At 42.7% G+C, this 282,490-nt stretch overlaps 13 protein-coding genes and 1 pseudogene across 20 annotated transcripts; 4 read left to right on the top strand and 10 right to left on the bottom strand.

Annotated features, from left to right (window-relative positions):
- Positions 1 to 30,309: 30,309 nt before the first annotated feature.
- LOC135444995 (acrosin-like) lies at positions 30,310 to 33,278 on the bottom strand. Its single transcript, XM_064707033.1, has 5 exons — positions 33,152 to 33,278; positions 32,179 to 32,418; positions 31,612 to 31,877; positions 31,205 to 31,350; positions 30,310 to 30,729 (listed from the first exon to the last, which is right to left on the bottom strand). Exons 1-5 carry the CDS (start codon positions 33,235 to 33,237, stop codon positions 30,310 to 30,312), a joined length of 1,158 nt encoding a protein of 385 aa, XP_064563103.1. The 5' UTR covers positions 33,238 to 33,278.
- Positions 33,279 to 46,423: 13,145 nt separating this feature from the next.
- Positions 46,424 to 48,766, bottom strand: LOC135444997 (acrosin-like). The gene is made up of 5 exons (XM_064707035.1): positions 48,651 to 48,766; positions 48,161 to 48,382; positions 47,593 to 47,858; positions 47,249 to 47,394; positions 46,424 to 46,769 (listed from the first exon to the last, which is right to left on the bottom strand). Exons 1-5 carry the CDS (start codon positions 48,731 to 48,733, stop codon positions 46,584 to 46,586), a joined length of 903 nt encoding a protein of 300 aa, XP_064563105.1. The 5' UTR covers positions 48,734 to 48,766; the 3' UTR covers positions 46,424 to 46,583.
- An 11,770-nt stretch (positions 48,767 to 60,536) lies between these two features.
- Positions 60,537 to 62,953, bottom strand: LOC135444996 (acrosin-like). Its single transcript, XM_064707034.1, has 5 exons — positions 62,814 to 62,953; positions 62,313 to 62,534; positions 61,745 to 62,010; positions 61,400 to 61,545; positions 60,537 to 60,920 (listed from the first exon to the last, which is right to left on the bottom strand). The coding sequence occupies exons 1-5, from the start codon at positions 62,894 to 62,896 to the stop codon at positions 60,735 to 60,737; spliced, it is 903 nt and encodes a 300-aa protein (XP_064563104.1). The 5' UTR covers positions 62,897 to 62,953; the 3' UTR covers positions 60,537 to 60,734.
- A 15,799-nt stretch (positions 62,954 to 78,752) lies between these two features.
- LOC135445153 (acrosin-like) lies at positions 78,753 to 80,932 on the bottom strand. The gene is made up of 5 exons (XM_064707189.1): positions 80,865 to 80,932; positions 80,364 to 80,585; positions 79,791 to 80,062; positions 79,378 to 79,523; positions 78,753 to 78,926 (listed from the first exon to the last, which is right to left on the bottom strand). The coding sequence occupies exons 1-5, from the start codon at positions 80,930 to 80,932 to the stop codon at positions 78,753 to 78,755; spliced, it is 882 nt and encodes a 293-aa protein (XP_064563259.1).
- A 3,084-nt stretch (positions 80,933 to 84,016) lies between these two features.
- Positions 84,017 to 86,479, bottom strand: LOC135444994 (acrosin-like). The gene is made up of 5 exons (XM_064707032.1): positions 86,340 to 86,479; positions 85,839 to 86,060; positions 85,259 to 85,524; positions 84,845 to 84,990; positions 84,017 to 84,390 (listed from the first exon to the last, which is right to left on the bottom strand). Exons 1-5 carry the CDS (start codon positions 86,408 to 86,410, stop codon positions 84,217 to 84,219), a joined length of 879 nt encoding a protein of 292 aa, XP_064563102.1. The 5' UTR covers positions 86,411 to 86,479; the 3' UTR covers positions 84,017 to 84,216.
- LOC135445152 (acrosin-like) lies at positions 86,429 to 93,308 on the bottom strand (annotated as a pseudogene).
- A 2,786-nt stretch (positions 93,309 to 96,094) lies between these two features.
- On the top strand, positions 96,095 to 139,235 carry RAB3GAP2 (RAB3 GTPase activating non-catalytic protein subunit 2). Of its 2 annotated transcripts, none has more exons than XM_064709156.1 (35): positions 96,095 to 96,259; positions 105,007 to 105,071; positions 108,276 to 108,399; positions 109,943 to 110,024; positions 111,947 to 111,994; positions 112,098 to 112,173; positions 112,312 to 112,413; positions 113,496 to 113,595; positions 115,223 to 115,315; positions 116,124 to 116,272; positions 117,206 to 117,285; positions 117,374 to 117,463; positions 118,517 to 118,656; positions 119,275 to 119,491; positions 119,796 to 119,939; positions 120,197 to 120,279; positions 120,590 to 120,654; positions 120,986 to 121,076; positions 122,847 to 122,974; positions 123,678 to 123,891; positions 126,150 to 126,247; positions 126,804 to 126,909; positions 127,832 to 127,992; positions 129,730 to 129,946; positions 130,305 to 130,478; positions 130,592 to 130,698; positions 131,659 to 131,725; positions 132,358 to 132,428; positions 133,730 to 133,765; positions 134,315 to 134,389; positions 134,602 to 134,820; positions 135,906 to 135,995; positions 136,080 to 136,298; positions 136,934 to 137,092; positions 137,378 to 139,235. In XM_064709156.1, exons 1-35 carry the CDS (start codon positions 96,151 to 96,153, stop codon positions 137,522 to 137,524), a joined length of 4,146 nt encoding a protein of 1,381 aa, XP_064565226.1. In that variant the 5' UTR covers positions 96,095 to 96,150; the 3' UTR covers positions 137,525 to 139,235. The 2 variants fall into 2 exon arrangements, with proteins under 2 accessions (XP_064565226.1, XP_064565225.1); XM_064709155.1 differs by having other exon boundaries at positions 115,217 to 115,315.
- A 196-nt stretch (positions 139,236 to 139,431) lies between these two features.
- IARS2 (isoleucyl-tRNA synthetase 2, mitochondrial) lies at positions 139,432 to 165,911 on the bottom strand. Its single transcript, XM_064709153.1, has 23 exons — positions 165,708 to 165,911; positions 165,136 to 165,258; positions 164,118 to 164,274; positions 162,997 to 163,145; positions 162,856 to 162,905; positions 162,650 to 162,759; positions 162,474 to 162,564; positions 161,965 to 162,080; positions 160,715 to 160,884; positions 159,837 to 159,927; positions 159,494 to 159,645; positions 158,390 to 158,550; positions 150,975 to 151,077; positions 150,264 to 150,357; positions 145,021 to 145,129; positions 144,146 to 144,248; positions 143,078 to 143,203; positions 142,571 to 142,702; positions 141,894 to 142,000; positions 140,942 to 141,087; positions 140,597 to 140,787; positions 139,925 to 140,069; positions 139,432 to 139,806 (listed from the first exon to the last, which is right to left on the bottom strand). The coding sequence occupies exons 1-23, from the start codon at positions 165,909 to 165,911 to the stop codon at positions 139,652 to 139,654; spliced, it is 2,985 nt and encodes a 994-aa protein (XP_064565223.1). The 3' UTR covers positions 139,432 to 139,651.
- A 240-nt stretch (positions 165,912 to 166,151) lies between these two features.
- Positions 166,152 to 177,572, top strand: BPNT1 (3'(2'), 5'-bisphosphate nucleotidase 1). Its single transcript, XM_064709154.1, has 9 exons — positions 166,152 to 166,276; positions 169,410 to 169,534; positions 171,582 to 171,686; positions 171,942 to 172,049; positions 172,563 to 172,611; positions 173,588 to 173,679; positions 174,643 to 174,840; positions 175,705 to 175,810; positions 176,998 to 177,572. The coding sequence occupies exons 2-9, from the start codon at positions 169,418 to 169,420 to the stop codon at positions 177,144 to 177,146; spliced, it is 924 nt and encodes a 307-aa protein (XP_064565224.1). The 5' UTR covers positions 166,152 to 166,276; positions 169,410 to 169,417; the 3' UTR covers positions 177,147 to 177,572.
- A 3,203-nt stretch (positions 177,573 to 180,775) lies between these two features.
- On the top strand, positions 180,776 to 218,273 carry EPRS1 (glutamyl-prolyl-tRNA synthetase 1). Of its 6 annotated transcripts, XM_064709146.1 has the most exons (35): positions 180,776 to 180,931; positions 183,188 to 183,272; positions 187,664 to 187,763; positions 189,563 to 189,719; positions 190,446 to 190,585; positions 191,225 to 191,325; positions 192,587 to 192,713; positions 192,911 to 193,103; positions 193,482 to 193,653; positions 194,172 to 194,405; positions 195,436 to 195,520; positions 195,859 to 195,918; positions 196,213 to 196,233; positions 198,323 to 198,433; positions 199,942 to 200,078; positions 200,782 to 200,989; positions 201,410 to 201,522; positions 202,092 to 202,209; positions 202,318 to 202,692; positions 203,553 to 203,783; positions 204,455 to 204,703; positions 205,282 to 205,512; positions 205,863 to 206,128; positions 207,135 to 207,186; positions 208,035 to 208,244; positions 208,376 to 208,448; positions 209,226 to 209,305; positions 209,630 to 209,731; positions 210,302 to 210,457; positions 210,667 to 210,864; positions 211,225 to 211,398; positions 213,661 to 213,821; positions 215,218 to 215,296; positions 217,548 to 217,612; positions 217,898 to 218,273. In XM_064709146.1, the coding sequence occupies exons 1-35, from the start codon at positions 180,886 to 180,888 to the stop codon at positions 218,046 to 218,048; spliced, it is 5,061 nt and encodes a 1,686-aa protein (XP_064565216.1). In that variant the 5' UTR covers positions 180,776 to 180,885; the 3' UTR covers positions 218,049 to 218,273. The 6 variants fall into 6 exon arrangements, with proteins under 6 accessions (XP_064565216.1, XP_064565217.1, XP_064565219.1 ...); XM_064709147.1 differs by lacking the exon at positions 196,213 to 196,233; XM_064709149.1 differs by lacking the exon at positions 203,553 to 203,783.
- A 17,565-nt stretch (positions 218,274 to 235,838) lies between these two features.
- SLC30A10 (solute carrier family 30 member 10) lies at positions 235,839 to 246,138 on the top strand. Of its 2 annotated transcripts, XM_064709144.1 has the most exons (4): positions 235,839 to 236,387; positions 236,843 to 236,926; positions 240,358 to 240,594; positions 241,329 to 246,138. In XM_064709144.1, the coding sequence occupies exons 1-4, from the start codon at positions 235,871 to 235,873 to the stop codon at positions 241,793 to 241,795; spliced, it is 1,305 nt and encodes a 434-aa protein (XP_064565214.1). In that variant the 5' UTR covers positions 235,839 to 235,870; the 3' UTR covers positions 241,796 to 246,138. The 2 variants fall into 2 exon arrangements, with proteins under 2 accessions (XP_064565214.1, XP_064565215.1); XM_064709145.1 differs by lacking the exon at positions 240,358 to 240,594.
- A 20,074-nt stretch (positions 246,139 to 266,212) lies between these two features.
- LOC135444993 (acrosin-like) lies at positions 266,213 to 269,107 on the bottom strand. Its single transcript, XM_064707031.1, has 6 exons — positions 269,037 to 269,107; positions 268,516 to 268,758; positions 267,909 to 268,174; positions 267,494 to 267,639; positions 266,774 to 267,022; positions 266,213 to 266,476 (listed from the first exon to the last, which is right to left on the bottom strand). The coding sequence occupies exons 1-6, from the start codon at positions 269,105 to 269,107 to the stop codon at positions 266,213 to 266,215; spliced, it is 1,239 nt and encodes a 412-aa protein (XP_064563101.1).
- Positions 269,108 to 273,276: 4,169 nt separating this feature from the next.
- LOC135445151 (acrosin-like) lies at positions 273,277 to 275,461 on the bottom strand. Its single transcript, XM_064707188.1, has 5 exons — positions 275,352 to 275,461; positions 274,851 to 275,072; positions 274,283 to 274,548; positions 273,938 to 274,083; positions 273,277 to 273,462 (listed from the first exon to the last, which is right to left on the bottom strand). Exons 1-5 carry the CDS (start codon positions 275,417 to 275,419, stop codon positions 273,277 to 273,279), a joined length of 888 nt encoding a protein of 295 aa, XP_064563258.1. The 5' UTR covers positions 275,420 to 275,461.
- Positions 275,462 to 279,478: 4,017 nt separating this feature from the next.
- On the bottom strand, positions 279,479 to 281,987 carry LOC135444992 (acrosin-like). The gene is made up of 5 exons (XM_064707030.1): positions 281,844 to 281,987; positions 281,329 to 281,571; positions 280,749 to 281,014; positions 280,335 to 280,483; positions 279,479 to 279,859 (listed from the first exon to the last, which is right to left on the bottom strand). The coding sequence occupies exons 1-5, from the start codon at positions 281,912 to 281,914 to the stop codon at positions 279,674 to 279,676; spliced, it is 915 nt and encodes a 304-aa protein (XP_064563100.1). The 5' UTR covers positions 281,915 to 281,987; the 3' UTR covers positions 279,479 to 279,673.
- Positions 281,988 to 282,490: the final 503 nt, after the last annotated feature.

Genomic DNA, 282,490 nt, shown 5'->3' with positions numbered 1-282,490 from the left:
AATTATTCAATTTAAGGAAAAAAAAAATAAAAAAAGCTCAGGACTCCAATTTACACAGTTCTTAGGAGTTCTGACACAGTTAGCACAAACCATATGCCTGAGTCAGGTCTAAGTCCAGCATGGGAAATACAGCTGTGTGGTATTGCCAGGAGAGCCCTGTGTCATTAAGGAGTCTGCTCCTTCAAAGGGAAGGTTAAATCAAGCTACCTAATCTCTGGATGAATAATCTCATTATTTTCCTGAGAAAACATCTCACCTAGCAAATACAGTGGAGTCTTGCCCAGACATGTTTTCTATAGGTGGGAATTGGTAATATGTGGATGAGGGCGTGGAATGGCCCTGCTTTGCTCGGTGAAGTCTCTCCCCATTAATCATTGCATGTCTCTAACCCGACAAAAAGTGTTGATGGAACAGGTTTAGACACACTTTTGAGTTAGAACAAAACCCATGTCACACCAGCTCAGCTAACATTGGGTATTGTGTTTGTAGTTGCCTGGTGTGATGCAATGGAAAATTGCAAATAAAATTCTGATGCGTTGTCAGCTCCCGTGAGCTTTATCTGTAGGCAAGAGGGTGTCACAGAAACAGAGCAGCTCCCCAGGTCTTGCCACAGACACCTCCCTGGGACAGGGGGAGGAGAGTGAGACAGAGATTGCTGTTGTGATAGGTGGTTTTTCTCACAAAAGCGAGTTTGGTTTTGAGAGATTTGCATCTTTATTTTGTTTATCTAGGGTTGAATTTCCTTATCACCTTCTGTAAGACTGTGTAATCCAGGGCTGAATACACCTGCCAGTTTATAGAGCTAGACAATACACTGCGATGCCTTTCACTGGCACTTCACATAGTGAAAGATTCCTGCCACCTCTTTTGAGAAGTTCTAACAGCTTCAGTAATTGTTTCATGTTTATTAATTGTTTAATGTTTGTTAATTGTGTCACCCTCATTCTTTCAGTAATTGTTTTCATGCTGAGAATAAAAATCTGGCAGCTTTGAAATCTGGGAGGAAACAAGTGATCAGCACAGAAAATACCTCATTTTTCTTCTGTGAATTTCTCTTCACGTGTTGCTATAATAGAAATTATTGAAAATTTTCCATTTGCCGACTCCTGGAGGAATTGCTGAAAGGAAAGGTATTGGCAGCACATCACATTGTAGCTGATGGCAAATATTCCTAAGAGAGGGAGCTGTGAAAACCAATGTGGCACTGGCAGTGCTCGGAAACTGCTGGAGCAGATGGGGCAGCAGGTCTAGGAAGCAGGAGCAAGTCCAAGCTTCTCTGGCCATCACCTGGTGGCATTCTCTATCTGAAAGACACACAGAATCTTCCAAGATATTTCCTCCCCCATCCTCTCCCACATTATTCCTTACCACATCCCTTGGGTGACCTGGAATAGGGTTTTCCTGGGCATACCCTACAAGCTGAAGTCTCTCCTGCTTGATAATGTGTTCTTATTCCTTTTTAGAGATTCTAGCCTATTCTATGAGTCAAAAAAAAAAAAACAAAAAAACAACTCAATACCCCAATCATCCCCAGCCCAGCCCCAAGCTTCTCACCTATTTTACTCTGGGTTGACTGGTTGTTGCCTGAGGGAAAAGCATTGCAATCTGGCACTCACCAGTTATCCTGGCTGTCAGCCCAAGCAGCAGGTCACCCACAGCAGCCTCGGTAGAGAGCTGGGATCGCCTTGGGACCGGTGCCAGCTTTCCCAGCTAGGGCCAGGGAGGTGGAAATAACCAAGCTTGTTGAAGTAGCTAAAGGTGCCTTCCACTGGGCTGAACAAGTGTCTGTGCTCGATCAAGAGTACGCACTGGGATGTTTGCACCTGCCATCTCAAGCTGCCTTCACACACAGCTCATGAGGTGCTGCTCTGCTCTCTGACAGGAGGAAGGCAGCTCTTGGAAATACCTTTGCAATGGAAATTGTCAGGGGAGCAGTTTCAAAAACCAAACCTTTGACAAATCCTTACAACGCTATTATTACCACACACCATCACCAGGCAATTATTGTACTGGAGTCCTTACAAAGTGGAAATACAAAATGGGGAGAAACACATTCAAAGAAAAGCAAATCAATGGGACACAGGGCTCATCTCGACCTTTGGTGGTGGAAACCGAGGAGAGCCCCTGCTCAGCTTTGAGTGGTACAAAAGCCATTGCTCACTTTTCCTTCACAGCTTGCCTCCTGGGCTTCTCCAGCTTGTCAAGTTCAGCGCAGGTGCATTCTCAGTAGCTGTGCCTGGAGCATGTTCAGTTAAACATTCAAACTGAAAAATATTTTTCCAAAAACTTCTTGCCATATTCACACAATTCCAGGGCCATTTTTCTCTATTACAAGGGAACAAAGCCAGGTAGAAACCCCTGTTGTGTATAAGCTTTAATATAGTTTATAAAATGTGGGGTTTGAATCTAAGGAAGCAAGTGACATCCTCTGCTTCTCTTGTGTTTTTGTAGGGTCTGCATGAGTCAAATTTGAATGTATGGCCAAAAGAAAATGCAGATTCATGAGCCAAAGTTAATGTCTTTTACTTACTGGCACAAAACACCTTCTCCCTGCAGATAGTCTACGCTGCTTCAATCATTTGGCCCTTTCCTTTTTAGCAGCTTCCAAAAGTGATAAAATGTATATTGCTAGAATATACACTTTGGATGTACATTTTCAAGGCTTTAAGACCATGAAGTCATGCCTGTGTGTGTCATTCTTTCCATTAGTGATGAGCCTGAGGTGCTGAGTTTATTCCTGAATCCAGATGGGTATTTGGGGCCAGTTTTTTCATCTGGATATATGATCAGAGGCCTTTCCTGAGTGAACACATTTCTATATATCTATTGTTTGAGTATTCAAAGAAAAATACAGCCAGCTTTGTGTTACTACTGAATGTGACAATCAGTATTTCTTCTCATGCTGAGGATAAAATAAGGTAGTAAGAACTGTAGTGACTGAACAATAAGTGGAATCCTTGCAATCTTCTGAAAATTTTTGTCTGTTATATGTCTGTCTTGATTCAGAATCTTTTGTTTATTTTTAGTTGGGAAAGAAAGTGTTGTCTAGACTCATCCCTATTGATGATTAACTGTTCAAGGGGAAACACACAGCAGGCACGGATATAAAGATTCGGATGGGAAAATTGCTATATGTTTGAACACTGTATCCTGCTGGATAATTCTTTCCTTTGGGGACATGCCTAAGTACAGACTGCTATATTGTGCTACAAAGTCAAGCTGAAGTTGATATTTAGGAGTGTTGGGACTGCCCAGGCTCTGTGAGAGTCTGGGCAGTCTCTTGGGGTTTGTCCTTGAGGCAAAAGTTGCTGTTCCTGAAGGCAAGAAAATGAATGCACTAAGTATTTTCTCTGTTTGCTGTATACAGGCCAGCTAAGCTCCCTTTGCCCTGAACTCCAAGGTGTGTTCCTTGTGCAGAGTGCTAGTTTTGATAGCCATCAATTTCAGTGTCATGGTAAAGAACAAATTGGGTACCCAGAGTGGGCACAGTGGATTTTACGTGCACCCCTGGCAGGCAGCACGCAGGCCCTCCAGGGAACATGGCAACAACGTCTGTAAAATGGGCACAATAATCCTTCATTGTCTCCAGTGTGGGAAGCTTAATTAGGAATTTCAAATCATCTTGAGCTCCTCAGAGGGATGGTGCATATGCTGATACAGTGAGTAATTTGGCACAAATGCTTTATCACACCTACAACTCTATTACCATGTGGATATGCCAGGGCAAATAGAGCAGCGAATGTCCCAAATTCTGCGGAGACAAACAGCTCTGGAATTGCCTGAAGACCTCTAGCAGAAAACAGGTATACACCTTCTGTGCAGAGGCTTTATTATAACACATACTGATATATCAGCAACCCACAAATTTTCATCCCTATAGAAAAGGACATTCACAACCACATTCCTTTTGGCAGCACAGAGATACACCTACAGTTCAAAACCTCCTGGGACCCCCTGGGGACAAAGTCACAGCCACAGCTTACTGGCAATGCACGAAAGTTCTGTCTATAATAGTGTGCAGACTTTCTGGCAACACAGCTGCATCCCTAGAGCCTGGTTTCCTACGAGCAGTGATATTCCAATCAGACCACATCCCTTAAGGCAGAGAGATGATACAGAAACACCTCACATTGCAAAGGGATATGCCTTTGAAAAACACTTTAAAACCAAAAAAAACCACCCCACACTAGATAACAGGGGCTTTATTGTTACTTAAGTGCCTACAATGTCAGAGCTATCTGTGCGTGAAGTGGATGCTCAATGTTAATAAAATACATTCCAACTGAACAGTTTGTGTGTTCTGCTGAGCTGTACAAACCACGAGAGCTCTCTGCTCTCGTGGTTTGTGTTCCCACCATGAACCCCTAATAATGAAAGCACTGACCCAGCAATCAGCATTTTGAGTGCAAGCCCTGAGATTGCTCAGCTGGGTGTAGTTTCTCTCTAGAAGAGAGCATGTAATGCAATTAATCCAGCTGGTGGTACGGTGTGTTGGGGGCTGGCCACTCTTCTGTAGGAACAGAACAGCTGATATTCTAGTATTTCCTTATTTCTGAGCACTTGACTGTCAAAGCTTATGATGTTCTTTGACACAGGGAAGACAAAAAGTAAGGGGGAGTTATTTAATATAATACAGCAGATCCAGATTTGTTGTTATTTAGGATTATAGCTAGAATGAAATACTGTGGGATTTACTTTAATCTCCCCAAGGGACTAGGTCTGTTTGGAAATGTCAGTGTGTAGGCCATGGCTGATCTACTGGGAATCACTTAGACCCAGAGTATTTTTTTTTATGTGGTGGTTGTGCTCATATTATGCTCAGGAACTATTCAAACTGGGGTCTCAGTTTCCAGGTGTGTTGCTGGCTGTAGCTGAGTGAGGTGTTGGAAACATAAAAGAGTTTTCTGTTACCTTGTGGCTTCTGCTTTCAGCTGGGAGGGCAGACAGGAGAGCTGGAGGCAAGTGGCTGCCAGGCTGCTTTTTATCATCTTGCTCAGTCCAGGGCAGCCGTGCCACTCCCCCAGCACCACGTCCTTCAAGGACTGGACAGAGCAGGACATCTCTGCCACTTCCACACTGTCAGAGGAGGTGGAGAGTGGAGCCAGAACTCTGCGCAAAGGAGAAAATTATCAGAAGTCATTTTTAACAGCCTGATAAGTAATAAATCAAAGTCACTTGTATTTTGTCTATCATGCAGCAATGAAAGGTGCCCATTTCTCTGTCGGATGTGATACAGGAGGGCCCTGGAGAAACCCAGGTTAGTGTTTGTAGTCGCCTGCTCGGAATTGCCTCCAGCAGCTCCCCGCGCTGACTCTGCGTTCGCTCCGGCTCATTGCTATAGCCCAGTGGCGGAGCGGCTGCACTGCACGGGCTGGTGTGAATTCCCTTCGGCTGGAATGTGCCTGCGGGTGTGGGAGTGTCTGTAAGGATGGTAGGCACTTGCACTGGATGCTCATTCACCTTCCCCTGTGGATTGAAAGGCAGGAAAAAGCCCAATCCATAGGCATTGAATAGACATAGTGGCAGTAAGATTGTCCTGTGGAGCCTCCAGCACTGGACACTGCGAATTATGAAGACCTGTGTGGGTCAGACTCAAAGGTGTTGCTTCCCTCAAGAGCCTGAGTCGACGTGTATGGTTGGAAACATGAGATAAGCCCCTTCTGAGAATATCTGACAGGTCTGGGGAATGGGATTTGGCAGAGCTGCTTGCAGTACTGTGGCTTGCAAGAGAGGTGCTACACAAAGATGGAAATAGGGAGGGATGAAAGGGGATGAGTGTGCTGATTCATTTGCATCCTACCACCTTCTCTTGGGCCTTCAGTCAGCTCTTTGCTGCACCATGGTTTGGTGGCAGGAATGACAGCATTCTGTAGAGAAGCTGGTAAACTGCACTGTTCTGCTAAACGATAAGGCACTCTCAACAGTGTTTATAAAAAGAAAATATAGTCTATATGTTTATGGAAAACTTGTAAAAGAAGTTGCCAGCACAACTTGTACTTAATGGCAGTGAGAACCAAAATGGACAATAAAAATAATAATTAAAAAAAACACATAAAGGCTTATATCTTGGACAGGAAATTGAAAATGAAATATTTCCAGTTTGATGGGTTATGCCTAAGTACAGTAGGTCTTGCTAAGTTATGTCAGGCTCCATTCCTACTTCAAAGTTTACTTTGATCTTCCTTTATTTACATTAGCCTTTGCCACAGAATTCACAAAGAGTTTTCAATGACTGCTCCAAGTCATATATTACACTCTGCTAAGACAAGTTTTAAGACAGTGTTGTGATGGTGCACATTATCTGGTGTTACAACAATACCCAGCAGCATGAAGTATTACCCTTATTCCTTTAGAGCACACACTCCAGAATTTATACAACTTCAGTGGTGGTTGCACATAGTTAGGAATTGGGTCTAATAAGCCATCCCCAAAGTTCTGTGAATGTTCCCTTAGAAACCCAAATCTCATTCTCAGCATGCTTTTTCACAGAGTGTGCTCCCTGAGAATGGTACATTGTGGTACGTAATGGTCCATGAGCAAACTCACAGGGACACAAACAATTGCACGAGGACAAGCAGCCAAAGAAGCATCAAGCCAGGCAATGAGTTGTAAGTACAGGGGTTTTACCTGTTTTGCTTAAGTATAAACAATTTGCATGTTTGAATGCAACAGAAAATCCAGCCGAAAGCATAAAGTCTGTTCTGCATCTTGTAGCCCTCCCTTGCCTGGTGCCACAGACCTGGGCAGGCAGGATGGTGGCTGGCTTGGTCATTGCCATGGAAATCACAAGGAGACACGGCTTCCCCATATTTCTAAACATCCCAAGGATGAGACAGGAAGGGTCTCAGCATTAGTTCCTGACTGTCTTGTCTATTTAGGAAGTATCATAACAATAGCTTTGTAACAAGTGTCATGATAAATTCCTTAGCATGCTAAATCCTAGATTTTCTCCCTCCCATTGGCTTTGGTTAGGTAATTGGAAGGATGACGTAGTGGAGAGACTGGTGAGATGATCAAAGCATCACACCGAGAGTTTAATTTTCACTGAGTCCACCTTAGGCTCCTTTAGAGCCAGGGGGTCCTGAACCAAGCAGATATTCCAGCAGTGACAGACAGTGTGAGAACACTGTGAATGGCTTTGAATGCAGATCTCATGCTGTAATTTACACTAGTCAGAAGGCTACAATAACTATATCACTCACAGAGGGTGGGGAGTATGAATATTCCACCACATTTTCCAGAAGCCAGACAGTTGGTACAGAGGACATTATGCAAACACCAAGCTTCTCACTCCCATTAAGAATCTGCTCCAAGTAATCCAAGTAATGTTCCAAACTTGAATGTACTTAAGAAAACATCTAATTCTTAAGATTAGAAATTTAACATCTACCATGTTTCCATTGTCTTTTAGAATAACAATAAGAAACCAAGTAAGGCATTCTGCCATCCCCACCGAGGGGTAAAGGGAGGAACACCAGCCTCACACCCTGCAACACAGGCACTGCAGAATGCCTGGGAAAAGAAACTATGTATTTATAATGCCATTTTAGGAACATTTGTATTCTTGCCAGTATTTCTGGTTGCAGTAAGTCTAACTGATACTGCATTTATGTAATAGATCATTTAAAACAAAAAAAAATGTTGCATTAATTAGTGAAAAATTACCAAATAGTCATAAATCAGTAATAAGTAGCTATGGCAAAATATTTCCATGGTTGTATTTGAAAATAGATCTGGAATTACTAGTTTGGGAGCTTCTGAGTTTTCTGTTGACTGGGTTGTTTAAAATGGAATATCAATCACTAAGTAATTGTCATTTGATACTATGCAATGTATGCAAGTTGTGAAAGGAATGGACAGACAATCAGAAACCAGGAATTTAGGTGTGACAGTGGACCCAGTTCAATTTTTTTATGATTTTCTTGAATTTTCTATGTCCCCATTTTTCTGTCTTTCAGTTTGAGAAAATAATGTGTTCTTATCTTAATAAAACATTCTGAGGTTCTCATATACAGTTTTATTCATAAATGCAAACCATTGTAACTTCGCATATAGAAAATACAGTCAATATTTGCATTGGATGCTGACCACTGGGTTTTAATCTTCCCTCTGTAACATCAATAGCACTGTCCTGGAGCACTGCTGACTATAAACAGAAGGTCACACCCTTTCTGCTTTCCTCATACACCTTAGTGGATGACATGGAGTTTGGGAAAAAGGCCCTATGACAGTGAAGAGGTGTAAAACTGAAGCAGGGGAAGAGACGAGTGCCATATTCCAAAGTGGAGGTGAAAGTGGAACTGGACCACTTATTCTATTTTCCTCTGAAACCACTCATCTCCACCATCAAAGAAAAAAAATTAGAAGGAGGGATGCTGGTTACTAAAAATCTGTGTCTGCTGTGTTGTCCTGGGTCAATTGGTTATACATTCAGGAGAGCAGCTGGAAATAAGACCTGTAGGAGGTATTGTCTGTGGGAAAGGAGACTGCAAATTTTGTGGAGCAGAGAAGCATGACAGATTAATGATAGGCTGTGCTCCTCAAGCTCAGATAGGAACATAAATACTCTGGACTTCAAGACTCCAAATTTGGAAGATTTCCATTATAAAATACAGAGTGGTTTTTCAGAATCCAAATCCAAACTTCATCAAGTTCATAAGAGTATGAATGAAAAGGTTTTTATACTTCAGGGTGTAATCTGCAGTCATGTTAAATGTTTGTAGGCCCATTAATCTCACCAATAATCTGACCTAAAAGTTTTAGCATTCTCTCTTTTTTCCTAAACATTTGTTTAGGAAATTTTAGCAGCATTGTCAGTCATAGACAGTAAATGTCAGAAATGGTTCATTAAACCTCCCAATACTACAAATTTCATTTTGGAAATTCATTAATGGAAAAAAATAATGGCCATATTGCTCCATTCATGAATGCATTACAACCCGTAACAGGCAGGTAATCTTTTTTCTAAGATGCCTTTTTCTTGAGTTTTTATAAAATTGTATGAAATTATATAGCTCCTGCTTGTATTTTTTTTTTTCTCTTTCAAAACATAAAAGCATCATAATTGCCATGAAAATTGCATTGTGCTGTCAGGTCTCCATCCTGGGCTGCTGTGACCAACAGGGGGTCTTGGAAAACACCATTAGTCTGGAAGGTTCTTCCATAGAAGGATAAAAGCTTTGCTGACTTGCCATGAAAGCATCTCGGGATGCACAACTGCAAAGCAACACGACTGATGTTTTCAGAAAAGTGTAAAACAGGAAACCCTGTTATCCACCACGTGTGGGATGCCAGCCTGTTTGTGTATCCCCATGCAGCCAGCCAGTGCTGATTTTCAAAGTAAACTTCCAGCTGGGGAAAGGTTTAGTCAGGGAACATACAAAGGCAGTAAATGAAAAGCTTCAAGGACCTGTGTCAACAAAATGTCCAGCACCATCTTGTGGCATCAGCATTAATTCAAACAATTGGTCCTTTCTACTGTGGAGACTTCTTAACCCTTGTGCTTTTCTCACCCGAAGAGACTGATCATTATAAAACAAGAGTACAGACACAGCTTCACTGATAAAAATATCTTAAGACATGGACTTGTTGAAGTGGTTCTAGAGGAAACTACAAAAAGGCACAGCGGGCTGGAGAACCTCTCCTGTGAAGACAGGCCAGGAGAGTTGGGGTTGTTCAGCCTGGAGAAGAGAAGGCCCTGGGGACACCTTGGAGCACCTTCCAGTACCTAAGGGAGGCTTCCAGAAAGTTGGGGACAAACTTTTAGTGGGGCCTGTTGTCATAGCCCAGGAGGTAAGAGTTTTAAATTGGGGGCGGGGGGAGATCAAGATTCTCTATGAGGAGGAATTTTTATTTTTTTGTAAGGAGAGTGCTAAAACATTGGAACAAGTTGCCCAGAGAGGTGGTAGATGCCCTGGACACATTCAGGGTTGGGCTGGACAGGCCTCTGGGCAGCCCATGTGGGCAACCTATTCTATTTGAGCTTGTGCCTGCTCATTTCAGGATGACTTTTAAAGGTCCCATCCAATCCAAACTATTCCGTGATTCTGTGACTTGAAATAGGCTGGGGAATAATTCTGTTTCTGATGGCCTGGCCAACATTCCTTTCTTTGTAAGCAGAGATGAACTTGGTGCCAGCTATTGCTGAAATAGAGCTGCTGCCACATTTGCTTACATAGCTGGTGCATGATCAGGATCTAAGTCATTGTTTGTAGAGCGCTATACAAGATGTTCTGCATAATTGTGTGTAGAAACCCGCATCATGCTCTCAGATAAGTTTATAAAACACGTCACAGCTTCATCCCTGAGTTAAATTGGGCCAAAAAAAAATGGAAAGAGCCATTTCCAGGAAGTCTTCAATTTTCTGGATTGGTGCTTCTTTGTCTTTGCTCAAAAAACAAAACAACCCAGCTGACTTGCCTGGTGTTCTCCACATCTGTGTGTGAATTAAATTCCACTGTGAGGTGCTTGGTTCACAGATAAAATTTTATCCAACTGAGAGGGAACTCTGAAAGCTCATGTTAGAATTTCTTTCAAGCTGAAGTTTCTCTGTCTCTTCTAGTGCTTCTTAGCCTGGAATTTACAAGCCTGTACTTAGGAATAAGGTTTTAGTTCACTCATTCTTTGGCCTCTGCTGAGAATGATAAAACATTCCAACATTAAACAGCACCTGGCAGGGGAGCTGTTTGTTTATATTTCATATGGTTGCAGTATCATTACCAGCTTAATTTCAGAAGTCATTGAATTCTTTGGTCTCTACTCAAAAGCAAGGTACATGGGTGTAGCTCCACAGACATAAAACCTCCTGAGGATCTGGCCAGAATTTTTTAGTAGTGGTCATAACTCTGCTGCAAATGTGCTAATGCATAAGGCCCATATAAGCCTTTTCTATAAGTACCCACATACATTTTAAAGCTTAATCTTTGAATTTTAAAGATCATGCAAATCATTTTTATAAAACCTTAAGTGGAAAAAAAACCCCCCAAAACCTAAGAACCAACAAAAAAACCCCAAACAAATGAAAAAACCCAAACCAACAAGAAAACAACCAATTAAAAAAATCCCCAAAGCCCATAAATCACTAAGGCAAAAGGATATAGTACATTCATCAGTTCTGTAATTACTAGTTAATCAGAATGTCATGCTCATGCCTTGAATTAAAATGGTGGAAATCAGTTTATTTTATAACAGCTCCCTGCTCACATTAACCCCTGACCTCAGGGAGTGTCCCTGCAGTTGGTCACAACCCTGCAGTCAATTGCTGCACTCCTTGGTGTGCTCTTCCTCCAAACGCCAGGAATGCAGTTTCCAAGGGAATTAAAACAGCTTATTGTCAGCTCCTGCTGGCAGTGCCCTTCTCCCCTCTCTGACCACATTCAGAGGGGCAGAGGATGCTGTCCCCAGAGCCTGGGGACAAGGAGATCAGGGAGCCTGCTTAGGAACTCACTGTGACTTCTGTTCCCATCATGGCACTGGCAGATACTGGTTAGATACCTAAAAAGCCATCTGAAGGTTCGATCATTTAAGATTTAAATCTAGGCTAAAGTTTTATTGTAACAACCTTTCAAGCAGGTTCTCAAGGTTCACCCTTGGCAATGTTGACACTTGTCTTAAAAAAAAAAAATTAAAAATTGAGATAAACTCAACTATTGACCAAAGATAAATGTACTCAGCCTTTTTCATTTTTTTTAAAAAACAAAGTTAATAGCTATTGAATCTCAGATATAGTTGATATTTAATTTAGCTCTCATTTTACTAGCTATTTAAGTGAAACAAAGCTGTACTTTATTCAAGCCTGTAGCTACAGTAATTCCTTCCTTGCCTTTCACAATAAATCAGGCAAAACAGAGCTCTGAAATAAGACACGTGTGATGCATGATTTGTAGTCAGTGACTACTGAAAGGTATTTTAAGTCACAGAGAAAGTTGATAAATTACTTTACCATAAAAATGGAAATTTAGTTGGGAATATATTTTAACCACATGGATGCCAGGAAGGCTTCTCCATGCTTCTGTAAAAAATTGCTTAACAAACAGATGTCTGATCTCCAGCTGAAGGGATTACAGAATAAATAGCAGATTTGTCCTTCTAACTGTGGCTTAGTGAATCATAGGTAATATGTCAAAATTGATGCACATCAATAAATTGACTTAATGTGTAAGTTGATGGGTGGGTTGTTTAGTTTTGGTATTTGTCAAATGGAATTTCAATCTGTCAGTAATAAAGTACCACAAACTACAGCAATGGAATACATTGATGTGCATGGAAAAATTATCAAAATTCAGCATGGACAAAAACAGTGAACTGCTTTGGGCTAAGAGAGCAGACTGTGGCTTTATTAATTTATACAAGATAACTAAATGAATTCATACTCAGAAAAGAAGCTAAAACTATAAATTAAAATGTAACAGTGATAGATAACCTAAGTGAAGAAGAAAGTAATATTTTATTTGCAAAAATGTTAGAGAAAGGTACATTATTCAGTAGTTAATCATTGACAGAAATACCTCGGAATGCTTGAATATGTTTTTAAATGCTTGAATGCCTCTGAATGCCTGAATATGTTTTTCAAGAGAAAATTTTTCTCACTGTTGCCTGTCAGGAAATCTGATGAATGAAGACTCGATTTTTTAATGCAGGATTGCTGAAAATAATTTTTTATAGTGCTACAGAGCAGCTACATTTACCTTTATAAATTACAATAAAATCGTTGGCTTTGACAACAAATTTCTGTAATGCTGTTTCATATCCATCATCTGCCTGAGCCTTCAATTGTGCACTGAGGGAAGAGGATGTTTTCTCTGAGAATAGAAATGCACCTTTTCTGTGGGGCAGAGATGCCTCTTGGCTCTTCTTGGGATCAATGCTTGTCCCAGGATACTTTGCAAAGAGGGAATTATGTATAATTTGAAAAAGGCCCACACAACCTTACAACCACACTTAATAGAAAATGGATAGGTTTGCTTCCTGTGACATTGAAAGGATTAACAGCTGAGATTGAATCCTGTCCCCTGCTATTAATTCTCTGGGCAAGTAAAACATCCATGTGAGCACTGGCAGCTCACTCCAGAAATTATTCTGTTGCAGCCCTCTGCGCCTTAAATAATTTTCAGCATCAGTAACCACAGTGTGTGGCATGCCCACACTTGAGCAGGACACCCCCTGTGGGATAGGGCAGCTCCTGCCTTCACTGAGTATGGAATTGGCATGGCTCACAGGGCTGGCCATGGCAGGCTGCAGCCAGTTTCATTTCCTTAACTTGGGGGAAAAAACTGTTTTAAAGTGCTTTTCTTTTGGTTTTCACACCCTGATCTAGCAGGTGGCTGCTCAAGGTGATGTAATGAAGGTGGGAGTTACTTTCTCCTCTCCAGCAAGGGGACTTGAGCTCTCCCTGCCCTGTTCCCCAAGAGCAGGAGAGGACCCTCAGCATCTCCTGGCAGTCTGAGCAGTGTGGCACCCTTGTATTTGGGTGCTACAGAACCATTTCTTGATAGTATCTCATGGAAATCTTAGTGGTATCATAAATGTTCCCATGTAGGAACTTGCTGATGATGGAGTATTCCTGTGGTAATCTTCAAGGGGATATTTGCTGATGAGGTAATTCTGTTGTCCCATTTTTCCTGTAGGAGTTTGTTGGTGGTGGAGGGCTTCTGTAGGAGTATTCCTGCAGGAATTTGTTGATGCTAGCGCACCACTGTAGAAGGACTTCTGGATTTATTTTGATGTGCAGCATTGGAGAGCAAAACAGTGGTTTGGCATGAGTTTGTGGAAACAAGAATCCTGTGGGTAAAGTGCAGACGGCAGACCTGAGGTTTTCTGTGCAGGACGGGAGAGCTAATGAAGGTGCTTCTCCAAAAGAGGAGAGAGGTGAAGCAAAGCTGTCTGCTTCAGCCCCTTCTGCCAGGGCTGAGAAAGGCTGCATGGAGCTGAAGAGTTTCCCCAGTTTGAGGAAAAATCTGTTTCCAAGATATAGCTTCTATTAAACAGGCAATGAACTTCTCTCTGTATGCAGTAGATTTGGATAGAAGTGGCACTGTGTAACTTTATTTCAAGAAAGAATTTCAAAACCTATTGAAGTTCATTTCAAGAGAGGTCACTCTAAATTACAAAAAAAAGATCACTTCTTATAGTCCTGTTATGATATAATTAAATAAAGTTCAGGAAGACCCTAGACTTAATTAAAGAAGAGGAAAGGCAACACAACTTTCATCTTTGTACTGAAAATTAAATAAAACCTACTTTTCATGGAGGAGGTTTTTTTATAGTAATGCCTTGCCTACTAATTTATTTTGAATAATAGAGACTCAAAGTTCAAAGAAAATCTCACCTAAACCCAAGAGAAATCAAACAAAGCTGGTGTTAAACCTAAATTACACCCACCTGAGAGAAAGGTGGAGGCTTGAAGCCGGGAGTGGAGAATGTTAGAGTCAAAAGGGAATTCTCTTTGGAAGAGGGAAGCTGTGATTTTGGGAGGGATTGCAATGTGGTTTAGGTAATAAACAAGCAACACTCAAGGCTTGCCTCCTCTTTAGGAGTGAAGGCAGTGCAATTGTAGAGGTGGTAAGAAGGCAGGAGGATAAGGGCTGTCTCTTCTTCAGGAGAGGTGAGGTTTGTGGTTCAGAACAAGGGCAGGTGAACTGAAAATAATGTTTAGAGAAAGGTAGAGATATGTTTGTCAGTCAAACGTGCTGAGCCAGCTGCCCACTCCCTTTGCACAGTGACCTGATCTGGAACCAGGATAGTGTAAAACAGTATATCTGTGCTGAGGAGCTTGTCTCGTGAAGAGAAATGCATATACAGGCTAGCAAAATGAAAAAGTTCTCATGCATTCAGAAGTTTCTTGAGCAGGGACTTTCTCCCATGTGGCAGAAACAGTAAAACATCCCCAAAGCTAGGGGGGTTGCACTGTTGTATTCCAGGTTCCCTTGTGGTTGAAGTGCCTGTTGGCAACAGCTGAATTATTAAGAGGCATGGGAGGCATTGAGAGCTCTAGAAAACTCATATGTTTGCAGTCTTTGCAGGTAGCTGGGACATGAGCTACATGAGTATGTGGAGAACATGCAGGATTAGACATTTAGAGCAATTAAAAATCCCAAATGATAAGAAAATTGCAGTTAGTTCAAAAGACATGTTCTGGATTCCAAAGGAAGACGCTGTTCTCAATGGAATACTGGTGCAAGTTTACTTCCCTGCTTGGCCAGGACCTCTCTGGTTTCCTTAAGTTAGTCTATTTGCACTGGGTTTCCTTTCCTCCCTTTTGTTCATCCACTAAAAGAAACAGAGAAAGGAAATCTCCTCTGTAGGAGCTGGCAGTGGGTGGTGTTGGGGCTCCTCCTGTCTCCCTGGGAAGGGGAATCAGTGCAGCTGTGTGATCTTAGTATGCTTGCATTGAAGCTTTTAATCTTCCATTTGTAAAAATAAAATCCCAGCCTGTCACCTCTAAGGATCATAAGTAAAACTGTCCTTGATTTCTGGAGGGATTATGGGGTAATACCTGGAACAGCCTTGTACAGAGGCAAAAGAGCATTGTCGTCTCTGTTCCTTTTCTGACTCCCTGGGTTGAAGGAATGTGCTTCATCTACTGGTTTACATTTGTGTGCTGTAGGCTTTTATTCTGCTGGTGGTCTGTAAAACTCAGTGTCTCTCATTTTAATCTGGTGTAATGATTTGACATTTGAGTTACATTCCTCCCATCTGCAGCCATAGAAGGCTCTTCCTGGTAGGCCAGAGTTGGCAGCAAAATGCAAACAGGTTCATTCCCTTGGCTCCGAAATGTAGTCAAGTAGGACAAAAGTAGTTACAAAATAAAACTGTGAAGTTTTAGTTTTAGTCTCCTATAACTAATTATTTCCAGCTACAGCCGGCTCCAAGGGTGACACTGGGGGAAGTTAAAGTCAATTAGTGGGTATTTTGGCTGTCTGCTCAAATTATATTTCCCCATTCAGTTAGGTCGGGGCAACCAAACAATAAAAATGCCTTCTAAAAGTCACTGCTCCTTTATCCTCATGGCATTCATTTTTCTGAAATTACTTGAGCACATTTGGTGGTGAGAGGTGTAGGTGGACACCTTTGGAGGGAGCAACCTCAGGCCAGGACCCGCTCTTTCTCCTGAACCAGAGAGGTCGTGCATACCCCAAGAGCAGTTACATCTTCCAGGCTTTCATTCTCTACTACCTGTGATGCACAACCAAGCCTAAAACACCTGACAGAAAGTTTTGCCTGGGGAATAATCATCCCTGTGTCTGCTGCAGCCCCCCCCATGCTTGCAACAGCAGGTGTGTGGCAATTCAGATTGCATGGAGTAAGGCTTCCTCTGGAGGAGGATCAGACACAAAGCAATGGATGTTTCTTTCTTTTCTGTTTATTTAATATAATTCTTATATTCCTATCATTCTGAAAATGAAGCACCCATGCTGTTGTTTTGTATGATTCTGCTTCCTGGTCTGCTGTATTCTACAAATATCCACAGGCACCTGCACATGTCTCCAAACCTTTCTGTTTGTGTGTCCACTGGCTAAAAAACATTAAAACAAATTGTTGCTATCTACTCTACTCACATTTAAGCTTTATTTTTACAGGAGATAAGTACCAGCAGTGGTGTTCACATCTGGATGCAGCGCTATACACTATGAAAATCTAAGGGTATTTGTATCTGTATGGCAAGTTGAAGCTCTTATTTGAGAAAGCATCACTGTTAATTCCCCACCTGCAAGCTGGTCTCAGTGAATCATTCTGCAGAATGATTCCAGGACAGTCTCAGACTCTACAGAGAAACTGGTACAAAGAAACCTTTCCCTTTCCCTTTCCCTTTCCCTTTCCCTTTCCCTTTCCCTTTCCCTTTCCCTTTCCCTTTCCCTTTCCCTTTCCCTTTCCCTTTCCCTTTCCCTTTCCCTTTCCCTTTCCCTTTCTTTTCTGTTCTTTCAGTTTAAACAAAGCCAAAACAAACCAACCAAAATTCAAAAAAACAAACCAGTCAGCACATTGACATTTTCTCTTCTGCTTTCAGATGAAACAAGTTGCTTCTGCTATTAGTACAGAGCTGTTTCTGCAGTCGTGAACTAATTTCTTTAATAACACTATATGCATACCAAAAATACAGCTCAGTTGTTGCTGTCACTGACCTTGGTGTAATACCTGTGCATCAGGAAAAAAAGAAGTGGATTAGGAAAGGACTTGAAAAATAGGAGACCGGGGAAAAGGAATGAGTTCTTAAATTACCAGGCCAGGAAGAAATGCTTAAGAGAAAAATGAGATATTCAGTGAAGTAATAAATAATTCCTTTAACTGATTAGAATAAAACTTGTACAGGGGCCTGGTTCTTCAGGATACTGGCATATTTAACCATATGATATTCAGTTTAAATGGGCTATCTTATTAACCATCTGCAGAAATGTCAGAAAAGGAATGAGGGCAGGGCCAGATTACCATTCACTGAGCCTGAGCATAATCTTTACAGAAGACCAGACAATTTCACCATCCTGGCCAATGTTCGCCCCATATTTCTTTCCCCATTAGAAAACTTCTCCCAGGCCATTCTCTTTACAGATCATACTTTCCTTTGGCAGCCCCTTTGCAGACCTACTCCAACTGCAGCTCTAGGCTTACACTCAACCCAAACCTGAATCCTACCACTAAAAATAACCATAATCTGAGGATTATCCTTCCACACATGGCAATGGTAATGCCAACTAGTCACTACCCAGGAAAAAGGCTTTTACAACCCAGGTCTCTCCATGGCCCATGCTTCTCTTTAGGTGCTCTTTTCTAGCCCCACTGCAGCTGCAGCTGTCTGGGCTCTCTCTTTCTCTCAACCCCAAACATAACCTTTGCTTAGGCTGAGCCTGTAAGAAAGGCCCCCAGTTACTGTCCAGATGAAAACTTTCTCAAGGCACAATCCTCTCTGCAGACTACACTTCAGTTACACCCCTTGTGACAGGATTTTATTAAATATTGGCTTTGTGAGTGGATGTTGCACCTGCAAACCTCTGACTTTCTTAAATTTCTGTATTTGTAAGGAAATATTTATATTCAGTATGTTTAATCAGGCTGGTTTGTTTGGGCAGGATTTCCAAGAGAAGCAGTTACCTCCAAATGAGGTAACAGTAGAAGGTTTCTTTTTTGGGCAGATCCCTTATTATTGGTATAGCAGAAAGCTTTTGAATAATACCTCCAAAGCAATAGCAATCGACGATGTACAAAATCACAGGAAGAAACAATATCTGTATTCAAAATAGACTCACCAGGAAAGAAGAGAAAGAAATTACTCTTGAACACACACATTTCTATTGAATATTTAGTGATGATGCTGAATTTCTAGCCAGTGTTTGCATTAATAAAATAACACAAATACCCTCAAAATCTGATGAGGTAAGATTCTGAACTTACAGGGCTAGATATGGAATAATAAAGAAGTTCATTACGTTATGTAAGTTCTTTTACACTGGCCTGGCCATACAGATCAGCAGAAACTCTCTCCTCAACACTTTTGTGTGAAAGCCCCTGAGTAGGAATAACCTGTGGGGCACAGCAGGGTCAGCTGAACTGCTGGAACTACTCCCTACGGCCTTGGGTTGCAAGTGCCCACATGAGGTCATCAAATATCCACCTGTACTAAAATGGATTACTCCTTTGCCATAGTTTCTTTGCTTAACTAATGCTGCTGGGCACAGATTTTCAAAGGTTTGCATCTGCTTTCTCCAAATTAAAAACATGGCCTGCATAAAGCAAAGTTTTCTATCAGTTCATTGTTGAATTTTCTTTCTCTTCCACAAAAATAAGGAAAAGTATTCCAACAGTCCAATATATTCCTTTTATATACAATTTTCATCAGCAAGATGCCCCATATCCCACAAGAGGTGCTAATGTATTTATTTAAATAAATCCAGCAATGAGTAACAGGCATCTAGGTAAAGTCCTTCTGATTGGAAATGTTCTCCTTTAGCTGCAAATTGGAATTTCTAAAGAAATTGCACTGACACAAGACATTTTATTTCATCAGTCAATTTAGATTTATTTATGCATGTCTTTCAAAATTTAATGAGACCTAAAGTTTTAAATCTCTGCACCGCTAAAAGGGCTTTTATCTTCATTGTCTAGAAGAAAAAAAAAGTTAATTTATTAAAATAGCAAGTTAGAGCTTGACTTTTCTGCAATTTTATGTGGAGTGTTTACCACTAAGAAGTTATTGTGCAATAAGACATCCCTTGAGTTTTTAATACAACTCAGACTTATTTAAACTCTCACTCTCTCTCTCTTAAGCTGTTTAGTGATACTTTCTAGAGGACAAGAAGCCAGAAAGGAATAAACATTGGTTTTTATATGCATGATTCTGGCTGAGATACCAGAAACTCCTTCCATTTTCTAAGAGACAGGGGAGATGCTGCTGGCCTTGCCATCAAAGTACTGCTGTGACCAGAGGAGAATCTACAGGGGTTGTGACTTCCCCACCAGCTTTGGGAAGCACCTTCAAAGTAGCCCACACACTCTGTTATCTTAATACAGGCTTGGTCCTGCCTCTCCTCAAATCAGTGGGCATTTCTGAGGTCTATTGAAAAGGAATCAGGACCTGTGAGGTTTTGGGTCAATGCAGGTTCAACTAGGTGGTGTTCTTTTTAAAACAATGTAGAATTCAAGCACTTTAAAAGTTAAACAGCTGGATTCAGAAAAGTCAAAATTAAAGCTCTGTGCACAGCTTCCATTCTCCTTTACATGTGTGCATTGCAATATGGCCCATACAATAATGTTCTGCTTTCTCCAGAGATGTACAGGACAGATGGAGAATATGACAGGAATGTGTTTGGGATGATTGGGTTTCTGTAGAGTCTGTCTTACCTCACACATAAAAGTTGGTTGGCAGAGGATCAGTCATGAGATATGGGAAGAAATGTGCTTGCAGGTCTTGGCTATGATCTTAATTGTGGCATTTCCAGGTATCTCATGTTTGGTTATTTAGGTAAAATAATAACAAGTAAATCCAGATTGATCTTGGTGCTGTTCCCTGCATCATTTTTTAAAGCACATTTGCCCCTATGACACTGCTGTGGAACGAGAGCTGTGACTCGGATTCATTTATCAGATTTCTTGGACTGCTGAGTTCAAGCAGTCAGTAAACAACAATTAAGCTGTTCCCTTTTTTCTGTATGCCACTTTTAGATGGAGAGCTTACACTTCCCCAGAGAGTTTTTGTTTTGAAGACTTGGGTCTGAACTTTCTGCTGCTTATACTAAAAATCCAGAGGAACCAATTAAATGCCATTTTTTCTAGAGTGATATTTATAGGTATCAGAGATAGGCATACAGAGAGTTTTCCTTTGGAAATCACTGTAGTCAAATGGACAAAAATTAAATTGAAGATAAATTTCCTGTACTGTAGAACTCAATCTGCAGGATTTAGCTGCCATAAGATCCTAGGTCAGGACATAGGGGTTTGATTAACATTTTAATTAACTCTTAAATTAGCACCATTGAAAGAGTTGAAATTTAAAAGGCTTCCAGAAACCTAAGCCATTTTTTGATTGTTTCCTTGCTTTCCCCCCACAACTAAGGTAACAGATGTATGATGAGAGCTGAAGCAGCAGAAGGTCATGGAGGTATCCTGCTAAAGAGAGTAAAAGCATGGTATTAATAGAATAGCTGCAAGCTTTAAAAGCACATATTCAGTAAGCTTAAGTAGCTTTATCATGATTTTATCATGGAATTCAGTGATGCCCAGTGACAGGATAAGGCCATAACCTAAAGCACCAGAAGTTCCACCTCGGCATGAGGAATAACTTTACACTGATAGTAGCAGAGCGCTGGAGCAGGCTGCCTGAGGAGATCCTGGAGTCTCCCTCTCTGAGGACATTCAGACCCCAACTAGACTCATTCCTCTGTCCTCTGCTCCAGCTGAGTTGCCCCTCTGCCTCAGCAGGGGGGTTGGACTGGATGATCTCCAGAAGTCCCTTCCAACCCTAAGGATTCCGTGAATACAGTATGTTTCTAAAAATTAAAATAGGTCTACAGTCCAGCACTACAGTTTTCTAAAAATCTCACTTCCAAATGTTAGAAACATCAGGTGATTTGATGTGGCAGCAGCTCTCTGGCCACAGAGAGCAATGCACAACTTCCCCAGGCAGTGTCCAGGGAAAGGCTGTGAGAAGATCAGAGAAAAGAATGAGAAACAATTCTTATCTTCAATTGCTGCACCTGTTGTTGTTTTGTTTACCAGAGGGTGGTTTCTTAATTGGCCAGTGGTGATGGTGTTTAGATGGAAGGAGCAATTGAATCCACCGGTATCATGATTGTCTGTGAGGGCAATGGTTCCTTAATGAGTATAGTAGAATAAAGTGATTGATCAGCCTTCTGAGAAGCATGGAGTCAGTGCTGATTATTACCCAGCTGGGGGCCTGTGGCGACAATTTGAAGGCATGCTTGGTAGGGCTGTTGCTGACATTAGCAGAGTGATAAATTTTTGACTAATTGCCATCCCAAGGATGATTGTAAAACTGTTCAAATTCTGACAAAAGCCTGAGCTGAGAAAGATAAGACATGGAAAATATTAACCTGAAAAACAAAAACCTCGAATGTTCTGAGGTAGCCAGAACCAGAGATTGAAAGGAGTCTTGGCAACATCTCTTGGCCATTGCAGGTGCCACAGAGCCCCGGCAGAACTAGGTCATGGTCTCCACAGACCTAACTTAGGATATCTGCTGCCCTCTAACAGCAAAATACGGGAATCACAAATTGGTTTTGGCAGTGAACTGGAAAACACAGGGCCAGCTCCTGCTCTGAACTGCATCCCCTCTTGTCTCCTGAACTTGCACAAATGTGCAGTGCTTCTGTTTTGCTACAGCTTTAGCAACAGCCTGTACATGGCTTTTGCCTGTCACACTCACTCCTCTGATTTTAATCAGCCCTCAGGAACATAGAAGGACGATAAGTAGATGCACAGCTTAGAGTCTTCTCCCCAGCACCACATTTTAAACCAAAACCAGCTGTTCCAGGGAACAAAGGATCTTCTAAGTTGGTTTTTTTGTATCCTCTCCCTCAGTAGCTGTGGCTTCTGCACACAAAGTCTGACTGCTACTAAGTGAATTGAAGTTGTATTTGTTAAAAAAATACCCTGTAAACTAAAATTCAAAGGCATGTTTATCTTCCTGAACCATCTTCCTGAACTGTGAAAAACAGTGTAGAGGCTAAGGTAGTACGGCTAATGTCTGTGCCACAGAACTCAGGATGTCTTCTCCCTAGAACCATGTGGATAATGTAGAAAAAGAATTTATACCATTTCTGAGACGAGCATGTGAAGAGGGAGCTGTGTTAGGTGCCGCTTTATGATTCTCATCTTTTTTCTCAAGCACTCAATTTGCTTCCACTTTATGATTCTAATACTCTGACTCTTGAAAGGGTGAGATCATAAATAAAAACAAAGGAAACAAAGTTTTCTTCCTGAAACCTATACAAGTACTGTAGCTTAAAAAGGGAGTTAGATTTTTTTATGGTTTGAAATTAGTATAATAGGTGTATTCATAAGGATCCCCTTGAAATGTTTGTTTAAAATGCCAATTTAGAAAGCCATTTATGTAAGTACTCTAATTGCACTCTTGTTCTGCATGGTAAACACACGCTGTTCTGTGCAGGCAGTTTGAAAGACTGAAGAGAAACTCTTTCCCTGCCAACCTAATTTCTTTTGAGAATTTATTTTTCATGCTGTGTAGTTTTTCAGATCTGACGGAGAAGTCTAGCTAAAATAATGAAGCTGAGCAAGACTGTCATCCAGTATTTCAATTCCAGTTTTAGAAACTAAGCAGCTAATGCTAATGGGATTAAGCGTTAGCCCACTGGCACACTTGGTGATTGTGACACTGGCCAATCTAACAAGCCCATGGCACTATGAAGGTAAATAAATTACATAGGGCTTAAAGCTAGCAGCTGCTCTGTCCTCCTCCTTTATCTAGACATTGTTTATTCATGCCATTTTCATAGCTATAGCTGAGATCTGGATCCCTAACCATGTCACCCAGCTCAGCAGTACACAGCTGCTTGCTTTGTGTGTGCAGTGCATCATCTCAGAGGCATTTATGGATGTTCCCTTTCCTTATGTCTTCTAACAATGAGAGCTTGACTGGTCTCTCTGCTTCTCTGGAGTTATACATAGAAATAAGAAAAGTTAGTAAAATCCTGCAGAAAAGAACAGATGAGTAATATCTTAACTGACATTAATTCTCCATTATTCTAAGTAGAGATTTAAAAGACAAATTATTATTTGCTTAGCATTTGAGGGGGAAAAACCCACATTCACAGATCTTTAGGTACACCTTAATAAACGGCATTCTGATTTTGCAATGATTCATTACCTCAGTTAGGTGGGAAGGTGATAAAAAAGCACTTAAGCAGAAATTTTATGCCTGAAGGCTTAATCCAATTTGCAAGTCCAGTCTCACTGACCACATCCACAGTAATTAAATTAATAGGTAGTGCCAACTGCATTTCTGCTCTGGCCATGAGCAATCACTGCCATGATTAAAGAGCCAAGAGGACTAGGAAAACCTTTTCCTTTCTAAAATATCCATCATTTCATGAAAGGAAATGAAATTTTGAGATTTCATCTAATTCCCAATCCTTCCCTTACATTTCAATTTTTGATATTTCATTTCTTTCAATGAAATCCTTTTATGATTTTCTATGAACTCCAGATTTGTAACTTTCTCTGCAGGTGTGGATAAGCCTCTTGCTACCTGAATAACTGTTAGGAATAAAACCTCTTCTGAGGGTGAGAAATTCAGTTGTTTCCCTCTATGGGGTTTTCCCTCCACATGAAGAAAAGGAAATAATTTAGAGATTGATGCAGAAACATGAAAGACAAATTACAGACAACCTTGTGTGTCTATCTCTAGGATTTGCTTCTCTTAGTTTTACTTGTGATCTCCTCTTTTTTTTCCTCTCCTGAATGTGTGAAATAATAAATTGAATGTGCCAAGGAAAGAATAGTAGCTCACAAGGTGCAGTTTTGTAAAAAGGTTTCAGGTACTACCACTTTCCTCAGCTGGAAAGGGCAGCGGGGCTTGCAAACAACAAATTTTGTGGTTCTCAAAAAATCACTGAGGTGTCCTGCTGAGGTGCAGTGCTGAGGTCTTCTGTTCTTAAACTGTGGACAAAAACCAAATTTAATTCCTGGCTGTGCAGCTTTCTCTGGCACAGATGAAATGGGGATTTCTCCCTGCATGTACAAAAAACCTGTCTAATGACTGCTGAACATTTATTTCAGACAAAAATGTGAAGAGGCACTTATAAAAGTTTTTGTACAGTGTCTGCTTCTTACTGTGTCACAGCCTACTTACCTTTGTGTGGAGTGGATCTGCAATCACAAGTATTTTCACGTACTGTTCAGTTCATGTGAAAGTTACTGCAGAAAATAACTATATTCAGCTCTTACAGATCTTTAACCAGAGTTACCATTTTGGCTGATAGTTGATGGAGAATTCCATTTTCATCATGACCACAGAAAATCAGCTATGGCAAGCTGTCTTGCACACCCCTGTGGTTTGGCAGCTCTGGTCTCCCTTGCTGCTTTGCACTCTGGTGTAGATTTCCCTACAAGCCCTTGTGGGTGGCAATTCTCTCTCTAACCAGCTGTTACATTAGATGTTTTTTGTTACATTGGTCATAAAACTTTTGCACAAAGCAAATATTGTACACACAAACTTTAAGGAAGCATTTCCCCAATTTCTTATGAATGCCTGGGTAGAGATTTGGTAGCGACTGGTCCTCTTTTTTTCTGGTGACCATCACAGACAGGTCATATGACCTATATGACCATATTAACTATCATAGCATGATTTTTGTTAATTAACCACTCTTTACTATGCAGTATACTTTACTTTCCTCTTTAAAAAGAAACCAAGATAAAAAAACCCACCTAATCAAAACTGAGCAAAACTGCCATGTCAAGTAACTAGTCACAGATCAGAAACATATTGAAGAAATGGTAGAAGAAAAATCCTAGGTCAGAAATTATTCATACAGACAATTCAACGAGTGCTCAGAAATGAGGTCAGGTTTGCAAATAATTTGTGAACTGAACAACTAAGTAAAAATTTAAGTGGATAAGATTTTTGCAAAGAATGCTCTGACTGCTGGAAGGTATCCCATTAGTTCCACTACGCATGCTGAATTTCTCAGCCCTAATCCCCCAGATGGCAGTCTGAACTCATTCTGTGAGATGGCAGATTTGCTCTGTTGACATTCAGGTTTTCTCTCATTAAGGATCATGAAGATCAGGCATCCTTTCTTTTCTGTAACTCTCCCTGATTTTTCTCTCAGATCAGTGACATCAAGGTCTTAATGAAATGAATAAAGAATCTGAAAAGATGAACTTTGCTTTGATTGGTAGCATGGTAGCAAAGCAGGAATGATTCTGCATCCATGGATATGTCAGCTGCATTCCTAACCAAAACCAAAACAGAGGTCCCTACATTTTAAGCACTTCTCTAGAGAGGTCTAGCTTACATACTGAAAATCCATATTTATTGAAACAACCACTTTTTTTAAAAAAACGTACTTCAGAGATATGACTTATGTAAGTAATCCATCCAGTCAGACTCTATCACTGAATAAGTCGATGAGATTTAGATATTTTGCATTAACACTCTAGGTAGTATCTGAGAGATGTCTGAAGATATATTTGTGAATTAAGATTTCTAGAAATCTATTGTAGACCTCTAAAAGCAGGGAAGAAACAGAACAAATGACTGGCTGATACCCACTACAAGCAAAGCGGCACTGATGCAAAGCAATTACCCGTACTTATTTCTCTCAGCTTTTCTTTCAGTGCTCTGAACACCAGGAGACAGTGATAAGTTGGTTCAGATTCATTCACATTTTAATTGCAACAGACTGCTTCAGCCTGTGAAATAGGTTTCTGAAATATACATGAAACCTGAACATTATTGAGAATAAATACTATTGCAATGAATTAAGGACAAAACATTATTATGCTCAGAAAAGCTTGCATAGTTTTTGCTTGGTCTTCATATTTCTAGAATAATAATGTAAGATATCAAGCCAAATAGCCAATGCACTTTTTCGTAGAATGCTATGATTCAGATTCTCAGGCCCAGGAATTCAGGCAATACAAAAGCATGGGATTTGGCCATGCTTAATTAGCACAGAACATCTCTTTGGAAGAAGCATTCTCTATGAGCTATGCATGAATGCTGAGTGACATCCTTAGGTTACAAAAAATATACAGTGAGTCCTCAGTCACTACACAGCCACCCGAGGCAGCTGCAACCTTGACATCTCTCAAACCAGCATGACTTAAGAAGTCAATGGAGATAAAAATTTCCCAGGACAAAAAGCTGAACTAACAATTTCCAGCCCATTTCCTTCCATGTTCTTTATCTCCCACTAAAGGTGGCTGTGAGGCTGTGTTTAAGTCAGGACTGGTGAGAGGCTGAGGTGAAAGCTTTGGTGGTAGCACTTTTTGTTCACTTTGTTTCTGGTATTTTCCTTGAAGACCCCTGGATTGGAGCTTTGCAGTGTTAGGTGATATATAAGCATAGAGACAGCACTTGTCCTGAAGAACATCTCATTCTTTATGTACTTCTTCCATTTAGTCCACACACATCATTTCCTCTTTCCTTTCAAAATTCCCTCTTCTGTTTGGACACCCTCTATTCTCTAGTGCAAATTACAGCTGCCTTTTATTTTACTTTTTTCCTTTCTCCTGCCTGTTCTTCAGCTGTACCTTGTCTTCATCAAAACTAATCTAGTTAATTCTTCATTTTCAAACCAGGCTGTGGTTTGCATGGTCTACAACTGCTTAGCAACATCTCCCCCTTGTGTGCAGGGATAAGGACAGACAGGGATGCCAGCCTGGAAGTCTAATCCACCAAGGTGAGTGAAAACAGGAACAAGACAGGTTGTTTCCCTCTAGGCTTCATTGCTGCACATCCTACTGCTACACACTGGCAGAAATGTCAGAGCAGCAGGATTTGCTTTCATTACTAGAAATGGCTTTTCAAATAAAAAATCCTGTTTCAGCACACAATAGGAATCAAGTATGCACAAGTCTGGTATGTTCTGGGTGCATGTATGGGTGATCTAAAATCATTCCTTTATTAAGCATTAGGCATGGTTTACAACTACTCAAATCCCAACACTCACAACTTCACATAAGCCTGAAATGTATCAAGGAGGAATGTGTGTAACTTTATTACACAGAATTTAGGGGACTAAGTGTTGCAATCTCAAACCAGGAGGTCTGGTATTTCATGACAGATATGAGCAATTTATGGTATGGATCTCTCCCCAGACAGACTTCCAAAAATGCAGAGAAAACTGTAAGAAGTAAAAAGGCTGTGGGCTTTTACCATCCTCTATAAATATGTGTACATGGGAATGTACCTTGTCTCTCGTAAAACTCTGTTTACATCACATCCTTGAGTGAAAATCAAGAAAAGCAAATGATAGGGCTCTGAGAGAATAGCATTAATAACAAATATTCAATGATTTTAAAAGATCCAGATGATCTTAAAAATCTTATTACTTCAAAAACCTGTAAGATGACTTTAGGATTCAGGTTACCTGGAGATTGGGTTAAAATATTCTTGTAACTGAAGGCCAGGATAGTAAACACTCCAGATGGCTTTGTGAAAATCTCAAGAATAGTCAGATTGCGACACTAGCCTTCATGCCTTCCACATTACCTCAAGCTGCAAAGAATGAATTTGGAACAAGGTGCAGCCAGAATTTTGTTAAGCCTTGCAGGCTGTTTGTTGTAGATTAATTTCAGCTGGAGAAGCCTGCAGTGGTCCTAAGTATGTAGAGAGGAGAAAAGGTTACTTAAATCCAGACTTAATCCAGCTCAGAATGATCAGATGAGATATGTCGTCTGGCCCATCCCATCTTCACCTCTCTCTTGCCTTTGCTGTGAGTCAGAATACTCTGTCTAGATACAAAATAGAAGTAATTTCTCCAGTATGCTGTTTTTTCTCCAAAATAAAGGTTTAGAATTCTTTTTCTATATGCAAGAAGTGCAACATATAGGAAAAGATAACTATCAGGTGCATATTTTCATCCTCTGTTCTCCAAATACAACCTTTACTGAACCTCATAAACTGTCTGTGCCAGTAGTAAGGAATCCTCATGCTCCTAGTCCTGCCCCCATTCTGCCTGGTGCTCATGCAGGAGCTCGCAACAAAGAATTCGATGCCTTGCCAGCTAAATCTGTCACAGATACCCTGAGAGAGAATACTTTGTGACAGCTATTTTTATATTTTAGATATATATTTATACTTTGTATACAGTATTTGCTCTCTCCCCATGAGTACTAGCCACATTACTCAGAAGGCAGTCATGCATGTGTTTTATAAGGTGATTGTATCAATTTGACATTATGGTGTAGATGCGTCTGTTGTAACTGTTACTAAATTGCTGGTTTAATTTCTACCTATTATCCAATACCAAATGTGGATTTCTGCATATGACAGTTTATTCACACTCATTCATTAATGAATGACAGCTGGAGTTCACAAGTGCTGCTGAAGAAGGCAGAGTTTTGCTCAATGTCACTCCACAGATCTTAGAATCATGGTTTGCATTGGAAGGGATCTTAAGGATCATCCAGTTCCTATAGGCAGGAATATCTTGCACTAGACCCAGTTACTCAGAGCCTGGCTCAAAACCTGTAATTGTAATCTTTGAGGGATGGGGAATCCACAGCTGCTCTAGGCAACCCATGCCAGCGCCTCAGTACCCTTACAATCAAGATTTCCTTCGTATTATCCCAGCTGAAACTGCCCTCTGTCACTGTAAAGCCATTGCCCCTTGTTCTATCAGAACCTGCCCTTGTAAGAAGGCTCTCTGCTGCTTTCTTTAGGCCCCTCTTCTTGCAGGATGAGGCTGTGCAGCCCCTGGGGAATTTCACTGGTACCCTGCTCTCTGCAGTCTTTTTCCCCACAAGATTCTTCACAAAACAGAATCACTCTGGAACAGGGCTCCTTCAGGAAGCATGTGTGCTTGGATCAGGAGCCAATCCAGTCACAGCCACAGTGGGTGAGCAGTGAAGTGCCCTAGCTGCATCATTCTTGCTGCAGAAGTGCAGTGAAATGCAGGTGCAGCACAGTTTGTGCTGATGCCATCAGCCACAGAAATGTCCTCTGGCAGGCTCCATACCCTTGCTGCTGGGGAGTTCTGTTGCTGTTTTGGGCTCGATATAATGAGGGCACTTGTGGCACCCTCATGCCAGGGTGGCCAGTGACATACAGCAATTGAATGCTGTACACAGAGGAGGATGCTCCTGCTCTAAGCCACAGGCCATGGTCCATGCCATTGTGCTGTGGGAAATTAAGGGCAAAAGAGTTTCTCTCCCTTCCTGTGGTGACCCTCAAGCAAACCAGCACACCAAGCTGCAGTTTGTGTCTCTGCAGCTGGCTCTTTGATTGCTCCTTCTCTCCATTGCCACGCTTATTCAGCCCTCTCATCTTCCACAAATCCTCCCTTTCCCTGCCCTCGTCTCCTCCCACATATGGAGCCAGGTCCATATGTCCATCATTTCCCCCTGGCTCACAGGCTGGCCGTGCCTGTGAACAGCCTTGGTGTTGCAGATGCTGTTGGCCCACTCACCTTGGCCTTCCACGGCATTCCTGGTGCACTTTCCTAGGGTTCCTGCCAGCTTCCTCTCCCCAGAATGACCCCAGCTCTTCCTCTGAGTATCTGTGAAGTGTGACCACCTGGCACCTCAATCCCCCTTTGCTGCCTGTGAAATCTGGCTCTGCCTAAGGGCACTGGCACTTCAGTCAGGAGCCAGGAGTTTCCCTTGTCATGCTTGGGAGTTTCCCAGATGTGTTCCCTTAGCCCAGGCTCTCACCAGGCCCTAAATTAGCAGCCCATGTGCATTGCAGCACCACTCCCAATGTATCTGCTATTTTCCTATCCTCTTCCAAGGCTTGAGGTAGCAGGTTCCTCCAGGCCATGGTGGCTCAGAGCACTGTCCTCTCTGACCAGGCACTTTGGAGCTCTTTGGAGATACTCTGTCCCTTTGTGCCTAGCAGGTCTGCCCTCTGGCTCGTTCTGCAGGTGCCAAGCATGGAAGTCCTTGCTTTGCCTAGGACTCAGAATTCAGGCAAAGAGATGGTTCCCTGTGACCATAGGCAACTTTACTTCATTCAGGTAAGTCAATTGCGGTGTCTGCGTGAACAGAGGAGATGAGTGTGGTCAGAACAGAGCAGGATTTTGACCCTGAGGCTGCCTTTGGTTCAGCAGGCATTGCCCCAGCAGGAAATGGTTGTGGTGCACTGCACCCTGCCCTGGACCACGGCTGTCCTGCTGCTCAAGATGTGTTTTGATCAAAGGTCTGCTGGAGGAGTTCCTTCACTCGAGTAAAGAACTCCATCAGAATCTTAATGGGAAATGAGCAGGAGTTAACTTTGCCCAGGGTTGGTAATAGAATTGATTTTAGAGAGGGAGTTGGTCTTGGCCATGGCTTCAGAGAGGTTTGTGGGGTGGGTAAATAATGACTCCAGGGGTGTGAAGTAATCAGAAAATGACTACATGCCCGAGATGTTGGAGAGGAACTTCCATCTGGGCTCAGGTTCATGTGGAATTGGATCCAGTCATGGAAGTACTGAGTGGAGATGTAGATTCCAGGACGCCTTGCTCTGGCACAGCCATATCCCCAGCTGGTGATTCCAATGACCCACCAGTGGGCAGCGTTGTTGTCCTGGCACATGAGAGGACCACCGCTGTCACCCTGCAGCAGAGCACAGAGGATTAAGGTGGTGTTGGTGGCACCTGCCAGCACTGGGGCTGTCTCCTTCTCTCTCACAGTCCCTGCCAGAGCTCTATTCTGGGCAGAGAAAAGCTCTGCTCAGAGGCTGGAGCCTCCAGAAGCTTGGCTGTGAATGGCATGGGTTCGTGTAAGGTAGGGCTCTCTCTATCCTATCTGCACAGGACTCCTGGATGTGCAGAGGATGGAACTTTGGCACCTGGACATCTTCACTGCCAAGAGCACTAGCTGGGCTTTCTGGGCTTTCTGTCACAAGGGGAGGCCTGGGCAGGCAGGTGTGGATGGGCAGTGTGTGGGGAGCCCCCACAGCAGTCAGGGGGAGCTGGGGCTGGGAGGGTGACTGAGTGGCCGAGCAAAGCAGGCCCTGGCCTGTGTTGGGGTGGTGCTTCCCTGGCTGCTGGTGCTGCTCGGGGCTGAGTGGCTCGTGGCACGTTCCTACCTGGCAGGTGTCGATGGCGCCCTGTGTGTAACCAGCACACACATTGTGGGTGTGGACCTTCCCTGTGTACCAGCCACTGCTGTTGCAGACCTGGAGATCGATGAGCTGGACCTTGGCCTCCTGGAGGCGATCACTTGATCTTTGAGCTATGAGCAGAGAAAGGAATAAGTCCCCAGCAGCTCCTTCCCGGTTCTCCTCCTATGGCTTTCTTGTGGGGGATCCATGGCTTGGCTGTGTCTCTGCAGAGGCACTGGAGCTGCTGCCAGCCTTTGGGGAGCTGGCCAGGCCCATGTCTGCAGAGGTGTATGTCCTGCACCCTAACTCCAACTTTGGCCTCTGCTGTGGGGAAACTCAAACCATCTCCCCAATGTGTTGAGTTGGCCCAAGAATCGCTCTTGGGGACTCACCTCTTGGAGCAGTTTCACCCCAGCCAGCCACCCAGCAGTTTTGCAGCTCTGACACTCTCAGTCTGGTGTCGGGAACACAGACCAGCTGGATGTAGGGGCTGCACTTGACAGGATGATCCAATTCCATCAGGGCAATGTCGTAGCTCATATCATCATGGTTGTAGTACTGGTGTAGCAGCACCTGCTTGACATGGCGCACTTCTGCCCCATGGCCTGGCTTAGTTAACTGGGTGGCCCCAACCACCACATACACCTTGCTGATTTCCCTAGAAGGCATGGAGAGAGAGCTGAAAGAGAGCAGAGCTATGTGCCAAAGCAGCCCAGCACTCTGCTGGCATGGCAGAGAGGGAGGAGCGCTTTGTCAGGTGTGAGTGCCCTCGCACACCTTAGGCTGGGAGAATGTCAAGCCGGAGGCTGCTAGGAAGCCTTGGCACGAGCCCAGGCTTCTCCTGAGCACAGTGGCAGCCTGGCTGCCTGAGAGGAAAGGGGATGGGAGTAGCAGGTGGTGCTGCTGGCAGGGCACTTGCTGGTGCTGTGGAGATGTCCCCATTCCCTGCTCCTCCTTACGTGACCTTATCGAAGCAGTGGGCTGCTGTGAGGACCCACTGTGTGCTGATGAGAGACCCTCCACACAGATGTTTCAGGCGCGGTATCCAGGGGTGCTGGATGCTGACCATCCACGGCCAGGCCCCTGGCTTGGCATCTGTGCCACCCACGACACGTGTCATGCTGGGGTCATAAGCCACGTTGTCATAGGAATTAGTGGGGGGATAGGCAGATGGCACAGCTCGGAGCCCGCAAGTTCCTCTGCAAGCAGAAAGAAATTTCCATGCTGCTTCATGGCCTGCTGTGGCTCAGGCTGAAGCTCAGCCCTCTGCCCTCCCCACAAGGCCTTGCACTCACAGCAGGCCAGGGAAGCCCATGGGGTGTGTGTCTGTCCGTGCCAGCACCTGGCTGCTGGCAAGGAACTGAGGCTTCCCATGGTGGGATCTTGTTCTAATGACATTTTTACCTCACATGCTTTTACAGAATATTTGACCTCAGACCGTGGCAGACAGTATGGTGAGAAGGGACACCTGACCAGGCCACAGTGGGAACCACGGGGTCATGGGAGTTAGTAGTATGCTTATAGAACCTTCCTATACTTGATCAAGTTTCCAGTTTTCCTTCACCTTTGGTCCAGACCTTTTTCTTATCAGGTCATATCCTGAGTTCTCCTTTCTGATTAGACATTGTGCCCCTATACCTGGCTGCATTTTCCCCACCAAAGGGGTCTTTGAAACTTAGCCTCTGTATCTGTGTGACATTTGTTATTTTTGCTATTAAAGTTTTTTATTTTCTGGGTAGTTCCATTGTTCCCATCCCTTCTTATTCAGCCAGCTCCTCCCATCCAATTCGTGCGGGGGAATCACAATGAGCTTCTACGCTAATACCCCATGGCTGGTGGGAAGCTGCGGCCTGGCCACGGAGGACAAGTCGGTCCCTCCAGGAAGGCTGCAAGTGTTACCATGGCTCCCTCCCGGGGCCTAGGCCCACTTACCTGCAGGTGTACTGGATGCTCTGTGCCAGCCCGGTCACGGTCAGCAGGACGAGGAGGCTGAGCCAATTCATGTCTGCCAGAGGCATGACTCAGCTGCAAGCAATGAGGGCTCTATGAAGCAGTGCAGCCACACTGCCCGCAGCAACTGCACTGCCCGTGGTGCCCTTGGCACAGGGGCTGATGTCATGGAAGGGTGGGTTCCATGTTCTGGGCACTGTGGCCTATGGTGTGGGTCCCACTGGGGGCAGAGCTGCATCAAATAAGTGAGCCATGGAATGGTTTGTGCTGGAAGGGACCTTGAAGTTCACATAGCTCCAACCTGCTACCATGGGCAGGGAGGGATAGCTTGCACTAGACCCATAGTGTGCACAGCCTGGCTCAGAAGCTGTCCTTGAACACTTTGAGGGATGGGGCATTGAAGTACTAAGTCCTGATCAACAGGCCCTCACTAAGGCCAGAACAACAGGCCTTGACCAAGAGTTGGCCTCTGGATGAGTCTTCCAACCAGATGATGTTGATGTTCACTCACCGGCAAAACATGGATTTACCTTTCCATACTTAGAGACTGGACAAGGCCCTGTCTTCTTTGGGGGTGTAGGATCACAAGCAACCCCCTGGATTCCACCTGAAGCCCTCCAAGGCCTTGGGGGATTCCCAGTAGGAGACTGAAAAAACATGTTACTGCACTAGAAGTCTTGGTATCTTGTTTATTCAATGGTATAAAAACAGGGACCTCTCACAGGCAGTCAGTAACCTCGCTGACTGTAGGGGAAGGTACCTGCAGGATTTCCCAGTTGCTGTCAGTGGTTCCCAGTCCTTCACTATGACAGTGGCTTCCACCCAGTTGATGGGCAGGCCTGGATGATGGTCAAGGGTTAGGGTAACTTGTGATGTGTCTTTCTTCATCACTGTAGGCAGTTGTTTATAGTAATGATTAGCTGCATTACATAGTTTATCCTTTCACAATTCTTTGCTAATTATTTGATGTCCTGCTTACTTTTGCAATCCTTTGCAGGTTTGAATTTTATAAATTACATTTATTCCTGAAGTTGGTGTCTGTGTCTTCTGTGCTGACCTTGCCTATATGAAAAACAGGTACCCACAGCTGCTCTGGGTAACCCATGCCAGTATATCAGCAAGAATTCCTCAAATTCTTCACAGTCAAGAATTCCTTCATATGATCTCAGCTGAAGCTACCCTCTGTCACTGTAAAGCCATTGTCCCTTGTCCTTTTAGGACCTGCCCTTGTAAGAAGGCTCTCTGCTGCTTTCTTAGGCCCCTCTTCCTGCAGGATGAGGCTGTGCAGTCCCTGGGGCAGGCAGCAGCTGAGGAATCCATTTGGGGCAGGGAGCTGGGTGTGCAGCTGCAGTGCCAGCTGCAGATTGAGCTCTGGCTGGCAGGAGCCTGGGAACAGAGGCTGTGTGCATCCTTCGCATAACAGAGGGCACAGGGAGCAGGGCAGGGGAATGAACACTTTTTGGAGTTTGGGATTTCTTTTCCTCTCCTTTTCATTTCTCTCAGGGAATTTTCTCCCATTTGTTGCCTAAGAGATGGGAACAACAGATACTTAAGAGAGATAAAAGATATAGCCAAGGAGGAGTGGGAAGGGTGCAGTTTGCTACTGTCGCTGAGCAGTGAAGTTCTCTTGGAAGTGTAGAGATACTGTGAGATTTTGCCTGGGGTTGAGAGGCTAGGCTCAGCTCCTCACTCTCTCTCACTCTCAGGGTCGGAGGGGAACAGTTTGGTTTGCTGCTGCTGCTGTGGGTGAATTTGCTGCCACAGCAGAATTCTGTCCTGTACTGCTTTTCTCCTTTCAGTGGGTAAGCTTCTGCTTGCAAGAGCAGCTGTTGAACTGGGACCTTTCCAATGCCCAACCTCATTGAGAAGGCAATCCTGACTCCTTCCCCCTTCCCAGAGGGCATCTCCCAGCAGCTTGTGGCTGCTGCTTGTGGTAGCCTGGCAGCCAGTGCCCAGCTGTGCTATTTGAAGCCAATGATTTAGGCTTTTTTACTACACATTAACCTGACACTCCATGCCTGCCAAAACACTGAGCGGTTTCTAGCACGGCTCTGGAATCTTTGCTACACTTTGTAACTCCGGGATGGGGCTGCCTCTGCTGTTCCAGTCTGTTTCTCCAAAGTTCCTGCTGCAGTCCATTCAGCTTTCCGAGTGGCACTGAGACCAGCTGCTTCCTGTGAGTTTCGAAAGGAAGCCACTTCTCCATCTCTTCCGCCATTACCGTGTGGAGCGAGGCGGCGGAGCTCGCGCCACAGCGCCCCCTGCAGCCGTGGGGGAATCAGCGCACCCGCCCTGCCTGGCCGGGAGCCACCAGCGCCCCTGCTGGCCGTGACTGGAACTGCACTGAAGGGGAAGTTCCCGCGGCCGCGAGAAGGCCGGGACTGGGTTTCTGTTTCTGTCCTGCTTGTTGTTGCTGCTGTTGTTGTTCTTTGTTTGCCTTGTTATACATACTAGTAAAGAACTATTATTCCTGTTCTCACATCTTTGCCTGAAAACCCAGTAATTTCAAAGTTATAATAATTTGTAGGGAAGGGGGCCACATTTTCCATTCCAAAGGAGGTTCTCGCCTTCCTTGGCCAACACCTGTCCTTTAAACCAGGACAACACTGAGAGCTGCAGTAGGAGCCAGTGGCTCTTTGTGGAATGAGGCATCTGCAACTCTACTGACAGAACCTCAGGGTAGAATGGGTACAGAAACCTGCTCTTTCTGGGTGAGAGTGGCATTGGTGGTTAATCAAACAGGGCACCTGGCAGCTCACTGAAGCAACCCGTGTCTCTGGAATGGTCACACAGGGGAGTTTCTTCAGCACTATAGTAGCCCAGATAGGAATGTAGAGGAGTACCTCTGGAGCCTCCCTCCTCCATATATCCAGCTAGTGGGATTTTCTGGGCAGGAAGAAGACAGAGGAGGAGTGTTATAACACCATGTGACAGTCTGTGTAAATTATAAGGGTGCATTTGAGCCTCTCTATTGTTGTGACTTTTGATGCAGATTTGGTGAAATCATGGGTAGTGGGTGGAGAAAACCCGCACAGCATGATCAGCCTAAGGTGGCCACAGTTGTGGAGGCCCCCATAAGTTCTGAGGTGGAGAGGCTCGAGTCTCTGCTTGAAGCTTTTGGAGACAGGGACAGGGAGAGCCTTGTGTCCTTTGTGCCACACAATGGGTGCTAGAGCACACACAGAAGGGGATGGAAGTTCCTTCTTGGTGTTATAGAAAGATAATTAGATAATTGGTTCTTGCAGTTAAGGAATAAATCTTGTGTGAATATTAAGAAAAGCTTTCTTGATGTATATAGATGTCCTCTGTTCTCCCCATAATTCCCTTTTCCACCCCCCACCCCCCCCGCTCTGTATTGTTACCATCAGACAGCCGGGATCGTCTTAGACAAGTAGAAAGAAGGTGTGCACATGTGTCCCTTACCTGGGGCAGCTGGGAATGGAAAAGCTTCTTGCTAAGGGGATGTGGCATGATAACACCTGACCTCCAACCAAGTTACAAGAAAGCAGTCTCTACCAATAAACGGCAAAGAAGAGCTGACTGACAGACTTTGGGAGGTGCCAGGGTTGGCTGAGGCAACCTCTCAAGAGTATAAAAGACTAAGCATCCGTCTTGAAGAGGAACTATGTGGGAGGCAGCCATGAAGGCAGTTCCCAGCACTGCAACATTTTCCTTATTTAGTCCTTTTTTGTTGTATTTGTCTTAAGGTTTAATAAACCTCTTAAAATTTTTAAAGTGAGCCGTTGTCTCTCACATACAAAAAGGGGTTTCACATGCCTTGAAGTGTTTGATGTGATGGGAAATTTCCCTGGTTTCTGTGAGAAGATGTCCGTGGCTGAGGTTGCACAGAACTGGGGGAAATTGTTTGGGCAGCCGAATTTTGCCAAGACAGTGCAAGAAGGTTGTTCCAGGATGGTTGGGCGACTCTAAGCTGATCTGCTTACTGGACAGGGTAATGGCCATCCTCAGCTCTGAGTGACACTCTTGCACTCAGTGTCTTTCATGAGCAGACATCTTCTGACATCAGGAAATATTTGAAGAAGTTTATGCCAGGGTGGCAGGCACCAGTACAGATGTGGGGTGGTTGTTCTGAAACAGAGTGAAAGTTTAACAGGATAAAAATCTATTTCAGATTTAGGTGAAATGTGCTGTTTTGAATTATTTAGTCTGTAGCTTGCTTGCATAGATGAAAGATGTTGTTTAGTCTGTTAACCCTGTGCTGTGCTTAAGCCTGCCTGTTCCTGTAAAAAGCCTGTGCTCACAAAGCTGTCTCAGCCAAGGAAAAAGAATGTGAATTTCCGAGCTGGAAAGAAAGATAAGGGGGTGCCCCTTGAACTTTGAAACAAAGATGAGAGCCAAAGCTGAAGATGGAGCAGAAGAACAGGATGACCCGGTGTTCTTTCTGTACAAGGACTGACGAAAAATACTAGCTGCAAGTGTAACACGAAACCAGTAAAATGAATATGCATAAAACTCTTGTGAAACTCTATGCATATGTACAAATAAGGGGGGTAAAAAAAAGGTTTGGAATTCTCAGGGGTGTGCATATCCTTCAGGGGGAACGATCCCCACATGCGTCCAGCGCTGCAATAAACACACCTGCTTTACAACTTTTACAAGTTGTGCAGTTAGATTTTTTTTCCGCAAATCATTTTGGCGAGCTAGCCAGAAGACTGTCTCGGTCCTCACAGGGGTGGAGGGGGGATGAACCTTCTAGGTGCGCGCCGGGATTTTCCCCGGAGGAGCTCTGCTCTGTCCCGGCTTGCCTCCTGTGGGGACAGTGAATGACCTGCTGGTGTGTGGATAAATGGTATGTGTATCAAAGGGCCGCAGGGGAGAGAGAGATAGGGCTGCTGGTGGGTTGCTCAGAGACGTCTGAGTGCACAGCCTTGTCCCTGTGCTTGCAGGCAGCCATCGGCTGAGAGCACAGTTTGTGGCAGAGGTCCCCTAATTGGTAGAGTGACTGGGGGGATTGGGGATGGGTTCATTTTCAATAAAGCCACCTCTAGCGACTCTGGGGGTGAGTTGAGTGAACCCAAACTTTGTGTGCTTGTGGTGTCCAGACATTTTGGTTAATGTTAATGTCTTTGTAATTGTGTGAGTGCTTGGTGTATGGCAAAGTGAGTGAGTGTACCATGGCATGTGGGGGGAAGTTCTACCTGTGTCTGAAGCAGCCGGGTGAAGCCCAGGGCACCGGCTGGGGCAGGCTGTGAGGGCAGGGAGCACCCTGCGGAGAAGTGGAACAAGTGGAGAAATGTGGGTGAGGACATGTATTGTGTTTAAAGGTGGTGATTTGTGTAGACTGCGCACATTTTAACTGTGGCTAGACGAACTCAGGGGGTTCCTCTGCCCCAGTGGCTTGGACTTGATCCCTGGGAGTTTGCGAATCCAGTAAATCACTGGATCCAGTTAATAATTTTACTGTGTGCTGTTATTTTGATTGTGTCCAGACTGTATGAAGACCAGCGGAAGCTGATATGGGCAGATGCTGAAGAGTTGTATGCTGTGTTGTGTTGAGAAAAGTGGGCACTTTGAGAGATACCCCCTTTCCCAGTGAGTTTGTGTGGTTCTTTCCCCTGCATTGTGGTAAATTGATTCTTGGGATTGTATGGTTGTGTTTCTGGAGATTTTAGGATTTTGTTTGCAACAAATGTAGCATTTTACGCCAAAAAACTACAGTATTGCGATTTATGTTTAACTGTGGTAAAACGAATTAAAGAAATTCCAGGATTTCCCCTCCCACAGAAGCTTAAGCTCTGACTCTTGTGAATTTGAGATATTTTGAGGTACGGGGGTGGGGGGCGGGGGGAGGGCCTGTGTTTGTGGTCATGTCAGAGTTTTTGCGGTAACAGGCACAGCCTTTTGCAAGGCAGCAAAGTGAGTGTCAGTGGAAACAATAGTTTAATTGAAGATTGCATTGCGTGGGAAGAGAACAGGAAAAGACTGAGATTTTGTAAAGCAGAGTTTAGGTGGAGGAGACCAAGAGAGGCACTTTGTCATTTGTGTTATTCTAAGGAAACAAAGGCTACTCAGAGATCTATGAGAATTTTAGTAGCAACCGGCCACAAGAAGCAAAGAAGTAATAGGGTGTTTGAATTATTAGAAAAGAAAGTTTCAAGTAATTTAAGAAACCCACCAAAAATAATTCAAGCTGAGTGTACTCAGCCTATTTTCATACCCCAAGACTTTGGATTATGGCAAAAAGTTTAGATGGAGTAGAAAGATGGGGGCTAAGAAAATGGAATTTTTAGTAGACATGGGGGCAACATACTCAGTGTTAAATAAAGCCTTGATGCCTATAACAGATGATTGTGTTATGATAAGGGGGCAACTGGCCAATCTGAAAAAGCATACTTTGCAAACCATCAAAATATTCATACGTTTTGGATATGCCCAACTCTCCAAAGGCCCTTTTAGGCAGGGATTTGTTGGAGCAGCTGGAAGCAAAGATCACATTTAAAGATGGGGAGATTATTTTGGAGGCATAGAATCAACAATATGTAGACATACTAAGCTTAATTTTAACAATTAGTGAAACTGAAATTGAAAATAAGGATGAAATTGACAAGAAAATAATGCATCTGGAGCTTCCTGGGGTATGGGCCTCTAACATACCCAGGAGGGCAGAGAATGCACCTCCTTGTGCAAGTTAAGGAAGACAACCAGTTAGGGTCAGGCAGTAAAAGCCTGATCTGCACCCAGTGGTGGCAAACCTATACACCTTGCTAACATGTTTGACACCTGAACTAACCTGGTTTACCATTTTAGATCCGAAATATGCCTTCTTTGCCTCCCTATCCATGAAGCCAGCCAGAAAATTTTTGCATTTGAATGGAAAAGCCCTAAAAGCAGGTGCAAAACCCAGTTCACATGGATAGTGTTGCCTCAAGGCCCTCAAGGCTTCAAAAATTCCCCCACTCTGTTTGGGGAACAACTAGCAAAAGATCTAGAGTCCTGGGAAGCTCCAAAGGAAGAAGGAAGGCTATTGCAGTATGTGGATGATCTTCTAGTGGCCACTCAGATGAGGGAAGCATGTGTGGCCTGGACAGTAAGGCTTTTGAATTTCCTAGGACTCCAAGGATACAGAGGATCAAAGAAAAAGGCCCAGGTAGTGAAACAGAAAGTTATCTACCTGGGGTACTGTCATGGTTTGACCCGGAAGGAGTGGGAATTCTGGGAAGCTGTGGTCAAACCAATGAAGGTTTTGGGTTTCATACTGACACCTGGTGTAGCCAGTGGGGTTTGGACACACCTCCGAGAATACACAGGGGTTAAAAGCAGGGCACTGCCCTGGCATTTCCTCTTTTTGGACATCGCGGCCGAGGAGTTCAGACCTCTCTCCCTCGCCCGGCCCGCTGCTGCTGGGCGGGGGAGGGGCCAGCCATGCGGTGAGGCCTGGGGCCGGGACAGAGATGGGCTTGAGGGGGCTTCGGGGGGGGCTTCGAGGATGGAAGGGTGGCGGAGCCCCAAGAGACATCGAGCCCTCGGGCAGCCAGCCCCCCCCCCCCCCCCCCCGGAGAGAGAGAGCCGGCGGCACCGAATGTGATGGCAGCCAGCCAGGAGGAGAAGGGGGGAGGGAGAGAGAGAGAGCCCGGCCGGCCGCAGCAGCAGCATGTGTGGGAGTATCATCTCCTCCCAGGACAGACAGAGACTGAAAACTTTTAACCCTTTCCTGCATGATTGGGGCCTTGCGAAAATGCTAATCCTCCTCGAAGCTGAATAAGAAGGGAGATGAGAGATGATATGAGATAAGGACCTTGGCCCGGAGTTTGTGGAGATGATTGGATGGGGAGAGATGATTTGGAGTGGCCTTTGGGCTGGACGTTTTCTTGTAGCCATGGACTCAGTTGTTCCTGTGACACAGACTGCATTTAGGGGAGGCAGTGCCTCAAAACCAGGAGGGTTCATTTGTGAGGACCCCCCGGCCCCAGGGGGTTGGAAATATATGGGGGGGACAGTTGTCCCAAAAGCAGAGACTGTGCCTTTTTGGAGTGAGACAAGGCATCCTTGAAAGACCACCCTAAAAGCAGCTCTGATCCATGTCTCGGTGGTGAGAGCACTGAGCATGGAAGGAACATGTCACAAGCGGCAAATGGACTTTCCGGGCGGTGCCAAAGTGACAAAGAAGCATCCGGGATTTCACTGTTTCCAGGAAAAGCCTATGGAACAAGAAGGACTCCTTTCCCTCTTCATGAACTGATGTTTGAGTATACTAAAGTGTCGTGCCGGACTGGGCAGTTGGTATTTTTGAGAGAATGTATTGGATTGGGAAAGTCAGGGAGTGGGGAGGAGGAAAAGTGGTTTTTGTAAGGTTTTCAATTTTTTTTTTTTCTTTTCCTTATAGTCTTTCCTATTTTTTCCTGTAGTTTAAGTAATAAAGTGGTCTTTATGTTTAAGTTAGAGCCTGTTTTGCTTATTCCTGGTCACATCTCACAGCAGACACCAGGGTGAGGAATTTTCATGGGGCACTGGCTCTGTGCCAGGCTCAAACCATGACAGGTACGAGGTGAGTGCTGGGCAACGGACTCTAGGGCAGGCTTGCAAGGAAGCCATAGGCCAAACCCCAAAACACCAGACAATAAGGGAACTCTGAACCTTCTTAGGCATGGCAGGGTGGTGCCGGCTCTGGGTTTATAATTATGGACTGCTCATCAGACCTCTCCATGCTCTTATTGCCAATGGAAACAGAGATCTCCAGTGAACAAAGGAAGCGACATGAGCCTTTTACCAGCTAAAGAGTGCCCCCATGTCAGCTCCAGCTTTGGGACTTCCAGATGTAAGTAAACCGTTCTTTCTTTTTCACCATGAAAAACAGGGACTTGCTCTGGCAATATTGGCTCCGCACTTGGGTCCACATGGAAGGGCAGTTGCTTACTTTTCCAAGCAACTAGATGCAACAGCCAAAGGATGGCCAAGTTTCCTCAGAGCTGTAGCAGCAGTTGTGCTGAATATTCAAGAGGCATGCAAGTTTACCCTGGGACAGAAAATGACTGTGCTAGTGTCCCACACAGTGTCCGCAGTACTGGAAGTAAAGGCGGCCACTGGCTTTCACCACAGAGATTCCTGAAACAGCAGGCCATCATGGTAGAGCAAGATGATGTGGAGATAGTGGTGACTAATATTGTCAACCCAGTTTCTTTTCTCAGTGAAAATCAAGGAGAAGCAGTACACCACGATTGCCTGGAGACTACTGAAGCTACCTACTCCAGCCGCCCAGACTTAAAGGACACTCCTTGGGACAGTGCAGAGACCTGGTTCACTGACGGGAGTAGCTACGTTGCCAGTGGAAAGCGGCATGCTGGATATGCAGTCACTACCTGCAGAGAGGTAATAGAATCCAGACCCTTACCAACAGGTACCTCTGCGCAAAAGGCCAAGATAATTGCACTGACCTGAGCCTTGGAAATGGCAAAAAGAAAGAGAATAAACATCTATACAGACTTGAGGTATGCATTTGGAGTTGTGCAGACTCATGGAGCCATCTGGAGAGAGAGGGGACTGCTGACCTCACCAGGAAAGAACATCAAACATGTGCAAGAGATAATCCAGCTGCTGGAACCAGTTCAGCTGCCTGAAAGGTAGCAATTGTGCATATTAAGGCACACCAGATAATGAGCTTAGAATTGGAGGTAGGAAATGAGCTGGCGGATAGAGAGTCAAAGAAAGCAGCGAGAGGTAATTATTGAAGGAGGTCTAATTCCAGATGGACAAATTTCCCTTGAAGGTGGGCCAGAATATAAAAAGAAAGGCAGAAAACTAATCAAAGATCAAAAAGGGACATGCAACCAAGAGGGGTGGGTTACCACTGAAGGGAAGCTGGTAATCCCTTCCTGTTTGTTGTGGTCACTAGTAAGGGAGGAGCACCAGAAAACACACTGGGGAGTAGAAGCCCTTAATGCCTATTTGATTGAAAGAATTGTTGCCTGGAATTTATGTGCCACTATTGCTCAAGTGACCCAACAGTGAGATCTTTGCCTCCAGACTAACAACAAGAACACCCCAAGGCCAAAACTTGCCCAGATTGGGAGGGGCCATGGACCTGGACAGCAGTGGTATATGGACTTTTCAGAACTCCCAAGGAAAGAGGGGTATTGGTATTTATTAGTATTGACAGATACATTTTCATGGTGGCCAGAAGCATTCCCCACCAGAACTATCAAGGCTCAAGAGGTGACCAGGGTATTATTACAAGAAATAATACCACACTTCAGAGTTCCAGCCACAATATCCTCAGATAGAGGATCACATTTCATTTCCCGGATAGTACAACAGATCAGTAGCCACCTGGGCACAGATTGGGAACTTCATACTCCATACCATCCCTAATCGAGCAGCCACGTGGAGAAAATGAATCATTTTAATCTACCCTGGCCCCAAGCTCTTCCACTGGCACTGATATGAATTTGAACTAAAACTAGAGCCAAAGAAAGACTGAGTGTCCCTTTGATATTCTTTATGGAATTCCATATGGAATACAAAAGGGGATGTCCACCCACACTGGGGAGGTAACATTAGCCAACTATATGGTGCCTTAAGTAAACAGCTCAGAGAAATTGAAAAACGTGTGGCTGGAACTTGGAGCAGGCAGCTAGATGGACCAGTACATAAAATGCAGCCTGGGGATTATGTATATGTTAAGTCTCTTACAGAGAAGACTTTGGTACCACAGTGGGAAGGACCATTCCAGGTGCTTCCCACCACCTTCACTGCAGTCAAGATCAAGGAGCAGAACGCCTAGATCCACCACTCTCAAGTGAAGAACACCCCAGAAGCTCCGTGGAAAGTTACATCAAGAGACAATGAACTAAGATTATAACTTACTTGGGCAAAATGAGTATATTGCGGCCGGGGTTAATGTAATTTCATTTACAGAATTGTTTTGTGTATAATTGTAATTGGAGTTTGGGATTAGAGAGTACTTCTATCCAAAGCGATGCTGAATGGCCTTGGTCCCAGGCTTTTAATCAGTCTACTGGATCCATGGCAGAACCTTCTGAGATAAGATTTAAACCTATCCACTGTAGTAATCCTTGGGAATCAGATATATGAGGAGCAGGAGTGGCAGGAATAGGAACTGTGGACACTTCAAGGGATCAGAGGAGAAGAAATCAGGGCAGGAAGCCGGGTGGTCCGTGGGACCACTCATGAGAGACCAAATCAAATTAGTGTTTCAGCCTCTCCTGTGTACAGGCACCAGGAGGTTTGGGATAGCCCAAGTAAATCAGACTGTTTGTGTAATTTCACATTAATACAGCCTGTAGAAGTGATTTGTCCTTGGGCTCATGATGCTCTCGGGCTCTCATTTAAATTTAAAATAGATGCTATACCTTTTGCAACGGCAAGACCTCATACAACCTAAAGTATATGAAATCGGCCCATACGTTGTGAGGAATATGGGTCAACGGCAGCTGTTATTTAATCCAGAGTGGTCTCTCAAATGTGTTGAATTGCCAATGCAAATTAACATCTCAGAAAACCAACTAGCCTGCTCCTCTTTCCTAAGGACATCCTTTGAGGGCCGGACAACGTAGTTCCAGAGACAAGTACACCTCCGGAGCAGAGTAAGAAGGGATCTAACTGGGATAATAGGGACAGGATTGGGAGTTTTAAATGGAATTGATTCAGAAATACTGATGAATAAACTGGCCACTGCAGCAGGTGTTCTAGCAAAATTGAAGCAGCTTTTACAGTCATCTCTATTGGTGTTAGGAACTAGCCAGTGGCAGATTTCAAAAGTACTGCCAAAGTGGGAAAAGGCTGGGGACCAAGACCACAAGTTAATAGTAGAAGCCCCTAGTATAGTTCAACATAATGTGTCTTTAGCTTTCAGTTGTATACAAGCACAGTTATGGATGTAGGCAACAGCATCTCTGATTGTACAGGAAAGGGGTGAAGGTGATTTTCCAGCTGAAATTAGATTGTCTGGGATAATGTGATTGATTTTGAAAATAAGTCCTGGTGGACTACGATAAATTTTACCTATGATCCTGCTTCTAAAGTGGCCACTGCCTTTATGCTTACTATACGTAAGGCCACTGTTTATGTTATCCACCTCGTCATTGCACTAGGATTAAATTATTAAAAAGTGGTACTCCACCCCTCAGAACATGGGGTGTGGGCACGAAAGGTGAATGAAAAGTGGCAAACAGTAAACTTAGAATCTTGTGCTGCTAGGGAACAACTAGGATTCATTTGTGAAAGCAATACTATTATTGCTCAAGATGTGAATGTTGACAATGAACAAAGTATTTGCCATTTCGAGATTCATCCAGTTATCTTGACTTTACCTGAAAAAGACAGGTAAAAAAATGCCTTCAACAAGCCTACCCCATGGCATTCGATGATCCCTTACCATTCCCCCCCGTCCCCACCAAACAGTATCAAAGTGTGATTGAAAAGGGCAAAAATTTTACCACAAATTTGAACAGTTTGCAGATGATTTGTTAATTAACAAGTTGAGATAAGATCTTTCCCTTCCTGTGGTAACCCTCAGACAAACCAGCACACCAAGCTGCAGTTTGTGTCTCTGCAGCTGGCTCTTTGATTGCTCCGTCCCTCCATTGCCACGCTTATTCAGCCCTCTCATCTTCCACAAATCCTCCCTTTCCCTGCCCTCGTCTCCTCCCACATATGGAGCCAAGCCCAGGCATCATTTCCCCCTGGCTCACAGGCTGGCCGTGCCTGTGAACAGCCTTGGTGTTGCAGATGCTGTTGGCCCACTCACCTTGGCCTTCCACGGCATTCCTGGTGCACTTTCCTAGGGCTCCTGCCAGCTTCCTCTCCCCAGAATGACCCCAGCTCTTCCTTTGAGTATCTGTGAAGTGGCACCTCAATCCCCCTTTGCTGCCTGTGAAATCTGGCTCTGCCTAAGGGCACTGGCACTTCAGTCAGGAGCCAGGAGTTTCCCTTGTCATGCTTGGGAGTTTCCCAGATGTGTTCCCTTAGCCCAGGCTCTCACCAGGCCCTAAATTAGCAGCCCATGTGCATTGGAGCACATGCACCCCCAGTGTATCTGCTTTTTTCCTATCCTCTTCCAAGGCTTGAGGTAGCAGGTTCCTCCAGGCCATGGTGGCTCAGAGCACTGTCCTCTCTGACCAGGCACTTTGGAGCTCTTTGGAGCCACTGTGTCCCTTTGTGCCCCCAGGCTTGTTGTGCAGGTGCTGAGCATGGCACTTCTTGTCTTACCCAGGAGTTGGAATTGCACTGAAAAGATGGCTCCCTGTGACCAAAGGTAATTTTATTTCAACAACTAAATGAACTCCAGTGTGTGTGTGTGTGCACAAAGGCGAGAAGTGTGGTCAGGACAGTGCAGGGTTTGGACCCTGAGGCTGCCTTTGGATCATCAGGCATTGCCCCAGAAGGAAATGGTTGTGGTGCACTGCAGCCTGCCCTGGTTCCTGCCTGCTTCTGCTGTTCAAGGAGCACTTTTAACTGCGTTTAGACGCATATTGTAATCAATCCAGTTATAGAAGTGCTGAACGGAGGTGTAGACTCCAGGCTGCTTTGGTCTGGCACAGCCTTTTCCCCAGCTGGTGATTCCAATGACCCACCAGTAGGCAGCGTTGTTGTCCTGGCACATGAGGGGACCACCGCTGTCACCCTGCAGCAGAGCACAGAGGATTAAGGTGGTGTTGGTGGCACCTGCCAGCACTGTCAGGTGCTGTCCCCTTCTCTCTCACAGCCCCTGCCAGAGCTCTATTCTGGGCAGAGAAAAGCTCTGCTCAGAGGCTGGAGCCTCCAGAAGCTTGGCTGTGAATGGCATGGGTTCGTGTAAGGTAGGGCTCTCTCTATCCTATCTGCACAGGACTCCTGGATGTGCAGAGCATGGAACTTTGGCACCTGGACCTCTTCACTGCCAAGAGCACTAGCTGGGCTTTCTGGGCTTTCTGTCACAAGGGGAGGCCTGGGCAGGCAGGTGTGGACGGGCAGTGTGTGGGGAGCCCCCACAGCAGTCAGGGGGAGCTGGGGCTGGGAGGGTGACTGAGTGGCCGGGCAAAGCAGGCCCTGGCCTGTGTTGGGGTGGTGCTTCCCTGGCTGCTGGTGCTGCTGGGGGCTGAATGGCTCATGGCGTGCTCCTACCTTGCAGGAATCAATGGTGCCCTCTGGGTAACCAGCACACAAGTTGTAGGAATAGACTGCTCCTGAGTACCAGTCACTGCTGTTGCAGACCTGGAGATCGATGAGCTGGACCTTGGCCTGCTGAAGGTGAGCAGGTTGATCTACACCTGTGAGCAGAGAAAGGAATAAGCCCCCAGCAGCTCCATGCTGGTTCTGCTTCTCTGTCAGACGAATCCCTTCCCTAGGGGCACCCCTTCTCTGCAGGGATTTATGTTCTGCAGCCTGGCTTTGGCCTCTGCTGTGGGGAAGCCCAAAACCTATCTCCAGTGTGCTGAATGGGCACAGAAGTCACTCTTGGAACTCACTTCTTGCAGTAGTGGCCCCCCAGCCAGCAACCCAGCAGTTTCTCAGCTCTGAGACTCTTAGGGTGGGTTCAGCCAGACAGGCCAGCTGGACGTAGGCACTGCACAGGACAGGACGCTCCAATTGAATCAGCGCAATGTCGTAGCTCATGTCTTTACGCCTGTAGTCGCGGTGCATCACCACCTTCTTGACATTGCGCACTTGTGCCCCAGGGCCAAGCTGATACAAGTTGGTGGCCCCAATCACCACATACAGCAGGCTGAAGTTACTGGAATGGAGATGGAGAGAGAGATGAGAGGGAGTCACAGCAGCCCAGCAGTTGCTAGACCTCGGCTTGGAAAGGCACAGAGGGAGGAGTGCTCTGGCAGGTGAGAGTGCTCTCGCACATCTTAGGCTGGGGGAATGTCGAGCTGGAGGCTGCTAGGAAGAATTGGCACGAGCCCAGGCTTCTCCTGAGCACTGTGGCAGCCTGGCTGCCTGAGAGGAAAGGGGATGAGAGTGGCAGGTGGCACTGCTGGCAGGGCACCTGCTGGTGTTGTGGAGATGTCCCCATTCCCTGCCCCTTCTTACTCAAACTTGTCGAAGCAGTGGGCTGCTGTGAGGACCCAATCTCCAGTGATGAGGGAACCTCCACACCAATGTTTTGTGCCTGGTACCCATGGGTGCTGGATGCTGATGAGCCAGGGCCATTCTGCTACTGCGGAACCAGCACCACCCACGATGCGTGTCATGCCGTAGTCATAAACCACATTGCCGTAGGAATAAGCCACAGGTCGGTACCCACAGCTCCCTCTGCAAGCAGAAAGTCATTTCCATGGTGCTTCATGGCCTGCTGTGGCTCAGGCTGAAGCTCAGCCCTCTGCCCTCCCCACAAGCCTTGCACGCACAGCAGGCCATGGGGTGTGTGTCTGTCCGTGCCAGCACCTGGCCGCTGGCAAGGAACTGAGGCTTCCCATGGTGGGTGGGAAGCTGCGGCCTGGCCATGGGGGACGGGTGGGTCCCCTCCAGGGAAGGCCGCAAGTGTTGCCATGGCTCCTTCCCTGGGCCTGGGCCCGCTTACCCGCAGGTGTACTGGCTCTGTGCCAGGCCGGCCATGGTCAGCAGGACGAAGAGGCCGAGCCAATTCATGTCTGCCAGAGGCATGAGTCAGCTGCAAGCACTGAGAGCTCCGTGCAGCAGCACAGTCACAGCCGCACTGCCCGCAGCAGCTGTGCTGCCCGTGGTGCCCTTGGTCCTGGCGCTGATGTCACAGACGGGTGGGTTCCATGTTCTGAGCACTGAGGGGTTCTGTGGCACAGGGCCCACTGGGGGAGGGGCAACATGGAATCAGTGAGCCAAGGAATGGTTTGTGCAGGAAGGGACCTTGAAGATCACATAGCTCCAACCTGCTACCATGGGCAGGGAGGGATAGCTTGCACTAGACCCATAGTGTGCACAGCCTGGCTCAGAAGCTGTCCTTGAACACTTTGAGGGATGGGGCATTGAAGTACTAAGTCCTGATCAACAGGCCCTCACTAAGGCCAGAACAACAGGCCTTGACCAAGAGTTGGCCTCTGGATGAGTCTTCCAACCAGATGATGTTGATGTTCACTCACCGGCAAAACATGGATTTACCTTTCCATACTTAGAGACTGGACAAGGCCCTGTCTTCTTTGGGGGTGTAGGATCACAAGCAACCCCCTGGATTCCACCTGAAGCCCTCCAAGGCCTTGGGGGATTCCCAGTAGGAGACTGAAAAAACATGTTACTGCACTAGAAGTCTTGGTATCTTGTTTATTCAATGGTATAAAAACAGGGACCTCTCACAGGCAGTCAGTAACCTCGCTGACTGTAGGGGAAGGTACCTGCAGGATTTCCCAGTTGCTGTCAGTGGTTCCCAGTCCTTCACTATGACAGTGGCTTCCACCCAGTTGATGGGCAGGCCTGGATGATGGTCAAGGGTTAGGGTAACTTGTGATGTGTCTTTCTTCATCACTGTAGGCAGTTGTTTATAGTAATGATTAGCTGCATTACATAGTTTATCCTTTCACAATTCTTTGCTAATTATTTGATGTCCTGCTTACTTTTGCAATCCTTTGCAGGTTTGAATTTTATAAATTACATTTATTCCTGAAGTTGGTGTCTGTGTCTTCTGTGCTGACCTTGCCTATATGAAAAAGAGGTATCCACAGCTGCTCTGGGTAACCCATGCCAGTATATCAGCAAGAATTCCTCAAATTCTTCACAGTCAAGAATTCCTTCATATGATCTCAGCTGAAGCTACCCTCTGTCACTGTAAAGCCATTGTCCCTTGTCCTTTTAGGACCTGCCCTTGTAAGAAGGCTCTCTGCTGCTTTCTTAGGCCCCTCTTCCTGCAGGATGAGGCTGTGCAGTCCCTGGGGCAGGCAGCAGCTGAGGAATCCATTTGGGGCAGGGAGCTGGGTGTGCAGCTGCAGTGCCAGCTGCAGATTGAGCTCTGGCTGGCAGGAGCCTGGGAACAGAGGCTGTGTGCATCCTTCGCATAACAGAGGGCACAGGGAGCAGGGCAGGGGAATGAACACTTTTTGGAGTTTGGGATTTCTTTTCCTCTCCTTTTCATTTCTCTCAGGGAATTTTCTCCCATTTGTTGCCTAAGAGATGGGAACAACAGATACTTAAGAGAGATAAAAGATATAGCCAAGGAGGAGTGGGAAGGGTGCAGTTTGCTACTGTCGCTGAGCAGTGAAGTTCTCTTGGAAGTGTAGAGATACTGTGAGATTTTGCCTGGGGTTGAGAGGCTAGGCTCAGCTCCTCACTCTCTCTCACTCTCAGGGTCGGAGGGGAACAGTTTGGTTTGCTGCTGCTGCTGTGGGGTGAATTTGCTGCCACAGCAGAATTCTGTCCTGTACTGCTTTTCTCCTTTCAGTGGGTAAGCTTCTGCTTGCAAGAGCAGCTGTTGAACTGGGACCTTTCCAATGCCCAACCTCATTGAGAAGGCAATCCTGACTCCTTCCCCCTTCCCAGAGGGCATCTCCCAGCAGCTTGTGGCTGCTGCTTGTGGTAGCCTGGCAGCCAGTGCCCAGCTGTGCTATTTGAAGCCAATGATTTAGGCTTTTTTACTACACATTAACCTGACACTCCATGCCTGCCAAAACACTGAGCGGTTTCTAGCACGGCTCTGGAATCTTTGCTACACTTTGTAACTCCGGGATGGGGCTGCCTCTGCTGTTCCAGTCTGTTTCTCCAAAGTTCCTGCTGCAGTCCATTCAGCTTTCCGAGTGGCACTGAGACCAGCTGCTTCCTGTGAGTTTCGAAAGGAAGCCACTTCTCCATCTCTTCCGCCATTACCGTGTGGAGCGAGGCGGCGGAGCTCGCGCCACAGCGCCCCCTGCAGCCGTGGGGGAATCAGCGCACCCGCCCTGCCTGGCCGGGAGCCACCAGCGCCCCTGCTGGCCGTGACTGGAACTGCACTGAAGGGGAAGTTCCTGCGGCCGCGAGAAGGCCGGGACTGGGTTTCTGTTTCTGTCCTGCTTGTTGTTGCTGCTGTTGTTGTTCTTTGTTTGCCTTGTTATACATACTAGTAAAGAACTATTATTCCTGTTCTCACATCTTTGCCTGAAAACCCAGTAATTTCAAAGTTATAATAATTTGTAGGGAAGGGGGCCACATTTTCCATTCCAAAGGAGGTTCTCGCCTTCCTTGGCCAACACCTGTCCTTTAAACCAGGACAACACTGAGAGCTGCAGTAGGAGCCAGTGGCTCTTTGTGGAATGAGGCATCTGCAACTCTACTGACAGAACCTCAGGGTAGAATGGGTACAGAAACCTGCTCTTTCTGGGTGAGAGTGGCATTGGTGGTTAATCAAACAGGGCACCTGGCAGCTCACTGAAGCAACCCGTGTCTCTGGAATGGTCACACAGGGGAGTTTCTTCAGCACTATAGTAGCCCAGATAGGAATGTAGAGGAGTACCTCTGGAGCCTCCCTCCTCCATATATCCAGCTAGTGGGATTTTCTGGGCAGGAAGAAGACAGAGGAGGAGTGTTATAACACCATGTGACAGTCTGTGTAAATTATAAGGGTGCATTTGAGCCTCTCTATTGTTGTGACTTTTGATGCAGATTTGGTGAAATCATGGGTAGTGGGTGGAGAAAACCCGCACAGCATGATCAGCCTAAGGTGGCCACAGTTGTGGAGGCCCCCATAAGTTCTGAGGTGGAGAGGCTCGAGTCTCTGCTTGAAGCTTTTGGAGACAGGGACAGGGAGAGCCTTGTGTCCTTTGTGCCACACAATGGGTGCTAGAGCACACACAGAAGGGGATGGAAGTTCCTTCTTGGTGTTATAGAAAGATAATTAGATAATTGGTTCTTGCAGTTAAGGAATAAATCTTGTGTGAATATTAAGAAAAGCTTTCTTGATGTATATAGATGTCCTCTGTTCTCCCCATAATTCCCTTTTCCACCCCCACCCCCCCCGCTCTGTATTGTTACCATCAGACAGCCGGGATCGTCTTAGACAAGTAGAAAGAAGGTGTGCACATGTGTCCCTTACCTGGGGCAGCTGGGAATGGAAAAGCTTCTTGCTAAGGGGATGTGGCATGATAACACCTGACCTCCAACCAAGTTACAAGAAAGCAGTCTCTACCAATAAACGGCAAAGAAGAGCTGACTGACAGACTTTGGGAGGTGCCAGGGTTGGCTGAGGCAACCTCTCAAGAGTATAAAAGACTAAGCATCCGTCTTGAAGAGGAACTATGTGGGAGGCAGCCATGAAGGCAGTTCCCAGCACTGCAACATTTTCCTTATTTAGTCCTTTTTTGTTGTATTTGTCTTAAGGTTTAATAAACCTCTTAAAATTTTTAAAGTGAGCCGTTGTCTCTCACATACAAAAAGGGGTTTCACATGCCTTGAAGTGTTTGATGTGATGGGAAATTTCCCTGGTTTCTGTGAGAAGATGTCCGTGGCTGAGGTTGCACAGAACTGGGAGAAATTGTTTGGGCAGCCGAATTTTGCCAAGACAGTGCAAGAAGGTTGTTCCAGGATGGTTGGGCGACTCTAAGCTGATCTGCTTACTGGACAGGGTAATGGCCATCCTCAGCTCTGAGTGACACTCTTGCACTCAGTGTCTTTCATGAGCAGACATCTTCTGACATCAGGAAATATCTGAAGAAGTTTATGCCAGGGTGGCAGGCACCAGTACAGATGTGGGGTGGTTGTTCTGAAACAGAGTGAAAGTTTAACAGGATAAAAATCTATTTCAGATTTAGGTGAAATGTGCTGTTTTGAATTATTTAGTCTGTAGCTTGCTTGCATAGATGAAAGATGTTGTTTAGTCTGTTAACCCTGTGCTGTGCTTAAGCCTGCCTGTTCCTGTAAAAAGCCTGTGCTCACAAAGCTGTCTCAGCCAAGGAAAAAGAATGTGAATTTCCGAGCTGGAAAGCAAGATAAGGGGGTGCCCCTTGAACTTTGAAACAAAGATGAGAGCCAAAGCTGAAGATGGAGCAGAAGAACAGGATGACCCGGTGTTCTTTCTGTACAAGGACTGACGAAAAATACTAGCTGCAAGTGTAACACGAAACCAGTAAAATGAATATGCATAAAACTCTTGTGAAACTCTATGCATATGTACAAATAAGGGGGGTAAAAAAAAGGTTTGGAATTCTCAGGGGTGTGCATATCCTTCAGGGGGAACGATCCCCACATGCGTCCAGCGCTGCAATAAACACACCTGCTTTACAACTTTTACAAGTTGTGCAGTTAGATTTTTTTCCGCAAATCATTTTGGCGAGCTAGCCAGAAGACTGTCTCGGTCCTCACAGGGGTGGAGGGGGGATGAACCTCCTAGGTGCGCGCCGGGATTTTCCCCGGAGGAGCTCTGCTCTGTCCCGGCTTGCCTCCTGTGGGGACAGTGAATGACCTGCTGGTGTGTGGATAAATGGTATGTGTATCAAAGGGCCGCAGGGGAGAGAGAGATAGGGCTGCTGGTGGGTTGCTCAGAGACGTCTGAGTGCACAGCCTTGTCCCTGTGCTTGCAGGCAGCCATCGGCTGAGAGCACAGTTTGTGGCAGAGGTCCCCTAATTGGTAGAGTGACTGGGGGGATTGGGGATGGGTTCATTTTCAATAAAGCCACCTCTAGCGACTCTGGGGGTGAGTTGAGTGAACCCAAACTTTGTGTGCTTGTGGTGTCCAGACATTTTGGTTAATGTTAATGTCTTTGTAATTGTGTGAGTGCTTGGTGTATGGCAAAGTGAGTGAGTGTACCATGGCATGTGGGGGGAAGTTCTACCTGTGTCTGAAGCAGCCGGGTGAAGCCCAGGGCACCGGCTGGGGCAGGCTGTGAGGGCAGGGAGCACCCTGCGGAGAAGTGGAACAAGTGGAGAAATGTGGGTGAGGACATGTATTGTGTTTAAAGGTGGTGATTTGTGTAGACTGCGCACATTTTAACTGTGGCTAGACGAACTCAGGGGGTTCCTCTGCCCCAGTGGCTTGGACTTGATCCCTGGGAGTTTGCGAATCCAGTAAATCACTGGATCCAGTTAATAATTTTACTGTGTGCTGTTATTTTGATTGTGTCCAGACTGTATGAAGACCAGCGGAAGCTGATATGGGCAGATGCTGAAGAGTTGTATGCTGTGTTGTGTTGAGAAAAGTGGGCACTTTGAGAGATACCCCCTTTCCCAGTGAGTTTGTGTGGTTCTTTCCCTGCATTGTGGTAAATTGATTCTTGGGATTGTATGGTTGTGTTTCTGGAGATTTTAGGATTTTGTTTGCAACAAATGTAGCATTTTACGCCAAAAAACTACAGTATTGCGATTTATGTTTAACTGTGGTAAAACGAATTAAAGAAATTCCAGGATTTCCCCTCCCACAGAAGCTTAAGCTCTGACTCTTGTGAATTTGAGATATTTTGAGGTACGGGGGTGGGGGGCGGGGGGAGGGCCTGTGTTTGTGGTCATGTCAGAGTTTTTGCGGTAACAGGCACAGCCTTTTGCAAGGCAGCAAAGTGAGTGTCAGTGGAAACAATAGTTTAATTGAAGATTGCATTGCGTGGGAAGAGAACAGGAAAAGACTGAGATTTTGTAAAGCAGAGTTTAGGTGGAGGAGACCAAGAGAGGCACTTTGTCATTTGTGTTATTCTAAGGAAACAAAGGCTACTCAGAGATCTATGAGAATTTTAGTAGCAACCGGCCACAAGAAGCAAAGAAGTAATAGGGTGTTTGAATTATTAGAAAAGAAAGTTTCAAGTAATTTAAGAAACCCACCAAAAATAATTCAAGCTGAGTGTACTCAGCCTATTTTCATACCCCAAGACTTTGGATTATGGCAAAAAGTTTAGATGGAGTAGAAAGATGGGGGCTAAGAAAATGGAATTTTTAGTAGACATGGGGGCAACATACTCAGTGTTAAATAAAGCCTTGATGCCTATAACAGATGATTGTGTTATGATAAGGGGGCAACTGGCCAATCTGAAAAAGCATACTTTGCAAACCATCAAAATATTCATACGTTTTGGATATGCCCAACTCTCCAAAGGCCCTTTTAGGCAGGGATTTGTTGGAGCAGCTGGAAGCAAAGATCACATTTAAAGATGGGGAGATTATTTTGGAGGCAAAGGATCAACAATATGTAGACATACTAAGCTTAATTTTAACAATTAGTGAAACTGAAATTGAAAATAAGGATGAAATTGACAAGAAAATAATGCATCTGGAGCTTCCTGGGGTATGGGCCTCTAACATACCCAGGAGGGCAGAGAATGCACCTCCTTGTGCAAGTTAAGGAAGACAACCAGTTAGGGTCAGGCAGTAAAAGCCTGATCTGCACCCAGTGGTGGCAAACCTATACACCTTGCTAACATGTTTGACACCTGAACTAACCTGGTTTACCATTTTAGATCCGAAATATGCCTTCTTTTGCCTCCCTATCCATGAAGCCAGCCAGAAAATTTTTGCATTTGAATGGAAAAGCCCTAAAAGCAGGTGCAAAACCCAGTTCACATGGATAGTGTTGCCTCAAGGCCCTCAAGGCTTCAAAAATTCCCCCACTCTGTTTGGGGAACAACTAGCAAAAGATCTAGAGTCCTGGGAAGCTCCAAAGGAAGAAGGAAGGCTATTGCAGTATGTGGATGATCTTCTAGTGGCCACTCAGATGAGGGAAGCATGTGTGGCCTGGACAGTAAGGCTTTTGAATTTCCTAGGACTCCAAGGATACAGAGGATCAAAGAAAAAGGCCCAGGTAGTGAAACAGAAAGTTATCTACCTGGGGTACGAGGTGAGTGCTGGGCAACGGACTCTAGGGCAGGCTTGCAAGGAAGCCATAGGCCAAACCCCAAAACACCAGACAATAAGGGAACTCTGAACCTTCTTAGGCATGGCAGGGTGGTGCCGGCTCTGGGTTTATAATTATGGACTGCTCATCAGACCTCTCCATGCTCTTATTGCCAATGGAAACAGAGATCTCCAGTGGACAAAGGAAGCCACATGAGCCTTTTACCAGCTAAAGAGTGCCCCCATGTCAGCTCCAGCTTTGGGACTTCCAGATGTAAGTAAACCGTTCTTTCTTTTTCACCATGAAAAACAGGGACTTGCTCTGGCAATATTGGCTCCGCACTTGGGTCCACATGGAAGGGCAGTTGCTTACTTTTCCAAGCAACTAGATGCAACAGCCAAAGGATGGCCAAGTTTCCTCAGAGCTGTAGCAGCAGTTGTGCTGAATATTCAAGAGGCATGCAAGTTTACCCTGGGACAGAAAATGACTGTGCTAGTGTCCCACACAGTGTCCGCAGTACTGGAAGTAAAGGCGGCCACTGGCTTTCACCACAGAGATTCCTGAAACAGCAGGCCATCATGGTAGAGCAAGATGATGTGGAGATAGTGGTGACTAATATTGTCAACCCAGCTTCTTTTCTCAGTGGAAATCAAGGAGAAGCAGTACACCACGATTGCCTGGAGACTACTGAAGCTACCTACTCCAGCCGCCCAGACTTAAAGGACACTCCTTGGGACAGTGCAGAGACCTGGTTCACTGACGGGAGTAGCTACGTTGCCAGTGGAAAGCGGCATGCTGGATATGCAGTCACTACCTGCAGAGAGGTAATAGAATCCAGACCCTTACCAACAGGTACCTCTGCGCAAAAGGCCAAGATAATTGCACTGACCTGAGCCTTGGAAATGGCAAAAAGAAAGAGAATAAACATCTATACAGACTTGAGGTATGCATTTGGAGTTGTGCAGACTCATGGAGCCATCTGGAGAGAGAGGGGACTGCTGACCTCACCAGGAAAGAACATCAAACATGTGCAAGAGATAATCCAGCTGCTGGAACCAGTTCAGCTGCCTGAAAGGTAGCAATTGTGCATATTAAGGCACACCAGATAATGAGCTTAGAATTGGAGGTAGGAAATGAGCTGGCGGATAGAGAGTCAAAGAAAGCAGCGAGAGGTAATTATTGAAGGAGGTCTAATTCCAGATGGACAAATTTCCCTTGAAGGTGGGCCAGAATATAAAAAGAAAGGCAGAAAACTAATCAAAGATCAAAAAGGGACATGCAACCAAGAGGGGTGGGTTACCACTGAAGGGAAGCTGGTAATCCCTTCCTGTTTGTTGTGGTCACTAGTAAGGGAGGAGCACCAGAAAACACACTGGGAGTAGAAGCCCTTAATGCCTATTTGATTGAAAGAATTGTTGCCTGGAATTTATGTGCCACTATTGCTCAAGTGACCCAACAGTGAGATCTTTGCCTCCAGACTAACAACAAGAACACCCCAAGGCCAAAACTTGCCCAGATTGGGAGGGGCCATGGACCTGGACAGCAGTGGTATATGGACTTTTCAGAACTCCCAAGGAAAGAGGGGTATTGGTATTTATTAGTATTGACAGATACATTTTCATGGTGGCCAGAAGCATTCCCCACCAGAACTATCAAGGCTCAAGAGGTGACCAGGGTATTATTACAAGAAATAATACCACACTTCAGAGTTCCAGCCACAATATCCTCAGATAGAGGATCACATTTCATTTCCCGGATAGTACAACAGATCAGTAGCCACCTGGGCACAGATTGGGAACTTCATACTCCATACCATCCCTAATCGAGCAGCCACGTGGAGAAAATGAATCATTTTAATCTACCCTGGCCCCAAGCTCTTCCACTGGCACTGATATGAATTTGAACTAAAACTAGAGCCAAAGAAAGACTGAGTGTCCCTTTGATATTCTTTATGGAATTCCATATGGAATACAAAAGGGGATGTCCACCCACACTGGGGAGGTAACATTAGCCAACTATATGGTGCCTTAAGTAAACAGCTCAGAGAAATTGAAAAACGTGTGGCTGGAACTTGGAGCAGGCAGCTAGATGGACCAGTACATAAAATGCAGCCTGGGATTATGTATATGTTAAGTCTCTTACAGAGAAGACTTTGGTACCACAGTGGGAAGGACCATTCCAGGTGCTTCCCACCACCTTCACTGCAGTCAAGATCAAGGAGCAGAACGCCTAGATCCACCACTCTCAAGTGAAGAACACCCCAGAAGCTCCGTGGAAAGTTACATCAAGAGACAATGAACTAAGATTATAACTTACTTGGGCAAAATGAGTATATTGCGGCCGGGGTTAATGTAATTTCATTTACAGAATTGTTTTGTGTATAATTGTAATTGGAGTTTGGGATTAGAGAGTACTTCTATCCAAAGCGATGCTGAATGGCCTTGGTCCCAGGCTTTTAATCAGTCTACTGGATCCATGGCAGAACCTTCTGAGATAAAAGATTTAAACCTATCCACTGTAGTAATCCTTGGGAATCAGATATATGAGGAGCAGGAGTGGCAGGAATGGGAACTGTGGACACTTCAAGGGATCAGAGGAGAAGAAATCAGGGCAGGATGCCGGGTGGTCCGTGGGACCACTCATGAGAGACCAAATCAAATTAGTGTTTCAGCCTCTCCTGTGTACAGGCACCAGGAGGTTTGGGATAGCCCAAGTAAGTCAGACTGTTTGTGTAATTTCACATTAATACAGCCTGTAGAAGTGATTTGTCCTTGGGCTCATGATGCTCTCGGGCTCTCATTTAAATTTAAAATAGATGCTATACCTTTTGCAACGGCAAGACCTCATACAATCTAAAGTATATGAAATAGGCCCATATGTTGTGAGGAATATGGGTCAACGGCAGCTGTTATTTAATCCAGAGTGGTCTCTCAAATGTGTTGAATTGCCAATGCAAATTAACATCTCAGAAAACCAACTAGCCTGCTCCTCTTTCCTAAGGACATCCTTTGAGGGCCAGACAACGTAGTTCCAGAGACAAGTACACCTCCGGAGCAGAGTAAGAAGGGATCTAACTGGGATAATAGGGACAGGATTGGGAGTTTTAAATGGAATTGATTCAGAAATACTGATGAATAAACTGGCCACTGCAGCAGGTGTTCTAGCAAAATTGAAGCAGCTTTTACAGTCATCTCTATTGGTGTTAGGAACTAGCCAGTGGCAGATTTCAAAAGTACTGCCAAAGTGGGAAAAGGCTGGGGACCAAGACCACAAGTTAATAGTAGAAGCCCCTAGTATAGTTCAACATAATGTGTCTTTAGCTTTCAGTTGTATACAAGCACAGTTATGGATGTAGGCAACAGCATCTCTGATTGTACAGGAAAGGGGTGAAGGTGATTTTCCAGCTGAAATTAGATTGTCTGGGATAATGTGATTGATTTTGAAAATAAGTCCTGGTGGACTACGATAAATTTTACCTATGATCCTGCTTCTAAAGTGGCCACTGCCTTTATGCTTACTATACGTAAGGCCACTGTTTATGTTATCCACCCCGTCATTGCACTAGGATTATATTATTAAAAGTGGTACTCCACCCCTCAGAACATAGGGTGTGGGCACGAAAGGTGAATGAAAAGTGGCAAACAGTAAACTTAGAATCTTGTGCTGCTAGGGAACAACTAGGATTCATTTGTGAAAGCAATACTATTATTGCTCAAGATGTGAATGTTGACAATGAACAAAGTATTTGCCATTTCGAGATTCATCCAGTTATCTTGACTTTACCTGAAAAAGACAGGTAAAAAAATGCCTTCAACAAGCCTACCCCATGGCATTCGATGATCTCTTACCATTCCCCCCCGTCCCCACCAAACAGTATCAAAGTGTGATTGAAAAGGGCAAAAATTTTACCACAAATTTGAACAGTTTGCAGATGATTTGTTAATTAACAAGTTGAGATAAGATCTTTCCCTTCCTGTGGTAACCCTCAGACAAACCAGCACACCAAGCTGCAGTTTGTGTCTCTGCAGCTGGCTCTTTGATTGCTCCGTCCCTCCATTGCCACGCTTATTCAGCCCTCTCATCTTCCACAAATCCTCCCTTTCCCTGCCCTCGTCTCCTCCCACATACGGAGCCAGGCCCAGGCATCATTTCCCCCTGGCTCACAGGCTGGCCATGCCTGTGAACAGCCTTGGTGTTGCAGATGCTGTTGGCCCACTCACCTTGGCCTTCCACGGCATTCCTGGTGCACTTTCCTAGGGCTCCTGCCAGCTTCCTCTCCCCAGAATGACCCCAGCTCTTCCTCTGAGTATCTGTGAAGTGTGACCACCTGGCACCTCAATCCCCCTTTGCTGCCTGTGAAATCTGGCTCTGGCTAAGGGCACTGGCACTTCAGCCAGGAGCCAGGAGTTTCCCTTGTCATGCTTGGGAGTTTCCCAGATGTGTTCCCTTAGCCCAGGCTCTCACCAGGCCCTAAATTAGCAGCCCTTGTGCATTGGAGCACATGCACCCCCAAGGTATCTGCTTTTTTCCTATCCTCTTCCAAGGCTTGAGGTAGCAGGTTCCTCCAGTCCATGGTGGCTCAGAGCACTGTCCTCTCTGACCAGGCACTTTGGAGCTCTTTGGAGCCACTGTGTCCCTTTGTGCCCCCAGGCTTGTTGTGCAGGTGCTGAGCATGGCACTTCTTGTCTTACCCAGGAGTTGGAATTGCACTGAAAAGATGGCTCCCTGTGACCAAAGGTAATTTTATTTCAACAACTAAATGAACTCCAGTGTGTGTGTGTGTGCACAAAGGCGAGAAGTGTGGTCAGGACAGTGCAGGGTTTGGACCCTGAGGCTGCCTTTGGATCATCAGGCATTGCCCCAGAAGGAAATGGTTGTGGTGCACTGCAGCCTGCCCTGGTTCCTGCCTGCTTGTGCTGTTCAAGGAGCACTTTTAACTGCGTTTAGACGCATATTGTAATCAATCCAGTTATAGAAGTGCTGAACGGAGGTGTAGACTCCAGGCTGCTTTGGTCTGGCACAGCCTTTTCCCCAGCTGGTGATTCCAATGACCCACCAGTAGGCAGCGTTGTTGTCCTGGCACATGAGGGGACCACCGCTGTCACCCTGCAGCAGAGCACAGAGGATTAAGGTGGTGTTGGTGGCACCTGCCAGCACTGTCAGGTGCTGTCCCCTTCTCTCTCACAGCCCCTGCCAGAGCTCTATTCTGGGCAGAGAAAAGCTCTGCTCAGAGGCTGGAGCCTCCAGAAGCTTGGCTGTGAATGGCATGGGTTCGTGTAAGGTAGGGCTCTCTCTATCCTATCTGCACAGGACTCCTGGATGTGCAGAGGATGGAACTTTGGCACCTGGACCTCTTCACTGCCAAGAGCACTAGCTGGGCTTTCTGGGCTTTCTGTCACAAGGGGAGGCCTGGGCAGGCAGGTGTGGACGGGCAGTGTGTGGGGAGCCCCCACAGCAGTCAGGGGGAGCTGGGGCTGGGAGGGTGACTGAGTGGCCGGGCAAAGCAGGCCCTGGCCTGTGTTGGGGTGGTGCTTCCCTGGCTGCTGGTGCTGCTGGGGGCTGAGTGGCTCATGGCGTGCTCCTACCTTGCAGGAATCAATGGTGCCCTCTGGGTAACCAGCACACAAGTTGTAGGAATAGACTGCTCCTGAGTACCAGTCACTGCTGTTGCAGACCTGGAGATCGATGAGCTGGACCTTGGCCTGCTGAAGGTGAGCAGGTTGATCTACACCTGTGAGCAGAGAAAGGAATAAGCCCCCAGCAGCTCCATGCTGGTTCTGCTTCTCTGTCAGACGAATCCCTTCCCCTAGGGGCACCCCTTCTCTGCAGGGATTTATGTTCTGCAGCCTGGCTTTGGCCTCTGCTGTGGGGAAGCCCAAAACCTATCTCCAGTGTGCTGAATGGGCACAGAAGTCACTCTTGGAACTCACTTCTTGCAGTAGTGGCCCCCCAGCCAGCAACCCAGCAGTTTCTCAGCTCTGAGACTCTTAGGGTGGGTTCAGCCAGACAGGCCAGCTGGACGTAGGCACTGCACAGGACAGGACGCTCCAATTGAATCAGTGCAATGTCGTAGCTCATGTCTTTACGCCTGTAGTCGCGGTGCATCACCACCTTCTTGACATTGCGCACTTGTGCCCCAGGGCCAAGCTGATACAAGTTGGTGGCCCCAATCACCACATACAGCAGGCTGAAGTTACTGGAATGGAGATGGAGAGAGAGATGAGAGGGAGTCACAGCAGCCCAGCAGTTGCTAGACCTCGGCTTGGAAAGGCACAGAGGGAGGAGTGCTCTGGCAGGTGAGAGTGCTCTCGCACATCTTAGGCTGGGGGAATGTCAAGCTGGAGGCTGCTAGGAAGCCTTGGCACGAGCCCAGGCTTCTCCTGAGCACTGTGGCAGCCTGGCTGCCTGAGAGGAAAGGGGATGAGAGTGGCAGGTGGCGCTGCTGGCAGGGCACCTGCTGGTGTTGTGGAGATGTCCCCATTCCCTGCCCCTTCTTACTCAAACTTGTCGAAGCAGTGGGCTGCTGTGAGGACCCAATCTCCAGTGATGAGGGAACCTCCACACCAATGTTTTGTGCCTGGTACCCATGGGTGCTGGATGCTGATGAGCCAGGGCCATTCTGCTACTGCGGAACCAGCACCACCCACGATGCGTGTCATGCCGTAGTCATAAACCACATTGCCGTAGGAATAAGCCACAGGTCGGTACCCACAGCTCCCTCTGCAAGCAGAAAGTCATTTCCATGGTGCTTCATGGCCTGCTGTGGCTCAGGCTGAAGCTCAGCCCTCTGCCCTCCCCACAAGGCCTTGCATGCACAGCAGGCCAGGGAAGCCCATGGGGTGTGTGTCTGTCCGTGCCAGCACCTGGCCGCTGGCAAGGAACCGAGGCTTCCCATGGTGGGTGGGAAGCTGCGGCCTGGCCATGGGGGACGGGTGGGTCCCCTCCAGGGAAGGCCGCAAGTGTTGCCATGGCTCCTTCCCTTGGCCTGGGCCCGCTTACCCGCAGGTGTACTGGCTCTGTGCCAGGCCGGCCATGGTCAGCAGGACGAAGAGGCCGAGCCAATTCATGTCTGCCAGAGGCATGAGTCAGCTGCAAGCACTGAGAGCTCCGTGCAGCAGCACAGTCACAGCCGCACTGCCCGCAGCAGCTGTGCTGCCCGTGGTGCCCTTGGTCCTGGCGCTGATGTCACAGACGGGTGGGTTCCATGTTCTGAGCACTGAGGGGTTCTGTGGCACAGGGCCCACTGGGGGAGGGGCAACATGGAATCAGTGAGCCATGGATTGGTTTGGGCTGTAAGGGATTTTAGAAGTCATCTGCCTCTGATCCCTTGCCTTGGGCATGGAGAAATGGCTTGCATTGAAGAAAGCTGCGCAGAGCCTGGCTCAGAAGCTGTCCTTGAACACTTTGAGGGATGGGATATTGAAGTACTAAGTCCTGATCAACAGGCCCTGACTGAGGCAGGAGCAACACCCCTTGAGCAAAAGTTGATCTCTAGATTGACCTTCTAGCCAGATGTTATCTATATCTGCTCACTGGCAAAACATGGATTTTCCTTTCCGTATTTAGAAGCTGGACAAGGCAACATCTGGCCTCCTTTTGGGGTGTAGGATCACAGACAATTCCTTTGGTTCCTCCTGAAGCCCTCCAAGGCCTTGGGAGCATCCCAATAGGAGAACAAAACCAGATGTTCCTGCTGTAGAAGTTATGGTAGCTTGTTTATTCAACAGTATGAAAAGAGGGCCCTCTCCCAGTGCAGTCAGACCTCATTGCCTGTTGGGGAAGGCACCTGCAGAATTTCCTACTTGCAAGGAGTGGTTCCCCTGTATTTTGACAGTGGCTTCCCCCAGCTGAATGGGTAGACCTGGATGATGGTAAAGTATTAGGGAAATTTGTGATGTGTCTTTCTTCATCACTGTAGGCAGTCTTTTATAGTAATGATTAGATGCATTGCTTAGCTTACCCTTTTGTAATTCTTTGCAGTTTTGGGTTACAGTAAATTACACTTGTTCCTGAAGTTGGTGTCTGTGTCTTCTCTACTGACCCTGACTATGGGAAAAGGAGGACTTCACACTGCTCTGGGCAACCTATGCCTGTGTCTCAGTGTCTTTGAGTGTTTTATTATGATAGTATATTCAGATATCCTCTATTCTCTTTCCAGAAATTGTTACTGTATCTTTAAGACCCTGCAATCCTGGGACCTTGAGTGTGTGAGGCAGAGGGAACAAAGTGTTTTTGTTCTGCATGGGTGTTTTTTAAAAGATCCCTACTCAGGTTTTGCAGGGCTCTGTGCAGTGTGATTTTATCGTGGCTGGCTTGGTTTTTGCCTAGGCAAAAGCTTTTCCTTTCCTTGTATAATATGTGGTGTGAGAGAATTTGTGCTTATATGAGATACATATGAAATAAAGTTGTAAGTAAAATTGTGCATGTAACAAAAATCCAAAAAAGATTTGCTAAGACCACGGATAGTCAGGAGACAGAGTGCCACATAGAAATTGTGAAACTCCAGATGGTAGCAAGGAAAGAAAGCCCAATTAGCAAGCGAAAGGGCATTGCTGGTGTGGAGATGGGCCCTTCCATGAACACTTGATAAGTATCTTCAATCAAGATAACCAGAATTGTCAAGAACACACATCTGAATACCGGCGTTCTCATAACTCAATATCAACACTCATTGTCTCCCAGAAACAGCATTTTCCAGCCCTGTACAGAGAAAGAAGACTTCATGCATATGCGGAGTAACGAAAAGAATAGGGGCACTTCTGCCTCGGGCAGAAAAAACTATATAAAACCAGCCCTGACAGAGACGGCATTTGTGAACAGAGGGAGATCGGATGAGTTAGAGGTCGGATCGAGGTTCACGGAGCATCGATCCCGGGCTCAACGCTGTGTCTTTGGCTGTGGCTATCAAGGACTGTATTTTTGGTCACAAAAATAAAATCTTTGTTATTATTATTAATTTGGCTTTTTCATTTATTACATATAACACTTGTCTCGGAGAATCAGCAGTAGCGATTTTTGGGCTGCCTTGAGGCAAATTGAGCAGCTGCTTGTCTGAGACCGGGGATATCACACTGGCAGGAGTGGAGCTCCCCTGCTCCAACCCAAACCACTGTGAACTGTGCCAACCTGTGGAAAGAACACACCAAATGACTCCAGCCCAGATATTTCACCTGCCATGACTGTTCTGCTGTTCTTTGCTGTGGGGAGGAGGTAAGCGTCAGATGAGCCATGAGGTCTTCATCTGCTGCTGGGCCTTCGTCTGCTCCATGAGGCTCCTGCCTTGCAAAGGGGGAGAAGTTGATGCCATCTCTTATCATGTATAAGGAATGGGTATTCACCAGCATTTTGGGTCTCTTTTGGTTCTGGTGGAGTGATGAGGTCTAGCACTTTGATATGTACAATATATTTACTTTTTATTTGTTCCTGCCTGTTGGCATTTGGTTTGTAAACAAAAATGTTGGGGTTTTCTTGGTTTTTTTTCACTTTCCTTTATTAGTATTCATTCCTTACTGGTGGAAAGGGATTCTTGCAATCTAAAATCTAAAGGAGATAACCCATATGGTTCTCTTCTAAATAGTCTCAAAATTAGACAAAATTTATTTCCCAACTTAAGAGTGCAAGAGAAAGTAAAAAATTAAAAAAATAACTCTTATCTGAAAGACTTTACTGTGCTGCCTGTTCAATAGTGACTTCATGGCACCTAGGAGTGTGTGCTTATCCATATATATTGGCAATCCTGGCCCTGGTATATATCTTCATATCAGGGACACTAATCAGAATTGCTGTGTTGATATGCTCTGTGCTAATAATTTATGGAAAGACATCAGAGGTAATGAGAGTTATTTGGGAAGTGTATTCTCTTGTGTTTTCCTGTGCTGGCCTTGGCAGTCTTTTTTTGGGGATTTATTAGCAATTACAATTACAATTAACAACTTCCTCTGTTGGAGGAAAAGTAGGTGTCCAGGTTTAGAGCAAATTTGGGGGAGAATTCCCCACAGGAGCTCCGGTCGGAAAACAGATCCAAATCGGCCCCTCCCCACAACTGGTTCGGGAGGAAAAAATAATACCTCCTTGGAGAAAGGTGGAAAAAAACTGTTTAGTAAACAATAAAATCGAAACAATATCAAACAATAAAATCCCTTGCTAGTCCAAAAGAGATGACAAACTGAGAAAGTCCCTCCCCGGGTTGCAGTTCAGCTCACTCAGTCTCTGGTCAGCCCCTCCGGTGCTGGAAATGTCACAGGCCAGGCCTGGCCTGGTGGGCCACAGGTGCAGCTGCCGGTGCTCCCCTGGGTGTTCAGTCCAGAGCAGTCCAGACCTTTCAAGAGGTCCAAAGAAAAAGAAAAAAAACCCCAAAAGTCCAGGGAACTTCTTTGCCTCAGCTAGCTAACACTAACTAAAAAGCAAAAGAAGAGCTCTGTCCCGCTGTCTATGCATCCCCAGACAACACTGTTCAGGAGGAGGAATGTGGAGGAGTGGAGTACAGTGTCTAAAAACAAACTGCGCGCTTCTTCTCTCCCCCCCCCTTCACTCTCTGGAACACTCTTAAAGGTGCAAAACTTATTATTCAACATAAACAGAATGAGATGAATGGGGACAAAAGCATCATATAGTCAACCCAGGACATTCCACCTCTCATCCCCATATCATCTGCTTACTACTAAACTAATATAAATTCTAACTCTACAAGTATATACATGAGACATCCATTATACAGCTGTACACAAACAATGGTAGTAACATTCAGCAAACAGTGATATTTACACATAGGTCACCTAACAATCAGATCTCCCTGAGGTACACATCGTGTTCTTCCATTTTTTTGCATTATCCACCATGTGCAAACTGGTCCCTGAGCAAAAACAACCCCACGAATGGGTTTGTCTGTATTCGAGGCAGGATTAATCCAAACTGTCTTCCCTAACAAATCTCTGACATGTACCACTGGGACTTTGTCTCCATCTACTCTATGCAAAGGCTTAGATTGGGCAGGCCCCACTCAGTTAGCAGAGCTCGGGTATTAACTAACCAGGTGGCTTTTGCCAGATGCTGCTCCCAGTTCTTGAAAGATCCCCCACCTAATGCTTTCAATGTGGTTTTTAACAGTCCGTTGTACCTCTCCACTTTGCCTGCAGCTGGTGCATAGCAGGAGATATGGTACACTCACTGAATGTCATGTTCCCTAGCCCAGGTGTTGATAAGGCTGTTCTTGAAATGAGTCCCATTGTCTGACTCGATCCTCTCAGGGGTGCCCTGTCTCCACAGGAATTGCTTTTCAAGGCCCAGGATGGTGTTCTGGGCAGTATCATGAGACACAGGGTACATTTCCAACCATCCAGTGGTGGCTTCCACCATGGTCAGCACGTAGTGCTTGCTCTGGCGTATCTGGGGCAGTGTGATGTAGTCAATCTGCCAGGCCTCCCCATACTTGTACTTGGACCACTGCCCACCATATCATAGGGGCTTCACTTGCTTGGCCTGCTTGATGGCAGGACACGTCTCACAGTCATGGATGACCTGAGAAATACTGTCCATGGTTAAATCCGCTCCTTGGTCTCGTGCCCACTTATAGGTGGCATCCCTTCCCTGATGGCCTGAGGCATCATGGGCCCATCGAGCTAGGAATAACTCTCCTTTATGTTGCCAATCTAAGTCTATCTTTGAAACCTCTATCTTTGCAGCCTGGCCTACTTGCTCATTGTTTTGGTGCTCCTCATTAGCTCTACTCTTGGGTACATGGGCATCTACATGGCGGACCTTCACAGGCAGCTTCCCTACCCTGGTAGCAATGTCTTTCCACTCACCAGCAGCCCAAATTGGTTTTCCTCTATGCTGCCAGTTAGCCTCTTTCCACCTCTCCAGCCATCCCCACAGAGCATTGGCTACCATCCATTAATCAGTATAAAGGTAGAGCTTTGGCCATTTCTCTCTCTCAGCAATGTTCACGGCCAGTTAAACAGCTTTGAGGTCAGCAAGTTGTCTTGATCCACCTTCTCCTTCAGTGGCCTCTGCGACCTGTCAGAGGGGCTCCATGCGGCTACTTTCCACTTCTGGTTCATTCCCACAATGCGGCAAGAACCATCAGTAAAAAGAGTGTACCGTGTATCTTCTGCTAGCAGTTGGTTGTATGGTGGAGCTTCTTCAGCCCACGTCACTTCTTGTTCCCCTTCATCAGCGAGACCAAAGTTTTCACCTTCCAGACAGTTTGTAATTATTTCCAGAATCCCAGGGTGATTCAGTTTTCCAATATGGGCATGCTGTGTGATAACAGCAATCCATTTGCTCCATGTAGCATTGGTGGCATGGTGCATAGAGGGAACGTTTGTTTTGAACATCCACCTCAATACTGGTAGTCGGGGTGCCAGGAGGAGTTGTGCTTCAGTGCCTATTACATCTGAGGCAGCCTGGACTCCTTCACAGGCAGCCAAGGTTTCTTTCTCTGTTGGAGTATAGTTGGCTTCAGACCCTCCGTAGCTTTGACTCCAAAATCCTAATGGTCGGCCTCGAGTCTCCCCAGGCATCTTCTGCCAAAGGCTCCAGGACAAGCCATGGTTCCCGGCTGCAGAGTAGAGCATGTTCTTCACCTCTGGTCCTGTCCTGACTGGGCCAAGGGCTACTGCATGAGAAATCTCCTGCTTGATCTGTGCAAAGGCTTGTTGCTGCTCAGGGCCCTGGTGGAAAATGTTCTTCTTATGGGTGACAAGGTAGAAAGGGCTCACGATCTGACTGTATTCGGGAATGTGCATCCTCCAAAAACCTATGGCGCCTAGGAAAGCTTGTGTTTCTTTCTTGCTGGATGGTGGAGACATTGCTGTGATCTTGTTGATGACATCGGTGGGAATCTGACACCGTCCGTCTTACCACTTCACTCCCAGAAACTGGATCTCTTGAGCAGGTCCCTTGACTTTGCTCTTCTTGATGGCAAAGTCAGCTTTTAGGAGAATCTGGATGATTTTCTCCCCTTTCTCAAACACTTCCGCAGCTGTGTTCCCCCACACAATGATGTCATCAATATATTGCAGGTATTCTGGAGCCTCACCCTTTTCCAGTACAGTCTGGATCAATCCATGGCAGATGGTGGGGCTGTGCTTCCACTCCTGGGGCAATCGGTTCCAGGTGTACTGCACTCCCTTCCATGTGAAGGCAAACTGAGGCCTGCATTCTGCTGCCAGAGGAATGGAGAAAAATGCACTGGCAATGTCTATAGTGGCGTACCACCTTGCTGCCTTGGACTCAAGCTCATACTGGAGCTCCAGCATGTCCAGCACAGCAGCGCTCAGTGGTGGAGTCACTTCATTCAATGGACAATAATCCACTGTCAATCTCCATTCTCCTTCAGATTTTCAGACAGGCCAAATGGGGCTGCTGAAGGGTGAGTGGGTCTTGCTGACCACCCCTTGGCTCCCCAGCTCACGGATCATTTTGTGGATGGGGATCACAGCATCTCGATTCGTTCAGTGCACTGTCATTTGGTGCACTGTCGGCGGTGCACTGTTCAGGTGGCAATTGGTACTCGTTGCTCTTCCACCTTCAGGAGACCTACTGCAGATGGGCTTTCTGACAGTCCAGGCAAGCTGTTCAACTGCTTGACGCCCTGTCTCTACAGCAGCTATTCCAAATGCCCATCTGAGTCCCTTTGGGTCTTTGAAATACCCACTTTGGAGGAAGTCTATGCCTAAAATGCACGGGGCCTCTGGGCCAGTCACAATAGGGTATTTCTTCCACTCATTTCCAGTCAGGCTCACATCAGCTTCCACCAAAGTGAAATCCTGTGATCCCCCTGTCACACCAGCAATAGAAACAGACTCTGTCCCCACATGTCTCAATGGGATTAATGTGCATTGCACACCAGTGTCAACAAAAGCTTTGTATTCTTGTGGTTCAGATGTGCCAGGCCAATGAATCCACACAGTCCAAAAAATACGGTTTTCCCCAGCCTCTACCTGGCTAGAGGCAGGGCCCCTCTAAGCCTGGTTATCCTTCTTTCCCTGGGCATATGCCTTGGAGGGTCCTTCAAGGGGATCAAAAATATTGTCATTATCATCATATGTGACAGTTCGGTTACTGGCAACTGGAGCTGCTTCCCTTTTGGGACTTCCTATCTGAGTCTTCAGTTCATGCACCCGTTGTGTCAGAGCAGTGATAGGTTTTCTATGCCATCTCCCTATGTTTTCCCCACAATCACACAGGTAGAACCACAGCTCAGCTTGTGGGATGTACCTTCTCTCACCATCTGGGGAATGTCTGCGTTGGGTACCAGAACCTCTGATCTGTACTGCCAAGATTTGGAGAAAGCCCTCTTTAATCTCCTCCCTCAGTTTCTTGTGACCCTCCTCCATCTTGTCTTCTAATTTTTGCAGACGTGTTTCCACTGCTGTGATTCTGGCATGTGTTGGGCCATGCACAGTGTCTGCATATGCTTGGAGCTTCTTTGCCATATCCAGCACAGTCTCCTCACCATCATCCCGCTTCATTATTGCTAAAGCAGAAGCGTATTCTCATGGCCCAAGTTGTACATGTTTTCTCCACATCACAGATGTGCATGGTACCAAGTCTGGATTTACAGTGTTTCCATCATCTGAGAAGACAATCTCGGCCACTGCCATTTCCCTCTAGCGTTGAATCCCTTGTTCTATGGTTTTCCACTGGGTTCGCTTCACATAGAGATCGTCTGCGCACATAGGTATCTTTGTGCTACACTTCTTAGGACCTGTTCCCAGAGGCTGTGAGGGCTAGCCCCCCTCATCATTCCTTGGTTGATGACAGGATCATGTGGCAGGGATCCTAAATGCCTCGCTTCAGTGCCATCCAGAATTGTAGCCTCGCCTGCAGCATCCCAGAGACGGACCAGCCAACTAATCATGGATTCATCAGGTCGTCGGGTGTAATCCTTCCTTAGGCCATGAAGGTCCTTCAGGGAATAAGACTCAATATTGGCTCCTGATGCTGTGTCAGTTGCGTTAACTTTGGCTTTTGTATCAGTTGGTGTTGAGGGTCCTTCCCCTGGATCATCATTGTCAGTCACTGGCCAATTGGTTTTGCTTGTGTGCTTTTTTCCTGCAGCAACTGCCAGTGCTTATGCTCACTATCTGGTTTAGCTGCTGGCTTCGAGCCTGGGGTGACTGTGGTAGCTGCTGCTTTATCTCCCTGCCCCCCTGCCTTTGTCTGCTGCCCTACAGTATCTAACACAGTGCAATAAGCATAGGCCAGGGCCAAGCTTATTGCAATTAGCCTTTTCTCCTTAGAATCGTCATGGCACTTCTCTTTTAGGTATTTCCCCACCTCAGCTGGGTTCTGAATTTGTTCCCATGGAAAATCCCAGTCTACAGGATCAGAAAATTCCTTCAGGGTTTGGCCTATATTTTCCCATTCTCCACAATACTAAGGATTTTTCACGCCTGCATCTGCTTCTGGGTCAGGGGTCTCACCAACTCCTCTGGATATCTCAGCCTAAATGAGCCTACTTGGTCTTATCCTATGCAAGCTGTTACAGCTCCAGAGCTCAGTCCCCAAGGGGACTGGGTGCCAGAAGCCAGCTCGCTCTCAGACCAAGGCCGCGGGACAGCCCTAGCAAGCAGGGAATATTCAGCTCTTAGTGATTAGGCAGCTCTTGTGATTTCAAGCTCTTTGCTTGCTAGGTAGCTTTTCCCTTGGCTTAAGGCTCCAGCAGATGGTAGAGAGAGGAGAAGCAGAAGATGCTGGCTGTTCCATGTGTATGGCTTTATTGGAGGGTCCGTGAAGGGTCTTAGCTCTTCTTCTTCCGAGTTAGTAGGGGTACAGTATGCTACTTTTATACCCTTGGCCCGGATCCAATTGGTCAATGGCAAAGATGTTAGAGTGACCATAAGTGACCAATAGTAGGGTTAACACAATATTGCCTTACATGGTATAGGGATAGGGTACAAGGCGGATGTCCCTGGAGACAGGAAACTTCTTTGCTGCTGTGTCAGCGTTCTATTCTCCAAGGGGTCCTGGCTAAACCCGAGGGATTTACTACATCAGCCCTCATTCTAGAGAAGCTGCAGACCATATAGAGGAAGTTTACCAGATTAAATACCAGAAAGATGGTCTCTTTAACATTCAGGGGAAATGGAACATTCTCAAAAAGTGACATAACAGATCCAAGGGAAAAGAAGGAAAGGAAAGGCTGGAAAGCCTTATTCTCGGCTCCTTCTCTAACAGACAGGGTGTAATTACTAATAAATTCCCAAAACGTACTACTGGAATTGGGATGCAGGGTAGGACGAAGAAACCATAAACCATTAATATCGTAAACAGACGTCAGTATCTTTATAAACACTTTATAAATCATTATCACCAAGGCCAGCACAACAGCTATTCCAATCTGTACCCCTCTACAGTAAAAATTACGTGTTATGGACAATAATCCTAGTGACCAGAGAGGTATTGAAACCTCAAAAAGGTCTATAGCCCAGAGCCACATGAGGGCCTCCACCCCCAGAGACATTATGGATTCAAGCAGCATGGCTACTGACTGCTTTAACAACAACAAACACACAATTAATAGAGCTTTCTTCCACCTTTGCCAGCCCCACGTTGGGAGCCAATAGATGTATTTGTCCAGGTTTAGAGCAAATTTGGGGGAGAATTCCCCACAGGAGCTCCGGTCGGAAAACAGATCCAAATCGGCCCCTCCCCACAACTGGTTCGGGAGGAAAAATTAATACCTCCTTGGAGAAAGGTGGAAAAAAACTGTTTAGTAAACAATAAAACCGAAACAATATCAAACAATAAAATCCCTTGCTAGTCCAAAAGAGATGACAAACTGAGAAAGTCCCTCCCCGGGTTGCAGTTCAGCTCACTCAGTCTCTGGTCAGCCCCTCCGGTGCTGGAATTGTCACAGGCCAGGCCTGGCCTGGTGGGCCACAGGGGCAGCTGCCGGTGTTCCCCTGGGTGTTCAGTCCAGAGCAGGTTTCAAGAGGTCCAAAGAAAAAGAAAAAAAAAAAACCCAAAAGTCCAGGGAACTTCTTTGCCTCAGCTAGCTAACACTAACTAAAAAGCAAAAGAAGAGCTCTGTCCCGCTGTCTATGCATCCCCAGACAACACTGTTCAGGAGGAGGAATATGGAGGAGTGGAGTACAGTGTCTAAAAACAAACTGCGCGCTTCTTCTCTCCCCCCCCTTCACTCTCTGGAACACTCTTAAAGGTGCAAAACTTATTATTCAACATAAACAGAATGAGATGAATGGGGACAAAAGCATCATATAGTCACCCCAGGACAGTAGGGGATGATTTTTCCCAGCCTTTTACCTCCTCTTCCTCTTCAGATCTGGCATGTCACCTTTTGAGAATATTCCATTCCCTCTGGATGTTAAAGATACCATATTTTCTTTTTTTAAATTCTGCTAGCTCTCCTCCATTAGACCTACGTCACATTTAGAACCAGGGTTGAGATTTCCAGAGAGGCTGTCCAGACATCTGCTCCAGTGGTGGAAAATCTGCTTGAGTGGTGTGGGATGTGGGAGGACATAGGCCAGACCCTGAAGGAATTCTCTGACCCCATAGTTTGGAACTTCCCCCTGAACAAATTCAGAATCCAGCTGAGGTGGGGAAATATCTGAAAGAAAATTGTAATGAGAGCTCTAAAGAGAATAAGCTCATTGAAATGTGCTTGGCACTGGCTAATGCTTATCACACACTGCTAGACACTGTAGGACAGCAAACAGAGCCAGAGGGGCAGGAGGATGAATCAGCAGACACCCCAGGCACTCTGGCTACAGCTAAGCCAGATGGGGAGCCTAAGCCAACAGTGATTATCCCTGTCCAGAGAAGGAAACACAAAACCAAATCCACTCACCTAGTGGATGATGATGGGGAGTCAGGACCCTCACAGCCAGTAGAGGAATCGGAACCAGAAATAATCACCAAGTCTCCATCCTTAGAAAGCCCTTGCAATCTGAGAAAATATCTCAACCAACGGCTTGATGAGTCAATATTATGTTGGTTGGTCCAAATCTGGAACACTTCAGGCTATGGTAAAATTTTGGATGGTACTGAGGTGAGGTACTGGAACCTCTGCCATGTGATGTGGGTATTGACCAGGGGATTGCAGGAGGCCCAAACCTCTCAGCCTCTGGACACAGCTCTTAACAAGTAGGAAAGAAAGATACCTTCACCCAGATCTTCAGCTGCAGCACGGCCTCTGGAAAACCATGGAGCAAGAAACCCAACACTTGAGAAAACTGGCTGTGCTAGAGGTCCTTTTCTCAGATGATGACCAAACCACCAAGAGTCCAGACATCGTAAAATGTACGGCAATGATGTGGCTCAAACTTGGACAAATCTGGCCACACATGTACACCCCTGTCATAGCAACGCTGCAGTGGAAGGAGAGGGACGAGACAGTAGTGCTGTGACAAAAAGGCTCTGGTACTGGGAAGACACTGACCCAACATGCATGGCCCAACAGAAGCAAAAATCTCAGCTGTGGAAACAGACCTGGCAGTATGTACACAGAAAGTGGAAGACAGAACTGAAGAGACCCATCAGAAACTCAGGAAGGAGATTAAAGAGGACCTTCTCTAAGTCTCTTCAGTACAGTGCAGATGCCCTCTTATCTGATGCAGATGACCCCAGCTAGGGAGAGGGGGCACATCTCAGAAGCTGACCTGTGGTTCTTCCTGCGTGAACATGGGGAAGATATGAGGTGGGATGGAAAACTCTTTTCTGTCTGGTGTGTAAACTAAAGGAGGAAACTACTAACAAGGGAGTTCCACCATAAGGAATGAGGCTACTGTTTCCTGTAGCTGAGCTGCCAGGTGTAACAGAAGGGACAATGATGTCCTTCCCCTTGAAGGAACCTCTGGAATGTTCACCGAAAGAATCAATGGTAGCCAGGACAAGAGGGGCTTTGGCCTCCAGCCAGGTAAATGCTGGGAAAAACTGGGTCTTTTGGACTGAGTGGATCCAATTCCCTAGCACAACTGAGCCACAAAAATACAAGGCTTTGGTTGACACTGGTGCACAATGTACTTTAACATCACTGGGACATGTGGGGACAGAACCTGTTTTTATTGTTGGGTCAACAGGGGAGTCGCAGCAGTTGACTCTGTTGGAAGTTGAGGTACACTTGACTGGGAAAGAGTGGAGTAAACTCCTATTGTGACTGGTCCAGAGGACCCATGTAGTCCGGGAGTAGATTTTCTCTGGAGTGGTTATTTTAAAGACCCTAAAAGACTCAGGTGGGCTTTTGGAATACCTACTGTGAAGACAGAGGGCATTAGACACCTTGCCTGGTGTCTCAGAGTACCCTTCTGCAACAGGACTCCTGAAAGTAGAACAGCAGGTACCGATGGCCACCACTACAGTACATCATCAACAATACCACACAAGCCGAGACTCTGTGATTCCCACGCATAATATGATCCATGAGCTGGAGAGCCAGGGAGTGGTCTGTAAGACCCATTCATGCTTCACCAGTCCCATTTGGCCTGTGTGCAAGTCTGATGGGGAATGGAGATTGACTGTGGACTATTGTCGCCTAAATGAATTTACACCACCACTGAGCGCTGCCGTGCTAGACATGCTGGACCTCCAGGACGAGTTGAAGACCGAGGCAGTGAAGTGGTATGCCACTATTGACATTGCCAATGCATTTTTCTTCCTCCCTCTGGCAGCAGAGTGCGGGCCCCAGTTTGCCTTCACCTGGAGGGGTGTTCAGTACACCAGGAAACGACTGCCCAGGGGTGGAAACACAGCCCCACCATCTGCCATGGGCTGATCCAGGTTGCACTGGAGAAGAGTGAGGCTCCAGAACATCTGCAGTACATTGATGACATCATTGTATGAGGGAACATGGCAGGAGAGGTTTATGAGAAAGGAGAGAGAATAATCCAGAGTCTTCTGAAAGCAGGTTTTGCTATCAAATGAAGTAATGTCAAGGGGCCTGCCCAGGAAATTAATTTCCTAAGGGTGAAGTGGCAAAATGGAAGCAGACAGATGCCAACAGATATGATTAATAAGAGAAGTGCTATGTCCCCACTGACCAGCAAGAAAGAAACACAAGCTCTCCTAGGTACTGTGGGCTTTTGGAGAATGCACATCCTGGAATACAGCCAGATTGTAAAACCTCTCAATCTCATGACACAAAAGAAAAATTATTTTGACTGGGGCCATGAGCAACAGCAAGCTTTTGAGCAGATCAAGCACAAGATTGTCCATGCAGTAGCACTTGGGCCTGTCAGGACAAGACAGGATGTGAAGAATGTGCTCTATATTACAGCCGCAGAGAATGGTCCTTCCTTGAGTCTCTGGCAGAAGGGATCTGGGAAGACCTGAGGCTGACCTCTTGGGTTTTGGAGTCATGCATACAGAATCTGAGGCCAGGTATACCCCAATGGAGGAAGACATTATTGCAGCTTATGAAGGGATTTAAGCTGCCTCAGAAGTATTGGCACTGAAGCACAGCTCCTTCTGGTACCCTGACTACTAGTGCTGGGCTGGATATTTAAAGGAAAGGTCCCTGCAATACATCATGCCACAGATGCTGCCTGGAGTAAATGGATCACCCTCATCACAGTGGACTCAAATAGGAAACCCAAATTGACCTGGGATCTTGGCAGTCATCGCAAACTGGTCCAAAGGTGAGAACTTTTGATTATCATCAGAAGGGGAAGAACAGGTGACATGTGCTGAGGAAGCCCCACCATATAACCAGCTACGTGAAAGTAAAGGATAGTACATCCTCTTCACTGATGGATCCTGCTGTATTGTAGGGACCAGTAGGAAATGGAAAGGGGCTGTATGGAGCCCTATGTTGTGAGTTACAGAAGCTACTGACAAGGTGGATCCAAGTCAGATTGCAGAGCTGAAAATAGTTCAGCTGGCTTTGGACATTGCTGTGTAAGAGAAGTGGCCAACACTCTCCCTCTGCACTGACTGTGGAGGGTAACAAACAGTCTGGGGATGGCTGGAAAGGTGGAAAAAGGCCAAACAGGCCAAACACGGTATAGAGAAAAACCAGTCTGGGCTGCTGAAGAATGGGAAGACATCAGTTCCTGGGTAGAGAAGCTGACTGTTGAAATCTGTCATGTAGATGTCCCCAGCTGAAGAGTCAGGCAACAATGAACAGGTGGATCAAGCTACAAAATCAAAATGTTACAGATAAATTTGGCTTGGCAACACAAGTTGCTCCTAGCTAAATAGGCCCATGATGCCTCAGAACAGCAGGGCAGAGAGGCTACCTAAGAGCAGGCACAAGACTAAGAAGAGGGTTTAACCATGGACAGTCTTCCAGATTATCCATGATTGTGAGATGTGCTGATAGGAAAAGGGGAAATGGCTTTTCAGTGATGGAGCGTAGCTTTGTACATGTCTTCCCAAAGGAGTTGCAGGATACCCTATCATTTATTTTTTTCTCCCAACGTGAATATTGTGGATGTTAGGAAAATTAATCCACAAACATCAGAGGTTTATGTCCAAAAAGAAGACAGAGGAGTTCTTTTACTTTATTCAAATAAAGGGAGAGGCCATGGGGCATTCCCCTGGGATCTCTCAAATTTTTGGAGGGCGCAGCCTCTCTTTTATCCTAATTTCCCGGCTGCATTTCCCTTCTCTCTTTCCCCATTGACTGAAGTACTTGAAAGGTACAGACTTCCCAATACAACTGATACCAAAGGTACAGACTTCCCAATACCAACTGATACCTCTAATGTATAACACTCCCTTTTCATTTTTAATTTTTATGGAATTTAGGGGGTTTTCTTCCACATTGTTTCTTTCATCTTTCAATGTCTAATATCATTTATCAGCAAACCTAAAGTTTATTTGTAAAAGCAAATATCTTTTTCCATTCATCAATCAGTGGAATCCTTTCCATTGTTTCTTTATCTCCCAGTGCTAGTTTTATCTACCAGAGGAAGCACAGCTTGTTTATAAAGACAAATCCACTATTCCTCTCATGAGGTTGAATATATGGGTATAAAATCTTGGGGTGAATTGGCACGGTATGTAGATGATTTGTTGATTAGCAAGTTAAGAAAGTCCTTTCCCATCCTGTGGTGATGAGGTGGAGCCCTCAGGCAAACCAGCACACCAAGCTGCAGTTTGTGTCTCTGCAGCTGGCTCTTTGATTGCTCCTTCTCTCCATTGCCACGCTTATTCAGCCCTCTCATCATCCACAACTCCTCCCTTTCCCTGCCCTCGTCTCCTCCCAAATATGGAGCAAAGCCCAGGCATCATTTCCCCCTGGCTCACAGGCTGGCCGTGCCTGTGAACAGCCTTGGTGTTTCAGATGCTGTTGGCACACTCACCTTGGCCTTCCACGGCATTCCTGGTGCACTTTCCTAGGGTTCCTGCCAGCTTCCTCTCCCCAGAATGACCCCAGCTCTTCCTCTGAGTATCTGTGAAGTGGCACCTCAATCCCCCTTTGCTGCCTGTGAAATCTGGCTCTGCCTTAGGGCACTGGCACTCCAGTCAGGAGCCAGGAGTTTCCCTTGTCATGCTTGGGAGTTTCCCAGATGTCTTCCCTTAGCCCAGGCTCTCACCAGGCCCTAAATTAGCAGCCCATGTGCATTGGAGCACATGCACCCCCAGTGTATCTGCTTTTTTCCTATCCTCTTCCAAGGCTTGAGGTAGCAGGTTCCTCCAGGCCATGGTGGCTCAGAGCACTGTCCTCTCTGACCAGGCACTTTGGAGCTCTTTGGAGCCGCTGTGTCCCTTTGTGCCCCCAGGCTTGTTGTGCAGGTGCAGAATATTGAAGTCTTTACCTTGCCCAGAAATCAGAATTCAGTCAAAAAGATGGTTCCCTGTGATGATTGGCAACTTTACTTCAACCACTAGAGGAGATGAGTGTGGTCAGGACAGAGCAGTGTTTTGACCCCTGCTGCCTTTGGATCAGCAGTCATTGCCCCCAGAAAACACTTGCTGTGCACTGCAGCACGCCATGGAGGCTGCCCATTCTTGTGCTCAAAAAGCTCATTAAACGTTCTCTGCATCCATATGGGCCAGAATCCAGTCATAGAAGTGCTGTGTGGAGGTGTAGACTCCCGGTCGCCTTGCTCTGCCACAGCCTTTTCCCCAGCTGGTCACTCCAACAACCCACCAGTAGTCAGCATGTCTGTCTTGGCACATGAGAGGACCACCGCTGTCACCCTGCAGCAGAGCACAGAGGATTAGGTGGCGCTGGGTGACTGTGTCAGCACAAGGGCTGTCTCCTTCTCTCGCACAGCCAGAGCTGTATTCAGGAGGCCTGAGCCTCCAGAAGCTTGGCTGTGAATGGCTTGGGGTCCTGTAAATGAGCGCTCTCTCTGTCCTCTCTGCACAGGACTCCTGGATGTGCAGAGCATGGATGGACATTTGGCACCTGGACCTCTTCACTGCCAAGAGCACTAGCTGGGCTTTCTGGGCTTTCTGTCACAAGGGGAGGCCTGGGCAGGCAGGTGTGGACGGGCAGTGTGTGGGAAGCCCCCACAGCAGTCAGGGGGAGCTGGGGCTGGGAGGGTGACTGAGTGGCCGGGCAAAGCAGGCCCTGGCCTGTGTTGGGGTGGTGCTTCCCTGGCTGCTGGTGCAGCTGAGGGCTGAGTGGCTCGTGGCACGTTCCTACCTGGCAGGTGTCGATGCGGCCCTGTGGGTATCCAGCACACAAGTTGTGCGTGTGGATTTTCCCTGCATTCCAGAAGGTGCTGTTACACAGCTGGATATTGATGAGCTGTACCTTGGCCTCCTGCAGGTGATCACTTGGAGTTTTATCTGTGAGCAGAGAAAGAAACAAGCCCCCAGCAGCTCCTTCCCAGTCCTTCTACATTGTCTGTGGAGGATCCCCTTCTGTAGGGCATAGTTTTGCCTCTGCAGAGGCATGGGGTGCTGTGACCCTGCTGCCAGCCTTTGGGGAGCAGGCCAGGCCCATCTCTGCAGAGGTGTACGTCCTGTTTCCTGGGTATGGCCTCTGCTATGGGGAAGCCCAAACCATCTCCTCAGTGTGCTGAGCTGGCTCTGGTGTCCCTCTTGAGAACTCACCTTTTACAGTAGTGGCACCCCAGCCAGCAATCCAGCAGTTACGCTCCTGTGTCACTGACAACCCTAAGATAGCATCGGCCACACAGGCCAGCTGGATGTAGGGGCTGCAGTCAACAGGCTTGCTCAGTTCCAGCAAGGCAATATCATTGCTCATGTCATGTCTCTGATAGTTTTCATGACGTATTAACTTCTTAATTTGGCGGAATCGTGCTCCAGGGCCTGGCTGAGTCAACTGGGTGGCCCCAATCATCACGGAGACCAAGCTGCTGTTACTGAAAGGCAGATGGAGAGAGAGCTGAGAGGGAGCAGAGCCATGTGCCACACTAGCCCAGCAGATGCTAGACCTTGGCTTGGAAAGGCACAGAGGGAGGAGTGCTCTGGAAGGTGCCCTTGCACATCTTAGGCTGGGGGAATGTCAAGCTGCTAGGAAGCCTTGGCATAAGCCCAGGCTTCTCCTGAGCACTGTGGCAGCCTGGCTGCCTGAGAGGAAAGGGGACGGGAATACCAGGTGGTGCTGCTGGCAGGGCACCTGCTGGTGTTTTTGGTATGTCCCTATTCCCTGCCCCTTCTTACAAAATGAGGTCAAAGCAGTGGGCTGCTGTGAGGACCCAATCTGCCCTGATGAGGGACCCTCCACAGAAATGCTTTGTGCCTGGTATGCTCGGATGCTGGATGCTGACCATCCACGGCCAGGCCCCTGGCTTGGCATCTGTGCCACCCACGATGCGTGTCATGCCGTGGTCACGACTATTGTACCCAGGGTCAGACATCATGGGTCGGAGGCCGCAAGTCCATCTGCAAGCAGAAAGTCATTTCCATGCTGCTTCATGGCCTGCTGTGGCTCAGGCTGAAGCTCAGCCCTCTGCCCTCCCCACAAGGCCTTGCATGCACAGCAGGCCAGGGAAGGCCATGGGGTGTGTGTCTGTCCGTGCCAGCACCTGGCTGCTGGCAAGGAACTGAGGCTTCCCATGGTGGGTGGGAAGCTGTGGCCCAGCTTCATCCACAGGCAGGTCCTCTCCAGGGAAGGCCACAAGTGTTGCCATGGCTTCCTCCCTGGGCCTAGGGCCCACTTACCCGCAGGTGTACTGGCTCTGTGCCAGCCTGGCCACGGTTAGCAGGACGAGGAGGCCAAAATAATCCATGGCTGCCAAGGCATTCCAAGTGTCAGCTGGAAGCTCTGAGGGCTCCGTGCAGCAGCACAGTCACAACCGCACTGCCCGCAGCAGTCGCGCTGCCCGTGGTGACCTCAGCCCCGGGGCTGATGTCATGGAGGGGTGGGTTCTGTACTCTGAGCACTGTGGCCCATGTCAAGGGGGCCCACTGGGGTAGGGGCTATACCAAATCAAAGAGCCATCGAATGGTTTGGGTTGGAAGGAAGCTTGGAGGTCATCTACCTCCAACGCCCTGCCGTGGGCAGGGAGGAATAGCAGTAGGGATCCCAGGGAGGGATGGGGAGGGTCTTGCACTAGACCTGGCTGCCCAGAGTGTCTAGAGCTTGGCTTGAGAACAGTACTTGAACAAACTAATGCAAGTGCCTCAGTACCCTCACAATCCGGAATTTCTTCTTATGATCTCATCTAAAGCTACCTCTGTTCCTGTAAAGCCATTGTCCCTTGTCCTATCAGGACCTGCCCTTGTAAGAAAGTATGGAGAAATGGCTACATGACAGAGGTCACATAGACATTCACTTGTTAGCCGACCAGGAGCTGGAAAAGTACCGAACACAGCTAGTTTGAGTTTTTGCACCGGCAAGATGGCGTGTCCTTGGGCCTAGCTGGGTGTGATGGCAGGTAGACAGAGAGACGTGGGAAATAGAGAATGTAGGCCCAAAGGAATGAGGAAGAGTTGATGGTATAGTTTAACCAATAGATCATTTGGCTTAGAGAATATTCATAAACTTATTATCTGCTGTATAAGTGTCTGATGCTTTCTTCAATAAACGGAACTTGCTTATCACTCATATTGAGTGTCCGAGTCTCCCCTCACCGACAAATGGCTCATCCCCGACAAAGGCCACATTCTGCAACAAGAAAGCTCTCTGCTGCTTTCTTAGGCCCCTCTTCCTGAAGGATGAGGCTGTGCAGTCCCTGGAGCGGGCAGCAGCTGAGAAATCCATTTGGGGCAGGGAGCTGGGTGTGCAGCTGCAGTGCCAGCTGCAGATTGAGCTCTGGCTGGCAGGACCAGAGGCTGTGAACTGCCCGTGCTTTGCATAACAGAGGGCACAGGGAGCTGTGGCACTGGCCAGGATTTGAATGGACGCTGAGCGCTGCAGCAGGAGCTGGTGGCTCTTTATGGAACGTGACATCTGTGAGTCTGCTGGGGGAATCCTGAGGCTGAATGGGTATGGAAACCTGCTCTGACTGGGTGAGTGGTGTGGGTAGAGAAACAGGGCAACCATTGGCTCGTTGGAGCCACCTGTGCTTCCAAAATGGTCACCCAGGGGAGTTTCCTCAGCACTTTGGCAGCCCAGATGGGACCTTAGAGCCTCACTCTTCCAAAGATGCAGCTGTTGGCAGCAGGTGAGGTCACCTGGGATCTTTAGAGCAGGAAGGAGCCAAATGGGGAGTGTTACAATTTCATGCGCAAACTCTGTGTAAATTATAAGGGTGCATTTGAACCTTTCTATTGTTGTGGCATTTGGTGCAGATTTGATTAAATCACTGGTAGAGGGTGGAGAAGGCACACACAGCATGACCAGTGTAAGGCAGCCACAGAGGAGCTGGGGAGACACCCATAAGGTATGAGGTGGGGGGCCCTGAGTCTCTGCTAGGATAGTCAAGTCTCTGCTCAAAGGGTTTTGGAGACAGGCCAGAGGGAGAGCCTTGTGTCCCTCGTGCCAGGGTGCTAGTGCCCCTGGGCTCACACAGAAGGGGGTGGAAGTCCCTTTTTGGCATGAAAAAGGAGTTTCATATCCCTAGTAATTTTTGACATGATGGGAAATATTCTTGTTGTAGTTCAGAGGACACCTGTGGCTGAGCTTGTGTAACATTGACAGAAATTTTTATGGGCAGAATTTTGCCAAGACAGCACTGTAAAGCTGTGCCAGGGCAATAGGTTGATTCTAAGCTGGTCTCCTCACTGGACAGGGTAATGGCCTTCTGCTGCCTTGAGTGACACTCTTGCAATCAGTGTCTTTAGTGAGCCGGCAGCCCCTAACTCAAGTCAGGGTGGCAGAGACCAGTACAGATGATGGATGGTTCTTCTCAGCAAAGCTGATCTTGATTAACACAAAGGGAAGAGTGCCACCTGCTGTGAGGCAGGACTCCATTGGCCTGGAAGCCAAGAGAATGTAGTTGGCACATGTCTTCCCCAAGGCATTCCAAGATCCTCTACCATTCCACCCCTCCTTGCCCCCTGCAGCCCTCAGTATCAAAATTTGATTGAAAGGATTTAGAATTAGGGCACAAATGTGTACAGTTTTTAGATTATTTGTTAATTAGCAAGTGGAGAAAAGAAATTTCTTGCCCATCCTGGGGTGATTATCTACAGCTCTCAGGCAAACCAGCACACCAAGCTGCAGTTTGTGTCTCTGCAGCTGGCTCTTTGATTGCTCCGTCCCTCCATTGCCACGCTTATTCAGCCCTCTCATCTTCCACAAATCCTCCCTTTCCCTGCCCTCGTCTCCTCCCACATACGGAGCCAGGCCCAGGCATCATTTCCCCCTGGCTCACAGGCTGGCCATGCCTGTGAACAGCCTTGGTGTTGCAGATGCTGTTGGCACACTCACCTTGGCCTTCCACGGCATTCCTGGTGCACTTTCCTAGGGTTCCTGCCAGCTTCCTCTCCCCAGAATGACCCCAGCTCTTCCTCTGAGTATCTGTGAAGTGTGACCACCTGGCACCTCAATCCCCCTTTGCTGCCTGTGAAATCTGGCTCTGCCTTAGGGCACTGGCACTCCAGTCAGGAGCCAGGAGTTTCCCTTGTCATGCTTGGGAGTTTCCCAGATGTCTTCCCTTAGCCCAGGCTCTCACCAGGCCCTAAATTAGCAGCCCATGTGCATTGGAGCACATGCACCCCCAGTGTATCTGCTTTTTTCCTATCCTCTTCCAAGGCTTGAGGTAGCAGGTTCCTCCAGGCCATGGTGGCTCAGAGCACTGTCCTCTCTGACCAGGCACTTTGGAGCTCTTTGGAGCCACTGTGCCCCTTTGTGCCCCTAGGCTTGTTGTGCAGGTGCAGAATATTGAAGTCTTTACCTTGCCCAGAAATCAGAATTCAGTCAAAAAGATGGTTCCCTGTGATGATTGGCAACTTTACTTCAACCACTAGAGGAGATGAGTGTGGTCAAGACAGAGCAGTGTTTTGACCCCTGCTGCCTTTGAATCAGCAGGCATTGCCCCTGCAGAAAACACTTGCTGTGCACTGCAGCACGCCATGGAGGCTGCCCAAAAAGCCTCCTTTTTGAGCATCCTTGTGCTCAAAAAGCTCATTAAACGTTCTCTGCGTTCATATGGGCCAGAATCCAGTCATAGAAGTACTGAGTTGAGGTGTAGATTCCAGGCCGCTTTGCTCTGGCACAGCCTCTTCCCCAGCTGGTCACTCCAACAATCCAGAAGAAGTCACTGTCTTTTTCCTGGCACATGAGAGGACCACCGCTGTCACCCTGCAGCAGAGCACAGAGGATTCAGGTGGTTATGGGTGGCTCCTGTCAGCACAGGGGCTGTCTCCTTCTCTTGCACAGCCCCTGCCAGAGCTGTATCCAGGCACTTGAGCCTCTAGAAATCTAAGTGCAAATGGCTTGGGGTCCTGTAGGGTAGGGCTTTCTTTGTCCTCTCTGCACAGGGCTTCTGGAGGTGAAGAGGATGGACATTTGGCACCTGGACCTCTTCACTGCCAAGAACAGTAGCTGGGCTTTCTGGGCTTTCTGGCACAAGGGGAGGCCTGGGCAAGCAGGTGTGGACGGGCAGTGTGTGGGAAGCCCCCACAGCAGTCAGGGGGAGCTGGGGCTGGGAGGGTGACTGAGTGGCCGGGCAAAGCAGGCCCTGGCCTGTGTTGGGGTGGTGCTTCCCTGGCTGCTGGTGCTGCTGGGGGCTGAGTGGCTCGTGGCACGTTCCTACCTGGCAGGTGTCGATGCGGCCCTGTGGGTATCCAGCACACACATTGTGGGTGTGGACTTTCCCTGCATACCAGCCAGTGCTGTTGCAGAGCTGGAGATCGATGAGCTGGACCTTGGCCTCTTGCAGGACATCACTTGAGTTTTGAGCTGTGAGCAGAGAAACTAATGATAACCCTGTAGGTCCTTGCCAATCCTGCTCTGCTGCTTTAGGGGAATCTCCTTTGCCAGGGTTTGGCTTTGCCTCTGCAGAGGCATTGGGGCTCTGTGACCCTGCTGCCAGCCTTTGGGAAGCAGGCCAGGCCCGTATCTGTAGAGGTGTACATCCTGCAGCCTGGGTATGGCCTCTGCTGTGGGGAAGCCCAAGCCCCCTCCTCAGAGGGCTGAGCTGGCACTGGAGTCTCTCTTGGGGACTCACCTCTTGCAGCAGTGGCACCCCAGCCGGCCACCCAGCAGTTTTGCAGCTCTGACAGGCTTAGGGCGGGGTCAGCCACACAGGCCACCTGGACGTAGGGGTTGCAGTCAACAGGCTTGTTCAGTTTCAGCAAGGCAATGTCATTACTTTTGTCACTTGGATTATAGTTTTCATGACGTATTAACTTCTTAATCCGTCTCAGTTGTGCTCCAGGTCCTGGCTTAGTCAACTGAGTGGCGCCAATCACCAGATACACCACGCCAATTTTCCTGGAAAGTACATGTAGAGAGGGCTGAGAGGGAGCAGAGCCATGTGCCACAGCAGCCCAGCAGTTGCCAGACCTCTGCTTGGCCAGGCAGAGAGGGAGGAGTGCTCTGGCAGGTGTGAGTGCCCTTGCACATCTTAGGCTGGGGGAATGTCAAGCTGGAGGCTGCTAGGAAGCCTTGGCACGAGCCCAGGCTTCTCCTGAGCACTGTGGCAGCCTGGCTGCCTGAGAGGAAAGGGCATGGGAGTAGCAGGTGATGCTGATGGCAGGGCATCTGCTGGTGGTGTGGACATGTCCCCATTTCTGGCATCTCTTTACCTGACGGGGTCAAAGCAGTGGGCTGCTGTGAGAACCCACTCTGCAGTGATGAGAGAGCCTCCACACAGGTGTCTTGTGCCTGGTATCGCAGGATGTTTAAGGCTGACGATCCAGGGCCAGGCCCCTGGTTTGGCATCTGCACCACCCACGACGCGTGTAGTACCATTGTCTTGATCCAGGTACTCATACTCATACACCATGGGTCGGAGCCCACATACCCCTCTGCAAGCAGAAAGTCATTTCCATGGTGCTTCATGGCCTGCTGTGGCTCAGGCTGAAGCTCAGCCCTCTGCCCTCCCCACAAGGCCTTGCATGCACAGCAGGCCAGGGGAGGCCATGGGGTGTGTGTCAGTCCGTGCCAGCACCTGGCTGCTGGCAAGGAACTGAGGCTTCCCATGGTGGGTGGGAAGCTGCGGCCTGGCCATGGGGGACAGGTGGGTCCCCTCCAGGGAAGGCCGCAAGTGTTGCCATGGCTCCTTCCCTGGGCCTGGGCCCACTTACCCGCAGTTGTCCCATGTCCCATGCGACAGCCCAGCCACGGTCAGCAGGATGAGGAGGCTGAGCCAATTCATGTCTGCCAGAGGCACGAGTCAGCTGCAAGCACTGAGAGCTCCGTGCAGCAGCACAGTCACAGCCGCACTGCCTGCAGCAGCTGTGCTGCCCGTGGTGCCCTCAGGGCTGATGTCACAGAGCAGGGGGTTCTGTGTTCCGGGCACTATGGGGTTCTGTGGCACTGGGACCCACTGGGGGAGGGGAAAAATGGAATCGGTGAGCCACAAAATGGTTTGGGGTGGAAGAGACCTTGGTGATCATTTATCTCCAACTCCCTTGCGTTGGGCACTGAAGGGTGGCCTTCACTAGAACCAGTTGTCCAGAGCCTGACTCAGAAGTTTGAACACTTGAACACTTTGAGGAATGGGGCATCCACAGGTGCTCTGGGCAACCCATGCCTTTGCCTCAGTACTATCACAATCAAGATTTCCTTCCTATGATCCCAGCTGAAGCTACCCTTACTGTAGCACGATATCCCTAACATGGGAATAATGAGCATTTGACTCCACAATTGCAGAAGGCTGATCAATCGCTTTATTATACTATACTATACTATACTATACTATACTATACTATACTATACTATACTATTAAGAAAAACCCATTGCCCTTGCCAGACTGTCATAACACACCCATGGATCCAATTGGTCAATGCATCCAAAATCACCAGAGTTCAATTTAAAAAATCACCATTTGGTAAAAAAATCTCCATAACACATTCCACATGTGCACTATAACATGTGCAGCAAGTGGAGATAAGAATTGTTTCTCATTCTTTTCTCTGAGCTTTCCCACAGTTTCCCAGGAAAATACTGGGACAGAGCTATGTCTCTCTGTTTAGAGGACGTGATTACCAATACCCTCTGTGCCTGTAAAGCCATTGTCCCTTGTCCTTTTAGGACCTGCCCTTGTAAGAAGGCTCTCTGCTGCTTTCTAAGGCCCCTCTTCCTGCAGGATGAGGCTGTGCAGTCCCTGGGGCAGGCAGCAGCTGAGGAATCCATTTGGGGCAGTGTTGGGGAGGATGAAACAGGAAAGCCTTAGAAATATGATTGCCTGGCAAAAGATTTTGAGAATGTAGAAACTATAAGCGAGATTGAAATGGAAGCAAGTTTTGACATCCCTTAGTTACTGAACAACTGGAAAACAATGGTGTGGCCAGCCGAAGGTAATCCCCTCTTGATGAAACAATACCCTCTGCAAGCAGGCAGGTCCAAGGGTCAGAGCAGACCCTGCAGCTTGGCAGATAGGGCCCAAAGAGTAAGATTTAGGGTTTAAAATATAACACAGTATGGTAATGTAGTGATTCTTATAGGTTGTATGGAAATGTTATAGGATATGCATGCTGTAGTAGATTGGTTGAAGAGAATCTGAATATTCAACACTGAAGATGATTTATTGTATTGTAATGGGAACTTCGCTCTCTTCCACTTCTCTCTCTCTCTTCTCTTTCCTCGCTCTTCCACTGCCCTTCCTCCACTCTTCCTCTTGTCTTTTCACGCTCACCTCTGCACTTCTTCACTCCCTTCTTTCTACATGCTCTCCGCTCTTAAACATTTAATTCTCTTACACTTTAAGCCTCTCCTCTCTGGACCCTGCTCCGAGCTGCAGCTGGCAGCTCGCAACAGGGCCCTTCACCCACACCCTTTGTAATAAACGATAGTTTCACAACTTGGCTGCAGAGATCTATCGTCCTGTACGTTCCGACCGTGAGTGACCCCCGACTCTCCTACAGACTCTCCCGCGGACGGTCCTACAGGGCAGGGAGCTGGGTGTGCAGCTGCAGTGCCAGCTGCAGATTGAGCTCTGGCTGGCAGGACCAGAGGCTGTGAACTGCCCGTGCTTTGCATAACAGAGGGCACAGGGAGCTGTGGCACTGGCCAGGATTTGAATGGACGCTGAGCGCTGCAGCAGGAGCTGGTGGCTCTTTATGGAACGTGACATCTGTGAGTCTGCTGGGGGAATCCTGAGGCTGAATGGGTATGGAAACCTGCTCTGACTGGGTGAGTGGTGTGGGTAGAGAAACAGGGCAACCATTGGCTCGTTGGAGCCACCTGTGCTTCCAAAATGGTCACCCAGGGGAGTTTCCTCAGCACTTTGGCAGCCCAGATGGGACCCAAGGGCTGCTGGATCCTCCGACCTTCAGAGCAGGTACTGGTGAGGTCACCTGAGATCTTTAGAGCAGGAAGGAGCCAAATGGGAGCGTTACAATTTTGTGTGTAGACTCTGTGGAAATTATAAGGGTGCGTTTGAGCCTCTCTATTGTTGTGGCATTTGGTGCAGATTTGGTGAAATCACTGGTAGAGGGTGGAGAAGGCATGCACAGCATGATCAGTGTAAGGCAGCCACAGAGGAGTTGTGGAGACCCCTGTAAGATGTGAAGTGGGGGGCCCTGAGTCTCTGCTAGGACACTTGAGTCTCTGTTCAAAGTCTTTTGGAGACAGGCACAGGGAGAGCCTTGTGTTCCTCATGCCACACAATGGGTGCTAGGGTCCCTGGGCACACACAGAAGGGGGTGGAAGTCCCTTCACAAGGGACTCCTTCAGAAAGGGGTTTCACGTGCTTTGCGGTGTTTGATGTGATGGGAAATATCCCTGGTTTATTTAGGGGAAGAGATGCCCATGGCTGAGGTTGCACAGAACTGGGAGAAATTGTTTGGGCAGCAGAATTTTGCCAAGACAGCACAATAAGGTTGTTCCAGGATGGTTGGGTGGCTCTAAGCTGGTCTGCTCACTGGACAGTGTAATGGCCATCCCCAGCCCTGAGTGACACTCTTGCACTTCCCTGGTCTTTAGTGACCAGGCAGCCCCTGAAATTTACTTCAGGAAATATTTGAAGAAGCTTAAGTCAGGGTGGCAGGGACCAGTACAGATGTGGGATGGTTCTTCTCAGCCCAGTCCATCTTGATTAAGACAAATGGAGGAGTGCCACCCACTGTGAGATAGGATTCCATTGGCCTGGTGATGCCAGATTGATTTTTGCCTTTTTTATGTATCCTCTGTATTCTTTACACATATATTTGTAGCTCTGTAGTTGTATCTGTGGCGACTTTTCTCAGTACTTTTCCCTACCTTTTCTCTAAGTAGAAAGACAAAACATATTTCAGACCTCCAAGCCCTGCAGAGTACAAGGCAACTAAACTTATATTTGTTCTTCTTGGAAACCAAGGCTGGAAACAGCTCTTTGAGACATATTTTCATAAGCAAGGTTTAGTTTCCATCTGAGTGGAAGAGGATTTAGAGAGTGTTGAACTGAGGGAGGAGTTACTTCACCATGTGTGGTACGAATTGGTGATTTTTGTCAAATATGCTAATTTATTAAGCTTATAAAACTGCATTCTCCTCATGTAGGGGAGGAATTCTGTGGTCATTTGCCATATCTGCTACTGGAGGCCTCCAATAAAGATGAGCCTTTATATTATCTCCTATGTCAAAAGTGTGGTTTTTTTATTGTTTTGTTCTAGGTTCTTTAAGGCATCACTTGAAGCCAAGAAGAATATCCAAAGCAGGCCGAGTGACAACCAGCCCAAGGCATTTTGAAGCATTCTATTAGATGGCGAAAGTCAATGCTCACTTGCTTTCACCTGTAAAAGACAGGTGAAAACTGCCTCCAACAAGTCTACCCCATGGCATTCCAGAAGCCTCTACCATTCCCTCCCCCCCATCCAAGAGTATCAAAGTTTGATTGAAAAGGATATAAAAATTTGGTGCAATTTTGTACAGTTTGTAGATGGTTTGTTAATTAGTGAGTTAAGAAGATTCTTTCCCATCCTGTGGTGATTATCTATAGCTCTCAGACAAACCAGCATAGCAAGCTGCAGTTTGTGTCTCTGCAGCTGGCTCTTTGATTGCTCCTTCTCTCCATTGCCACGCTTATTCAGCCCTCTCATCTTCCACAAATCCTCCCTTTCCCTGCCCTCGTCTCCTCCCACATATGGAGCCAGCCCCAGGCATCATTTCCCCCTGGCTCACAGGCTGGCCATGCCTGTGAACAGCCTTGGTGTTGCAGATGCTGTTGGCACACTCACCTTGGCCTTCCACGGCATTCCTGGTGCACTTTCCTAGGGTTCCTGCCAGCTTCCTCTCCCCAGAATGACCCCAGCTCTTCCTCTGAGTATCTGTGAAGTGTGACCACCTGGCACCTCAATCCCCCTTTGCTGCCTGTGAAATCTGGCTCTGCCTTAGGGCACTGGCACTCCAGTCAGGAGCCAGGAGTTTCCCTTGTCATGCTTGGGAGTTTCCCAGATGTCTTCCCTTAGCCCAGGCTCTCACCAGGCCCTAAATTAGCAGCCCATGTGCATTGGAGCACATGCACCCCCAGTGTATCTGCTTTTTTCCTATCCTCTTCCAAGGCTTGAGGTAGCAGGTTCGTCCAGGCCATGGTGGCTCAGAGCACTGTCCTCTCTGACCAGGCACTCTTGCTGTGAGTGGCTCTTTGGAGCTACTGTCTCTTTGTGCCTGGCACATCTGCCCTCACGCTCATTCTGCAGTTGCCAATTGTGGCAGACCTTACTTTGCCCAGCAGTTGGAATTGCACTGATAAGACGGTTCCCTGTGACCAGAGGCACTTTACTTCAACACCTAAGTGATCTCCAGTGTCTGTGTGCACACAGGAGTGTGGTCAGGATAGAGCATGGTTTTGACCCTGAGGCTGCCTTTGCATTTCCCCAGCAGAAAATACTTGTTGTGCACTGCAATGTGCTTTGGATTCTGCCCATCTTGTGGTTCAGGAAGCACTTCCAAATGGACTCAGCCCCATCTGGGCCAGAATCCAGTCATAGAAGTGCTGTGTGGAGGTGAAGACTCCAGGCCGCTTTGCTCTGGCACAGCCATATCCCCAGCTGGGTATTCCGACAACCCACCAGGAGTCAGCGTTGTTGTCCTGGCACATGAGAGGACCACCGCTGTCACCCTGCAGCAGAGCACAGAGGATTAGGTGGTGCTGGGTGACTGTGTCAGCACAGGGGCTGTCTCCTTCTCTCTCACAGCCCCTGCCAGTGCTGTATTCAGGTGCCTAGGCCTCCAGAAGCTTGGCTGTGAACGGCTTGGGGTCCTGTAAATTAGTGCTCTCTCTGTCCTCTCTGCACAGGACTCCTGGATGTGCAGAGCATGGATGGAACTTTGGCACCTGGACCTCTTCACTGCCAAGAGCACTAGCTGGGCTTTCTGGGCTTTCTGTCACAAGGGGAGGCCTGGGCAGGCAGGTGTGGATGGGCAGTGTGTGGGGAGCCCCCACAGCAGTCAGGGGGAGCTGGGGCTGGGAGGGTGACTGAGTGGCCGGGCAAAGCAGGCCCTGGCCTGTGTTGGGGTGGTGCTTCCCTGGCTGCTGGTGCTGCTGGGGGCTGAGTGGCTCATGGCGCGTTCCTACCTTGCAGGTGCCGATGCCACCCTCTGGGTAACCAGCACATAAGTTGTGGGTGTGGAGTTTCCCTGCATTCCAGCCAGTGCTGTTGCAGAGCTGGAGATCGATGAGCTGGACCTTGGCCTCCTGCAGGTGATCACTTGAGTGTTCACCTGTGAGGAGAGAAAGTAATGAGCTCCCAGCAGCTCCTTGCCAGTTCTCCCACTACCCTGTCTGGAGGGGATACCCTTCCCTTGGTTGCTTTGCCTCTGCAGAGGCACTGTGGCTCTCTGACCCTGCTGCCAGCCTTTGGGGAGCAGGCCAGGCCCATCTCTGCAGAGGTGTACATCCTGCAGCCTGGGTACGGCTTCTGCTGTGGGGAAGCCCAAGCTGTCTCCCCATTGTGCTGATCTAGCTCTGGAGGCAGGAGTCTCTCTTGGGAACTCACCTTCTTCTGAGGTTAAACCCCAACCAGCAACCCAGCAGTTTTGCAGCTCTGAGACTCTTATGGTGGGGTCAGCCACACAGGCCAACTGGATGTAAGGGCTGCACTGGACAGGCTCATTCAGTTCTAGCAAGGCAATATCATTACTTTTGTCACTTCTCTTATATTTTTCGTGACGAAATAGCTTCTTAATCTTGCGCACTTGTGCCCCAGGGCCCGGCTGAGTCAACTGGGTGGCCCCAATCACCACATCCAAGATACCAATTTCCCTGAAAGAAATATGAAGAGGGGACTGAGAGGGAGCAGAGCCATGTGCCACAGCAGCCCAGCAGTTGCCAGACCTCTGCTTGGCCAGGCAGAGAGGGAGCAATGCTTTGGCCCTCGCACATCTTAGGCTGGGGGAATGTCAAGCTGGAGGCTGCTAGGAAGCCTTGGCACGAGCCCAGGCTTCTCCTGAGCACTGTGGCAGCCTGGCTGCCTGAGAGGAAAGGGCATGGGAGTAGCAGGTGATGCTGCTGGCAGGGCACCTGCTGGTGCTGTGGAGATGTCCCCATTCCCTGCTCCTCCTTACTCGATCCTGTTAAAGCAGTGGGCTGCTGTGAGGACCCACTCTGCACTGACGAGGGATCCTCCACAGAAATGTTTCAGGCGTGGTAACCAGGGGTGCTGGATGCTGACCATCCATGGCCAGGCCCCTGTTTTGGCATCTGCACCACCCACAACACGTGTCATACTGTCATCATGAGGTATGGAGTCAGACACCATGGGTCGGAGGCCGCAAGTCCATCTGCAAGCATAAAGAAATTTCCATGCTGCTTCATGGCCTGCTGTGGCTCAGGCTGAAGCTCAGCCCTCTGCCCTCCCCACAAGGCCTTGCACGCACAGCAGGCCAGGGAAGGCCATGGGGTGTGTGTCTGTCCGTGCCAGCACCTGGCTGCTGGCAAGGAACTGAGGCTTCCCATGGTGGGTGGGAAGCTGCGGCCTGGCCATGGGGGACAGGTGGGTCCCCTCCAGGGAAGGCCGCAAGTGTTGCCAGGCTCCTTCCCTGGGCCTGGGCCCACTTACCCGCAGCTGTCCCATGTCCCATGCGACAGCCCAGCCACGGTCAGCAGGATGAGGAGGCTGAGCCAATTCATGTCTGCCAGAGGCACGAGTCAGCTGCAAGCACTGAGAGCTCCGTGCAGCAGCACAGTCACAGCCGCACTGCCTGCAGCAGCTGTGCTGCCCGTGGTGCCCTCAGGGCTGATGTCACAGAGAGGTGGGTTCCATGTTCTGGGTACTGTGGGTATCTGTGGTACAGGGGTCATGGAGGGCAGAATAACGTTGAATCAAAGAACCATAGAATGGTTTGGGGTACAAGAGACCTTGGAGATCCTCTAGGTCTGACCCTCCTGCCATTGGCAGAGAGGGATAGCTTGTACTAGACACTGTTGCTCAGACCCTGGCTCAGAAACTTGTTCTCATGCGCTTTGAGTGATGGGGAGTCCAAAATGGGCAACCCATTTTGGTGCCTCCGCAACCTCATAGTCAAGTTCTTCCTAATATCTTATCTAAACCTACTCTCTCTCCTTTTGAAGTCTTTCCCTTTTATAATTTCTTGTGTTGACTCCAAATAAATAATTACCTGGATTTTATATAGTGTATACATCTGTATATAGCCTAATTATCTATTTTTGTAAACTGCATTAAAACCTTTGTTCAGCAGCATATATTCCAATGCAAATTATTATTCTTACTGGAAATGTATTGTTAATTTTGGCTATCAAGTGTTTATCTGTATTTCTTTAGGAACTTTGCTTAAAATTGTCAGATGTTTTCCAAAACATAGTTTTGTTTTCTGTAGCCATCCATATATGTATAATGAATCATTAAAAATTTGGAACTATTGAAGTTATAACAAACACATGAAGAGTTATTGCATATCCAAACTGTTAATATGAGTTTATATGCACTCAAGACTGTCTTGAAATATCAGGTTATTTGCTGAGTATTCATTGCCTTATTTTATGCTTTCATTGGTATCTTGGTAGTTTTTAACTTGACTTCATGTACAGCAAACCAGACAGAGATATGACAGTCTTACACTGTTCACTATTCTCTAATGAGGAAAGTTTTCATAATGTCATGAAAGCTTCACTAAAGAATGTCAAACCATGTTGTTAATTTAATTTCTTCCATACTCTTTATTAATTCAGTTGACATTACTAGTGACTGTGCATGTTGCAATTCTAAAATGTCATTAAACAGTTTTGTTTACAGGCTTTATAAGTTTACTTAGAGCGTCTGCAAATTCACCAGCCTCTTGTTCCAACTTTTCCCACACTGTGACCTTGTTTTTGAAGAGGATCCTTCGTATTACTCCACATAATTTAATTCTATGCTTGTTCAGAAAAACAGGATTGAACAACTCTCTATTGAATAACCATAGGATTATTCAACTGTGTAAATTCAAGTCTAACCTGTGTGTTGCCTGAGGAGCCACAGATTTGAAATGTAAACATAAAATGTTCTTGTAGTTGCCAAGGGCAAAATTACTGAGCCCTGATTACTTGTCCTGGGTACAGAGGAAAAGACAGATGGAGTGTCTAGCACTCTCTAATTCAATACCACCTAGCTCATTGAGGGGCCGTGGTATTAGCAGGAAATCTGGGGCCCTGGAAGCAGAAAGCTCCTCATCTTTTTGCCAGGCTTGTGGAAGGCGCTGAGACTGCGAGGCTGCTCAGCACCCAGATAAAGCCACCTTGGCCACTGCAGAGTCCCACTGCTGCCACCTCAGGTATATTTTATATAGAATGAATTATTCATTATGACATAATAGTAGATGAAAGATCTTAACTAATACAAAAGTACTAAAATTACTAGTAGTGTATAGTACAGGGTAATAAAGTGCATTGTATCAAAGCAATTATATTAAAGATACCAAAAAGAAACAATGCCAGCCTCTCTCTCTTCAGGAAGTGTTTGTGTTTGTTCTATGCTGAATACCCTCTTGTGGATATTGCCTCTTTTGTGCCCTCTTTTATTGGTACTGCATTTATTACAAGCTTTTCAGCAAAATTGTGATTCCTGCTAGTGTTTTGTTGCTTGTTGGAAGAGGGTGGAGGAGGAGATGCAGTTCAGTGGGGTTAACTTTCCCGCTAGGTTTTAAACCAGCACATCACTACAACAAAAGAGAACAGCTGAAGACATTAAAAAGTTGTCAGGGTAAATTAAAGCCAGTTTCTTTGCATATCTCACAAGAGATTTTCTGGTCTTGATAACCTGGTATAGTTTCTGCCTTTAGGGCAATCCAGCTGGAGCCCATTTGGCATGAAACTTCTGTGAGTAAAAATTTGTTTTTACTTTATCTTAGAAGGTATTTAAGGACCACGTAGAAGACCTAGACCACAAACCCAACTTGCAAAATAACTTGGACTTTCTCAGTTATTTCTGCTTTTCTCAGTTATATCTGCTTTTAGCTACATAAGACACACATTGCTATCTATCACACAAAAGAGTCTTGTGAGAAAACAAGGAAGAGTTCTCATATACATATATGTACGTGTTTGTGTACACATAAAACGGCTAGTCAAGTAAGATCCATTAAAAATTTGTCAATTCTTATGCATAGGGGAATTTGTATTTCTTCGGGGTCCAGAAAACATCCCTTGGTGTTCTTCCCAAACATTCTTGGACACGCGTCCCAGAGAGCGCGATCGCACACCACAATGGCGCACCCGACAAGATTAAACAGCCTCAAGCTGCGCCAAGGGAAGCTCACGTGGGACGTCGGAGGACACGCGTCCCAGAAAGCGCGATCTCATACCGCAATGGCGCACCCTGGGGGGCACCGCCCTCAGCGCTGCCCCTCGGCACCGCCCCTTCGGGCCCGCCCCCGTGGCGCATGCGCCGTGCGCGGGGCCGCGCCGGGCCGGAGGGAAGTGGCCGAGCGTTTCCGGGTTGGGCGGTGGTGGCGGCGGCTGTACCGGCAGCGGGAGCATGTCCTGCGCCCTGGTCCCCTTCGCCCACTTCCAGGACCTGGAGTTGGCCCGCGACTTCCTGAGCCCGCACCGCCGCCAGGGCAGCGCCGCGGCTGGCAAGGAGAGCGGTGAGTCCGGCCCCCGGTGCGGGGCTGTGCCCGCCGCCCCCGCGGGGCCCGTCCGGCCGCGGGGCTGTCTGTCCGTCCGTCCCTGCGGGCCCTGCGCTCGCTCGGCGCCGCTGGCGGGGGCCGTGTTATCCGAGTGCTCGGGGTCGCTCCTGTGGCGCAGGGTGGGTGTCTCGCCATAGCTGCCACATCTCCACCTGCACAGGCAGACTGTCCTGGCGTCCCCAAGTTTCAGGTGCGCGGCTGCTCGCAGGCGTCACTCCTTATCCCGTAGTGTGGAGGTGAAGTTCTTTGGCTGCTGACCTTGCCTGCCCCAAACTTCTAAAGTTTGTGGGTTTCATGCTGGGAGTGCGCCTGCCTGAAGGCGCTCTCCTAAAGACAACACACGTTGTGCATGCGAGGCTATCTAGGAGCGCGGAACGTGCTGAAAGTGTACTGAAGGTTTGGCTTGGCAGCTTAAGTTAAAAGACAACGAATCCTAAAGCAGTCACAGCCTGAAGTTGTGGACCAGGTTTCTGCTGTGTGAGGCAGTGCAGGCTGAGCTGCCTGACACAAAAGCTGCGTTTTCAACAGATCCATGCCCCGGCTAGAAACCACAAGGAATTAAAACACTGTTTCTTGTATTTGTTATTGCATACTGTGTTAACTGTATACTGTGTATATAGATGTAAACTCCCCAAAATACACAAACTATATCTGGGTGATGTTTTTTGGTTTCTAGCAGCAGTAGGGAAGGAAAGTGTTTGAAGAAGTTAATGAGGATGCTTGTAAATAATCCTCACAGCTGTGGACAGAGCTTTAAGAAAAAACATGGAGGTGCTTGTTTTAAAAGTCTAAAGTGCCCGTGGGGGAATTAGAAGAGGGGAGACCATAGGATGGTTTGTGTTTGGACTGGCCTTTAAAGTTAATCTAGTCCAACCCCCCTGCCATGGGCAGGGACACTTTTCACCAGACCAGGCTGCTCAAAGCCCTATCCAGCCTGTCTTTGGGCACTTCCAGAGATGGGGCATCCGCAGCTTCTCTGAGCAACCTGTTCTAGTTCCTCATCTTCTTTATTATTAAAAAATAAAACTTCATAATATACAATATAAATCCATTCCCCATTTAAAGCCATTGGTCCTTATCCTGTAACTACAGGCCTTGTTAAAAAGATGACACAACAATTGTTAAAAACTTTTAAAAGTACATTATATGTTCAGCTAATTAATTTTGCCACTAAAACTTTTGGTAGCAAACAGTTTTCTGCTGCTGCTTGTTTTGTAACTCCAGCAGTTTTTGAAAAATGCATAACAAGTTCCACATGGCTTTTCTTTTGTATCATTTGTATCTAAAGGAAGGATTCTGAAGCAGAAGGCTTTGGTTAGTATCTCTTGAATTCTGAAGATAAAAGCAGAGGATTGGAATGTGTTTGTGTTTCTAAATGTAGACGTTGAAAGAAATTAATTTTTTTTTCTCTTATTTGATGATACATAAGAGGTGTTTGTGTAAAAAAACTTGGCTATTTTATTGAAGTGTATTTATTGAGTGGGAGCCATAAAGAGAAAATGTTTAGTATGTTGTAAAACTACCAAAATAATAGAAGCAAAGAAGATGCATGGCTGCTGTTCCATTTTAATGAGTTGGCTGTCTTCTGGACTATTTTTATATTTGCTTATTCAGTCATTGAAGAAGAAGTGAGTGTTTTTCAAAATAATACTCATTTAGATTCATTGAAGTCTTTTGGATTTATGCCTGTAATTTTTTGCTACCACAGCTGTTTTCATTGTTGAGGAAAAATAAGTATAAATGTCAGCAAGTGAGAGTTCCTAGAGTGGTTTAGACATAAGATTGTAACTTAGTGATTTTTGAAGCAGAAATTCTTGATGCATTTGTGTTTGACAAGGAGGAAGTGCTGCTCCAACTTGCCTTGGTATCTTAAATTAGAAGTGAGTAAATTGTGCTTTTTATCTGGGAATGCTTTGCTAAAAGCTCTTCTGTTGACAGAATGTACTGTTTTAAAACAGTAGTTTAATAAGGTTGCATGTTTTAAATATTTATATTTTATATTTTTTGCTCTACAGGGAAAAAAAAATAAGTTCTAGGGTTTCTTTGCTAATAAGTTCAACAAGATGTTAATTTGCTTTCTAATCAAACTTTAGTTCTCAACTTAAATGGTGCTAATTTTTATGCAAACAATTACATAAATACTAGCAAGCACCTGTCAAAACTCTTTAAGGTTTTTTTACCTGACAATGAGAACCTTTCATCTACTTTCTTGTTTTTAAAGCTAAGCTTCATTTGTGTGAAAACTCTAGCAAGTATATTAAGGCTGTAGTTACAAATGATGTCAACCTTAGGGAAATAGATATGTATTAAATATTTTTATATAACAGAGCACGTTTGAGTTAACAAATTATTTTAGTCATAACTTAATGTTTCAAGTGTTAGTAGAATTTTCAAGAGTTCCTGTCAGGTTTTGGATAACAAGTGTTTTTGAACAGATGCCTCTGGAATCTTCAATGTGCGAGGTTTAGGGTTTTTAGTGGAGGCTGTAGGCCTTGTCTTTTTTTGTTTCTTAGTTATAGGGCAAAGAAGTTTTTAATGCTGTTTTAACTTTGGCCATATTTTATGTCTAACAGAACTAACCAAAGTATTTTCTGTGAGTGTATTTGCTGCAATAAAATTTAGGGTTATTACTATAAAAGCAGTAACATTTTAAATGAAGGGAATTTTACTTGCTTCAGAAAATGCAGACAGTACACATTTCTCAATCATGATGTGATACTGAGACTTTAGTCCAGTTTTGAAGTTAGATGTCTGTGAGTAAAAAACCTGTAACTTGTCATCTTGTATTTAAAACAGTATATTTCATTTACACAAAAGCTAATCTAGGTTGTCAGTTTCAAATTTAACTTGAAAGGCTTAGCAAAGTCTTGCATATATTAAAAATACAGGTGTAGGCAAGTAAAAAAACCTGGATTTTTATTACAAGGGACTTGATTTTTTTTCCCTTTCTTTGTACAGGTAAGCATTTAAACACATTCTGCAGTAGAACAAGATGAAGGAAAGCATCCTATCAACTACAACTTCACTTAAGTTTTTCCTGTAGCCCAACAGGTTGCCTTGTTTGTGCAAAGGATGCACTTGTCTGGTAAACTGGGAGTAAAAAAAAAAAGAAAGCTGTCCTCATTCTCTGAGCTTTGTGTGAAGTCACTTCTGCAGGTGCCTGTATCCTGCTCCCTCAGTAAACATGGGAAGAGAGGGTTCGTGTGCTTCGTGCTTGTGTTATGCAATCATCTGGTAAATTTGCCACTGATGCCATGCTGGAATAATGTAAGAAATGTTCACAGACTGCTTGAGCTGACCATTGATCTGCCATGAAGCAAAATATAGCTACTTTTTATTGTCAATATTGGAATAAAATAACAGGTGTTGCATTGGATCTTGGCTCACGTGCTTTAAGTAAATAAACCTGGTGTTACAGAGTGAGCTGGTTAAACATACTTCATATGGAGTTGCTATGTCTTTATTCCTTAGGAAAATAAAGGTTGGAGTGCTTTTTCATATTTTAATGAGGAGGACTTAAATAAGCATGAGAATTTAAGAGTCTTGGGAAAAGTAATGCTGTTAATGAGGCACAAATCCTCTGTGGTGTCTAAGTGCCTCTGAAAACTGCTGTTCTAACTGTGCAAGTACTGGGAATAGGAAGTGTTTGCACCACATTTAATTTGACATCTTGCTGTGTTGAAGAGGTTCTGGGCTGCTGTTGGCTGGATCAGGAAACAACTGTAACAGTTAACTTTTTTATAGAGCTGTCTAAAATAAAGGCATGCATACGAATGAAAAATCCATCTTACTTGCAATATGTGATAAAGCTTTGCAGGCATGAGAGAATTTTAGCATTCAGAAATTAATTAATGGATATTTACCTGAACAGGGCAGAAAGTACAGAAAGACAGATAAAATTTCCTATAATCTTTATAAATTGAAGAATTTAACTACAATTTATTTAGAGCAACGTGTGTCTCTGTTCTTCTAGTACACTCACAACTCAAACTGTGTTTTAAAACACTTTATAAGCTTGATGACAGCAGTTCAGTGACATAGCCAGGTAGAACTGCTGCTAGATAAACTGTGGGGGTGTTAAGATGAATCAGAAAAATCAGTGCTTTCGTATGTGCAGATATTTTTAGTTCCCAGGTGTGTTTTTATCTCCTGTTACCTGAATGAAATTAATAAAGAAAAAATCCAACAAACCCCAACTTGACCTTGAGAGTTCCCAAGCAATGATATCTCCATTTATATTAATGAGTTTGTTCTTATTCAGGGGAAGAAAAAAATTGATCCCCTGACCTGAGGGTTTCCTCAGAGCTACAAGGTGTCACTTTGCTGCTTCTTTTTGCAGTAGGAGTGGTGGCTTAAGCCTATCAGAGAAGCTCCTTTCCAAAAACCCTGCCTTGTTACATTGACAGCAGTCTGAAAAGTGCTTTTCAGCCCAGTTCCTCTAAAAAACGTCTTTGGACTTGTACACTTTGCTTTTATCTGGATCAGCTGATTTAGTTCAGAAATACAGAAGGCCAGGCTTTTTATTTCAGAGTTGACAACAAGGTTACAAAGAAAAAAATACATTACAAAATGAAATTCTAGACTGCATTTAGCATTAGGGTTGTTGTTAACTGCTTCTGTATCAGTCTTATTGAATCAGTTATATTCCTGTTGAGTACTCTTCTTACAAGCTCTTTTTCATTGCCTCTTTAATCAGATTCTCCCTTTCCAGATTGTAATATTTATGTTTAGTATTTCTTTCTTTCAGTTTTCCTGTAAAGGGTCATTGAAATAGGCACTCTGCATGAATTGGGTTGCATCAGTAGCAGTTAATACATCTCAGATATGGGGAAGAGTGAATGACATGCTCTCAGCATACCTGACAAAATGCTGTCAGAGTACTTCACCTGAATTACCCTCTCACCTGAGTTTTTTGCTGCTTTAACACCTCCGTTATAGCATAGCCTTCATTCTTTCTTGCTCTCACTTAAGGCATTGCCTGAATCTGAGTAAAAGTATGGAATACTATGTTTTGTGTGTAATCTGTTTAATTTGTCTCCTATGGCCTTTGGGTTTTTTTTCCCTCTAGTATTTCAAAATTTGTTTTTGGGGTTAAGTTATGACTGTAAGCCATGGAACTTTGCACTATTACTTTTAAAAAAAAATTACGTAGCTCCTGGATTATTTTAAATTTAGTCATTTAGTCATTTTTCACTTTGTCGAAAGCAATTGTGACCTCCTTAAGGAAAAAAATGCTCAAGTGGTTATTTTTTGTGTTCAGAAGACTAACTTAGTTGCGCTTTTGGGGTTTTTTTCTCCCACTTAAGGATGTCTGAAGTCAGAAGAGGGAGCAAATATAAAACTAGTCTTAAGAGAGGCTTCCTTGAAATGTTGGCAAAATAGCCTTATGTATTTATCAGTCCTCACGTTGGAGGAATGCTCTTTGGGAATAAATGCTCTATGATTCCTGAGTAGCAAGAAGATTCTAAGCTGTTTCTAAAATTCCTCGGCCTGAAGAGATAAGAAACCACTTCTATTTTTTTCGTAATTATGCAATGCAGTGGTATCAGAATTGCAGTAAACATGCATGGAAGAAAACCTGCAACTTTCACAGTTAAGCAATAATTTTTTGCACTATTACCTAATAATGTTTTATATTCATAAAACACGGATGGGACTTCATTGCATGTGTCCAAGGACATCCTCCAATAACCTCCTGCATGGATTTTGAATGTAAATGTGAGGGCAGGAAGGAAAGGCTTCAGCTGCCTGCCCTAGGTCCTGGTGCTGCTCTGGAAAGAAGGGCACTGGTAGTTCTCTGTGCTCAGATATCTTTTCTGTAATTTGGGAAGTGAGTAAAAACATCTTTCATATTGAATTTGACCTGTTAAATGCCAGTTAGACCTCAGTTGTCTCAATCTGTTGTGATTTTTTTTCTGTTTCCTCTGTTCTTATCTTTAAAAAAACATGCTTGTAGGTAAAAATTGTTCTTGTAGGTATTATGTTTAATGATAAATGTGCTTAAATGAATTCTCTTATGTTTTAACACCAGTGTTGCACATGTGCAGCATTTAAACCAGCTCTTAAGTTTCATATGTGCTGATGCTATATGCTCCAAATTAAAGAATTAAATGGTTTGTGTAAATCCAGCAGATGAACTTTTATTTTTGCAATCTCATAGTAAAGGAAAATCTGGAATATTGCTGCTGCTTTATCCAAGTTAGGAGAACTGTTTATAAGACATTATTACTAGTCAAAGATAGAGTTGAATGGAAATAAAGATTTGTGCAGGAAAATTTGTTTATTTTTTAATTTTTTTTTTCCTGAAGAGGGTCTGGAAAAAATGATCGTGTTGTAACTGTTTAGGGCTTGCTTAGGTGTTGGTTACTAGACAATGTGTTGTGTTCCACAGTTGCTAGTTCTGGCCTGTGATATTGCTGAAGGAGATGGTGGGGGATAATTTCTTAAAATCTTCATCATAACAGAACTTGGACCCTGTGGACTTGGACTCTGACTTGGCCACCCTAATCAAGTGCTGATGGGTGGGAAAGGCTGTGCAAGCTGGCAGTCTTCATGGAATACTTTATAATTCTTTGGCACAGATGAATAACTGGTGCTTTGAGTTACTTTATGACAGTGTCTCCTCTGTCCATTGTTCCAGGGATTGTTGTCTGTTGTTTAATGCCTTGCTTCATATTCCTCACATAGGTGAAACGTCAAAATAAGAAAACAATTTTAATTTCATTTCTTCTTAAATAAGAAACAATCTGTGGAATGAAGGCAAGATGGGTGCAGGCCTTGATAAATAGAAGTGATGGCACATCCTGGGGTGATCTGTCCAAGGAGAATAGATATGGGGGAGCAGGCTTGTGAACGCTTGCAAGCTGGAGCGGGTGCTGGCTCTGCAGATCGGGCCACACACAATTCCAAAAGATCTCGGCAGTTTCGTCAGTGCAATGATGACTCACCATTACATCATTTTCCCATCTTTTTTCATTTATCCAGTATCATCCCAGCATAATAACAGCTACCACAAAATTGTGGCTATTCACAGAGGCAGCAAGAATCCTCGCAGCTGCAGTTTTATGTTGTGGGTGTTCGGTCTCAGAATTGAAGTGGCTGAGGTTTCTGAGGAAGGTTGGTCTGCCCTGTGCTGCAGGGAAGACATTGGTCCCAGCTGTGTTTCTTAGACACGGTTCTGTTTCTCTCTCAACCATGGCACACGGACAGATTTCTTTCCTCCATGAATTTTATAGGAAGATTTTTTAAAAACCTTTTTAGATAAAATGCAAACAGAAGTAGAGTTTTATTAGCAATCTTAATCTAAACATTGAAGTTAGCTACTGTTTTCTTCTTGTGGTTACTATATTCAACAGTATTTGCCATAATTTTCCTTTATATGTTTGTACACTGCAAAAATTTTCAACCTCAAATGCAAGATGAGACTGTGACCCTTGGAAGCTTGTTGCTTATATAGGGGTGTCTGAAATAGTGGTGCAGTTATATTTGCATTGATGATGATGCAGTAAAACTGTATGGCTTGCCCATTTTGCAGATGGTACAGAACTTTGCATTTTACAGAGGTAAAATGGAGTGGGCATTTTGTCTTCTACATGCTCCTAAAATACCTTCTCGACAGCACTGGGGAAAAGTCTGTCTTAAATGTAAATTTTTTTTTCAAAGGTTTTTGTCTTCATTAGCCATAGAGAAGATTTAAAATCTAGCTAAACAGAGAGATTGCAGATTTCTGTTTTGTTGTTCAGCCTTTCCTTGCTTGGTGGTAATAGAACTACGAGTTTTTAGACCAAATAAAATTGTTCTTGATACAAACCTTCTTGTCTGTACTGTTTGGCCCTCCAAAATGGCAGAATCTTGCTTGCTTAGATCTAAATTTAAACTCATTTGAGACAATGTGCTTAAGCTTCTTCTTAAGGTCAAATTTGCCATGACAACAGTTAATGGAAAAACTTGAAAGAAATCCTTGGAAAACTCTTGGAGTTGATATTACTGCTTCTATTTTCACTCTAGTGCATGCTTGGATGGAAGTCAGTCCTTGGCTTTTCTACTGAACTACAGTGATGTTTGTTGATTTATTGAGGGTTCCAGGGGTAATAATGTCTGAGAATTGTACATCTACTACTATTAAATGCCTGTGGCTTTTCAATTTATTTCAAGTTCTGTATTTTTAGGTGAAAAAGAGAACTTCCACATTCACTCTTACAGCTAAAGAAGTAGGCCTGTCTCTATTAATCTCTGTTTTCTTAGGTGTTTGAGGTACTTTGTGAGCTTTTGCTTACTCTGAGGTTTCTGAATGACATAATTGAAACTGATCAGTGTCTCATAAATTTTCCTCTCTGTTGTCATGCAAAGATGTGAATGACCAAGATCCCTCTTCTCATTTTCTCATCGGAGGCCAAACCTTCAGCTTTTGCTTTGCTGGTGGGATCTACGTTTTTCTGGACTCAGATATATTGTGGTCACAGATGAATTTCCTTGTAACATTGTTCCCTTTTGTATCTTGGGTACATCTCCTGTTGATCTGCTTCCATAGTGTCAGAAATGGAAGTAAATAAAATACAGAAAAATAAGACACTTCAGGGTTCTTTCAGCAGAACTGCTTTAGTATCTGTCATAAAAAAGTTGTAATGCATTAGTGGGGAATGGAAAATGATAATTTTGTTGCCTATGCTGTATTCCTGTGACAAGTCTTTTTTTACTTAAAACAGGCAAGTCAACAAGCTGGGAAGATGGTGGCTGGGGAGCCTGGGATGAAGCAGAACTACAAGAACCTGTAAGTTCATGTGTATGTATCTGTGTATATGTATTTATTGCTAACTTCCCTATTATAGAGGACTTTTCCATTGGTTTGTGTGTGTGGTGTTTTGGGTTTTTCCTCCTATGTAACTCATCTGGGCAAGAAAGGTCTTGACTTATGTTTCAAATGTGGCTTCTTGTTTGTCCCTTGGTCTGTAGGTTTTTTTCTAAATATAACTTGGATGTTACCTATTGTGATAATTGCCCATGTTCTTGTGTTCTGTAGGGCTTTTCTCTCCGAAGTATACACACATTTTCCTGTGCTGCTGCACCTGAGGGCATCCTTTTTGTCCTGTAGCTAGTCAGAAACAGTAGGGCATGGCAGTGAATCATGAATTAATATAAATCAAAAAATCCTAAATAATGAATTAGTGGTATAGACATCCTCCTAAGGATCCCTAGTGCTCCTTTTATGTTGTCATGTGTGGATGGTGCTGCAGAAGGGTTTAAACTACCTATGTGGGATGGAATAGCACAGTTGCTCTTTAAAGGGGGAAAACATTCCTCTGCCCAACTCATTCTACTGAGAGCAGCTGGGCTGGTCTGTTAACTGTTTGTAAGGCTGAGCCTTCCAACTCCAGCTGACTTGATGAGATGCCAGTGAGGCTGCTTGTAGAAATCCTGTGCACCTGAATGAATCATCTCAACAGAATTACTTAATTCCCTCTAAGAGCTCTGAGGAATCCAGACCTCACCTTGCTAACAAACCCTTTATCTGCTGTCTTTTTCTCAGTGTGTAGGAAGGATGCCCAAGCTGTTGGACAGTATCCTTGTGACTATTCAGCAGAGAAACAGATTTTTCAGCTAAGGTGACAGACAAATTGAAATGAGCATGATGTCTCCCAGGGATGAATCACTGACACTGTCAGGAATGGCAGGGTATAAAACCTTTTAAATAGGATGGGTACTCAGCTGCACTATAATTGTCATGAAATGAGTGTGTTTCTCAAGCCACATCTTTTCTTAGATGTGCTATAATGTTTATAACTTCCTGAGTGAGTGGAACAAATACTTGATTTTCTACTTTTGTTGTAATTTGATAGAACCAGCAGGCATTTCTAAACTGAAATAGTTCGATTTTTCACTCTTTTCTTTAAAATGTCACACTTTTCTGCCAGGTGATTCGCATCTTTCTTGCATCCTCTACTAGCAAATTTTCCTCTAAAGTTACCGGTGATTCCAGGCCAAACTTCAGAAAGGGTTTGCTATCATACACAGCAGAGAGGTTGTTCTGTGCAGGAGCAAATGAATACAGGAGTCTGTGTGTCTGAACACACAGCAAAATGCGTGAGAATTACTGGTAAAATATAACAATCAATTCCCTTGTTTAAGCTTTTAACTCTTGATTTGCATTATGCTTGGTGAAAGATTCATTGTTTCTTGGAATTACTTGTACCCTGGACAAATAACTATTTCATGTAACATAGCAATTTCTGAGAAGGCATTGAAAATTTAAAAAAACTTTCTGTTTTTTTATAAGGTGTCCTTTTAAAGACCCAATTAGTTGTTTTGTAGGAATGATGATGTCTTTTCTAAAATGCAGATTTTAAAAATTCTGTCTTTCACCTTTAAGTTTGTTTTGACAAGTTCAGTGCCTTTCCTGTTTTAATCCATAGCTTGTTTTTGTAGCTAATATGGGGATAGTGATGTTTTATGTCTTTGTATTTCAAGTTCTTTGTTCATGTTTACAGATAATTTTAAATTTTCTGCCTGAAATAATGTTGTAATTCCTTTTAATCTTCTGACAAGCCTTTAATTTCTGGTTTTTTTTCCTCAGTCTGAAAACCATGACATCAAAAATTAGTGCATGGCTTTTCTTTGGCTTTTGCTTATGTGTTTTTGCACGACACATTTATCTCTGCCACAAGGAGTTCAAATTGTCATTAGTATCTCAGATAACTTCATTGCCTTTTTGTAAAGTCTTGAAAAATGCCAGTAAATAGGGGGAAATTGTTGCTAAAGAATTTGGCATCCATCAACAGACAGAAATAACATGAAAAGAGGTTCTCTTACACAAATTAGGAAATGGTGTGGACAACAGTAGTTAGCAATGCTTGTAGTGTGCTGATGTAGACTTTATCATGGATACACAGGGTATTTCTGTGTGCACAATAACCATTTTTATGCTACAAGCTTATGCAAGGAAATAAATACAATGAATAGCTGATTAAGAGCATGGTATGCAAATTCTTCCTACAGTTTGGTGTTTATTTTTTTTTTCTGGGAGTAAATTGGCAGATTTTCAAGCAGATTTTGCAACTTATCTGTAACAGAATAAATAGAATGAATCAGAAAATGATCTCACTGAAGTTGTTGGGTTTTTTAATTTGTGCATAGCTGCTTTGAGATATTAGAGGATGGAGTAATATTTTGCAGAGCTAGGGAGAGGTAGGGTTGGATATGGAAGTGGAAATAAAGTCTGTGGACAAGGAAAAGCGTGTTGTTGTGATTGGATAAGAGGATGAATCTAACTAACCAGGAGTATCGACTCTGAGACTTTGCAGCAGTACACCCCTAGGCTGTTACTGCCTCACTTTGAACTGTGATTAGCAGGAGCTACTTTGTTTGTGCCACAATGAAATATTTGGCTCATTGCCCCGAGGAAAAAAGGTATAATTTTATTGCTCATGAGGATGGTATCTAAATTTTTACTTACCCATCTTGATACCCTTAAAACTTGGCAGCATTTTGTTTGGAATTGTTTCCTTGTGGAGTTACTTTGTGGAAAGGCACCTGATACCTGGTGCCATGTGAATACCAGCTTAGTAACCTTCTTCATATGTACATGTATTTGCTTAAAGCTGATCAATGTATAGGCTTGGACAAATTCTTCATTTTGAGTATGGATTGTAATGAGAATAACTGAAGAGATTCTCTCCACTTTCTAACCAATGATTTTAAAACTTAAGATCTCATTCTCCTTGTGTCTCTTTAAAAGGAGATGATTTTGAGTAGAGCTAGTCATGAGTACTTCTTTGTTTTCTGTTTTGTAAACACAGAATTAGTGCAAGAATGATGCATTTCTCAGGGCTTTTCATGCAGGTTGGAGCTAAAGTGATGTGGTCAGTAATAAAAAGTCCATTCCTTGCTATGGAGGGCAAGCCCCATTGTTCTCATTGGTCTTGCAAGTTCTGCTGTGTCTAAAAATTGTTGCATTCATTGATTAAAGCTTTACCTGTAGGAAGAAGAGGAGTCTAATTCCAAGAACCAGCGAAATTACTGGCTTCAGGACTGTGTGTTGTCCTTGTCACCAACCAATGACCTGATGGTAATAGCTAATGAACAGAAAGCCGTCTTCTTAGTGCGTAAGTATCCATTCCACTGAGTGCTTATGCTAGGACACTTTATAGTAACCAAAGCAATATTTGTTTGCCCCACTCTCTTCTGTTTATCCCCTAAGTCATACCTTCAAGAATTTTGAAGTGTTTTATAGTACACATCATGCATTTTCTAGGTGCTGCTTGTCAAGTAAGTTGCTTTGTCTTTACATCTCAGCTGTGTTTTGATCTGGGGAAACTGTTTTGTCACATGAAATGCATATGTGTTATAACTACCTAGTTGTTTTAAAATGCTCAGAGACATTGACATTCATTTTTCTCAGTAAGAAAAACGAAAGTTTTGGTTTTAGCTATTAGAAAATGCTTGACCTTAGTTTTCTTTTCCCTTAAAAAATTACCTAAGCCAGTATCCCTCTTGGAAGGGAGTATTAATGTGAATATTCTTGCAATTCCACCTTTGACAGAAAATTCTTGAATACCATCTTGAGCAATGGGTGGCTTTGTATTTTACTCTAAAGTAGGGCTCTGGGAACTTCTAAAGGTAATCACTAGTAATGTATGAACACTGCTCAGCCAACTGCTGTTTATAGATATGCTGTTGTTTGGGGTTCTGATCTTTTGAAGACTGTAGTGGGTGATGTGAGGAAGATGAAGGGAAACATCCTGATATGGGGACTATTATAGCATTTAAAAAAAAAAATCAGAGTGTTAAAACTCAGATTTGCATAGTTTGGCTGATTGTATTGAGTCATCATACTACTTTGTCGTTCCCTGCAAAGCTGTCTATTCCAAACCTGCTGTAGCCCTGTTGCTAATTTGTCATCAAAACTGGAAAACCAGCAGTACACCTCATTAAGTTCTTATTGGATCAAGCATAAAAAAGTGATTTAAATCACTGGAGAATGGATGAATTAATGTCTCCGATGAACTTTACAGTGACAACTGTCCCCCACTGGGCAGAAGTGTCCCTGTGCCTCAGGTTTTAGGTGTCAGACAAATGGCACACAGCACTAACTTAGTTTTGGATGTCCATTGTCATGGAGAGATGATTCAACAGTCAAATGGCAGCTGTAACAGCAGCCCGTGAATAACAAAGTATGGTGTCTTCTAACCCTGAATTATGATGCAATGATTAAAGATTGTCAGATTTAATGTTATTATGTTATTATTATGTTCTTTTTGGCAGTTAAAATTTTCTATTCATTGTAGCTCATGTTCAGTAGTGTTCCCAGAAGTTTTTCCTTGCTTAATACTTCTTTCTGAAGGGTCCCTGTGTCCTGAATTGAACCTTTTAAAATTTGATGGATTACTGTATGAATATTTTAAACAAAACTACATATTTCAAAATTTTAGTGTCTTATTCCATTTAAATTTCTAAGAAAACATAAGTCCTTTAGAAAAGTCACTAAGACTATATTTTTACTTTTATGCTCTTCAAGGTTTGTAATTGGCACTTAATCTAAGTGTGGTAGGATGTGTTGTACCAAAGAGAAAAAATAAAAATAGAGCTATGTTTGTGAGATGCAAAATATTGGAGTTTTATAGCTGGTGTCTTTATCCTTCATGGCAGCTAAATGGAAGCACAGTGACAAGGGAAAGGAAGAAATGCAATATGCTGTTGGCTGGAGTGGCTCTTTGAATGTTGAAGAAGGGTAAGTGTTGAAATGCAGCTGTGATTAAGATGTTATTTTCATGTTTAGCAATTTGTAGCCTGCTTTTTACTTGTTCTCTTTTTCCTTTCATCTGAGTGCATTTGTGGTTTTATGTATATTAGTGTTGGAAACAAATAGAGTAACATGGTTCATGAGAAGCAGTATCTGCAAAGCTCGCTCCTGTATATTGCGTGGTATCACAGAACAAGTTCTTACAAATTAAAAGAATGGTTCTCTACAAATCAGTGTATTTGTGTGTAATTTAGACATGCTTTTTCTAAGTTCTTGTTCTAGAAGGGAAAAAAAAAAGTACTTTTTGAAAAATCTTTTATAGTAGAGATGAAATTTTCTTAGGGAATGTTCAACTGGAAATGTATGAAGTTGTTCTAGAAATGCTTCTCTTCATTTTCAAAACCTCATTCAAACAAGCATAAAGTGAACTCTGATCAAAATATGGTTTTGGCCTCTAAGTCACTTAGGGACTTGGAAAATTTGTTCTGGTCATACATTTGGTATTTATACAATATTTTTCCTTCATCTGTCTTCAAATAACCAGACAGATGCTTTTTTGAATCTCCCATATGGAATAAGATTTTGAACTTTGCTGGTTATGTTTGCAGCCTTGAATTGCTGTCTGCTTTTGAACATGCTCCCTAATGCCTTCAACCTTCTGTTTGGTGCAGGAGGTGTTGACTTCAGCTTTTCTCCAATCTGTAAAAATCATAATCCTTTTATAAACTGCTGTTGCTATGCATTTGAAATTACCCTGACATTTTTTGTTAAAATAAAAAAAAAAAAAAATCTGTTTAAGGGTTTGTTTCTTACTAATGTTACAGCCCTGAAACAGGTAGCTATGAAACAGGTAGCTCTGTTTAGATAGGGGCACTTTTATTCAATACATTTTGATTTATTATTCTGTGGAGGTGTTAATATGTTAATTACTGTCCAATTGTCAAAAGACTTGACTGGTTTTGGTTGGCTTTTTGGTTGTAATTCTTTTTCCTTTCCCCAAAGTTGCCTTTAACTGAGAATGTTCTGTAGTGGCTAAGCTTTGCTATTGCAGGATGAGATGTCACTCAGATATTTAATGTTGCTTTGACGATGTAATGAACTTGCAACTCATCTCAGCCTTGCATTTAGAAAGCTTTCCTTCTCTGATTGTCTACCCTGCTTATTTAGTCACTCTTTGGGAAATGGAGGTGGCCTGGAATGTAAATAATAAACAGTACTGCTGGTATTTATCCTGCAAGTGCTTCTTGGGGATGTCATCTTGAATTCTATGCTGTCTCATAAAACCTTTTTGCTGCTTCTGTTTCCCCAGACAGTGTAAAACTTTGCATCATGGTAACAGTGAAATAACTTCTGAATTGAGATACTCTGACCTGCTCATCTGCTTGCCTTCTGCATGCTTTGCCTGTCATTGAGCACGCTCAGTTATTGCATTAACTGGGAAGACCATATTCAAATGCTCTCAAATTATAAGGCACTGAAAGGCAGTGTATATAAAATCTACCTAATTGCATTTTTCAAAAATTTGTTTTGATATTTATGGTTCAGTTAGCTCTTTAAAAAAAAAGTGGGTTTTATGACATATCATTATATTTCAGAAGAAATAATTTACCTTTAGGCACATGAAATTCAGCTGGAATCTTCTGAACAGTAGTGACAGAATAATCAGTCTGTAATTTATGAAAGACAGCATTAACAAGTTACAAAAAGTCTGTTTAGGCACTCCTGAACTTGTAACTGAAAATGTCTTTAAAATGAAGGGACTTTTTTTGATTCTTATTGAGAATTTGATATATGGTGTGCCGCAGTAATAAATTATTAAAACTTTCAAAGTGCTGACATGGCAAGACCTCTTGAGTGGAATAAAATTTCCCAGCAAGGGAAAGCTGCTAATTTTGTGTTTCTGTTTCTAGTGAATGTGTGAGTAGCGTATTGTGTATTCCACTGGCAAGTCAGAAGAGGTAAGGATGTATATGCATCACTAGTGTCCTTACATGACACTTTTTTATATCTCTGGCTTGGAATGGCATTTATTTTTAACTTGAGTGTATCTTTGTGAAACAGGAGCTCCACAGGCCGCCCTGACTGGACTTGCATCGTGGTTGGCTTCACCTCTGGTTACGTTCGGTTTTACACTGAGGTGCGTTTCTCAGCAGGACAGGACCAGGGAGCTCTTGGCATAAACATCTGGGTGTTTTAAACTTTGCAGATCATGCTTTTTTGCCTTCCCCAAGAAAAGGGACAGAAATGTTCATACTTCTTATCCTTTCCTTTCTAGAGTGGAGTACTGCTTCTTGCACAGCTTTTGAATGAAGATCCTGTCCTACAGCTAAAGTGCAGAACCTATGAAATTCCCAGGCATCCTGGTGTCACAGAACAGGTTTTGTCAGATTATTTCAAAAGCAAAGTGCCAGTGTTATGGGATATAGAAGGGAGTATTCTCTGTGAATCCTCTGTGTCCTTTATCAGTTTTTGATGGGATGGACAATTCCTTAGAACAGGAGACCCTTGATTTCTTATTCTAGATGTATTCATACCTGTATAGTTTGAGGATTCAGAATGTTTTTTGGAGTATTAGCTCTATAGATTTGTTCTGTTTTTCTCTGTTTGCAAAGGAGTACTTCATTCATTTTCTATTTATTCATTTATGTGCAAAAACCATGGTAATGCATTCATGAAGGGAAAAATATGTAACTTGACAGATGCCAAGAGCTATTCATACTCATTCAAAAGAACTTAAATATTTCACAGAAAATAGCTAGAAATTAAAAAATATTTATAGGGCTAGGAACCTGCATGTCATTATGAGTATTTCCTGCAGAGAAGGCTCTGCAGAACTCAGACTATTTAGTACAGAAGGCAGCTTTCTTTACTTTTGGCTGAGTTGGCAAGTTTATGTGGAAAATGAACAAAATCACTGAAATTTCCAAGTTTTCTTTGTACAAATACTTTGTACATGATTTAGTATTTGATGACTTATGATTTAGTGACATTTTTGGGAGCAGTTTTGAAATACAGAAGCATTAAGGAATTTGACTCTTGAATTTGTATCACCAGATTAGCATTTATGTGTCCAAGTGGTAATTAAGGCAGGCATTATTCCAGTTTCAGAATTTCGCTTCCTAAAACTGTAATACTTACATTCTAGATGAACCTGTTTTTCTGTCGCCTTCAAAAGCTGCCGTAACTTATGTATTTTCTTCCTAAGCCATTAGATATATTAAGCAAACAAATTATTAAAAGAAAATAAAAGTAGAAAACTATATGGCTAAAATTATTTTTGGGAGAGTTTAATACTAAATTTCTGTAGTTTTTTCTTAGTTGCCTGTGGCTTGTTCGATATGAACTCTCTGGATGTAATCCTCATTTTGTGTAGTTAATAGTATAAAAAGCCAGAAAATAAGCTGTTTTAACAGTAGCAGTGATCTATTTTTTGTCTCCTTTTTCTCATTTTTTCCCCAGAATGAGGAGCTAAGTATCTTGTACCCAGCAGCAATTGTGACAATTGATGGCTTCAGCCTCTTCCAGTCCCTTCGTGCGTGTCGCAATCAGGTAGCAAGAGGTACGTGTAAGGGGAAATGTTTATTTTTCAATCTGTTAATAGTTCTTTATTTTTTAGAAAACTTACTTAGATGAAATATAAAATTAGGGTGGAATTTAGATCTTCCTTGCTTCTTCATTGATACATTAACACCTACTGCATTCAGGGATGTTTCTTCCTTTACAGAAAATGTTCCCAGAGCCCAAGTTGTCCAAGTAGTATTGACTGTCTTCTGCATGTTCACCATAATACTGTACACTGATTTTGGCTGAGATAGAGTTAATTTTTTTTTCTAGTAGCTGGTATGGGGCTGTGTTTTGGATTTGTGATGAAAACAGCACTGATAGCATGCTGATGTTTTAGCTGCTGTGAAACAGTGCTTACTCAGTGTCAAGGCTTTGTTTGTTTTACACACTGTCCTGACAGTGAGCAGGCTGGGAATTCCCAGAAACTGGGAGGGACACAGCTGGTTCAGCTGACCCCAACTGACCAAAGAGATATTCTGTGCCACATGATGATGCTCCTGGAAATAAAAGCTGGGAAAAGAAAAGGAGGAAGGGGGAATCTTCAGTTATGGCATTTGACTTCCCAAGCAACTGTTACGTATGTTAAAGCCCTGCATTCATGGAAGTAGCTAAATACCTGCCTGCTGATGTGAAGTAGTGAAGAAAATTTATTATTTTGCTTTGTTTGCATGCTGTCTTTATCTCAACCCACAAGTGTTCTCACTTTTGCTCTTCTGACTCTCTTCCCCATCCCACTAGGAGGGAGTGAGTGAGCTGCTGTGGGGTGGTCAGCTGCCCACTGGCATTAAGCCGCTGTGTACTACTGAGGTGCTTCTTAGCATGCCACTGTCAGTGCAATGTTCTTCTTCCCAAGAAAGACTTTATGGGAAGTGATAATGTTGGGATGATGGCAGTGGTGGTCCCTGCTCTTTGTGTTCATGTCTAAGAGCTTTTCATACCTTGTTTGGTTGTGCAGACTTAGATCCTGTTCCTTTAGTACAGTGCCTGTTCATAACTCTAATTTGGAAACAAGCTCAGTTTCCAGGGAGTAGAGGAGGATTACGTGACAGTACTGTGTGATAGATGGCACAAGGATGGTGTTGAGAAGGACTCAAAGCTTGTTGCAATATCTGCAGCTGGGGTGCTGTGTCTTCCTTCATTCTTGATCATCTCTATTTAGGGTAATAGATACTTTGAAAGTGACACTCACTGGTTTAGTCTTACCACTGTTCTTACCTCCCACTATTACATATCTAGTGAGTGTTCTGACTTTGCAGGTACTCAGGTGGAGAAGTTTCCACCTAAACATGCCCACAGAAATCAATTGTAGTAGCTTTTTAAAATTGTACAGTGTATTATACCATAATAGCTAGTAAATACACTATCTGCAAGTACAAAATGTATTTATGATGGAATATCGTGCAGCTTTCTTCAGTTAATTTTTAAAAATGTTTTAATTTGATGATGGTAAGTATTTCAGAAGGCCATTTTAACAGATATTCCAATGCCTGTTAACTTAAAACTAGGTTATTTTGTGTCTTCAGATTGCATCAGGTGTTTTTTTTTCCTCTCTGTTATACTATTCCTTTGTCTTTGACTCAGTAGAAATTTTTTTGTGCTTTATTGACTTTTGTCAGCTGCAGCATCTGGCAATGAGAATGTTCAACCTCCACCATTAGCTTATAAGAAATGGGGTTTGCAAGATGTGGATACGATTGTTGACCATGCTAGTATAGGTAAGCATTTCTGTTTAGTTTCAAATATCTTAAAAAATTAAATTCATGGTTTTGTGCAGTTAAATTCTGCTTGAGAGTGCTTAGTGATACTGATTGTATAGAAGTACATAGTGAGTGAAGGCTGTCATAGTGAATGATCTCATTAACCACTATCAAAATATTTTTTATTTTCTAGTCTAATTGAGTCTTCCCTCTTACAGCTGTAACTAAATTGTTCTTTGTTGCTTGGTAAGAAACAGCTGAGAGAGGCCAGATCAGATGCAGTTATTTCCATTTCTGTCAGGTGAAAGAACTGTCTGGCAGGCAAGTTAAAGACCAGTGTGGGTCTTTTCTGAGTCAGACACATAAGGAAATTTAAATTCGAGATGGTTCCTTTCCAAAAAGGACAGATTGACTGATAGACTGTCAAAGACTTTTACCCTTCAGAATCTGCAGAAGCCTTGGTTCTTGTCAGAGAGGCAAATCTGAGGGATAGTAAGCTTAGTTTCTCTTCCACCCTTTCTACAAAAGCAACTAAGAGGTCAGAAGGCTGCTATTAAGGCAGGTGAAGTGAGTTTGGTACATGTATTTTTGCTGCTGAACTCTGCTGAATTTTTTTCTTCTGAATGAACCATATGTGCTTTGTAATTAACCTAAGTCCATGAGGTTATTTCTGCCGTGTTGTTTGGCATTTCTATGGTTAAAGTTGTTCTCTTCCCGCTGAATGCTGGCTGGTCAGTCAAGAAGGCAGGAATATATTTATGCTTTTAGAGCAATTGCATGCCTCTGTTCTGAATGTGTAAGACATTCACTTTAATGTTTTTGTTAGGCATCATGACACTGTGTCCTTTTGATCAAATGAAGACTGCCTCCAATATAGGAGGATATAATGCAGCTATTAAAAACAGTCCACCTGCCATGTCCCAGTATGTTACTGTTGGAGCCAATCCTTTCACTGGGTTCTTTTTTGCCCTGGAGGTATGTACTACAAAGCTGACTCGCTGAAACTTTGAATAATTAATCTTCCTTTTTTTCTGTATCAGTATTTCTGAAGTATTCTTAAGTTCTTTTTATGAATACATTTCCCCTTCTTGATCTTCTGCAACTGGAATGATTTGGAGTGGATATGATAGTAGTGTCTAGCATGGGTTCCTGCTACTGAGAAATTTTATTTTCTATCTTAAATTGAGTGTGATAAATAATTTTTTTCAAATTTGCTAATTTATTGCCAACTAATGTTTTTGAAAAATTATGTCAGTATCATGTAAACATGCATCTTATGGATATTTGGAGGTCTTCAGCCTTTGATTCAACACAACCTGAGTACATTGTAGTGATTTTTTGTAGGAGAAAACTGCAGTTTGTGCTTAACTGTAGCATATTTACATCATCTTCTGTTGTATGGGAGGAAAAGGATGTCAGTGTAGCTGTGTCTGTATATTCAGACCCTACATGTATGCTGTCCTTACCAGGATTGAAATTTAATTGTAAATGCTAGAATTGGAATTTTGGTTTCTGTACTTGCTTTCCAACAGGTTTGTGAAAAAACTGCTTACGTTGATATTTGCAAGGATACCAAAGCCATACACCAGTCAGCTCTCTGTGATAGATGATACACAGGGGTTTTTTAACTTCTGTTGCAGACAAACATACTGAGCTAACAATGACTTTCAGAGGAATTTGAAATGGTAAAGATGTCAGAATGGCTTTTCTGGGGACAATGAATTTAAATTTTGCAGTCTTAAAGCTGTGCTTTCTGAGCTGAAAGTCCATAGGAGCCCTGAAAAGCTAATCTGCAGTTGAGTTCAGTGTAAGAACTGTTTCTTGACTTTCTAAAGGTTTTATTGCTTCATTTTAGGGTGATTCACAGCTGACTATTGACTTTCTAAACACATTTTTCCCATATTTCAGGGTAGCTCACAGCCTCTGTTGTCTCATGTTGCCTTAGCAGTTGCAAGCAAACTGACTTCAGCATTATTTAATGCTGCCAGGTAATAAATTTATTTTTTTTTTTAGTTGTAGCTGCATAATATTTTTAGGACCATTAGTGTAATTCTTGTTATGTTCTTCTGTTGCAAGTGGCTGGCTTGGTTGGAAGAGTAAACATGAAGAAGAACCTGTCCAGAAACAGAAACCAAAGGTGGAGCCTGCCACCCCATTGGCAGTGAGGTAAGTTGTGTTTTCTTCACGGTCAGTTACTTTGCATGTCTTATGTTTTTAATTATTTAAATTATCTTGGAAGGTATATAACTGATGAAGATGTGACTTTAAGCAGTTATGGTAGTTTGCAAGTCGTTTGTTTTAAGCTTTGTTTCATTTCAGTTTATCATTCTGGACAAATAATTATTCATCTTCTCCATTCCAGTGCATGGGTTCAGTGTTACTGTGCAGTCGTTGCATGACAAGGCAATCACTTATCCTACTTTCTGAACTTTGCTTTTTCAGTAGGACTTAGGCAGAGCTATGATATATCTTGGTAAACATAATGTTCTGGTTTGAAAGCAAATCAGTGAAAGACTCCAAGTCAGAAATACAATTTATTAGGAAAAGGGAAAAGAAAAACCAAAATACATGCAATACTACGAAAGAAAAAAAACACTGGCAGAGTCAGAATACAACTTGACACCCTGTGGGTCAGGGTATGGTTGCAGTCCAGTTGGATTGGTGGCTGCAGTCCTCCTGAAGTGGTAGATGTGGTTCTGTTGGAACAGTGATCCTCTAGGAAGAGTGTAGTCTTCCTCTGAAGATCCAGTGGAAAAGATGGCTGTTCCTCTGGGAATCCAGTGGAAAGACTGGTTGTTCTGTCCCAAATCCCAGATTATATCCAGGTAGAGGTGCTTAGCTTCTCCCCCCTGGGTGGAGCAACTCATAATGGGCTGTTATCATTCTATGAATCATGTGGTGGGTCCATTGAACAAAAATGTCTCCTGGAGGGAGTTATCTCTGAGTCATGTGGAAAGGCATTGATGGGCCCATGAACAGGAGATAAGGAAAAAACACTCCCCCTGCTGGTTTCAGCAGTTCTTGTGGATGGGAATAGAATACATCTTAATATTGTAACCTAGGACACAGAGCAAGAACTCTTTTCATGATTTGCTTGTAATTTTATCCATACCTTCCGTTAGCTTAAAAAGGAAGTCTTAATCCTCAGAAGAAAAATCTAACTATTTCTGAAGAAAAGGATGTGTCTAGTGGCTTTGCTTCATTATTATTTTTTTTTAGGTTTGGACTTCCTGACTCGCGGCGCCATGGTGAAAGGATATGTCTTTCTCCATGTAATACTTTGGCAGCAGTAACAGATGAATTTGGAAGGGTTATTTTGCTGGATGTTACAAGAGGACTCGCAGTTCGCATGTGGAAAGGTATGGTAGTGATATTAGTATAGCAAATAATAGTCTTCAAAACACGGAGGCATTTTATGTTCAGACTTAGAATTCTGAGAATTTTAGTACATTGCTTCATTACAAACCAAAGTCACGTGTAATATAAAGTCCATAAGGGTATTTTTGCAAATCCCTGGAATGTAGTTAAAATTTGGTCTGTTTGGTTTGTATTTTCTTTTGGAAGAGCTTTAGCTCTATTGAAGATTATTTCTGTTGGTAAGCTCTAGTACCCTTTTTAATTCTGCTGAGAAGATAAACTGAAAAATCAGTAGGAAGACATACAGCTTGTTAGATTCTCATTTCATCATGGTGGCTGCACAGCAAGGGACTCCTCAATGTCATGCATTGGTTTAATGTCCTGAGCACAGACCTGATGGATTTTTATATGTTCTTAAGAATAATTTATTCTTCACCAGGGCTTTGCCAAGGGCTATATTTGGCCACTCTCTGGTGGGTCCTGTGCCGAGTCAATGGACCAGAGTTCTTTATAGGAGTCAGGAGTTGCACAATTTGAAACAAAGCTTAAGATTACAGCTTGATGCTCTAATCCTGTATTAATTTCTGCACATTCGTGACCTTCTGTCTTCTCTTACAAAGGATACCGTGATGCGGAAGTTGGTTGGATACAGACTGTGGAGGACCTTCAGGAAAGGGAAACTGAGAAGATGGATTCTTCTCCTTTTGGAAATGCACAGGGTCCAAGCAGGGTAGCTCAGTTCCTTGTGATCTATGCTCCAAGAAGAGGCATTCTGGAAGTGTGGAGCACGCAGCAAGGACCTCGGGTTGGAGCCTTCAATGTGGGGAAATACTGCAGGTAAGAATCAGGTGGCAGGTAGGCATGGTGGCTGTGCTGCTTCAATAAAGTGATGCATGACTATGGCAGGGTAAAAGTGCTAGTGGTGCTGGCAAGCTCTTCCTGTGCTGCCCAGTGTTTCCACTGCATGCAGCTTCTTGTTCTAGAGGTGGGGATGTATTGTCATGTTTCATCACACTAGAGTCTTTTCTGATAAAGGTGTTTTGCAGTTCTTAAACCTTAGCTTCATAAAACTTAGTGCCTTTTTATTTTGTTTGTGGACAGGGAAGGTTGCTAATTTTGGCCATTTTAAAAAAAATTTCAGGTTGTTGTATCCTGGTTATAAAATAATGGGTCTAAACAATGTGACCAGTCAGGGATGGCAGCCCCAGACTTATCAGATATGCCTTGTTGATCCAGTCTCTGGAAGTGTAAAAACTGTCCATGTACCTTTCCATTTATCACTGAGGTAAGAACTTTTTATGCTTTATATGAGTAAATTAACTTCATTCTTGCTTTTGGAAACAGTTGGATACAGCAATTCTAGTGTTCCTTTTCAAGCTGAATAGTACTCTGTAATAATATCATTGGTTTGTATGGATTAACATGATTTTATCTATTGGGATGTTACCTTAAAGTAGCATAAATAATTTCAAAAATACAGTTTTATTGAATTATTACTTTTCATTTTCTTCACTTATACAATTAAAAATTATTTTCCTTCAGTGATAAAAAGAGTGAACGAGCAAAAGATATGCATCTAGTGAAGAAGTTAAATGCTTTACTCAAAACTAAAACCTCAGATCCAGGTACGTTCTCTTGTATAATTTCTTAAGATTGTGTTATCAAAGAGTTCTTGGATTTTCTGTAAGTATGCAACCACAAGTACAATTGTGGTGCATTCTGACAGCTCTATGTGCTATGAGCTATGATCTTTAAGTAGCTTGAGATTTCTGTTATTTTGTTTCATTTTTCTCGAGCTTATTTTGGCAGCTTCTGCAACAGTGACATCATCTTTGTCATGAACCCACATGCACCTTAACTGTTATGCAGGTTTACTTGCTCTTCAGAAGGCATTTAATGAATATGAATTTAAATTGTGATTGTCTTTATTTGCAGAGTTAATTGAAGCTGAAGCAAAGGACTTAATACTTGATATCAAATATCCTGCTACAAAAAAACAGGTGAACATTTAGAATATATTTTTTTTTTATCCCTAGAATTACATGAAACAAATAATTGAGCTGTTTAGGGTTTCTATGTGTTTTTTCTGGGTAGCTTTTTACGACATATTGACTAGAATTAACTTTGACTTGTGACTTCCCCAAGGCATTGTCTGTAAATAATAAAAAGAGAGAAGACGTTTCTGTAGGAATAAATTAGGCCACAAGTATATGTGAAGGTGAAATACAGATGAAAAATTGTGGTCAAAGTTGTGCTATCGTTGGCTTAACTTGTGTATTTTAACAATGAGATTAAGTGACTGTTTAATTCTCTTGAAAATCTGCTTAACAGGCTTTGGAAAGTATATTGACAAGCGAACGCATGCCACTTTCATCTCTCACAAACATCACTCAAACATTAATGGATAATTTAAAAAAACAGGGTAGGTAGATATTTATTTTGCTAATATAGAGAGGTATTTGCACTTTGTCTGCAGTGCTGTAAGACTATTACTATTGTATGTAGAAGTGTTCTGTTCCACAGGGAGACCAAGTTTGGTCTGCCTAGTTTCAGTGCTAGGATGTTGCTTTTCAATGTCTTTATTTAATGCAGACTACAAATAGCTTGCTGGTAAGTATGTTTGGCTAAGCTTGCTGGGTGCCAGTAACTTGTGATGATATTTTTTTATAAAACAAACTCAAAAAAACTGGTCTGAGTGCTTGTGTCCTGTAAAAGCATCCTTTAGAAGGAAGGTTCATAGGCTTTTGCCTGTAAATGTTTTAATTTATTCTCTCTCCAAAGAAGGAAGTGAAAATGTGACGTAATCTGTGAATTTTAATGTATTTGAAGCACAAAATCTTTATCACTGAGAATCTGAGCTGTGACCACATCTAGTATCTTTTTTTTGGTGAACTTTGCTGAAATTTACCAAATACTTCATGTTTTGGTAGAGATTTCAGAGCTTATGTCAGGAAGTGCCATTGCCGATTCAAAATCTTGTTGCTGAAAATCAAAGAAATCTCTCCTTCATTTCTATCAGTGGTAGTTTCTTTTTATGGTTTTCTTGAAGTACATAGAGGAAATTGAGACCTTCACACATGCAGTTCTTTGCCTAAATTCTCTAACTCATTCTAAATCAATAGTATTATCCATTTCTTTTAGAACTCCTAAAACATCCAAAGGAAAACAGAAATATGGCTTTTAATTCTGAAGAGAGGTTGACAGAGTAGTATATTTCCTAAGGTCTGTGTGTTTGTGCATTTTTCATCATTAATCTCCTGTCAAACATAACATTATTTCCCCACAGTCACAATATACAGCAAACTTGACTGATGTTCCAGCCTTCTAATTTCACAAGAGTAGTGTTTTATTTCTCCACTTCTGTCTAGTAGGTAAAAGATAATTTGAAGCAAATCCTGGGCTCTGTGAATGTTGTGGTTGTGAATTCAAGGTCAAGTGATTCTGTGGCAAACTCTGTGTTTTTCTCTTTTTTTGATAGGATTTTAATAGCAATGTACCAAAAGTATTTAAGGGTTTGTAAATGAAAATCATGTTTAGAAGCAGCTTCCGATGAGAATTATATGTTCAGTGGAATCTTTTGTATAGAAAGGTTGTTTTACAATCTCTCAGGAAGGCTTTCTTTCAAGATTAATAAGCTGAAATAAAAAGGTTTTTTTGGACATGTTGGTGTTAGTTTTCTATGTTGCTTTCTTTAATGGTTATGGGAATTTGAATGTCAATAGATACATGAAATTTCTGAGACTAAGATTGCAAAAACACAGAAGGCAGTGTCTTGCTGAGGTGAAATTTTACTCATGTCATTAGTTATCAAGCCTTCTTCAGATGAGAGGAATATGCCTAAAGTGACAGAATGAATAAATATTATAGTTTGTTGTTCTTGATGAAAGAAAACCAGAACTGTATTTCAGTTTTTGACAGTCTGTGGTTTGGCCTTAAACCAGGAGAAGACAATAGATTTGTCTTTGTTCAGGTTCATGTTGTCAACCTCCAGTTTTAAAACAAGCTTCATAGCTTTATTTAATACCTCTTGTGAAAATAATTCTTACTTTATGCTGCTCTGAATTGAATGTAACGATTGCAACAGCAGTGCATCAAAAAATTACAATGAGTTTCAGAAATCCTGCAGTTCTGTGTGTGTTTCACTATTCCTGGCTATATGTGCAAGTTCGAGTGCAGTTTTATTTCTCCTCAGAGCTGGAATGTGTGGACGAAGGACTGCTGCAGTTCTGTGCAAACAAGTTAAAGCTGTTACATCTTTATGAACTGGTTAGCAAACTAAATTCCCAGAGCATGCAGAAAGAGACTTCACCTTCAGATAATGTGAGTAAATTGAAAATTCAGTTGTCTTTTAAATTCAAGGGATGATTTAAGCATAAGAATACGTTTTCAAAGCCTCAGATAAAGTAAGTAGGTAAGCAAGTAACCCCTTTTTGTGCTGCAGCTTTTAATGGGGTCATTACTTATAATACCTTCCCTTCAGCCTCATACAAGTGTCTGGTAATTCATCTACCTAATATTCTTTAGGAGACACAAAGTTGAGATACAAGTGAAAATAGAACCACAGTCTCCTGTTTTTAGTTCTTTATTCAAAGTATGTAGTGTGTTCTTCACTTTGGTTTCGGAGGGATATTTTGGACCTGTACAAGTTAAAAATTTTGATGCTTGCATAATTGGGTTTGCTTTTGCTATAATTTGTAAAGCTGCTTATGTATTTACAAAACCATACTGGTGTATTACAGGCTTGTTTACTTGATGGACGATTGTTATGCTATGGGCAGAAGCTAAAAATGGGAAATGCATCTGTTCTGGTCCTTAAAAAGGAAGCTAGCCAAGCTCTTCATTTGAGCAATGTGAATAACTGATTTGGAGATTATTTTGGCCCTTCTCAAAGATGTTTTTAATGTTAGAAATGGAATATTTTGACTCTTCTGACTTTTTTTCATTTTTACTATGTTTTGAAAACCATCTGCTTGTATAAGTCTTTTATGCAATATTTTTTTTTTTTTTTGCTTTTGCTTTTAAGGACTTGGCTAAACTTCTTCGCCTGGAAGAAAAAGATTTTCATAGGCTTGAAACTTTACTGGAGAACTACAAGAAAGAAAATACTCAAAGTACCACTCAGTTGACTGATGAGAAGGATGACATGTTGTCTGTGAAGATATTCTTAGAATATCTAGAATATGAAAAGGATGTGATTACTATAAAAGATATGGAAGATGGAGAATATGTGGCTTTAGGTAAGAGCTATTAAGCTCTGTTACATTACTCAGACTGATTTTAATCTGAGATGGTATCAATATTTTAGCCCTAATTTGAGGCCTTAGCAACCCGTCTTGCCTTGAAGTGGTATGTAACTGCTCCTTTTGGACTCTTACCTTTAGCTGCAGGACAAGTCTTTTGCATGAATGACTATTAATACAAGTTAACTGCATCTGTGGATACAATTACCCTGAAGCCATGTAACCACTGTTCATTCAATAATTTACACTACTAAATTGGGCAGTGGTAACTGGATACTTCACAGAGCAGCTGTACCCTGCTGCTTCTTTCATGTTCACAGCACTCTAAGAACTGAGTTAATGGCAGGACTGACTGTAGCCTCAGAGATGAGGGAGCTGACCAGAGGCAGCATAAGGCCATTAGGTGAGGCAACAAGGAGCCCTAATTTGTGGAGTTGAGATTTTCAATAAGGTCCCTCTAAAATGTCCAGTGATTTCATTTAGCCCATGGCTGTGGGCTCCATCTGTCATAGGAGTCTTCTAGGGCAGAAGTGGTGTGTGGTGTTGGATTGTTGCATGCTGAAACCGGTTCTGGTTCCATCACTGCTGTGCTTGTCATGTTATAGCATCACTGCACTTTGGCAGATTCGTTAAATTAAATTGTCATTAATCTTAGTAATTTTTATTGTAAAACCATTGATACAGCATATAGCATCCATAGTAGTGATACCATACAATATTAGATAGCAGTTAACATACAATTCAAGTCATTGTGTGTTCTCATCCAGAATCAAATCCCCATGAGGTACACATCAGACTTCCCCAAGTGCATCCAGGTCCTTTAGCAAAAGCAGTTCCACAAATGGGTTTGCTTTTGCCTGAGACAGGAGCAACATAAACTCTGTTCTCTAGTTTATTTTTATCCCTTTCTATTGTACAATAGAGTTTTGATTGGGCAGGGCTAGAGTTTGATTGGCAGATCCCATAGTGCTGACCAACCAAGTGACTGTAGCTACCTCTGTGTCCCAGTGTTAGAATGTCTTAGCACCCACTGCATTCCATACAGCCTTTAAAAGCCCATTGCATCTTTCAGTCTTTCCAAAGGCTTGCTTCACTCTGTTCTGTGCAGTCTGGATCAGTCTGCTTGCGTGGGAGACTTGTAATGCATTCCTTAAAAGGATTCCTTCCTTTTACACAACTGGGAGGAGTTATCTCTAGAGGCTGAGGATTTGTGCCCCTTTTCCAGGTCTGTTGTCAATGCCCTCTTCTCTAGAAAGGGATCCCAGCTCTTTGGCTTCCTTACCCTCTCATTTCAGGCTACTGGCCCTGTTATCCCAACATAAGAACAGCTGAATGACAGCCTACTCACCTGAATTTTGGCTGAAATCTTCACGGATATCTTGCAGTTCCCTCAGGGATAGAGATTTTTTGATTACTGCCTTATTTAGAAATTCTTCCTCTTCCTTCTACCTGAGTAGTGAACATCTCATTCTACTGCTCTCATGCTGGCCCTACTTTGGAGTAGCCTGCCTCATCCACCTCCTTCTCCTGTTCCTCCTACTGAGTGAGCTCACTTTCACTTCCAGTATTTCTTCTTGTGTCAGTGATTGCAGCGTCAGGCTGTTTCTGTAGCTCAGCCACAACACATATCACTTTGCCGTCAGATCCAGAGGCCTTCTCTTTTCTCTGACTATACCGAACAGTGTTGAGCAGAAGGGTTGTAATTCGGCTGGAGAAGGGGGAGGTGGAGGAATGCGTTTCCCTCTGGATGGGCCCTTGGAGCAGCAAAGGTGTAATTGCGAATCGTTCCCACTGCACGGCGCCCGAGGGCCAGAGCCGGTGGCCGAAGGCATCTCCGTGTCGCGACAGAGATCTTATCGTGCCATGAGCCAGCAGTGCCTGATAACCCAAACCAAACCCCCAGGGGTGATGGAGCACAACAGAGAATATCTACAGCAATTTACACTTCATGCTGCTCTGGCAGCAAATCTGTCAGTGTTGTGACCACTGACTAGTAAAGTAATGTAATCAATGCTTATGACAAGTTTGTTTTGACATCCTCTGGTCAGATCTGTCTTTGTCTCAACCCTCTGTGTCCCTTGTTGGGCATCAGAAAAGATTGTTGTGGTTTAAACTGGCAGGCAGGTGAGCACCAGGTGATCCCAAATGTATTGCACTCACTGGCACCTGATCAATAGATTGCCTTTTGTCTAAGTGTAAGGAGAGGGATTGTGGTTTTAGATAGTGTTCATAATGTCAACTAATTCTTGCTTCAGGCAACTTTTTCTTCTGGAAGTGTTTATGTGGGGAGAGTTCCACAGAGGAAATATGCCATGCACTGGAATCAGCAGGTTTTAGCCCACAAACCTTGTTGGTAAGATGTTTATTACATGCTTTAAAACTTTGATTTAATATTTTGAAAACAAAACATTGAAAGGAAAATTTCTGCATGTTGAATTTTGGATTACTGCTATATTTAGACTGTGTTTAAATAACCCCATATTCAGTTCTGTAGTTGCTCATATTTACATTTCCCAGTTAAATGATATCAAAGAAAAAAAAGAAAATATTCTAGTAGAAAATGTGGGTGTTCTAGTAGGAATGTCTAAAATATTCATTAAGGACTGCAAGTGTTCATAATTTTAAACTATAATATGAATTCGTAATGTTTGCCAAGTTGAGCTTTCAAGAGGGAATATTTTCTAGAATATCTTCCTAATTAAATGTACAGATTGTATTATTTAATTTCAAGATGTCACAGAGTGCATTGTGCTGTATATTTTTAACATGTAATGTTAATATAATGGTTCCTGAATATAACATTTTTACTTTGTGACATAAAACTTGTTTGAGAAACTGTTTGCATTAGGTGTGTTGCAATATTAGAGTTTCATTTTACTGCTTCAATTCCATATTCTCTTTTTTTACAGTCACTCCTTCTCAATTTATGGCTTTCCAAGGAAAAAGATATTCTAGACAAACCAGATTCTGTCAGTTGCCTTCACACTATGCTGTCACTTCTGAGCAAAATGAAAGGTGAGATGTGTGTTTAAAATACTCAAAGGCAACTGTTGTTATTATTAGAATTTTGCTACTCTAGCTGGAGTCTATTATCACTTTGGGTTTCCCCCCCTCACAAATCATGCAGCAAAACTTAATGCTGCATGTTCATGGACTAACTAATCATGCCATGTTTTCACTCTCACTCTGCACTAAGTTGGCACAACTCCTATTTGGCACCAGAATGTGGCTGTCCAGCTCACTTTCCTAACATTTTTTGAATGTTTGGTCCCATTTCTTTAATTTGTGCTGACTGGCTCTCAGACATCCTTTGCTTTACTGTTACTTTAGCAGCATTTGTAACTTGAGTACTCTATAAAGTCAGTTTGCCATAATTTGAAGTAGGTTGTACATATGTTGTACATATATGAATAAATGCCAATTCTCCTACCTCACATGGAGCTGCTGTGGATAAATCTGTGCCAGGTTCCCTTATTGTCTACTTTTCCATAGAGTAGCAAATCAACCTGAAACAGGAAGCATGAACAAGCTACTGCTGCTGTGTGAGTAAATCAATGCTGCTGAACACAAGGCAGCCTGCAGGGAGGCAGCTTGAGTGCATTGAGTATGTGTGGCATCTTGAAATCACAAATGAATCTGTCTGCATTGTGAAGTGTAACATCCCTTAGATCTTTCAAGCATGCAGCAGGTTTGCTACCTAGTGATTCAGATCTATTGTCTGTTTGCTACAAATGAGTTTTGAGAATGAATAATTCACCTTCTATTTTAAACTTGAGTTGCAATCCAAGAACCCGTGTGCTAAACATTTGGAAAATGATCACGGAGAGTAATCAGAAATTGCTCTTCGTGGACAAACTGTGCTCACAAGCGCTGTTTCCGGGGCTGGCCGCTCCTGCAGTGACCCCAGCTGAGTTTTGCGCTCTCCCTTTGCCTGCAGTCGCCATAGACGAGTCGTGGGACACGCAGTCGGTGTCCCCCTGGTGGCAGCAGATGCGCTCGGCCTGCGTGCAGTCCGAGAGCAGCGCGGCTGCCCTGCTCTCCGCCCACGTGGGACACGCTGTGACCGCGCAGGTCATCGACAGCGTCACTGAGAGAAAGGTAACTCATCTCACACCCCTCCTTCCCTGCAGCTGTCCTGGTAACAGTAACGTCCTCAGCATCTGCCTTCATTCCAGCCTGGGCACAGCCCTGATGCCCTGCAAGCCTGAAAATTGCCATCATATTTGAAGAACATTATGCTGAGATGAATTAATGATATGTCAGGATAATTTACTAAACTTATTTAAATACAGAAACTGTACATTGAGTTTCTCTCTCAATAGCAAATGATGTTGATGAACTTAAAGCCTGCACACTTTCCACATAAATTTGAGAAGTCCGCTAAACTTTGAATGGTAAACCTGTTTTAATATAGTTGATTTTTTTTAAGTAACCATTGAATTTTTGTAGTACCTGTGTTACTAACCCTTAACATGATGGATGCTTGGTTTTCTTGGCACTAAATACCTTTACCAAGTTGAGATTAAGGCTGTAAAACTGCATACAGCATTTGAATTCAACATGGAAAACATTATTCCATTTCCAAATAGCACCAGGCAGATGTGTCTGGATTAGAGTAGGTGGGATGTAGGTGGTGTTCAGTCTTGTAAATGGAGCCAGAGCATGGTTTGGCTTGGAAGGCACTTTAAAGATGATCTGATGTCAGTCCCTGCTGCCCTGAGCAGGGACACCTCCCACTAGGCCAGGTTGCTCAAGAGCATCATTATCCTGGCCTTGAACACTCTAGGGAAGGGGCCGCCACAGCTTCCCTGGGCAACCTGTGCCTACCACCCTCACAGTAAAGAATTTCTTCCTAATAGCCAATCTAAACCTCCTTATTTGTCTTTAAAGCTATTCCCCCTTGTCCTGTCACTGCCTGCCCTTGTAAAAGTCCCTTTCCTGTAGACCCCTCTGTTAGGTAGGGAAAGGCTGCAGTAAGGGCACGCTGGAGCCTTTTCTCTTCCTGGCTGAGCAATCCCAACTCTCTCAGCCTGTCTTCATAGGAGAGATGCCCCAGCCCCCTAATTGTGTCTGCCTTACAAATTTTAACTAGAGAACCGGAAGTGTTTCAGTATTTTTGCACATTCACCTCAACTATTGCAATTCTGTTTATCAAAATTGTCAGTGTTGCGAAATAGAGATGTTGATATGTTGCAACATATTATCCTTTACCTATATACCTTTGTCCTTTTTTCTTGTGTTCTGCTTTAAAAGGTAACAGATTTATTTCCTTCAGGATTTCCCTTCCACAAATCCATGTATCTTACCCGCCCCTCTTTCCCTACCAATCTGGAAAGATTCTTGGGTTTCCTGGAAAAGCATTTGCTGATGGATGTGAGAATTAACAAAATAGTGCACAGAACTGCCATGTGGTGTGATCCAGTATTTCTGAGTACCTGATCTATATTTTTTAGTATGATGGGAAATGGAAATGTAGGTGGATTAATCATATATTTGGGGAAGATGTGTATTGTGGAGGATTTAAAATTAAATATTTTAAGGTATACTAACCCACTTTTCAGCTAAATATGAACTTCAAAATGGGACTGTAAGGTGATCCTTCAGGTCCTTTTGTTTCCTTTAGGCTTTTATTGAAGGATATGTGTAACTTGTGAGCAGTGTGGGATGTTAATTGATCTTTGCAAAATAGTTAATGCATACTTTGAAGTAAATTATTCTTTAAAATGCATTAGCTCTTGGGATATAGTTTTGAATTTTAATGCTATACATTTTTTATGAACAAAATTGTGGTGCTTTAAAATGAACAGACCTAAAGCAATTCCTATCTTTTGTTAGTTTTCCCAAATAATTGTAGGTTCAGACACAGAATCCTGGGAGGCACTCTCCCTTGACACTGAATATTGGAAACTTCTGCTGAAACAGTTAGAGGATTGCCTGATACTTCAAACACTACTGCACAGCAAAGTGACCAAAAGGACAAAAAGAGTTTCATCACTCCAGACTGAGCCTTTGGGCAGACTGTCTGTTAAGAAACTGCTTGAAGCTGGAAAAGGTATATTTTTTTTTCTTGGAGAGATTGTTGATTTTCTTTCTAATATACTTCTGAGCCATCCTTACCTATTTAATTATGTACTCTGCACTGGAAATTGTTTTGCTGGATGCCATTCTTAATTTAAAAAGCACTGCAAATCATGTAGAACAGTGCATTAAAATTGTTAAAAGCTATTACTGTAAACACTGCATTGTAACTTTCTGATCAGTAGGTTATCAAATTTTTTAATTGGTTGAGTTAGCTGTATGTAATTAAAGGTAGTTAAAAACTCTATATTGTCTCTTGTCCTTAGATTGTGAGCCATAAATAATCTGCAATACATTGACTCTACCTCTTACTTTTCTTCTCAACATCCTAGGAGGGATTGCTGACACTGTAGCAAAATGGGTGTTTAGGCAAGGCTTCAGTCCAATTATACTGAATGTGGCCCAGTACAAAAACACCACAGACAGTACTGAAGAATCTGTAGAAATGCATAATAATCTCTTTCTTGAGGAACCAGAAGCAGCTACAGGCTTGGAAAGAATCCTAGGTAAGAAAATAATTGAATTTTTAAATTATAAAAGTTTGCAGAGACTATTGTGAAGTAGCAGAAATTTCAGTGGGAAGGGGTCTGCCTTCTAACTTCAGATACTGTTTTTCTAGAGCTGCTGCAAGTAGCATATCAGCAATTTCCATGTAGTCTTGAAGTGGATGTACTCCATGCACATTGCTCTTGGGAATGTATAGTGCAGTGGAATAAGGACCCAGAGGTAAGAAAGTGTCTTTTGCAGGGAATAATGGTTAAGACCAACTCGATAGAAGGAGCTTCACAAGTTTCTAAAACATCAGTTAATAAGACTGACTTTGAAAGCAGTTATTAGGTGCAGTTTTTCTGGCAAGTGGAAATTGAATTGAGAAAATGAGAGTGTGTCCTGAGGCTGAATGGCATGTCACAGTACATTTCTAGGCTATCAGATTCTCAATACTGGGAATCTGGAAACTGAGTTCAGTTTGAAAAAGGTTTTTGGCGGTTTGTACAGCAGATACAAAACAGTACTCCAAAACAGAGGCATATTTTTCTCTGTTCTAAATCTGCTTAAACAAGTCACAGAATACTAAATTTTTTAGACTAGAACCCATTCTGTTGTGGGAAGAAAGAGGGATTTCTTGCATGTTTTCAGATTCCCTGGCAGTTGTCATAAGAAAGAAAATAAAAAATTTCCTTTTTTCCTCTCTGTCCTATAGTTTCTGTAAGGGAAAATGTTGTGCTAAGTTCAGATGATGTTAAAAGTTAAATTAGAACTCCTTAGAGCTGTGCCACATCACTTGATGTAGAGTAGAAGGTTTGTCAGAGACTTGTTAAAAACTTACTCCATCATAGCAAAATTGAGTAAAAGTTACTCTTTCTATCAGAAATGGATTTTGTATTTGAAAAATTATTGTAGCCAGTGGAGGTACCTTTCAGCAAAGAGTATGTTAGCAGTACTTAGACTAAATAACCCCTGAAATTACAGTTGGCTTCATGATGACTGAAACAAACTTGGCCATGCACACGTGTTTGTCAGATACTGGTAGAGAAGATTGCAACAGTGGAATAACTTACTGGTTTTATAACTGTCAAAGTAAAAGCTTTAAGATAATCTACCTGGGCCCTTTAAGAATTAGTAATTTACATTTAAAGTAAGTTTTGAATAATGTATTAACTTGTACTGTTTATTTTTTTCCATAAGGAAGCATGTTTTCTCAATAGGTCTATAGATCATCTAAGATGCATCATTAATGCTCACATTCAGCATGGTAAGTAAAATGGTCTTAGTAAAAATTATCTTTGATGAAATTGTAAAATAGATTGGATGTTTGACTAAAGTAAATGAATGCCGTTCCTAATAGTGATGGCCATTTTGTCTTAAAACCACCAAACCACCCCAAAACTTTCTGCTGACATCCACACTTCTCTCTTCCATGGTGAAATTGAGTTTCCATCACAATTGTGAAAATAAGCTAATTAATAAAGTTGATGTGTTCAACTAAAAGCATTTTAAAATAAAATTGCTCTGAAATGAATTTTTGCTTGTATTTAAATAGTGGAACATCACTTGCAGTCAATTACTTTTCATGCAGTTCTTGATACCCTGTTTCAATGAAGGTGATGACCATTTTCTTTTTGTAGGCTATTTATGTATGCAAATAAGATGCCCTTTTGATGTGTACTTAAAATGTTTAACCCAGTCTGCATAATAAAATATTTTGAACAAGTTATTAATTGCACTTACGACTCTATTTGATCACCAGTGTAGTCTCCTCCTGAGAAATTTAAACTTCAAGTATAAAGCAGTGAGGATAATTCACAATTCCTTCTTGTTTTGTTCACCATCTTATAAGACCCCTTTTTTATTCACCTGGAGTTTACAAGTCTGTGATTGTTCTAGGTATTGCTCTGATGATGTGGAATACATTCATAGTAAAAAGACTTTCCTCTGCCACATATCTGATGGACAAGGTGAGTGCAGTGTCTTGAGACTGTTTTTGTTACTAACTGAAAAGTAAACCCAGTATGTATAAACAATTTCATTTTGGTGTTTTGTTTTAAAAAGTATTTGGAATATCTTTGATTTAACTATACAAATCACCACTGTTTATTTGGCTTATTATATAGCTAACTTTTGGAAGTGATGATGAAATGCATATTTTAAAATATCAAATCTGTTGGATGATTAACTAGAGACAGCTGATCAACCCTGGGTGATGTGTTCTGAAGACTTAAGTGCAGTTTTTTAGCTTGTATTTATTAAATAAGAAATATTTGTGAAACCATTGGAAATTATCTATGTGTGCATATGTAACATTTTGTTAGAAAACAATAAATATGTTAAAGTGCCTGTTACCAAGGATCTACCACAAGTCCAGATTTCATATACACGAGCTCTTCTGCAAAATACAGAAGATTTTGTGGATGTTGTTGAGCACTTTTAACTATTGCTACTATTGTAAATTAGCTTTTGTTCTAGTGTGTAGCCCCTCTGCTTTGAATTTAAGTGGTCTTTTGTCCCTGCTAAGCTTCAGGTTTTTTCATGCTTTATAACTATGCAGTGGGGCTGTTTACTGGAAGACAGTTTAGGAAGAGTGCTCCTAGTAAGTGGATAGTGACTTAAAGAATAAAACTCCAACACAAAACCTGAAAGAATTTGCTCTCCTGTCTTTTCTTCCTTCTCCTTTGCTCCTCTCATTTTCTGCCTTTGCTTTTTGTTTAGCTAAGAACTGGAGAATATCCTCTTCCCCATTCCTTCTAGCAAATAGGCTCAGTTGTGTACAGTTGTAGGAGGTGTTGCTTCTGCAAAAACCCTTCTCCAGTTTTCCTGCATGCATTTAGGCAAATCCTTCACCATAACTCTTCTACCTGAGTTAGCACCTGCAGGAGAGGAGAGAAAGGTTTTTATTAACTGACTGGTTTCTTCCTAATATCATGCTTGGTGTTACAGCTTTAGTTCTGCATTCTAGAAATCACTGGGAGCTTCTTAGCTGTGTCTGAGATTTAAATGAGGACCTTATTTCTAATCCTCAGTTTTAAGAAGGATGAACTAAATATGGGCATCAAAGATGTTCATTCCTTTACAATTTGTATCAAGTCTTTTGTTGAAAACAAGATATGCAATGAGCTGCATCATGTAGCTGTAATTGAGCTATTTTCTCATTTTATATTGAGAAAATAGTAATAAAAGGTTAAAATGTGGGTAACATTTCATCATAATGAAAAATTAGTTGTGACACAATTTACCTTTTTTTCTTTTTTTGGAAAAACAGGTTGGAAAAGCTCCAAAGGACAGATTATGCAGACGGGCAAGTAATACTACTCTTCTCTGAGTGGGAAGAATTAATTAGAAATGCCTTAAATTTAATACTGGTTTGTGATTTATTTTTGAAAGTTTAAAAAAATATTGAAAATGTAGCCCTAGAGAAAATGTTACAAATTTTAAGTGGTATAAATTAATTTTTATCTGAAAAAGCAGATTAGAACTGTAGAGGGTAGGCCTGAGACTATAAGATGACAAATTACTCTTACTTTTCATGCATAAAATCATTAGCTAAAATTTCTTTGGAAGACAACTGATATGATCAGAAAATCAAATTTATTAGGTGGCATTACTTGATTCAGTCTTCATTTGAGATACAGTGTCATAAATGGCTACATTTACTTTATTCCAAATTCTCCTGTTAGTTCTTTGTTGTACTTCAGTAAGTATTTGTTTACATTTAAATGTAACAGGTAAAGAAACTGAGCTGAACCATATATTTTATGTCAGCAACTATCTTGTCAGACATAAAGAGCTAATGAAAGCCTGTTTCAAATCCAGCTGATACAATTTAAATCTTACTGTTTGTTACCAGGATGTAGGGATGAGTGACACAGCAATGACAGCTTTTCTTGGCTGCTGTTCAGAACTTCTGCAAACTTTGCTAGAGGTAAATTTTTATTTTTCCCATTGAAAGTAAGGAATGGATGGGTTAAAATCTATTTTTGAAGACCATGATTATACTAATTTCTGTCCTGTTCAGTTCAGACAAATGTTAATGATATTCTAAACAACATGAAGTGGTTTTTTTTTAATTTCACTGCAGAGCAGGCCAGTGTGGGAGGTTTTTAGTGTGTGACTGCTGTGGTGTGTTGCTTGCAGGCAGACGTGAGCAGTGATGAGATGCCGGCCCCTGTGCTGGACACTGAGGACGCCTGGGTGTCGGTGGAGGGCCCGGTGTCCATCGTGGAGCTGGCCCTGGAGCAGAAGCGCATCCACTACCCACTGGTGGAGCACCAGTTCGTGCTCTGCACCGTCCTCTACGCCATCATGAGGCTCTCCCTCAAGGGTGTGAAGCCACTGTCACTGTTTGACAGCAAGGTAGAGCTTAGAAAGCAGATAATGAACTACTGCCTTAATTAATACTCCCTTCTTCTTGGGATCTGGGATATTTGCTGGCTTTCGCACTTTAGACAGTTCCTGCATGATTTTATGAAAGCCTTTAGTCCACTGTGGTGCATTGATGAAATTGTCACCACAATTCAGGCAGAGACTCAAACTTGGTGAGCTTCCTTATGAATAAAAGATTTGTAGTGACCTCAGCTGCAAGAACTTTCTTTTGTTACAGCTCTTTAATTATTAGCTGGCCAAAAATACTGGGTGGTCAGTGGATGACAGGTTTTTCTGGTTGCTTTGAGAAGTGCCAAACCAGTGGAAACATAAGTATTTAAAGGTCAGAAATGTTGTTAGTGCCACTGTTGTATCCAGTTATTGCTCATGATTATTGCAGAATTCCCAGCCTCTCAAAAAGAATGAATAATTTTTCATTTAACCCATACAAACCACTTTGAAATATCACTGATTTAAAATGCAGTATGTTACAATCAGAGCTTGATCCTGATACCAGAAGATGAGCTTTCCTCCTCCCATCATAACCACACTTAGATTCTAAGAGAATTTAAACACGAAGTACTGGTGTAGACTGTGGTTTAATTCCTACTGTGGAGAAAATAATTTTGTGCTTTAACACTTCACTTTTTTTCCTAAATGACTTACTGGAAATTTATAAATGCAGAATATTACCTTCCTTTTGATGTAGGCTCTTGTCTGCAAGTTCTCATCAAGCATTTGAGTCAGATTTTGGCATTTTACCACAGGTCCAATTCCATTGGTTTTGTATTTTTTTTTGTTTATCTGTTAGCAGAAAACATTATACTACCTTTTGTCATTTAAGAGTGCATATTATGGCTTCAGTAAAATCAGATCCTATTCCTGTGTCTCCATTCTTCTACATACAACTATTACTATTAGTCATTCTCTTTTTGTCTTCACTTACTCGAGATCTCGATTTGCTCTTTGAGTAGATGCAGCACAAAATAAATTTTAGAAATAAGTGGGCTGTTTAATATTGGATCAGAGTGGATTTGTTGTATTGCCTGAAACCTGTCTTTGGTTCTCAATTTTAGGGCAGAAATGCATTTTTCAAAGACCTAACATCAATTCAGCTGCTACCTAGCGGGGATATGGATCCAAATGTGTTATCCATACGACAGCAGGTAGGCGCAAGTCCTGTACTGAAAGGTCTTGAACTTCTGAAGTTACAGACACTCGTGAGGTAACCTGTGATTTTTGCTTCAAAGTTCTTGCTCAAAGTTGTGAGTGCAGCGGTTCAAACGCTGTGTTCATCACAGAAGGACAGAGAAGTCTCAGAAGAGGATTATTTTCCTTTTGAGAAGGGGAAGAATTGGCCAACTTTGGCTGCGGACCTGGCTCAGTATCTTCAGATCTCTGAGGATTTGGTCAGAAGGCATTATGTCTGTGAACTGTACAGTTATGGGATGGATCATCTTGGTGAAGAGGTAAGAACAGCTTTTAGCATTTTACAACACTGTCATGTATTCTGCTAAAATTACTTTTCACTTACTTAAGATGCCCGGAAGGGTTTGGCAAGATGTGTCAAACTCAAAAAATCCCCAGGCTGAAAAGTCAGAGACTATAAAAGTACCTTTTCAGGACTAATAATTCCTTTATTTTTCCATTTTCCCAGCAAAAATCTGTGTAATGCAACTAGTGGAAATGACAGGGAGTTACACTACTGGTATAACCAGCATGGCCTTTTAAATTTCATTATATTTGATAATTTCAGGAATTGCCTTCTTTGGCCTGTAATGTCTTTTAGAATAGAAAGGAAAAAACCAAAAAAGGACAAAAAACCCCTTCCCTTCCTTGAGGGGGGGATTATTTTGCTGGACTGTAAGACATCTTGTGCTCCTGCTAATCTCTGTACAGTACAGAGTAATTCTCTATGTTGTGCTGCTCTGGAGCTCCCAATCTTGTGCTTTGTAACAGTAACACATAACACAAGAAGCGGTCTCAAAGACTACTTGTCCTTTTGGTATCAAGAACTTTCTTTTGTTACAGCTGTTCAGGCCTCCAGCTAAGTGAGCCGTCACACTGAGACTGTTTCTAGTCCCTTCCTTTTCTCTGCTTGCAGGCCTTTCTGCAGGTTGCTGACAAAGAAGTGTTGGCATCCCAGCTGCTCATGCTGGCTGGCCAGAGGCTGGCCTTCGCTCTCCTCCATGGTCAGATCAAGGATGGCATGGAACTCCTCTCCAGGCTTCCTCCAACACTGAGCACTTGGCTCAAAGCTATGGTAAGTGAAGCTCCAGTTTGGAAAACAGGTTGATTATCTGAGGTTTCTGTTCACTGAGCCAGAGATTACATCTGAGTGGCCCTTTCTTACTCATAGAAATAGGATGTTTTCCTGTTTTCCCTCCATTTTTCCTCATGGTAGTTCTGTTTCATGGAGGGTAGAGCAGTTTCATGGGTCAAAGCATCAGCTTGATTGTGTTTATAAACATTAGCAATCGGTCTTACAAAGGTTCTGGAGGGCTTAGCTGTGACATGACTGAGATGCTGAGTTTGTTGTTTCCCACAGGACCCCCAGGAAATCCAGAACGTGGAAGTGCCAGTTGCAACGACAGCCAGGCTGGTGAGCAAGGTGATCGAGCACCTGCCCGAGAACCACGGGCAGTACAGCCTGGCCCTCAACCTCATCGAGGCCGTCGAGGCCATTCCCGCCTGAGCGCTGGCGGAGCAGGGCACGCTCCTACGCAGAGCTGAACTTCATGGGAAGAAATTCCACAGGGCTCTGGTTAAGCAACAAGAAGAACAATGCTCCCCATCCCAGAATTTCAGAAGGTAATTTTAAATTGGAGTATATTTTAAATTTTACACTAGTAAGAATATGTTTAGTTTCTAGTACACTTGTCAGTATCTGAACTGCTTTGTTATTTATTTCTGACTTGAGCGCTTTATGCAGTTGTTTGAATTGGGTATATTTGCCAGCAGTTTTACTCTCACAACACAGTCACATCTTGTGAAATTCTGTATTTCATGTTGGCAGTAACTGCTGCACTTTCAATGTTCCATGTATGATTTGTTTTCCAAAAGCAACTTTAGAATTAGACCCAAGAAGAACCTCAGTCTCTAAGTTACCATGTAAAGCCAATACTGCTTTTTCAGAAGCTCGAGTTGGTGTTGGGCTCACGCCTTGTAACTGCATTATGTGGCAATGACAGCTGCACTTGATGTCGGATGAAATGTGCTGGGGCCTTAGGCAAAAGGGAGAGCAGCCTGGGAAGGAGAACCCAACTCTCCAGACATATGAGTATGGACTTCTAGTCCAGCTCTCCCCGTGCTGTCTCTGGGGCATTGGGCTTCAGCTACAACTGGATTTACATCCCTCTCCATTATTATTAAGCTCTGCTGAGTTTAAGTAGGTCAAGGAATGTCTTACTGTAAGATTTTTCCTTCATCTTATCACTGTAGGAGATGTAGTATGCTATGAATCTCTGCACATGTTAACTTGTAGTCAAAAATGCTTAGAAAGTTGATCTAACTTCTCTGAAGATTGATAGTACTGAGTACTTTAGCCTTAAAACCCACACTGCATTGATGGTACCTACAGGGAATCCTATAGTGAGTATTTTCACTATTGGAATGGTGTTGAACATGGTTATCTGGCATTGGTGACTCCTGTTCACTACTTGTCTGAAGGAAGCCAGGAGAGAAAAATGAAATTGGTGTAAACTTTTTGTCTTTGTCAGCTGAAATTACCAGCTCCATCCTGTAACCTGCTCTTCCTGCATTACATGTAAGAAACATGTGGAATATTCTGTCTTGCTAGAGGCAGAATTTGGAATTGAGTCTTGTCTTTCTGAAGTATGTGCTGCTGTTATCGAAGGGTTTGCCTTCCCCCCCAAAAAGGCCATGCAGGTGGCTTGCTCCACACAGCCTCCTCCATCTGTTCTGCAGCCCCACTTCCTGATCACTGCACTCCAAGGCAGCTGGTGAAGGATTCTTGCCTTGATAGTGAATGTTTGACTTCCTACAGACAGAGCAAAGAACAGCCAGAATTCCAGTAAAATGTTCTATTGTACTTCTTTACTGACTTCCATAACTGAGGTTAAAACAGCTGTAAAGGAAAAATGGAAGAGGCGGTATTGTGACCACCTTGCCTGACAACACCTCACATTTCTGCAGAAATGAGTGAGCATGAGATTTGGGCATCATGGAGCCTGAGGAAAGCAGAGTGTTCCTTAGCTGCATTACATTCCTCTATCCTGGTACAGCTGTGTAAAGGAATTTACTGTAACTGAGTATCATGTCAGAGCTGACACACTACACCAATCAAATCTGTAATGTACTGTAAGTAATACTCTGTATATAGTGCTATTTTGTGTTTATTTTGCTGTGGATTTGTGTAAATTGATTAAATAAAATTTGAGGTTTCATTTTGTCTTTTCCTTCCTTTCAGGGGAATGATGGTCACCATTTTCTCTTCTGTTTTGTAAAGAGGACTGGCTCTCTGGGGTTATGCTGAACTACCAGCTGCCAGTATAAAAATTAAACAAGAGCTGGTTCAGATTTTATCTTAAATGGAAGTGAACTGCCACAGAACACAGGTTGCTAAGAACAAGTAAATCACAGTTATTTTTAACCACTCTTTTTATTAAGCTGAAAAATGATATACACAAGTAGTGTATATATATATATTTATATATATATACACACACACATATAAGGTTCCCCAAAAATACATGATACCTCCTGCTCAGGCTGGGGCTTAAGCATCTGCTTCTACAGGTTCCAGTTTGCAGACCTGCTGCTTCAGCCACTTGGGAGCAGCTTTTGCATATGCATTTTGTCTTCACGTGCTCCCCTTTCCAGCAGCAAGGACTTGGAGGCACCGTGGGCAGGGAGTGCTTGAGGACTCGGCCGTGTATCTCCTGCAGCGAGGGCATTTTGCTTTGGCAATGGGTTGGGCTATAACTTTGTATGAAGATTGTTCACAGATATCACCACCTGTCAAAGAAAGTGGAATTGCTGAGAGAGAGGCTGGAGCTGTAGGTAAGACTCTCTCATGTAGCCATGAACAACCCTGTGTTGTAGTGCAGGAGTCTATCTGGAATGGTTTTCTTACCTTCCAAGTTAATCAGAAAGGTCCCTTTTGTGATGTTTGCATCTGAAGGTATTTCTTTGGGGAACTCGCTCAGCAGGGTTGTCTGGGAAGCCATCATTATCTCATTTAGCTGGGAAACACTGGAAGTTTCTTCAGCCTGCAGTGCCTGGGGGACAGAGAGCTTTCAGACTTGAAACTTGGTTTTGTTTCTCAGCAACATCCAGTCTAGAAAATAAATGCTGAGCTGTGGCTCCTAATCAGAGTGGATGGTTTGAACCAAGAGTCTGATTTACTCCTGCTAGGAGGAGGAGGACAGACTTTAAGTGCAGTGGCCAAGAGAAAGGGGCCTGAGGGCCAGGCAGCTGCCCATAAGCCAGGGACAGGGACAGCAGCATCCCACCTTGGGATGCTGCATTGGAGCATTGCCAGCGGGGTAAAGGGGGTCCTCCTCCAAGAAACCAAAGCTGATTTTTTATTGTGAGGGTGGTCAAATACTGGCACAGGCAGCCCAGAGAGCTGGCAGGATCTCCATCCTCAGAACTATCCAAAAACCAATGGACAGAGGCCTGAGCAAGGAGCTGTGCTGTACAGGCTCTAGCAGTGCCTTCCACCTGAACCGTTCTGTGAGTGGTAAGTACAAAGCAGAAGAAAGTTTTCACACAGACAACACTACTCTTAGTTGCATTTTTTTACCTCCATTAATTCAAACAGCAATCCAGGCTCAATTACAATGATGACTTCATATTCCAAAGAGTTCTTGCCAGAGATGGATCCAAGGAAGGACTCTCTCATTGCACATGCACCTTCTATTGCTTCCTCAATGCCAGGCTTCTTCCATGCTGAGCTTGCATTAATCCAGCCAGTACGAAACACACCCTCTGAGTCTTGAAAGCAAAACAAAGCAATTCTTATTTTAGTCTATTTGGGTGTTTATGAAATGAATAAAATGAACGGCATATTTCTGTAATTGCATTCCTTATAACTGTGCAATTAAACAGTGCACTAAAGGAATTGCTTAGCAGTGGGTATGTGCTTTACCTTTCTTGTAAGGGATGTACTGAAACACCTCCTCTGCCAAGTGGGGCAGGATGGGTGCAAAGGAGCGGATGATGATGTCCAGAGCCTCTGCCAGCACGGTTTGACACGAACGACGCTTAGGATCCTTGGCTTCTTCGCAGTAGAGCCTGCAAGACAGCAGGGAAAGCTGGAAGGTATTCCTATGTTCATGTTTCTGCTCAAGAGCCACGCTTCTGGGACTGCCAGTGGACATGCAGAAGTCTGACCCGCCCAGCCTTTGTAAGGAAAGCTTTTCTGGAGTGCCTTTCCCTAGGAAAGCACAGTGAGCTGCAGGCAGGACCATGCGCATCTGCAGCCACAGGAAAGGAGTTTGTCACAGGAAAGGAGATTCTCTACATGGTAATTGGGGGAGAGAGAATCTGTCCTTAGGGAGCTGAGCCTGCAGCTGTCAGCCCTTTGGTTCAGCTGTAAACCTCAGCATTAGGGCTTCTTTTCCCCCCACTCCTCCTTTACTCATGTTCTGGCAACTACAGATCAGTATAACCTCCCCCCCTCCTACCCCATGAAACAGCCCTTGCACATTTACACAAGTATCGGTCACAGCCTTAACATTCTTCCACTGATCTAAAAAACCAGATAAATAGGCTGAGTTGCACAGCTAACTGCTAAAAGCCTTTCTCCTCCTGTCTTCCCAAATTCAGATGCACACTCTTTCTGGGTAAAAATATAGATCCAAGACTCAGTCTTTAAATCTTTATTTGGTTTTAAATGTGCTCGTTTGATGACCTTTTAAAGTGTTCAGTACCAGCAGCGGACAGAAGAGAGCACAACAATGACAGCCACTCAGCTGAATGCACTGAGAGGTCCTTGGAGATAACTGTGTTCACTCAGCATTCACGTGGAACCTTATTACCTCCATCTCAGACCCATTCCTTTCTTTTTTCCCTTTCAAAGGCAGCAGGAAGGAACTCACCTATCCTTGATCATGCTGAAATAGAAGTTAGACAAGCTTCTGGAACAGAATGATTGCAGCAGTCGAACAACTTTGCTATAATCATATTGTTTGTAAGCTTCTGTAACCTGGGAGAGGGAGGTAAGAACAGTGCATTGGTTTGCATCACACACCCCCTGATAAACTAAATTTACAGGAAATGGAATGAGTTGGCAAAAGGTCTGGCAGAAACTTTAAAAGGTTGTTGGAGGGGAAAAAAGTTAAGTCACTTAACACTTATGCCAAAGAAATAATTTCCATTCAAGTCTGAGTGGAAAGAAAAGGGGAAACCCCAGAAACCATGCCCATGGTTTCAGCAAAATGGTTCTGAGTGACAGAAATGTCAAAGTTCTGTACAACAGCAAATGTCCAAAGCTCTAGTTTTTGGGTTTGTTTTTTTTAATATCTAACTATTTTTAAAGACTTCTAATTTGAGCCCTTAGGCAGTGAGTGCGAAAATCTGGTTGATGTCCAAGTTAAGAATTTTAAAAGTCTTCCTCAAAAATTGAGATGGGCTTAAAGGAGTGCTCATTGCATTGAAGGATCCTTTGTGGTTGTAATGCACCTGCTTGACACACACATTTTACTCACACATCTAAAGAAAATAAAGCCAATGGAAAACATTGCACACATGTTCATCTAAACACAATTCCCCTTACCTTGCTGCCATATTCGTGCAGTAAATGCAGCATGTATTGATCCACTATGTACATCTCTGCAGGGGGGATGGAATCTGTCTCTGGGTTGAAGCCCTCCACATTTCCCAGCATGAAGCGTAGAGTGTTCCGGAGCTAGAACAACCCAGAGCAATTAAACATTATTAGCCTTCATTTTAGATTAAACACAAAATGCTCATGTTCCATCACTATTTAAAATTGACTGCTTTTCAAAATGATTGTGTGAATAGTTACAAAGGCATCATAAAGAACACAGGGCAAAAGGACCTACAGAAAAATAACGACTGGCTGTTTTCACAAAGCACAAAGCTGTGAAATGAGTCTTTTCTCAGCATACTTTACAATTTGACCCACAGGTGTAAAAAGCAGTAGTACCTCCCTAAATAAGCTTGGAAAAGGTTTCTTTAGGCTAAAGACTAGAAAACTTTGCAAGCAAGACACAGAGAACCTGTTGTTGGGATAAACAGTGTTGGCAGTGGTGGCTCTTACCTTGTTGATGTCATCTCTGGCAGCACTGAGCACCAGAGGCCCAATCATCACCTCTGTGAAAACATTGGATTCCGCCACCCACCAGCGGAGAACATCGGCACCGTATGGAGGATCCTTGGTGTGATCCTGAGGGCAGACAGGAAAGCACAGAGCCATAGAATAGCTCCAGCTGAAAGGGATCCATAGGGATCCAGTCCAACTCCTGTTCCGTGCAGGACTACCTATAATTTTATGTGCCCAGAGGCTACTGTGCTTGGAGGCTTCCCCTTCTTTTAGTAACCCACACCTGCAGCACTCTCTGTACAGGCAGTGCTAGAACCTAGGTAAGCTGAGAGAAACTCATCTGCAGCCTTAATTCCACTGAATGCTTCTCATTAAAACAGCATTGTTAGTATCTAAAACTATATAGGTTTTTCTTCCCCTTCACACTGTTTTCAACTCTGAAAACGGCTTTTCTCCTTTGTGAAAGCATAGGAACAATTGTGTGTTTTAATTAACCAGATAAGCAAGTCATGCAAGGATTGATTCTTTTGTCTAGTGAGTTGCAAAATCTGTTCAGCAGCCTCAGAAACAGCAACAGTGGGACTGGGGAAGGACGGAAATTCAGAGCATATGAATGCACTGCAGTGCAACCTCCCTGACCAGGGAATGAAGTTTCCAGAGACAATGACAGCCTGAGAGCAGAGAGACTGCTGGGGTGCAGCTGCTACATCTGACTGCTCCGCTGCCATACTTGGTAAACTTCAGTCAGTCTCCCAGCAGAGTTTCATTATTTTAATTTTTTGTTTGTTTTTATTATTCCTCTTCTCCATTACTCCATCAACACTGGTAAAAAGGAACCATCCTACACCCTCTGAATAATTTTCTTTTCTCTTAGTAGAGAGTGAAGGTGAGGGGTTTTCTTGCACTCCAGCAGAAGCAGCACAAGTCAAGGTTTTCAGACCAGCCAAGTGGAACTGCAGTATAGCCAAAGCAGAGCCTGACAGAGTTCTGCCACAAGACAGCTGTAGAATCTGGCAGTGAAAGGTTTTGAGTGGCAGTTCTGAGAAACTCAGGAGCTTGACCTACTTCGCCTCCATTGATGACGACATCAGGGTCAACCACGTTGCCAACAGACTTAGACATCTTCTCCCCTTTCTCGCCAACAGTAAAGCCATGAACCACCAGAGTCCTGCAGGAAAGATTTTAGTGAAAACAAAATCCCAGGGAAAAATCTATGCTAAGAATTGATTTCTAATGAGGATATTCTTAAGTCAATGCACACAGAAACCCTGTTTTGTTGAGTCTGAGGCTCCATCCATCCTGAGTTCAACCAACCATGAATATACCCTGTACTACCATCCACAGAGAGCAAACAACTTTATTTTCCTCATTTAATTTTGTTCTGTAAGATTGTTTAGATATCTAGGGCATGAGTATTTCAGATTAAATAAAGACTAAAGCATTATTTACTTTTTAAGCCAATACATTTCTCAAAATTGCACAGCCTCCTTGCAGCTGAGCCACATTCCCCTTCCCTATTCTCTCCATCTTCCAGTAGATAAATGGTGTTCCACAGCTCCAGCAGAACACAAGCACACAGCTATTCCCAACTCCCTACAGCCTAATGTTGAATTCACAAGTCAGTGATCTTGGGAGATTTGCACACTGGGCTTCCCAAAGAATTTCTTTAATTGTGGGAGTGGGAGAGATAGCAAAAAGCCCCTTGTATCTGATAATTCCTAAATTACTAAGAATGAGAACATTATTAGAATTATGATAGAAAATAACAGTAAATGAATTACAATCTACTATGAGAAAACCTTTATACTAATAATATAAGAACACAAATCAGATACTTGGTACTGGTTTGATTTCTCTTGTTTATACACTACTGTGCACATTTCCAAAAGCCCAATATTCAATAAATGGACTAGAAATGTATTTGCAATCCACACACTTACTTGTATGGTGCCTTTTTCCTTGCTGCCACACTGGTTAAGAGAGAGGACTGAAACCAACCTCCCAGCTGGTCTTTTCCTTCAAGGTATGTATCTGCTCTCTGATCTGCACCTTTAAAAACCAGAACGTTTTATTTGAAATATCAGGCCTTGTATCTTACAACAATTAACACAAAAAATCTCTGAAAGTGATTAGTAACATTTATCTTGCTTTTTAAACCCAGTAAGTAAATGGTGTGTGGTTACTTAACCATGATACAAGGGATTCATTAGTATTGAAATTTTTAAAAGAATCCAAAACCTGCCACGCTCCAGAATTTAACAAATAAGCTCGCTCTCTCCTGAACTAAATAGCAAAATTATGAAAAAAAGCTATCATGCTCAGATTGCTTCACAGAAGTCCTCAGAATACTTTTCAAGTGCTCCTAAACAAACTGCAATACGCAAGAAAAGTCCACATACTTTGGAATTAATTCCCATTTGGAATTACTCAAGGCACAAGGCAAGAGATAAGGTGCCCAACCAGCCCATGAAAGGCATTTACAGAGGAGAACAGGTAGCTTTGGCAGTGACCACAGCTCACCTGTGACAGAATGTACATTTTTGGTCACTGGTATTCCAGGAAGATTAAAAACTTTGGGAACGAGTTAGGACAATGTGGGAAACAAGAAAGCCTGTTGGGGATAGAGGCCTCTGGAAAAGCCTGGCTTGGGAAGTCTGAGTAGAAATATTATTCCCTGTAAATACAGACATAGAACAAAAGAGGAATGTGCAGCTAATGAGTACTTTAGAGGAAAACTGGGCTGTAAGGCAGGCAGGGTGTTAGCCTGACTGCACATTAAAAGCAGAAGAGCTAACCCAGCTATTCCACAGGGTTGAGAGAGGACAGCACAGTTAAAATGGCTTTACTGGTGGAATTCAGTCACTGTACAAAAAGGTACAAACTTGTTGACTCAAGAAGTCCCTCCTTGTTCTAAGCAATCCTAGACAGGTCACCAGAGTGAGAACAGAGTAATGTGAACACAGCAGAACATGCAAGTCAAAGCCTACAAAGGTGCAAAACCATACACATATTTGTCAGGAGTTTAGTTTTGATTCTGCAAGTTGATGGTGTTGCTTTCTCAGTATTCAGACAGAAGTTTCTCTACTCAATTTTTATTCACTGTCTCCTCTTTTCCTCTTCCTACGACCCCTGAGACAATGCTTCTTTCTGCGCTGACACACTTGATTTATTTGTTTAACTTAATGGAAGTTTCAATATTAGATCCATCCTGCAATAAAGGGAAGTTCAACATTACAAAGGTCAAGGCCACACAGTTCCAGGTAGCACAGGAAAAATGTGTGGGTGGATATCATGGTTTTTACACATCGGCTCATTCAGTCAAGGAAATCTACAAAGAGTCTGGGGTTTAGAAGTACAGTAAGTAAGGAGCAACCTTTGCATTAAAGACTGCAAAAATACTTGTGAGGACTAGATTAAAAAAAGAATATTTGTGGTAAGGAAGACAGTAACATTAGAAAATCTGTAACACATTTGTTACTTACAACTAGTTTATGAGCCACTGGTTTTAGAGAAGTGAACTTTTCATGGAAATGCCAGTAGTTAGAACTTGGAGGAGAGAAGAATTTCAACAAACACTGATTACAAACAGCAAACTGGATTGGGCTTTTCTGACAGGAACTAGTACATCTGGCAAGCTGGCTACTGGTGCTTGCAAAGTTAACAGAGGCCTGAACATTTTATCTGTAAAATACAAACATGGGGTTTGCATTTACAAAACCTGCCTTATAAGTAGCTCCCCTTCCTCAGTTTTGTTAAAATTGTGATTGTTATATAAAAATTAATTACAACAGTGCTCACTTTTTTTTTTTAATAAATGGAGAAGTATGTCCAACAATCCCAAAGAGACTTTTCTGTTTATTTTAACTGAGGTATAGTACATAGGTCGTTAAAGAGAATTACAATTTATGATCCTTCTGGTTTGGATTTCAAGATTCCATATCTTTGATCTTACAGACTTTGACTTTTAGATTAAACATAATGTATTTTAATGCCAGGAATGAACCAGCTAAGATAAATTCAAGCCTCTCAGTCAGCACAAAAGTTTAAACACTTAGATAGGCAAGCTGTAAAATAATCACATTCATTCAGTTAAAAATTAGCCAATAAGATAGGGAAAAAAGTTATGATGTTGAAAACTACCATCGTTGCAATACCCACAAAACTGTGGGTAAAAAGCTGTGTGACTTTTACCAGTGGCAAATCACATCACAGTAAAGTCCAGTATACATTTTTATATGAAATATTTTTAAAAAGAATAATCTCAAAGTTGTAGTGAAGATGGCACTCTGCCCATGAGGAAAATGTAGGAGAATTTTAAGACGTCTCTTAAATGGATGCTCCATAAGGAGCTACTGAAATGAGCTCTGTCAAAAGGCTGAACTTCAAAGCAAAAGAACAACAGAACAAGTGCTGGGCACCACAGCATTAAGTATTTAAAATTAGCACATGCTTTTGAACAAAATTTTGCTTTTACCACACTTTCTTTTTGGAAGCAGTGTATTAACACTCTTCTACCTCACAGCAGCATTGTGAAAATGCAGTTATCCATGTCTGAAATGTGTAGCAAGAAACAAACAGGATGAGAGGGCACAACAATAAACTGTTCAGTGAAAACAGTGTTAGGCAAACAGAGTATTAAGAAAGCAAACAGCATCCCCAAGAAATTTTAGGGAATTTCAGAGAACGTTGTACTTGTGGATCTGCTCTCAGTGATGCCAGTGAGTGGTGTTTATTTCACACAGTCTACTTGTAGCTGTACAATTTTGGGTTTGTGACTACAAATCTAGTAGCCAAATCTCTGATTTTAGTGTATAAGTTACAGCTGCCCCACTGCTGACATAGAATGGTTTGGTTAATCTGTCATTTAGCTACAACTGGTACCCTTAGGCACACCCAGGCTGTAAAAAGGAAGCCAACCATAATTTAATGGAACAAGAGTAACTTTAAGCCATGTCCATGAGAAATAGGCCCAGTCCCTGGAAGGAGATGCAGTAGGACAAGCATTAGAAATAGGACTGTGCAAGGGCAAAAGGTAATGCAACCTATGATTTACACCACTGGACTTGGCTGTCACTGAGCAATTCCTTTATCCTCATTCAGCAGAATCTCTCTTCTTGCCCCTCTTCACCCCCTTCCCAACCTGCTTTTTTTTTGCTGACAGCAATCTGTGTGGCCATCAGCCAAAGGGATTCATTTTGTAACAGCTGCACCTCCTTTAGTGAGCTTGGACACAGCTGGGGCAAATGCACTGAAAACCCCGGCCAAGTTCTGAGTCACAGAGACGCTGTGAGAAGGAATTATTTTCACAAGACTGGAACTGACAGGGAGATCTGTAACATCTGTTATTCCTGCTAGTTACTAACAGATCATTGACTTAGAATTTTCAATAACTTGAGTTCAGGGCAGAGTGAAACAAACATTAGTCTCAGTTTTAGTCATCTTTTATATCCTGTAGTAGCCTGAAAGTAACTCGTGCTGTGAAAGAACCTCTGCCACCAACACTGACAGAAGGCAGCAACAACCTCTGCTATCATTCATCTCCTACCACAAAATTAGTTCTTCACATAATGACATTCTCTAAGCAATCCTGGATTTCTCCAAGAATTCCATCTTTTTTTCCTCCAAGAGTACTTTAGAAAACAACCCCACCCATTAGTCTATCTGTAAGCCTTATCATTGATAATATTATCATTGATATTGGAAGAAGTTCTACAAAAAGCTTTAAAAACTGGAGCACATTTCGGAAATAGATGACAAAACTCTTAATTCAACAACGTCTCTTGCAAAGTTTCACAAAAGGTGAGTTAAACCAGCAATTTGATATGAATCACAGACTGTACTTCACTTCTGGCAGTGGCTGGAAGCCTCAGTTACACAGAGAAAAGGTAATGCAATTTTTGATTCATTTTGGAGAATAAATGGGGTTAGAAGGTTACACTGCTGGTTAGCCAGTCCCCAGCTCTGACAGCAGTGGGGCCACTCCAGTTATCTCACACAGCAGAAGATGATGCCTTACACACACCGAGCTCCAGCAAATTTCATTAAAAGAGAGGACTAGGTAGAGAAGAGCAGCTTGTAATAGTTCCATGAAAGAAGTCTGTATTGTGATGACCCAAACATCTATTACACACTACAGAATCCATATGGGAGCTTTACACAAATTAACAACGAATCCAGAGCCTTGATTCTGCTATTCCTTATGAAAAGTTATCTCCTTTACAAAGGATTAGAGGACAGGTGTTCAGCTCTTTAAAAATGCAAGTTTGTAACTGCATAAAATACCACTACTTTGTTATAGCTTTCAAAATCAAACCAGAAACATTTTAAAAGAGCATAAACCTCAATATATGTAAAAATCTTCTAGAAAATTAATGTTTGCTGATGGTACATCGTTGCCTTACCATGTTGCTAAGAAATAAAACTCTGGTACTAACGTGTTTTATAATTCAGCAAGATTGTTATCATGCAATTGTGTACAGAGGGTTTAAAGTCCAACAGACTTGATGTATGGCACCAGACTCCTCCTTTAGAAAAGACTCCTGACTTTGCACTATCCTTCAGGCAAACAGTGTGTATTTTACATCTTTTTATACAAATATCTATCTGCTACCTACTAAGTAGCAACTACTGGCAGTAGGAGCCATAAATAGCATATAGCAAGTATAAATATTTTAAGCCACAATATACTGCTTTAGTTACTGAAAGCAATGAGAAGTGAAAAAGCACACCTACACTTTTAAATTATAAAACTTGGACTCAGCAGCTGATCTCAGTCTTTGCTATTTGTCTGTGCTATTTGCTTCAAACAGCAGAGACAAGCACAGACTGAAATTTGTTAACTAAAAACAATTTAGGAGTACCAAGTAGCAGCAAAGTACCTTGGCTGTCTGTGCCATGAGACTTCTCCACTCAAAGCAAGTATGAGGTGATCAGCAGTTACACAGTACACAACATGTCAGAATCATTAGAGCAGCATATTAGAAAAACCTCAACTTTAATTATGCTGAAAATGAGTTTGCCAACATTAAATCCTTATCTTTACAAGCAAAAGCCGCTTTAAAAGTCACAGCCCGCTGATGGCATAATCTGCCTCAGTTGTGCTGACACCAACAGTGTCACACAGAACAGTTACATTTTGCTCTCCAAGTATTTTAAAATAAGGATCAACATAGGAATTCTTTACCTTCCAAAACATGAGCCCAGGAAGTTCCACTGTCAAACCAAATGTCTAGGACATCCTGTCCCTTGACATAATCCGAAACATCATGACCACCAGCCTAGAGAACAATTGAGAGAACAATTATTAAATAAGGCAAATAGAATACTCTACATCATCAATGCTTTTCAAAGCTAGAAAGAAAGCAAATTTTGTTTCTGGACCAGTTTTGTACAGGTTCTGTTACCAACTTTGTGAGTGAACACAAAATAATGGAGGTAATTTTTGACAAGAGTTTTCAGATAATTACTGATGGAAACTCAAGGTAGGGCAAGGAAAAATTACTAAGAAGATCTCAAATGGCACAGTAACACTACAGCTTTGTGGTAGCTTAAGTACACAATTCTTAAAGGACAATAAAAAGTTAGGAAGAACTAAATAAAAATTCTAATCCATCTTAATGACCAAGACCTAATACATATTTGAGCTCATAATTTGGTTAATTAGGATGTCACTTTCCTCCTGATCTAAGAGGAGGATGGAGATTTCTGCCCTGAATTAACAGCAAAAATCCAATTGTGTGTGTGTTCTGCCCCACTCAGATCTCAGTTTTGGAACATTCCTTTTGCAATGAGGGTACAAGACTGAAGAGTATCATGGGAATAAACAAAATTTTTCTATTATTTCCCATCACTCAACTGTCTTGAGCACCTGCTGTACCTGAAGTCACAAGTTTACCTTTGCTACAGCCTCTTTTGACAAGAGTTGTTCAATAGGGAGGGCCCACCATGCATCTGTTCCTTGCTGCTCCACTATTTTGATGACATCTGTGATGGTTTCACTGGGTTAGGAGGAAAAAAGGGGTTTATGAATGGAGGAGTTAATCACACCTTTCCACAAGTATCCCAGACCCAAAGCAGTGAGAGATGCTGATACACAGACCAAGCTACTAGAACCTGTGATTTTCCAGCTTCTAATCCCTACAAAACTTCACAGAGCTTCCTGCCTGCATTGAATACTTTCTGGCTTTGCCTTCCAAGATGGGAGGATTTGTAAAACATGCAAAAACTCACATGGATTCCAAACATCTTCTGCAAATACCTCATAATTGGGGCACTCAGAAAAGATGCCAGCAGCTTGAAAACTTCTAAAATCCATTTTAATTCTTATTTATTGACCTTGAATTTAAAGAAACTACACAAGTATTTCCCCTCAAAATATCTGCTCTTTCTAACAACAGGTTTATTTTTCGTACTGGATACAGAGATTTTGGGAACTCGTGGAAAGGAGGAGTGAGGAAATGACAGCTTCTCAAGTAGCACACACACACACATACATACATATATATATATATACACACACACATATACATATATATATATATATATATATATATATATATATATCTTAAGCTTCCAGTAGCCTGAATTTTCCAAAATTAGCAATATAGATTTTAAATTGTAGTAAATATAAATATATTAATCCAAATAATGTAAGAAACTGAAAATTCTGCACCCATAGAGTGATAATAAATCATTCAATATACACTCTGAAGGCAATCTATGAGTCCATATCATATAGCACCAGCCAGGACAAAGGTCCTGAAAATAAACAGATATTAAGGAAATAAGAAAAATTAAAAAGTTAACTAAGCATTTTTTCTGATCTGAACAGAGAAGACAACCTCAAGGTGTGCAGTTCTGTGCACTATCTATGACACATTCAATCTTTGGCCCTAGTAGGTAAGGCTGTGGGGAACTGATTTTTAATATTGCTTAATACCAAGTCTAGACATAAATTAAACTATCTTAAAAAGCCAAAGAGGAACCCCACACACTTTGTCTTGCTGATTCACAGACCACTTGCTAAAGAGGTGATTTTTAAGACATCTGCTGTATTTAAGGAGTACAACAGATCATCCCGACCTGCCAAGTTCAAACTAAACCTGCTGTGTTACCAGGACACCAGAGATCTGTTCATAACTCGAGAAATGAAGATTTAATCAGTTAACTAATTTCTTGACACAGTATTGCAAAAGGGGGGAAAGTAAAATAATTATCTGCCATAATTTTCTTAAAAACACACAAGGCAGATGATCTTCTTCGGTCTTCACTCAGTTTTGTGTTTGGTTTTCAGCACAGTATTTTACTTCACTGTTAATAAGCTGAGCTACATCACTAAAATATTGAATGGACTCTTACACTCAGGGTTTAAGCATGAAAACATGTTCTCCAGGAAGCTGTAGAACAAATTACTTCAGTTCATGACATGAGGTGCAACGGCGAGAAGAAAATCCAGTTTTGCTCTTGACTCCTCAAATTGCAATGACAGAATATCAATTTTGTATCAATCAATCAATCAATCAATCACTCATCAATTAATCAATTTACTTCTCAAAATAAATTCCTGTAGAACATCTCAGCAGATTGTCTACAGGCAGAGGCCATTAAGCAGCAATACTCACACATGGCCATCCCTGTGGCACCACCACCATTCTGCCCCTTTCAAACAAGCCCAGGCATCATTCACCTTCCCTTTTAATGTAGGACACAATTTATGGCTTTGTAATTTGTCTTGCTAAAACAACACTGAGGAGCTCCAGTTGTGAACAGTACCACTTCTTTACAGAAATATTTGCACAGAGGCCTGTTTGTCTGTCTATCCTTCCAGTTTTGAGAGTGTTACTTCTCCAAGATAAAAGCTAACAACAACCCCAGTACAGGCACAATTCCTGGCAGGTAGCTGATGTGCAACCCTTATGTCTTGCCTCCTTTACCCTAAATCTCCAAATTCAGAGAGCTCACAGAAAACACAAAAATGAAATTTGCCTCAGCCTGGACTAAACTATTCCTCTGAATTTGTCTTCTGTAGGATGAGTACCTTCCACTGATAAAGCTGGATTTACACCCTGACCTTTAGCAATGATACTGCAGCACCCAGGAACATTTTAGAAAAAGCAATACACAATATTATTTTTCACTCTTTGCCAATAGAATTTTCTGCCTTGGATTCTTCTCAAATACACTATCAGTGTATTTTTAAAGACAGCTCTAGATAACCAGTTGTCTTCACCTGAAGATTGGAAGAGCTCTCTCCACAGTTTCAATGCCTTCCTCTCACTGGCTGAGTCTTACCCATAGAACTCACCAGCAGAAGACAAGAGTAGCTAAATTAAAAGAAGGATGATTTACCCTAAAACATGTTTATTACCATGTAAAATATTTGTGCATGTTGAGTGATTCATGCAAGAAGTAATTCAGTGCTCAGCTACTAGCCCTGGCCTCAATGAGAGCCAGAAAAATTCTCTGAACAGGAATCACACCCTCAACTAGCACAGAAAAGCTACCAGCACATCTTGTAAAGCAGAAAATTTAATCAGGAACTAAGCCTGTCTTCCACATAGTTTTTTCATATTGCAAATACACTTCTGTGGAGGGACATAAACTCCAGTGATGAATTAATTTCAACCTATACATTTTTAAAATATTCAACAGGTATTTCACAATATCAATATTTGGAGGGATTTATAAAAGATGATAAATCCAGCTATAGATCAAAATTAACAGTTATCTTGGACAGCATATAAAAATATTCTCTTAATAAACTATTTTTTTCCTTTCCATCAGAGGTGGGGGAGGGGAGAGAGAAGAAGGAAATAAACCTTTGCTATTACTGTCCCTTGGGAAAGCATAATAAAATGCCTGCCTTCATTTACAGTAAGCATTGCCAATGTCACACAAGACTTGTGTAGCCTTGCAGATACCCCATTCCCACAAAACATACCATGAGCTAACCTTTTATCAAGTATATTGCCATGCAATGCAAAGATTACACTATTAATTTATGAAGAGCAGATTTTTTTAAAGATATTTTTGTTACACAAGAACCAACAGGTACAATTATGCTACAGATAAAAGTTTTCAGATAAGTAAAAGAAGGTCAGATTTGTGTTATCAATTACTTACAAGAAACAAGGAGTCAAGGACTGTGAAGTCAATTTTTTATTGACCAATATTCTCAAAATTCTGTCATAGTTTCAAATCATGTTTTAAAAAAACCCAATATTTTAGCAGTGCAAGTTTTTTTCACTATACAGTGTTTCCCTAGGGAATATAAGTGAACTTTAACAAATATTTTATAAAAGGAGGTAGTTTGGATGAAAGATTTCCAGGGTACCTTTTCAACAAATCTTTTTTACTCCTACAGTTTGAAAAATACAAGTCAAACAAATCAAGCCCCTGTACCTATCTCTGCTCTTCTTGCAGGATCCTTATGATAAATTTGACTTCAAGAGAGAAACAACTTTATTTAAAGTATCTGCATTATAAGAAGCAGGACTTTTGCAAAGTACTTTTCTGTAAGGTGCAAGTGAAAACCACCTTGTTCAAATAACTACTCATCACTTTATAATCTGCAGTCTTCAAGGTGAGCATGATAATTCGCGAGTGAGCCATAAAGGCATTGTAAAACTTTGCCCTTTATTCAGGGGCTATCTGGAAGAACTTGCATTACGTGTCCCTGCTCCGCTCTGACACCCCTACGGCAATTCACGCTACCACGGCTCCAGCCAATCACCCGGGAGCCAGGTATTGATTATGCTGCACACTTATTTAATCTGTTAACAGAAATTAGCCAGCATTAAGATACAGGCAGGAGCAGAAGAACACAGAGCCTGATGTTCTCCACATCTCCTTTCCAACAGCAGCAAAGAGGGAAAGTTATCTTCTGCTTTACAAGAATGTCGATACTACAGCTGTAAGTACTATGGGGATGGTAAGCTGCTACTAATTGCAATTCACTGAAATGTCTTATTATTTTAAAAAACAAATTAGAGCACAGGACAGACCTCCTTCAAAACCATGTCGGGTTTTTATTTTTCAGAAATTTGATTTATGTGTTAATCAAAGTCACAGGGATGTGGACAAAGGCATTAGAATGATCTTTGCATTACTATTATTTATTACCAATATCTGAACAGTGAGTTTGTAAAGCAGTTATTGCATGAGGTCAGATTAAAGTTTGTATTACCTGTGCTGAGCTACTACTGTAAATACAATCCTTATATTTTAGTTTTGGAGCTTTTTCTTCTTTTCCATGAGTTACAGAGCTTCCTAGATGGAGAATGTTTTCTCTTGAAATCTGTTAAATTTTGAAAGCTGTCACACAGCATAAGCATCTATTTGTGCATGTACTCTAAATTACTTTTAAAGTCTTTTTTCTCCATTTGTCCAGAAAAATCCCACGGAATCTCACCTCTGTATTCTTACTGAAAATGGCAATAATGAAAAAGTGCTCTCTCTTTTCTCTCTCCTATAAGGAATTTTTAATAATAATTTTTACACTCCTAGTCACAATATGATGAAGCATACTCTGCATATAAGAATTTAAACATCATTGGTATATTAAATTTCTAACCATAGATGACAATATAATTGAATCAAATATCTTTTAGGGTTATAGGGGGGCCACAGCAGCAAGGAGACTCATGGAGATTCTGCATTGAACATTACAAACTACCTCTTGACTAGAAAGACTGGATTGCTGGTGTGGCAAAAACACTGTTAGAGAAAGCAGCTCCACCTTGAAAGAAGGGCTTTCAGCGCCTTTTCATGGGATAAATTCAGGGACAACTCTCAGAGGGAAACAGCAGTTTATTTTAGGGACTTTTTTTTTTCTTTTTAAAAGTCTTTTTACAGGTGATACATGAACAACATCACTCAAGATCGACCACTGATGCTCTCATATGTAACAGCAACTCCATGTGGACTACACTGACTTCCAGTGGAGATGCTGTTACTTTTGATAGCCACTCAAAAACTCCACAGCAGCTGCTACTGAAAGGTTGTTCATCCAGCATTCAAGCTAAAAACAGCTCATGGTTTGAAATGCAAGTTATTTACTGGTGTTTTAACTATATTAATTACTCATACCAAATATGAAACTTAAAAAGTTTCACATTAAAAAGTATGTCAGCAACCTGTTGTAATATGATTTTCAAAATGATAATGCAAATGTAACAAAACAGGCTTAGCTGCAGTTTTCAATAAGAACTGGTGTCCAGGAAAATGACCTATGAATTGACAGACTGTCTTCTGCATTTGCCTGTCACTTCTATAGGCCAATATTCTGTGCACTTCTACTCCAGTTACAGAAGTCTCCTACAGTTAACTTTACAAATATATAATTTTTAGAATATTTAATGACTGCTTTACAATTTCCTTTGAAAATTCTACCAAGAGTAAGTAAAGTGTACTGGCTATAAATGAACATCTGAACCTGTCAGTCAAATGAAATAAATCTCTTTTCAAGCATAGTGAATATGTCTGTTTTTTTCCTAAATGCCTCTCTACTCCCCAGATCAGTTCTGCCCAAACATGCCATGCTGTCCCTTCGTTCCCTCCCCTGTAATTCTTGCTGCTGGGCCAACACCTACACTCAAAGGTGGAGGTGTTAAGCTGTGGCAGAGTTTACCACATCAAAATGCTGTGATTGCCACATTTTGCACAATTTTGGGAATAATCTCACTCAGCTTCAGCACTCACAAAAGGCAGGGGCTTTAATACAGGCCTTTCAAAGTGATTTTACTACAACCTAAGGGAATTCCCACATATCCCTCCTTTCAAATGCTTTCTGTCCCAGCTCCTCAGTGTTCAGAAGGAGCTCCTGCTTCATGGTGCCCCTCAGTTTTGAGTGCCAACTGCTGGACTGGTTTCCATTACACTTTTTTGCTTGTAAAACTATATATTTAACAATTTTTAAGCAACACACACACTCTCAAGGCTACTCTTCAACCAGAAATAAAAAGAATTCCTCTGAAATAGTAGTTTTTTATAGAGACATACACCTGCTTTTTTGCAGGTAAAGTGGTTTTATGTCCCACAAATCCTCCACCCATTTATTTCCTGATGTGTGTCAGCATTATTCAGGCACTCTAAACGACACTGTGGCTACTGTGGTCTTTTCTCACAGTTATTGCCTACAGTGAGAGAGCCAAAGTACATCTCTCTGCACACCTACACACCCAGTCACACCAGGTGAAGCTAAGGACTACCTGTCTAAAGTCCATTCCCTGCTCTCCACACCCTGAGCCTCACCTACTACTGTCTACTATCTACTGCTTGTGTGCTCAGCACAGCCTCTGGAAAACATGCTAGACTCCTGCAGTACACTTACTCAACACCAGAATAAAAAACAAGTTCTGCAATGGTATTCAAGTTCAGCTGTAAAAACTTATGAATTTTCACAAAAGGTTGTAAGGTTAAGGTGTACAAAACTGAGTTACATCAGTATATCTCAAGGCAGAAAAAAATTATGGAACTAATTCAATGAATGTGGAACTCCACAATACTCTTTCTATGAAATCACTTCTGGAGAGCATTCACAACTGAAAACCTTTGTTCCCCAAAGAAGTAAAAGCAGAACTGTGTTACTCCTTACAGGAAAGAAAAGGAACATATTTGGTTGACTTTCCTTGTTTTAAAGCATAGCTTTTATTTCCTCTGCATTATGCTGTCTATAATTCCTGAAATGCAGTGTTTGCAATATCTGGATCCTATTAACCAAAAGATGGCAGAATCAGACCAGCATCTGAAGATCTAGCCATACCAACCATATAGCTGAGGGGCAGTTATGCCTGAGGCTGCTCTTTAAAACCACTCCAATTTTGTTTTGAAACAAAATGCACTTATTTATTCTGCAACCAGTGTGGTTAAGCCATTTCAGATCTCACTGTCACTTAACTGCAAAATGCTATTTTGACACAGTACCGGGACTATTTAATGTACAGTGGTACAATTACAGTTGCCATCTATTCTAACCACAACTTGCATTTCACTGCTTGCTTAAATGGAAAGGCCAGTCATGACTGTCAGCTCACTGAAGATGAGGGATGAAAACAGCAACTAATCTCAAGAGGAGTTTGCAGGTAACTTAAGTATGTTAGTAAATTGATTCCTATTATTTATGTGTAAGTCACTTCCAGCCACAAGCTTTTGATTGTTTTAACTTAAATCTAAATTAGATCTGCATATAAACAACTACAAGTAAGAGCATGTATTCCTACTTGAAATAATAATAAGTTTTACAGTATCACTAACTGCAGCACAACAGACAGTGCTTCTTCTGTCACTTAGTGTCTAAGGCTAGGCAGGTACCTGTTTATCAAGCATTCTCCTGTGCTCTTCTGGTAAAAGGCAGGAATTGGGACGCCCCAGCATCTTTGCCGTGATATGCACCAGAATGTCCTTCTGTCCAGCATCTCCAGCATCCTGTTCATTGCAGATGTAGGGATCACTTTCACTTTTTTCAGCACATCCTATGAAGGAGACAGTGAACTGTTGAACATGCTTTAGCTTTCGCACAAATAATGTTCATGCTGCCAGTAAAACATGGTACAGATCTACTCTCCCATTCCCAGTATCACACAACACATTCTCAGGCAACTGCCTGCTCTTCTTCAATAACTTATTTGAACACTGCATATACTGTGTATTTCCCAACCAAACCCCAGTTCTCTGATTCACTAGCAGACAGACCCTAAAAATGAGTTTAAAATGGCATCAGTGACTGAATCTGAAGTTTAAAAGCTGACTGTATCTTGTTCTGTTGTCTACTTTGAAAACCCACCTTGACACAAACTGTCTGTAGAGGGCTACCACTCACTCCCAGCCCTGCTGAGTAACCACTGTGTTTTCATCCATTCTAGATAAAGATGAATATGGAGTATACACCTCATGCCCTAATTAGAATAAAATCTCTGCTACCCTAAGGTGCTGGCCTGAATCTTCTGTATGGATCTACATAACTTCAAAGAGCAAACGACCCCAAGCTTTAAAGTTATTTAAAATAGGACTGTGACAAAATTAACACGGCAGCAAACAGATATCTGGCCACACAAAACTAGCCTAACAAAAAAAGGTAATTTTAACAGTGATTAAATTGTCTTTTCTAATTTAATTCCTTAAAACATCATCTTTTAAAAAATATTTTAGGAAAAAAACCATCAGTAGCTCTAAGAAACTTCTGCATCTGTAAATAAAATGAGCAAATATACCAGTCAGTGCAGCGACCCTGGATTATATCAACACTGACAAAAGAACTGACAACATATTTCACTTCAACAAGTAATTAATGCTTTTCAACTACTGTTCATAAACCCTAGAGAAGATAATATTCTGTAGAGAGTTACAGCAAGATTTTTTTGTTGATTCCAAGTAGCATCAGTTGTCTTCAAGTGTCTCATAAGAAAGAAAAATTACCTGTGCTGCAGCCTTCACATCTGCTGTGTTTACAAACCACTGTTTGCTGGCACGAATAATAATTGGTTTTTTTGCCCTCCAGTCATAGGGGTAACTGTGCACATATTTCTCCTCTTTTAACAAACTCCCAGCTGCTTGAAGCATCTTAATGACTGAGAGAAAAAATGAGGCAAGATTAAATTTCAGTTTGAACATATGGCTGCTGTTAACCTCAATTTAGTCCTTTTCATAATCAACACTTAGCAAGAAATGCCAAATTATGGCCAGTTTATACAAACTCTCAAAATATACCTGCAGGACTGTAAGTGATGAAGTAATAAATGGTCAAACACCAAATACTCACCAGCTTCATTCCCGTCTTCAAGGACATTCTTGTTTTTAAGTTCAGGACCTGCTGCTTCTGTGAAATACCCACTTTCATCCACAAGGCAATCCTGAAATTAAATAAATTAATCATGTCAATAAAATATCATGTGGCAATTTATTATCATTTTGGTATTCAAAAGTGAGTTAAATACTCTACTGGGTGACTCCTTTTCTGAAGAGTAACAAAATATTTAAGTACACTTCAGATTTAGTGAACTGCAGTTTAGTAATTTACCAAGTAAGTGAATTTCAGGTGTCAGAAGAAACGAGCACCAATGCATTTGCACACATACCACAACTATTACACATCACAGTCACTGGTATTTTAGTGACTTTTCAAATAAACAATGCAAAATAAAAGCAAACCTAACCCTCTCCATGCCCCATATCTTGAATCTTCCCTCCCATCAATCACAAACTGGCAATGCATAAATGAGCTGTATTTACATATGTGTTTAAAACAAGCTTTGCTGAAAAAAAAGTAACAATGACCTACATAATTGGTGACTTACTGATCTGCATGTAAAAGACAATTCTGAGTAGTGAGAGTCAATATCTGAGAAACATTCTCTGTGTTTTCCTTTAAAAAAACAAAACCACATAAAGAGCAGAAAAGTCTGATTCTAACACCTCCCTGTAAGTTTTAATTAGCAGAAGGAAACTTCATTCTTTTATTCTGTACACATTTCCTTAAGGTTAGTCTTGCATTCCTGCAGGCCATTAGTGATACTCACACTTCTGTGAATGCTTCAGAATATTTTCAAGCTTTATGCACAAATGAAAACAAATAATTTTGGTGTCACACAGTCAATCAGTTGCAGGAAATCAAGAGCAACAGCTGAAAAGATAAAGTACCGTGGGCAGCTGATGGTGGGAAGCTACGCTGTAATCTTCCATACCATGAGCTGGGGCTGTGTGAACCAATCCTGTCCCTTTTGTCATTGTCACATGATTTGCAGGTAACAGGGGAGAGACTCTGCCAGGAATGGTGGGATGAGCACAAGAACCATCTGCCAAATCTGTGCCTGAAAAATACAAACAGAAGATAAAATAAACACAACTCACACGTTCAACTTCTTCTATCAGAGAGCAGAAAAAAACCAAGTGGTTAAAAAACACACAGAAGAAATAATATTATTAAAGCCTTGCTGCAAGTCAAGAATCACAGAGATTAAGGAATGTGCCATATGACAAAATGGTGCTCACAGAATGATTTTCCCCTAGAAGGAACATGATTAAGAACTGCCGTCACAAAGTTATGTACACAAATACAGAAAAGTAACAAATATAATTAATTACTTAATATATGGGAAGTTAAAAACAACAGGTTCCAATATAAAATTTATTTTTTAACAAGATCCAACTCTATTACTTTTGGATGTTATGTGTAAATAGTATGAAGAAAAAGTTGGAAGTATGATTCAAAAAAGTGGAAGCTGTGAGAAAAAACACCCTCAGTACTTTCATTATTAGGTAAAACAACACTACCTCTGATAGAGAAGGCATGGAAAGACACCAAAGACCCCAAAGAAAAAAGAAAACAAAAAGTCATAGAAACAGATTCCTCACCTCCTTTACAAATACATATTTTCAGCACTGAATCACTGAAGGAGGCAAATGAATAAAGCTCACAAATGACACACCAAATCCCAACTCATGACACTGAATCCCAAGCCTGCCTGTTAAGAAATGCCACTATGCAGTTTATTAGGATGCCAACTCAACTGCTTTAGCTTGTCCAGACAGACAACAGCCACCTACAATACCTCACCAGTCATGCTTGTAACTAGTCCCCTCTTGTCATCAACAATGATGGATGAATGGAAAGACAAACTGCAGTGTAATTAAGATTTTGATACTGAACAGACTACATGTAGACTTACACTCTACACCTCATTTTTTCACACATGATGCCATGAATTTTAAAAATTCATTTGAAATCTATGGATAATAATTTGAGCTACAACACACCAACATAAATCTGACTCCTCCCCTTTGTATTATTTTAGTGAAGCATACTCTCAAATTATAAACCCATTTAAATGAAGCAGTATTCAGACACCTACAAGAAGATCTCTAAGCAATTTAACTATTAAAAAACCTACCTTTACACGTTGATACAACTTCAAACTGTGTGTCCAGAACAGCAGCTGTAGATTCAACTCTATCTGCAGCAAGGATGAAGTGCTGTCCAGTTGTTGTACATTTTACAATTGAGTATCTGCAATGCAAACGTGAATTTATGATACTAAATAATTACAAACACCACAAAGCTACCAATTTGTGAAATTCTTCATCTCTAAAAGATAGACAAGTATGCTTTACATGTCCAATTCACTCACAAATCTCAAAATTCAAGGTAACATTGAAGAAGAAATAAGAAGAAATGAAGAAGAAGAAATATTTTAATAAAAATTTAGGCAGAAATTAATGTATTAGTAGATATAGAACAAAACTTACAATTGCAATACTTAAAAACAAAACAAAAAAACCCCAACAATACCCAAAAAAGATGCCTTAAGTAAACTGTAATGACAGCCCAGAATGTTTTAATTTTGCTCTAAATGCCAGTAGGGACTGACACAGACAACGGAAGCAAGTGGAAGACACCTACGCTGAGTCAGGCATGTAACAAACGGCTTGGTTGGCCGGCACAGTCCAAGGCTGCGTGGTCCAGACTAGCACACTAGCAGGGGATGATCCACCTACAGATGGAAATTAGGAGTACTTTAATCACAGGTATAACAAAAATCAAAGCTGTCAGTCTCTAAAGCCACAGAGAAGTCGTACCTATCACAGAAGCCAGCTTAGGCGGCGACTTCAGCAGCGGAAATTTCAAGTACACAGAGCGACTGACGTGCTGCTCGTTGTACTCCAGTTCTGCCTCAGCCAAGGCTGTTCTGATACACATCAAACACAAGTTACACGCTGCAACATCAAAAGCTACTGGCATCCTTACTAAAAGTATGAAGACAAAATAGTAAGTTGATTCTTACTTTGTGGAAGGGGACCAGAACACAGGTTTATAGTCCCGGTAAATTAAACCCTAGAGAGGACAGTGAGAGGAAAAAAAAGAAAGTTAGGAGAAACAAAACTCATAAAAAATCAATGCAGACTTCCACAGAAGTTCAATATACCTTATCATACATCTTGTGGAAGACTCTCAGCTGGTTTGCTTCGTACTTTGGATCAAATGTAAGGTAGCAGTTGGCCCAATCTGCCATTACACCCCAACGAATGAAGGCGGATTTCTGTTTCTCAATTGCTCTTTCTGCAAATGCTCTGGCTGAAAGGAATGGCTCCATTAAGCACATGGTTTAGCACACTAAGATCAATAAAATATCACTTAAAATGCACTATTGATTTTTTTAGTAAAGCCAGAGCTGAATGTAGTGAACCTATGCCCTAACCATTATGGTTCAGAATACATACATTTCAGATTGGCTGTTACAAAAAATGACTGCAAAGAGTAAACAGACTTGGCACTTTTTCACTAACACAGGAATATTAAACACATGTCCTTAGACTACAAACTTTCTTTTTAAGAAAGGGGGGAAAAATATACTTTATTAGGAAGAAAAAATTCTCAAAATGAGTTCTCAACATAAAACCAATAAGACTTAAAGTTAACTCCCTCTGTTTAGGCTTATTCAATATTTTCTAAGTAACATACATCTGAAAACAAGTTAGTCCATTTCATTACCACAATTTCAAATTAAACAATTTTCAATTGCTCATTACAAAAAACTTTGCAGCTGAATGATGATGCCTTTCAACTTATATTGCATTTGAAATTATTTCTTCAAAACAGTTTCCATATAATACACACTTTCTTTGAAAGGGTGCCCCCTATAGTTTTAGAGGATTGTCAAAAAGTCAACAAATACATTCCTACTTGTGATACCGAGCTAAGCTGTCCTGAAGGAGCCCAACTTCTACATGCATCTTTTCAGTTCCTAATCAAATTCAGCCCTCAAAAACCAAAAGCATGGTTATCTGACAAACTGCAGCTTCCTGCCACTATACAGTTAATCCAAGCAGACATCCAAATCCCCTGCCCTCCTTTTGTTTTCTTTTAAACTGAGGGTCAATGCTCTGCATGCCCATTACCTCAACAAATTAAGCTTGTGTGAAATTATCCCACTTCATCAGATTCCAGCCTGCTCTATCTGCTTGCCAAATACACCCAGTGATCATAGAAAATGCCACCAATAGCTAAGAGAAAAGGCTACAGTGAAGTCTAAAAGCCTTCATTTACCTCTCTGCCGAATTTCCATCGGTGAAAGATTTTCAGCTCCTTTGACTTCTGACAGTGCCTTCAACTCAATTGGCAGCCCATGGCAATCCCACCCTGGCACATAATGCACTTTATAACCTCTCATCACATGGAAGCGATTGGTGATGTCCTTCAGAATCTGAAAAGCCACAAAGGTCTGTTATCACTTTAGCTCCCCCTTATGGAACAGCCACATTTGTAATTAAGCTCCTCCTGTTTAAAAAATACAATTATCAAAAGCTGCAGGATAAATTTATATTTAAGACCAGAGAAGCTCTGGGTGCCCCATCCTTGGAAGTGCTCAAGGCCAGTTCGGATGAGGCTTTGAGCAACCTGGTGTAGTGGAAGGTGTCCCTGCCCATGGCAGAGGGTTTGGAACTAAATCATCTTTAGGGTCCCTGCCAACCCAAACCACTCTGTGATCCAAAGACTCTGCTTTTTTAATTTCTTGCTTATCATTTTGTACAATGTACATTGTACATTTCTTGCTTATCATTTTGTACATCAGAGGACCTCTGATCCAAGGACTTCACAACCAGCGTAACTGAGAGACGCAGCTTATAAACTCACAAGACTTGAAGTGAACAAATCTGATTTAATCTCTTTTTTAAAACACTGAGCTGGATCTACAGCACTGGCCTAGAGCACATTACTGCAGCCCAAGCTCTGGCACTGGGACTGTGAGAAGCTGTGGGTGACAGCTCACGATTTGAGTCTTTCAAACTTGATGGTCAGCATAATGCTGTGAATCTCAAGGCTGAATCAAAAAGAACACTGAGCATTCAGTACCTGGTATTTGTGTTGGAGTATAGTATCTATGTCAACATGGCAAAATATGGCATCCACATAATCATACAATTGCTTTTTAAAAGCCCCAACGACCAAAATCGCAAACATTTTAAAGTGCTATTGATTTAAATGGGAATGGAGAACACAGGGCACATGACGGCACGTTTTTTACCACTTCACAAGAATAAAGTATGAACAAGTAAGTATTTACTTTGTTTAATGCATGGCCAACATGAGGGTCTCCATTGGCATAGGGTGGTCCATCATGCAAACAAAATTCCTGTTTTGTCTTCCTTTGCCTTTGCCATGAGTACAGCTCCGAAAAACCACATTTCTGCAGAAACAACAAGAAAAAGACCAAAATTATCATAACTCTCTGTGCCCTCAAAACGTCTAGATGTAAAATTTACAACAAAAGCAGGCAGGCAAACAAATACACTTTTCTAACTCCGCAAGAGAAGACACTAGTGAGTTTTAAGTACGAAAAAGGCCAAAGAGGGTGAAATATAAGGCCTGAGATTATTATCCTAGCACTGCACTATCCGGACGGTCGTTACTCTCCTCCAAAACAAACTGCGTAAAAGTTATGACTGTCCAAAGCAAAAATATCTCAAGAATTCGAGCTTTTCTAAAAAAGAGCCCGGACTCGCCAGCAGTTCGCCCTGCGCGGCGGGACCGAACACAAACCCCGGCGGCCACCCCCGCCCTCCCGCCGGCCGGGGCTCGCCGCGCCCGGGGCAGCCCCCGCTCCTCCCGGGGGAACCGGCCCGGCCCCAGCCGCACCTCCTGCGTCTTCAGCTCCGTCTCGGGCTGCAGCCGCCCCGGGAGCTGCGCGGGGAAGCGGCTGCGCGGCAGCAGCACCGTGTCCCGGTACCGGGAGTCCTCCCGGCTCTCGGCCGCGGCCTCCGAGCCGGCGGAGCGCACCCAGCCCCGGGCGGCCCCGGGCCGGGCCCGCGCCAGCGCCGGCGCCCGCCAGGCCCGCAGCATCCTCACGGGCTGCGGCCACGCTTCCGCCGGCACGACGGGCCGCGGCAAGGGACACGCCGCGCCGGGAGGGCGGCACGGAGGCTGCTCGGCGCTCCCGACGGGCCGGGCGAGAGCTTGAGCCCCGCCCGGAGCCGGAAGGATTCGGGGCCTTCCCAGATGGTTCGGTAGAGGCAGCGAGTCCTCTCCGAAGGAGCCGGCGCAGAGGCCTCAGTGCGCTGCGGGCGGGGAGCGGCGGCGCTGGGGCGTGGGTCCCTCCTTGGCACGGGGACGAACGCGAAGGGCTCGGAGCGCCACGCACGCTGCCGGCGATCGGTGCCGGGCTGTGGGGGCCGGTGGAGATCCCGGGAAAAGCGAGGCTGGACGCGGTGAGTTGGCGGCTGCGCCAGCGGAGCCGCTTCTGCCATCCCTGACAAGCCGTCGTGTGTCCGGCCGCGCTCCGCTGGGTGCGTTCGCGGGCACCGCTCCGAGCTCCGGCTGCGCTGCCCTGCAGGCGCTTTGCCACCGGGACTATCGCGGCAAGGGAATCGGGAACAGGTTCCCTTGTTTTTCTCTTTGGTGAAATGAGGTAGCACAGCCCTTTCCCGCTTGGAAGTCTGTAGGTGAACCTCAATGGGGTTCCCACCCTGAGTCCTAGCCTGCTTCTGCTGGGTAAATATTACTCTCTTACATAATAGAAAGTTTAACTTTTATTAGGTGTGGGCCGAAGTTTATTGTAAAGAAATAAGGAGCTCTGGTCGCTTAGGCATTGAAGAGTTCCAAGAATGAAATAATGGTTTAACATTTGGATTTAAGGACATGCTCTGCGTGATGTCCGCTTGCTCCTTTCATCAGGCAAAACCATAAAATTAGAAAATGGAAGTTTGCATAAAAGAGAATGAGAACCACTAACAAATCTGTAATATGTGCTTTGATAAGTTAATTGTTGTCAGTCTGTAGTACTTAGATACATCAGAATTAAAAAGTAGAACGAGAACTCATTAATTTCAGTAGGTATCAGAATCGGCTGATTTGGCAACACCATTCAACAGTTTAGTTGCTGGGCTAGAAGAAAGGAGGGAAGATCTTTAGAGGCAAATGATACCCAAGTTTAACTTGAGGGAATAATTGCTGCACAGTATTTGTAAACTGCACAGTTTTCTAGGAGTCAAACTATTTTTGTCCAAAGCACACAATATATTCTTAAGTGCTTTGTGGAAGTATACATTAGACATTGCCCTCATCAGAAAGAATGTGCCATAAACCTATAAATATGTTAACTTGAGATCAAAAAGTTACAGAGGTGAAAAACTTAAAGCCAGCTACTGCATTCACTTATCTAATCAAAAAGGTCCAATACACCAGAAGACCCGTCATACAGGAGATGCAGCCCTGTAAAAATCTAATGCACCTTTGCACTAATAAAATACTTTGCAATTCGTTAAGTAATTAGTCCAGAGAGATGAGGAAGGGGTGTTGCACCTCTCCTTTCAGTTTCTTCTAATAAAATTTATTTTTTCATAAAAGTATTTTAAGGTTTGCCAGGAGATCTTGGGTTCACCACAGAAAGTATATTTGTTTTCCCTAAGTATGGACAAGAAAAATGAACCTAAAAATACCTTGGGTCAAGCTTCAAGAATGCAAGATAGTATTTCTGTATTGTTTTCTGAGTATTTTTAAATTTTATGCAAACATAAAGTAAGTCAAGACTTTAAAACACGTTTTCATCTCATTTTTGAAGTAGGATCAAATGCACAGTAAGAGGTCAAATGACTTTTTTTTGAGAAGCTGAGCAAAGAATGTTAATTATGTTCATCTGATAATTCATTTAAATTCTTTAATCCAAACTTTCCATCTAATATGCTACTTTTTTAACTCCTCAGAAGTTCTCATATTCCGTATATTTTCATTATGGAATAAACTATTTTCCTTCATGCTAACTTGTTTCACACGATGGTATAGACTTAAAACAGTATATGGCTTTTCATGTGTTATGATATATATTTGCTCTGCAACTTTCAATTGTTTGAGAGCTGCTTTTTGCCACAAGTACCATTTCCAAAAGTTCCTCTGTAACCATTGCTACTTGTCCAGGGTTACTTTGGGTATGGACCTTGGCTGTTCCACAGAACTCCAATGCACTTTGTTCCCCTCCATTAGCTGCAAATAATAATTAACATTAGCAACTGTGCTTTTTGAATGTGCTTGCACAGTCGTTCTACTCTTTCAGCTTCAGAGTGCTTCTGATTTTACTGGTACAGGTATGGTGTTACTGAAGTGGTCAAAAAGTTCTTAAATTGGCTAAATTTGGGATTCTGATACCTCTAACATTGACATTGCTGATTTGTGAACAGCCATGTTCATTTGTCAAGGAAGAAAGGAAAGGTGTGGTATAATGACCTATTATCACTTAGGCAGGACTTGCTGCAATTGCAATATTTATGATATAACTGTTATATTACACTTCCCCCATAATATATTTTCTTTTGTGAGGTGATCAGTGAGTTCCTCTGTATTTTGTTCTGGCTTTGCTCAAGGGTTTCCTTGGAAGTGTGTCACACATCTGAGGCCAAGCCAAAAAGTGTGTCATCTACACAGACAGAAACAACTAATAGAAAAACATAAAAAGCAATTATCTCTGATTTTTAAACAAATGCAGTGTGGTTATCAATACCTCTTTTTCCTGAGCTCCAGAAAAGCTGTGAGGAATGCCAGTCTTTCCAAGGGTGATGGCTGTTCTATTGGTATTCTGATTCTGTTGGTGACTGAAGGTCCAGTGAATTGCACTGGTTTGTGCTGGAGAACAGATGAGGAAGTCAATGCAATATTAAGAATGATAAAACACAGAGTGCTGAGGGGAGGCAGGAAGATAGAAATTGATTTCCTTAAAGAAATCAGAAGTTAAAGACAGAAAGGACAGTTAAATTCAGATGGCTAAATTCAGCTTTTGCATACAAGTTAGCAGTATCTGCATATCATTAACCTACTTTGTGTGCACAATTGGCCATCTACAAACCCCTATTTTATAGTGAAACAATGAAATAGTAAGTGAAGTTGCTGATGTCATCCTGTCTGGTAGTCTTGTGCTTGAGTTTTGGGCACAAACCAACTGTAGGTTCAGTTCTGAAGAAATGAACTGATGTTCAAAGTGTGCAAAAAATGAGTGCTGTGTGTAGACTCTTCTTTTTCTTAATATTTATGATAAGAGTTTCTGCTGCTGCTGCTGTTGTTTTTTAATGTCATTCTATTTTAGTGAGAACCAGGTTCACTGTCAGACAGAACCTGGGTATTTGGAAGATCTTGTCTACAATCAATGAAGATCTTGTCTACAATCTTGTCTACAGCTTTACATCCTTGTGTTCATTAATTGTATTTTTAAAAAAAATCCAAAGCTCACCTCGTTGCCATTTACTGGCAGTAACCCACTTTCCTCTTTCTACTCTGTTTGAAATGTTGGGTAAAATACTGTTTTGTTTCTGTTGAAGAGAGAAATGTTCAAGTTTGCTTTTTGTTTCTTTTCAGCATTCAGCATGGCTTCTCCAGCTCTTCTTATGCGTGTGGTGGCCTCAGCATACTCTGTTGCAGAAAAAGCTGCAACAATTGTTAGAAATGTGATGTCTGCAGGAGATCTGGGCATAGTTGAGAAGGTATTACCTTTTACTTTGTTCCAGTTTAATTTCACTTGTTAATCTTGAGTTAGATACAAGCCAAAGTGATTTAAAAATCAGCAACTGAAGAAATACAGCCCTTACCTCCCCCACCACCACCTACAACAAACATTCCTTTTTAAAGGATTTTAAAACAGCCCTAGAAAAGTGTCTTTTGACCAGTACTTCTAAACAACACTTGTACATTTAAAAGAAACACCATAATTTTGTCCAGATTTCCCTCACAAACACAAGGTTTGCATAGCACCTCAAAATTCATAATAAGGAAATTAACAAAAATACTCTATACCTATGTTCTCACATCCATAGTACAGCTTAAAATACCATGCTCTTGCTGAGTTTTGGATTAGAATAGATCAGTGTTTGATTTCCTAAAACAAAAAAAAACCTTAGCTTTTATTGTAAATCAAAGTTTTCAAAATAAATTCAGATTTAAATAAAATTCAAATTTAATTCTAAAAAGAAAACAGGCATTAAAGTGCTTAATTTGCTGTAATTTAGTAAGTTGCACTGATGAGCCTGGATCTTTGCTTTGACTACAGTACCAGAATAGGTGAAATTAACTTTAGAAGTCAATTCTAGCTTTACAGATATGTAACAATATTAAGGCCATAATTAAAAAAAAATTCTTGGTCTTTACATTGAAGGTACCGCAGGAATTTACATTATCCAAAAATCATCAAATGTAACAGGTGATATTGGTTCTAAGTAAAATTGGTTTTACAATCTTAAATGTTTTGAAGAATGAATACTGCAAGCACAAAATTAGATTGCAAGCAATGACCAATAGAAGAGGTTCCTGTTTGAGGGACTAGAGATCCTGAAATTCCTGCAAGCTTCTTGCCAAAGGTGGCTGCTGAAGGAAGAGGAAGAAGGCAAAAGGACTTCTGCATGTGCCTTTCTTTGCAGTCTGAAGAGATGCAGAACAGAAAGGAACAGAAGTGCTGCTTCTCATCATTCATCCTCTTTCTGTAGCCAACAAACACCAAGACCAATTCCAACTGGCCTTACTGAAAGCTTTAGAACATCTGGGAAGGGAATGTTCCACCTTTTCCCTCAACACAGGGACCCTGCATCCATTTATCTAGTTCGGGAACACCTGAGTTTTTAGCCATCTCCTCTCCTGATATCCTGAGTTTTCTTTCCCTCAGTTTACTCTAAGCTCTCCATTCATATTGCTTTTCTTGGTCGTGCTTGTACTTCCTCCATCCCCCACTTGGGATAGACACTTCTGTCCCTCATTCTTACATTGAAGAACTACTTACACTGTTTATTGGATTCATGTCCTGGAACAAAGGACATTCTCTGCAATAAATTGATCTTATTGAGTCTAAATTCAGGACCAATTTCAACCAAATTAATTAGGGATGAGAGGGAAATTTCAAAGAAAAATGTCAAATTTCATAAAATTGTCATTTGGCTAAGGGACAGACTAGTTTTGAGCATGCAAAAATTAACCCACTACATGATTCTAAATAGAATATCCCATTCCTATGGCTAATTCCAGTAGCTGGATAAAACACTTTTCACATTGTCAACAAATAAGATACAAGCAGATAGAATTTTTGTTTGATACAACTAAGATGCAAATCTTAGATGAACTATCTTTCTAAATTCCAATGCTAACAGAATTATTTCTTACTGGGATTATATCTCTAGACCTAAAGGGTTTAAAAAGTGTTAATAAGTTACTCACTTTCACATTTAGCTGTTAATTAACATTTAAGAAATTACTCTCTGTGTGTGGAATATATGTCTGGCTGTGTGACATTGGGAAGGCTTGCAGTCATTTTTTTATGTCACCTTGGGGCACCAAATCCTCTGTTCTGCCGTCAGAGCAGTCTGTCTGAGCTCTGGGGTGCACAGGAAAACTCTGCTTCTTGCAGTTTTTAGCCTGCCTTTCACAAGATCACTTACTGGGTTGAAGATTTACCAAATTAGACTTCTTTTAGGTTACAAGCAGATATTCAGAGTGCTGTATGGGCCACTGAGCTGGTGTATTTTTTAACCTATCCATCTTGGACAGGCTGGACCCAATGACTTGCAGACCAAAGCTGACCGACTGGTCCAAATGAGCATTTGTGCTTCCCTGGCACGGAAGTTTCCCAAGGTGACAATCATAGGAGAAGAAGTAAGTACCTGCTTTATTCACACTAACAGTTTATCTTGCTGTAGCACGCAATGGAATTTGCTTTGGCTGGTTTTAGGAAAACTTTGGTTTTAATTAAAAAAAAAGAACCCAAAAAGCAACAAATAAAGGTATTTGCATCCCGTTTCACCTTTCCATTTCTGTAGCTTTTGCAAGCTGCTGTCAAATACACAGCTCTAAAGCAAAATGAGGGAGTCCAAAACATTTTTCTAATAATTCTGAGAATTCTTTTGTTAGGAGCTGCCCACTGATGATGTAACTGAGGATTTAATTGAAAATGGTCACTGTGAAGAAATACTGAAGAAACCTTGTCCTGCTCAGTACACAGGAATTAAAGAGGAAGAGGTAATGCTTAATATTCTACATTATCTATACTACTTTCTAATTTTACCTAAGAGTGCACAATGAAGAAAGGTTTTTTCAATTTGCCAGTTTTTCTTTTTTGTTTGAAAACTAAAATGTAGTCATGAGTATCACACCTCCAGAGCTACAAATGCTGCATGCTCCTGTCTGCAGTAATGGGAAATGGAAATAGGCTTCTTACAATTTGTGATTCAAGTTAATTTGGCAGGAATCTAGTTTAGACATATGAAAGTAATCTCATTTTCCATTTCAGCTTAATCCTTCATACTTCTATTAAGAGATTTACTGAGACGTTCCAGTCAATATTTAAGCTTTTTTTTTTTTTGGTGTAAAATACTATTATAGGCTTCAGCCATATAATATTGTTAAAACTTTGGATCTTTTTATTTCCTTACTCCCATGAGGAAATAAAAGCACTAAAGTAAAATATGTACTTTGCGTGTTAATTTCCATGATTTGTATTTGTTAATTTTTCCTTATTTTTTATTCTTAAAGCTTGTAATATGGGTTGATCCCTTGGATGGAACCAAGGAGTACACTGAAGGTTGGATTTTCTTTTAATTCTCTTGGTAAAAAAAATAGCAATAGTAATAAAGTATCACACATAATGCATAGTTTTATAATAGAAGTTACTTACAATATGGTTTCATTTGGCTGATGTTTCTGTACTTTTTGAGTGCTTGAAATGTATTTATTCACTCTATTCAGTTCTAACCAGTACTGAATACTCCTGATGGACTGACCTGTTTTTATCACTTTAGAGCTGCCTTTGACTGCTGGCTGGTTGTCTTGAGTCTTTAGTTAAATTTACATATTTTTTTGCATATCTTTGAGTTGAAGGACTAAATCTCCCCTTCAAACAAGAATATGCTCAATTATATTTGCATCTTCCTCTCAAACAACCCAAATACCACAGCTGTACTTGTAGCCCTTTCAAAATAAAACAAACATCCTGCCACAAATCACAATTTTTCAGTCATGGGAAGAAACTTAGCAAAGCCTAGTTTCTATCCATAGAAATAGACCCTAAAATGAAAGAAAAGCAAAAATAAAAAGAAAAGCCTCCAAGAAACCATATGCTGAAATATGCTTTTGCCTCCTAATGCATCTTTTAGTTGATTAATATAAAATCTTTTAGGCAGATTTTTTTCCCTTTTTGGAGAGAGAGATGTACAACTGTCAATAAATTGTTAGTTATGAATAGCATTAAAGAACTCCCTCCACAATTACAGAAGAATGTAATCATATACTGCTGTGTAGTTGTATCTTTAAATGTCCTTCTCATTATGTGTTAATTATAACATAGCTCTATTAAAAGAACTCTGTCTGGGGCATTTTTTAGCAGACCTCAAAGCTAAGTGACTAAAAAATTATATTAACGTCTGAGAGTCCTGATTATTATTTGCATTTTTAAGATAGCACTCTGCATACTGATTTGTGGACTTTTATTGGAGGTTTATATTTTTATTAAGATCTTTCTCTTTTTCAAGCTTAACTACATTCCTGTTATTTCTGTCCAGGTCTCCTTGACCACGTAACGGTTCTTATTGGAATTGCCTATGGAGGCAAAGCAATAGCAGGAGTTATTAATCAGCCATATTACAACTATGAGGTATTAAAACATTGATTTATTTAGAATCATTGTGTGATTTCTAAATGTGACTCCTAAGCTATTTCAGTTAGCACACTTGCAACTGAAAAGTGGCATGTAATGGAGTTAATGTTGTAATGTAAGGTATATTGGGGTTTTTAAATTAAATATATATATAATTTTAAATGTTGGTTTCCAGGAACTGAATGTCAGGAACTTACTAACAACTATACTGAATCATGAGGCTGGTGTAATGCACTGATACAGAATATATTATGTATATGCTGTGCAAATTACTACAGTCCTTATAAAGTACCTACTGTAAAACAAGTACAGGTTAGTAGTGTTGCAGTCTTTGTTAGAAATCCTTTAGTAAATCCATGCAATGGGTGCATTTGCAATGTGTGGTAACAGCTATAAATCTGCAGCCCTAAATAAACCAAGCACAAGTTGCCACTGACAGCTCAGTTAGAGTGTATCATGCCAGGCTTCAGGATGGCCAACCTACAGACATTTATATATTTGGAGATTATTTCAGTATTATTGGGGGAGCTCATGATACAGCCTGATTAATTAAACTTATTTGAGTTAAAAGAAAAAGCCCTTGAACTGATGTAATACTATCATATTTTGTGTGACATGGATCACAAAATATTTCAAATTGCAAGATACTTTCAATTACAGATTGTGCCCCAAGTACAGAAATATACAAATATCAATCTGCCAGTCACTGGAGGCAGGATGTAATGCACCACCACAATGCCACAGATGAGAAAAGGGTCAATGATGTCATTGCCTTTTAGGGAAAGAGAACTAATTTCTCACTCTGGGCTCTCAAGTAGTTCTTTTTAAGTGCCACTGTTTAAATGTACAGCCCAGTATTAATGTTATACTCCCTGATATGCCAAGATGCATCCAGGTACCCTTTCCCTTTGTGCTTTAACTGCTGCCCAGATTAATCATCACTCTGTGCCTTTTTTGCAGGCAGGAGCTAATGCTGTGCTGGGCAGGACGATCTGGGGAGTGCTGGGCATGGGTGCCTTTGGCTTTCAGCTGACAGAAGTTCCTGCTGGCAAACACATCGTGGTTACCACGCGCTCCCACAGCAGTGCCCTGGTGAACGAGTGCATCGCTGCCTTGAACCCAGACCATGTCATCAGAGTTGGAGGAGCAGGAAACAAGGTATGAAAACTCCCAATCTTCTGGTTTTACTGGGAGGTGGCACCTTTGCAAAAAAAATAAAAATACTTTTTAAAGAAATTATTTGCTTATTTGCATGAGCATACAGGGGAGACTTCTTCCACCTTACCCCACACAACTTCTCTTCCTAGCAGTCAGTCTGCTGTGAGGTTGAGAGAATTAGGCACAGGTGTATTTGTACCAGTGCCCACGCTGTTCATGGCTGAGGTCTGTCTTCCCCAGTATTCTGTTTTTAGGGGTGAAAATACAAAGTTGTAAGACCAGAAAGACTAAATGGGAATTCAGTTTAATCTCAGTTATTGGACATGTCCTCCTGTTTGTGTTAATACAGCTTTTGTTCCAACTACCTAGCAGCACATTTGAAAGGATAAAAATATAAGCATACAGTGATATTTCCTTTGTGAAATTTCTCTGGATACAGGGAACACTCATTTGGTACAGGTTTTAAAGCTGTTCTGTCATAGCTGTCAAAAACACACCCTCTCATCTCTTTTCTCCAACATGTGCAAGGCCCAAAGAGACACTAACACAACATATATATATTTTCCACTTTAATTTTTTTAGTACATGCACAAGAAGCGAATTCTTGTTTCTGAAACTGAGAGCAGATTTTCATCCCATAGACTGTATATATAACAATCAAAAATACTGAACTGGGAATGGTGATACAGTTTAGCTTCTAAATTTTAATGCATTTATTGTAATATTAATAAGGAAATGGCTGGTGTTCCTTTCCTGACTATCAGTACTTAAATAAACAGATTTAATCCTCACTTCCTGGTGCTATTTCTACCCATTTCTAAATTCCTAAATCCTTTGCAATGATTGCAACTCTTTTCATAACAGATCATTCAACTCATAGAAGGCAAAGCATCTGCTTATGTATTTGCCAGTCCTGGGTGCAAGAAGTGGGATACATGTGCACCTGAAGCTATCCTACATGCTGTGGGAGGTAAGTTAATAGCATTCAAAGTTCCAGGATAAGTGACACTGCATTAATTTGAAGTTAGTTATGCTTTCCATTGAAAGAAAAATGACAATACATGTGTCAGTAACTGTCACATAATTAAAAAAGCCAAATCCCCAAATTTAATTTAAGGTATATTCATTTTAATATTTTCAAAACAAATGCCTTTTTTCTTTTTCCTGTTGGCTACTATCTCACAGTAAAATCTGCTGTCCTACTAACTGAGTATAGTAGTTTATTATTAGTAACACGTTATGTAATATGTGGACATTGAATTCTTTAAACCAACAGAAATAGGTCAAATCATGCTGTTGTTCTCTGGATGTACAAACTCCAAATTTGAGTCATTAATGTAATTCAATAGAATTAATGGTCTCCAACCAACATGAGACACTTCACTTATCTAGAGGCTAAAGGGGTTGGAAAGTTATGAAAAGACTCACTACTGAAGATTTGAAGTAGTATTATTTTTTTAAATTCTTCTTTCCACAATAATAGGCCTTTTACCACCATATGCTCAAATTATGGGGTTTGATTCCTAAATTCTGTCAAGCAAGGACAACAGGCTTCATAATGACACTACTGAACTCCTCTGCAGCCTGTAGTGTTCATAACTGTGGATAATTTTAAACAGGGTTAGCTCAAGCATAAAGCAACCCAAACAATCTGGGGCAGCACAGTGCTGTATTTAGTCTCTTTGGTAGATAGGAATCTCCTGGTTAAATTAGCTTGAATAAAGATCTGTCTTGCTTTTGCTAAGTGATTCCTAAAATCTCATTTAAAACCAGCTGGGGTGTTTCAACACTATGTTAGAGTTTGTGGTATAGACTTACCCTGGTTTTTACTTGAACTGAGGATTTTTCTTTGCTGCTTGTCAATGGCAAATGTTAAAGCTACTCAGGAAGCATTTAAAGTAATCCATGAGAGAGAGATGTTTTCCTTTTTCTGGGACAAAAAGAATTTAAGTATTGTTGAAAAAAAAATAAACCCACTAGTTATTTGATTTCAGTCAATATAAAACCTGTTGTACTTAAATTGGAAGCAAAGATACTTCACATCTGAAGACAGGCATGTGTATCACAAAGACTGCTTTTAGTTATTTCACTTGAACTAAGAGACTCCAACTCCTTTTTGCTGGAATATTTTTTCTTTTTTTTTTTATTTTTTTGCAGGCAAGATAACTGATATCCGTGGAAATTCATTTCAGTACAACAAGGAGGTGAAACACATGAATTCGGCTGGGGTCCTTGCCACTTTGAGAAATTATGACTACTATGCCAGTCGCATTCCAAACACTGTGAAAGAATCTCTTGTGCCTTAAAGCAGGGAAGAGTCTTCACTTGGCCTGGAAGGCTGAGAAAATGAGCTTGGTAAAAAAGAAAGGAAGAAGATGACTGAGCATGAAATTCTGTTTCATAGAATCTGAACTGAATTTTTTCAGTAAGGTGTTCAGTAATTTCAAAATTATACAGAATCTCTAAGTATCTGTTTGATCAGATTGTTTGGCTGTGTTGAGCAGACAACATCAAAACAGTCACGTTTCTTTAGTAGCTGTTTTCTATATTCTTTGGGAGTTTTTCTTCCTCATGACTGAGTGTAATATACTGCTAATCATAACACTGCAGACCAAAAATCATCTTCATTATTCTAAGCACAAAATCACTTTAAGTCATTTACCTGATCTTGTTCAATGGTTTTTGTTGTCAATAAGGGTTATTGTGTTAAATACAAATGGACTAAGCATTTGCCTGGATGGATGATCCTATTTATTATAAAGTTGCCAGTTTTGATTCTTAGAGGGGCAGTTGAATTTTTGTTTTGGTCTTTACTGAGTTTTGGGATGGCCAGTTGGGGTTGTCTGAGTTTTGCGGGAGGCAGGACACAATGCAGCTGGGCCTGGAAATCTCAAATAATCATGGATCACTAGATTCAGTGAGGATCAGTGAAGTGTACATACAGCAGAGTTCAGAACAGCTCAGTTGGAAACCCAAGGAAGCATGACAAAGCAGGAGTTCCTAGCACCTCTATGATGATTTGAAATGATTTTTCAGGGTTTATGCCACTGTAGTCTTGGAGCACTTTGGGCATCCAAAGCCAAGGTCACTTTGCATACTTGGGAATAACAGAAAAGTCAGACTTTGAAATTTTCCATGTCCAAATTCTGAGATAAAGCAGGTGCCTTTCCAACAGCCCCAGAGTTGAGGAAGTTGACACTACCATTTCCCCCCCCTGTGGAACACAGGCATGTTAGAGGAGGGGAAAAAACAGGGCCAAGATCACCTAAAATTAACTTTGAATTGGAGATCCTGTTTCAGTCAGCTTTCCCATAGTGTGGCTGTTAGGAAAGCAGGATTTAACTGCCCGGTCCACTTGAACACAAAGAAGAACCAGTGGTAAATTACGTATGACTAAAATTGGAAACTTTGACAAACTCTTTTGAAGTCTCTTCAAGCTGAATTGGAAACTTTGACAAACTCTTTTGAAGTCTCTTCAAGCTGAATTTAGGATTTTCGAATCACACTCTTGAACCAGTGAGGCATCTGTACCCCTTCTTTTCTCCAGATGTTGTGACTCAAGTCCCTTACTCTCAAATGAAGGAGTCCTAGGGCATCCTTTTCCCTATCAATGTGATACATATTGGGGCATGCCAGTTTCAACAGACAACATGGAGCTTTGCTTTTCTTTCTGTTCTCCTTGTGGAGAAAAGAGTGACATATGTCAGGTTCTCAAGCAGGTGGTCTCAGGGAGGGTGTCTGAACACAGCTGCTTGCTTACATGAAGACTGAATCCCTAAGCTCTCACACATGATTTTTTTTCCTTACCTTCTGCTGGCACCATGAAAGCCAAAGTAGCCTGCAAGATGCACTGCACCCTTTCTCACTTCCTCTCTGCCCACAAGATTAGGTCTTCTAAATAACTACACTCTTCATCCACACAAACCATCTTTAAATGAGTGCCTCAAGGTATAAAAAGTTGTTTTCCATGCAGAAGAAGGTTTTGAAATTCAGTTTTTCAGTGTGCCCAACTTACTTCTTTCTCCTGTCATCATACAATATATTCAACAACTCCACCTAAAGCCCTTAGATTAGATCCTTTCCTCACGTTAGGGTTACACCAATATCACTTCACTGGCTTAAAGCCGACTCCATTTCCAACAAGCAGGAACATCTTGCCACCAAAAGATATGAACAAGGCAACTCTTGCTGAAGTGTTCCTGTCTCTCCATGTGCACATGTGGAAAAGAATCTAAGGAATCTTTTTCTTAGTGAGGTCCTCTTAGCCTAACATTTACAGATAAATTAGCAAGATTAGCATTTACCTCATTCTAGCATGACACTGGATTAGAGCTGCATATATAGGAACAATGTGTGCTTCTAATCCCTTGATCTAAAGCCTACCTTTCCTCTCTTCCTCAATTGTGTAACTGGTAAGAGCATGCAAGGCAGATTCAGCCTGCTTTAATTAGAACCTTCTTCATATTTTGGCCCATTGTAAGTTTAGTCATTCCACATACTGATTGTGACTGAAGTTTGAATCACATAGCAAGTACAATGATTTCACTGTTTGTTATACATTATTTTTACCTTTATCTAATGCAGGATTCTTTGAGTTGTATGCTGTAGCATTCCCATCAAAATTTGCATGAGAATTTGCAAAACATGTTAAGATAAAATGTAGAACAACTCAGGCAACACAAAGGCCTGCCTTAATCCTTCTTTCCATGCAATCATTAAAATACAAAGGACAGAACCCATTGATAGTAATCTTCATCTATTGCCTCTATAATCTTATTTTCATCTGAAATTTGCAATAGGTTTGAAAATCTCTTCAGCATAAACCTCTTTCTAATTCTGCTGTAATTTCTGTCAGCTCATTTAGTTACCTGAATGGGAGTAGAACACACAGCATGTATCAGCTTCTGCATGATGTGGAAAGATACTTAGGTATGGAAGCTCGTGGAAATACTTTCCATGCTTACAGAAACTGTAGAACTGCTAACAGAGAAGAGCAGGGAAAGTTGAAATTAAACCCAGCAGCAGGAATCAAGCATAAAAACCAGCACATAATGTGCAGTCATGCTCTGGCTATACCACTACCTCCACTGCACAAAAAGCACTGGTTCACCAATCAAGCATTTGATAATGTCTCTGTTAGCACATTAGGTGCTACGGTAACATCTATAAAATAGACGGGGGGTGGGGGGAATCACAGGGACACTGCATTGTCCTTGCAACAAAGTGAATTTGAGCCTGTCTCTTGTGAAAACTCGGTGACACAGCATTTTGTAATTCATTCCAAGGCTCCAGAAGGTGGCTGGGCACTGGGACAGGCTCTCCAGTGAAGTGGTCACAGTGCCAAGCCTGCCAGAGTTCAAAAGCGTTTGGACCGCGTTGTGCAGGGCCAGGAGTTGAACTCAATGATCCTTGTGGATCCCTTCCCACTCGGGCTATTCTAGGACTCATCTGACCCGCTGCAGAATTCGCACGTTTGTCCCAAGTTTAACAAGTGACATTCTACAAAACCAGAGGAGTGAAACCACCGCACTCAAACGTGTCGGTGTGTGCTGCGCTGCTCGATGTGTTTGGATCATCACACATAGAAAAGGGGCTGGAGGCATCTCCACGTCTGCTAGCCACACATCCAGCTAAGGTCTTTGGCAGGCAGCGCCCGCAAAGCCCTGAGGAAGGCTCAGCCGGAGAAGCCGTGAGAAGGGAAGCAGCGGCATCTGGTTTGCTGAGGGGCAGGGCAGCCCTCACCCAGCACCCGTCCCTCATCCCGGCCGGCTCCCCAGGGCTCCACCGGCGCGGCCGGGAGGGCCTCGTGCGCCGCCCGCTCGTCACCTCCGGGCGGGCTCTGGGCCGCGGCAACGAAGGGACGCACCGGGCACCCTCACCTCCCGCTCCGCCGCCCCTACGGCTTCTCCCGCGGAAGTGACGAACGCTTCCCCCGCCCCGGGGCGGGTCCTGCCGGGCCGCCCTGGCCGCGCCGGCCCCTGCCGAGCTGGCAGCGCTGCGCGCCCCGCCCCGCCGCCTCCCTCGGTTCCGGCGCTGGCGGCGGGAATGGCGGCGCTGAGCCTCACCGTGGACGCAGGCAGTCCCCCTCTCGGTAAGTGCGGGCCGGGCCTCGCCCCGCGCCGCCCCGATCCCGCTCTGCCGGGGGTCCGGCGGAGCTCTGTCCCCTCCCCGCCTCCCTGGCTCCCTCCTGCCCGTGTTGCATCATGCGGCGCCAGCCGTGCCCGCGTGCGGGGCCGGGCGAGGCGGCACCGGGGCCCGTGCCCGTCCTTCCCATTCCTCCCGTCCGTCCCATCGCTGCCGCCCTTCCCCGGGGCCGTGAGCCCGCCGCGGGTCCCTCTGGGCAGCTGCTTGGGCCGTGGCGGAGCGGCCGGCGCTGGGCACGGCTCTGGCTGCGGAACTCGGGCACGGGTGCAGCCTCGGGTGACATGGCACGTTGAGGCTGAGCGTTCAGTGCAGCCCTCGTTCACATCGCTGCTCGTGAGCTCTGCCGCTGCCTTGCTGTCTTTCATTTTCAGTTCTAATCCGCCGGTAAAATTCCCCTCTGGGGAACTGGCTGAAAGTTCTCAGATGCTCTCTGCCCTTCGAGGTTATTTTGCCTTTAAAAATGTGAGAACCTCCTTCATTGCACTTCCACCCATCTGGAAACGATCTTTTGTATGTGTTCCATAAAATTTCTCCATTTCGTTGTAGCTGTTCAAAATAAATTTTCTTCCTATTCTTCATCGTAGTTTTTTATTTTTCTTGCTGTTATTCCCAAATGGATTTCAGAGCTGAATACAACTTGCATGATTACTGATTCAAGGTATAAAAACGTGTATGTTTTAAATAACATTTCTCCTAAGACTTGTTTATACTGATTTGCCAAAAAAGAAAATGATGCAATATGAATTATGATTTACATCAGGTTTAGGGGCTTTGGATACTTATTTTGTTTGACAGCTGGTGTGTGGCACTGGAGGTTAATTTCAAGAGCTTGCATGATTGTGTCAGAAATGTTGCATATTACAGATGAAACATTTATATCAAGGAGACAAGCTTGATACTTCATCCCTGCTTCATACTCTTCATTGTGTCTGCCGTGCAAGAAAAGTGTAGTAGTTTTTAATGTCATCAGTATTAATTACATAGCTTGGTGCACGTAATACTTGTTATTTTCAAAGCGTTTCCGTGCATGTTATTAAAATACTTACGTGTCTTACTAACGTATTGCATAAGGGATGTCACCCTGAATTTCACAGATGGATAGCTGAGGGATGAGAAGAAGAACCTTGACTTACTCTTAATGCCACAAGAAGGGTTTTCAGCTGAGCAGAGGTGAGAGCTAGGGAATTCCTAGCTCCAGTGGTTTGTATTTAGGCCAGTGTATTAATAGCTTCTGGTATCATCTGCCTTGGTAGCTGGAGCGTTGTTCAAGGAAGGTAAAGTGCACGGCATGCTGTGGAGACTTTAACAGGTTAGGTGGCTTTCCAGACCTAGAGTACAGTTCCTGTTTTGCCTGTGCAAAAGCTTGCTGCCTTTGTACGTGCCTCTGAGCAAAGTTAGAGAACACAAGCTCCTCTGCCTATGCTCAGCAGGATGAGCCTGGAGCAGAGCCAATGCAGAAACGCAGCCAAGTGAGCTCGGTGCTTTGTTTGAGCTGCTGTGTCGTGCTGTAGAGCCTCGAGATCAGAGCAGGTTTTGCATCAACCCTCTTGGAATGTGGACAGAGCTGTCTTCCAGTCAATGGTGTAGCCTAAAAACCTCAGTAATTATTTTCTTTCTGCAGACCATTTTTTACTGTCACTGGTGAACTACTTTGAGAACCTGTGTAAGCTTCCTGTGCTTTTACATGGATAAAGTTTTTTGGTTTTGAATGGCTAATCTTTTCATAAACTTTAAATCAGGTTAAAAATAGTCTCATCCTTGATCTGATATATATGAAAGTGCTGGTATGTTCAGTAATTGATCTCCTTTGATGGATGTGTTAGGGCTGGAATGGATTACATTAGTAATATTGTTCAATAATTAAGAGCTTTTTGATTACATTCTCCTCACATACTGGGGGACAGGACTAATTTTTACCATACCCTTAGGAAGCAAAAATGTATCGCAGCTGACCCTTGCTGAGCTCACTGCAGATGACTGTGTGCTGGACATTATCAATTTGAGGCTGTAAGGATTGCCAAGAAGAAGCCTTTTGCATATGAGACTGAACATTGATTTTTTTGTTTCCCTGGGCATTCTCACTTGAAGGAGTCACTTCAGTCACCTGGTCCTAGTGGATAGGAGATGTAAGTGGTTGGTTGTAACTATGAAATGTATCTCTCCTGGAAGGAAGTTCAGTATCTTTTTCTCTTGTATTTTCAAGGAGCTCTGCTGACGGTGGAGCATGTGAAGAATGATGTTGAAATTTCAGTGCAAGAAGGCAAAGAAACCATCCTCTCTGTGTCTGAGTAAGTGACTTTGCGTCTCTCCTTCTACCTTTGGGTCAGCAGTTTTAAAAATCACGTGGTTGTAGCATTGACAGTAACCTTTTGAGGTAGAAGGAAAAGAAAAACACCACAGTTTTATTAATCACTGCATTACTGATGTCTCTAGCACAGGCAAAACATTTACAGCATATTATGAACTAGATCTTTATGGAAAAAACTTTTTATTTACATGTACCTATGTATAATATTTATGCTGTACCAGTCACTTTACTGTTTAGGACTTTGTGTGGTGCCATGGGTTACCAACAGAAAGGCTGTTTTATTTTAGAGAGGTTTGATAATATAAGATTCCTTGGGCTTGTACATGTGTGATGGACTGAAATTTGAATGTTTAGAGGGCATCATTTTAGGCTCCCTCATGTGTGTGTATAAGCAAAGGCATGATGTTATGTCAGGAAAGTGCTAATTATCTGTGTAGTGCTATTCAGTGTATCCAGCTGCACATTGTAGAAAGAATATTGGAAATTTTTGTAGTATTCTATTGTCTGTCCTTCTAAAAATACTGTGCCATTGGAATGGATAACTTCAAGGTTGGGACACGAAGATAGATTTTACAGTCTGAGTAAGATCAAATGCCTATCAGAAATGCAGGACTAAAACTTAGTTTTGAGAAGCTGCATTGTCATCTTCAATTCCATATGAGTTAAGACATCTGGATATATATCAAGAGGAGAGATCCTGCTGCCTGACATATTATTGGAAACTCTAGCATTTAGTATCTGCAGTTAGGAGCATATTTGTATATATGAGCATTGCACTTGTAACCTAAAGTATGGTAACACGATGATGAATTTGGAATTACTGATTATAACTGTAGTTTTTGAATGCTGATTTTTTTTTTTAAGATTGGGGGGAATCTATTGTTCACAGACTTGCTTTCAAACTCTCATTTTGTGAGCTAATTCAGTAGAAGATGCTGTTAGAGCCACCAGTGCATCATAGACTGGAATACCTGCTTGTCTGTAGAATGGCTATAGAAGCAACATATATCTTCTTGTATTGCAGTTACTGACTTGCTCTGCATAAATTAACACTAACTGAGCATTTCCATGTCTTCTAACCTTAGGTAATAAACTTGTCACTATAAACGTATGTTTGCAGAAAATCAAAGCACAGGAAGATTCAGCCTTCAGTCATGGTTGTTTTACTGGTTGCAAATACTGTTTCTGTTTAAAATGTTAGACCTGAACTCACATAGGGGTTCTTGCAGAATCTGATATTGTATGTTGTCTTTTGCTGTGCCTGGTGATGGCACTGTATTTGTGATTTGAATGAAAGCGAGAGAAATATGGCAGGTTATATTGGGATTTAATTGGTGCAGCTTTAATAATCTTCAGTGTGTGTTTTGCACATGTGGGATACAGCTTACATAACAGAAAGTTAATTGGGTATTTTTTACTTGCAGGAGAAAATTTTTCCCTTAAGTAGCCTTAGTCAGGTTTGGATTTTGTTTTACTTTGACTGTTTGGGCAGTGTATGGATATATATATAAAATATATGCATATATATGTGTGTGTTTATACATATATGTGCTCCTGTGACACAATATATTTAAGGTATATAATTTGCTTTAAAATAATATTTCTGTCATTAAATAATTTAGTGTTGCCATGCCTTCTTCCTACTGCATTGCAAAACCACTCATTTTGGCTGTAATGGAACTTGTCAGAAATGTAAAGCAAACACTCTTTTTCTGCACTTTGGCCCTGGGTAGATAATGTCTAGAATCACGGGCCCATCAGATAGAAATTTTGTGTGTTAGTGTCCTCTCATCCCTTGCATTGGCCTATGTTCAAGAAGTTATTCCAGACCTCAGTATTGCATTAATTTTCCCTTGCTTGGTTGTAATAATTTTGAAAATTGATTCTCTGCCTTAAAGCCTGTTAAAAGTATATCTGCAATGTGAGAGGCATCAGCTGAACTCGTATCTCAACTAATGCTTTTGCTAAATGGATTTCATGGCATCATTTCTGCTGAAGCATCTTGTTTGGCATGTTGTGAAAATCACTTTAGATGTTTCAGATTTTGATTTTTTTTTTTTTAGATTCCATTAGTTCTAATGACTTCACTTGAACAAGAAAGAACATTTTATTTGTGATTCTTCTATGTTTGGTTTTGGAGCTCAGTTAAAATCTGGTGACAAACTTTTTAGCTAACTAGCTGAAACTTAGCTGTCAGCCAGCTACCTAAAAGGTTTATCGCTCATTTGAGATTATGATTTTTATTTTAAAGGTTATTTTTGAAGACTTAGCTTCAAAACTTCTTGCAGTAACAGCTCCTAAGCAAACTACTCTGCTAACTGCTGATGGCTTTATGGAGAGTTTTGGTGTACCTGTGTCTTGTCAAAACAAGCTGCAGTACAGCTTTTGTGTGCTGAGCACATGCACATTTCAGAGTAGTTATTCTTCCTAGGCAGATCAAGCAAAAGCTTTTAGCAAATCGATTCAACATTGATTTATTATGGTTGGAAATAATTTGTCTTTTGGGTTTTTTGTATTATGTGTTTGCTATTATTTTTTGGTCCCTTTTTTGCATCTTGTCTTCTTGAACATTTGCCCTGGTGTTTAACTATGGGGCATTTCATGTCGCTCTCAATAGCTACTCTTTGCCTGTAACATTGCATTTTCCCTGTTCATCCTTCCTTACTTAGCCCTGGAGTTGGCAAGCACTGGATGCAAAAAGTTTTTTATAACTTTTTCAAAGAGGTCAATTAGTGATGTTTGGGTGGGAGTATTTTGTTTTTCCTGAAGAAAATAACTTTTAAAGCATAAGAAGATTTACTCAGAGTAATATTTTCCCTTTTCATACATGTATTCAGTTTTGCTTGAGTAATCAAGGGGTATTTGTTTTGATATGAATTAGAGAAAACAATAAAAGTGCATTTCACAGACTTTACAAGTGAAAATGTATTGGAAATTATTTGTTTTTCTCAGTTTATAAAAGCTTCCTTAAAATCTGATAGTGGGAAATTAGAATAGGATACATTTTCAATTACACAGTAGGGGATAATTTAAACATCCTACTGTGACTTTGGGTTTTAGTTACATTTTATGGATCTTCTATATATATACTGGATCCTAGATGCTTGGAAAGCAAACAAAATTAAAAACAAGCAAACCAAACCCCCCCCCCCCCAATGAACTATATTCCTTAGGTTGTACTGCAATTAGCCTAATGAGACTGGCTGGTCCATTTGTACTGAAAATGGGACACATTTTAATTGTTAATATATCAAGTACATTCTGTATTATTTTCAGAACTTTTGTTGATTTTTGGCAGCCTTGAGGGCTATCACAATTCTTTTAATTTTATAAAGGATGCAGTAGGTAAAAAAGGAAATAGAGAACAATGACAGTGGGACCTTGGTTGGACAAGTTGGAGTATAGCATTCAGTCTATTAAATGGGGTAAATGTAAAAATAAACCACAGGGACTCCTTTTGTTGATATCAGTGCTTGTTTTAGAAGCAACTGGAGCTCTGTTTTTGCAACCTGCATCTGTGTAGGACTGTAGAGTAGAGATGAGTATTATCTGGAGAACTGATGTTTCTGGATGCATCTTTCTTCCAAAGCTCTTTAGCAAATATTAATTTATCTTAGATGAACTGGAAGCTAGATTTTTGACAGTGTACAGCTTCTTTTGACACTGTATGTAATGTAGAAAAGGGACATGAAAACAAAGGAGTACTCCCTTTGGAGAGCCCTTCTTCTGCAGATCTGTTGAGGGCTTTCATAAGCGGAACGGGGACAACAAATTCAAATTAGTCTGTTATCTGGAGAAGACTGGGTAAAAAACAGGTACAGGCAGGGAAGTTTGTTCACCAGGGGATGGTTTCTGTGAAGTGTGAATTGAGTAAAGTAAGTAACAAATGAACACGGATTTTTTTCCCCTGATGCTAGCCCTTAAAACCATGATGAAGACCTCTCAATTCTGTTGATTCACTAGGAATCCTCTTCAAAGTTACCCTTCTTTTATGAAAAGAAAACAGATATTGATTAGCTCCTTATAATCTGGAAAATCTGTAGCTTGGGTTATACTTATGAATTCTATCAGCTGTGGAGAGAGTTTTAGTATTTGAAAGAATAATCAGTCTTATTTTCTCATTTTCAGCTTAAACTAAATTCTCGCACATTTAGAAGGTTATTATTCCATCTGGTGATAGAAAAGCAAGGACTTATTTATTCCTGTGCTAGGTTTATTTTATTTTTGTTTTTCTACTTTAGTGAACTGGTTGGCTCGCCTGGAAGTTATTTTGTGTTTGCTTTGCCCATGTTTCAACTATGTATATGCAATTAAAGTTGAACTGACTGGAGGTAGTAATTTACCTTTGCCTTGCCCCTATCTTTTTTTTAGGCAAGTTTCATTTTCTGATGTGAATTCAATAGCTCGGTACCTGGCTCGAGTTGCTGTCTCTGCTGGGTTGTATGGCTCAAATCTGTTGGAACACACTGAGGTGAGAAGGAATCACAGAATCATAACATGGTTTGGGTTGGAAAGGACCCCAAAGACCATCTATTTCCAACCCCAAAGACCATCTATTTCCCATGGGTGGGGATACTTTCCATTAGACCAGTCTGCTCAAAGCCCTGTCCACCTTGGCCTTGAATCACTCTCTTGTCTCTTGGGTTTTTTTTTCCTTTTCCCTTTTTGTCTTTTGGCATGTTCTAAGTTTGGGGGCAGGGGGGGTTTGGGTTTTTCTTTTTACCTTGTGTCTATTGTTCTGCATTTTACTGTTAGACTGAGGTTCCAGCTATGTGGGATGCTGAGGGGTTTGCTTTGGTAAGCTTCCTCCTTCATATAAAGAAATATAAAGCCTAAGAAAACTGTATAAAGACTAAGCAATCTGAGCTTTGGAAGGGTTGCCCTTGCCCACTGCTGCAACAGCAACTCCTAAGCAGACAGTTTGCTAATATAAAATAATTCAAGTTGTAAGGTAAAACATGAATTTTCCCTCCTCACTTCCCTCAGCTCTGTTGCCATCAATTGCTGTCCTGTAACACTTCAGTGTAACACCAAGGAACACTGTGTGGCATTGAAATCCTGAAGTAGCTTTTACTGTGTATGAGAGACAAAACTCTGACCCTGATTTCTTCCTGGGTCTAGCTCAGGATAATCAATCATATGCTGAATTTTAAATTGATAACTGAAACTAGCAGACAAATTGAAATTTACTCCTGAAATTTGGGGAGGAACTGAAGGATTTGATTCAGTGAAGCCAGTGGTAATCACTCTTCAATCACTCTTCTGCTCTCATAGCTGGTCTCAAGGGAAGTGTTGTCTTACTACTTTGCCTGTGAGGCATTAAAAAGTTGTAAGTTATCTTGTGGCTATTTAAAATTTCTGTCCAAATCCTTTAAGTTAAACCCAGACCTCAGCAAACACACTTTCAGGGCTGGTACAATACTTCTTTTCACTTCTGCCTCTTTCCAAAATAATACTGTGCTTGGAGAAGTGCAGGGACAGCTGCGTTTGTGGTGCACATATTTTGGCGTGCAACTGCAAATGACTGAACTGAATTCTGTGGAGGTTGTAATTACATCTGTGCCTGCCACGTTGGCTTGAACGTTGGAAGGATTCCCGTTGCAGTTTGCAGAACAGTTACACATGAAATAGGACCAGAGAAAAGACACTTAGTCTCTTGCAGGACTGAGGGATTCAGTTTATATACAGGGCTACATTATTAAATAGCCTAATTCTTAATATTTTTTGTGTTTATGTACAAAGATAGATGGAAAAGACTTTTGCAGGAGTGGGGAATAGGACTTGTGAAGATCAGGGGTTTGATTTCTTCAAATCTAAAAGATGAGGAAGAGAAAATAGGGACTGAGGGGAAAATGGTGTACTAACCAGCAGCAGCACCAGGAAGAGGAAGTAGGTCACAAATATGATGTGTAAATAGCTAAAGGAGAGTGGTGATTTTTATATACTCTTGTGATAAGGGAGTACCTGAGAACTGCTTATTATTTTACCAATGGAAATAACTTAAGTGAAGTTGATGTTTTCAGCAATTTGGATTCATGCTGAAGGAAGAAATTAAATTTCATTGTTTAGTATTGTTCTTGGTGAATTTTTCAGTATAATTTATTTTAAATATTCCTTCAACATATGTTATGATCTGATATATTTAATTCTAATGTTCCTGTTAATATCTTCTGTTCAGCTGTTAGATCAATTGTGTATTATTCAGTTATTTAATGAGCTTAATTCTCATTCCATTAGTAACTTTAACTGTCTTTTGTCCCTTCAAACAAGATTGACCACTGGCTGGAGTTCAGTGCTACAAAGTTATCCACTGCCAGCCAGTTCCCTTCAGCCATCCAAGAACTCAACCACTGTCTGTCTCTACGGACCTACTTGGTGGGAAACTCTCTGAGTCTTGCAGATTTGTGTGTCTGGGCTGTACTAAAAGGTATTGGTTTATATTCTCTGTTTCACTGGCTTGCAATATCAATATTTTTATACTCAATCAATATACAACAGGAATTCCCGATTTTTCTTTTTTTGTGGATGCTAGTAGTGACTTCTAGCTCTATGAAGACTGTCTACTGTCATGCACACTGCTGTGACCTGTGCATCCCTAGTGATGGCAGTAGTGTAGCTTAGGAAATCCTAGATTTTAATTTTTTAAATTGTTGCTATATTTGGAAATTTATGAGCTGTAATCCCTAGGTGGAACTTTTTCTAATATCTTTTGTGCTAATAATTGCAAGAACATCTTTTATTACCTGTTGCCTCAATATGAAAATGTGCAACATAAAATTATATGCATTGACCTTTCTGTGACATTATCTTAGCAGTGGAAATTTCTTTGGTGTTTACTTTGAATTATTAAAAGAGGTAGATGTTACTGTGCAAAATACCCTTTAGAAGTTAAAGAAGCTTTGATGATCTGTTTTCACGGATTTGGTTTTTATTTTCTCTTACCTCTATATCTAAAGGTGATAGGTGACAATGTACCATTCAGTATCACCCAATTCCACTTGAAAGTAAATGGAATAATTAGGATTAAAAGCTAGCAGCATTTTATGTTTTTTTAGTGTTGCTGCTCTTAAGAGCAATCTGAAAAGCTGCTGTTGATAAAAATAATTTTATTTTTATAGTTTAATAGTTTGAAAACTTCTTTGTTTTCTAACAGATAATGGTACATGGCAAGAGCAGTTAGAACAAAACAAAGCTCCTGTGCATGCAAAGCGGTGGTACAGCTTCCTTGAGGTACAACGTGCTTTCCAGTCTGTAGGAGCCAAGTGGGCTGCTGGCACACCAAAGGTTAAAATGGTAAGATTTACTCAGGCCTTCTGGAGAGAGTAGCTTTATTTCTGTGAATACACTGCAAGAATTCTTTGTTTTTAAGTTAGAGAATTAAATACTGAAAGTAAGCAGTTGTACAGTGGGCTAAACTTTTGTAAACTCCTGTTTACAGCTAAAGCTGTTGCTTTCAAATTAAAAAAGGTATGAGTTGTCTAGTCCAGTGTGTAGGTGGAATTGTGGAAATATGGCACCTCTTCTTTTAATCAGCACTGCTCTTTAGCTATATTGTTTGCTTTTTCTAAAGACAAGTTTGAGATCTTGATGAACCTGCAAAGATTGTTCTTGACTGAAAGTTGACTGAATTTGTTTATCATGTTCAGGTTAAGAACACTAAGATACAAACCTTAACTAGCAATTGTTTTCTTCTATGGAATAAATTAGACAACTTTTCAGTCCTGGACCAGATTTGAAGACAAAATAACTTAAAACTCTAGAATTAATCTTTATTTGAAGTTCTGAGTTACGTGAAAGTTGTGAAGAGATGAATTTGGAGTCCAGTATGGCAGCTTGTAGGTTTGAAAGGAGAATTTGATACAGCAGTTGTTATCTAGAGTTTTATATCCGATTTTACTGCTAATACAATCTGTAATTATGTCTGTTTTCAAGGCAACAGAGAAGGAAAAGAAAGCAGATGTTGGGAAGTTTGTTGAACTTCCTGGCGCAGAGATGGGAAAGGTCATTGTGAGGTTTCCTCCTGAAGCAAGTGGGTAAGAAACATGAATACTTTGCCAAGGTTCTATTTTGTTGGGGTTTTTTTTTTAAGTATTTTGGTGAGGATGGTAATCAGCTTATCAGACAAGGCTGTTAAACCAAATGAGTGTTTAAAGCTTTGTCTCCACTAGAGCTGTTTGTTCACTTCTCCTGGGTACTTGATTGCGCTGTTGTCTGGACTTGGAATAGGGAGTTTAGTTGCGAGATGGTGTTGTGCAGCTCAGCAGTGCGATGAGGAGAAACAGGAGGATGACATTTGTAAGGATAGTGGATGTGTGTGCCCTGGCAGGAGCTGTGGTGTGGACATGCAGTCCTTATGAACTGGGCCAAGGGACTCAGTGCTTCCCAAGGCAGCTTAGATTTGAGAAAGGAAAGATGTATGGGATAGCCTTCCTTGGGGAAACTTGACACCAGATGTATAATGGAGGGCCAGGGGTCCAGATTGTGCGGAATACCAAAGCACAAACTCCTTAAAGACCACACAGAGAAGATGTGATGAGCCAGGATAGTAAACTCATTTTTCAGCCAGCTTTTCATTTTCTATTTCTTTTTGGAGTTGCCTGATGGCCTATAAAATTTCCACTATTGTATTTGTTCATTAAACTGGCTGTTCAGCATCATGTGACTTCTGTGGTTGAGTTTCTTACTCTATTAGTCCAATATAAACTTTACTCAGATATTGTGAATTATGTATTATGTACGTGTATGTCTATGACAAATATTGTTCTTGGCTTACTTTAGTAGTTTTTAGTGTCTTAATCCTGGTGTTTTAAAACGCTGTTCTTCAGGGATATGTTACTCTCTTTTTTTAAGAGATTTTAATTTTGTGGATTTGGGGATTTATATTTAGTTTAAATTAGTCAGTAGCTTTATAGCTTATATTAAAAAATATGCAGCAGCTGGAAAATTCCACTCTTGTGAATGTGGTAGGTTTAGATTATCTGGTCACTGCTCCTGGGTATCATCAGCAGTTGGTTTAAGTTAGTCTGTAAAAATGGAGATAATTGCAGTCCAATCTTTATATCCATAGCAACACTCTAATTTACAGTTTTAGTTATTTTTAACTGTCAACTACTAAATTTGTGGTAGAAGAAACATAATCTGTTTTCATAAACGTGTAGTATTTCAGTAAATATCCTAGGTTTGCTGTTTGTTACACTTAGGTATTGCTTTCCATTCTTTCTCCTTCCCTCACAAATAAAGAGTCTAGCTGAAGTAGTTCTGGTGTATATATATATATTTTGATTTCCTTTTTAGATATCTGCATATTGGTCATGCCAAAGCTGCCCTGCTAAATCAGCACTACCAAGTTAACTTCAAAGGAAAACTTATTATGAGATTTGATGACACAAATCCAGAAAAAGAGAAAGAAGACTTTGAAAAGGTATGATAAGATAGCAGAGTGATTATAGGCTGTGAAAGAATGATAAGTGCATGCCTCTCTTTTCTTTCATACTTATTTATGCCTTATCCTTCCTGGACAATGGACCATTAAAAACACCACACCTTACAGGAAGAGGATAAAGATGTAAGAAAACTACCTTTGCTGAATATTACAGTGTACGTTTTCACACTTGGCAGGTTATTCTCGAAGATGTTGCCATGCTGCACATCAAACCAGATCAATTTACATATACCTCAGATCACTTTGAAACAATAATGAAATATGCTGAGAAGCTAATTCTGGAAGGGAAGGCCTATGTGGATGATACTCCTGCAGAACAAATGAAAGCAGAGCGTGAGCAAAGAGTGGAATCTAAACACAGAAATAACTGTAAGATATTTTAAGCTTTGGTCTTGCTTTCTTACGTTTTTGATTTGATATCAAAGCTTGATTTTTATTAACAAATATGAGTGAGATTACTAATCTGCATATCTTCAAGGTCCTTATAGGGACTTGAAAGTGTTTAGTGCTTTGCTCTACAAGGCTGGATGGATTAAGTACACATTTAGACCAGGGCAGTAAACTTGTGTACGTATGAATTCATCACCATTCATTATCACTTAAAAAATTCACAATGTAAAATGTGTGAAAATGAATTCCAGTGTCCAAAGAGGGGATGACTCTGATTTTTCTTACTGCAGTAATAAAACTTGATTCTGTATCAGCTTCCTAATACCTTAGAAAATGGTGTATTTTTGTTGTTCTTAGGTGTTAATAAGAATCTGCAAATGTGGGAAGAAATGAAAAAGGGAACAGAATATGGACAAACTTGTTGTCTACGAGCAAAAATAGATATGAGTAGTAATAATGGATGTATGAGGGATCCAACTCTTTATCGTTGTAAAAACCAGCCTCACCCTCGGACAGGAAGTACCTACAAGTATGTCCACTTTCTGCTTGTGTGGCCTGTAGCTTTTGCTCTTTCCGGGAATTGCATTTACAATTCCTTAGTAAATTTCTTTTAATGCTTGGAACTTGCTAGCATTTTTCAACTAGAATATGTGATGAGTCTCTTGACTTTCTGAAACTTGTGCAAATTACTTTTAAAACCTGTGAGATGGCCATTGTGGTCAACAGTGAATATTATTTCAGTTTTAGTCCTTATATATGTTTGGAAAAAACGTTAGCAGTGTAGGGTTATTTTTTTAGACTTGAATATTAAGGCTGTTATCAGTTCATTTCTTGAAGGCTTTCTTCATCTTAAAATTATATTGCCCTCTGGATCTTTCTGTGGACTATTAGTTGTGTATGTGTTATTTTAGTCTTGATCTGAAAGTTTTCAGGATCATAGGTTAGAAATATTTATAATGCTTGAATATAAACTGCACTGAGTTTAAATGTTTCAGTGGGAGGAAAGTGTTTTGTTCTACCCTGCTAATTAAAGATCTTTTTTGTCAGTGTTTATCCCACATACGACTTTGCCTGCCCCATTGTGGATAGTATTGAAGGTGTCACACATGCACTGAGAACAACTGAATACCATGACAGAGATGAACAATTCTACTGGATTATTGAGGCTCTGGGTATAAGGAAACCATATATATGGGAGTATAGCAGGCTAAACCTCAACAACACTGTGCTCTCCAAGAGAAAGCTCACCTGGTTTGTCAACGAAGGCCTTGTGGATGGATGGTATGTTCCATGGCTGTAGGTTCCCTAAGATTCTTGCGACTGGCACATTCATTTTTGCTTTGGGATAGTTTGAATGAATATTTAAACAATATTAAAGCATATAGATTAATTAAACTGGCTTATATATGTACAATGTGTCTGTTTCCTACTCTGCAGTTGCTGTGTACATACATATTCATGGTCTGTAATAAACATGAGGCAGCTTATTTTTGGACTCTGGCTCTTGCTGTGGGTGGTATTTACATGTTTTCCACTCTTGAGTCATTGGTTGTTGTCATTGGAGTCATTCCTAAACAATGCCAGAAGAGGGCCTGGATTGAAGTGTTTCTGGTCCTGTTGATCTAGTCAAATCCATCCCACTTCTCTCCAACCTGCCCTCACCCTCCTTCTTTCTGTTAATTTTTTCAGATTGATATGATTCCTGCAGACAGTATTTGGTGGACTAGCTGTCTAGTTGTCAGTTGAGTTGGAAGCTTAGATTCCTAGTTTATGCATGGAGCAACTTGGCTAGAGCCAAATTTATCCTTTTTTGTCCCTGCCTGATTTTTTTCCCTAGAGGTGTAGCTGATCTTTATGATGGTCTTTACCTTTCCTTCCCTGAGCCTCTCTGTTAGGTCCTCAGCAAGGTTTGATTCACGTTCCCACCAAATTCAAATGTTACATTGCAGATCAGGCCTTTTTATTTCTTATATAAGAGAAAAAAAAAATCATAGAATTTTATCACTTATATAAAGAGATAGCATTGTCACTTCTTTCCAGCAACATTTTCTGGGTGCCCTTGGAGGGGAAATAATGGATAGGGACATAACTTTTGTCTTGCTAGTTTTTGAGAGACCTAACCTTCACCATACTTTTGGTATGGATAAGAGCTCAGTCATCTCAGTTAGGTGCTTTCACCTAGCTGGGAGCTTAGTGAGTAAAATACATGGAGGCTGTGCCTTTTGTGTGTGGCAGTATTAGTAAAGTTCTTGATAAGTGCAGAATTAGAGAATTTAGTGTATGGCACTAATGGAATACCTTTTTCCACTAGGGATGACCCAAGATTTCCCACTGTCCGTGGTGTCCTGAGAAGGGGCATGACAGTTGAAGGGCTAAAACAGTTTATTGCTGCTCAGGTAGGTATTTTCTTCTCATTCTTTGAATCTCCCTCGATAAGTTTCACAAATTTTTGTGAAGCTTCGCTTAATGTACTTGTTACTGGGAGGTTTCTGCTTTTGAAGCTTTGCTACTTGGACATCTATTGCTTCAACAATGGTAGCACCTGTGAGTAGGTGTTGGCAAAACAGACTTGCAGTTTTCTTACTTGGAGAAGGTTTATTTTGCAAGCTCAAAAACTGTTTTTAATGAAAACAAACCATAGAGAGTTTTCAGTTTAAAGAACTTTGTTTTAAATTAGTCTAAGAGCTAGAATATTTATATTAATGTGGCGTTGATTCGGGTTTTTTTTATCCAGGGCTCCTCTCGATCTGTTGTGAATATGGAGTGGGATAAAATCTGGTCCTTTAACAAAAAGGTATGTGTTTAGTCGGATTTGATGCTACTCCTGATATCCTCTTTCTAGGATATGTAGAGAATCCAGCGTTCATTGGAGTGCTTATCACAACAAGTAGCAGTTGCAGTATGCTGCATCATTTGGCGCACTCTCAGGAAAATGGAATGTCCCCCCCTTCTAACCTGAAGAAGCTCTAATCCTATTGGTTCTCCTATGCCAGTACTTACTTGCCTTCCTTAGTAGTACGGGAAAGGATAATGGTATTAATGCTGTAAATCTGATCTGAAAACTGCATTTCATTTTTCTGCTTTCAAGCTGCGAGCTATCTGTAAGAAGGTATTACTTAATGCTTTTTACCTTAGCATATAGCTTACAGTGCTGTAAGCATATATAGCATAAGCTATCATTTTGCAGCTTCATAGCACAGTCACACTTGCTTGTATAACAGGAGCTCTACAAACCCACTGAAAATGCATTATTCCTAGTTTTCAAAGGCTGCCCACCTTTGGTTTGGCTGATTTGTCAACATAAACACAAATTTTCCCCGATTTGGTTCACGTTGGCCGCGTTTCCTTTCTGTGGCAAAAGGAAGAACGCACTGCGTGCTCTGCCTGGGGAGATCAAGCCAGCACTGCTGGAGTTTCTGACTGAATGGCAAATCAGGAATATTGCATCTTAACATGATGAGTTGCTTTTTGGCAGCAGATGCTTGGACACTATAATAAGGCGATTTGTTTTCATGAGGATTGCATATTTTGTGTGATTGTGGAAACACCTGTTATTTTGCATTGGTATTCCTGCTTGGTTTTGCTTAGATAGTACCCAGATCTGTTCATTTAAATAGTTTTTGCTTGTCTGGCATGTGTCTTTCAATTCTTCATGTATTTTGCATTTGATTTGCTACATACACGTAGGTTTATGAATTGGTTCTTTCTGTTGCTGCATAAATATATTTATGACTAACAACTGATTTGAGGGGAAGAATCCACAATGGACTGTCAAGGCTCATTTTTTTTAAAACTGACTTTTAAAGTGAGTTTCTTAGACCTCTGCTCCTTGTACACCACCATATTTATTAGCCAATTTTATTTACATGTGGCTGTGCAGATTGAAAGCTCTCTGCGGTATGAGAAAAACCAGTTGGCTGCTTACGGGTAATTCTGAGCTCAAAGACTTTATCAGTGTGACAACTCATATTTTATACGCGATCCTGTAATTTTTAGCACCTGACGAGGGATTGCGAGTTTTAATGAATAAAATAAAGAGCCTGGTAATAACACTATAAAATCTGGTCATTTAACTATCAAAATTATGATATTAAATCATATAATACCCCTGCTTTTTGAGATACATACACAAGTCTTTTTTCAAAGTGTATATCTAACATTTAGGTGCCTGACTTCAGGTACTACTAACTAATAAAGTACGTCTTCTTAAAAGTATATCATCATATCACTTTATTATCTAATGTCAAGTAATTAGAAGTGAAATAATTTTCTCAAAAATATAGAAAAATATATTGCTGTGTAGCTTTTCATTTGAGCAGGAATAAACCTGCAAGGAGAGCAAAAATTACTTCATATTAATAAAAGCAGGTGCTTTCCTTTGTGTCAGTTTCCCGTTACCCAGGTAGATCCTGGATATTCCTTTTGGCCTTAGATGACTGCTTTACTTGAATTAGGTATTTAAGTGCTTCTTCTGAACAGTTTGACAAACCAGTATTTCAGAGAAAATACAGCTGCTGTGTTTGATAATGGGCAATAAAAATACAGGAAGACATCCTAGTGGTACCTCTTTCTTGCCAAACTCATGTTGTAGAAATCCAAATGAAGTAAATTTTATGGTATTGCCTTATTATAGTATCTGATGTGTCTGTAATAAAATTGCAGACTTGATTGGTGTCTCCACTGCGGCCAGTTCTGTCACTGATTCTGCTAGAGTACTGGCCTGGAAAATGGGTATGAGATCAGGTCTTGTGCTGCTGGAAAAAGAACAAACTCCACTTAAAAATTATTGCTTTAAATTTAGTTAACTAGAGAAAAAGCGATTCAGATGTAATAGCCTATGTGCACAGTAAAACTGTATCAGAGTACATTTTTTGTGTCTTCACCAAAAGGCATTGGGTCATAATTTTGATTATATTATTATAATTTTGATTACTTCTGCTGTCAGTAGTACCCAATCCAGTTTTTACTCAGAGTATTTTAGTAAAGATTGGAAATTGTGAAGTATTATCACGACTTTCTCACTATTCTGTAGCTTTGGATGAAAGTGACATTAAAGCAAACTTTGAAAAAATGCAGTAACATAAAGAATACCAGTTAATATTCCTTTTTTTTTTTTTTTTGTGGTGATTGTTTTGTAAAGCATCTCATTTTTTTGTCAGTGGCATATATTCATGATGCACCTTATTTGTTTTCTGTAGGTTATAGACCCAGTAGCACCTCGGTATACTGCTTTACTGAAAGATGCAGTGGTCCCAGTAAATATTCCTGAAGCTCAAGAGGAGATGAAAGAAGTGGCTAAACACCCAAAGGTTCTTGCTTTACTCTCTTGATATTCTTGTACTGCAGCTCAGTAAGGTTGGGAAGTACCTTAGCATGAGACAGTCCGGAAGGGGAGTCCTGCATTTAGCTTGCTCAGATAGCTAATCTGATAGAGATCTATCCAAGGGGTACTTTTGTTTTGCCTCAAAATTGTCAAAAACTGTGTAACTGCTAAACATGTTTGCTCTTTTAAGAGGAAACTCTTTTTGTAAATACATGGAGTGCATATAAAAGGTGCTCTAAAAGGCCTCTCTGGGAGTTTTCAGAAGAGTGAGTCATTACAAGTCTGGAATGCTACTCTGCTACTCAAGCTGGTTTTCCTATTGTTTGATGCTAACTTTCACGAGGTTAAATATTAAATTTTATTCAAGCTCTGTTTACTGTATAATACAGTAAACACTCTTTATCCATTAACAGTGAGGTGTTTTTTAAGTGGTTTATAAAATCAGGTTTTATGTGGAGAGGTAACATATTAACTTGTTGATTCTGTCAATCTCTGGATTTTTAATAGGACTTTTAAATTTGTATAGCAAATAGTTCTTATCAAAAGCTAAAGAACTTGCTGATTTGATACTTTTAGTATTCAGTAAACAGAGTAATATCCCTTAATAGGGAAGTATGTTACTGATACAACTCTTTCTTGGTGCTACAAGTAACAAAGATACTTTCCTTTGAGTCAATTGTGCTGAAGCGTCACTAAAAGCATCCCTTAACTTATATACACTTACACTGAGAAATTGGTGAATTTTGCTGAGGCTTTGCTTCATTTCTTTGTTTTGATTTTGTTGCTCTGAGTGCTCCTGTAGCCATTTCTTGTAACTGAGAGTTGGGCATTGGGTTTCCCCTCTTGCCCGTGGCTGATAACAAGGAAACAGGTTTTGAGCAGATGTGAGAGCTGTGACTCTTCAAGGCTCAAAGACACTGAAGTTTGGTCAGATACAAGCCAGCATATTAAAACGTTGATAGTACCAGTAAATGCTTCCTCCAGTATGTAATGAAATAAATACTGACTTAAATAAACAAATAGAAAACTCCTGACCAGCTGAGAAAGTCTGAACTCTCAGCTGTTGGCCTTTTTAGAAAATAGAAGTTTATCTCAATTGTTGAGATACTTTAAAGCTGAATATTTTATAAGTGATGTAGTTCTGGTTTCTGTCTTTACAAATCTATGCAGCTAAAAGAAGGTCCATATATAACCTTATAAAAAAGCAGAAATTAGAGTTCTGAAATTAGTTTTGAAGGGAATTTGCTTAGCAAAATGGGAACTTGAGAAAAAATTTGGGTTTACCTCTGAGATCCTAAAGATTCATGGGCCTTGCAATGGAAATGGAATATGCTGTCAGTGGATTTTTTGGGTGAATTATCAGGGGAATGCAGACAATGCCTGTAAAGAAGAAACTGGAGGGAGCTGTGGAAAAACATTGTAGCTTTGCATTACTGTTATAGTCCATCTTCTGTCTTCATCTGTTGTCTTTGAAATGTAAACCATTATTCACAGAATGCTGATGTTGGGTTGAAGCCTGTGTGGTACAGCTCCAGAGTCCTCATTGAGGGCGCAGATGCAGAGACCCTGGCGGAGGGAGAGGTGGTTACGTTCATAAATTGGGGCAATATCATCATTACCAAATTAAACAGGTAACCTGTACAGTGGCAGATTAAATTTATTTTTGCTTTTCAGCTTTTTGTTGTCTTTTATTTTAACAGGAAGCTTGTAACAGTAAAGAATTAATGGCTGGCAATATATGTCCATTCTATGAGTCTGTGTCTATAAATCTACTTTGAAATATGCCATGAAACTGCATGTTAGCATAGAGTGTATATTGCTGTAGATTCAGGTTGGAAATCATTAGTCAGTCCTGATACTGCATGTCCAGTGCTCTCCATGATTCTGTGGCACTATTGCCACTGTAAAACAGCACTTTCAGACAGACAGAAAAAAAACACCTGGAATGTTAACAACTTTCACCCCATAACAAATACTGCTTTTACATACTGACAAACTAAACCTGTCACAGTTTTAGTTGCACAGCTGTTGAGGTGGGGAAGGGGACCATTTAATGTCATCACGGTATTTTTGAAGTGGTTGTGTTGAGACCGTGCCAGAATGGAGTGAGCTCTGATAGAGAACATAAATATGCAAAGATTTTTCTCCCCATGCTTTTTACTCTATGTTGATATTTAAGACAACAAAATCAATGGAGAACTTAAATGGCAGTGAGTGCACTCTTTCATTTTCTATGATTCACTCTTCAAAATTAACTCTGAACACTTGTTTTTGCAGTATTGAATCAGAACTGATCATTTAGGCTATACCATTATAATTTCTTTTTTCCTGTAGAAATTCAAGTGGAAAAATTGTGTCTATCAATGCCAAGTTGAACTTAGATAATAAGGACTTCAAAAAAACTACTAAGATCACTTGGTTGGCAGAAACTCCACGTGCACCCCTCATCCCAACTGTCTGTGTTAATTATGAGCATCTGATCACTAAGCCTGTTCTAGGTAAAGATGAAGACTTCAAGCAATATATCAACCGAAATAGCAAGGTGAGTTGTATTTTTGTCCCCTTTAATTCCACAAAACTTCATGTTGTTTGGTTTTTTTTGTTTAATACACTGTTTCTAATTGTGGTTTTGAAAATAGAATTGTTTTTTTGTTAAACAGATAAATTATGCTGGTGTATCTAGTTTCTGTGTTTCCATGTAACCTGTCATAATTTCAAAATTAAAATATGACTCTTGTTTATTCTCAGTTGTTACCAGGCTTTTACACATCTGAAAACAATAGTTTGAGTTTTTGTCTTGATACATTCTTATGATGTGGCATCTTCTTGCTAGTATGTGTTCTGCTGTTATTGGAATTACATAACATTTTGACTCTTTGAAAAGGAGGAAATCACCACTATCCTTCTACCACCATTTCTTGCTGTTCCTTTGACGTGGACTGATTTCTTTTAATACTTACAGCAAGAAGAACTGATGCTGGGTGATCCATGCCTTAAGGAGTTAAAAAAAGGAGACATCATACAGCTTCAGAGGAGAGGGTTCTATATTTGTGATCAGCCCTATGAGCCAGTGAGGTAAGTTACCTGAGAATGGCCTAAACAGACTTCACAGAATTTGCTTTAGCTTGTTGTGTTTTAGTGTTTTCACACACACACATTGGTAAGAGTAATGTCATCTGCAAATATTTACTCATTACCATGATCTTTGTGAGGAATGTCTCTGTGGACTGGCATGGCTTTTATTTTTTTATTCCATTCCTGCCTCTTCAAACTGTCTTAAGCCAAGTATGTGGTACTTGAGGTCCAGCTAACCTGGATTTGGTAATGAGGTCATGGTTTTGTTGTGACTTGGAGTATAGAAATTAAATAGCGGTGCTACAGGATAAAACAGGCATTTTTCCAATTAGGGTATGCACATGCTACTTAATTGTAACACTTTCTTAGCAAGCTATTGGGCGCATGTAAGAGGAATCATTGCAGATCCCCAGTTATGGAAATGTAGATAATTACAGCTGTATATCAGAGATAAACTTGCAGTTGTGTGAAAGCATCTTTTAGAAAGAGTGGCCCATTTGTTTCAACAAATGTTTCATATTTATCTTTTATTTCCTTTACTGTTGTGTTTTCTATAAATCTTTTTATAGTCCATACAGCTGTAAAGATGCCCCATGTATTTTGATTTACATCCCCGATGGACACACTAAAGAAATGCCAACATCTGGGTCCAAAGAGAAGACCAAAGCTGAAACTGCAAAGAAAGAGGTAAACTAGTGGTTTAGGAAAGTACCATAAAATGTGTGTGTGTATACTATACATCTCTTTCTGTACGAGATTACATGCTGAATACTTGGCTTTTTTTTTTTTTTTAAGGCAAGTTCAGCTGTAAAAGGAAAATCTGCTCCAGCTGTTGGTCATACCTCTACTCCAGCCTGTGCTGAGTCATCTGAAGGTCACTTGATCATCTACAACAAGGTGGCTGCACAGGGTGATGTAGTTCGTGACTTGAAAGCTAAGAAGGCAGCAAAGGAAGATATTGATAAAGCTGTGAAACAACTGCTGGCCTTGAAGGCAGAATACAAGGAGAAGACAGGCCAGGAGTATAAGCCAGGAAATCCTCCAGTATCTGGAACTGCACAGTCATCAAAACCTGAGACCCCTGGTACCTTGGACAGTAAAGCCCTGTATGATAAAGTAGCAGAACAAGGAGAAGTGGTCCGAAAACTGAAAGCTGAGAAAGCATCTAAGGTGAGGATCAAAATAATCCTGTGGTTTTGTCTGAGTTTGCATAGCCCATTGTTCTCTCTCTGTGGAGGTGAATGGGTGCTTATGGATCCAGAGATTTTGTAGTAGTCATCATTTGGACTGGACTCTGTTCTGTCAAGACTTGTGTTTTCCAAAACTCATTTCTTCAGTTAGTTTTGTATGACCAAGTTTGTATTGGTGAATTCCCATATTTCTTGGGCTGGTGCTCTGAAACATGGACCAAATTTACCCAACAGCAAGAGTTGATTAACTATCCAAATCAAGTCCTTGGGATTTAAATGCCTTGGCAATTCTTCATTTCTTTAACTCAGTATGGTCAAATTATGTGACTTCACAGGATTGAATTGTTGCTGTTTAGACCTTGAAACAAAGCTCCAAAACCAGAAAGATCCAAATGCCACAGATGTTTTTGAGACTCTTCCTGTCTGTAACTGTACATAGCAAACATAGCTACTATTAGCTGTGTTATTTTCTTTCTTTTTAATGCAGCGCAAGAAGAGAAGGAAAATAACATAGTTTGCCCAGTGGTTAAATAATGTTGATAGTAGTAGTATCTTGATGGCACTATAAAATCGAAATAAATGAGAAAACCTAAATGAATTCATTGTTACAATTTTACTTAGGACAGTTAGGGTTGTACATCCCTTAAGAGGAGCTACTTTGTTAAAATAGGAAATTAGTAGAGAAAACTTCTCTGAATAACTCCACTAAGTACTTAAAAAACTGAATAGGTGCACATAAACTGCAGGTCTTTTAATGAAAGTATTTATGGTATTCTTGAGAATCTTACGTTTCTATATCTTTGTTCCTCCTTCTTTCTGTCCCTTCCTTTCTTCTTTCAGGATGAGATAGGTGCTGCTGTGGAAGTCCTTTTATCACTAAAGGCAGAATACAAACGACAGACAGGCCAGGAGTACAAGCCTGGAAGCCCACCTGTGGCCTTTGTCCCTCCTCAGTGTTCTCCTGTTCCCACTCCTCCATCCCCATGTCCAGTAGACAGCAAGGCTCTGTACAGCAGAGTAGCTCACCAAGGAGATGTGGTCCGCAAGCTCAAATCGGAGAAAGCTTCAAAGGTGTTCTACCTGTGCATACTTCTGAGTGGAACAGTGTCTTCATTTTAGGCTAAAACCCAATGGCAGGTTTTGTGAAATTTGAGGAGCAGAATTTCTAAGCTAGTTCCATGAAGTGCTTTCCCAAATTCTCTTGAGCTGATGATATGGCTGGCTGCATGAGTTATGTGTTAGTGCATGGAAAATAAATAAGTTCTTTTTTAGTCATACAAGATAAGTGAAGCAGAATATAGGCAGTAACTTGAAAGAAGGGCTGTAACTTGGAGGCAGAATGGCAGCAATAAATTTGGGAATTACCTGATCATGACCAAAGAACCATTATTTATTCAGAGTCTGTATATTTGCTGCTGCTCTCCAGTGTGCAGCTCATGGACTGCTATAACTGGAGAGGACTAAGTCACCTAAATGGGAGGCTTTTATGGCACAGAAATCAGCCCTTACCTACACTACCTGATTTGGTCCTTTGGTATACGACTTGTAGGTATTCTGGCTAAAAAGTTTTACTACAGAACTTAGTAATAACAGCTTATACTCACAGGATAGCTCTAGAAGTTTTATTGCAACAGCTGTGTTAGTGCCATTCCAGTAATTTGTGTTATCTCAGCTATTGTGTTACACCTCTACCCTTATTTCTACCCTTATCTGCAACTGCTGTTTCTTCTCTCTTGCTTCAGGAACAAATAGATGAGGCTGTGAAAATTCTTTTAAACCTAAAAGCAGAATATAAACAAAAGACAGGTCAAGAGTACAAGCCTGGAAATCCACCCTCAACGCCTCCTTGTCTATCTTCCACTGCACTTCCATCTCCTGTCTGCTGCAGTAACTTGGCAAGCTGTAGCTTAGTGGATGGCAAAGCACTTTATGATACTGTAGCTGAGCAAGGGGAAGTGGTTCGCAGACTCAAGGCAGAGAAAGCTTCCAAGGTACAACGGGCGTTAGAGTGAGCAATTGCAATTGTAATCACATTTGGCCACTGGGGGGAAATCTTTCACCAAGTAGTGATCAAGCCTCCCCTATGTCCAGGTCATGCATGCTCTGATAATGCCAAGCAGAACTGTTCTGGTGCTGGATACTTTCCTGACTCAGATATACAAAGTCAAACTTAACCTCTCATATCTAGGTGAATAGGCACGAGCATGGCAGATATTGACCCTGCAGAAGTATTTAATGTATTTTACTATCCCTTGCTGTATTTTGGACGAGTGACTGTTCAACTATCCCGCGTGCTGCAGCAATAGCCAGACCTTTCCAAGTGAGACAGATTCAGTGGTGGTTGTGGAAAAGAACACAAGACAAACCTGCAGCTTTTTAGGTGCTTCTGGGGGGCAGGGGGGTTTCTGCCTGTATTTCCACCTTGCAAAATTAGTTTTGGTGTTGGGTTGGTTTTGGGGGGCTTTTTTGTTGGTTGTTTAGGTTGGTTTCATAGCCTGGTAATCAATGCTTCTGGCCAGTTCTCTCTTTAATTCTCACCAGTAAATCTTGCTATTTGTCCTCTACACAGGATCAAATAGACCAAGCAGTAAAACTCCTCCTTTCTCTGAAAGCTGACTACAAGGAAAAGACTGGGCAGGAGTACAAGCCAGGACAACCACTAGCAGCTCAGGGGACTTTGCCTCAGACATCAAACACGTTACCCAGTGGTCCAGACACTCCTGAAGCTAAAGCCCTGTTTAGCAAAGTAGCTCTTCAAGGAGATGAAGTTAGGAAATTAAAAGCAGAAAAAGCAGACAAGGTAATAACATATACACTGTAGTGTAGAAATGTAATATATGTATTTAAATCTATGTATTTAATCTTTGAAATTCAGTGTGATTATGGGAATTCAAAATGTAAAAAAATTTCCACCTTTAAAATAGGCAGCATTTGAATTCTGAGATCTGAAACATTCTTTTTAAATTAAATATGCTGTCAGGTATGATCCTATAAAATGTAAGCACATTAAAGTAAGTACTGGCTTATGCAGATTTTTCTGCCAAAGGTCAGTGAATGTCCATAAAGCCATATAGATTTTTTTTTTTTTTTTTATATAGAGCTATATTATTCCAGTGATTTCTCTATAATTTTCTACTTTTTTTCTTCAAGGAAAAGATAGATGTGGCTGTTAAAGAACTTCTTCAATTGAAGGCCCAGTATAAGTCTGTTGCAGGAGTTGACTATAAACCAGTGTCTGCTAGTGGTGTAGATGACAAAGACAAAAAGAAGAAAGAGAAGGAGAACAAGTCTGAAAAGCAGAGTAAGCAACAGAAGCATAATGATGGCCCCAAAAAAGAACCTTTGCAAGGACAGAGTGGGAATGAGCGCTCCTCAGATGGATCAGGAGAGGGCCAAGGCCCGAAGAAACAAACCAGGTAAAGATGCAATCTCTAATCTTATTGGATAGAACCATCAACTGTCTACCTCTGCTCAGATTTAGAGTGTGATACATTTCTCATTTCACTTGAAGGTGGGGACATTTGTAAAATAACTGTATTGATTTTCATCTTCAGGATTGAGCCAAAAGCAAGTTACCAAAGTTTACTTAGTGTCAGTTGTGCCTCAGCATCCTGTATTGTTACTGTCACTGGGAATTTTTTGTGCTTATTATTTGCTTCTGTAAATGTGCTGCTGTGTCTTGCTGAAAGTTTAGAGGTCTTTTTACAGCATGTATTATGCATCACTATGTATTTACTGTTTCATATACATAAACAATATATTAGAGACAAGAGATGTGGTTATTTTGTATAGAAATAATGCCAGAAAAAATGCATTTCCCTCCTTGAAAACTTCTCTGTTTGTAGAGATGTAAAACCTTTACTGTTGTGTTCTATCATTTGAATCTGGTGAGTTTAACCTTCTTTAGAATCCTGTAGGTTTTTTGGTTGTCCTTATTTTGAGGTAGGGTCAGTTTGCTGTCTCAAACAGTGTGACTGACCATTCACATGAATGGTGAATTGAGTTGCAGGTCTTTCCTGAAATTTTAGCTACTGGCTAGGTAGGAAATGTTTAAAATAAAGAGTAAAACAGCTTACACACAGGTTTGGTTAATCTTAGGTTCTTACTGGACTGCTTACTGGTAGTTGGGTTTTTTAATGTGTTGCTGTGAAGTTCTTTGATACAGCCATAGTGAGAATTGGAAGTATTCAAACCATACTAAATAATTGGAACTGTTCATTAAATATTTAATATTAATATTCTTGTTAGCATAAGGAAATACTAGCAACTCCCACCAGCCAAAACTTAGCCTTTTGATGTAAAACTAAAACATTCTCTTCCACCTTATTATTCCATACCTCCTGCCCCAAAAGAGAAGAGAAAGAAAAGGGTTAGGATAAGTTTCTTGGCTAAATGCTGAATGGTTCTTTTGTCATACCATAGGCTGGGTCTAGAAGCTAAAAAAGAAGAAAATCTTTCAGAGTGGTTCTCTCAGGTAAGTGCACATCAGTTTGATTTGATTGTTTCATTTTGTTATAAATCAATTTGTGTTTGGGATTTGCATCTTTCTGTTTGAGTTTCTTTTTTTTTTTTCATTACAATGCAAAGTATTTGCTCTTTTCTATGTCTTATGTTATCATGGTCTTAAATAGAAATGCCTTGGAGTGAAGACCTGAATAAATTTATTAAGCTGTAAAAAGGGTGAGTGTTAACCACCCAACCTTATTAAATATAATACATATGGTTTCCTTGTTTCATACCTGAATTCCTCTTTTGTTAAGAGTAAAAAACTTAGTTGAAATTACAGGAATTTCACAGACTTGAAAGTTTTATTTCAGCTCCAGGTGATGCATAACAGAAGCAAATATCTGTTGATACTTAACAATTTTGCTGGCTTGCGAGATTGAAAACAAGCCAGGTCGAGATGATTAGTTTTGATTAGTCTTGTTATGAGAGACTGCAAGTAGCTCTCAGTGGTGTACATTTCCTGTCAGTAGTATAATTTTTGCCTGTACTCCAAGAAATAAAAGTCTCTTCTGACATGAGCTAGAGACATTTCTTACACAAGTGCAGGTTTTTTTGTTCCTGGAAAGCAGCTATAGTCTCTTACTTGGGTTCATGAAATTCAGTTTTAGTTAAGTGTTTACAGTATTCAGACCTATTATTAAGCTTAGTGTTCCTGGTTAACCTTCTCTAGGTAACACAAATGACCCTATCTTAGCTGCTAACAATTTGAGCGGTTTTAAGTAGGAGATTCTCTTGAGTTGCATGACACACACTTGAATTACTGAATGTTCTCTGTGCACAAACTGAAACTTCAGCCTCTGATTAATCTTTTGCAAGGTGATCACAAAATCAGAGATGATTGAATACTACGATGTCAGTGGCTGTTACATTCTTCGTCCTTGGGCTCATGCTATTTGGGAAGCCATCAAAGACTTCTTTGATGCAGAGATCAAGAAACTTGGAGTGGAAAACTGCTACTTCCCCATGTTTGTGTCCCAGGCTGCCTTAGAGACGGAGAAGTCTCATATTGCTGACTTTGCTCCTGAGGTACACTTCAACATTTCATTTTAATCTGACTGCAAGAAAACCCAACCATCTAGACTGCAGCTGGGTATAAAGTAAGTTTGGGGTTAGAGGATATTTTCACAAACTTGTTTTTTATTTTCTCCTTTTTTTAGGTTGCTTGGGTCACAAGATCTGGGAAAACAGAACTGGCTGAACCAATTGCTATACGTCCCACAAGTGAAACAGGTGAGTCTCTTTTCATGTAGTTTGGCTGTAAACTTATGTGTGAAGTTCTGTGTAGAGTGTAGCTGGTAGACAGAAGAGTCCTTTCTGAAAAGTGGAAGCCCCCATTTTTCAGAATGTTTTCTGTAACTCCTTTGGAAAAGTTCTTAATCTTGTTGCTGCTCATAGCAAATCCACATTATATGTTCTTTAAATAGACATTTTTAGGAAATGCATACTTTTTCAGGATTTTTTTTTGTTACTATCCCGAAGACTGACTTCCTTTGTCTGGAAACACATTTGATTATTTGGTTTATATTGTTTATAAGAAATTTTTTTCAACTCATAATTCACTTCAGTTTTGCATGTGTTTTGACTGTAACTGGTCCTCTGAGTAATTTAAACAAGCATTTTAAGACCTAAGGCTGGATGAGTTTTTAATTGAGTCAGGTGTAGCATAGCATCCTGAAATCTTGAGGTCAGGGAGTTCCTATTTGTGAGCCCAGGTGTATTTCCCATACTGTAAGCCAGCAATTCAAGCCCAGTGTCATTAAATAATAAGCTTTGGATTGTACTTTGACCAGCAGCAACCAAGCTCTATTGCAGAGACTTGGGATGAAGTGGAAGTACTCTGATGAAAATATTATGTATTAAGACAAAAAAAAAATCTGTGTTAAAGGAACTGAAACATGAAAGCATGATTCTCACAGCAGAGAATGTTAAGCTTATATGTAGCAAAAGGAAAAGTTTGACATAAATGTCTTTATTGTGTGGAGACTCAAAGCTGCTTTCTTTTTACAGTAATGTATCCTTCCTATGCAAAGTGGGTGCAGTCACACAGGGATCTTCCTATCAAGCTTAATCAGTGGTGCAGTGTTGTGGTATGTGTACACAATTCCTGAGTACCTCTTCTTATCACAAGTGCAGTGTAGGACAGTTATTCTCTGTGGGCTTGGCATGATCATAATGATCACAGCACATATTTCAAAGCAAAATTGTTACCGTGGTTTATAGGATATGTTTTTCTCAGTGTTTCTAATAAAACATTCTTTATCAATGTATGTGGTTGATTGTATTAAGTAGAAATATGACTAGTTGGCTTTTTTATCTTTATTGAATGTTTTCTCATACTTGCTTATAAACATTATTTGTAAGAATAATTTGACACTTCAGGGTGTTAATTTTGTTTGCTTCTGCCCCTCCAGCGCTGGGAGTTCAAACATCCCCAGCCTTTCCTTCGCACTCGTGAGTTCCTTTGGCAGGAGGGTCACACAGCATTTGCCACATATGAAGAGGCAGCAGAGGAGGTAAAAACAAATGCACTGGTGCTTCTCCTTTCAGGAAGTTACCTTACTCCACAGCAACACAAACAAATCTTTGTACTGAGATCTCAAGGATATATCTTTTTTTTGAGTGCCCTCGTGAAAAATGCCAAGTTTATTAGAACCCATTTTTTTCTCAGATGTAACTCATTTCTGGTGCTTCATTCTCTACAAACAATATGGGGAATTTGAAGAGTGTGATATATAGTGGGTGCTTACCTTAAATAATTTTTTCTTAAAAATACTTAAAAATCAGTTTTCCTTAAAAATTTAAATAATGCATCCACGTGTTTATGGCCAGAAGTTTTAAAACTTTCTTTGTCCAGTTTTAAAACTTTTTTCCTTGTTTTCTGTCATGACTTGTAGTTGTTGCTTTTTGACTCAGGGAAAATAATATCTAAAGGTTGAAGTAATTGAAAAAAAATCTTAGTTTCTAAACATAGTTTTGAGAAAGTGTTAAATCTTGGAGATTTCAGACTCTGTCACATAAAAATATTTCAAGATTTAACAAATGCTAAATACTGAGTAATTCTGAAGATCGTTTGTTTCTCATAGGTGCTGCAGATACTTGATCTCTATGCTCGGGTGTATGAGGATCTCTTGGCAATACCTGTTGTGAAAGGAAGAAAGACAGAGAAGGAGAAGTTTGCTGGGGGGGATTATACAACCACTTTAGAGGCATTTATATCTGCCAGTGGAAGAGCTATCCAGGTATTTACTTAATAATAATAATAATAATAATAATAATAATAATAATAATAATAATAATAATAATAATAATAATAATAATAATAATAATAATCTATAATATAATAATATAATATTTTTCTCATTAAATATAGGAAGATTAAATATTTAAACTGATGCTTGATAGACTTAACTTTCCATTGAATAGAATTTTCTGTGTGCATCTATTTCAGGGAGCAACATCACATCATTTAGGGCAGAATTTCTCAAAGATGTTTGAAATTGTGTTTGAAGACCCCAAGAAGCCAGGAGAAAAACAGTTTGCTTATCAGAATTCCTGGGGCATTACCACTCGGACTATTGGCGTAATGACAATGATTCATGGAGATAACATGGGATTGGTACTCCCACCTCGTGTAGCCTGTATTCAGGTGTGTAAAAATGCCTTAAACTGCTTTAGTTTCCTTTCTTGTCTTGGAATTCATAAGTGTTTCATGTCAGGCAGCTGGAAGACTTAATATAAGATGGAGCTGTCTAGTTAGAGAGTAGCTGTGTGAAGTTTATACAAGTCATTAGGATACTTGTGGTGAACCAGTCCCCTTTGATATTTCATCCATTTGAAGTAATGTTACGTGTGCCATTAGTATGAAAAGTGAAATGTGTCCTTCATTTCTGAGAGCATGAAGGAAATTACTGGGACAGAGGGCCACAATATTGGTTTCAAGTTTTTTATAACTATGAGCTAATTTTTTTTTTTTGTAGCAGAAAGTACATGTCCTGTTCTATTGCAGGTTGTAATTATTCCCTGTGGTATCACAAACTCCCTTTCTGAAGAGGACAGAGAGGCTCTGTTGAAGAAATGCAATGAATATCGTAGCAGGCTGCTTGCTGTCAGCATCCGTGTCCGGGCTGATTTAAGAGACAACTACTCACCTGGCTGGAAGTTCAACCACTGGGAACTAAAGGTACTTTTCTTTCCAGGAGGGGTTTTGAAGCCTATGTGAGGGGAATATATGGGGTATGCTATGTGTGCCCTCTGTTCTGAAAGCAGATGTGTTCTGTAAATCAAAATCTGCTGCCTGATAATCAGTGATCACTTTAGTGAATAAATGAAGGAAAAGTGTTTTCACAGACTTGTTCTGTTTGCTAGGATTTGCATGTCATTAGGGATTTTTAAACCTCCAGGGCTCTACTTATATACCTAGAAATTTAAATTAGGAGCATAAATTACTTGCATTTTTAGAAATGTGTACTAATACTTCAGTGTGTCCTGACTCACAGCAGAGCCTTCTGTGCATATAGCAGAACAGAGAAGATAAACCTGCAGTGTCAGAAAAGAAAGGAGCAATTTTTTTGTTTCAATATTACCATGTTCCCCTCATATAGCACTTGAGAGGAACAATTCTGCTTCCTCTAATATAAGAGGCTTTTATAAAACAGAAATAGTGAGCAGAATAAAACAGTGGTAATAATGGTAGTTAAAAATTGAATTACGTGTTGAGTGTTGGTTTGGAATCTTATTTTTATTCTGAATGTAAAATCAGTTTCAATATGTTAATCTTCCAAGTAACCTGAAAGAAGTCACCCAGTTTGTTCAAAATTCCTGTTGTCTCAAGGTTCTCTTCCCTTTGTGTAACCTTTTTTTTTAATGGACCTCTAGTACTGTGAAGCTATGTTGGAAAACTTTCTAAATAAAATTAGGTTTTTCAAGGAGGCACACAGCACAGGGTAAACTTGATGTTTTTCACAAAATCTACTAATGTGTCCAGTATAATACCTAAACTGCAACTTCAGGATCACTGCAGGAACAAAACACTCCTTTTATTGAGTGTATAAGGAATTTTGTAGGGTAAAAAATACAAAGGTGCTGGAATAAGAAGTAAAAGAATTAACTGAAAATATTTTGCCTTATGCACTTGTTTCTGTAGCAGACTTCTGATGTTACTTCCTAAAAGAACCAAGTCAGTGGTACTTCTTTTGTATTGTCTGGTACTAGTTCCACTGCTTTCTTGGGAAATCTTCCTAAGGGACCATGAACTATTCTTTCACTTAGTAATATTACAAATAGAAGTACTGGATACTCCCTTCCAAGTTTTTATTGTGGAAACAATGCTTTGTGGCATAAACTAGAATGTTCAGTTTGAATTGCTTGTTAAAAACAGTTTTGAGTAGCTCTTTATGTATTAGATAGTAGATGTAGTAGAAGATAGTTCATTGATCAGATGGATTTTACTGTATTATTCACCTTTTTAGCACAATTAAGGTAGTGGAGGCAGAGGGAGTGTAGGGAATCACTTGGAAGCTGTGAACCTGAGGAGATTCCACAGTACACAGTGCATAGAAAGCTTGGTACAGGTTTTGATTCTCCTGATCATCTTTTGAACACTGTGGAGTGGTTTTAGCTTATAAACCTACTGATTCAATTTCCTTGAGGGAGAGGGGGGGAACAGTCCTCCCAAATGTATTTTTATTCACTCTTTTCATTTCCTGTGGAAGAATGTGTACCCTCTGGGATACAGGTTGGGATGTAGAGAAAATAAATTACGTGGTAGACTCTTAACTGACTCTTTTCAGTAACATGGAAAATCTTTTTGCCTGATGGTATAAGGGGGATGAGAAATTACATCTTACCACCAAAGTTTATCAACTTTGATATTATAAACTTTGATGAACTCTGAATTACTTGAAATTACTTACTTTGCTAAAACAATTAGCTGTTTGTAGTCAAATATTCAATGCAATTAATGTTGATATTAGGGCTGTAATTAGCAGAACTTTTGCTGTTTGCTGTTAAAACAAAACCTGTTGAATGCTATTGAAAGCATTCTTTGAAAACAGAATTAAATGTGTTATTGGGTGAACTAGAACATTATAATTAGTGTGGAAGTCTTAATTGTTCAGACTTAAAAAATCTGATTTGCAGTATGTGGGATAACTTAGTGCAGTTTCAGCAGTGCTTTAGTATTACTTGCATGCTGGCACTGATGCAGTCTCCAAGCTAGCAAAGCCGGGTAGAATGCACAAGTGAAGAGAGTGTGGGTGGGAAGGACAGAAATTCATTAAAGCTTTGGAATATATTGTGATTTTTTTTCCAAAGAAACTTAAATATATCAAGTGGGTCTATACTAAGACTGGACTTTAAAACAAACAAAAAGCCACAGAGAGACAATGAACTATTGTGAGAATTCCTTCTTCATCCTAACTACAAATTCTTTTTTTCCACAAAGGGTGTCCCAGTCAGAGTTGAAGTGGGACCACGAGACATGAAGAGCCAACAGTTTGTAGCTGTGAGAAGAGACACAGGGCAGAAGCTGACATTGTCTGAACATGAAGCAGAAGAGAAACTTAAACAGATCTTGGAGGAGATCCATGCAAACCTTTACAGCAGGTAAACTAAGAGTTACAGCAAATGGCTCTGCTAATCACAGATGCCCTTCATTTGTCAGAAGAACTTCTCACATTAATGGTTTATCTGTGGAGAAGGACAGGTTAGGCTCATCTTCCTGTTTGTGTTGTATAATGTTCTACCTCTTAAACTCCTTCACATTCAGCAATATGAGCTGCCTGTTGTTCTTAAGAAACAGAAGGTAAAAGGTTGTGAACTTACTTTAAAAAATACATCCATGAGTTCACATGTATTATTAATAAATAGATACACCATAAACACACCATAAATAGGTGTGACCCATTGGTCATTATGTGACCAATGACCTTAACAGTGCCCAAGGAAGGGCAGCAGAGCTGGTGAAGGGTGTAGAGCACAAATCCTGTGAAGAGAGGCTGAGGCAGTGGAAGGGTGTTTCTTCTGGAGATAAGGAAGCTCAGGGGGGACCTTATCACTCTCTACAACTACCTGGAATGAGGAGTAGTCAGGTGAGAGTTGGTCTCTTCTTCCTGGTAACATGTGACAGAATAAGAAGAAATGATCTCAGGGTGAGCCAGGGGAGGTTTAGATTGGGCATTGGAAAAAATTTATTCACTGCAGCTTTGGTGAAGCATTGAAACAGGCTGCCCAGCACAGTCATGGAATACTCATCCATGGAAGTGTTCAGAAAACATATAAATAAATGTGCTTCTGGACCTGGTTTAGTGGTGGGCCTGGCAGTGTTGGTTTAGTGGATGGACTCGATCTTAGAGGTTTTTTCCGGCCTAAATAATTCTATGATCCTGTGTACAGGACTCCTTTGTGAAAGATGCTTTTGGTGCAGAATTTTGAAGGACACAAAGCTGTCCAAGTAACTTCAGTAGCTGAAGTTCTGTATCCAGAAGTGTATTTTAAGACCCTATTGTCCTTCACAGGATTGCTTTCTTGTAAGCAATCAAATACTTTTGAAACTATTTTTTGCCCTTATTGCAAATACCAAAATCCCTCACAGGTCTTCACTGCAGATTGTTGCTCATAAGTCCACTGAGAAGAACAGGATGTTGACATGGCACTGTGGCAGATGAGCTTTTCTATTTCCTTCTCTGGTGATAAAAATTGTTTACAGGCAGAATATTTTTACCTAGTTCAAAAGCATCTTGTGATTTAGATTTAGAAGATAATTTTAAAAGCAAAATACACATCTATGGTATTTATTTCTGTCTGCTTCAGGTCAGTGTTTAACTGATGGGCACAACAGTGCGAATGAGCACAGTGAAATGTGTGGCAACTCATCAGCAATTAATCAAAATTTTACCTCCTTGAGGATCAGTAGTAGAAAGACATCTGAAAACTCAGCTCATTGGGCCAGTGAGTTTATGTGAATAAATCTGCCCTGACTGAATTTTTTTCCTTTTCTTAGAGCATCTGAGGACCTAAAAAGTCATATGGTGGTGGCCAGTAATATGGAGGACTTTCAAAAAGAGCTTGATTCAGGAAAGGTAAGGGGATTTACCACTTCTATTCTTACGCTTCACACCCTTTTTATCCATTAAAAGTAATGGCTTTATCAGAGTATGCTTGTAAGAGAGAGTATTGTAAACATTTCATTCAGGTTACAATAACCTCACTGTCATTCTAATGCAGTGACAAAACACTTACTAAGTCTCATATAAGTGTCCAGGTAAGAGTTTAAAGTACAAGCTTTTTACGTCAAGGAAGTTTTACCTTTATGACCTGAGTAGAAGCCATTGAGTTCGTTAAGAATTACTGCAAGTCGGTAACTTCCTTGGATTTATAGTAAAAATAATCCATCATGTGGATGAGTGAGCTCTACTGAAGTAAACATCTGTGAAAAGGTACTGAAGTTTAGATGAGAGATTAAGTCTTCAGCACAGAATTGAGCTGCTGTTTCTTTTACAAAGAACTGGTGAGAGAAATTTTTAACCCTTAAATTCTGTCACAGATCAGATTGTTTATGTGTTTGGATTAGTGCGTTCAAGAGATAGGATCCCCAACATTAGTTAGTAAGGTTGTGTATTTTATAGAGAGAGATCAGGGGGTTGTGTACCAATTAGATCCGCTTTGAAAATTTCCTGATGAAAAATGTTCAAGTGCCAAGAATCTATAAATATTCTGTTAAACTTCAAAATAATTTAAAGTTATTCCTGGTTAGGTTTGACCTTCCATTATACTATTTTATTTCTATTGCACTTAAATTCAATTTGGAACAATATTTAAAGGAATAATTATGAACTTCAGAGGAGGGACTGATTTAGCAATGTCCAGCACTCACTGTTGTGTGCAGCTAGATTCTAGATATGACAAAGAGAATTAAGCTGTTTTTATAATGCTTAGAATTCTAATGTAATCTAAATGTAGTTAAGCTTGGAAATGTGAACAAATTATTATATATTCCATGTCGGCCACTTCCACTGTTTTGGTACTTAGGTTATATGAATTTATTATGAGCTTCATATCTGAATTGAAAAAAAATTGAAAAAATCTGCCATTTGGTGTTTGTTTCACTCTCTACCTATATTTGTTGTATTAACATAATTTTATAGCATATGTATTCGGAATTACTGGAAAGTGCGCTCTATTAGCACTGACTGCTGTTTAAGACGAAAATTTTTAAGATTAAATAAGTGTTCCTGTTTAATTCCTGCTGCTGTTTTTCCCTTAATGGAATTGCAGACTCTTAGCTCTTTAAAAATGTGGACTGTTTTTCATTTCACTAATGAAAGATTAATGCAAGAACAGTGTAGTAGAGTGGTAATAGTTCCTTTTTTCAGTTACAAGAAAGTGAAGCTGTAAAGTGAAGTCTACTAAAGGCCAGTTAATGACAAATTGAGAATTTTGCAGTAAGAATGTAAATTAGGTGAAAGAAAGATGCACTGAAAAAACCTTATTCACAGTTTGGATAGAATTAAAATGAATGAAGGCTGAATTTAGTAGCTGAGGTTGCCCTCAGCTATCAGCATTTCATTATGGTTCAAATGTTTGTGGGGGGTGTCTTTTTAACAATAATGCTACCTCTAGGTAGCAAACTGAATTTTCTCTGTGAAAGTCCATTAAAAATAAAAAAAAAAAAAAGTAAAATTGAATATGAAACTAGGGGCAAGAGATCTGCTCCAATAGCTAAGAGTAGTACAGAGAGGAGTGTGTGACATTATTATTTCAGCCTTACTCTCTCAATTTTCTTCAGTTAAGCTAAGTGAAGGGAAGAGCAGGAAGCTGCACACCCACCCCCATGCCCCTCCAGAGAAAAGTGCTGTTGGCAGTTCTGTTTTCTTAAAATAATGTATGCTCAGAAAAAATGAAAATTCATAGTAATGGAATTAAAATGGGAACTTTTTTAGGGCACTGTCTTACAGTGTATAAAGTGAGCATTTGCTCAGTAGTTTGAAAATTTTAAACTTTTCCTGAAAAACAGAACATTTGATAAAAAAGAGTGTTTATACTTTGCACAGAAGAAATATGTACTTAGTTAAAAAAAAAAAAAAGATGTAAATTTAAATGATGCTTTGGGTTTGTGTAGGATTTTCCGTACTGCACTGTGGAGGGATGACTGTGCTTATCTATTGCTCTGATGAAGAAGAGCTATTAAAATCCAATAGTAACAATTGGAACTTTTCCCAGTTTGAGATCTGTGTATGAGATCTGAAGGTTTAGGAATCTTTCAGAGACAAAGATGATTTTCTACATGTTTAACTGTTGGATTTTTCCTCTCCCCTCCTCTCCTCCCTTCAGATTGTACAAATCCCTTTCTGTGGGGAAATTGAGTGCGAGGATTGGATCAAGAAGACCACTGCCAGGTAAAATATAACTGAGGGTATATACCAAGATCAAAATCAAAATGGTTTGAATACAAAACAGATATGCAAGATGCCTTTGGGTATAACACTTATGTACAGACTCCTGCTGTCCTACATAATTCAGTATATTTACTTCCTTAGCTCTGGAACTTTGAGAATAATTAATGCAGTTTTAAGATTTATGTATAAATCACTTATGTAAAAAAACCACTTTATTGCACTTTTATTTTTAATAGAAATATTTATTTATGAATATATTTATTTATTAATATCCTTTTGTTTCAGGGATCAAGATCTTGAGCCTGGTGCTCCATCCATGGGAGCAAAAAGCCTCTGCATACCCTTCCAGCCACTCTGTGAGCTCCAGCCTGGAGCAAGATGTGTGTGTGGCAAAAACCCTGCCAAGTTCTACACCCTCTTTGGTCGTAGTTACTAAATCACTAATGAAAGAACCTTCTCCTTTATCTGTGAATTGAACTTTTTTTAACAAGACTGAAATAGCCCCTTAAACTTCAATCAGTTTTGTGACCTTTTTAAATAATTCAGAGACAAAGCCATAGACCATAACCTGGCTCCCCAATGGTCAGTCTTAGGCTAGCAGTAATTCACAGACTTTTCTGTAAACATCTCCAATAAAATAAAGATGTATTGTGAGCTGTAACATGCTGTGATGGGTTTTTTCTGTGTTGCCCAGTAGGGAGGAATAGGTATCCTTTGCTCATGTCTTTTTTTCTGGTTTGGTGCATGTATTTCCTTGTACATTGAGAAAATGCTTGAAAGGTTGGAGAGAATGTGATAAAAACTACAATACACTTCAGCGTGCTGACATTACTTTCTAGATAAAACATCTGCTTTTTATTTTGCTTTCAAATTTTTCAGTAGAGACTTGCTGCGAAAGAGACTTACTGTAGGAATAGTAATTACTACCTTTAGAAAACTTGTCTCTGAAGCCAGGTCTTTCAAGGAATATTTTCATAAAAACATAAAATCATAAATGGCTTGGAAGGGGCCTTAAAGATCATCTTGCTCCAACTCCCCTACTGTGACAGGGAACCTTCCACTAGACCAGGTTGCTCTGATCCCCATCCAGCCTGGCCTTGAACACTTCCAGGCATGGAACATCCACACCTTCCCTGCACAGCATGTTCCAGTGCCTCACCACACACTCAGTCAAGAGTTCCCTCCTAGTATCTCACCTGAACCTGCTGACTTTCAAAAGCCATTCCCCCTTATGCTATCACTGCCTGCCTTTGTAAGCCCCTCTACAGGTTTCCTGTAGGCTCCATCTGGGACTGGAAGGTGCTCTAAGGTCTCCCTGAAGCCTTCTCTGCTCCAGGCTGAGCAATCCCAACTCTCAGCCTGTATGCACAGGAGAGGTGCCCCATACCTCTGGGTCTCTCTATCACCCTTCTCTGCACACATTCCAATAGCTGTACGTTGTTCTTGTGTTGGTGGCCCCAGAGCTGGACACAGCACGCTGGGTGGGGTCTCATGAGAGCAGAGGTAGATGGAAAGAATCACCTCCCACATTTTCACCCCCTTCTAAAGCAAGGTTGAAAGATTAAATAACACCTTGTAGTAAGGTGCAGGTGGCGGCCATTTCTTGCAGATATTTTGCCAAGCTCTGTTTTACTTATTTTGCAAACTGGCCTTTTAATGGCTGTCTGACAGTGATACTGCAATGAGTAATGCAAAGGCAATCTGAAGATAAGTTCAGTGCATGTTTCATAAAACCTTTTTTGCTTTTCCTACACTTACCAAGTGTTGCTCTAGCAGAGGAGGCTGGATGTTACAGAGTTGCAAAATCATTTTAAAAATAGCATCACTTCCACTCTGAGCACAAGATTGGCTTTAAAAAATAAAGAGGCAGCCCTGGCACAAAACAGTGGTTAGATGACACACACTTGGTTTACTTTTTTTCCTCCTGTATGTTTGAATGCTGTCTCCATGAACACCTTTCCCTGGAAAGAGTATAGTGAAAACTTGGTCATTAAAAAGGTGGACCTGTAAGATCCTCCCCAAACTCTTCCTGGCCCAACACTACGTGGTTGCCTGTTTCCAAAAACCTGGTTTTATGAAGCAGCCATGGTCTAAAGCATGCAGGAGACTTAGAGTGCTATTGCCGGATCTCTGTTTTTCAAAGACATGCACAATATTTGCTTTTCCCCAGATTCCTGTGGTCAGCCTTCCTAGTCAAAATTTTGAATGTTAAAATTTGAACCTGGCCTGTCTGATTTAAGATCGTGTGCCTTGTGCCTCAGTTTTTCCACAGAAAAGCACAGAAATTTTAAAATATTTTAGATCAGCTTTCTCAGAGTGCTTGAAACTTGGAAATTCTCTGTAATATTCTTTGGATTATGAGTAGTCCTGAAGGGTTTGCTTCAATTGCATCTTAAAATCATCAATCTTGCATTAGTGTAGGTATTTTCTGAGGTGTAGTAATGGGTAAAGGATTCAGGGAAGGATTTGTCTGTGCATGCATTTATCTTTGGATACAGTTGGCAAAGCAGATGAGTGGCCCGAAGGTCTGTGTCCTGGTGTGCTGCCTCTAATGCTGGCCGGGGTTGTGCTTTGGGAAGGAGAGTGAGCAATAACGCCAGAGTGATGTTTTCACAGCCTGAAATGGTTGGTGACTAAGAGTAGCCTGGAGAGGGATGTCTCAGGGTATGAGGCAGGAATGTGCCCAGATTTTTTGGCGGAACAAACCAGATTTTTAAGAAGAGATGAGCACTTACAGTTCCCACTGAAATGTTCTCCAACACCCATATTTTAAAAATCGAATGTGGAAGCACATAGTAACTCATTACAAAGGAAAGGCAAAACTAAATGCATCCTCTGACCTTATCAGTTTGAACAAACAGCCAACCTTCAAACAGTTGACTGCATCAAATCTTCGAGTAAACATGTTGACACAATATTCTTAGAAATGAGTTGCTCTGAGCTGACAAATGGGTTTGTTTGAAGACAGATTTCACAGAAGGCCAGCTTTTTCCTTTTTTTTTTTTTCTTTTTTACCCCCCCTCTTACTTTTCCTGAACATATTTCTTCCTGGTCATAAAAAGGCTTGAAGGATCTGAAATATTGATACCTCAGATGCAGATCGCCCTGTGATGATCTTCCAAAATGAGGGTAATATTTGCCTGGGAGAGATAACATCCATGTCAGCTATCCTTTTGCCAAAAGCACAATCTGAGCATTATAGAAAAAACTTTTAGGCCCCCAGTAGATTGGAATAATACACTGCTGTTGATTAAATGATACTGCTTTGTGTTTTTAATAGAATTGCAAAATTTTTGGTGCTCTTTAGTTCTTATGTACTGATAAATTTGAGTTAAATTGTAAAGGGGGTGTAACGGAAGTGCCTTCACATCATGGTAGCAGCTCCTTATTGGAAACAGAGCACAGGTGAACATTTTAGCTCTGCCGCAGAGGGAGTGCTTCATTTATCTCGTTTTGGTAATCAGAACCTTGTGTAAGGCAGGACTTTTGAGACCACTGAAGCTTGACCTTCCTCTGTACCCACTGAAAGGAGAATAACTTGAAAAAAACTCTGTAGTTCAGGTAATAAAATAAATAGTTAAACATCACTTTAATACAAGAAGGAAAAAAAAACTGCTGTGGAAATAGCTGGGATGGAAGTGGTGACACAGTGGTGTGAGAAGATGAAAAGGAAGATAAGTAAGTGCCAGTTTTCAATGTTGTAATTAGTTCTAGAAATCCACCCTTCCAGGCTTAATGGTGTTCTTAAAATGGCAGGAGGAGGGGAACCCTTGAGTCGCAGCTGCAGTGTGTAGATAGGCAAATGACCAAATGTTAAAAATTACATATGTTGGCAGGAGAGGCTTCTAACAAACTGGACTTTGAACATAAATATTTTGATTGTTGAAACCCTGTGAGCAAAAATCCAGATGAAAAGTGGGGATGGGTGTTTGTTTTTAACCTAAAGTTAAGTCACCTTGGGAATCCTAAGGTCAGCAGGGACAATTGGTCAGCTCAGGTTATCAATATTATCTTATCTCTCCATGGCTGTACTGCATGTAATTCATGTAATTTCCTTCTGTCCTACTTCATAACTAACTGTGTGCATATATGCACACAAATGGGCATTTTAAATAAAAAGCTGGATTATAAATTTTTCAAGGAAAACACCTTGGCAGGCCCATACTGCCTGGTGTGCCATTAGTGGTAGTTGGTGAGTTTGTGTTAATATGAGAGGACACTCAGAGCTCAACAGGTACTGCAATGAGTAACAAAAAATGTTACTGCTTTAGGATCTATTTTCTAGAAATGGCACAAAGTACAAGCTAGGACGTCAGCAGCTTGAACTTCTCATTGTGCTTTCCCCAACTCTGACTTCTACATGCAAGCATATAAGAATTGTTCTGAGATTTTGAGACAGGTTTTCAAAATAGGAAAAAACCAATATGCTTTGGGTTTATTGTTAAGCCTCATCTTCCATGTCTACTGGCAGTTTGTTTAGAAAATGGCCTCCAAAATTTCTCCATATACATGAGCAATGTTAAAATGTGCTAAGAGTACAAGAAGTTGTTGAATAGTTGTTGTATTACATTGCTAAAATGGAAGATTGGTGCAGTTGTCTTTGAAGATTGTTCTATGGACAACATCTTCAGTAAGTCTCACAAAGAGTTCATGTCTATTGTGCTCTTAAAAATCATGTCCGCCCAACATGGATTTCAAATGTCTTTTTGCACAGGTGTACAGTAAGACTTTTTCAGGACTAAAATTACTGGCAACAGAAATGGCAGGAACAGACATGAGAGGAGAGTTTTATGCAAAAGAGAGGTCTTTTCTAACCACTTAAAATTCTGAGCCACCTTCTTATGCTCTCCTGTCTGGGCCTTACTCAGTTTTTCAGGACACTGTGTGGAGTACAAGTGCTGGTGCTCCCATTAGTCTTCCTAGGTTTATTTTTGGTTTTGTAGGAAAAAATGCCTCCTGAGGGTGGGACACTTCCAGGACTGGAGCTCTCACAGTGTCTTCACATGACAAATCTCACCGAGCTGCCCTTTAAACGGATTTATTGTTTTACTGCCTCCTATAAAAGTGGCTCCCAGGCGTGAGCAGCACTGACAGCTGAAGGGCAGGATCGCGGGCAGGGCGCTCTCCCCGCTCTGCGCTGTCTCCGCAGATCCCAGGAGCCAGGGGCAGGGAGCCGCAGGAATGGGCCGCTACTCGGGCCGCAGCAGCCGCCTCATCCTCATGTGCGTGCTGAGCCTTGCCATTTTCGCCGTTGAGATCTCGGTCGCCTACGTGGGCAATTCTCTCTCCTTGGCCTCAGATGCTTTTGCTGTTCTCTCCCACTTGATCTCCATGATCATCGGGCTGGTCGGCGTCCGCTTCAGCCGCGTCAAGTGGCACAAGGCCAGCACGTTCGGCTTCAGCCGGGCAGACGTGCTGGGGGCTTTCGGCAACTCCGTCTTTGCCACTGCACTCATGTTCAGCATCTTCGTGGAGGCTATCAAGAGGTTTATCAACCCTCAGAAGACTGAGAAAGCACTGCTCGTCCTCATTATTGGGGTTTCAGGTCTGTTCTTCAACATGTTGAACTACGTTATCTTCATGGAGTGCTGCTATTGTCATGCGGTCCCCAGGGACACCGAAACAGGTAAATAACCCCAGGTGGCTGCTCTGCTCCTGGCACTTCTGCTTGGTTATAGGGACTATTTATTGCTTCTCCGGGATGGGCAATGAAAATGTAGTTTTCTTCACTCTTGTTAGCAAGGGTGATGGATTTTATGCCTGAATCTGTGCATGTTTCCAGCTGTTGCCACAGGTGTTTATCAGTAACTAATGGACAAGCATTTTAAGTGTTGTCTTTCCAAAGCGTACAGTGATCTGCAAGGGAAATTTCCTCCCTAATCCACTGGCTGGCCAAACACAGACAAAACATGCTACCACCCCAAGGAGATACTTGTTATAAAATACCTAATCCTGAAATACCAGTCATCCCCAATCTCCACTCCCCAATATTTCAGTAGTTCTTCTGTAACTTTTATCAGAGATGTGGTTATCTTTAGAGCAGTGTTCACTGTTTGCAGGACACAAAAGAATAGTAAGTGCAAAAGGAGAGTCTCACCCCTTCTTGTTTAGGGAATATGTTGTGAAAATGTTTGGATGCTGGCTGAAAAGTCCTGTGACTACAGTGCTGAGTACTCTTTACTGATGTTTGTTAACCCTTACTTGGGAGAGCATGCAGAGGAGAAACAGGCATACCTAGCCACAGAAATATTTTGCAGGACTTTCTCTTCAGTGCATAGAGTTTTTGCCTTTCAGTTTATTTTTCTTAGCATAGGATTTTAAAAGTTCTGCATTTGGGAGGAGAGATGGGGGCTAATATTTTTATTCCTGGAGAAACTCTCTCACTTCATTTGATGGAAGATACATGTGAGCTCTTTTTCTCTCTTGGAATGTTTTTATATACACATGCAAATGTATTTCTTAAAACTAGGAATATTTCAGTTGAGATAGGAGCCAAATATTTGCAAAATGTTAACTGGATGGGCTTGGGGGGAAGCTGGGAGCCTGGCTGAAAAAGCAGCTGCTCTTACGTACTGCTCTAGGTGAGGTAAGGTAAGTTCTGTGTTTGACTTTCAGGCCGGACAGGGCTTTGGAACTAGAAATTAAAAATTTGTTAGCTTGTGTTACAGTGCTTAATGTGTTTTCTGGTGGACTTTTAAATTGGAAAATATTTCTGTTTATTATTAAAGGTATCTTCAGATCATATTAAAGCTTTAACTTCGTTGCAGTTTAACATTAAAGCCAGATGCATAACTGATTTTGGTGCCTGCTTGTTTATATGCCCACCTGTTTAAAATTGAAGCTTCTCTTACTCTAAATTTTTTTGTGATATGTAATTTTCTGGGGGATTTGGTTGGCTTTTGTGCTGGGAACTGTCAGCAGTTCATGACAAAGTCTCTATTTATGATGACTGATTTGAAATTGTGCTTCTGAGTGAAGTCAGGGAGGAGGAACACATCAGCACTTACTAAGGAATTAATGAAATTGATGGCAATTGTGCAGCTAATGATGATCTCACTGAATTTCTAGGATCCTGCTCCTAATAACTTTCTGGGACAACACATCCATCCCAATAGACTCATGTCCAAAGACCTCGCAATTCGACTTTGTTTTCAACTGAATTTAAGTTGCATGAGCCAGGGATGAATTTTGTACTATCCCATAAATATAGTGTGTAGATTTGCTGGTAATTTTGCTTCTCTGTTTCTGGTACAGTGAAACTTCTCTGCTTCCAGTAGTGCCTACAGGCAAGATAATGCTGTTTTTTACAATAGAGGAAACACTCTTCTTCTGAACTTCATTTTGTAATTCACACTTAGGTAAAATTCCACATTTATTTCCTCTAATCCTCTTTATATTCAACCTGAGTATATTCAACCACATTTATTTCCTCTAATCCTCTTTATATTCAATCCTCTTTATATTTGTGAAATCCCTGAGTGGGATTTTATTACATTTCTTTCAAAAGAAAGAACATATAGCTGTAGTCTGAAAAGTATACTTGCATGTTTCACATATATTTCAAGGATATATTAAAAATCATGAAAAAAGAGGAATTCCATCCCTCTGCCTCTTGTCATCTTGCATATGAAGAAAACATGCTCTAACATGCTCTTTCCTGGACCAGTAAGGCAAGGTGAATTTTCTAGTGTGTCAGCACCACTAGCAGAAATTCAAGCAGATGGACACGGTCTCTGAGTGCTGCTGGTGCTGTCCAGCTTTCCATAGGCAGCACCTTTGGAGACACCTGGACAGGCTCCTGACATCAGTGATGGTTTGCTGGAAGGTAAAGGTTTGCAGAGTAGCTCTCTACCTCTTAAGCTTTCTAGGGAAAGAGAACAATTGCCTTCACATCTCTTTTCCCCAGGCAGGGAATGGATTTAAACCACCTTCTCTCTTGTTTGCACCACTTTGAAAAACACCAAAGCAAAAATTAAAGAGAACAGATCCATCCTCTGGTGCTGACCTGTGTGTGCTGAGGGCAATGGGGGCATCTGAAGCCACTGAAGCAAATTCTTCCATGTGTATTAGTGCCACAGTTAATCACCACAGGGAGCAGTTCGTCTCGGTGCTGTGTTGCAAGGCCGACCATTAGGGATGGAACAATTAGCTGGTGGGTTTCCTGGACGCTGCTGACAGCAGGGGCAGAGTGAGATGTGTCTGTAATGAGCCCAGTGGACTCTGAGGGAGGTGTTTACAGGTGACAGATCCACTCTCCATTTTTTCCCTTGTTCTACAGTTGTACTCCTCATTTAACTCATTGCAACATCCACTCCCCAAGTTCTCATCTTAGTATGAATATTCTTGTTGAGCGAGAATAAATGTGTTTTCTCCAAGTTACCAACCCTGCTTACCCAGACAGAGCCAATTTCCTCTGTCATGCATTTTCTAGGTTTGTTTTGCTTCTCACGCCTAACTCTTCAATCCCTCACCCTTCATTTTTCTGAGTTTTGCTACCCTTTTGCTCTGTGTCCTATTCCCTAAGTCTTCATCTACTGCCATTCCCCTTTCTTTTGCTCTGTGTCCTATTCCCTAAGTCTTCATCTACTGCCATTCCCCTTTCTCTCTTTCTCACTCTCAGCTGTTCAAATTACAGCTGTCCAGCTGTAAACACCTCTCTCTTCCCCCCAGGCTGAATTCAGGTCTCTCTGTCCTCTAGGTCCATCCTTGTGCATCCTTGCACTTGATTCAGACAAATGCAGTTCCCCACACCAAGTCAGGACTAGGAGGAGAGATCAGCAAGAGAGCAGGGAGGACATGCCCCTGTTCTTTCTCTTGGTGCTGGCCCAGACCAGCCACTACAGCTATAAAAGCATTTCTATACTCTCTGAAGGAAGTGCTGTGTAGAGGAGTTTGAGGCAGCTGGGCCATCAGCAAAGGGCATCACAGACTAGTTAGTACTTTGGCTTAAAATCTAGGAAATTCTTGTTAAAACACTGAAATGTTAAATCTTCCCTGAGAAACTTTTCCCAGAAATTGAAATTCACCGAAGACTTTTCTTGCTGTTGCTGTTGGAAATGACAGAGCACCTTCAACTAGGGCTTTCTGACAATTTTGAGGTCTTGTATCTTACGCAGAGAGTTTTGGTGCAAAATGGAGAACATAGCTGAATAGCAAACAGAAGAAAATAAAAAACATCATGCTCTCATAATAAATACCAGACAATTTTAATGCTGGCCATACACCTTACAATCACTTGTGAAAATACAGAAGCCTGTTTTACTGCACACAGAGACCTAATTACTCTTGTCCATGTAGGTCAGTGCAATTGTCTCTTCAGCTCATTTATACACAGTTTTAAAATGTTAGAAGAAGCACAGTTTGAAAAGAACCACATTAGTCTGATCATAGTAATTCTCTTTTGTTTTTCTTGAGAAAATAAATAAAGGTTTAACCTGGAGAAAGCATTTGTTCTGTGTCTTGTGATCTGTACAGGAAGGTGGGGAGGGAAGTAGGAAATAAAGATGTCACCCAGCCCAACTCACTTGACAATGAGCCACCCATAAATTGTCCCAGATGGGGAAAAACATCTCTCATCTTCTTGTGAGACACTTCATGGTCTTTGCACGGCTCATTAAATAAAACATGTTCTATATTAGCAGCCAAGTGCCTTTTGCTTTTAATGTCCCTGTTTGAGCAATTTAGCAGGTATGTGAGCTTTTGGTGTGGCATCACTGCTGGGTCTTGATTCTCCTCTTTCAGTGTGTGCCAGCAGCCTGCCTCTCAGATAAGATCTGGAAAGTAAGCTAGCAGTCACATAAAAGAAAAACATACCTTCTTTCTCCTTATGGACCTATGCAGAGTGAGTTTCTTTATTCTGAGGCTTGCTGAGAGGTAGATCTTTTTTCCAGGCTTTGTATGTATGAGACACATGAGGGCAGATGTGTGAATGAAGAGAGGCACTTTACTGGTGGGTGATTTGGGAAGATTTTGTTGCTGTAATATTCTGGACTAAATATTCACATCTGCTGGTGAAACATGCTGATCCCAGGGGAAGTGAGAACATTTATAGAACAAAATAAGTGAATTAATGGCTGCTTAATCTGTATCTTAATGTCACAGACCTTCCCAGGGGAGACCTGGTGAGCTAAAACGTGCAGGTATCAAAAAACAATTGTATTTGTAGCTGTGCTCTCTGATTCAACAATTGCAAAAATGTATCCTGCAGGTGGCAAGAATGGCCTGGGAATTAAAATTCCAGAACAAAGGATTTCAATTTCTTAGGTTGTCAGCCTGAAGAATTTAATGATGACCTAATTTAACCCCATTTAAAAGAGAAAAATAAGTTCCCTGGTTGGAATAGCTTTCTTTCTCACGTGCACTGCTGAAAGCACGACAGACTTTGCCAGGTGATGATGACTCAGAGACACTTTTAAGGAATTAGAAGGAAGGAACCCTGAGTGTAACACCTGTAACAACAAACCTCTGGCTTAGTCTGCTTTTCACACCTGAAAAGCCTAAAATCCTTTCCTCAAGATCAGCATTGTTCTGTGCTTCCTCTCTTTTGAGTGTATAATCAACAGGTTGATTTTATTTTTCCCTGAAGGATTTTTCCAATCCTTCAGTAAACCCTTCACAGCAATTCATCCCCGCTGCATTCTTACAGATGATTGCAGAATGCACAGCACCAGAGTTTGCCAGAGGACAGCTCCGTCACTCAGCGCATACTCATCCTCAGGGTTTATGTTGCCTCTGTAGTGCACTGTGACATCCAGCTCCTAAATATTATGCATAAATGAAGGAATGGATGCTTTATGCATTTATTTCCATAAATCCCAGAGATGTTAATGTGTTGGCATGCAGGTAAACAGAGCCTACTGTAACAAAATATTTAGATTTTATGGCTTTGCTGGATGTAGTCCTCTCAAAAGGCATAAAAAGGCCAAAGGAGAGTCTCAAGGTATTTTTAAGTGTTTATCAAATGTTTAAGACTGAACACAAATTTATCTGAAGATCTTTAGTTTAATAGTGTAGCAAATAGTCCTCATCAAAATTTTCCAAAGCTTTTCTGAGCAGCCACTGAAAAGGTAACCTGATTTGTGTTATGTTCAGTGGAGCTCTAATACAAAGTGTTTAAAAAGAAAAGAGAAGAGACTGTGAAATTTTACTTAGCAACGTCCTTCTCTAAATTTTCTTCACAATTTTGAGTGCTCTTCAAAGAGAATTCAGAAGATAATCTGAGGGTTAGTTGTCAAAGAGAAAATTGTGGATAGAAGCAAGTAAAAGCAAATATTTTAGAGCTACATTGTGTCCAAAATGGAAAGTGCAGAATGAAAAAGTGAAGTCCTTGGATAAAGCAAGCAAAGCATCCCTGGATGGTTTATGCAACAAGATAAAGGTGAGATTAAACTCTCTGAACCTAGATTCCAACAGTGCTAGTGCTGCTGAACTTTGGGTACCTGCCTTCGCTCTCAACCTTGAACCAATTTCTTAGGAGACTCTGAATTACATCACAGTATCTGGCGTGAGCTGTAAGGAAATAAAAGGACTCTAAGATGACTGAGTTCAAAGTCATAAACAGTTTCAATACAATGGGATTCTTTAAGGCTGACATGTGTTGTATGTTAACTACAATTGCTTTAATTGGATGTTCTGCAGACAGTTTGACACAGACATATGTCTGGTACCAGTTTCAGTCTGAAATGCTGCTGATATAAAAAAAGAAGCTTTTGCAGTAGGACTCAATGGAATTTACAGTGATGAAATCAGTGACTGGCTTTTTCATCGTCATGTTCTTTGCAGTGGGCTGTGCTACCTGGAAAAGGTCATATGTAGGTAAAAACATACACAAAAGTACATTTATGTGGGAAAATACATTTTTTAAAAAAGTGAAGTATTTGAAATATTTCAGGAAGCTTTATCCAGGTGATAGAGAAGACACTGACTGAAGTACGCAAAAAGGTTTTTATGCTGGGTATTAGGTGCAGAGAATGGTGATTTGTGACTAAAAAACGGAACAACCATCTTAAAATAGGGAAAAATATAACAAAAAGAAGGCATTACAGCCTAGGAATTAAGTAATCCCACAGGTTCATAATTTCAGATTGACCCACCAGTATGTTCAAGTGAAATTTAGGAGAGCATGAAAAATACATTCCCAGGCCAAACTCCAGTACAGAGTCTCTCCCCAGGACAGTTTCAGGACTGTCACGAAGAGTAACAGCTGTGATTAAAAATCCAGCAGCATTCACCTCTGTACTCTGCCAAGGACACTGATAAAGCTTTCCCCCAGACTGAAGTCTTGCTAGTCTAGGCTTCTGCTCCCTGGGTTGAAGAAGACCTAAAGACTTCCCAGCCATTCCATCTTTCAGTCTATGCCAAAAAACCCTAAGAAGAAGAAACCATCTTGAGAACATAAATAAACCTAACCCAAGAATAAATAAATAAACCACCCTAACCCAAGAAACCATCTTCCTCTTCCAAGTGTGAGAGGGAGGCACAAATAAAATGAGCAAGGAATGAGGAACAAACCACCTTCCACAAGTAGGTCTGTTGGCCAGTGTTTATTCTGTTCTTCATTTTGTGGATGAATTTATCTGCGGCAGAAGCCAAACACATGGTTTCTATTTAGATTTGCTATAATTTGGTCCATGATTCCTAATTTAGAGAAACAAGGTTCACAGTCTAGGCTGTCACCAGGTCTTCTTGCAATGAACTTTAAAGGCCCTCTCACAGCCACACATTGCATCTCAGGCTAGGGGTGCTGCCTTAAAATGTCATGTGCCCAGGAACAGCCTCAGCGTTTTAGTACAAATGTAATATTTTCCTTCCCACGGCCTTAGAGCTTGGTAACTCTTTCATTACATACAGCAGGCTGTGGGCATTGGCTCCGTTCATTCTCTAGTTTCTTCCAGATCATTCCTGAAATGTGTGCTGTAAATAATTTATGATGGGTTAAAAAATAAAGTCTGACAGGATTCTGATGAGCAGAATGAAAAGAGATCTCTCTTAACGTTAATGTTAATGGTTCCTTATTTTCATGATTATTTTTGCCATCCAGATTCTACAGAAGCACGAGACTATGAGTGACCTGTTTTCATTCAGCAGTAGAAGAAAATTACCATAATTGCTGCTGTTATTATTGTCATATTTCATAATTACAGAGATATCTTACTTTCAAAGGCCAGTAGCCATTGAATGTTTGTCTTGTCTTCTGAAACAAGAACATGTGAAGTGAAACTAGCAGGATTCAGATTCAAAACAAGAGGAAAAAGGCAATAGGCTGAGAGAGTTGTGGTTGTTCAGCCTGGAGAAGGGAAGGCTCTGGGGAGACCTGAAGGCACCTTGCATTATCTAAAGGAGCCCACAAGAGAGCAGGAGAGAGACTTTTTACAAGGGCAGGTACTGACAGGACAAGGGGGAATGGCTTTAGAGTGGCAGAGGGTAGTTTAAATTCGATATTAGGAAGAAATTTACTCTGTGGGTAGTGAGGCACTGGAGTACATTGCCCAGAGAACCTGTGGATGCCCCATCCTTGAAATGTTCCTGGCCAGGTTGGATGGGGCTTTGAGCAACATGCCCATGTCTCTTCCTGTGGCAGGGAGGTTCCAAACTAAACTATCCTATGGTTCTTGTTTCCAATTACTGTTGAAGTCTGCATTTCTTAGTGAGAGCCTGGACTAGGACATGAAAGAAAAATCCACTGAGGGTACAAGGTACAGATATCTAGCTCAGAAACTCACTTGGGCTGAAAACACCTGAAGAATAAGAGAGTATTAAGGAAAGTGTACTATATACTTACCCTGCTTTCCTGTTACCTGGGCATCCCTTTATGGCCACAGGTGGGAACAGACTCCTGACTGCCAATGGCTAGGTGTTTAAAATTGGTGTGTTGAGTACTTTGAAAGCTTGGTACACAGAGATCTTGAAGCTTACAGGAGTGCATTGCATCTTTGTGGTTTGGAAGGGAAGTTTTCTTGTTTGTAATAATTTTAGAAGTTCTGAAGAACTCTTCTAATTTTTGTTCCTGACTAGGATGAGGAAACTGCAGCTTTTCTAGCAGCATTGTAGCTGAAACTAAAGTTGGCAAAGCATTCAGAAAACTAAAGTGCTGGACAACCTTTTCTGCATCTCCTAAGAACTTGTTCCAACTCAGCATAGTCAGAAATGGGGAGCCTGGGATATTTAGGCTGCTTTTTTCTTCAATAATATGTAGCTTGTTCATCTCAGGGCTGGATGAATAAGTGAAATAATAACATTCTACTGTTGAATGTGTACAGTCAGTGTAAAACGCACATGGATGCCAAGCACACTGCAGAGCAATCATATACATGGTTCCCTTCTGAAAGGATTTAAGACCAAATGCTCTGATGCTGCAGGTGGATTTGTGCAGGCAGAATGGAAGTGCCAGAAAGGGGGAAGAGCCTGAGTGAAAACACTGGTAGTGGAGTCAGTGACTCCTATGTTCAGGATCATTGCTTTCTTTTGGACTATGTGGAAGGAGATCAAAGCAGAAAAGAGCTACAGGGATAGCACATATTTTATTCTGAAGAGTCACCTGAATTAATTATTCTTCTTATTGAAAGCAACAACTTCTTGAAGGAGAATGATTGAGGTAACTTTGCTCACCTGGCAGTTTTAGGAGCTGTTTGTGTTTAAGTGATTGTGGCACCTGGATAAAGAGAGAACAGGGAGGTTTGGATGCATGATGAGAAGAGTAAAAGCTTGGATGTACAAGAGGCTTCTAAGCAGCCACAGTGCAAAGGCCCTTGCATGGATGAAGAGCTGGTCAGAAGTTGTCCTGGTTTTGGCTGGGATAGTTCATTTTCTTCACAGAAACTGGTACAGTGCTGCATTTTTGATTCAGCATGAGAAAAATATTAATAGCACTCTGATGTTTTGGTTGCTGATAAGTAGTGGTTACTCCAAGTCAAAGAGTTTTTGGTTTTCCGTGCTCTGCAAGTGAGGAGCTGCACAAGAATCTGAGAAGGAGCACAGTCAGGATAGGCAGGACTTGGACTGGCCAAAGGGATATTCCATACCACAGTGTAATTTTCAGAACATAAGTTGAGAGGAGGTGGCCAGGAGTCACTGATTGCTGCTGGGGGATGAGCTGGACATCGATCAAACTTTATTTTCTCTAGGTCTTACATATTTTATTTATTATTTTTGGGCGCAGTTCTGATACTGAAAACCCCATAGCAGAGGACAACTTGATTTCACAGCAGCTGCTTTAGCTGTTCAATGAGCAACTGTTCGTGTATCATTTGTTTCCTTGATTTATTTTAGTTTAGTTTCTGTGGGTTTGTTTGTTTGTTTTTGCTTTGCTTTGATTATTAAACTGCTCTTATTTCAACCCACAAGGTTTCTTTACCTGTTTTTCTGATTCTGCTTCCCATCCCCCTTGGGCGGGGAGAGTGAGCCGGTTGCTGTGTGGCACTGAGTTGCCAGCTGGGCTTAAACTGTGATTGACGATGAGAAACAGAGTGATTCCATAGATGGAACAGATCAGTTCCATAAAAATGTGTGCTAAATGTTCAGAACAGAAAAGTGAATCAAATGTGAGACCATACAGGGAAAGGAGTGAAAGAGACAGGACTTTTGCTGTTCCTCTCTATCGGTGCATCTCCTGTTTCTCTTTATCTGCCCTGTGTTTTGAAGACTGTGCAGGTTTGGTTCCCTCATCTCCCAAAGGTGTAGATGGGAACTGGAAACAGTCCAGACACAGATCTGTGGTCTGACCCAGCAGACACTGCTCCGTTCCTGTGTCGGTGTGTGGCTGTTTTTGACAAGCAGATGGAGATGTGTGAGCTTGACAGAAGGAATAATCAGTGGATCAGCAGATCCAGTGTCAGAGCTGAGGCTCTGAACACATAGAGTTTCTGACACGCTCAGCGAGTCAGCTGTAATTGTGCTCCATGCCAGAGGACTTAGTCACAGCCTTATTTGCTGAAAACAATATTTTTAACACTATGTCTTCAAAAGAACTGTGATATTTTTATGTTTTGAAGTGAGTTCAGGGCTATGAAACTTCCTCTTTTTTTTTTTTTCCAAAGAGGATTGATATATATTTTTCACAGGAGGATTAATGATGTTTCAGCTACTGTATTACGTCTTCCTAAAATAAAAGTCACTAGGAATCCCTTTCAGTTCTATGAAGGTGCAATTAGCTGGGCTTCAGAGCTGTCTTTTTTTTTTTTTGATTGTAAGTCAAGTGCCAGAGACAGAGTTTGCTATCATTAATTATAGTAAAGAAGATATAGTCTTTCATTTTAAAATTTATATCTGAGTATGTAACTTCCTATAACTCCTATTTTTCTTCTTATTGTTCTACCTATTTGCTTTTGATTTGGCTCATTAAGTATTTCTTATCCTATGTCAGTAGTTGCAGTTCTAGAGCTGAAATGTGTGTTGATGTAAATTATTCTATCCTCTCCGACAACTCTGTTTATTTTTAGGGTAAGGTTCATTTCAATACATTTATTTTCATGTGTTTGTTAATTTGCATATTGCAGGATATCAAGTGTGTGAATTTCTGCTTCATTGGGAGTTGTGTGGTAATTCTTTGCAGGGGAGACCACCCCCTGAAAGTCCACTCCAGAGTTAATACACATCTTGGGTTCTGTGCACAGAATTAGGAGAAATGGAGAGGCCTCGTGTAAAAGATGTATTCAGGCAAGGGATCAACTCTGTCAACAGCAGTAAAAATGCAACTGCTTCAGAGTTAGAACAAAGAGGAAATTCCTGAGGTCCTTAAGGAATTTCTGGTTGTAGAGAACACTGCCTTAGGTAGGTAGGACAAGATAGTGTTCCCTGGCCTTGCTGACTTAAAATCTGACAGCAAAGGGTGCCTTGTCAAGTGTGGTGAAATGTGTGATGTGGCACTTCGGTGTGAATTGTAGCTGCTGAAGTGGTACCTCAGCACTGGTTTGCCTCTGGCATAGCTGAAATGCTCCCAACTGTCACAGGATAATGTTTTAAGAACCTAATTTTCTCTAGGTCTTACATACTTTATTTATTATTTTTGGGCCCAGTTCTGATACTGAGAACCCCATAGCAGAGGATGACTTGATTTCACAGCAGCTGCTTTAGCTGTTCAATTTGAAATGATCTATTGGTAGTTCAGCTGTCTTTTTTCCATTTGCAAGTAGGGTTGTCATTTTTGCAAGAACTGTCCTACAAACAACAGCAATAAAAATCTACAGATGAGAGAGGGGTTTACTACCTTTTCATGGTTCATGTAGACTATCCTGTATGTTAAAAAGTGCATGCAATTATCTTTCTATAGGGTAACGATAGAGTTGTGAACACTAAGGTACTATTTTCATAGAACAATAAAATGTTAAGGGTTGGAAAGGACCTTAAGGGTCAAGTTCCAAGTCCCTGCCATGGCAGGGACACCTCTCACTAGACCAGGTTGCCCAGAGCTCCATCCAACCTGGCCTTGAACGCTGACAGGGATGGGGCATCCACAGCCTCCCTGGGCAACCCCTGCCAGTATCTTACCACCCTAAATTTGCCTCTTCCAGCTTGTAACCATTGATCCTTGTTCTGTAACTATCATTCCTGATGAAGAGCTCCTCTCTGGCTCCTCTGTAGCCCCCCTTCAGATGCTGGAAGGTTGCTACAAAGTCTCTCCACGATGAACAGCCCCAGCACCCTCAGCCTGTCTCCGCAGGTGAGGTGCCCCAGTCCTTATCAAATTTGTGGTCTCCTCTGGACTCGGTCCAACAGCTCCGTGTTCTTCCTATGTTGGGGCCGCCAAATCTGGATGCAGCAGTGCAGGTGGAGTCTCACCAGAGCAGAGTAGGAGAGAATCTCCTTCAAACTTCTGGCCACGCTGCTTTGGACACAGCCAGGGATTCCCTTGGCTTTTTGATACACCTTTTTAAATACGGGTGGCTGGAAATGAGCTGACTCAGTAGATGGCACTCTGTCCTTTGGTTCGGCACTTTTGTCGCCAATAAAGCACCAAAGGTCCGTAATTATTGGATCCTTCGCTGGAACGTGACGGTCTTGGCGTGTCAGGAGCGCCGGCAGCACAGCCCTGGGCAGCTCTGCCTGCCGAGAGGGCCCTTGCCCCGCCGGCTCCGCGCCTCCCCGCGGCCCATCAGCTTCCCTTTATGGCAGCTCTGGTGGATTTCGTGCGGCCCGCTGCTCGGCTCGGGGCGGGGCGGGGCGGTGCCCGGGCGGGCGGTGCGGCCTGGCCCGGCCCGGCCCGGCCGCTCTTATTGAGGCGGCGCTGGCGCGGAGCGTTACCGGCCGGGCCGCGCCGCCGCCATGGGGCGGTACTCGGGCAAGACGTGCCGCCTCATCTTCATGCTGGTGCTCACCGTCGGCTTCTTCGTGGCCGAGCTGGTGTCCGGATACCTGGGCAATTCTATCGCGCTGGTGTCTGACTCCTTCAACATGCTGTCGGACCTCATCTCCCTCTGCGTGGGGCTCTCCACCGGGCGCATCGCCCGCCGCAGCCGCCGCGGTCCCCGCGCCACCTACGGCTACAGCCGCGCCGAGGCGGTGGGAGCGCTCAGCAACGCCGTGTTCCTCACCGCGCTCTGCTTCACCATCCTCGTGGACTCCGTCCTGCGCCTCGCCCGCCCTGAGCCCATAGACGACGCCCAGCTGGTGCTCATCGTCGGCACCCTCGGCCTCGCCGTCAACGTCGTGGGGCTCCTCGTCTTCCAGGACTGGGGCGCCTGCTGCCGTGCGCGACGCCCGTGCCCCGCTCCGCCCGCGGCCGCCGCGCTGCGGGACGTGCCCCCCGGCGGCATCCCGAACGGCGAGGAGGATGGAGCAGGTGCCTTTCGGCTGCGCTTCGCCTTCCCTGGCGTCCCGCATCCATCTCTGCCCGCCCCTCCCTCCAGCATCCCTCTCAGCCTCCCTCAACTTTCCCCATCCTCTTTCTCCCCCCCCCCCCCCCCCCCCGTCTCGTTTTCCCTCGGGACCCGCCGGGCTGTTGGCCTAATCCTCTGGGCCCTTTCGAAGCCCCAAGGCCACTCGGGGGCCCCGGGGGGGTCTCACTAAGCTCACTCAGGCTCCCGGGGCCTCTTCACCTTGTACTTTACCCTGGGCTTCTGGGCGTGCCCCCGGGATGGTCGAAGGAGGTGTTACCCAGGGAGCTGCGTGGGAAAGGTTTTGGAGTGTTTTTGGTTTTCTTCTTGTCATCTTTAAAATAATTGGTTTTGAGAAGGTTGATGTTTTTTTCTGTTTGTAGAACTTATACACAACACAGCGTTTCTTCTTTGAATGCAGGTGATTCACCAAATGACCAAAAGAGCCCTGAAGAGGGGTTTGAGAAGAAAAAAGAGAAAAAATCTGAAGCCTTGAACATCAGAGGTATGGCATAGGACTATGCTGCTCATGTTAAATTAACTTGAAACACTTTATGGTTTCCATCTCAGGTTTATATATGCACCCACAAATATCACTAAGAAAGAGAGAATTCCAGGACTCATCCATGAAATTGGATCCAGTTATTCTCTAGCAGAAAAATTTTGATTATATGGAATAGCATGAGTAGTAGCAAAATAGTGTCATGCTGATCTGGCTTTGAGCATACTCACATTTTGGTTTTTATTCTTAGAAGAGTGCAGCTGGACATTGTGGAAAGGACACAAACCCTGCTGCACTAAGCTCAAGTCACTAGAGTATTTACAGGAAGGTTACACAGGGAGCTATGAGGTGAATCTTTGTGTCACTGATGTAGTTGAGCAGTTTTCAACCTTAAAATGCTTTTGGGCAGAAAACATAAATACTTCTAAATCCCAGGGTTGATAATGTTTTGTTGTCAGCATAAGGGAAAGGGCTCTGAAACTGGTGCTTCAGCATGGTGTTTTTGCAGGTGTGAACCTGTTGCTGTGAGAGTGTGTGACAGGATCAGCCCTTCCTACATTGTAATTTGGCAGGTCTCTGGGAATCTGTGGATTTTCGTGGAGTGAAACATAAAGCTACTCCTAGGAATAAATTACCCACATGTCTCTCCCTGTCTGTGTAGGTGTTTCTCTGCATACACATTTATGTGCCTACTCTGAGCAGAGCCAAAAGCAAATATCTTTGAGGATATGAAATACTGAGTTTGTCCCAAGGAAAGGACTGTCAGAAACCTCAATTAGAACAGAAGTTTCAGGTTTCTTGTGGTCACTGATCAGCAGCTGATATTCCCCCAAGGTTGTGTGAGTTTGCTTTGCATGAATTCAGCTTGAGAGGTCACTGTGGCAGTCAGGCACGTGGGTTTGCTGGTTTTTGTATTTGTGTGTGTGTCTGTCTTTCAAAAGTGTTTACAGAACTACACAAACAGACCTGTAAGGGAAGATGCTTCGAAAATCAAAGCATGTGCTAAGGACACAACACTTGCTTGAATGCCTAGAAGTTGTTGTCCCTGGGTATTGGCATTATAGTGATAAGATTTTTGGAGAAGGATGAGCAAACTGTCACACTCAGGGATGGAGGAGAGTAAGAAACCAATTGCCTTAGAGAAGACCTTGCTTGCCTGAACCACAATGCTTAGATATAATGATGCTGGAAGCTTTCAAAAAATGGCTGAAGGATAAAGAATTTTGTGACAGTTATTTTAAGATATGGATTGTCTTTGATTTTTTAAAAGAAATTTTTAGGTATTACTTTAGTATGTCACCTTTGCAAAATCTATTTTCATTGTCTTTATGATTACAGAGGTAAGGAATATTGATATGTGTATTTGAAATTCTGTTTCACTCCATACTTTTCCTTTTAAGTTACAAGCTGTATACTTTATAGTCACTTGGCAAAAAATTCTGTTGTGGAATGGGAGCCTCCCTGAAAACCAGGGTTGAATGAAGTGGATTGGCAGAGGAATGGTTTCCTTGATTTTATAACTGGTAGGAACAGGAATCCATAGATTCTGCCTGGCAGGATTAATTATTGCGGTGTGAAATTATTCCTTTTGCTGCTTGAGCATACACAGAGTGTTTCAGTTAGACTTTGGAATGCAAGCTGTTGGAAACTGCTGCCTATGGTCTTACCATAAAGACTTCATTTAGTAAAAATTAATTCTTTATTCCAGCTTATAATCATAGCTTTTGGGGTTTGATAGGGAAATGGACAAATTTTGGTCTGAGCCCTAATTCTGTGATGCAATACCAGGGTATCTGTGTTAATGACGTTAAGAATGTAAAGCAATCATTTTTCCAAATTCTTTATTCTCAATTACTAAGTCATCAAAATTCTGACATATTTTTAAATTTTTTTTCTTTAAAAAATTGCATTTTTTTTTTAAATTCATTTTTTTCCTTAACTCTAAGGAAGGCTTTCTGAAACATTTCCCTGTTCTTTATGGGCTGTGCTCTCTTGTTAGTTGCCTGGGCAATGCAACTGCATCCTGCCCGTTCCTCTTGTTAGTGCAACAGCTGATAGCCCGTGCTGAATCAGGACTATTTGTAAATGAAAAGGAAACACTGCGACACTGTTAGGAGGAGTAAAACCCCGTGGTAGTCTGCCAAATGGGGCAGAACATGCCTGACTCCAGCAGAAAGAGCTGGACTCACCAGGAGCTTGTACTTTCTTATCTGACCCAAGTGATTTGGAGAAACTCCAGAGGCTGTGGCCTTCATTTCTTGCACAGATCAAGGTGCGTGTACAGGGCTGGTAAGAAACACCAGCATGGGCAGCGTTCTAGGGCTAATCCAGTATCCAGCACCATCAAAACTCTTTGCTGTGTTGTTAGTGAGTTTTGGGGGAGCCTTTTACAGTTTCTCACTTGAAAGTCTATGTGATAGGGTTGTTGAAAAGGTTCATTTTCTTCTCTCACAGCCCCTAAACAAAAATGTTGATGAAGAAATTCACTTCATACAGAGAGAGATGTTCTGAATTCAGATGTGGGTTGGAATAAAATCTGAATCTGAACAGTAAAATCTAACAAAACTGGGATATGTTTGAGCACTGATGGGAAGAGGGAAGTTTATGTAGAGTAGTAAGAAGAAATAGATTCTTGGATTTTTGTAACTCTGTAGCAGAAAGACTGCTTTGGTCATTGTAGTTTAAAGAGCAGCTAAATATGTTACTGTAAGAGCCTGTTTTGTGTCTTTAACTTGTGTACAAAACCATCTTTATAAGATGTAAAAAGAAGTGCCCAGCATTCCTCTCAGAGAAGTCCAGGCACTAAACAATGTGACTGACTGTAGAGCCAGATTCTGATTTTTGACAAGTCTGAAGGCTAGTAGTATTGATGGAAGAAGGTTTAATATGACTGGTAATCTAGTTTGATCTAAAAATTGGAGTCTGAGGGTATTTGGAGCCTGCTTAGATTTCACTTAGGCAATTTTTCAGATTTCAGCAGTGTTGCCGAAACTGGTGGGGGAAGGTAACTGTTACTGGGGGTGGTCTGCAGCTCTCCACTCCCAGGATAGAATGGACAGATTTAGTCATGAATTTTTAATTTAGATTTAACGTGCCAGGATCTGTTAATAATCTTCATGCATTTTAAGCCGGCACATTTGTGTTACCATGACATTCCAGCTGGACAGCAGTCGCTAGCATACACTACATGCTTAATAATCCATCCCACTCAAACAGCAGTGTTTCAGAGTCATCATTTTCTTGCTGTTTTTTTCCAAAAGCTGCTACTGAAAACTTTGGTTATGATATTAATGGCTGGAATATTGCATTCTTCATGTCAAGTGAAACATACTTGAAAAATGCAGCATTGCACCTACCCCAGGAAAAAACCCACAAAAACAAAGCAAAAAACCCCAAACCCACCCCACTAATGAAAATTGTGCCATTTGTTTCAGGTGTTCTTTTGCATGTTATGGGAGATGCACTTGGATCTGTGGTCGTGGTAGTTACTGCTACTATCTTCTATGTACGGCCTCTGGGGGATGCTCCGTGCAATTGGCAGTGCTACATTGATCCAAGCCTGACAATAGTTATGGTGCTCATCATCTTGTCTTCTGCATTCCCACTTATAAAGGAGACCTCAACTATTTTGTTGCAGATGGTCCCCAAAGGTGTTGATATGCAACTACTGAGTAAGTCGAATTTGTTGCTGAAATGCTGTTAATTTTAATGGTGGATTTCAATGCATATGGTATTGGTGGAATGACATGTTTGGATTATTTATTCATACTAGCTCTAAATTCTCAAGAACTGTGAGAAATAGTCACATGCCTGTGTCCTAGCAACATGATTCAAATCTCTCTGGATTAGTTAAAGCATGCATTTTGAGAATGTGGTACTCCAACAATACATCAAGCATACCAGGTCTTGAGCTGTTAATGCTTTGTGTGGGTTATTTGTGAAAGAAACAGCTTTGAGTTACAGTCTTTTCCAATCCTGCAGTGGCTGCTTCCAAAAAGCTTCCAAAACTTAGACATTTCCATTAAGGTTAGTTAACTTTGTAGTTCTTAGGTGCTGTTCATACTGGTTAATTGTGGGTAATTCTGGAATTCCCTCATGCTCAGGGCTTAAAGAAACCAGAAAATGTGGGGTCTTGATAGAGGAAGTGATGTAGTATTTCCTCTGTGAACAGCTGGTAAATTGCCATGTGGGAGCCTGAGGGTTGGGTGGATCCAGAAGGAAAGGTGCCATGTTCATCACCGGGAGGCCGAACTGAAGGCAGCTGGGAGTAGATGCATTGTACCAAGTATATCTCCTCTAAAATGATGGTTTTGACACTGCTGCTTTTGGACAGGATACCTAGTGAGGCAGCTGATAATTAGCCAGTGCATCAAAGCCCCTAATACCTTTCCCTCATGCTTTCCAGCTGACAGACTAGCTCGTGTACCAGGGGTGAGCAGCCTGCACGAGGTGCACGTCTGGGAGCTGGCAAGCGGGAGGAACATCGCCACTCTTCACGTCAAGTGCCAAACCCCTTCTGATTACCAAGGTGCTGCTTACCAAATACGGAAGGTTTTCCACGAGGCAGGAATCCATTCTGTGACCATCCAGCCTGAGTATGCTGACCACAAGACCTCACATCTACTGTGCAGCTCACCCTGCATCTCAACAGCCTGCGACTCGCATTTGTGCTGCAGTCAGAGGCAGCCCCCCCAGGCTGAAACAAATGGCTACGTGGAGAAAAGCGAAAGCTCCCTTTCTGCACAGCACAAAGACAATGGTTCTAGGAAAAGTGACATTGAAATCCCTATGGAGGACCCAGTGGCAGAGGAAAACGTGAAAAACTGTGACGTGTCTGGCGACAAATCACCGTCGGGTAGTACACGATTTTAGGCAGTTCGCTCTGCTCTGTGCTGTGCTCTCATGGAGCAAACGTATCTTGCCTGGGAAGGGGGGCATCGGTGGTTGTAGCTGAAGATGGTGTGGCAAAAAGATTTCTGTGCTTTAGCTGTAAACCAAAACACACCTAAAACCCCCTTGTACCTGAAATAAGGATTAAGATTTCCACCAAGGCTGTTGCATTCATGTGATTTTTGTGATACAGCCTTACCCAGTTCCTTACCAAACTAAGGCTGAATTCCTACTGTTAGAGTGGATGGGGTGTGTTGCTCTCTGTCTGCACTGATGTTTGCAGTCCGTGGCCAGTAGCACTGGGAAAGAACCTCTGGCCTTTCCTGCTGGAGCGAGCTGTTTCTTGAAAGCCCTGTGGCCAGCTAATGATTGCACTGGGCTGTAGTACTGTATATTTATAAAGGACTTCAGTAGAGAGATGCTTTGCTGATCCTTAAACCCCATTTTTGCATGGACAGTTCATTTTTAACAGTAACAATTCTGGCCAGTGGAGTTTGTGAATGAAATTAAGAGTGTCTAAGAGGATGTACTCAGGAATTATGACTTGTGTTATTTTCTTGATTGACTCCTGTATTTTGGGACAGAGCAGAAGCTGGTCTTGCTTCTCTACAAGTAATACTGGAGTCCCAGCCTAATCACAGATGAGTGTGCTAAGGAACAGACTGCTTGTCATGAAAGCAAATAAGTACCTACTAACGTTGTCTGTATTGATTCTAGCAAATGGAAATGCAGGTAGTCATCCAATTAACTTTTATCTTTTCACTGTTGTGATTGTACAACTCAGTCTTTTAAAATTCTTGTTAGCCTCCTCCTGACAACACAAGTTCTAAGAGCTATGGTCTTATTTCATCATTGTGTGGGATAATTGCATTATCTTTAACACTGAGTCTGTCATTATTCATGCTGAATAAATAAGCTAATGTGTTTATTATGAACAGTTGAAATTCTGCAATTCTATTATTAAGGCATAATTTAATATTGTATTAATTAAGGAAGCACCTTTAAAGTCTTTTATGCAGTATTATCACTTAGAGGGAGCTTTAAGAAATTTAAATCAGGAAATTTTTCCTGGTTTAGTCTCAATCATTTCTTTTTGGCTGGTTTTAGAGGTCTTGATGCCTTGAACCTTACCCTCTGCCCTGGTCCTCCTCCCCCTGCCCAAACATGTATCTCAAAATGTATTTGGTGAAGCAGTTTACTCCCTTTTTGCTGCTTTCTGAAGGTATGCAAGGGTGCTCTAAGGAAAACAAGGTGATGAGCCTGTCCCCAGTGCTGGAATTCAGTCCAGTGGGCTCCACAGGTTTCTGGGAGGGGAAACCCACTACTCAATCCACACTGCGTCTAGGGCTTGATCTCCCTGGCTATGCAGATCAGATCCAGAAGATTCCAAATATAATTTATTGACAAAAAGCAGCCTTTCAATGGTCTGTGTGGCCTGGACAGGCTATTTTATCAATTCATTCACAGGGACACCTTTGAAAAATAGTTGTGTCTTTGCCTCAGTGGCATCTTAACAGAAAGGGCAAATTGATTTCCAGCCTGGACTGGGAAAACACCAGGATCCCCTTGTGGGGGTGGCTTAAAAGCAGCCAACTCCTTATTAATAAAGATGATTGCAATAATGCAATGAATATTGAAACACACAACAGGATATTTTATTGCTTGGAATGTAGTATTTACTGAAGCAGTGATTTCAGTCTGAATAGAACATTTCTAGAATTATAATCACCCCTTTAAAATGGATTTTTGGATTAATTAAGATATTTTATGCCATTTCATTGTAAGTTTGTATCATATAAATTAACAACCTATTTGTTAATATAATTAAGAGCTTGATTCTCCAGCCTCCTTGATTCCATTGGCAGCAGCAGGATCTTGCTTGGCAGTTATTGCCTGAGTTAATGTAAATCAGGAAACATTGTAAGAATTTGTCTGTTTTTTAAAAGCATGTGCCATGATGTAAGACAGCCCTTTCTTCTGTTCTTTTTTTTTTTCCCCTCTTTATTTTCACCTATGATGATGCTTAAATGTAAATAACAAATGTATTTATTGTGGTTTGAGAACTGGAATAGAAATCTCCCAGAATAAAAACAGAGAACTTTCTTCCCAGATAGCTTCTAAAACAAGCACCCTTTCATAATTACTTGTATCTTAAATCAGGTTATTTGATTTGTGTATATATATATACACACATATTTTATTAAATGGTTGAAAGCTGGAATGGCAGTATTTACTCTGGGTTTAAAGAAAACTAGTAAGTGTGATGTTGGGGCATTTGTCAAAATGGACAATTTTTATTCTTCCAGTGTTAAAACTGTGGCTATATATTTTTTGAAACTTTGAAAAGTGTTGTAATCTAAAAATACAATGAAATCACATTCTTAAACTTTATTTTCTCTTGTCTGGTTGAATGTACTGCAACTGTTGCGTGTGAATAAATGGAAAAAAATCAGGGATTATAGAAATCTTAATATCTAGAAAACAAAAATATGTTAAATTTGCTTCATTACTTAAGCAAGCAAAGCCAACAGTGCTATGTTATCTCTGAGAAAAATCTTGCTTTTTTTTGTGTTGGGACTTTCAGGATATTCAACTAAGGTTTCTGACCAGCATCTTTGCCTTCCATTGAGTAACAAAATAGTTTTCTCCTGTACTGTGTGTCCCCGCTCTACTTCTGTGGGAGACTTCATTCCAATCCGTGTGTATTTTGTATTGGCCTATTTCCCTTCAGTTCTTGGCATATCTCTTCTAATTCTGTTGAAGCAGGCTTCCCTTAGTTTGAGATACAGTATATTTCCATGTTAGCCCTTATCTATGAGCACTTGTTCTAAATTCAGTTTTGTAGTCTATTGCACTGTCATAAAAGCTCTGTTCTGGCCTCTTTAGCTGAATCACTTTATTTCCCTTCCTGACAAATGCAGGTAGATTGTGCTGCTCTGTCTGCTTCAAACACTGCCTTGTGATTGTCTTTCTTGGTTTTCAGGTTCTCTTGCAGTGATTGCCCCTTCTGTCCATTGCTGCTGGTGGCAAAGGAAATCTGCTTAAATTATTTGTGACTTTCAGCTGGTTGTCCACCTCGCGTGGATGTGATTTGTAGCCAGTCACGCATGTGACCTAGTAGAATGATGATAAAACCTTTGCTAGGCTTGCCAGATCATTTTGCAGTAAAAGTGAAAACTGGAATAAGTTAACATGACATTGAAAATGAAAGCAATTTACTAGCCTTCATCAGTTGTGTGCCATTTCTTAAAGGGAATAAATTCTTTGTCACCTTTTCATATGTGCCAAAAGTGCTGATTTGATTTTTAATTTTTTTCATCTGAAACCCTCTAAAGGCAGTCATTTATTCTTCATTATAAAGAAAACTGCAACTATTTTCAGGAGTATTGCCTTTGTTTTGACAGTTTTCTGTCGACTTCCTTTTTCTTGTCTTCTTTATAGTACTTACCTTGACTCATAGTGCAAGTGTGTTTTTTCCCTCTTAAGGTTTTTTCTCATTTTCTCTTCCATAAAAGCAGGATGGTTTTTTGTTAGCCTGGTCATGGTGATCTACCAACAATACAGTTAGAAATTCCTTTTTATGCACTGGCTTAATTTTTGTACTCCATTCTATTAAAATACACCCACTTTCTGGTTTTGCTATGTGACACACCTTACCATTGCAAACCAGTTTTTGACCTTTATTTTTTGACTATTCTTTCCCTTTCCCATTCCTGATTATAATGCTTGCTGTCCCGAATACTCCCTTTTATTCTGAACTTTGAAGGGAATATGCCACTTGAATTTTTCCCAAAGAGAAGTTCACTACCCAAGTTCTATAGGTGGCTTGATGTGAGCTACTCTGAGGACTGCTTTGTGTTCTTGGTCTGTGTAGAAATGTTATCTAAGTAGTCATCCTGAGATATGAACACATGTGTTTATGTATAATTAAACTCTTTATAAACACTCTACCTGGACCAACTTCTTAAGAAAGGTGGATTTCTAAACCTGGGAAGATGTAATGAAATCAGGAGGGTTCATTGGTCATTTGTTAAAATCGTGAGGGAAAGCTTAGTAAAAGATAATTCATAAGCCATGAACATTCCTAAGTTCTACTACTTTGCTGTACAGTGGAAGCACTTTCTATATTAAATACTTTATTTGACCAGTGATACCTTGATGTGAGGATGTCACTGTATAGGATTGTTACATTTATGGAGCTGTGTTGCTTAAAAGTTTCCTCCGGTTTTTCTGTTCCTTAAGTAATTTAACGTGCCAAAATGTAATTTCCGTGATTGCTGAATCTCACTGTGGTTTTATTAACTATTAGTGAGAAATGAACTAAGTTTTTATGTACAACTATATTTTTATCAAAATGAAGATTGAATATCTTGTAAATAAAGTGTATTTTTGAATAAAACTTTGTTCTGAACTTGTGTCTCTTGATAATTTTAAGACATTAGTATGAATGAAATTTGTTCTCATCCTGTGAGGCAGTTAATGTTGCAGATTTTTTGTGTATTTAGAAGAAAAGGGAATCAACACCCAAAAGTTTTTCTTCTGTAAGCAGCCTTGCATTTTGCCACATGGAGGAAGTTGAATGTGTATACTGTGATTCTCACTCCTGGGTTTCATGACCTGAATGTACATGCTAGAAATGGGATGAGGTCTAATACTACAAGTTTAGGTGCTTGTTTTGGAGCAGCAATCCTGGAGGTGCCCTCATATGTTTCTCTCTTCTTAGCATCAGTATCATGCGTCTGCCACCTGGTTCCTACCCTGTTGTGTCCAATTGTCCGGTTGTTCATGTCCCTACTTATTTAGTTTACAATAATCAATAAGGTGCTTGGCTTTTGGCTTTTTTTATTCTTTGAGTCTGTCTGAGTGGCAGATGCTACATAAGAAATTCAGTTCGTGTTTGGCCAATAGATTGCCTGTGCTTTTGTGTGTGGTTGGTGTTACTCAGCTTGTAGATGATGGACGACTAGCAATTTGGGAGACAGAACTGAAACATTTTTAAAGCAATTCCTGAGAAAGTTAAAATTATACATAGATTCACAGAATGTTAAGGGGTTGGAATGGACCTTAAGCATTACTTAGTCCTGCCGCTCCTGCCGTGTGCAGGGATACCTCCCACTTAACCAGGTTGCTCAAGGCCTTTCCTAACCTGGTCTTGAACTCCAGGTTTGGGGCACCCAACAAATTCCCTGGGCAACCTGTTCTAGTGTCTAATCACCCTCACCTTAATATCTAACCTAAATTTCCCCTCTTTCAATTTGTACCCATTATTCCTTGTCCTATGACTGCAGTTCCTCAGGAAGAGTCTCTCTCTGGTTTCCCTGTAACCCCTCTTCAGATACTGGAAGGCTGCCATGAGGTGTCTCCACAGCCTGCTCTTCTCCATGATGAACAGCCCCAACATTCTCAGCCTGTCTTCCTAGGCAACAACATCCAGTCCTCCCATCAACTTTGTGGCCTCCTCAGAGTTGCTCCAACTGCTCCAAGTCTTTCTTATGTTGGGGTATAGTAGTGGCAAGCCCCTGAAAGGGGAATAATGAGCATTGACTCCATGCTTTCAGAAGGCTGATCAATTACTTAATTGCTTTATTGCTATGCCATGCTATGCTCTGCTATGCTATGCTATGCCGTGCCATGCCATGCTATGCTAATGCTAATATTAATGCTAATGCTGAAAAACCCATTGCCCTTGCCAGACAGTCTGATACAGCTTTGACCTAATTGGTCAATCAATCAAAACACCATTACCAGAGTCCAATTAAGAAACCACCCTTTGGTAAACCACCTCCATAACACATTCCACAATAACAGGAGCAGCAAATGGAGATAAGAATTGTTTCCTCTGAGCTTTCTCACAGCTTCCCAGAAAAATCCTGGGAGAGAATTGTGTCTCTCTCTGTTCAGAGGATATGTGATTACCACATTAGCATCCCCAGATGTGGATGCAGCACTGCATGTGGGTCTCACCAGAGCAGGGTAGAGGAGGAGAATCACCTTCTTTACCTGCTGAGCATGCTGCTTTGGGTGCAGCCCAGGATATATTTTCTTTTCTGGGCTGCAGCTGCAAGCAACATGGCCAGCTCTTGTTGAATTTTTCATCCGCTATCACCTCCAAGTCTTTCTTTACGTGGCTGCTCTCAACCACTTCTCTGCTGAAACTGTGGGTGTGGCTGAGATTGCCATGACCCAGGTGTAGGACCATGCGTAGGAACAGTTTCCTTGCTGCAGACAGACATAAGGCACTTGAAATTCCAGGACTTTTCCAGGACTTCTCTACACAGAGGCCCTTATTTAGTATCTTGGTCCTTTTGGAACAGAAGGTGTTTCTCCACCTTAGAGGGCTGCTACTGTTTTGGTACTTTTGTACTCTCCAAGAAACTACAGAAATAGGATGAGTTTGGACTGAATGTGGTAGATTGTGTTTTTTAAAACAGCTTCTCAAAAAAAGTGAGGAAGTGAGGAAATAGTAGTGATCACAAATGGGAGATGAAATATCAGTTAAATTCTCTGGCAAATTTAGAATATATTTGGGGGCCAGTAAGTGAATCTTCCAGTTAGGATAAGGTGGAGGTTCAGTTAAAAAAGAGTAGGAAACATGCAGTGAAATGCCAGTGGAAGTTAATGAGGTATTCATCAGGGATGACTAAGCCTCTATCACTTCAAGGACACAAGCTTTGCCCTCTGATTCAAATATGGAATTTATTGTTGAGTCCTAGTTATATTTTACAGGAAGAGACTTATTTTGCTATAAAATGGTAGCTGGAAAAGCATAATTGCAATGCTTACCATCAGTTCTCTAGAGAGCCAATAGAAGTTTGTGGTTGAACTTGTCTCTGCGGAGGTGACTGTCTGTCTGATGAAAGAAGCACGTATCTTGGTCAACAGAGATAATAGGGATTTGAACAACCATGAATTGTTATCAACTACTTGTATGTTAGTCAATTACTTATACCTGGGGACATTCCCAGGCACAGAGAGCAGCTGGCACACAAAAGATTGTATCTATGCTGTACTCTGGGAGAGGGTGGCTCCCTGCTGGGGGCCAGCTCAGATTAAGTCCTCGACTCTGGACTGTGCCTGGGAATGGCTGGGACAGCAGTAATTGGCACAGACTGTGAAATGCTTGAGCACCTTACTAAAACAGACGATTGTGGTTCATTCCCAGTTTTGGTTTAATTTGAGGGCCTTGGTCCCTCAGCCTCCACTCTGTTTTGCAAGGTAGCAGAACCTGCAGGTAGAAAAGGAGATGAGGCTGATGGTGGTTTCTTGGGCTCTAGGGTGGAAAGGTTTCCTGTCTTTCCTCTGCATCAGTGCACAGGGCAAGCTGGGTGGGGAGAGGCTGCCCTGGTCAGCAGTGCAGTCAGCAGATAACACTATCACCCCAGCTACTTGCACGGCTCTGGAAATTAAAGGTGCAAGGCAAGTGGCACGTTCAATATGGTACTGCCCTTTGCTTTACCTCCTTCCAGTTCTAGTACATTCTTTTTTTTTTTTTTTTTTTTCTCCATTGTTCATCCTTGTTTAATAAAGCTCTGTGTCTTCTCTGTGTCTTCTCTGTTTAACCATACATTGCTGGCCACCCTATGGTGAGGAGGAGAGAACAAAACAATGGTTAAGGAACTTCAGGGTATGTGTGGGGAAATAACCCAATGGTGACATTGCACAAGTCATTGACATGACACAGTAGGTCCACAGCCTAGAGTATAGAAAATTTTTCAAGTAAAAGACTGTTTAATTCAAGTGGTAGAAAGTGACCCTTTTAAAAATAAACACCTTAAAAATCAGTCTTGTAAAAAGCATCGGATGTGGATGAGCCTATCCCCCAGGCTATAAACCAGGAAGTACAACAGGCAGTGGGAAATCAGCACAGGGAATGCCATCACATCTTGCAGAGCAACATTCTCTTTAGTTAGCTCTTTCTTTTTAGAGTTCCCGTATGAAGTAGGGATGGTGGCCTTTCTGCATAGAAAGTTTCCTTTGCCCACATTGATCACAGAATGTTTTTTTTTATGGCTGAGCTTTAAGTGCCCAGCAGTGTGCAGGGTCTACGCTGTGACAAAACACCTACCAGCAGCAGAGTACCTGCAGCTCTTTGTGCTGGTTGGTGCACACTTCAAACAAGTGTCCCCAAATGATTTAGGTGTCATTGCCATCTGGGGAACACCCTTCTACTTATGAACTTCTGGTGTGTAATTTCTGGGAGTGTAAGTGGGTGTTCAGTGAGCCCTATAATTTCTTGGTGTAGCTTGATAACTCATGAGAGAAGGAAAGAAAGGCCCCTGAGGCCTTGGCATACTGCTCAGAGGAGCTGCTACCCAACCTTCACTGAGGAGGAAGAAGCTTCTCCCCCACAGCCAGCCCTGGGGGAGAGGACCTGTGGTGGGCCATCTGCTCATTGTGCTGTCGCCAAGGGATGTCCTGCATCCCCCAGGACAAAGGGGATGGGGAAGGATTTGCTGAGTCTTTCAGAGAGGGAAGAGTGGGAACCTGGGGAGCTCCCTCAGTGGTCCCCACAAATGGTGTTCTCTGAGTGCTACCTCTGCATTCCAGTACAGTTTCTGAGGCCATCTAGAAGTAGGCAGTGGTGTAGGCATCTTTCTGCCTCATGCTTCAGATGCTTTTTGCCTGAAGGGAAACAGCTATCCTTGAAAATACCATTTCCCTTGATTCCTATTGTCTCCAGACACAGTTTTTTCTCTTGTTTGCAATAGCTCCTCTTTGCCTCTGCACTTTATTATATAAAATATGAAATCTGATCTTAACCAGCCAGCTCCTTACACTCACAATTACAGCAAGTCCATCTACCCCTAAAAGTAACACTGGCACAACTTTTATACTAATGTGCTGGCACTGTGTGTGTGAAAAGAAAGAAAAAATCAAAAGCAGAGATCCGAAGGTATAATTCTCCTAAGAGCTATGAAATTCTGAAAATGATGAAATGGATTATGCTTCATCCTGGGTGTAAGGCAGGGTATTGCTATCCCAAGAAGAAAACTGATCTTTTTGGGTTAGTGGTTGGGCTGACATGAAGGCTATTCCCAAAGCCTGCCTTTAGCAAACTAAGCATCTGTGTTGCCAGCCCAAGAAGGAAGGGATTTGGCTTCTGGTGCAGGAATACAAGAGAAAGCTATCTGCTGATGGAAGCAAGGGGAAGCGTGTTGGCTAGAAGGAAGCTCTGGCTGTTTTCACTGGCTGAAAATCTGTCCCTGTCCTCTGCTCTTCTCCATGTAACAGGGAACTAGGCTGCCAGCACAGCAAGGAGGGGTTACACAGTGACTCAGCTGTCACCTTAAGGGGATGAAAATTTATTTTGCTGGCTACAATGAGGATCTCCAGGGACCATGGAGCAGCAAAGCATTCATCCTGTACTCCTGAGTGTTCCTGTATATGTATATATTTATTATTTCTGGCAGATGTCAAAGGCTTCCACAAATTATTTTATATTTGCAACCCCCAACTCACACTTAAATTTCCTTCTGAAAGACAAACACTGTCTTTCCAAGCACTCTGTGTCCTGGCCAAAGAATAATCATGTGAGGCAGCAGCAACAGGAGGCTGAGGGGAACAAAGAGGAGCCTGGCTCACAGAACTCTTTCAAAGCAGTTGTTCACTTGGCCAAAGAGTTCAGCAACATGACCGTTGCCTTCTTCGAATCCAGCCTCTCTGTCCAGCCCCATGCCTGCATGGGTCAGGGGAACCTTCTTCGCATGGGACACACACAAAACAAAAATCATTCTGGGTAAATGTGGCTTCAGGACAAGGATCCATAGGGAAGAGATGTATGGAGCCTCTTGTAGCATGGAGGTTGTTTCCACAGCTAATGCCAATAGCAGTGGGTCTGATAAAGTGGAGAAATGTCTCATATTTAGGGCACATTCACATATATGCATTCATTTATTTTTGCATGCACACACACGTGCATGCACACACACACATGATGCTGACTATATATGGCCATTTTTATTACCGTGTCTCAGCAAATGCAAGTTCTTGCTTTAGTCAAAGTGCCATAAAATACGGTTTACTGGGTATTTTGATATCTTCTCTCTGGTGTCTTCTTCTTGCTTATCATTTTGAAATTGGACCAATTCAGTATGTCAGGATTTCGCAGTTGCCCTGGGTGTCTGCCTGGCAGAAACCCTAGCATCAGGGTTTTGTGTGTATTTGCTATATACTCTGTACCATTATTGAATACTGCCATGTGGATCCCAGCTGCATGAGGCATCTTTCTGCTAGGTTACTGAAGCTGTGACAAGGGCAGAGGTATAATAAGTGCACTTTCATTGTGCTGGAGCTCACACAGGATTTTCCCTGCTGTGGTTGGCCTGGGTAGAGAGGAGCACAAAGGTGTTGTTTAAAAGTTAGTGAGATGTGCACAGGGGAAAAAGAAGAGGGCATGGATAGACAAATAGAGCCAGTCCCCTTGGAAAAGTCCTCCTACTGCTTTGTTCAATGGGTAGTTAACTACTATAATATATGTTTTTGGCTGAAAACAGCCCAATCTGACCAGCTCTTATCACCCCTCCACAAGCATGCTGGGCCCTGCTCCACCCTGCCTCTATCTTGGCACTCCAAACTTTGGCCCCTCAAATTCCTTTTATTATTTTCCTTCTGCTTGCTCTTCTCAGATGCTCTCTCCCCTGTCATCCAGGGGCCCCCTAATCTCCTTTCTTCCTTGCTCATCTGTTCAGGGCTGCCAATCTCTCCCTCCCCAGCATGCTGCTGGCCAATTTGCACTTGCTGTTTTTCTGCTTGGAGACCTCCTTAACATCCTGCAAGAAATCTAAAATGGAGTAATTCAAAGTGCCTAGGTCTGGGGCTTAAAAGTGCAGTGAGCTTGCAAACTAACTTGCAACCCATGTATCTAGAAGTGGACATTGAATATATATTGCTGGACAATTTTTTCTTTTTTACTGAAAACTGACCATAGGTTAGCAAATTTGAAGATGTGGAAACTCATCTTGGTTACTGTGGCTAATGTGAATTGTTTTTTGGCACTACTACCACCACTACCACTAACACGAAAGGCTGTGGTGACTTGTTCCAAGCAATTTGGAGAAGAGCATCAGTACAAAGATACTCCGCAATACTGCTGCTTTAGGAAATACTTGTGAGCCCTCAAAGTTTTTGTGGGAAACCAGAAGTATATGAAGTGTTTGACTTGAATGTTTTCCACAGTCTTCCTTCAGGGTCACTTAGTGACCCCAAGACAAAGCTCTCTCCAGCTGCTGAGTGTTATCCCTTTGGCAAACACCACAGATAACCTCAAGATCATCCTTGAGGTCCTGCTCATCCACAGCACTGACAAACCACCTCTTTTTCAAATCTGTTTTTTGTCTTATTTGAGACCAGGCTGGCTAGACTGCAGGTGGGTCTGCCAATAGACTGACCTTTGCTCAGCCCGTTCCTGCCTTTGCCACTTTGGTCGATCTGCCCCCAACAGGAGTGCTCAGAAAAACCCAGAGCATCTTCTGAGGCATGATTTTTCCTAAGACACTGAGAGCATTTTAGAGCACTTGAGGTGAGCACAAGGTCCAGAAGAATGCACTCACATTTGTCTCTTGTTCTTTATTTATTGTTCAGGAAAGAAAAGAGGGTGTTTTGGGTTCAGTGACAATAGAGGTTTATACGTGCTCTTTACTCAGCACTATGTGATTTAGCATAAACCTCTTGACCCCTGGAGAATTGACTCTGTCATGATAAGAAACAGACATTATGAGTTAATGCCTATAATAACCTTTCATATGGTAAAAAATTTCCAGGGTTTACAGCTTTGAACCTGTTATCCTACACCAGATTAATACAACTGTATCTAGAAAGTGATTACAAGGGCACTACTCTTGAGATAGGCAACTTGTATGAATGATTAAACAATTCTGACTAATTTGACTGCTGTTACACATTTAAAGAAAAGAAATATAACAGATCTTGAGCAAAGATTCTAGGCACTTAACCTTTCAATCTAATTAATTAAAAATGAAGTTCAGCTGACATGAAAGACTGGTGGTTATTTAAAAATGAATTTAGCTCATTTGAAGGACTAATGATTCCACCTTCACTGGAAGATCTCTTGACTGAGATCATGGGCACTGTGGGACTGAACCTCATGAACTTCCACTGTGGCACCCATCACAGCTGTTTGTTTTTCCTGGTTGAACAAATGACTCTGTCCTCTGGATAATTTTCTTTTTGATCCCCCCTCTCCTTTGGGCTTTCAGTGATAAGACCATGTTAATGAGGCTGAATTTTGTTTGCCCAGCTGGGCATTGTAAAGGGACCCTCTGAATTCTTGTTTGATCACACACCAAGGGGTAAATGCTTAGAAACGTTGATCTATATAGAAATACATTGAAATTTATTGCTCTAAATATTACTAATTGTTTCTTTATTAGAAGAGCAATCCCTATTTTGCCAGATGTGCTTGTAACATAAAATGGGTCGGTGGTTCTGAGCCTGAAGCATTTATAATGCAGACCAAATTCTCCAACTTCTAGTTAATTTGACAATTTTTTATGTGAGTTTTGCTTTTTAATGGTGTTTGATGTGGTTGGCCAAGCTAGCTATGATGAAAGGGGTGTCAGGAGCATGTGTTACTGTTGTTTCTTGGTTGCTTTGTCTTGACTTCAGATTTAGTGATGCTGAGTCCAGTTATGAGTTAGTACATTGGGATTTATGCATGTAGATCTGTTTTAATCAGCAGACTCATTGATTTCAGTGGTTCTATAAATAGCTTAGATTTAATAAAGAGGCTAAGAAGTTAATGAGTCTACAGCTTTGAAAGGAATGTTCAGACTGGCTTCCAGTCCTGGTGCCTATTTCAAGCTTTTTGCTTCACCTGTGGATTCAGAAAGGAAGTTATTTGGCCTTTGGTCACAGGCCTGTGGCAGTCAAGGGCCAATATCCTTTTGTTTGTCTTAGGCTGGAAATATAATTCAATTAATGCTTTCCAAGAAATATTTCATTAAGTCCTGCATGAAAAGTAATGACCTTTACTTTTACGGAAATTGTGCTGAACTGGAGTTGCATGGGAGCAGGGGTCTGTACTATCAGGAATTTTATTATCTGTCTGAAGTACATCCTTTGTTTCTTATCTGCTTATCACACTGGGCAGCCAGAAATCTCCTTTCTGTAAGCGGTACACAGAACAACCTAAGCATTTATTTTAAACTATGTGGGTTTCTTAGTGAGCAAGTAATTAGCTACTTTGCCAGCTTTGAAAGCATGCACCTCTTCTGTTACATTGCCCAGTAGTGAGAGGACTATACATTTACATGGTAGCTCCCTGGCATGTCTTGCAGGATCCTTAAAAAGCATGACCCTGATGAGCTGCCCTCCCCTACAGCTGCAGTCTGACACTTGCATCTCAGAATAGAATAAGGTAACTTAATATAAACTGAATCATACTTGAATTTTTGTTCAACAGGAAAAATCCAAATGAACAAATGACTGTTATCTTAGTGCAGTCTTTGGCTGTGCATATATCTGTCTGGGCCAGATGTAACTAAGCAGGGTCCACTTCAGTGCTTGCTTGAGAGACATTAAAAGTGGCCTGCTTAGACTTTGTATTTATTTCTGAGGAATGGAGAGTTACTGCTGTCTCTTGTCCCTATCCCCCAGCTATGCCCAAAGTCCCCCAGGGGGAGGGGAGATGTCAGTAAAACAGAGAAATCATAGGGGAATTAATATGAAATGGTAGGAAGTCAGACTTCACCTTTACACTTGTAGATCAGCATAATCTTCAGAGCCATTATGTAAGATCCTGGCTCTAAGCATTGCTTTTTATGCCTTCACACGAGCCAGAGATGCAAGCCTGATAAATACTGTACTGGTTTAAATCTTTCACTTGCTCTGGCTTCATATTGATGTTGCAAATGGAATTTATCCTGGTTCATGCTGGAATAAATCAAGGCAGAGTCTGTGCCATGGTATCTTGAATTCTCAGTAACAATTTTAGTCTGAAGTGCAATAGATTTAAAATCCTAGTGAGCTTACTAGGTACTGGATCATGGTCAAAGTTAAAGCTTTTGATGACACGTGGAATTTTGGTATCAACAAAGAGTTCATTCTTGAGTCAGTAATAATTTGTAATAATGATTCATAGAAGAGACAGAAAATGGTGGTCAAAGGTGAGATGAATCATGCTGCCAGTGAAGCTCCATTTTGCCACTGATTCATGCCTTCCCAAGCAGGAAGAAAGCTGCTTTACAGAAAATCTCTCTATGAGAGTTGCTTCAGGAAATCTATAATTTTTAAACTACCAGTGATTTGCAAACAAAAGCATCCTGCACTTGTTTAAAAGCAGCATTTTCTTTCCTCATTGCCACTCCTTGGTTCTCTACTCTTCTACACAAGCTGCACACAGAGTGAGACTGGCAATGCTGCGCTGTTGGTACCACTGCTCTTCCTCCAGTGCTGCCAGGAGGAGCTGCAGCATGGAGCAGGTTGTGAGGAACCTGGAACTGTGCTGGCTGCTGTCCCTCTGCCAGGGCAGGCATAGCCCCAGAGTAATTCCTGCTTGCTCTTAATTTTCATCTCCTTTTTCGAGGTGCTGCAGGTTAAATTGCCACTTGTGTCACATTGCCATCTGCAGTACTTCAGCTACACAGGTCTTTGCTAAGAGCGGTTCAATTCAGCTTGTTGACAATCCAAGTTCATTTAGGTCCCTATTGGGAGTCACACATTGCTTTCTCAGGGACTATGAGGTAGTTTGATGGGTTTTTTGGATGTAGGAGTGACCTCTTGCTGGACTTCTGAGTCATCCTTTTATTTAAGTCAATATTGCAGGGGATGCATTTGTTCAATTTGTTCAGGTTAATGCGTGCTAAGACCCCCTCCCAAAACAACATCTATGTGTGCTCAGTAAAAACAATCCCAAAATAATAAACCCAAATATTTCAAGATGTTTTTAGATAAAAGCAGATGAAAGAGCATAGGGGGGGAGACTGGTGCTGGTTGTCTTAGGCTGACTGGTACATTGTGTCATAATATTCCTCAGACAAGGAAATTATAAAGAATAAATCAATGAGGGCCATCCTTCAGGTGAAGTATGAAGCAAGGCTTAAAGAAATATGTCAGGGAAGATCTCTGAACAGTACTTATCTTCACTTCCCTTTCATCTAAAATATGATTTTTAAATCTAGTTAGTGACATTTCTGCTGTAGAAAAAATGTCCTGTAGGTGTTTATTTACAGCATTATAAACAGTATCTAGCAAGCACAAGCCTACAAGATTACTTAAAAATGTATTTTATAAAACATTCTGGTTATTAGTGGGCAATACTGAAAACAGGTGGTGTTAAAATTAGTACTTATTAGAAGAAAACTAGTGCTGCAAGTACCTGAAATGAACACAACAAATTTCAGGTTCTGAAAATCATAACAAACTTATCATTAAGGTGGTCTTTCTTAAATTAGATCACTGTCTCAAAGAGAATTGCCTGAAAGAGCACATTTCTTCTTTGCTGAAGAGAAAAGGATTTTTTCAGATATCTGTCCATTTACCACTAAACTCTGGTGAGTGTGGAGTTAAAGCATTTTCAAGATACATTTCTGCATGATGTGATTAAAATATGGGAGATGCAAATAGTCCTAGCAAAGCTATTTTATATTTGATTGCTGCATTTTAAGATCACTAATTATCAGCAGATTAATGGGACATAGTGATGATGGAGTTAAGATCAATGTGCAGGGAAGACTGGAAAAACAAGCTTCCAGAGAAAGTTAGAGCTTTTACACAGTAAAAATGGTAAAATATTCCAAGTTATAGAACCATGGAACATCTTGGGTAAGAAGGACCCACAGGTATTTTCCAAATTCTGGCCCTGCACAAAAAAAGCCCCTGCTAATATCCAAACAATTCTTGAGTTCTGTCAGGCTTGGTATTGTAACCGCTTTCCCAGGCATCCTGTTCCAGTTCCCAAACACCCTTTGGGTAAAGAACCTTTTTTTGATATCCAACCCAAGCCTCCTCTGACACAACTTCAGTCCATTCCTTCAGGTCCTGTCACTGGTCACCACAGAGAAGAGACCAGTGCCCGTCTCTCTCTAAAGTAAAGGTTTAAGTATTAGAAAGCAGGATAGAGTAGAAAAGAAGTATTTCAAAGTCTGGGAATTATTTAAGGAAGAGGTATAAGAAATATTAGCTAAAGGCTATTTCCTTTTCTTTCACCTGAAACTATTCCCCAAAAAACTTTCTGAAATTATTTTCTTGAACATTCCTCTGCTTTTGGGCTGCCTACCTCTGAGTTGGGAGAAAACTTGGCTGTTCCATAGGCCAAACACAATTATGAGTTAGAAAATAAACTGGACCCCCTCCCCACCAACCCAGTTCATTTAATTATGGGTACTTCAAATATATTTTCTTGCAGTGTGTTGAAATTAATTTTTTGCCATATCTTCCCTGATATGCATGACAGTCCTAGTTTATTTTCTGCTCTAGAAAATAGCAGATTAGTTATCATCGTTGCATGCCGGCATAAAGGTAGCAATGCCTCTGACACAGGTGTTTACATTATAACATTTGAGGCATTTTTAATAAGAGGAAGTGATATGGAAACTAGGGAAGTTTACACAAGATAATTAACAGCTTGAACCCAATAACTCTTATAACTGTAATACACAAGAATTTTCCATTGCACTTTCTCCTCCGCAAAGGACATATCTGATTTTCTTTATATGTTATTGAGGTGTCACTGACCAGTCATAAAATATGACCTCTTTTCCCTGCAAGGAGTGGAATGTCCTGGATACAAGTTACATACATCTTCTGATTGCAGGACAAACCAGTGCTTCTGAGTTTTCCCTGGAGGCTCTTCTTTTGACCACCTCTCTGTTAAATTTATCTAGCTCAGTATCAGGGCCAATCTGAAGTGGAAGTGGTTTCCCTTGCAGAAAACATTCCTTACTTGAGATAAATGCTGAGAAAAGGTAGAAAATTACTTTGCTGTAGCCAGGAGATGCAGTGCAGGGATTTGCAACTGGAAGTCAATGCTGCAGAGCCTTTCTTAAAAAAAAAAAGAAAAAGAAAAAAGGAAAAACCAGTTTTTTGCTGAAAAAGATGAATAAAACAGAGGAAGAATGAGACACCTTTCTACCAAACAGCAAGACGTCATGACAAACTCTCTGCCTACACAGCAATTCCATTCAGACCCGTGACGCTGATCCTGGAGCCCATTTGTGCCAGTTGTTGGAACAATCTGGGGGCACTGAGTTTGCTGCTCTGCTATCAGCCTTTCCTGCTGGCCATTGGGTTCACTGCATGATTTGAGTTCACTTATGAGGTGGTTAACAGCCCTTTAAGAATTTGCTCTGTGTATGTAAAGATGGATTGTATACCCTGAACTCCCTTAATCTCTGGATGCTATAAATGGTTGTACGCCCTTGACACGAACAGTTTTTTGCAAACAAGGCCCATTTGGTTCTCACCTTGAGCAAAGGCACCAACCTCTGGTGTCCACAGGCTCATTTTGTCTGCCTAGGCCAGAGATCACCTCTAGGGCACCGTCAACATCCATTTGACCCATTCCTGCCTCCTGCTTGTGTCATTTCTCATTGCCCTGAATGAGATCAACCTCTCCCTGTATGTACAAACAAGAAATCATTTGCTTCAGAGTCAATACCAGTTCTTACAACTGGTCTTTTTGCCTCATTTTAGAGTTGCTTTTCACCAAAGGTTCTGAGCACAGCTCCTGAAAAATCAGTAACAATAACAAAGGTGCTAGTAGATGTTTTAGAGTGCCTGGTGTTTCATATCTTGTAGAGAAAACTATTATTGAATTGAGTTTTCATCTGCCTTCAATTTCTTTTTGTTCTTATATGACTTTCATTTATCTCATTTTTTAAAGTTGGTGTTGTTTTGAGACTATACATGTTTTGCTAGCAGCTTGAGGTACTGCATGCTGGGGTATGTTGTGAGCTCTGCAAGGCTGGATAATCACAGTAAAGGGGAAAGGATCCCTTAACCTCCAGGATATGTAGATGTGGCACACAGGGGTAAGATTTAGTGGTGGACCTGGCAGTGTTAGGTTTACAGCTGAATTCAGTGATCTTAAAGGTCCTTTCCAAGCTTCCAAGCTGAACGATTCTATAAATCAGTGATGTGATTACTTTAGCTTTTTCAGTTGGTTTTGTGCCCCACTAGGAGCATTAGAAACATCTTTTCTCCCAAATGAAAGCTGAAATCACCCATGGGTTTGTTAGGTGGGCAGTTTAATAAACCCCTGCAACAAGAGGAGACTTACCATGATTTCGTGCCTGCAGCTGAGGTCTGTACGAGCAGGGCTGTGAACTCCAAGACCACCGTGCTGCCTGAACCCAGAGGTTCAGGACAAGATCCTTAAGGCCACTTTAATAGCAAAAGCTTTATTCCATTGTTGGACTCTGAGATTAATTTTTGCATTTTACACTTCTTGATGGAGACTGGAAATTTTACAAGGTGAAGAGCTACTGCTTGTTCAGTGAGCTTTCACTCAAGCCATTTATTTTGGTGGGCTGTAGATACCTATTTTTATCCCACCTCATTTAACTGTGTTCCAATGCCAGCTTCTTTTAGTCTTTTATTCTGAGGTTAATTTTAATTGCAGATGTAAAATATCTTGAAAGACTCAGTCGAATAATTTCTTCTCATAAACCAGGCAATAAATACACATCAGGTAATTGAGCTATTTACAAACCATAACTACCCCTCAGCAGCACAAAGGCACACGGGGACTCCAGTGTCATGGTTTGACTGACAGGGATGTGGATGCTGATGAAGATGTTTGCCTTCCGTGCTTCAGAACCCTATGGAAATGATCCCTCTAGTGGGGAGTTGGAAAATCAACTGGTGATCCTGCTTGGCAGTGCGGGAAGGCGAAGTAGGGAACAAATTAAATAGTTGCCCAACGTTAGAGGGGAAAAAACCCCAAACAATGAAAGAGACAGTTGTATTTTCCTAAGCTAAAATTACCACTGAAATAAGATTTTAAGGTAGTTGTTATGAGACGTGGTAAACACTGCCAGAATGCCCATTCAGTGATTTCTGCAAAACACTTTAAAACAGTTTTATTTAGATTTTTTTTCATTGAAATAATGAGATTGGTTTTTTATGTATTATCATCTCCTTGGGAGAGAAAAAGAACAAACTATTTATAAAGTACTTTCTGAATGATCAGGGGAAAAAAACCCTTGTGATTTCTTCCTTAAGATGAAAGCATTCAATCTTTTTCTGGAAAAAATTTTTCAATTTTTCGAGAGATTTCAAAAATATTTCCAAGAGATTCAAAGAATTTCCTACCAGAAAAAAAAAGCCAGGATTTGTGCTGTAATTGCATGTACTACCTTCTTCTGGTTCATCACGTGCTTCTTGTTACTGTCATTACTCACAGCGCCTCTTAAGAGCAGGCCATAAAACATGGAGGTTGCTGGACCCCCTGACACGGGGGTCCGTTCTGCCTGAGTTTGGAATGTGTAACATTCCTGGACAATGTCTGATGGAGGTCCCAGGTGTCTCTTAACTGCAGCTGCCTTGAAAAAACAATTTGTAGTGAATATTTTCTTGCTGCTGTTACTGTGAAAAGCCTTTGTGGCAGCAGCGAGCTCCTCCCTATATAACCTGGTATTGGATCACTCCACGCTTTCCTGAAGGATCAACAGTGTAACCCTGTGTTGCACCAAGTGTTCCCTTGTGTAAGAATAAATCTGACAGCTTTTGAATCAATATCCAGGTGACCCTAATGCCACTGCTGGACCACACCTCCTGTTGCAAACCCTTGCTTGGCTTGCTGGAAGAAGACGTGAGTGTAGACAGGAGTTATGATACCAAAATCTGGTTCCTTTTGGATTTGTCCTTTATCTCCCTTCAACACCTCCTATGTCTAACTCAAGTATTTCCCTTCCCATGTCCTCCATCCCACAGCTGTTCTGTGCCTCCCACTTGCTGGGGTGTCCTAAGCAAACAGTGGAGCCTGCTCCACCAGGTGAGCCATAAAACCCACCCTTTTCCTGATCTGGTGCAAATTCTTGCCTTTACCCAGCTGGGTGCCTGGCCAAGGGCAGACCTCTCAAGCTGTTCTTTTCTGAGCCACATTGCTAACAGCTCTTTTCAAGTAAGAATTTAAAATGTTTTCATTTTCAAACATCTCTGCTTTCAGATTTGAGATGTGAGAAGGTGTTTGTCCACTTGTGAGGCAGCCAGCGGCAATTTCATTCCCCTGTGTGTGGCTACACAGAAGGTGTGTGCTGATAAGTTGTGTCACTCATGAATCATTCTTGTCCATGCTGCTGCTCCATGAAGCTTTGGTAGAAGAAATCCTTTCTTGGAACTATATTGAAGTCTTCAAGTATAATCCAAAAATTATCTCCAGATATGTTCTTATATTCTCTCATTGGAGAGTGTCTGTCTCTTTTGGGGGCTAACATAATAGAAATTCTCTTTTATATTTGCAAAATATAAATTGTCAATGAAAATTAATGTGTACTTGGGGGGCATACAGATAGAAAAAGTAAAAGAGAGGAGGGAAAAAAAATAAAGAGAGTACCTTGTCACCAGCCTGAGGCTGTGTGGTGATTTAATATAATTACAAAGCCTTGAGTTTCCTGAAATTATAAAGCACCTTCAAAGAGAGAGGTCTGCATGGTTTTAAGTAAGAGTGGAACAGTTCTACCCTTGTGGGTAGCATGAAGAATTCCACTCAGGCATTGAATATTAAATGCTTCAGAAAAGAGATGCTTGAAGCTCTGACATCAGCTGTAACTTCCCTTTGATGTCACATGCACGGTTAGTATTAGTTTGGGTTAAAATCATGTCTGAGCTAAAGGAGTTTGGCATGTTTGTGATTATGGACTCACTGAAATGTATGGAATCAACTCTGTGGGTATTAACCACAGCATAAATGTTTGGATCTCTTTTTTAAACTGCTATTGTATTAGAGAAAAGTGTTTTTGGAAAAATACTTGTTTTGTAAAGAGCTACAAAAGTATTCATCAAATTCTGACTTCAACACACTGGTAAGAGTGCAGTTCCAGTGAGTGATGCTGTTGGAGTTCTCCACTCATCTTTGTAGAGAGGATGCTTTTTTGAGAATTGTGATTTTTTCCTCTCCTAGCCTGTAGGAGAGGAAAAAATGTGCAATGGAAACAAAAGGATTTTCATGACTGTTTTAACTGTACTGCATGGTAATAATTTTTGCAGACATTATGCTGAATTCAGCTTCTCATAGAAATCTTGTAGAGGACATTCCATGCCACAGAGAGCAAAACAGTGTGAGTTTGGGCAGCAGTGTCTTATAGTCTGGCAGGATAACAGGTGACCTCTTCCCTCCATCTCTGGCCAGGGGCATCTTGCAGTGATTCTTTCAGGTAGAACCTAGCTTGCAGGTAGAACATATTGTTGGTTTTGTAGAGGTTCCTCTGTCATATGGAGAGACTTTATTGTTTTACTGCATATTTTTGTTCTGTTAATAAAGGTGCAAGTTTAGTACCAACTTTTACTAGAAGGAACTGGATCAGGTTCCTACAGAATTCATTGACACAAACTGATTTTGTGTTTGTGACTCAAATTCAGGGAAAATAAAGTCTAATGTCCTGTCTTGAATAGGTAAAATGAAAACCAGTGAAGTTTACAGTGCATTGTCCGCTTATCTGAAGACTTATAAAATTGGCTTCTATGCAATCTATTTCTGCAGACTTCAGTGGCCTCCCAGTACCTGAAGGGAGCCTACAAGAAGGAGAGAGAGAGTTCATTCACAGAAGAATGTAGTGATAGGATAAGGGGGAATGGCCACAAACTAAAATAGAGTAGTTTTAGATTAGATATTAGGAAAAAATTATTTTCTATGAGGGCGGTGAGGCACTGGAGCAGCTTTTCAAGAGAATGGATGTGGATGAGAATGGATGCCTCATCCCTGGAAGTGTTCAAGACTAAGCTGGATGGGGCTCTGAACAACCTAGTCTAGTGAATGTGCTCCTGCCCCTATCAGGGGTTGGAAGAGGATGATCTTGAAAGACCCTTCCAAACACAAACCATTACAGAATTCATTACCCTTATATGATATAAGCCCTAAGTAATCAGTGGTAATATGTTAATTAATGTAATTGCATGTTTGTGCTAAGGAATAGGTTATATGGGCTAATGATGCCCAAACTCTGTTCTTTGATTGTTTTGAGTTGTATCTAGTGAACAGGAAGTGAAAGCAATTTATGCAATTATGTGGATGGTGTAAACAATCAGACCTGACAGACCATGGATTTCAGGGGAGGGCTGTTATATGCCTCAAACGTACTCTTAGGCCGGCAGTTGACTCCAATGACCCAAAGAACCCACAGACCACCTCAAAATACATCACCACAGGGTTTCCTGATGGTTGAGAGTTTTTGTTGGGTTACTGTTTTTATTTTTATTTTTTAATTATAGGTTATACCCTGGCAGAACTAGGGGTGCCATGTAACCTTGTAATTGGCAATCATGAAACTCTGCCCTGCTTTCTAAAATGTCAACACTGTTCTCATCAAATGCCCTCAAGGTTGCCATAAAGTGGTGCTTCTGTGGGGATTTTTGAACACTGGTGAAGTTTTAGTTCCAAGTACAAAAATCAGCTTAGTTCCACATTTTTTATATATATGAGTTCCTGGTAAATATTCTCACTGAGCAAGTGTGTTGCTTTGCAGGGCTGAGGATGAAAAGCTGCAATTAATTTCTGAGCACAGGTGGAAATCCAGTCTTTGAAGGTTTCATTGCACTCAGATGACTGGAGTATTGGAAGGACCAGATTTGAAAATATCAGGCTCAAGACAGGGCAGTTTGTCAGAGCAGCCATGTGGGTAGCTGGAAGAGCTCCAGGGAACAGACTCAATTTGGGCTAAGTGTTAGCTGAGTAAGGCATGACTAATAAGATTTTTTAACAAAGCATTTTTAGAGTCTGTTGAAACCATTGATTTCCCTTCAAGAAAATTAAACATTAGCAAGTTTTTCCACTAATTCTAAAATAAAGATCATGGTCTCACACTTAGCTTGTGTGGTGGGAAACTCCCTACAGTTCACTTTAGAAACCTTTTTAGGATTTAATAATCATCAGTGAATTGAGCTACTTAGGTCATTAAGCATTCAGCTGTTTTACCATCTCAGTGTACAAATGAGTGCCTGCTTTTCATGTCATCTGGGGTTAGAATGTTGGAGAGAAGAACACTGAATTAGTTGGAAAATTAGCATAGATTGAATTACACTTTTGTGAGCTGTCAGTGATTTGGATGGGGGGGCTGGAAGTGTTTACTGGGGAATGAAGCAGTGTGGGGAGTGGGCATGGGCTTTAAATGCATGGGGGCAGCAAAGTGTTTTGGATAGTGGTACTTCTTGAGATGGAGGGCAGGTGGAATTTGTGGCATGGCATGAATAATACATGGCATAATAATTTTTTTTCCTTTTCCTCTGGTGGCTTTTTGTTTGGGTGCTAAGCATAATGCAAAGGGCACAAACAGTGGCTTCCACTGAATGCAAGTGTGTTTCAGCAGGCTATTGATTAAGGTTGTAACGGTATTGCTTTACTTGGTTTAAGTTTAGCAGGTTGTGTATAGGGTCAGGGGGAATGGTTTTAAATGGAAACCATAGATTTAGAGTAGATATAAGGGCTGGCTGCAACCAGCTTGGATATGGGAACCTTCAGCTTTTCTCAGCCCCAAATGTTACAAGGTATGGAAATTTAGGTTTGCTTGTGCTTATGAATGTCACAGCTCAAGGTGTGCTCTGTGTGTGGGATTTTGAACTCCCTCCCCTAATTTTTCCTCTTCTATTAGGATTTTAAGAGAATAAAGCACAATTTCATACGCTGGTGAAATATGAAAATTGGACGAGATAAATGAAAAAATACAAGTAATAGCATTGGTATCTGTACTGCAAAGCACAATGCCTATTTTGCCACTGAGGAGAGGGGGACGTAAGGGAGAAGTGTCAGTGTTGTAAAAATGTGACACTTCTCACAAATGGTTACTATTGGAGGAATTTATCTTGAGTACAGTGAGGCAGTAATACCTCCTAGGGGTTTTCAACCAATACTGGAGCCTTAACAAAAATATCTTTCTATCTGCTTCCTAGGCTTGATGTACCAGGTTCCTCCAGGCCATGGTTGCTCAGAGCACTTTCCTCTCTGACCAGGCACTTTGGAGCTCTTTGGAGCCACTCTGTCCCTTTGTGTCCAATGGATCTTGCCCAGGCGTTGGAATTGCATTGAAAAGCTGATTCGCTTTGAGCATAGGTAATTTTATTTCATCAACTTATTCAACTCCAGTGTTTGCCTGCACACAGGAGAGGAGTGTGGTCAGGACAGAGCAGGGTTTGGACCCTGAGGCTGCCTTTGGATGGGCAGGCATTGCCCCAGCAGGAAATGGTTGTGGTGCACTGCAGTGTGCCCTGGATCCTGCCTGCTTCTGCTGCTCAAGCTGTGTTTTGTCCAAGGACATCATGAAGGAGCTTCTTCACCTTAGTAAAGAAGTCTACCAGCTTGTTGAGTGGATATGGGCAGGAGCTAACCTCACCCAATGGTGTTGGTTCTGGAGTGGGGAGGGCTGTTGGCAAAGGCTTTTGAGAGGGGATTGGTGTCGGCCATGGCTTATGAGTGGGGGGTTGTGTTGGCCATGGCTTATGAGTGGGAGGTAGTGTTGGCCATGGGTTAGAAGTGGGAAGTGGTGTTGGCCATGGCTTATGAGTGGGAAGGGCTGTTGGCAATGGCTTATGAGTGGGAGGTAGTGTTGGCCATGGGTTAGAAGTGGGAAGTGGTGTTGGCCATGGCTTATGAGTGGGAAGGGCTGTTGGCAATGGCTTATGAGTGGGAGGTAGTGTTGGCCATGGCTTATGAGTGGGAAGGGCTGTTGGCAATGGCTTATGAGTGGGAGGTAGTGTTGGCCATGGCTTATGAGTAGGAGGTAGTGTTGGCCATGGCTTATAAGTGGGAATGGGTTGTATTGGCCATGGGTTAACAGTTGGAAGGGGCTGGACTGGCCATGGTTTCAGAGGTGGTGGTGGGGGAACTGTCACTAAATGATTCCAGGTTTGTGATGATGGAGAACCACTTCCAAGTGTGTTTGCCCCTGTGTGGACCAGGATCCAGTCATAGAAGTACTGAGTGGAGGTGTAGACTCCAGGCTGCCTTGCTCTGGCACAGCCTTTTCCCCAGCTGGTTATTCCAACAACCCACCAGGAGTCAGCCTTGTTGTCCTGGCACATGAGGGGACCACCGCTGTCACCCTGCAGCAGAGCACAGAGGATTAAGGTGGTGTTGGTGGCACCTGCCAGTACTGGGGCTGTCTCCTTCTCTCTCACAGCCCCTGCCAGAGCTCTATTCTGGGCAGAGAAAAGCTCTGCTCAGAGGCTGGAGCCTCCAGAAGCTTGGCTGTGAATGGCATGGGTTCATGTAGGGTAGGGCTCTCTCTATCCTCTCTGCACAGGACTCCTGGATGTGCAGAGGATGGAACTTTGGCACCTGGACCTCTTCACTGCCAAGAGAAGTGGGCTTTCTGGGCTTTCTGTCACAAGGGGAGGCCTGGGCAGGCAGGTGTGGACGGGCAGTGTGTGGGGAGCCCCCACAGCAGTCAGGGGGAGCTGGGGCTGGGAGGGTGACTGAGTGGCCGGGCAAAGCAGGCCCTGGCCTGTGTTGGGGTGGTGCTTCCCTGGCTGCTGGTGCTGCTGGGGGCTGAGTGGCTCATGGCACGTTCCTACCTGGCAGGTGTCGATGCCACCCTGTGGGTAACCAGCACACAAGTTGTGGGTGTGGATCTCCCCTCCGTACCAGTCACTGCTGTTGCAGAGCTGGAGATTGATGAGCTGGACCTTGGCCTCCTGCAGGAGATCAGGTGCATCTTGAGCTGTGAGCAGAGAAAGGAATAAACAGTAAGCACCACATTGCCCATTCTCCTCTCCTGACTTGAGAAGGGCATTCTCTTTCCTAGGGTTTGGCTTTGCCTCTGCAGAGACACAGGAGTGCTGTGACCCTTCTTCCTGCCTCTGGGGAGCAAGCCAGGTCCGTCTCTCAGAGGCATATCTTCTGCAGACTGGCTTTGGTCTCTGCTGTGGGAAAGCCCAAACCCTCTCCTCAGTGGGCTGAGCTGCCCCAGGAGTTGCTCTTGGAACTCACATCTTGCAGTAGTGGCCCCCCAGCCAGCAATCCAGCAGTTTTGCAGCTCTGACACTCTCAGTCTGGCGTCGGGCACACAGGCCAGCTGGATGTAGGGGCTGCACTTGACAGGATGGTCCAATTCCAGAAGAGCAATGTCATAGCTCATGTCATTAGGGTTGTAGTACTCATGCACCAGCAACTGCTTGACACTGCGCATTTGTGCCCCATGGCCCGGCTGAGTGAACTGGGTGGCCCCAATCACCACAGACAGCAGGCTGATGTTACTGGAAAGGAGATGGAGAGTGAGATGAGAGGGAGAAGAGCCATGTGCCACAGCAGCCCAGCAGTTGCTAGACCTCTGCTTGGAAAGGCACAGAGGGAGGAGTGCTCTGGCAGGTGTGAGTGCCCTCACACATCTTGAGGGAGGCTTGAGGGAGCCTCTTGTGAGGCTGGGGGAATGTCAAGCTGGAGGCTGTTAAGAAGCCTTGGCATGAGCCCAGGCTTCTCCTGAGCACTGTGGCAGCCTGGCTGCCTGAGAGGAAAGGGGATGAGAGTAGCAGGTGGTGCTGCTGGCAGGGCACCTGCAGGTGTTGTGGAGATGTCCCCATTCCCTGCCCCTTCTTACTCAAACTTGTCGAAGCAGTGGGCTGCTGTGAGGACCCACTGTGTGCTGATGAGGGACCCTCCACACAGATGCCCTGGGTCTGGAACCCATGGGTGGTGGATGCTGACAATCCAGGGCCAGGCTCCTGGCAGGGCACCAGCACCACCCACGATGCGTGTCATGCCGGATTCATAAGCCATGTCACCGTAGTAGTACGCCATGAGGCCATAGTCGGACACCACGGCTCGGAGTCCGCAGATCCCTCTGCAGGCAGAAAGTCATTTCCATGGTGCTTCATGGCCTGCTGTGGCTCAGGCTGAAGCTCAGCCCTCTGCCCTCCCCACAAGGCCTTGCACGCACAGCAGGCCAGGGGAGGCCATGGGGTGTGTGTCTGTCCGTGCCAGCACCTGGCTGCTGGCAAGGAACTGAGGCTTCCCATGGTGGGGGGGAAGCTGTGGCCTGGCCATGGGGGACAGGTGGGTCCCTCCAGGGAAGGCCGCAAGTGTTGCCTTGGCTCCTTCCCAGGGCCTGGGCCCACTTACCCGCAGTTGTCCCATGTCCCATGCGACAGCCCGGCCATGGTCAGCAGGACGAAGAGGCTGAGCCAATTCATGTCTGCCAGAGGCACGAGTCAGCTGCAAGCACTGAGAGCTCCGTGCAGCAGCACAGTCACAGCCGCACTGCCTGCAGCAGCTGTGCTGCCCGTGGTGCCCTTGGTCCTGGCGCTGATGTCACAGACGGGTGGGTTCCATGTTCTGAGCACTGCGGGGTTCTGTGGCACAGGGCCCACTGGGGGAGGGGCAACATCGAATTGAGGAGCCATAGAACGGTTTTGGGGTGGAAGGGACCTTGGTGATCATCTAGCTCTGACCCCCTTGCCTTACTTATGGCGGGATGGCTTGCACTAGACCCAGCTGTCCACAGTGTGCATGTCTCGGCTTAGAAGCTGTCCTTGAACACTTTCGGGGGTGAGGCATTTAAGTACTAAGTCCTGGTCATCAGGCCCTGGCTAAGGCCTGAACAACAGGCCTTTTGCCGAAATTGGCCACTAGATGGACCTTCAAAACAAGTGTTATGTATAGCCACTCTGTAGATGAATAATGGATTTACCTTTCCATACTTAGGAACTAAACAAGGCCACATCTGGCCTTGTTTTTTGAGTGTGGGATCACAGAGAAATCTCCTGGTTTCTCTTAGAGCCCTCCCAGGCCTTGGGATCATCACAGTAGGAGAATGAAGCCAGATGTTACTGCACTAGAAGTTTTGGTGTCTTGCCTCTTCCTCAGTATAAAAACAGGGACCTCTCACAGGCAGTCAGTAACCTCACTGCCTCTAGGGGAAGGATGGGCAGGGTTGGATGAGGATCAAGGATAAGGGTAACCTGTGATTTGTCTTTCTTGATCACTGTAGGTGGTCTTTTATAGTAATGATTAGATGCATTGCCTACCTTGTCCTTTTATAAATATTTGATAATGATTTTATGTCCTGTTTATTTATACATTTGCAATACTTTGCAGTTTCAAATTGTAATAAATGACATTTATTCTTGAAGTTGGTGTCTGTGTCTTCTGTGCTGACCCTGCTTACATGAAAAACAGGCACCCACAGCAGCTCTGGGATGCCAATATCTCAGCAGCCTCACAGTCAAGAATTCCTTCCCAATATCTCATCTAAAGCTACCCTCTGTCACTGTAAAGACACTGCCCCTTGTCCTGTCAGGACCTGCCCTTGTAAGAAGGCTCTCTACTGCTTTCTTAGGCCCCTCTTCCTGCAGGATGAGGCTGTGCAGTCCCTGGGGCAGGCAGCAGCTGAGGAATCCATTTGGGGCAGGGAGCTGGGTGTGCAGCTGCAGTGCCAGCTGCAGATTGAGCTCTGGCTGGCAGGACCAGAGGCTGTGAACTGCCCGTGCTTTGCATAACAGAGGGCACAGGGAGCTGTGGCACTGGCCAGGATTTGAATGGACGCTGAGCGCTGCAGCAGGAGCTGGTGGCTCTTTATGGAACGTGACATCTGTGAGTCTGCTGGGGAATCCTGAGGCTGAATGGGTATGGAAACCTGCTCTGACTGGGTGAGAGTGGTGTGGATAGAGAATCAAACAGGGCAACCATTGGCTTGTTGGAGCCACCTGTACTTCCAAAATGGTGACCCAGGGGAGTTTCCTCAGCACTTTGGCAGCCCAGATGGGACCCAAGGGCTGCTGGATCCTCCGACCTTCAGAGCAGGTACTGGTGAGGTCACCTGGGATCTTTAGAGCAGGAAGGAACCAAATGGGAGCGTTACAATTTTGTGTGTAGACTCTGTGGAAATTATAAGGGTGCATTTGAGCCTCTCTATTGTTGTGGCATTTGGTGCAGATTTGGTGAAATCACTGGTAGAGGGTGGAGAAGGCATGCACAGCATGATCAGTGTAAGGCAGCCACAGAGGAGTTGTGGAGGCCCCTGTAAGATGTGAGGTGGGGAGCCCTGAGTCTCTGCTAGGACACTTGAGTCTCTGTTCAAAGTCTTTTGGAGACAGGCACAGGGAGAGCCTTGTGTTCCTCATGCCACACAATGGGTGCTAGGGTCCCTGGGCACACACAGAAGGGGTGGAAGTCCCTTCACAAGGGACTCCTTCAGAAAGGGGTTTCACGTGCTTTGCGGTGTTTGATGTGATGGGAAATATCCCTGGTTTATTTAGGGGAAGAGATGCCCGTGGCTGAGGTTGCACAGAACTGGGAGAAATTGTTTGGGCAGCAGAATTTTGCCAAGACAGTACAATAAGGTTGTTCCAGGATGGTTGGGTGGCTCTAAGCTGGTCTGCTCACTGGACAGTGTAATGGCCATCCCCATCCCTGAGTGATACTCTTGCACTTCCCTGGTCTTTAGTGACCAGGCAGCCCCTGAAATTTACTTCAGGAAATGTTTGAAGAAGCTTAAGTCAGGGTGGTGGCAGGGACCAGTACAGATGTGGGATGGTTCTTCTCAGCCCAGTCCATCTTGATTAAGACAAATGGAGGAGTGCCACCCACTGTGAGATAGGATTCCATTGGCCTGGTGATGCCAGATTGATTTTTGCCTTTTCTCTTTTATGTATCCTCTGTATTCTTTACACATATATTTGTAGCTCTGTAGTTGTATCTGTGGCGAGTTTTCTCAGTACTTTTCCCTACCTTTTCTCTAAGTAGAAAGACAAAACATATTTCAGACCTCCAAGCCCTGCAGAGTACAAGGCAACTAAACTTATATTTGTTCTTCTTGGAAACCAAGGCTGGAAACAGCTCTTTGAGACATATTTTCATAAGCAAGGTTTAGTTTCCATCTGAGTGGAAGAGGATTTAGAGAGTGTTGAACTGAGGGAGTTACCATGTGTGGTACGAATTGGTGATTTTTGTCAAATATGCTAATTTATTAAGCTTATAAAACTGCATTCTCCTCATGTAGGGGAGGAATTCTGTGGTCATTTGCCATATCTGCTACTGGAGGCCTCCAATAAAGATGAGCCTTTATATTATCTCCTATGTCAAAAGTGTGGTTTTTTATTGTTTTGTTCTAGGTTCTTTAAGGCATCACTTGAAGCCAAGAAGAATATCCAAAGCAGGCCGAGTGACAACCAGCCCAAGGCATTTTGAAGCATTCTATTAGATGGCGAAAGTCAATGCTCACTTGCTTTCACCTGTAAAAGACAGGTGAAAACTGCCTCCAACAAGTCTACCCCATGGCATTCCAGAAGCCTCTACCATTCCCCCCCCTCCCCATCCAAGAGTATCAAAGTTTGATTGAAAAGGATATAAAAATTTGGTGCAAATTTGTACAGTTTGTAGATGATTTGTTAATTAGTGAGTTAAGAAGATTCTTTCCCATCCTGTGGTGATTATCTACAGCCCTCAGACAAACCAGCATAGCAAGCTGCAGTTTGTGGCTCTGCAGCTGGCTCTTTGATTGCTCTTTCTCTCCATTGGCCATGCTTATTCAGCCCTCTCATCTTCCACAACTCCTCCCTTTCCCTGCCCTCGTCTCCTCCCACATACGGAGCCAGGCCCAGGCATCATTTCCCCCTGGCTCACAGGCTGGCCGTGCCTGTGAACAGCCTTGGTGTTGCAGATGCTGTTGGCCCACTCACCTTGGCCTTCCACGGCATTCCTGATGCACTTTCCTAGGGTTCCTGCCAGCTTCCTCTCCCCAGAATGACCCCAGCTCTTCCTCTGAGTATCTGTGAAGTGTGACCACCTGGCACCTCAATCCCCCTTTGCTGCCTGTGAAATCTGGCTCTGCCTTAGGGCACTGGCACTCCAGTTTCCCTTGTCATGCTTGGGAGTTCCCCAGATGTGTTCCCTTAGCCCAGGCTCTCACCAGGCCCTAAATTAGCAGCCCATGTGCATTGCAGCACCACCCCCAGTGTATCTGCTTTTTTCCTATCCTCTTCCAAGGCTTGAGGTAGCAGGTTCCTCCAGGCCATGGTGGCTCAGAGCACTGTCCTCTCTGACCAGGCACTTTGGAGCTCTTTGGAGCCACTGTGTCCCTTTGTGTCCCCAGGCTTGTTGTGCAGGTGCTGAGCATGGCACTTCTTGTCTTACCCAGGAGTTGGAATTGCACTGAAAAGATGGCACCCTGTGACCAAAGGTAATTTTATTTCAACAACTAAATCAACTCCAGTGTGTGTGTGTGTGCACAGAGGAGATGAGTGTGGTCAGGACAGAGCAGGGTTTGGACCCTGAGGCTGCCTTTGGATCAGCAGGCATTGCCCCAGCAGGAAATGGTTGTGGTGCACTGCAGCCTGCCCTGGTTCCTGCCTGCTTCTGCTGTTCAAGGAGAACTTTTAACTGCGTTTAAGTTCATATTGTAATCAATCCAGTTATAGAAGTGCTGAACGGAGGTGTAGACTCCAGGCTGCTTTGGTCTGGCACAGCCTTTTCCCCAGCTGGTGATTCCAATGACCCACCAGTAGGCAGCGTTGTTGTCCTGGCACATGAGGGGACCACCGCTGTCACCCTGCAGCAGAGCACAGAGGATTAAGGTGGTGTTGGTGGCACCTGCCAGTACTGGGGCTGTCTCCTTCTCTCTCACAGCCCCTGCCAGAGCTCTATTCTGGGCAGAGAAAAGCTCTGCTCAGAGGCTGGAGCCTCCAGAAGCTTGGCTGTGAATGGCATGGGTTCATGTAGGGTAGGGCTCTCTCTATCCTCTCTGCACAGGACTCCTGGATGTGCAGAGGATGGAACTTTGGCACCTGGACCTCTTCACTGCCAAGAGCACTAGCTGGGCTTTCTGGGATTTCTGGCACAAGGGGAGGCCTGGGCAGGCAGGTGTGGATGGGCAGTGTGTGGGGAGCCCTCACAGCAGTCAGGGGGAGCTGGGGCTGGGAGGGTGACTGAGTGGCCGGGCAAAGCAGGCCCTGGGCTGTGTTGGGGTGGTGCTTCCCTGGCTGCTGGTGCTGCTGGGGGCTGAGTGGCTCATGGCGTGCTCCTACCTTGCAGGAATCAATGGTGCCCTCTGGGTAACCAGCACACAAGTTGTAGGAATAGACTGCTCCTGAGTACCAGTCACTGCTGTTGCAGAGCTGGAGATTGATGAGCTGGACCTTGGCCTGCTGAAGGTGAGCAGGTTGATCTACACCTGTGAGCAGAGAAAGGAATAAGCCCCCAGCAGCTCCATGCTGGTTCTGCTTCTCTGTCAGACGAATCCCTTCCCCTAGGGGCACCCCTTCTCTGCAGGGATTTATGTTCTGCAGCCTGGCTTTGGCCTCTGCTGTGGGGAAGCCCAAAACCTATCTCCAGTGTGCTGAGTCGGCCCAGAAGTCGCTCTTGGAACTCACTTCTTGCAGTAGTGGCCCCCCAGCCAGCAACCCAGCAGTTTCTCAGCTCTGAGACTCTTAGGGTGGGTTCAGCCAGACAGGCCAGCTGGACGTAGGCACTGCACAGGACAGGACGCTCCAATTGAATCAGCGCAATGTCGTAGCTCATGTCTTTACGCCTGTAGTCGCGGTGCATCACCACCTTCTTGACATTGCGCACTTGTGCCCCAGGGCCAAGCTGATACAAGTTGGTGGCCCCAATCACCACATACAGCAGGCTGAAGTTACTGGAATGGAGATGGAGAGAGAGATGAGAGGGAGTCACAGCAGCCCAGCAGTTGCTAGACCTTGGCTTGAAAAGGCACAGAGGGAGGAGTGCTCTGGCAGGTGAGAGTGCTCTCGCACATCTTAGGCTGGGGGAATGTCAAGCTGGAGGCTGCTAGGAAGCCTTGGCACGAGCCCAGGCTTCTCCTGAGCACTGTGGCAGCCTGGCTGCCTGAGAGGAAAGGGGATGAGAGTAGCAGGTGGTGCTGCTGGCAGGGCACCTGCAGGTGTTGTGGAGATGTCCCCATTCCCTGCCCCTTCTTACTCAAACTTGTCCAAGCAGTGGGCTGCTGTGAGGACCCAATCTCCAGTGATGAGGGAACCTCCACACCAATGTTTTGTGCCTGGTACCCATGGGTGCTGGATGCTGACGAGCCAGGGCCATTCTGCTACTGCGGAACCAGCACCACCCACGATGCGTGTCATGCCGTAGTCATAAACCACATTGCCGTAGGAATAAGCCACAGGTCGGTACCCACAGCTCCCTCTGCAAGCAGAAAGTCATTTCCATGGTGCTTCATGGCCTGCTGTGGCTCAGGCTGAAGCTCAGCCCTCTGCCCTCCCCACAAGGCCTTGCTTGCACAGCAGGCCAGGGAAGGCCATGGGGTGTGTGTCTGTCCGTGCCAGCACCTGGCTGCTGGCAAGGAACTGAGGCTTCCCATGGTGGGTGGGAAGCTGTGGCCTGGCCATGGGGGACGGGTGGGTCCCCTCCAGGGAAGGCCGCAAGTGTTGCCATGGCTCCTTCCCTGGGCCTAGGCCCGCTTACCCACAGGTGTACTGGCTCTGTGCCAGCCCGGCCATGGTCAGCAGGACGAAGAGGCTGAGCCAATTCATGTCTGCCAGAGGCACGAGTCAGCTGCAAGCACTGAGAGCTCCGTGCAGCAGCACAGTCACAGCCGCACTGCCCACAGCAGCTGTGCTGTCCGTGGTGCCCTTGGTCCTGGCGCTGATGTCACAGACGGGTGGGTTCCATGTTCTGAGCACTGAGGGGTTCTGTGGCACAGGGTCCACTGGGGGAGGGGCAACGTGGAATTGGTTAGCCATGGAATGGTTTGGGGGTGGAAGGGACCCTGGTGATCATCTAGCTCTGACCCCCTTGCCTTGGGCATAGTGGGTGGGGTAGCTTGCACTCAACATGTTTTCAGAGCTCAGCTCAGAAGCTGTTCTCGAACTCAGTGACAATGGCTCCCCCAGTTGATGGGCTTACGAGAATGATGGTCAAAAATTAGGATAACTAGTGATTTGTCTTTCTACATCACTGTAGACAGTAGTCTTTTATAATAATGATTAGAAGCATTGCCTATCTCTTACTTTTATAAATATTTTCTAAGTATTTGATGCCCTGCTTACTTATCCATTTGCAATTTTTTGCAGTTTCTGATGCCTTAAATTTTAGCTTTTATATTTTTCTGATTCTCTGGTGCCTTGCTATGTAACTCTGAACTTCATATTAAGTGGCGAATAAGTTCTTTTTACAGGGTAGTTAGATAAAACGATGCCTTCTCAGCTTGAAAATCAAAGACAATCATTACCAAAATGCAGAAATAACAGCAAATTGAAAGGGGCAAGCCAAGAGGTTGAGACTTCATGACCTGAAGCCGTAATTGGACAGTTAACCCCATATGTAAATTGACCAAATATTAAAATTGTAAAAGCTGGTGACTAAGATCCGTCTTAGATCCAACCAGGGTGTAGCTCTGACCAGGCTCTAGTACTGCCCAAGGTATATCCTTTAAAATCCTTTCAATAAATACCAACTTTATTCATTTAAATCTGTCGAGTCTCTGTTCCAGATAAAAATCCTCAGGCATAATTTTGAATTACAGTAAATGACATTTATTCTTGAAGTTGGTGTCTGTGTCTTCTGTGCTGACCCTGCTTACATGAAAAACAGGCACCCACAGCAGCTCTGGGATGCCAATATCTCAGCAGCCTCACAGTCAAGAATTCCTTCCCAATATCTCATCTAAAGCTACCCTCTGTCACTGTAAAGACACTGCCCCTTGTCCTGTCAGGACCTGCCCTTGTAAGAAGGCTCTCTACTGCTTTCTTAGGCCCCTCTTCCTGCAGGATGAGGCTGTGCAGTCCCTGGGGCAGGCAGCAGCTGAGGAATCCATTTGGGGCAGGGAGCTGGGTGTGCAGCTGCAGTGCCAGCTGCAGATTGAGCTCTGGCTGGCAGGACCAGAGGCTGTGAACTGCCCGTGCTTTGCATAACAGAGGGCACAGGGAGCTGTGGCACTGGCCAGGATTTGAATGGACGCTGAGCGCTGCAGCAGGAGCTGGTGGCTCTTTATGGAACGTGACATCTGTGAGTCTGCTGGGGGAATCCTGAGGCTGAATGGGTATGGAAACCTGCTCTGACTGGGTGAGAGTGGTGTGGATAGAGAATCAAACAGGGCAACCATTGGCTTGTTGGAGCCACCTGTACTTCCAAAATGGTGACCCAGGGGAGTTTCCTCAGCACTTTGGCAGCCCAGATGGGACCCAAGGGCTGCTGGATCCTCCGACCTTCAGAGCAGGTACTGGTGAGGTCACCTGGGATCTTTAGAGCAGGAAGGAACCAAATGGGAGCGTTACAATTTTGTGTGTAGACTCTGTGGAAATTATAAGGGTGCATTTGAGCCTCTCTATTGTTGTGGCATTTGGTGCAGATTTGGTGAAATCACTGGTAGAGGGTGGAGAAGGCATGCACAGCATGATCAGTGTAAGGCAGCCACAGAGGAGTTGTGGAGGCCCCTGTAAGATGTGAGGTGGGGAGCCCTGAGTCTCTGCTAGGACACTTGAGTCTCTGTTCAAAGTCTTTTGGAGACAGGCACAGGGAGAGCCTTGTGTTCCTCATGCCACACAATGGGTGCTAGGGTCCCTGGGCACACACAGAAGGGGGTGGAAGTCCCTTCACAAGGGACTCCTTCAGAAAGGGGTTTCACGTGCTTTGCGGTGTTTGATGTGATGGGAAATATCCCTGGTTTATTTAGGGGAAGAGATGCCCGTGGCTGAGGTTGCACAGAACTGGGAGAAATTGTTTGGGCAGCAGAATTTTGCCAAGACAGTACAATAAGGTTGTTCCAGGATGGTTGGGTGGCTCTAAGCTGGTCTGCTCACTGGACAGTGTAATGGCCATCCCCATCCCTGAGTGATACTCTTGCACTTCCCTGGTCTTTAGTGACCAGGCAGCCCCTGAAATTTACTTCAGGAAATGTTTGAAGAAGCTTAAGTCAGGGTGGTGGCAGGGACCAGTACAGATGTGGGATGGTTCTCAGCCCAGTCCATCTTGATTAAGACAAATGGAGGAGTGCCACCCACTGTGAGATAGGATTCCATTGGCCTGGTGATGCCAGATTGATTTTTGCCTTTTCTCTTTTATGTATCCTCTGTATTCTTTACACATATATTTGTAGCTCTGTAGTTGTATCTGTGGCGAGTTTTCTCAGTACTTTTCCCTACCTTTTCTCTAAGTAGAAAGACAAAACATATTTCAGACCTCCAAGCCCTGCAGAGTACAAGGCAACTAAACTTATATTTGTTCTTCTTGGAAACCAAGGCTGGAAACAGCTCTTTGAGACATATTTTCATAAGCAAGGTTTAGTTTCCATCTGAGTGGAAGAGGATTTAGAGAGTGTTGAACTGAGGGAGGACCATGTGTGGTACGAATTGGTGATTTTTGTCAAATATGCTAATTTATTAAGCTTATAAAACTGCATTCTCCTCATGTAGGGGAGGAATTCTATGGTCATTTGCCATATCTGCTACTGGAGGCCTCCAATAAAGATGAGCCTTTATATTATCTCCTATGTCAAAAGTGTGGTTTTTTATTGTTTTGTTCTAGGTTCTTTAAGGCATCACTTGAAGCCAAGAAGAATATCCAAAGCAGGCCGAGTGACAACCAGCCCAAGGCATTTTGAAGCATTCTATTAGATAGCGAAAGTCAATGCTCACTTGCTTTCACCTGTAAAAGACAGGTGAAAACTGCCTCCAACAAGTCTACCCCATGGCATTCCAGAAGCCTCTACCATTCCCCCCCCTCCCCATCCAAGAGTATCAAAGTTTGATTGAAAAGGATATAAAAATTTGGTGCAAATTTGTACAGTTTGTAGATGATTTGTTAATTAGTGAGTTAAGAAGATTCTTTCCCATCCTGTGGTGATTATCTACAGCCCTCAGACAAACCAGCATAGCAAGCTGCAGTTTGTGGCTCTGCAGCTGGCTCTTTGATTGCTCTTTCTCTCCATTGGCCATGCTTATTCAGCTCTCTCATCTTCCACAACTCCTCCCTTTCCCTGCCCTCATCTGCTCCCAGATATGGAGCCAGCCCCAGGCATCATTTCCCCCTGGCTCACAGGCTGGCCGTGCCTGTGAACAGCCTTGGTGTTGCAGATGCTGTTGGCCCACTCACCTTGGCCTTCCACGGCATTCCTGATGCACTTTCCTAGGGTTCCTGCCAGCTTCCTCTCCCCAGAATGACCCCAGCTCTTCCTCTGAGTATCTGTGAAGTGTGACCACCTGGCACCTCAATCCCCCTTTGCTGCCTGTGAAATCTGGCTCTGCCTTAGGGCACTGGCAGTCCAGTCAGGAGCCAGGAGTTTCCCTTGTCATGCTTGGGAGTTCCCCAGATGTGTTCCCTTAGCCCAGGCTCTCACCAGGCCCTAATTTAGCAGCCCATGTGCATTGCAGCACCACCCCCAGTGTATCTGCTTTTTTCCTATCCTCTTCCAAGGCTTGAGGTAGCAGGTTCCTCCAGGCCATGGTGGCTCAGAGCACTGTCCTCTCTGACCAGGCACTTTGGAGCTCTTTGGAGCCACTGTGTCCCTTTGTGTCCCCAGGCTTGTTGTGCAGGTGCTGAGCATGGCACTTCTTGTCTTACCCAGGAGTTGGAATTGCACTGAAAAGATGGCACCCTGTGACCAAAGGTAATTTTATTTCAACAACTAAATCAACTCCAGTGTGTGTGTGTGCACAGAGGAGATGAGTGTGGTCAGGACAGAGCAGGGTTTGGACCCTGAGGCTGCCTTTGGATCAGCAGGCATTGCCCCAGCAGGAAATGATTGTGGTGCACTGCAGCCTGCCCTGGTTCCTGCCTGCTTCTGCTGTTCAAGGAGCACTTTTCATTGCATTTACACGCATATTGTAATCGATCCAGTCATAGAAGTACTTAGTGGAGGTGTAGACTGCAGGCTGCATTGCTCTGGCACAGCCATTTGCCCAGCTGGTGACTCCAATGACCCACCAGTGGTCAGCGTTGTTGTCCTGGCACATGAGAGGACCACCGCTGTCACCCTGCAGCAGAGCACAGAGGATTAAGGTGGTGTTGGTGGCACCTGCCAGCACTGGGGCTGTCTCCTTCTCTCTCACAGCCCCTGCCAGAGCTCTATTCTGGGCAGAGAAAAGCTCTGCTCAGAGGCTGGAGCCTCCAGAAGCTTGGCTGTGAATGGCATGGGTTCATGTAAGGTAGGGCTCTCTCTATCCTCTCTGCACAGGACTCCTGAATGTGCAGAGCATGGAACTTTGGCACCTGGACCTCTTCACTGCCAAGAGCACTAGCTGGGCTTTCTGGGCTTTCTGTCACAAGGGGAGGCCTGGGCAGGCAGGTGTGGACGGGCAGTGTGTGGGGAGCCCCCACAGAAGTCAGGGGGAGCTGAGGCTGGGAGGGTGACTGAGTGGCCGGGCAAAGCAGGCCCTGGGCTGTGTTGGGGTGGTGCTTCCCTGGCTGCTGGTGCAGCTGGGGGCTGAGTGGCTCATGGCACGTTCCTACCTGGCAGGCGGCGATGCCACCCTGTGGGTATCCAGCACACAGTTGGTGGGTGTAGATTTGCCCTCTGTACCAGTCACTGCTGTTGCAGAGCTGGAGATCAATGAGCTGGACCTTGGCCTCCTGGAGGAGATCAGGTGTAGTACCTGCCGCTGTGAGCAGAGAAAGGAATAAGCCTCTGGCAGGTCCATGCCAGTTTGCTCATCTCTCAGGTGGTTATCTCTTTCCCTGAGTTTGGCTTTGCATCTGCAGAGGCACTGGAGCATTGTATCCCTGCTTCCTGCCTCTGGGGAGCAGGCCAGGCCCATCTCTGCAGACGTGTACGTCCTGCAGCCTCACTTTGGTCTCTGCTGTGGGGAAGCCCAAACCCTCTCCTCAGTGGTCTGAGCTGCCCCAGGTGTTGTTCTTGGTACTCACATCTTGCAACAGTGGAACCCCAGCCAGCAATCCAGCAGTTGATGAGCTCTGAGACTCTTAGGGTGGGTTCAGCCACACAGGCCAGCTGGATGTAGGAACTGCACTGGACAGGGTGGTCCAATTGCATCAGGGCAATGTCGTAGCTAAAGTCCTTAGGGTTGTAGTCCTGGTGTACCACCACCTGCTTCACATTGCGCACTGCAGCCCCAGGGCCCGGCTGAGTGAACCGGGTGGCCCCAATCACCACGTAGATCAAGCTGGCATTACTGGAAAGGAGGTGGAGAGAGAGCTGAGAGGGAGCAGAGCCATTTGCCACAGCAGCCCAGCAGTTGCTGTATGTCAGCTTGGAAAGGCAGAGAGGGAGGAGTGCTCTGGCAGGTGTGAGTGCCCTCACACATCTTAGGCTGGGGGAATGTCAAGCTGGAGGCTGCTAGGAAGCCTTGGCATGAGCCCAGGCTTCTCCAGAGCACTGTGGCAGCCTGGCTGCCTGAGAGGAAAGGGGATGAGAGTAGCAGGTGATGATGCTGACAGGGCACCTGCTGGTGTTGTGGACATGTCCCCATTCCCTGCTACTCCTTACCTCACATCATCAAAGCAGTGGGCTGCTGTGAGGACCCAGTCTGGACTGATGAGAGAACCTCCACACATATGCCCCAGGCCTGGTACCCATGGGTGCTGGATGCTGACGATCCAGGGCCAAGCTGCTTCCGCGGCACCGGCACCACCCACGACACGTGTCATGCCATAGTCATAAGCCACATTGCCATAGGAATAAGTCATGGGGCTGTTTACATATTGCGGAGGTCGGAGTCCGCAGATCCCTCTGCAGGCAGAAAGTAATTTCCATGCTGCTTCATGGCCTGCTGTGGCTCAGGCTGAAGCTCAGCCCTCTGCCCTCCCCACAAGGCCTTGCTTGCACAGCAGGCCAGGGAAGGCCATGGGGTGTGTGTCTGTCCATGCCAGCACTTGGCTGCTGGCTGAGGCTTCCCATGGTGGGTGGGAAGCTGCGGCCTGGCCATGGGGGACAGGTGGGTTCCCTCCAGGGAAGGCCGCAAGTGTTGCCTTGGCTCCTTCCCGGGGTCTGGGCCCACTTACCCGCAGTTGTCCCATGTCCCATGCGACAGCCCAGCCACGGTCAGCAGGACGAAGAGGCTGAGCCAATTCATGTCTGCCAGAGGCACGAGTCAGCTGCAAGCACTGAGAGCTCCGTGCAGCAGCACAGTCACAGCCGCACTGCCCGCAGCAGCTGTGCTGCCCGTGGTGCCCTTGGTCCTGGCGCTGATGTCACAGACGGGTGGGTTCCATGTTCTGAGCACTGCGGGGTTCTGTGGCACAGGGCCCACTGGGGGAGGGGCAACATCGAATTGAGGAGCCATAGAACGGTTTTGGGGTGGAAGGGACCTTGGTGATCATCTAGCTCTGACCCCCTTGCCTTGCTTATGGCGGGATGGCTTGCACTAGATCTGGTTGTTCAGAGGCTGGCTCCAAAGATGTCCTTGAACACTTCAAGGTGCAGGGCTACCACAGCTGCTCGAGGCAACTTGTGCCATTTCATCAGTATCCTCACAGTCAAAAGCTCCTTCCCAATATCCTATCTAAAGTTACCCTCTGTTACTGTAAAGGCATTTCTCCTTTCCCTATCAGTACCTGCCCTTGTAAGAAGGTTGTCTGCAGCTTTAAGTCCCTGTTCCTGTGGGATGAGGGTGTGCAGGCCCTGGGGCAGGCAGTGACTGTCTCCTGTC

This window comes from Zonotrichia leucophrys, chromosome 3, assembly GCF_028769735.1.
Source record: "Zonotrichia leucophrys gambelii isolate GWCS_2022_RI chromosome 3, RI_Zleu_2.0, whole genome shotgun sequence".
NCBI classification, from domain to species: Eukaryota; Metazoa; Chordata; class Aves; order Passeriformes; family Passerellidae; genus Zonotrichia; species Zonotrichia leucophrys.
This window is presented reverse-complemented; position numbering and strand designations above follow the sequence as displayed.

Excerpts from the sequence above, each read along its gene's own strand:
- LOC135444993 (XM_064707031.1), bottom strand. The coding sequence starts at position 269,107 with ATGAATTGGCTCAGCCTCTTCGTCCTGCTGACCATGGCCGGGCTGTCG. Across the intron at positions 268,175-268,515 it reads CACTGCTTCGACAAGTTTGA|TAACATCAGCCTGCTGTCTG; the intron begins GTAAGAAGGGGC and ends TCTCCTTTCCAG. Across the intron at positions 267,640-267,908 it reads GGGGGCCACTACTGCAAGAT|CTCAAGATGCACCTGATCTC; the intron begins GTGAGTTCCAAG and ends CTCTGCTCACAG.
- IARS2 (XM_064709153.1), bottom strand. The coding sequence starts at position 165,911 with ATGCTGCGGGCCTGGCGGGCGCCGGCGCTGGCGCGGGCCCGGCCCGGG. Across the intron at positions 162,565-162,649 it reads TAAGCTGGCTTCTGTGATAG|GTGGATCATCCCCTGCTAGT; the intron begins GTACGACTTCTC and ends TTCCATCTGTAG. Across the intron at positions 139,807-139,924 it reads CTTTCTGATTAACTTGGAAG|GTGGTGATATCTGTGAACAA; the intron begins GTAAGAAAACCA and ends TTTCTTTGACAG.
- LOC135444996 (XM_064707034.1), bottom strand. The coding sequence starts at position 62,896 with ATGCCTCTGGCAGACATGAATTGGCTCGGCCTCTTCGTCCTGCTGACC. Across the intron at positions 62,535-62,813 it reads CAGAGCCAGTACACCTGCGG|AGGGAGCTGTGGGTACCGAC; the intron begins GTAAGCGGGCCC and ends TTCTGCTTGCAG. Across the intron at positions 62,011-62,312 it reads CACTGCTTCGACAAGTTTGA|TAACTTCAGCCTGCTGTATG; the intron begins GTAAGAAGGGGC and ends TCTCCATTCCAG.
- LOC135444997 (XM_064707035.1), bottom strand. The coding sequence starts at position 48,733 with ATGCCTCTGGCAGACATGAATTGGCTCGGCCTCTTCGTCCTGCTGACC. Across the intron at positions 47,859-48,160 it reads CACTGCTTCGACAAGTTTGA|TAACTTCAGCCTGCTGTATG; the intron begins GTAAGAAGGGGC and ends TCTCCATTCCAG. Across the intron at positions 47,395-47,592 it reads GGGGGCCACTACTGCAAGAA|GTGTAGATCAACCTGCTCAC; the intron begins GTGAGTTCCAAG and ends CTCTGCTCACAG.
- LOC135445153 (XM_064707189.1), bottom strand. The coding sequence starts at position 80,932 with ATGGATTATTTTGGCCTCCTCGTCCTGCTAACCGTGGCCAGGCTGGCA. Across the intron at positions 80,063-80,363 it reads CACTGCTTTGACCTCATTTT|TAACAGCAGCTTGGTCTCCG; the intron begins GTAAGAAGGGGC and ends TCTGCCTTTCAG. Across the intron at positions 78,927-79,377 it reads GCCGCATCGACACCTGCCAG|GGTGACAGCGGTGGTCCTCT; the intron begins GTAGGAACGTGC and ends GCTCTGCTGCAG.
- LOC135444994 (XM_064707032.1), bottom strand. The coding sequence starts at position 86,410 with ATGAATTGGCTCAGCCTCCTCATCCTGCTGACCGTGGCTGGGCTGTCG. Across the intron at positions 86,061-86,339 it reads GGGACATGGGACAACTGCGG|AGGGGTATGTGGGCTCCGAC; the intron begins GTAAGTGGGCCC and ends TTCTGCTTGCAG. Across the intron at positions 84,391-84,844 it reads GCCGCATCGACACCTGCCAG|GGTGACAGCGGTGGTCCTCT; the intron begins GTAGGAACGTGC and ends GCTCTGCTGCAG.
- RAB3GAP2 (XM_064709155.1), top strand. The coding sequence starts at position 96,151 with ATGTCCTGCGCCCTGGTCCCCTTCGCCCACTTCCAGGACCTGGAGTTG. Across the intron at positions 111,995-112,097 it reads CCACTGGCAAGTCAGAAGAG|GAGCTCCACAGGCCGCCCTG; the intron begins GTAAGGATGTAT and ends TTTGTGAAACAG. Across the intron at positions 117,286-117,373 it reads GCATTATTTAATGCTGCCAG|TGGCTGGCTTGGTTGGAAGA; the intron begins GTAATAAATTTA and ends TTCTGTTGCAAG.
- LOC135444995 (XM_064707033.1), bottom strand. The coding sequence starts at position 33,237 with ATGCCTCTGGCAGACATGAATTGGCTCAGCCTCCTCGTCCTGCTGACC. Across the intron at positions 32,419-33,151 it reads AGCATCCAGTACACCTGCAG|AGGAACTTGCGGGCTCCGAG; the intron begins GTAAGTGGGCCT and ends TTCTGCTTGCAG. Across the intron at positions 31,878-32,178 it reads CACTGCTTCGATAAGGTCAC|GGAAATCAGCAAGGTGTATG; the intron begins GTAAGGAGGAGC and ends CATGCCTTCTAG.
- LOC135444992 (XM_064707030.1), bottom strand. The coding sequence starts at position 281,914 with ATGAATTGGCTCAGCCTCTTCGTCCTGCTGACCGTGGCTGGGCTGTCG. Across the intron at positions 281,572-281,843 it reads GGGACATGGGACAACTGCGG|AGGGATCTGCGGACTCCGAC; the intron begins GTAAGTGGGCCC and ends TTCTGCCTGCAG. Across the intron at positions 279,860-280,334 it reads GTGGCATCGCCGCCTGCCAG|GGTGACAGCGGTGGTCCTCT; the intron begins GTAGGAACGTGC and ends GCTCTGCTGCAG.
- EPRS1 (XM_064709146.1), top strand. The coding sequence starts at position 180,886 with ATGGCGGCGCTGAGCCTCACCGTGGACGCAGGCAGTCCCCCTCTCG. Across the intron at positions 202,210-202,317 it reads CTGAAACTGCAAAGAAAGAG|GCAAGTTCAGCTGTAAAAGG; the intron begins GTAAACTAGTGG and ends TTTTTTTTTAAG. Across the intron at positions 209,732-210,301 it reads ATGAAGAGGCAGCAGAGGAG|GTGCTGCAGATACTTGATCT; the intron begins GTAAAAACAAAT and ends TGTTTCTCATAG.
- SLC30A10 (XM_064709144.1), top strand. The coding sequence starts at position 235,871 with ATGGGGCGGTACTCGGGCAAGACGTGCCGCCTCATCTTCATGCTGGTG. Across the intron at positions 236,927-240,357 it reads TGAAGCCTTGAACATCAGAG|GTGTTCTTTTGCATGTTATG; the intron begins GTATGGCATAGG and ends CATTTGTTTCAG. Across the intron at positions 240,595-241,328 it reads TGTTGATATGCAACTACTGA|CTGACAGACTAGCTCGTGTA; the intron begins GTAAGTCGAATT and ends CATGCTTTCCAG.
- LOC135445151 (XM_064707188.1), bottom strand. The coding sequence starts at position 275,419 with ATGAATTGGCTCAGCCTCTTCGTCCTGCTGACCATGGCCGGGCTGGCA. Across the intron at positions 275,073-275,351 it reads CAGAGCCAGTACACCTGTGG|AGGGAGCTGTGGGTACCGAC; the intron begins GTAAGCGGGCCT and ends TTCTGCTTGCAG. Across the intron at positions 274,549-274,850 it reads CACTGCTTGGACAAGTTTGA|TAACTTCAGCCTGCTGTATG; the intron begins GTAAGAAGGGGC and ends TCTCCATTCCAG.
- BPNT1 (XM_064709154.1), top strand. The coding sequence starts at position 169,418 with ATGGCTTCTCCAGCTCTTCTTATGCGTGTGGTGGCCTCAGCATACTCT. Across the intron at positions 172,050-172,562 it reads CAGGAATTAAAGAGGAAGAG|CTTGTAATATGGGTTGATCC; the intron begins GTAATGCTTAAT and ends TTATTCTTAAAG. Across the intron at positions 172,612-173,587 it reads AACCAAGGAGTACACTGAAG|GTCTCCTTGACCACGTAACG; the intron begins GTTGGATTTTCT and ends ATTTCTGTCCAG.